Below are 241,430 nucleotides of genomic sequence, written 5' to 3'. Positions count from 1 at the left end.
AGTGGAAGGGGAGAACTAACTGATGCCCTCTGACCCTCAGGTTTATGCTGTGGCAATACATACATACATACATGTATACATACATACATACATACGTACACTATGGAGAACTGAAAGGAAAGAGGGAGGGAGAGAAGTAAAAGTTCCTCCTTATATATTAATAAGTGTTTAGTATACATTGCCCTTGAGAAGACTGTTAACTCTGATAATTTTAAATTTCAAGTTGCATCCCAAATTGCCATAGAACATATTGGAGGCTCATGGGACCTCAGTTGTGGCTAAATTAACTATTTATCCGAACAAGGAAAAGAGAAAACATCAGTATATAAGTGTTGACTTAAAATTTCAGATGTGGTATGACTGTAATTTCAGCGTCTGAGAGATAGAGGCAGTAGGTTCAGAGTCATATGTAGTTACATAGTGAGTTTGAGGCCAGTCTGGGCTATGTCAGACCCTGTCTCAAAAGCTAAACCAAACAGAAATCCATCAAGATTAAGAAAGGCAGTGATTAAACGGGGCATGGTGTATGTGACATAGCCCTGGGGGCGTGAATGAAGAGAAGGATCTGGAGCTTAAGGTTATCCTCGACTACATGCAAAGCAAGCTGTTCTCTAACCTCCGTCCGCATGCATACCTCTGTCCGCATGCATACCTCTGTCCGCATGCACACCGCAGCTACATGCAAAGCAAGCTGTTCTCTAACCTCCATCCGCATGTACACCGAGCATATCTGCCGCAGCATACGCACTCACATACATAATAATACGTAAATAAATGTTAGAAGAAACTGACTTCCACCCAGGTAGGTCTGTTTCCCATCTGTGGGTCCCCCTCCTCCGCCCTGCTCTGTGACAAGCCAGCCGTTCAGCTCTCAAGCTATCTGATCATCAAATGCCTCACACTCATTTGTGGAGAATTTTTTTTTTTTTTTAGACAGTTTCTTTCCATATGGGCCAGGGTGCCCATGCAGTTCTCAAACTCATGGTAAACCTCCTCCGGAGGCCTCAGCCTCCAAAGTGCAGGGATTCTAGGCACACACCCACTATGCCTGGCTCAGGTTAAAATAATACAGATTCTCAGACCATAAGATATATTCATTGGAATAGAATGCTGCTCAGAAATCAGAATTTTTGAAGTCCCACATGATTTCCATTGAAATGTTGTATGGGAAAAGAAATGGATTTGGTTTTTTTTTCTTCCATACCACAGCATAAAACATCTCTATTTTAGCTATCTCTATTTTTGCCTTCAGTATAGCAAAAGTACATTATGTTGAAAGTTCTATATTATCAAGAGAGAGACTATTTTATTTCATTTGGGTAACATATAAATTGACATACTTTCAAGCATTTTCTAGTTAGCTATTTTTATCACACACATAAAAGTAACAATCCCAGGTGTTACCACAGCAGGCTCAGCTTTTCACACCACTGTGAAGAGTACAGAGTCCCCTGTAGCAGACCTCTGAATGAATTCAGTGCAATTCCACGGACCTTTCCTTCAATTTCTCTCAAATGAATTAGAAAGAGATGCCCCATCTTTCACCATCTTTGTCTTCAGGGGTTTATACATTTTTTTTTTAAATCAATGCAGACTTTCAAAGGTTACCTTTCTATTTTGTAGTGCTGGGGATTGAACATCCAACCTTGTGCATTCTAGGAAGTACCCGATTCGAATAGTGAGCTACACCCACCCCACAAATTCTTTCTGAGAAGTTCTTTGTTTATTTGTTTGTTTTGTTTTTGTTTTTGTTTTTGAGACAGGGTTTCTCTATAGCTTTGGTGCCTGTCCTGGAACTAGCTCTTGTAGACCAGACTGGCCTCGAACACACAGAGATCCACCTGCCTCTGCCTCCTGAGTGCTGAGACTAAAGGTGTGGGCCACCACCACCAGTGTTTCTTGTTTCTTTCTTGGTTGAGGAGCTCTTATATCCCAATATCATCTAGCAATCCAAGTTCCTAGTTGCTATTGAAGTGTGTGTGTTCTTTCCTGATAACTATGTGTTCAGATAAATAAAAAATTTAAAAACCTTAAATTTTCCTTCCTTTTTATCACAAAGAAAGCAAGGAAGACCAGCTAAATTAAATACACATAAAAATTTAAATACATTCCTCTTCATTTTGTAGTTGAAGATGACTTCAAAATTAAAAAATTGCTTCTCCTATTTTAATATCTAAATACAATTGTCCACAACGAAGAAGCAATACTTCATGGAGAAACGACTGAACTCAGGACAAAAGGAGAGAGAAAGGTAGATGACCTGAAAAACATCTTGCGCTGGAAAGTGAGATTGTGCCCAGGAAATAAAAGGTGCAGGTCTAAAGTTTGAAGGGTTTCTAAATGGCCCACTGTGGGATAACTGGGGTATTAAAAGAACAATTGGCCATAACCCACGGAATAAAACAAGAGCCCGTGAGTCTTTAGTAATGAAAGGCGGAGATACACAAATGGATGATAGAGAACAGCTGCTTCCTTAAGGTACAAATTCCCTCCGATAAATCCAAAGGTCAGATGGGGGACAGGGGGAGGAATCCCAGCCGTTTGCAATTGTCATGGTAAAGATTGAGCAAACATCCTCACTGGCTACTTGAAGGGGGAGGCAAAAAGTTTATGAGAAGCTAGAGTGCTTTGTGAAAGGCATACAACAAGGCAAAAGTACCTAGTTTTACATAAACTGAAACTTGTACCAAAAGGGAAAATCTACTAAAAGGTTTATTTAGACAATTGCAGCAATTGGAATATGGGCCATTGTTTAGATAAATGTAGACCCTACTGTTTGATAATTGCGTGGTTATGTAAAGGGATCTTTGTCATAGTAATTTATCATGGCATGCAGGGATGTCAAGAGCATAATGGATGCAATCCGGTCTCAAAAGGGTTGGGAGAAATAAACTAGACAGAAAGTGATACAGCCTATATATCGAAATATTCAAAACTGCTAAATTCGAGTAAAGGATATTCAGATGTTTCCTGTACTTGGCTTTTTTCCCTAAATCATTTAACTTTTTATACTTAAGAAAGGTGGTTTTCTAGCAATTTCAAAGGGCAGGCTGTAGCCCACCAGTAGACAGCCAGGAGGAACGTCTGAGCACCTTTGGAGGTTCCTTGTCTTCCTCTCATGATGGACGCTGATCGGCGGGGCGCGGGGGGGGGGGGGGGACCACGACACACATGTAAGCCAAATAAAGCGCTTCCTCCCAAATTGCCCTGTGGTTACCGTGTTTTATCACGGCAATAGAGAGCAAAGTAAGACAAATAATGAAAATAAAAAATTAAAGATGCAGGCACATGCACAATTTGAAGACCTTCACGTCACTAACAGACTTCCTCCTCTTCCTTCCTTCCTTCCTTCTTTCCTTCCTTCCTTCCTTCCTTCCTTCCTTCCTTCCTTCCTTCCTTCCTTTCTTGCTTGCTTTCGACAGGGCTTCTCTGTGTAGCCCTGACTGTCCTGGAACTCACTCTGTAGACCAGGCTGACCTCGAACTCAGAGATCTGCCTGCCTCTGCCCCCTATTTTTATTCGATTAGTCACCTGATTTGTGTAGTCAGATACTTAAGTTGTTTCCAATTTTTGCTTTTACAAATAATCTGCATTAAATAATTGTGAGAATGTTGTACTTCATTTTACCTCGGTCTGAGTCAATGGAATAAACTCCTGGAAGTGTGATTGTGGGGTCAAAATTTACACACACTGGTTTCTCTGGGAAGCAGAGTTTGGGGGAGACTGACAGGGTTTAGGATGTGTTTTTAAAAGCACCCTGGAATCCAGCTGCAATGGAAGAGAGAGGAAGGAAGAGAAATTATGCGGAAGGAGAAGTTGACTGACCCCTGCTGCACCCGTGGACCTAAGCTAACCCCGCGGGGAAGCCGCACAGTTTAAATGACTCATTGGTCTTCAAGCACTGGGTGGAAGCCCTTCCTGTCAATCCCAGGCTGTGGGCTGCCCCAGCAACGCTTGTCCTTGAGTGAGGCTGCCCTCTGTGGCGGAGGCAAACCCGAAAGGACTGACCATCCAAGGCTGCCTGATAGCAGAACTCCTCGAAAACTGGGGCAACGAGACCTTTCGGAAAGAAAAATCTGAATTTTTTTTTGATAGATTTTTACCGAAGTGCCACACCAGTGTATACTCCACAGACACAGACATGTATGCGTGTTTGCCCGTATTCCTCCTCAACACACTGCGTTATCAGACTTTTGTGTTTACCCGTCTGATAGATTAGGTGGAAGGCAACATCTCAGGGCAGTTTTCCTTTAATTCCTTTTTTAAACTTTGAAGGAAGTTGAGCTTCTTTTATATTTTAAAGATCCGCGTGTCTTTCTTTTCACTGAATGGTTTGCTTACATCGCTTGCACATTCTCAAAAAAAGAAAAAAGAAAAACAAACCCATGCTTCTCACACGCATGCTCACTACAAAGTATCTTGTGCTCCTTCGGAAACCTAAGTGGTTTTTTACATTTTAATAGACTAATGCCGCGTGCATGTCTTTACGCTTGTTGTAAAGTTGCCCCTCTCTTTCTCCCACTTTTTTCTCTTCTGTGCTGAGGATCAAAACTCCCAGCTTCCCTATACAGTAGACAACTCTTTCCCACCGATCTCAGCCCCAGCCCCTGGGCAGACTTTACACAGGATAACCAGGGTGAACAATACTCAAATTAGAATATCTTGAAAGCTTCAAAAACAATATGATCCATTCTCTGGGTTGCAGGAGCCTCCACAGACTGAAACACTCAAAAATAACCTCGCTTAAGGAATCTTTACAGAACATTCTTGAAAAATGAAAGGATAGCCCCCTGACTCTGCCGGCCTTCTGGGAACCCCCTTTCTCCTCTCTGGGCTTCTGATCTCTTACCCTTCCTGCCTAAGATACGACAGTAACTGTTTACCCTCAAAAGCAGGCCCTCAAACGCAGCATCTTTACACCGGTGTCTTATTCCGAACTCAGTTACTGCAAAGGCTTCCTTGGTCACCCTACAGAGAACTGAGCAGGTGGCAGGAAACCTCAGAGTACTGTAAGGATCTGCAGCGTACAACTCTCTACTTTATACAACTCCCCCTCCCCCCAGGGATAGTGAAAACAGGGGAAAAGGCTGGAAAACTCCACGAGGACAATTCCAGACCTTGTAGATCACACTCAACACGCCGCCAAAAGGAACCGCGAAGAACTAGACAAGGTCAGCCCCCATCACATACCCTTAAATGTTCCCCATTACCAACCAGGAAGTCATCTAATCTTTCAACCAAAAAAGAAAGCATCTGCTATGGATTCTCAAGACTGCCCAGCAGATGTCAAACTCCATCTTGTCTTAAGGATGAAGACGATGATGTGGGTTTACTGGTCCATTTTGTTAAAGGTCCGCATGCAGAAATAACAGACTCAGTAAAGAAAGAATGGGTGATAGTTCTCTTAAGATTTTGAAAAGACATTAGACCAAAAAGAGAAGCTTCAGGTAAATTAATTGCCTTTTAATTTCAATAGTTGTAGGGACTCCAATCTAACTTTAAGAAATCTGGGAACTGGGGATTAATAGCTCAGGGGTATATAGCACTTACAAGGTTGAGTTCAATCCCAAGAACACACCACACATGCACCACACACACATACACCACACACATACACACAGCACACACACATACACTAACCACACACACTACACACACACCCCACATACAGACATACAGACACACGCACACCACACACACATACACCACACATACATATATCACACATACCACACTCACCACACACAGCACATACACATACACCACACAAACATACACACCACATACATACACTACACACACACACGCCACATACAGACAGACAGACACACACTTCTAATTTTGCCCCTGTTGATAGAGTTGCCTATTGTTACTGTAAAAATAAAAGAGTCAGTGAGATGGCTCGGTGGGTAAAGGTAGCTGCTGCTAAGCCTGGCAACCCGTGTTGGATCACACTGAACTCACCACATAATGGAAGAGGATAATCAACACAAGTTGGTCTTTGATTTACATATATGCACCATGGCACCCCTGTGCCCCTCTCCCAGCAAACAAAAGTGGAATTTTAAAAAGAAAGAAAAAAAATGAAGGGTGTTGGATAGAAGGCCATCTCTTTATAATATGAGAAAATGTGGGGTCTTCCACAGTTATCAGGGTTGACAGGGCTCCAAGGACCTGCTTGCCACATTACTTCCTCATTTTCCTTGAATCAGCAGTTCTCTGTGGGTCATGACTCCTTGCGGGGGGGGGGGGTCAGAAGACCCTTTTTCAGGGGTCACATATCAGATATTTACATTATGATTCATAACAGTATCAAAATTACAGTTATGAAGTAGCAATGAAATAATTTTATGGCTGGAGATCACCACAACATGAGGAGCTGTGTTAAAGGATCCAGCATTAGGAAGGTTGAGAACCACTGTTTTAAATCAACATAAAGTCATAAGAATAGCAACTTCTGCTCCGCAGTGGTGGGCACACCTTTAATCCCAGCACTCAGGAGGCAGAAGCAGGCAGATCTCTGTGAATTCCAGGTCAGCCTGGTCTACAGAGGGTGTTCCAGGACAGATTCCAAAGCTACACAGAGAAAAACCTGTCTCAAAAAAACAAAGACAGAGAGAGAGAGAGACAGAGAGAGAGAGAGAGAGAGAGAGCGCAGTTTCTTGTGGTGAGAGTTTCAAAACAAGTTAGAGTTCCTCTTTTTTTCTTTTGAACTCACTACTGTCACTCAAAACCATCACTTCCTGTCATGCAATCCTGCCCCCTCTAAAGCTACTCAGTAGGGATAAGCTGTACACAACCACTACTGAGATCCGCAGAAAATTCTCTTCTGAAGAAATAGCTTTAGGTAGATCTCAGATTTGTGTCCTCCGTGCTCAAATTGATTGCTTTAAATTTCTGAAATCTTAGGGGCGTCTTCTTCCACAGATATAAGAAAAATTTTAAACACAGAGCCTGATTAACTGTTTAAACTTGATCATTCCCAGCTTCTAAATTTCCTCATTGTTTTCAAGAACCCAAAGTAAACAAGGAGGCTCACTCCGATAGTAGAGGACCCAGCAGACTAAGACTAAGAATAACTAATATTCCATGCATCAGTTCTTATAATGGTATCTTACCTGTCAAAACCAATGTCCAGAGATAAGCATCTGTGGACAGCCTTATACCTAGAAATAAATATCCCAAGTATATTAAATCCAAACTGCTTGACAGCAAGGGCACCGGCTGAATCTGAAGGATCAACGCCAGTAGATTCATGGTCTACTGTGTTTAGAATACTTGTAGTTACAAGTGTCAATATCTGTTTGCTTTAACTTCAAAAACTCAAGAGTGTAATACCACAGGGAAACCTTCTCATACTCTTTTGCAAGATATACTTAGAGATTTTTTTTCGAGACAGGACTTCTCTATTTAACAGTCCTGGCTGCTCTGGAACTCCATTGGTAGACCACGCTGGCCTCGAACTCACTGAGATCCACCTGCTTCTGCCTCCCAAGTGCTGGGATTAAAGGCATGCACCACCACCTCCTGGCTTACATAGGGACTTAAAAGCCAGTTTTCACACGAGTTCACGCTGGATCGGGTGTCTAGACAATTTATCTCTTTGTTCTTCATCTGCAAAAAGAGGCAGAAGTCAATTTGAAATATCTATCCCAAGAACTAGTTTATGAAGAACACATGGTCTCTCGGGATAATCTTAAATATTTACAAGAGGCAGAACATTACTTATATTATACATTGTCTACAAAAGCAACCCTGCCTTTAGAATGATGAAATATCATCCAAGATTTCCCTAGAGTTATAACTGAGATAATTCTGAAGACTACCAGTATATCATAGGGACTAAGTACTAAATATCTCTCTCTCTCTCTCTCTCTCTCTGTCTCTCTCTCTCTCTCCCCCTTCCTTCCTTTCTATCTTTTTTCTTTCTTTTGCTTCTCCTCTCTAAGCAGAATAAATATAGCATTCAGGCATTCCTTTCTTAGGAAAGATAACATGAGGAAGCCTGAACTTAAATGAGCTTTTCCATCTGTACACATTAGGATAGACTAACTATCCTGATACTATCTTACTGTTCATGAGTAAGATAACCATGTTTTGGGTGCAGTGATGGTTGAATGAAAGAAAAAAATAAAAAAAAGAAGGATGTGACTGCTCCTAGGTGTGGTGAGGAGAAAGTTTATGTAGAGAAAAAAGAGCATAGCAGAGGCAGAGACATCTGGGAGAGTCCAGAGTGAACAGGGCCCTGAGCAGGGCCCTGAGGAAGGGGGGGGATAGGAAGGAAGAGGGCAGACAAAAGGGGCAGGTATCCAAAATGTCTGGATTACATAGGGAAGAGCCTCTGGGGAAAGGGCAACCCAGCCCCTAGGCTGGAGAAGGTTCGGGTAGGGGTGGAGTATGCCAGTCATACCCTGTAACTGATAGAGACTGAGGAAGGCTAGGAAAATGAGGCCGGCACTTTGATGCCATAAATTGGTACCTCAGCCAATTGTCCTAGGTTTGAGACCTAACAACGGTGAGTGTTACATTTCAACGTGACCAGATCTACACTCACCAAGGAGACAAGCTCTGGCACCCATACAAGCCTTCTTTAGGCTAATCTCTGGGCATGCCTGCATTGATAGCATGACTAGGGTAATTGGCATGTTGAGACTTGCCCACTGGGGGTGGTGCCATTCCCTGGGCTGGGATCCTGGACTGTATAGAAAGCAGAACATGAGATGCGCATGCACTCATCACCTACTGCTTCATGGTTCCAGATGCAGCGTGGTACGTACAATGGGGACGATGTAACTAAATTGTAATTGAATGCTCTTTTTTATTGTACGGCTTTAACCAGTATGTCCCTCGATCATTTTATTTTAACTGGAAATTCTCCAATGCATAAAAATGCCCTCTAGGGCTTTTGAGATGGCTCAGCAGCTTTGCAAAGCAGAGGACCTGAGTTCAATTCCTAACACCCACGGTAGAAGAAGAGAACCAAGTCCCAACAGTTGTCCTCTGACCTCCACAGCATTTCTAGTCTTCTGGAAAGGCAGGAGGAACTGTAGGCATTTTAAAATTCAAGTGAGAAGACCTGAGGGTACAGCACTACTTTAGCCCACAATATTTCCCTTAGTTTTTATCAGTAGGGTCTACATCTTTTGGAAAACGTGAATTAATTCTTGATGAAATTGTCACTAGACATATCCTGTTTGAGGACCACGCTGGGATATATGAGACACTATTTTAAAAATTAAACTAAGTCGGGAAGTCAGGTGTGGTGGAATATGGTTTTAGTCGTAGCATTCAGGAGGCAGAGGCAGACAGATCTCTGTGAGTTCAAGGTTGGGTCCTGGACTACATAGCAAGTTCTAGACCAGCCACAGCTACATAGTGAGACCCTGTCTCAAGTTTTTAAATAATAATAAAGTAAGAAAATCAGTAAATAGATAAATAACTTAGAATCAGCCTCTATGCATGCTTGGGTGGCCAACTGAAAAAAAAATGGCTTTCTGAACAAATTTGGTACCCTCTTTTCAAGTCAGATTGTTCGGCTAACACCCATGACAAACTGGTTTTACCCTGGGACTAAAAACACCAGAAAGCCCCATTCCCCATGTCAGGTATTTGTTGCTGTGATAATCGCATGACAGATCGGTTTTAAGGAGAAAAAGTATTGGCTCAGGGCTTGGGTGGGTTCTGTCTGTGGTCAGCTGGCTCTACTGCTATGGGCCTGAAGCCAGACTGAGCATCATCACAGAGAGCCTGTAGCTGCTACAGTGAAGCAGAGCAAAGCAGTTCCCCTCCTTTTGCAAAGAAAAAAACAGAATGGGGACCGGGAATAAAGGATTAGCTGTTGGGGAATGTTGTGATTTTGTTTCCGCTGCATTTGTTTAGCTCTGTGAAGCTGGGTGACTGTGCCTGTCTAAAACACCTGATGGTCCTAATAAAGAGATGAGTGGTCAATAAATATCGAGGCAGGAACAAGGATAGGTGGGGCTAGCAGGCAGAGAGGATAAATAGAAGGAGGTTCGAGTCAGGAGGAGTCAGTCACCCAGCTACACAGCCATCCCACTACACAGCAAGCCACGGAGAAAGAAAAAAATAAGATAGACAGAAGTAAGAAAGATAAAAGCCCAGAGGCAAAAGGTAGATGGGATAATTTAAGGTAAGAGAAGCTTGAGCTAAGCCAAGCTAAGGTTGGGCATCCATAACTAAGAATAAGACTCTGTGTGTGATTTATTTGGGAGCTGGGTGGTAGGCCCCCCAGAAAACCAAAAGAGTAAAACATCACACAACAGGTATCTTTCTTGAGCGCACCCTCCCTTAGACACACTTCATCCGGTTAGACCCCACCACTTCCCTTCACATAAATTCATCAAGGGATTAAGCCATCGATGAAGGTAGATCACTCCTGATCCGCTTGCCTCTGAGAGACTGGCTCTACCAGCTGTGAACTGAAGTGTCAACATCTGAGCCTTTCGGTAGGGAGGGGCACTTAGTATTGGAACCATAACAGCCCTCACTACTTGTTCTTGGTAACTTTCCTGTATGTATAGAAGATATTGAAGGGCCTGGTCTTAATTAGGTGAGAATCATTCTGAAGTTAAGCCCTTCAGTTTAATTGGGATGGTGGGGATTGGATGTCTACAATAATAACATGTGTCAAAACCTCAATTTTTTTCCTTTGATTTTTCAAGACAGGGTTTCTTTGTAGCTTTGAAGCCTATCCTGGAACTAGCTCTTGTAGACCAGGCTGGCCTCTTACTCACAGAGATCCACCTGCCTCTGCCTCCCAAGAACTTGGATTAAAGGCGTGCGCTACCACTGCCTGGCTAAAACCCTCAATTTTTAAAGAGCTCACTGGAGCCAGATTTTATTTTTACTTCGCGGATGCTCTTTCAATGAAACGCCTGTATGATAGCTCTATACAATGTTAACAGTTGTGGGAGCTGGGTAGACTACCACCCAGGACACACCGAAAGGGTACCTAGTCTTCTCCTGTTTGTAGTGGTACAATGGAACCACGGGTGTTTTATCTGTCAGTCAGCTGTACTGTTCGTGAGGAGTCCTGCAGGAGAGCCGAATGGGTCACATTCACAACTACCGTAGTTCCCCCCTTGGTACACACTGATCCAGTTCTCCACTTATGTTCTAATGCAGCAGATCTTCCATCAATTCCTGTGAGTTTCTTTTCCTAGGAAGAAACTTTAAAAGATCAGTGTGATCAACTCCAAGCTTCCCATCACTGGGTTTGGACTTAGGTTACAGCAAGTCCTCCTATTCTCCTTCGGTGGCATGGTTTCTCACGTTACCGTATGTAACACGATTAATAAAAACCCAGAACAGATATTGAGCACAACCTGAAGGCCAGGAAAGCAAAACGGCCAGCCGTTGGCTCTTACCGCTACCTCAGTCCGAAAATGGTGGTCCTGCCTGCAGGAATGAGACTATGTCTGAGAGCTGTCTACTCCCATTTTATATTCCTCTCTAGGTCTGGGATTAAAGGCATGCACCACTACTGCCCAGTTTCTGTGGCAAACTAGCGTGGCTACTGGAATTAAATGTGTTTGTCAGCACTGCCTGGTCTGCAAGGCTGACCAGGGTGACTGTTTTCCTCTCTGATCTTCAGGCAAGCTTTATTTATTAAAACACAAATGAAATATTCCTACAACCATACACAGGTGGTTAGTAAGAATCAAATAAATTTAACTTGTTCAGTTGAGTATATGCCTCGTTTTAAGAACATTATGACAATATGTTCATGAGTGAACCCTGTAAAAAGCTCCTTCCTGAGGCTGTAGCTCAGCTCAGTAGTAGAGCCTGTGACTCACATTTTGGTCCGTCAATATCTTTTTTTGTTTGTTTGGTTTTCAAGACAGAGTTTCTCTGTGTAACAGTCCTGCCTGTCTTGGATCTTGCTTTGTAGACAAGACTGGCCTCGAGTTCACTGAGATCCACCTGCCTCTGCCTCTGCCTCTGCCTCTGCCTCTGCCTCTGCCTCTGCCTCTGCCTCTGCCTCTGCCTCTGCCTCTGCCTCCCGAGTGCTGGGATTAAAAGCATGTGTTCCTGCCACTCGACTGTCAATGTCTTTCTTGAAGGCAAATTTTATTTTTTTTCTTCTTTTTAGTCTTTGGCCGTTTCATGGATTTTTGAGACAGTTTATCATCCTCTAGCCCTGGCTAGCCCACAGCTCACTGTGCGGATCAGGAAAGTACCTGGAGAGATGGTTTCAGGTAACAATATTTGTTGCTCTTGCAGAGGACCAGGGTTCAGTTCCCTGCACCCATGTCTAGCTGCATATAACTTGTAATTTCAGTACCGGGGAATCTGGCAGCCTCTTCTTGCCTCTGCAGGCACCTGCACAATGTGGGATTCACTTACACAGATGCTGACTCTGTCTCTGTTTTCTCTCTGTGTCCGTCTGTGCCTCCCTCCCCACCTCACTGTCTTTCTCCCCCCTCCACCCCAGGGTGTGAATACTTGTATACACATACCTGGTCTTTAATATTCAAATGTTGTTCTTATGCTGAAGAAATGGTTCAGCAGTTGAGAGCACCTGCTGTTCTTCCAGGGGACTTGAATTGCCAGCACCCATGTGAAGGTAGCTCACAACGGCCTGTAGCTTCAGTTCCTGGGTATCTGACACCCACTTCTGACCCATTTAAGCCCCTCTACCCATACACACAAGTACAAATAGAAACAAATATTATTTTAGAATTTATTTTTCGAAAGTTTTACGTGTATGGTTGCCTGCTTTTCTCTGTGTGCACCATATGCAGGTAGCATCTATGGAGGCCAGAAGAGGGCGTCAGATCCCCTGGCACTGGAGTTACAGGCAATTGTCAGTTGCCATGTGGGTGTGGGAGCTGGGAATCAGATATGGGTTCTCTAGAAGAACACTCAGTGCTCTTAACCAGTGAGACATCTCTCCAGTCCCCTGCAAAAAAAAAAAAAAAAAAAAAAGAAACAATAAACCTTAAAAAAAAAACTGTTGCTCTTTCATCAAGTACTCCATAAATATTTATTGAGGTAGCGATGAGTCCATGTCTACTGTCCCATAGATTACAGGGCATTTCCAGACATACTGTCTTGTTCTGAGTTTCAAACTTTCCCAGGAAAGCGTGCACAGAGGCTGTTACCCCTCCTATGAGATAAGGAAGCTAAAGTTCAGGATAGTAATCTAGCCCTTCAAATGCCAGGCTAGTGACTTCCACGTGTCACAGTGCCTGCCACTATTCTTGACAGGATACAGTGTCTGCTTTAGCTCCCTCTTAGTACCAAACAGCAGCTCTGCAGGATCAAAGGCCAAACTCTGTGTCTAGGAGAACTAAAGCAGTGGGTGTTGTTTTGTTATTTATAGTGCAGTATATGCTGTTAAAGAGAACTACAAGAGATTTGAAATAGTCAGGATACAATATTAGGACTTTATTTTCAAAATTTGGGATACATCTATTGCGACCTTCTTTCTTATCACAATTCTGGCAGAGACTTCAGACTTCCTATGAACACTCCATGACAGTTGCAAGTAATTTCTATCTCATGGGTTGTTCCTGTTTTCCCCAACGTGCAATTCTAATAGTTAAACTAGGACCTTATGCATGTTAGGCAAGCATCCCAACACTGATTTACACCCCAGCTAACCGGTAGTATTTTAAAAGTGTGGGATAATACATACGTCCTGTTCTAGAATTTGGTAATAATTCTACAATATTTTAGCCTGCTGTCATTTTAAATGCATTGAACTCTAATGGAGACATTAATAACAAAACAGCAAAATCTGGGGTAAATGGAGATAAGGAAAAGTGAGAAATAATTTCAGAGAGCCCAGTTTCTTTTTGTGTAATAAGTGATCAATCTCTTCAAGATTTCAATACACGAAGTGTTGTATTTAGTTGTAACTGTCAACTTCACAGCTTGGATTCATCTGAGGAGTCTTGACTGAAGGGTTGCCTGAATCAGATGGGCCTGTGGGTGTGTCTTGGGGGAGGGGCTTGTCATGATAGTTTTTTAAAATGCTGTAGGAGGGCCCAGCCCACTGTGGGTGGCACCATTCTCTGGGCAGATGGTCTCAGGCTGTATAAGAAAGTCAGTAAACCTGTGAGGGTGCCAACAAGCAGTGTTGCTCCATGCTTCCTGCTTCAGTGAGTTCCTGCCCTGACTTCCCTCAATGATAGACCGTGACTTAAAGGTGCAAGCCTTTCTGTCTTTAAGTTACTTTTGATCATTGTTTTATCCCCTTCTGGAACATGAATATAAATAAAGTCTCTTTATTTTATACCTCATAGTGCTGTTTAAAAACTTTTAGTCATGTATATTAATTTGTAATTAAAATATAGCATTTTTAAATAAAATCTCAATCTCAATTCTTTTTATTTAAAATGTATTCATTTGTGTATGTCTCTCTGTATGTATATCATGTGCATTGGGTACTGGCAGAGACCAGAAGGGGATGTCAGAACCCCTGTAGCCGGAGTTGCAAGTGGTTGTCAGTCTCCTGTGGGGGCTGGGAACTGAGTTTGGGACTTCTAGAAGAGCAAAGGCATCCTTAACCACTGAGCAATCTCTCGAGCCCTGTAACTTGAAGTTTTAAAAAAATGTATATGGACGTATGTGTCTGCATGCTGGGGATAGGGGGGTGCCCAAGAATGCCAGGTGTCAGATTTCCGAGAGCTGGAGTAGCAGGCAGTTGTGAGCTGCTTGACAGGGATACTGGGAACTGAACTCTTGACCCCATGAAGAACGACAAGGGCTCTTAATGCCCAAGCCATCTCCCCAACCCAGTTTTTGGTTTTGTTTTAAATTTTAAGTGCAGTGTGTGTGTGTGTGTGTGTGTGTGTGTGTGTGTGTGTGTGTGTTTGTGCATGGGCGCACATGCATGTATGTATGCAGAGCACTATGATATACATATGAAGATCAGAGGATTATTTTAGTTGCCTCTCTCCTTCGATCACATGAGTCCCCACGGTCAAACTCAGCCTGTCAGGCTTGGCAGCAAGTCCCTCTACCTGCTGAGTCATCTCACTGGTCCTCAACCTCATTTTGTTTAATGGGACTTGGCTAAAACACGTAGTCTGAGTTTCCACTGTCCGTGGCTAAACTGTGTCAGGAAGGCAGCTTTCCAGGGGAGATGGCTGCACTTTATTTGCTACTGAGAAGAAAGCCTTCGTTAGACTGAGGAGTTCTGTTCATTACTCTTCACCAAAGAGTTGAAATAAGTCAGCTCTCCCTGTCACATGGTGGTGAGCAGAGAGTAAAGCAGAGATAATAGAGACGGTTTGACAGCCCTTTATCAAGTAATACTCATCGTTTGGAAACGAGATATTTATGGCTCAGTGGTTAAGAGCACAGTCTGCTCTGGGCAGTGGTGATGCGCACATTTAATCCCAGCACTCGAGAGGCAGAGGCAGGCGGATCTCTGTGAGTTCGAGGCCACCTTGGTCTACAAGAGTTAGTTCCAGGACAGGCTCCAAAGCTACAGAGAAACCCTGTCTCGAAAAACCAAAACAAGCAAAACAAAGAGCACAGTCTGCTTTTGCAGAGGACCTGGGTTCAATTCCCAGCACCCACAGGAGGATTCACAGTCATCTGTAACCCCAGGCCTAGGTATCTGACAGCCGCTTCTGGCCTCTAAGGGCACTAGACACACGTGTGCACATACAGACATGCTGGCAAAATGTTTTCACATAAAGAAAAATCCTTAAATCTTAAAAAGAAATGAGCCTAGCTAGAGAGGGTGGCACATGCCCTATCTATAATCTCAGCACCCAAGAAGCAAAGGTGAGCAGATCTCTGTGAGTATGAGGCCAACCTGACCTACATAGTGAATTCCAGGCCAGCATGCCAAGGCTACATAATGAGACCCTGATGAGAGAGAGAGAGAGAGAGAGAGAGAGAGAGAGAGAGAGAGAGAGAGAGAGAGAGCAAGCTCTACAATGAGGTTGTAGGGGTTTGGAGTAGAAACTATAATACTTGCTAGGTAGAAGGAGAGAACATTTAAACATATAGGATGCTCAATGTGTCTAATGTTTGCTTTATTTTTATAAAATTTCCTACTGATGAAATCTGAGTAGCATCCTGGGTATCCTGTAAACAGATTTTCCAGACATCTGGATGGGAATTTGAGCTTAGCAAAGCATGACCCATCCATCAGGTATATCACAACATGGGTCCTCCTGTGATCCAGAGATATTACTTGTGTTCTTTGGCGTCTTTTGCGTAACTTATCAGTTAAGCATCCCGCATGTTTATGAACAGTTATGTTGAGCCGAAAGTGAGGATGCTCTAGCACTTACCTGCCCTTATTGGGAGCTCCCTGATTAGCAAATCTCGAGACAGAACAGAGCCCAGAAGTTAATGTGGTTGAGTAGGAAGATGGAGACTAAGGCAGGAAAGAAAGCCAGCCAATAAAGGGTGGAGATGTGGCAGGGCCAGCCATAGCCAGGACCAAAATGCTCACCAGCGTTCAGAGGGGTTACAGATTTAATTTTATTTTAAAATTAATATATTGGGGGTTTTGCCCCCAAATGGTTGAATGAGGTTCACAGCTAGCTGTTCAGCCTCACCAACTAAGCGCATATGATACTTGTTTCTCTTTAGATCCTCTAGGAGCCTGTCTCAGTTTTAGATATATCTTACTCTGTCAATCACACATATGTGAAACTCTGTGAAGGATGAAGTCTTTTTGAATTTTTAGATCAAGTTTTCTTAATGTATTTTTGCATTATAAAATAAAGCAAACATATAGAAAGCTATGTAACTGATGACTATAATTCTACCATGCAGACTACCATTTTTATTTTTAAATTATTATTATTATTATTATTATTATTATTATTATTATTATTATTATTATTATTATTATTATTATTTGGATTTTCAAGACAGGATTTCTCTGTGTAACAGTCCTAGCTGTCCTGGGACTAACTCTTGTAGACCAGGATGGCCTCCAACTCACAGAGATCCTCCTGCTTCTGCCTCCCGAGTGCCTCCCGAGTGCTGGGATTAAAGGCAAGCACCACCACCACCCAGTTTTGCTTTTTTTAAAAAATACTAAACAAAATGTTCTAGATAACTGAAAACCCCATCCCATCATCATTTTCCTGTTTGTTTCATGACTGCTACTCTCCTTAAGGTGGTTTTATGCTCTTCGTTGCTTCTAACTCACGGGCATCAATTAGGAACACAGTATTTTTGTTTTTAAGCTGATAGACCTGGTATAATAGTGCACATTTTAATCGCTTGTGCATATATGTGTGTGTACATGTGTGCGCACAGGGCTGTGCACAAGCGTGTGCATGCATGTAGAGACTGGAGGATAGCTGCAGGTATCATCAGCCTCCTCTGAGGCAGCCTCTCATTGACCTGGACTCACAGACTGACTCATCGGTGGGTGTCTGGAATCCTCCCTTAAGCTTCCTTAGTTCTGGGATTACAGAGGTATGCCATCGGTCCTAGGCATGTCATGTGGGTTCCAGAGCTCTAACTCAGGTCTTCAGGCCTGGAAGACAGGTGCTTTCCTCACTACGTTACCTCCTGACCAAGTACCTGCATGTACAGCCATATTATACAGGCCCATATTTCTACACTGTATGGTGACCAGAACTTCAGGGCACAGTTTGCACCTGCCACACAGAAGGTGGTCTCCTAGCCTTTCGAGACAAACTAACGCCATCCTAAACAAAGGGTCAGGATATGCTAATGTCACCTGGGGGAAGAGATTTTCAGTCTACCTGACAGAGCAGACATACAGAGCAGTCATAGGAAGACGTGAAAAAAATGGGCATAGAAAGGTGTGAACGTGACCACAGTCATTCTCCTGGCTACCTAGGAAACAGAATGCTAATGAATTTTCCATTCAGTTTACATTTTGGTATAAAAGTTGTTTAGAGAACAAACACAGGTGATTTTCAGGAAGTGAATTCAGGACTTCATGAAGGAACCCTGAAAACTCCCTCCCGATAAAGTCATGTGAGTTGTGTCTTTATTCCCACACCTCCACTCTGGTTTGAGAATAATTTATGTTGAGGCTGGACCCCGACACCTGCATATTTTGACTTCTACTTTGAAAATAAAGCATTATAAAGATTTATCTTGCCAGTTGGAGTGGTACATACCCATAATCCAGGACTAGGGAGGCAAAGGCAGGAGGTTCACCAAAAGTTCGAGGCCTGTCTGGTATACGTGGTAAGTTCTAGGCTAGCTAGAGCTATGTGGTAGCTTTCTGTCTCAATAACAACCAAGAGCAGATAGCTCAGTGGAAGAGTGCATGAAGCCCTGGTTCAATCCTCAGTACCGCAAGTAAATAGATAATGTTTATTACATTTAGAGCTGTATGGATTTCTGCTGTATGAAATAAATGGTAGTGGCTGTGTTTTTCTACTGGTATACTGTTTCTATTATTTAAGCTTTTAAACATGATGTAATGCTCACTTTTCTCCGGAATAGCAACATAGAAGTGATTTATCTTTTCATATAGCTTATAATAACTCAGGATAGAAGGTTTTAGGTAGGTGTAATCTAGTTGGGATTTATTTTTATGTGTGCTGACCTAGGGGGTCTGATTTATATTTTTTTATGTATGGAAAAAACTGAGATTTTTTCCATCTTTTCCATTTTAAGTTGAGACACTACAGGCAGAGATGTGTGTAGGAGATAAGACATTTTTTTAAAGACCACAGTGCCATGTTCACACATAATAAATTGGTGCTCTTCTTTGTGTCATTGCTCCCTCACCCACGCTGAATTTTCCCAAATAGATGATATATATATATATATGTATATATATATATATATATATATATAATGATCACTGTACTTCGTTGGTTGATAGTTGATACTTGTCTTCGATCTGTCATTCCTTCTTTCCCACTTTTGTATCTTATTTAAAAAACAGAATCATTTGTAAAACTTCGCGTTCAGGTTTGGTTGACTGTACCCCCATCCTATGAACAGAGTCACCGTGCACACTGAGGTATAAACTCGTTCAACCTTTGCACCATGAATGCTTTTTAAGTGGTTTGTATGTACTTCCTATTTAGTTACTTTGGGGGACATAATGTTTGGTAGCACCTTTTATTAATAGACCTTATTTTATTTTATGTTATGTTATTTTATTTTATGCTGGGAATGTAGCACAATGGTAAAGCCCTTGCCCAATGTGTGTAGGTCTTTGTGTTTGCTCCCCAGCATGCACACCTAAAAGTAATAGACTTCAGTATTTTGATTTTCAGATCTCTGAGCAGATAACAGAGATTTCCTGAATTACCAGGTTCTTTCTGCTGTATGACTAACATGTAGCATGAGTGTGGCATATTGTTACAACAACTGATGCTGTATTATTCATTAAAGTCTCATGGTTTCTTCAGATTTCCCTTTATTCTATGAAATGTCTTTTTCTATTCTAAGGTATGCAACAAAATACCCTAACAGTTTCACTTTGAATGGTGTTGATTTTGACCAGTGGGTTCAAGTATTTTCAGGCAGATGGGCCATTGTCAAGTTCTCTATCAAAATCTTTTAACTTTTTTTTTAGCATCTATTAGTAGTCACTGCCTATGTCCATTATTTCTTCAGAAGTTGCAAAGTCATGCTTTTTAAAACTCGATTCTTTCTTCTGCAATTATTAGCTAGAATTATCATATGCAGAATTTTCAGTTTCTTAGTTGTTATCTTAGGGAGATTTTTAACGGTTCTCAGTGTTAATGATTCTAATATAGTTTATGGTAGGTAGGAAAAATTCCAACTTGTTTTACCTTTTAAAATTATTTTCACAGCAGTACAAAGAAAAAGTCTTATATTGCCGGTCAAAAGATGAGTCTTCCATCTATGATATTATGAAAGAAGCATTTGTTTTTTGTCCCATTTCCTGACTTATTGCTTCTAAAATCCCTTGGAGCCTCCAGGGTAAGTGGAGTCTTTTATGCTATTATAATGTCAGACAACTGAAAGCCCTAGGCAATTTCAGGATGGACTCTGGTTACAGGAAAGTCCATGTCTTGATTAGAATGTTGGGACTTTTTAACCACACCCTGCTAATATTCAGGAAGAGAAGGGTTAAAGGCCAACTTGATCACCAATCATTAATTATTTAAGCCATCATATCTATGTAATAAAGGCTCCATAGACTCTTCAAAGGGAAACTTGGGGGAACTTCTGGAAGGACAAGGAGTGGTTCTTTGAGGGTGGGGCATCCAGATAGGAAACTCCCTGCCCCTCCCCCAGGACCTCACCACAGACGTCGCTCATCTATGCCATTGGAAATACCCTTTATGAGAAACCAAGGAATGTAACTCAAGAGTCTCTGAGTCCCGTGAGATGCTCAAGAATTTAGACAAGCCCCAGGTGGTAGCATGGGAGCCCCAACTTATAACTAATTGGCCAAATCACAGGCAAGGAGCCAGGTGTAATGGTGCGCGTCTGTAGTCTCTGCACTTGAAGGTAAAGGCAGGAGACCAGGAAGGAGTTCAAAGTCATCTTTAGCTATATCAAGAGTTGAAGTCCAGCCTAAGTTACAGGAGACTTTTGTCTTTAAAAACATGCATGGGTGAAACAGCTCAAGGCTGTGATTGGCATCTGAAGGGGAATTGAACCCCTAACCTGTGTGTTGTCAGGTGAGAATTGCTCAGTTGTGGTGGTGGAGAAGGTAAAACCACATATTGGGGTCACAGAAGTATCCTGTTGATTGTGCTATATGAGATCAATGTATGTGCGTGTGTGTGTGTGGGGGTTCATGATGTGGGTGCATCAGGCCTATGTGGAGCCCAGAGGTGCATCAGGCTGTCTTCCTTAATCACTCCTTCACATTATTTTTTCGAGACATGGTCTTTCCTGAACCCAGAACTCCCAGAGTAGCTAGGTTGGCTAACCACAAGATGCCAGGATCAGTCTGTCTCTACCCTCGCGTGCTGGGGATATGGCACGTTGTCATCCACACACGATAGTTGCTGTGGATCTGAACTCATGGTCTCATGCCTGTACAGTAAGCACTCCATTCATGGATCTCTCCAGCCCTGAGTTTTGTTTTCTACATAGTTTCCTTTTAGGTAATTTGGGCCATATTTAGAGACTCTCCAAACCATATTGTTGAAAGGTAAATTATGTTTTGAAAGGCCAATTAGTAAGTTCCTTGCAAAGAAGGCTGTTTGAATATTATCATGTGAGCCAGTACATTCCAAGCTCTTAATTGACGTTGACAAGTCGTCTTCACAGATTTTTAAAAGCTAAATTAAATAATTTGCATGATGTAATAGTGAGTGCTATAATAGTTTATGACTAAGAAACTGAGAACCAGGCAGTTTGAGGAAGTAGCCTGAGGGAGCCAAGTCGTGTAAATAGAATTTCTGGCACAAATATAAGAGAAAACAACCCTTTTTATAAACACAGATATGGCATGTCAGCTATTTCCCTTCTCACAAATACAGTCCACATCTAAAGAGCAAATAAAACGTTCTGTAAGTGGTGGCAGTGGTGTTTGTATAAACCATAGTCATAAGAGACTGTTTCTGAGACTTCCTAAGTTTAATTTCAAGAGCCAAAAGATGGAGGGGAGGGAAATAAGGAAAGTTAAGCCAACACGATTCTAGTCACATGTCTGAATATATGTGAAAACTAACTCAAGATCATAGGTGGCCAAGCCTTTGGATTCTACCCATTGAAAAAACGACAAATCTTCCTCAATGATGGCTCTCGCCTAATACAATTTTTACAGAGACTGCCTTGCTCACTCCTCTTTGTATACCCTGCTCTATCTTAACTAAACTTTAAAGACAAGAGAAATCGGGCATGGTAGCTCATGCCTGTAATCCTATTTGGGAGACTGAGGCAGATGGATACCTGAGAAAGACTTCAAGGCGAACCTGGCCTACAGTGTAAGATTCTGTTTTTAAACCTGGATAAATAACTCCATGCAGGTGACTTGGAAGTTCTTCATGACAATAGGCTTCACGATAAGAAGATGTTTGATTTGGCTGTCCAAATGACCTCTAATAGACTTCAAGTTACATTATCATCTCATTTCTGGGTTAAATGACACATTGGCTAATGCCATTAATGAGGGTTGAGAGATGCTCCGATCTATGAGTATAGCAATCAGTCACTGCGAGTCATTTTAATACCATATTCATTAGCAGAATAATATTAGTTTCTTCCTGAGACCTAGGCACTATCTAGCTATAGGTCCTTAGTTCCACTAACAGTGTCAGGTATGGTTTCTATCTCGTGGAGCTGGCCTTAGATCCAGTCGGAAAGTTGTTACTCCTATAACACAAATACCATTTTTTTTTTTGAGACAAGGTTTCTCAATAGCTATGGAGCTCGTCCTGGAACTTGCTCTGTAGACCAGGCTGGCCTTGAACTCAGAGATCCGCCTGCCTCTGACTCCCCAGCGCTGGGATTAAAGGCATGCATCACCACCACGTGGCTCACTTGTACCATCAATGCACAAGTCTTTGTTATTATGGTTTGTGAGGGTCATGTCTAGGGTAAGCCTGGTGATTTCTTTTCTCCTTGTGTAGAGCACATAGCATCTTCCAGTACCATGAATGCCATCCGGTAATGATGAAGCTTCCAAGGGAGGACCAGCTTGCTTTCTCCATGCTTTGTGACTCAAGTATGTGGTGTTTTCAGCAATAGGGTCTTACTGCCATGTTCTGGAAGGCAACCAAGAGTATTGGCAAGAGCCTGTAATAGTTGGGGGACAATGAGACACTAACCAACAAGTCAAAACAAGATGACTCAATAAACTCTTTTACTTTAGAGGTAAGTTGGTCTCAAGAGTTTTGATTTAATAACAGAAAGAGTAAATGTATAACGACAAGTCAAACACTTGTTTCCAATGCAGTAGCCTCTTGGGATCTACTTAAAATATTCCCCAACTCGCTGCCTATTTTGTGTACAAATACCAATACCTCAATTGTTTAGAAAATAAGAAATATGACCCAAAGTCTTAAGCAGACATACAGATGGCATTCTTGGCTAGTCCCAGAGAGAAGAAAAAAAAAACCAATACTGAGATTGGAATCCAAGTCTTCACACATGCCTGACAAGTCCTCTACCACTGAGTCACGCACCCAGCCCAACCTAGAATCTCTTGTTGCTCAGAGCCACGGTATTTGACATCATTGTTTGGGCCTTACTCTACAGATAATAAGCAGGCAGAGAAAAATGAAGAGGCCATTGGTGTGATTTGAGCTGTATCCCTAACCAGCATCACTAAACTTGTATGTTGAGAAGCGGGTAGCCAACGGCCTGAGGAGCAACACGCCTAAATTTTATTGTGACTACTGTGATGTGTATCTTATCCATGATTCTCCATCTGTGAGGAGGACACACTGCAGTGGTCGGAAGCACAAGGAGAACGTGAAAGACTATACCAGAAATGATGGAAGAGCAAGTCCAGAGCTGGACTGACAAAACAATGACTGGATTTCAACATGGAAAGATCCCTCCCACTCCATCCTCTGCTCCTGCTCCTCCTGCAGGAGCCATGATCCCACCTCTCCCAGTCCCGCGGGTCCTCCTCGTACTGGCATGATGCCTGCACCCCACGTGGGGGGCCCTCCCATGATGCTGATGAGAGGGCCTTCTCCTCCTGGGGTGATGACCGTGGGACCTGCTCCAGGAATGAGGCCTCCTCTGGGTGGCCGCATGCCCATGATGCCCGGGCCTCCAATGATGAGATCTCCCGCTCACCCTATGATGGTGCCCACATGGCCTGGCAGGACTCGGCCAGACAGACAAGAGCGGAAAGGCTCTTTTTCGGTTTTGTATTTCTTGTTCTGTTTCAGCAGGAGATCACGGTGCGGAAGCTGGGTGTTTTTCAGCTGCATGACAAGCAAGGCTTCCCCTTTGCTAACAGAATAGTTTAGAGGGGAGAAGTGGGATTAGAAAAAGTGCAGCGCTCACTTACATTATGAAATGTGAAAATAAAATTGTCAGCTGTTTGAGTTAAAAAAATTGTATGTTGAAATCTTAACATCAATATGGCGATATCCAGAGATGGGGCCTTTGGGGAGGAGATTCAGTTCAGATCAGGTCTTGAGGGTGGTTTCCTGGTATAGGACTGGTACCCTTCCACAATGGGACATCACAACACAAGCATGCTCTTCCTTTCTCTATGCAGAAATCTTCCATCTGTAAGCCTGGAAGAAAGTCCTCAGCAGAACTTGACAATGGAGACATCCATTTCTTAGACTTCCAAACCTCCAAATCAGCTAGTCCCCCAGGTTTGTTATGGTGGTCCAAGCTAAACAACACAGACTAAGTCTCACCTCTACTCCCACAGTTAGCTAATATTTGGATAAAAAGTCAAATGTGTGTATTTTGTTATTTCATTTTTGTAAGAATTCTAGGAACTGTATTTCATCACTTTAAACTGATACATAATATTTGTGCAAATTTAAGAGACACAGCATAATTTGATGCATGTTTATAATGTGTGATCATCAGGTCAGGGCGATTAGCATTTTCATCTCTTCAAATATTTATCATTCCTGTGTGAACTTTAGCTTCTTCTAGTTAATTTGAAGAGTTATTGTGTCATAAGTTGTGGTGGATTGTAGTGACTTTGCTGTTCTGTAGAACAATGGAACCAATTCCTCCTCTTTAATGTGTTTTTACTTTAAGTCTTTATTTTATTTTATAGAGACAAAGTTTCATAACTCAGGCTGCCCTTGAGCTTACTGCTTAACTGAGGTTGGCCTTGAACTCTTGATCCTCCTGCCTTCACCTTCCAAGGCATAGGATTGCAGGCATTCACCAATATGTCTGGCCTTGTCTTTCTGTATTTCAGTACCCATTAACTCCACATACCATACTCTATTCCCTTGTCTCCAAAGACCACTATCCACTCTGTTCTGTGAGGCTGATTTGTTTTCTAGCTTCCACCATGAGTGAGAATATACCATATTTGCATTCTGTGCCTGTGTGTTTCACTCAAAATGATGTCTTCTAATGCCATCCATTTGGTTGACATTACAAGATTTGGGCCAATGTAATGGTTCAATTGGTAGAGGCACTTGTCATTAAGCCTGGCTGATGACCTAAGTTCATTCCCTAGGACCTGAAACCCAGTGCACATGTAAACACCCAACACACACACACACACACACACACACACACACACACACACATTGTAATAAAAACAATTAAATGATAATAAATAAAAATACAAGAGTTCATTATTTTTATACTTTTACTATATTAACTGAGTGTATGTTATCACATTTCTTCCTTCCTTTCTCCCTTCCCTTCCCTTCCCTTTTCTTCCCTTCCCTTCCCTTCTTTTTTCCTTCCTTCCTTCCTTCCTTCCTTCCTTCCTTCCTTCCTTCCTTCCTTTCTTTTGCTTTTTGAGACAAAGTTTCTCTGTGTATCCTTGACTGTCCTGGAACTAGCTCTGAAAAGCAGGCTGGCCTCAAACTCACAGAGCTCCTCCTGCCTTTGCCTCCCGAGAGCTAGGATTAAAGGCATGCACCACCACTGCCTGGCTCATTTCTTTGGCTTGCAGGTCGATGGGCGCTTTGCTTAATTCCACATATCTTAGCTATTGTGAATGGTGCTGCAATATGGCAAAGTAGGCATTATAGCTGAAGGAATCAAAGCTCAGAAAGTTTGGTGTATTAGCTCTGAGTCCCCACAGCCAGGAAATTACTGTATTCATTACTTTTCTATTCTAGTGATAAAATATCCTGACCAAGGGTGTGTAAGGAAATAATTGTGGAAAGCATGGCAACAGGCAGGCGTGACAGTTGGAGTCACAAACCCAGAGCTCACATCCTAACTGCAAGCAGGAAGCTGAGAGAGCAAATGGGAAAAGGTGTGTGGCTTTGAAACCTCTAAGACCGGTGACATAATTCCTTCTGCAAGGCCACATCTCTTAAGCCTTCCCAAACAGTGGCACCAAACGGGGGCCGGGTGTTCAAACATCTGAGCTTATGGAAGACATTCTTATTTAAACCACCACAGTGACCAACTCAGGACTTAGGAGACCAGCCTTTTGCTTTTGTTGTATTGAAACAATTGCACTGACATCCAGGCAACTATAAAAATAGCATTCTTGTTTGCATCTTTAAATTGACAATTAGGATGAAGAAGAAGCCCAATTTGCACACAATGCCCATTCATATGTGAATGGACAAACGAATTAAGGTGAACGTATATAAAGATTGCTACTCTGCAATAAAATGTGCAACAGCATAGACTAATCTCAAACTGCAATACTGCATGGGGAACAGAAACAAAAACAGGCAAGGAGAATCAGGCATGGCAGCTCAGACCTGTATCCCAACGCCCAGAGACCGCGGCAGAAATGGAGCAGCTTAGTGGGCAAAGGGCTGATTTCTGCTCACAGCCGAAGAGTGCGGTGTATCACAGTAGGAAGGTCAAGGCAGGAGCTTGAAGCAGCTGTCACATTGGGGCCGCATTCAGGGTCAGAGCGAGAAATGCTTACTTGCTTCTCCGTTCTCTTTCTCGTTTGCGTAGTTCAGGAACCCAGCCAGGGAATGACACTACCCACAGTGGCTGACTCTTCACACTTGAACTCACCTAATTAAGAAAATTCCTCATAGGCCTGCCTAGAAACCCATATCTTAGGTGATTCTAGTTTCTATCAAGTTCATAATTAACACTCACTAGAATAGCTAGCCTGGGCTGCATATTTCAAGGCCAGCAGTCGGAGCCTAAGTGAGACCCTGTCTCCAAAACACAAATGCAAGAAAATAATATAGCCTATCTGGCCTGTTTACATAAAAACCTAGAAAGTGCAGTCTGCTCTTTAAGGACTGACAGTGGATCCCTAGTTGGTTGGGGACATGAATAGATGGAGGGTTTCCAAAGGGGTGTAAAGAAACTTGGAACAGATGGAAATAATATACCGATTGTGGTCATGGGTACTTGTGTCAAACGTGAGCAACTTACAGGCTTTCATTACACGCAGTCTGGTGTATCAATAAATCCATTCAACGGGCGGCGGTTGTAGCTCGGTGGTAGCGCACTTGCTGGGCAGGCATGCACAAGGCCCTGGGTTTATTCCTTATTATCACAGAAAGAGAGAGGAAGGGGGAGGTTAGAGGGGGAAGAGAAAAGAAAGATAGCTGAGAGGTCATGCAATTAAAGAAGAGAAGTTCAACCGTCTTAATTTCCTTTAGAAGGATCTGTGATTCTTTCAAAGAGTGGCCATATTTTCTATAGCCTGAGAGCCCACTTATTTATTTACCTATTTATTTAATGATTTATTTTTTTATTTTTATTTTATATGCATTGGTGTTTTAGCTGCATGTCTGTCTGTCCAAGGGAGTCAGATCCCCTGGAACTGGAGTTACAGACAATAGTGAACTGTCCTGTGGGTGCTGGAAACTGAACCCAGGTCTTCTGGAAGAGTAGCTAGTGCTCTTAAACTCTGAGCCATCTCTTCAGCCCTCTCTCCTCCACAAACCCTTCTAATTAGGTCAGTTTTATGATTTCTCTATCTTGACAGTAAGTGGTTGTCATGACTCTGGCACCTTTATTTTTAAATTTGGCCGCTTTTACAGAAAGCTGAGGTGAGTGCTATGATCCACTCCCAGTAAGCGGCCTGCCTGTCTCCCAACACCTTTGCAGGACTTCTGAGAGGACTAAATTCGTCTCATTTTCTCAGGCATTTGGATTTACAAAAAGAAAACAGAGGGTTACATACAGGGGTCTTTAAAGCAAGAATCTGTTACAAAGTTACACCAGACTAAAACCGGCAAAGTCTTGCATATGGAGATGCCTCCAGGAAGCCCTTCCTTTCCACCTTCTTCAGGCAGCAGCTCAACAGAGAACCCTCACTCTCCATGTCTGAACTGGTCTGTCCTCTTTACTTATTGTTTTAGTTATTTTTAAATCTTGCTGTGCCCAGAATATCTTCAGTATGCCCCACCAGACACACTTTTGAGCCTTCTCCACAGTGCTTGCTCTTCCTGGAAGCTTGGCCTGTGTGGAGTGGATCAGCAGAATGAGGTCAGCGGATTCTTTCCCCTCAGCTCCTTCTCTAGAAGATCGCTTCAGGCGGTTGTAGCCCTCAACCAAGGCTATTTCAAGATGGTTCGCTCAATACAACACCTCTGACACACTCCCTCAGCCCTGCCTATATATGGTGGTAACAGTTTCCTTCCCTCCCATGGTGGGTTTCTGCATACCCTCATTTCCCCTTCACCCAGCCACGTATTTGTAATTAATTCTATTCAATTTATCTCACTTTCTTTCTACATGTTATAGGTTTTCTTTGTCTCCCTTGGGATCCTCAGTTAGATGATGCTCTCAACTTAATGAACCCCTTGTTATCTTGAAAAGCATCATAAATTTTAAAAATGAGTTTATTGTTGCTAATGAGCCAAATATCATAGTTTAGTCTACCTTACCTGTTCTCAGAATTATACTAGCCTAGAATGGAGAGAAATATCTACCACAAAGCCTATTTCCTAGCAAAGCATTGAATAGTTCACATAACTTATTGAAAACCACAGTGGAAATAAAAATTAGATTGCTTGTATGGGCATGAATTTGTACCAGGATGAAGCAGAATTGATCATCCCAGGTGGTTTCTCTGTTTTGGTAGTGTCACGCATGAACCCAGAACCTTCCACATGCTGGGAATGCAATCTACCACTGAAGGGCACCCACGAGTGTTGTCTCTTCTTATTTGCTTTCATAATTTATGTTGGGAATATTATTTCAAGGTGTGTTACTCTTATTTATGTTGCATTTGTTTACCTCTGTGGAGCTGTGATTCTTTGCCTGTCTCGAACACTCAATAGTCTAAGAAAGATCTGAATGGCAAATAACGAGGCAGGAGAAAGGATAGGTGGGGCTTGCAGGCAGAGAGAATGGATAGAAGAAAACTGGGAGATGAGGCTTGGAGCAATAGCCCAAGAAGGAGGAGGACATCAGGGGCCAGCCACCCAGCCATCCAGCCACCCAGCCATTGTCACCTAGCCTTGGCCAGCTGGAGTATCAGACAGATGTGATATAGATCTTGGAGCCCACTAAGTTTGTTTGTTTGTGTAGACAGAAGTTTCTGTCCCACCTGGTCCTGCAACCATTCAGTTCCAAAAAAATACACACAGAGACTTATATTAATTATAAACTGTTTGTTCTATTAGCTTAGGCTTATTATTAACCAACTCTCACAACTTAAATTAACCCATAATTCTTGTCTATGTTTAGCCACATGGCTTAGTACTTTTCTCAGTGAGGCATTCTCATCTTGCTTCCTCTGCATCTGGCTGGTGACTGTGTCTCTGTCTTTCTTCTTCCCAGAATTCTCTTAGTCTGGTTGTCCCGCCTGTACTTCCTCCCTGGCTACTGGCCAATTGTGTTTTATTAAACCAGTATGAGTGACAGATCTTTACCGAGTACTAAAGCATCATCTCACAGCAATTTGTTTTTTTGAGATAGGGTTTTCCTGTGTAACAGCCCTGACTGTCCTGCATTGTAGACCAGACTGGCCTCAGACTCGAAGAGATCCACCTGCCTATGCCTCCTGAATGCTGGGATTAAAGGTGTGCACCACCATGCTTGGAGTAAGTTTGTGTCAAACCCTAAAGTAGTATACTGTTTTCTTTGTAGCACTAAACTTCTGATTCCTTATCTGTATAGTTTCATTATAGCTACCTATACAGTTGCTATGCAGACTAATGAGAAATACCTAAGACAGGAAAGAGGAGATACTGAGCACAATACGGTAGATGCTGTAATCTGTATCTTGCTTAGCTTTGTTAAGTACTTAAAGCAAAAGCTTTCCAGTTGACTGAGCATGGTGATTCATGCCTGTAATCCCAGCACTCTGGACGCTGGAGCAGGGAGCAAGTTTGAGGCCAGGCTGGGCTACATAGTGAGAGTCTGTCTCAAAAGCAAAGCAAAGCAAGCAAGCAAACAAGCAAACAAAAACCACAGTTAAAAAAAAAATTAGCGTGATTTAATTTAAAAAGTTAATGGAAAGAGTGATTTTTAAAGGTAAGCCAAAAAAAAAAAAAAAAGCAGCTTCTTGCTTCTTACTGTAGCTGGCTCTGCTGAGCCGCAGGTCCCTAAGACTCTATAATTATACCAACTTCAACAGTATCAAATGCTTTATTCAATCCATGGGTCATTTTAATAGCATGCTAGAAATACCCTCTCATCAGCAAATGTCTGAGATCAATCTTGTTCTGACAAACAGAACCTGTGTGCTCAAGGCGTGCCTTTCCTGGGTGATCACGGTTTGACCAGACTGTAAATTTTATCTTGACTGCTGATTCGCATTCTGATTTCCTTCTTGAGGACTGGAATCCTAATTTGAACCCTAGCCTGGGCATCTTGGGGGAAGGGAAAGACTGTTTAGTCAAGTACCTGGCGGTCCTTCTTCTTGGGAACTGATCCAGTCTTTGTAGTTCCAAGTGAGGGTTGGGGGGTCTTACTTACACTTAGCAGGGACCTAAACCAAACTCCATTTTACTTACCTCAGAAAGTCGAGGCAGGAGGATTGTAGGTTTGAGGTCAGCCTCAAATATAGAAGTATTGAAGACCTATCTCAAAAAACTTTCAAAATCCATAAACCTGATGTGGTCAAGCATGCCTGTAATCCTGGCACCCAAGAGGCTGAGACAGGAGAATTAGACATTTGAGGACTGAGTTACATGGCAAGAACTTGTCTCATAAAATAAAACAAACAGACATACAAAAAAATCTAGAAAGTTTCTAGTATTCTTATTTAATTCTTATTGTAGACAAACAGTTCTGCTGTTCATAACATTTAGAAACACAGTGGCACACATCTGTCATCCCAGCATTCAGAGCTGAGCACACAAGAATTTAAGGGCAGCATGTACAACATAGCGAGTTCCAGGTCAGATAAAAAATACCAAAATAAAGCCAAAAGTAGGAGGCCAGTAAGATGGCTCAGCAGGTAAGAAAGGCACTTGCTGCCAACTCTGACCACCCAAGTTCCAGAATCTGTGTAGTGGAAAGAAGGGAGGGAGGGTTGGAGGGAGGGAGGAACAGAAGTCTGCAAATTGTTTTCTGACCTCTAACATGCACCCTATGGCACAATGCATGTGTGCACACATGCACACTCATGTATACTGTGACATACATGGACATGTACACACATGCACACATATACACCCATTGCACATTGACCCACATGCATGTGCACACACAAATTCACTGTGGCACACATGTCTGCACACATCTATATACACTAACACACATGTACACTGTAGCACATGTGTGCATGCACATACACATCCACACACTTTCACACTGCCACACACGCATTCACCCACATGTTTACACATGCCCACACACAAGCATACACACACACACACACACACACACACACACACACACACACTAAACAGAACAAAAACAAAGCCAAATCCCTGAGACTTGTTAGTAGTCATTCCTTAGCACACTGTGTGTATTTTTCCTGGTAAAAAAGGGAGAAAAAAAATTGTTATTTTTTTTTTGAAAGGCATGCCATGGAGGTTAGATTTGGGAATGTGCTAGCTCGTCACAGAGAGTTCCCTGTTTGATCCCTTCATTAGCTTCCCTGTTAGTAACAGCCATTTAAAACGGAGCACTCTGGACTGCAGCTATTCTCATTGGGGTGGCCCTGCTAGGGGTCAGGGGGCTGTAAGAAGTGACCGTTGTTCTTCTCAAGGCTGGTCATACATGTATGTACGTAACCGCTCCCTCCAGACCTGGGTCAGTGGTAACAGCTTTTTACGTGTTGAGCCCCGAATTGCTTCACAATCATTTGTGGTTCCCCTACAGCTCATAAATGGTCTCTCCTCGAGTTATCCTATTTTGAGGGTGCCATCTGTTTCCTGTCGGTACCCTTGACTAATACAAGCAGTTACTATGTACGAGCGCCGAGCCTCAGTAAGCAAAGGCACAAAAATTCCTGCTTTCTGGGGACTACATTTCAGCCAGTTTCAGATTGCCATGGGATCAGGGGCCTGTCAATCTATCTGATGTGCATGCCTTTCTGGTCATCAGTCACAATGAAAAGAATGTTCCGTGCCTGCCAGTGTGTCTGTGTACGCTGTATAATTAGGACTTGAGGAAATCCTTGGTGCGTGGACGATTTTAGATCTGCTTAGCTGTCTCATTTCTTCAGCAAATTTTCTATTAAGAACTTAAGGAAACCTGCACAGCAATGCTCATTGCAGCCCTGCTCACAATAGTTAAGTTATAGAGCCAGCCGGGGTACTCAGCAGCAGGGGACTGGATAAAGGCATTGTGGTGTGTATACACAAAGGATTTTTCCATCCCTAAAGGGTAAAGTTAAGTCATTTGCAAGAAAACAAATAAAGCAAGAGATGATATTAAATGAATTAAGTCAATATCAGAAAGACAAATACTGTATGTTTTCTCTCATTTGTGGGCCCTACACTTTATAGATACCTGAGACTATATGGATAGAGAGAAAGAGAGATACATAAAGCTATACATAGAAAGAGGGAGAGATGGGGAGAGAGGGGACATGAAAGTAGAAACGAAAGTCTGGAGAACAAAAGGGACCAGTGGGAAAAGGGTGAGGGTCAAGGGAATGGCTACTAGGTGGGGGATATTGTCTAAGTGCACTATATACTTGTATAAACATGGTCTTATATAACCTAATATAAAAAAATTTTTTTATAAAAGAAAAAGTACCTAGGGACTGAATATATGTTAGTTCTCTGTTGTTATGTTCTGGGCATAGTATTATATCCTGGCAGGGGCCTGGGGACAGGCTGACACACAGATGGGGGTAGATGAATGGACAAGTAGTTCATAAATGACTCCCACAAAATATAAACAGATGTTTACAGAGGTTTTCTCTGAGAAGGGCCATGGGAACACTGGGAAGAAATTATCAAATAACAAAGTCGTTAAAGTTGTCAATCAGGTACAACAGAATACTGTTATAATAGCATAACTAAATGATAGGCTTAAAATTACCTCCTCTATGTCCTTTCCTGCAGGGTCTCCTGAAGGGTATATTCTACCCGAGTGAAAAACTAAACCAGGAAACAGAGAGAGGTACAGGGAATGGGAAATATGACCCGGAAGGAATGTGAAGAGAATCTCCAGGAAGCCAGTGCAGGCACATCCCAGGGTACCAACAGACCCAGAGAGAACCAAACAGTAGAGGAGCCCAGAAGAAAAGCCCTTAGAAGGCTGTGATGCAGCCCAGTGGAGTGCTTGCCAAGAAGTGTCTTTAGGAGACCAAAAATAGATAAGCAAGCTGGGGGTTGGTGGCACACACCTTTAATCCCAGCACTCCGGAGGCAGAGACAGGTGAATCTCTGTGAGTTCAAGGCCAGCCTGGGCTACATACCGAATTCCAGGACAGCCATGGCTGTTACACAGAGGAACTCTATGTCAACAACAGAAAAACAGAAACAAACAAATCCAAGCTGAAGTGGAGGGAGACTATTCCCTTCATCACTAAAATTATGGCAATTAGCAAAACGTCCTTTAAAAGTATAGAAATTGTCTTTCTCTCTAAGAGACTCCACAAATTATGCACAATATAGGTGAAGGCGAAGATATATAATAATAATAATAAAGATACAAGCTGAAAACCCTCAAGGTACTGACTAAATGTATTCATAAGAAGAGTGACTTCGAATGTGGGGCACTCACATTCTGTAAATGTAGGAGATGGGTTCTGACTGCAGAGACCTAGCTCAAGGCTGGCCAAGGGAAATGGTATCCTATATTTATTTATTTTTATCAATCTGCCCACATGTCTGTACATCTGTCTGTCTATTTGTTTTCAGACAGAACCCCATGTTGCCCAGACTGGCCTTAAAGTCACCATGCAACCAGGACTGATCTTGAAGTGGTCCTCATACCTCCGTCTCCCAGGTGCTGGGATGATGGGCGTGTACCACCACACCTAGCTAGTAGTCTGTTATTTGTTTGGTTTGAGACAAGGAGCCAGGCTTTTGCGATGTAACCCTAAATGGCCTGTCTATTATGCACTATGGAGCCCAAGCTGGTCTTGAACTTGTAGTAATCCTCCAGCCTCCGCCTCCAAAGTGCAGGAATTACTGGCATGTATTATCAGGCTGGAAATGTGCTGTTTAGCAGATAAATTCCATATTAGGGATACGACCAAGAATCCTTTGAAGTATTTAGAAATTCCCTTTCACTGGTCCCACGCTCACCAGCCACCTCATCATTTTAACTTACCTCCCCCACTTCACAGTCCCCACAAGAAGATAAAGGGCAAAGACAGAGTAGAGGTGTAGACCTCCTGGTAGCTGTATATTTCTCATTGCCAAATAACCCAGACTTCTTCTTTCCTTGTGTTTGTTTGTTTGTTTTTGTTTTAAAATGGCCCTGAACTCCTGATCCTCCTGTTTGCATACTAGGACCATAGGCACACGCCACCATCCCTAGCCAGCACTCTTATTTTATATGTTTGCAGTGTCTGTCATCTGGGCTAATGTCAACCGACACTCGAGAGTCTGGGCACCATTTTATGGCTGACATTTCAGGTTTCTGAGCCTGTAAGACTGACAGCCAGTCTGAATTCATTGAGGTGGGGCCTACCCGGGGAAATCAATCACCTTTCATTTGACGACGTTCTGACCTTTCTCTCTAGACCCCTTCTTGAGTTCCCTCACTTGTCAAGAGCTATTTTAATTGTAATGCAAGACATACATCACTGTTCTTGAACTAACTGAACTGGCTTGAAGATTTTTAGATTTATTTATTTTTATTTTTATGTCTGTGTTTTGCCTTGCCTGTATATATGTGCACCCCATGCATGCCTGGTGCCTGTGGAGGTTAGAAAAGAACATGGAACCCCAGGGTCTAGAGTTAAGGATGACTGTGAACCACCATGCCAGTACTGGGACCTGAACCTGGGTCCTCTGCAAGAACAACAAGTTCTCTTAAAAGCTGAGCCCCCTCTCCAGCTCTGATCTGAGTTTTGAAAACTCAAGAGAAAGTAAAATTCTCTAGGATTGAGACAGAAGGTGAAGACAAGATCTCATTGTGAGTTCTCATATATGGACTAGCTTACCATCTACTGAAATTGCTGCTTATACTCATATCATCATAAGTTTAATTTCACTGGTCTGGTTGCTACTTGTAATAGCTTTTCTTTTATTCCTTTCTGTCTGTCCTTCGTTCCTTCGTTTCTTCCTTCCTTTGTTCCTTCGTTCCTTCCTTCGTTCCTTCATTCCTTCATTCCTTCCTCCCTCCCTCCCTCTCTCCCTTCCTTCTCCTCATCCTTATCTCTCCCTCTCTCTCTCTCTCTCTCTCTCTTTTGAAAGAGGGTCTCACTGTGTAGCCCTGATTGGCCTTGGACACACTATAATAAAGACCTCACAATAATACAGACCAGTCTGGCCTCAAAGTCACAGGGCTCTGCCTGTTTCTGCTTCCAAGTACCAGAGTTAAAAGTACGTGTCCCCCTCCACCACCACCCCCCCCCCCACAGGCTTAATTTCTAGTTCTTCTAAAGCTTACTGTCGCAAACAGAGGGGAGTTACTGTGGTAGATTAGCATCAAGTTTGCTTTTGCCATTTGCACTCCTGACGGTGTGGACCTTGCTGCTAGAAGGGCAGTGAATGGGTTCACAGCATCAGCAGTTTTTGGAACCTTACAAGAACTACAGAACCTCAGGCCCCAATTCCCTCTGTCATTCTGAATTAGAATCTGCAAATGCACTGGAAAATTTGAGAAGCAATGATCCGGGGCTTGTTTATCAAGTTGTAGTTGCAACCCATTAGAGTGGGCCATGAAATCAATGTCGTGGTACCACTGTATTTAAATGCCAAAGGACAGAAAGCATCAGCATCCATTGCATGTCTAAGAACAAGCACTTTGTGAAGTCCTTGAGTTAGCTATATATGTGCTTATGTTTTGTAAGCCATGATGTAACACGAGTTGTGGTCAAAAATTTTGAAAGCTTCTGGTCTAGAATGGCGTTTCTCAAACTGTTGTCAACATTGAAAATGTAGACCTTGGAATGGTGTTTCTCAAAATGTTGTGCTTATTTCCCAAAACATTGAAAACTTAGGCTGACATTGAGAAAGGGACAGGCATTTGTCTGTCTCTTTGCCAACAATGCTAGCAGGCAGTGGTAGCTCTGAACACCATCGGCTGGCAGTTACCTCAGAAGTTATCACGCATCATAATAAACTGGAAGGCTTTCGATCCAGAATTTTAATTCAGTAGATCAGGATGGTACCTAAGGGTTGCAGTTCTAATAAATTCCGGTGTGTTGTTGCTGTTGGTCTAGGGACATCACAACACATCCAGGAAGTAACTGAAGTCAAGTACTTGCTTCGAGAGGAATCACTTTTCTTATTTATGTCTAAATCCATCGCTCTAGCAAACATCCCACTTAGTTTCTGTCTGTGCTATCTGCTACGGCCTAAATGGGTCCCCCAAAGTTCATGTGCCTCAGTGCAACAGCCCTCGTAGGTCAGACCTTTAAGCCCCTGTGGTGGATTCCTCCTTATCACAGGAGTTGGTTCCTAATGACAGAGCCATGCTTATGAAGAGTGAGTTCGTCTCCAAGAACTCAGCCAGTGGCTATATTCCTTTTGCCGATTTTTTCCCCTACTCTGGAGTACCTTCAACAGCTACTGGATACACACAGACAGGAATGCCAACTGTGAACCTTGAACTTTACCTGATACTTTTAGACCAGTCAGATCAGAGTGTGGCCCTTGAGTGGCCGATTCCATCCCATGTAAGGGCATGTTGGAAATGTGCATCTCCCCGCATCACCGCGGTCTGCATCTCCGGAGGGAATGTGCCTTGACAATCTCTCCTAGTGGTTCCTAAAGCATCCTGAAGGGTGAGATGCTCTACTTGGGATCACTCCCAGTTTCTAGGGGCCACGTCTGCTTCTCAGACCTGCAGCTCACTACGCTACTGGGGAAGCCAGCAGCAGAATCATCTCCGGCGTAGCTGTGGGTTTCCCAACACCATGACTACCACAGGAAATACACCCTTCAGTAGTGGTAAGAACTACTCATACCTTACCCATTAGAAACGCCCCACATGTCTACTTTAAGAAACTACCAGGATGAGTTGTACTGCTGAAGTGTAAGTACCAAGTTTCCCCCAAGATGTGGTGATTTTTTTAAAAAAAATCTTTGTAATATGTGTGAGTAAATAACGCATTATAGAAATAAATATGTCCAAGCCAAGATTGTGAATGGTGAACTTTAAACTAGGGAAAGGTTTTAAAATTCAGAGGTTGAATGGAGAGGCCTACTATGTGTGTGTATGTAAGTACATACGTATATGTATATCAACTCATTCTATTTGATGCAACATAAAGGAGTTGCTATTGCCAGAGAAACTCCATTTCTAAAAAAAATCCTAGAACTCAACACACCCATATATCTGAACGCTGGCATACATGTATCACACATATGCTCACCACGGACACACCCACATCAAAACCACTTTTTAAATTTCCCGAGACTCAGCGACTTGCCTGTCACATGACTAGAATATCCTCCCCCCAGTGCAGGCTAGCTCGGGGCGACACGCAGAATGTCCGCTTCACACTAACAAAGCTCAAACAGTCTGCGCGTGGATGTGTGCTTGTTGATTTTCATTTCAAAAAGAGAAAGAACAGCTTTTTTTTTTAAAAAAAAAAAAAAAGGACCAGGCTATGGTGGTGCAAACCTTTTACCCCAGCACTTGGGAGGCAGAGGTAGATGGGTCTCTGTGAGTTCAAGGCTAGCCTGGTCTACAGAGCAAGTTCCAGAATATAGCCAGGATAACACAGAGAAACTCTGTCTCAAAAAACCAGAAAACCCAAATAATAATAATAATAATAATAATAATAATAATAGACCCTATCTATCTATCTATCTATCTATCTATCTATCTATCTATCTATCTATCTGATTGCTCTGTTTGCATGTACGCTTGAATGACAGAAGAGGGCATCAGGCCCCCTATACATACATGGTTGTGAGTCACCATGTGGCTGCTGGGGATTGAACTCAGGACCTCCAGAAGAGCAACCTCTTAACTGCCCAGCTATCTCTCCAGGCCTGGATGGACAGGAAGAGAAAGCCCTTTTTAAAACCCATGACTTGGTTTTTTATTTGTAAAGAGAAGTGACCAGTCTCGACAACAGGTTTTTGTAGTTACTACAGTCTACATCAAGTTTTTCTCTCTGTACTCAACAGAGGATTGTAATCCCAGAGTTTGATCTTTTTATTTGAGAGAGAAAGAGGGTATCGTTCTGTAGCCTTGGTTGGCCTGGAACTCACTGTGTAGCCCATGCTGGACTTCAGCTCACCCCACTCCTCCTGCCTCAGCCTTCTGGCAGCTGGGCTTACAGATGTGGCTATCAGTTCAGGTTTTGTGCACTGCTGGCGATTGAACCCAAGAATGTGCAGGCTGGGCCAGCCCTGACTCTTAAGATACTAACTCCATTCAGAGACCAAGGACCCCATTTATTCTGAATTTCTTCCAAATGGTACCACGCCAGAAAGGTACTTTTCAACATGCGAAATTTCTTTTTCCCAATAATAAGAAATCTGCACTTCCTTAGCTTTTAAAGCTCACATACAAAGCAACAGGACGCATTAAGGCATCTTCAGGCATCTGTGCCATTATCCTTTGTTCTTCGTTCCTCTCTCCTGCTCCCAACCCCTGCCAAGGTTTGAATTTACAAGGGAGAAAAAAGATTCAGACATAGCACCCCACACTTGGACTTACCCAGTTCTCTACACGTTGACTGCCTTTCATCGCCCTCGCTATGAGTCTTATGAGCAAACTCACACTTTATAATAATTATATGATAGTTATGATAAGCATGCTTGGTGACAAGGAACTTTATGTTTTGGATCAGACTAGTCTCTTAGGAGCTATCAACCTGATTTTGTTCTTATATTTATTGCTCTCTATATATGTGTGTCTGGTGGAGATAACGGTATGTGAATCCAGGGACCTATGAAGGCCAGAAGAGAGAGTCCGGTTACCTGGAGCTGCAGGTGAGCTGTCTGGTGAGGGGCTGGTCATCTTCAAGAGCAGTGCACACTCTTAACCACTGTTCAGTCATTTTATGACAGGGTCCAGCCATGAAGTTCACGCTGGCCCACAATTTACTATGTAGTCCTGGTTGACTTTGAATTCTTAAACCTGCCTTAGTCTCCTGAGTGCTGGGATTAAGTAAGTGTGTGTGTGTGTGTGTGTGTGTGTGTGTGTGTGTGTGTGTGTGTGTGTGTGACCACCATGGGCTTGTATGTAGTTTTTAAGCAGACCATTGGTCGATGCTGTAGTATGAGGATGTCCAGTTTTCCAGGAGGGAGCTACAGTCCCAGTCTTGGGATTACCCATAGACGTGTTTGTGGGTTTTGCTGTTGCTATTTGTTTGTTTCTGGTGTTGGGGTTTGAACCCAGGGCCTCACCCAGGTTAAGTGTGGGCTCTACCACTGAGCTGAGTAACACCCTCTGCCCCTGAAGTCAATTTCTGAAATCAATGTTTTTGGTTCGTATGCTGGGAGTTGCCCAAGGATTCATGCATGCTTAGTATGCACTAAGTTGATTCTTAGCCAGCTGTGAAGCTGCAGGGTGAACAATCTAGAGGAAAGGTGTTTACCATTCACCAACGCAGGCTTCTTCCTTTGCCTCTACAATAACCTGATTTGGGGATTGCACAGAATCTAAACATCAAGCTACCTTGTTAGACTGTCTGGGAAGGATTTAATAAATTCAAAGTAACAGAACATCAGAATATATTCCAAAGATACCTGAAGAGTCTTAAATTAGGATAACTCCTAAACTTGGTGATATTTCAGGGTCTTTTCTTACGCGGGACCCGATGAATTGTAGGTATTTATGTTTTTTCATTTAAAACACGAGATAGACTATTGCATAGTGAAAGACAACAGCCCGCCATGTGACTCGCGAAAGCATACCAGGTCAGGAATGCGGATGTTAGCTTGACAACAACTCAAGCTTCAACACAACTTTTGACATAATCAATCTAGTACAGGAAGGTCATGTATCTTTTATAGTGTTTCAAATAAAAATTCATTAATTAAACTTTATTTGGAAGTCTCAGGATAGCAAATTTACATGTGCTATTAAATGTTATTACCTTCCTAACTGCAGTACTCAAATGGAAGTACCAATGTTATTTTTGATTTATTACCTAGCATGATACTCTCATCAAAGACTTGTTAATGAATGAAGGATTGAATTAATGAGTGAGAAAGAGAAAACGATAGAAATAAAAGAATATTGCTGTTAGATCACTTGCTTTGTTTTGAGATGGGGTCTCATGTAGCACAAAAAGACCTAAAACTCACTATGTAGCCGAGACTGGCCTTGAACTCAGCCTCCTAAGTACTGAGGCTACAGTCATATGCTGCCACGCCCAATTCTACCCCTATTAAAAGCAGATAAATGATAAGAATTAAAGTGACTTGTTAAAGAAATCAGTTCAACACAAAATGACAACAGCCAAGAATTCCAGACTCAAAAGTCTCCAGCTTCCTCCCTCCCTGCTACTGCCGGAGTCTTCTTTTTGTTAAGCAGTTATTAAATCTAGCCACATATTAGAATCACCAAAGTAAGTATTTATGATGTGTGTGCTGAGGCCTTGACCTGTGGTGAGCACATACTAAGCACATACCCTGAGTTTCTCCGCATCTTCTAAACCACTTCCTAAAGAATAGCGATGTGCGACCCCCAGATGTGTTAACTACTTTTCTGCAGCTGTGGCAAGACACCATGAACCAGGCAGCGTAGAAAGGGAAGCATTTAGTTTGGGGCTTACAGTTCCAGGGAGTTAGAGTTCATGATGGTGGAGCAAAGCTACGACAGCAGGAACAACAGAGAGCTTACATCTTGATTCACAAGTTGGGGATAGGGAAAGAGACACTGAAAATGGCTCAAGTCTTTAGAAACCTCAAAGCCCCGCCCCCCAGTGGCACACTTCCTTCAACAAGTCCATACCTCCTAAGACCTCCCAAGCAGTTCCAACTGTGAGCAAGCATAAGAGCCTATGGGGCCGTTCCCGTTCAAGCCACCACACCATCCCACATTCCCATCGTGCGCCCATCCCAGGTTTTTGTTTTGTTTTACTGTAATTCTTCTCTGTAGCCAACTGAGAATCACCATGTTTGGGGATTATATTGCTATGGTTTTTAAAGCTGTATCTTATTTGTAATTGAATGTGTATGTGTGTGCACACATACGTGTGCATGCAGAGCCCGGAAGAGAGTATTGGATCTCCTGACACTGGCAGTTGTGACCCACCAACTTAGGTGCTGGAAACTGAACTTTGGTCTTCTGCAAGAACAGTACCTGCTCCTAACCACCGAGCCTTCTCACCAACACCCTACTGTGGTTAACCCCGGGCTGGCATCAAGTTTGTGATCCTCCTGTCTCAGACTCCCAAGTGCTTGCATTATAGGCCATTCCACCATGCATAGCTCCCCCCAGTTACACATATGCTATGTTGGCTTGCACATGCTAGGCAAGCTCTCTATTGGGCTACATCCCCAAATACATAGCGTCAGTCCTGCGAACCTAGTGATTAAAAATAGCATAAAGATCCTCTAACCAAAATTTGCTTTGGAGTGTCTTTCTAAGATCTGAAACTCCATGTTTAGTTGCTGTGCCAAGAGCAAACATTGAGAAGACACAAGGGAGTGTCTTGTTCTGCTCTACATAGCTTTACCCACTGACCTGGGAGGTTCATTCTGTGCCGAGTCAGTGTAAACCAACTTCTCTCTGTCTCTCTCTTGCTTGACATTAAATATACACCAGGAGATTCGTTTTCCTTCTGTCTCTTAAAGGGCAGGTTAAAGAACGCAGGTCAGAGCTCAAGAATGCTGCAGAATGCCTTGGGGGTGTGTCTTGATAATGCAGCTTTTCCACAGATACCAGGTACTCAAGTCCGTGCTCTTTCCACGCCGGTTAAGTTTTCCGACTCATTTGTTCTCTTCACGAATAGCATCTTCACAGGGTGCCCGCAGGCAAGGGAGGCCAATGGCACGAAAGCTCAGCTGTGTTTCATTTGAGAAATTTCTTATTGCGATTATTGTGTGCGTAGCCTGGTGGAGACATGCACATGTGACGACCAGAAGACAACATTGTGGGGCCAGCTCTCTCTTGCCACCTCTTCTAGCCTTGCGTGGGTCAGACTGAGGTGTTTGCATGTGTCTGGCGATCGCTTTTACCCCTTGTAGTCATCTCCAGGCCTCTTTCTTTGAATTGCTCTTACGGCATGTGTGTGCGCGCACACCTGTGTCAGGGGTGGGTATGCTTCCCTGTGTGAGCCGACAGAGGTCAGAGATGGGATCAGACATCTTGACCTCAACTTTTCTCTACCTTAGTTTTGAAACAGGGTGTTTCATTGGCCCTGCAGCTCACCATTTTGGCAAAACCTTGGGAATTGCCTGTCTCTGGCCACCCAGAGCTTAGACTACAGGCTTTGGCTGCCATGTCGAGATTTTTATACAATTGTTGGGGTGGGGTCCTAACTCAGGCCCCCCAGACTTGCTCAGTAAGTACCTGACTCACTGAGACATCTCCCCAGCCCTTGGACTTTCTTTGGCTTCAACAAAATTTCTAGCCAGAGGACAATTTTAGATTCTCCTATTTGATTTGTTTCTGATGTTTGGACGTGAGAGATTCATGAACCGGAGGCTATTTTGTCTGTCCCTCCAGATGCAGGCTCCTGGGACCGGAAGAGATACCTGAGAAATATTTGTTGAGTGAACACATTCTTTAGACACTGAATGGTGACTTCCAACTTCCAAACACCGAAAAACCCAGTGTGAACACCTTTTAAAATGCATTATTTTCAGCTGGGCAGTGGTGGAGCACACCTTTAATCCCAGCACTTGAGAGGCATGGATCTCTGTGAGTTCGAGGCCAGCCTGGTCTATAGCACGAGTTCCATGACAGCCAGGGCTACACAGAGAAAACTTATTTCAAAAAACCAAAAAGAAAAAAATTCTTATTAAGAACTCTATAATGAATATTATTTATGTTTTAGTGTTTTTAGCATCTCTTTCTCTCTTCTTCAGATTATAATGTGTTAGCATTTTTTTTCATGATAGCAAAATCTCTGAGAAAATGAAATTACATATTAAAAAGGGTTATTTGGGCTCAGAGTTTGGAGATTCCGGGTCTATGATTGTTAGTTTTATGAAGTGGCATAATGTTAGATTTTCAAAGGCAGCTAAAAGAGACAGGAGGCAGAAAGAGACCAGACTTACTTCAACAGACAGGACTGTTTATTTAAAATAGCAAGAGGCACACAAAATCAAGAAAGGAATGTCTGCCAAATGGGGAAGGGGATACTTAGAGTTTGCTCAGGAAATTTGGTGAACAAGAAGTTAATGCAACTTCAGAGAGTGACGTGCGAACCTGCAATTTCTCACTCCTGGAGTTGTTTGTTCAAGGCCATTATATCTTTAGAATCTGCCTTACCCGGGATATCAGGATGCAGATCATTTGGGGGGCTGTGTTTGTCTATGGCAGTGACAGGGAAGGGGCTGTCAACACCAGGCCGTGACCAGGGTCTAGAAGAGTTTGCTCAAGGTTTAGTCTAATAACAACCAAGTGACTTAGTCTCACATGGCTAAGCAGGTAGTAGAGACAAATTGCTCATCTGGGGTCAGAAAGCGAGGGTGGGCAGAGAATAGATTTTCCTTCAAGGGCCTGCCCGAAGATTAAGATCTCCACAAGTCCCAACTATTCCAGGCTTTCCTTGCTCCCAGAACAGCCACACCCCGTGAACCAAGCCTTTGAGTGACAGTTAAGATCCAAATTATAGCAGGAACCAGCTCAGTAGATTCTTTCTTCCCAATGACCTCAGTGATCAAGCCCAGTCCCACCAGAAAATTCCATCCTCTACCTGCTTCCTCTCACGTCTAACAGTATTATGGGGTCCTAATTGAAGGCAATCACTCTGACTTTGCTGCTGGAGCTAAAAAGACGATTGTCTCTATTTATTTGCTAGGGTTAAACATGGGTATGATTTTATTTATTAGAATCTAGAGCCAGGTGTTGCCAACTTTTCCATATTGAAGCTAGAATCTAAATGCTATAGCAAGCCTATTAGAGGGAAGCAGAATTCAAATACAGGAGAGAGGGAGGGGAAGAGAGACTTTCTCTAACTATCTTATCGTTTTAAACAATTTTACATGTATTATTTTTTATGGGGGTGTGTTTGATGAATGTGCGTGGATGTGTGAATACCGTGACATGTGTGTGCATGGATGCATGAACCCTGTAGCATATATGTGGAGGTCAGAGGGCAGCTTTCAGGAATCCGTTCTTCCTTTCTACCATGTAGGTTCTAAGGATCAAACTCAGGTCGCCAGGCTCGCTAATAAATACTTTACCTGCTTAGCTGTTTCTCTGACACCTCATTTGTTACTCTTTTATTGAAATATAAATGTTATTCTTGTTTTGTCTGATTGTTAAAGTAATCGGCATTCATTGTAAGAAAAAAAAGTCAAAAAATACAAAGGTTTTCTTTAATTCAGTACCCAGACACTATCATTTTGATATATATCCACAAACTATGTGGGGTTTTTTCCTCCCTTACTTCAAACAAAAGTAAGAATTCTTTTTGTAGCCCCCCCCACCTTTAAAATCTCTTACCGTGTTGCCATAGTTCGAATAGCACCTCTTGCGATACTGTTGGGGTGTTGCAGAACCTGTTTGGGGAACCTATGAGGTGGGCTGTAGGTCATAAGGTGTGTGCCCTTAAAGCCCCTTCTTCCTTTTCCTCACTAGCCAACAAGAAGGTGACCAGTTCTGCCTTGCTGGCGCTCCCACCACGGAGCTCACTACAGGCCCCAAACCACCTCCACCCAGCCATGGGCAGAACCGTCTGCAGCTGCGAGCCGAGCTGGAGAGGAACATTTCCTCTTTGTAAGCTGATTGTCTAGGTCTTGGTGACAGTGACAGAGAACTGGCCAACACATGTCCATGCTCACAGACTTACAGCATTGCTTTTAAAGCCCACTGCTCCATTTATACATTTGCCTAACTGCTCCCATCATTTCAAACAGTTCTTACATGCTCTTGATTGCTTTTTGAAAAGGCAATAGATCCTAACATCGACTGACTTCTTAATGCTTTCCTCCGAGAATTCCTAACTCTAAATCGTCCTTGCACATTTTTGAGCCTTTAAACATTTGTAGGCTGCCAACTGGGCCAAGGAAGGAGGGACCAGACTTTTTTAAGCTATGGGAAAGAGAGACTAGTTCACTCCTCACTGTGATAATTTTTCTTATAAAATTTTGAACTCGATAATTTCACGGAGCCACCACGTTTAGCAAATTTCTTCGGTTGTTTCCAAACTCACTGTTGTAATGTTTTAGTTATGACTGTACTAATTTTGAATGGCAACCAAGTCTATAATTACCAGGGTGTGGCTCCCCAGTCACAGGAGTAAACACACTTCCACCCAAGCCACCGCTGACGCTTCACTAAGACAACAAGGCAAAGCAACAGGGAACTAAGGAAAGGAGCGCTCAAGAAACGTATCCGGCTTGAACAACCATCCAAAATCGGAATTAATGCTCTATCAGCAAGAGGGTGATTATAAAAAGCAAGAGGAAAGATGGAATTTGTATCTCAGAAGACTGGAGCTATGATTAAATGTCTTTGGTGGGATCGTTGTCTTAGGTAGGGTTACTACTGCTGTGATATAACACCATAGCCAAAAGCAACGTGGGGAGGAAAGGGTTTACTTCACATGTAGTATCATTAAAACAAATATTGTCAAAAACAGTGAAGGCAGGAACCTGGAGACAGGAGCTGATGCAGAGGTCATGGAGGAGTGATGTTTACTGGCTTGTTCCTCATGGCTTGCTCAGTTTGCTTTCTTATAGAGCCCAGGACCACCAACCCAGGGTCGGTCCCATGCACAAATGGGCTATGGCCCTCTGCCACCGATCACTAACAAAATGTCCTGCACCCAGATCTTAGAGAGGCATTTTCTTTCTTTCTTTCTTTCTTTCTTTCTTTCTTTCTTTCTTTCTTTCTTTCTTTCTTTCTTTCTTTCTCTCTCTCTCTCTCTCTCTCTCTCTCTCTCTCTTTCTTTCTGTTTCTTTCTGTCTGTCTGTCTTTCTTTCTTGTTTGTTTTTGTTTGTTTGCTTGTTTTTGTTTTGTTTTGTTTTTTGAGACAGGGTTTCTCTGTAGCTATGGAGCCAGTCCTGGATCTAGCTCTTGTAGACCAGGCTGAGCTCAAATTCACAGAAATTCACCTGTCTCTCCCTCCTGAGTGCTGGGATTAAAGGTGTATGTCACCACCGCCCAGCAGGGAGGCATTTTCTTAAGTGAGGTTCCCTCCATCCAGATAACAGTAGCGTGTGTCAAGTTTACATAAAACTAGCCAGCACAATCATTTTGAAAAGAAATGTAGGAATCTTGGCATGGTGGCTCATGTTTATAGTCTTGGGACTTGGGAGACTGAGGCAGGAAGATTGCTGTGAACTGGAGGATAGCCTAGACTACATAGTGAGTTCCATGCCAGCCTGAGCAACAATGAGACCCATTCATAGATTAGAACCTCTCAGGCTGTGAGCTAAAATAAGAGTTAAAGCTGCCATTGAGAGTTTCCACTCTCCTGCTGTGCTCCCCATGCCCAGATCCCTGCCATGTTGTTACTGGGTAAGTCCTGGCTTGGTGTGCTGGAGCCTTTGTTCCATAATAAAGAGACCTTGGCATTGTTCAGAACAATTATGAGTGAGGCACCACACCTTTGTCATAGAACCCTGGGGAAACACTTGAAATCACAATCTTCTAATTTTTTTTCATACCCAGTAATTAAAAAAAAGGAAAATGTCTACTTTTCATCTGAGACATGCTCATGTATGAAAGGAATGATTGACAATAGTGATGTGCACAGCCCTAGATGACAATGGTGATGTGCACAGCCCCAAATGACAATGGTGATGTGCACAGCCCCAGATGACAATGGTGACATGAGCAGCCCCAGGATGACAATGGTGATGTGCACAGCCCCAGATGACAATGGTGATGGCATAGCACCAGTGTAAAAGGAGTGGCGGGCTGCGTTCCCACCCAGATTCTGGCTAGCTTACCCTCAAAATAATTACACAGAAATTGTATTCTTTTAAACACTGTCTGGCCCATTAGTTCTAGCCTCTTATTGGCTAGCTCTCACATCTTGACTAACCCATATCTAATAATCTGTATGCCACCACAAGGTCGTGGCTTACCGGGAGGATTCTAAGCCACGTCCATCTTGGGCAGGAGAAGCATGGCATCTGCCTCATTGCCTTCTTCCCAGCATTTTGTTCTGTCTACCCCGCCTACCTAAGCTGCTGTCCTATCAAAAGCCAAGGCAGTTTCTTTATTAACCAATGAAAGTGACACATAGACAGATGACCCTCCTACATCACCCCAGGATGACAATGGTGATGCCACAGCCCCAGATGACAATGGTGATGGCACAGCCCCAGATGACAATGGTGACGTGCACAGCCCCATCTGAAAGCCTGAAAGTTTTTGTGGATGCTACAACAGAAAGTTTTGCTTTCTGCTGAGAAATATTTGTCACAAAATGTAGATGCTTTCAATATTTAAAATAATTTTTAAATTAAAAAAAGCTTTTTTCTTCCAGCTTCAAAGTGATTCCTAGGCAAATTAATGTGTGTGAAAAATAACTTGAGAGGGACAATAGGCAGGGGGCTGTATTGTCAAACTGCCGGCAGCACATGGCTTCAATTTTGAGGACGTTATGAAAGGTTTATTGTAAGATATATAACGTACTCAAGGGCACATTAAATTTCGACTTTCAATCACCCTGGCTTCACATTCTTTGTATTTATTTGCTTCAAAGAGAAATCTTTCTTCTTCCAAATCATCACACTGCTTCCCAGGGAGAACTTTGTGTAGATGTTTTGTTACTTTTAAGTCTTAAAAAACAAGTCCCCCATCAGGCTCAGAGACTTCTGCCATTTTTCAGACAACAGAGCAGAATTTGGCATCATGAGTCATCCCATGTGCCATTCCTTTATTGTTAACCTAATTAGTAATTGTTAAGTTAAATGGCAATATTGGAGGAGTAGACGTGGCCCTATCCAAGATCAAAGGACAGTAATTAGTGTAAAAATCTTTGAACTAAGTACGATCATTCTAAAAGTTGATCTGGGAGAATAAGATGTTTTCCATTTCTTTATTTATTGCATGTGGTGCTTGTCTCTGCCATGGGGACCCTGTGGAGATCAGAGGACAACCTGCAGGAGTTGGTTCTTTGTTTCCGCATGTGGGGTCTGGGAATGGAACTTAACTCATCAGGTTTAGCACCAGGTGTTTTTACCTGAAAAGCCACCTCACTAGCTCAAAAGATATTTTTATTTACAAAGAAAGACAACACTAATTGAATATAATAGTCTACTAAAACTATTTATTATATAGCTGCTGGCATTTTCTTTGGGCCACCCACCAGTTCCCAGATAAAGACACAGAGACTTATTATTAATTATGACTGCTTGGCCTTAGCTTAGGCTTGTTCCACTAGCTCTTTTAACTTAAGTCAACCTGTTTCTACTCATCTTCATTTTGCCTCGGGACTTTTTACCTTTCTTTCATTCTGTATGTCCTACTTTCCTGCTTCCTCCCTGTCTGTCTGTCTGTCTGATCCCTGGCGTCTCCCTAGTGTCTCTTTTTCTTTTTTTCCATAAGCCTAGATTCCTCCTCCTCCTTATTCTCCCTGCCTAGAAGGCATGCATATACCTCCTTCCTCACTACAGACCAATCAGGTGCCTTAGGCAGGCAAGGAAAAACAGCAACACATTTTTACATAGTTACGCAAATGCAGTACATCTTTACATAGTTAAACAAATACTCTGCAACATAAGCAAATGCAACACAACTTTGCACAGCTAAATAAATATTCTGTAACACCATTACATTAAAACAAGAGTACAAATGAGAAACAAGTATAGAGAAGAAATAGTAGCACTATATATACAAATACCATGTGTGGTAAATAAGGAAAGGAAAAACCATTCTAAAATACTTATCCATTTAGGCCAGGTATGCATAAAACTCCAGCACTCAGGAGGAGAGGCAGGAGGATTCTTAGTTCAAGGCTAACCTGGGCCACATAGGGAGTTCCATACCAGCCTAGGGGACATCATAAGACCCTGTCTCAAAAATAAAACAGAGCAAAATGCTTTTCAATTTGTAAAAAAAGGATCTTAGATTGTTCCTTCATACTATAGATTAAAATTAATCTCGGCTGAATTAAAGGGTAGGTATTAAATAATGAAAAATCAGAAGAAAATAGAGCTGATTATGCAGCAAGCCCCTTGGAGGTGATTTTTTTTTTATACTTAGGAACAAATAAAATAAAGCTCCAAAACAAAAAAAAAAAACTCCAAGAAAAACAAAAGCAGATTTTTGTAAAGTGACCAAATTAATAAGCAACTATGACTGATTACAATAGGCTCACCCAAACTTGATGAGTACAAAGTCAGAAACAAGCATGGCCAAGAAAAGAGGCAGGGAGGAAGATTTGATACCCGCAACAGGTATGGAGCGTGCACATGCCCTCCTCAGACAAATGAACCATGAGGATTTTGTTCAGGGAACCTAAGCACCCTCACCATCAGGAAAGGCACAATCCTGAGGTGTCTCGGTTTAAGATCAGAGTTGAAGAAGGAAGGCTGTCTTGTTGCATTTTGCTCAGGATCATGAATATGTGTTCAGAGGTTAAAATAGTGGACAGGAACACTCATGTAGCCCGGGGGGGTGGGACCTCAAACTCACTCTGTTGAAGATGACCTTGAACTTCTGATCAGCCAGAGTGTTAGGATTGTAGACACTTCCACCGCTCTAGTGCATGCGATGCTGAGGATTGAACTCATGGCCTCACAAGTGCTTGATATGCACTCTATCAATGAACTTACGTCCTACATACGTACCTTACTTGGTACATACTCAACTTGTGACATAAAGATGGTACGCCCCTGGACATGTCTTATGCAGCATACAGTTACAAACAGGAAGGCCTCTGGACATGTCTTAGTCATGGTTCTATTGCTATGAAGAGACACCAGGACCAAGGCAACTCTCATAAAAGGAAGCATACAAGTGGGGGCTTGCTATGCTATGGTTTTAGATGTTTAGTCCATTATCATCAGAGGGGAGCATGGTCACGCATGGTGCTGGAGCAGCAGCTTTGCGTCTTGATTGACAGGAAAAGTACAAAACATTAGAGCTTCCAAACCAAAAGCCAGTGATCGCGTATGGATTATGTGAATGACTAGATCAAGTAGAATGGGAAAAGTGTAGTTTTAGAAATACGTAAGAGTCGGTAAAGTGGGAAAGCTTGGGGGGAAACTGGAGATTAAGGATGTGTTTTTTCTCATCACCTCTTTGTCATTTTCAACTTTGTTTTAATTTCCACGTGTGTAGATGATATACACATATTTTGTGTATTTTTGAGACAGAGTCTCTCCAGATAGCCCAGACTGGCTTTGAACTATCCTGTCTCAGCCTCCCATTTGCTGCAATCACAGCACAGTGAGTGATAGACATTTTTTAAATGGGTCTCATGGAACCCGGAAGGGGGGGTAGGACCTCGAACTCACTCTGTTGAAGATGACCTTGAACTTCCTATCAGCCAGACTGTTAGGACTGTAGACGTGTCCACCAATTCAGTGCATGTGATGCTGAGGATCGAACTCATGGCCTCACGTGTGCTTGATACACACTCTTCAGTGAACCTACGTCCTACATATTCTCAGTCCTACCCGACAGTAAGGCACCCGTGCACGGAAAGCTATGCTCTTTATTGTTGTCCACTGGGTCACAGCCAGGATGCTCAGACTTCCAGTTTTTTCACACTCCAGCCGAATGACTCATTCATTCCGCTTTCCTCAGTAATTCACCCACCACTGCCCTCAGGATCCCACTGCCTTTCTTTTAAGGTAAGAACAACACACTGCTTTGTTTTCCTAGCTCTCCCACAGGAGTAATCAATATCTTTAGCGACTCTGATGCCTCTGTTTAAAGACACCTAGCATGACAGTCTTGCTGGCATCGACTAGCATCCACCACAATACCAAATGTACAAAGAAGCAGTCCAAAGCCGCTCATCTACCCCGTTAACAGCTGGCAATTTGGTCCAGGTTTAATTCTATTGAACGTAGATGCTCATCTCCCTTAGCAATGCCTAGTTTGATTGGTATATAAGGCATTTAACTGTGTGGAATTCCTTGAAGACCCTACTTGGGTTTCTTTAGTTCCCAGCCCTTGCTATCTAGATGGGAAGACCCTGTAAAACCACACAGTAATACTCTGTTATACTAGGCATATTTACAAAACATGAACAGTTGGTTCAATTTGTCAATTTCTGTGTCATAAGTACTTATCTCATGGCCAATTTAAAACTCCAGCATCTTCCAACGTCTTTCATCATTGCACACTGGCTTTCAGTTTTGTTTTGTTTGTTTTCTTTAAAAGATTTTGGTTTTAGCCAGGAGGTGGTGGCACACACCTTTAATCTCAGCACTTGGGGCGCAGAGGCAGGCAATTCTCTGTGAGTTCAAGGCCAGTCTGGTCTACAAGAGCTAGTTAGAGCCAGGACAGGCTTCAAAGCTACAGAGAAACCCTGTCTGGCTTTTTTTTTCCAGAGACAGGGTTTCTCTGTGTAACTGCTCTGCACATCCTGGAACTCACTTTGTAGACCAGGCTGGCCTCGAACTCACTGAGATCCACCTGCCACTGCCTCCCAAGTGCTGGGATTAATGACGTGTGCCACCACCGCCCAGCTCTGACTTTCAGTTTTAAAGTTTCTGTCTTCTTTTTTCTTTCTTTCTTTCTTCTCCTATGATGGCCACAGTTCAATACAACTTCCTCGTGAGCTTAATTCGTTGTCTTCAGCATTATTTTTATTGCTCCAAAAATCGAGGCATTGTGGCTCACCCACAATTATTTTAGTAAGTACTCTACTATACAGGTACATACATGCAGCTTGCTTCAAAAGCCTTGGCAGAGTCAGTTGGTGGTGGCACACACCTTTAATCCCAGATTTTGGGAGTCAGAGGCAGGCAGATCTCTGTGAGTTCAAGGCCAGCCTGGTCTACAGAGCGAGTTCCAGGACAGCCAGGGCTACACAGAGAAACCCTGACTTGGAAAACCAAGATGGGTGGGTGGGGGAACCTAGACAAGGGGGAAATTTAGGAAATAAGGAATGAGTTTTAAGTATGTTCACTTCTGCTTCCCACCCATAAATCCATCTGATTTAATTCTTATGAAATATTAAGTGTGTTATATACCTTACCATATCCTGGCTCTCGAACAAGCTAGCCATCTGTAGTACACCGCTGGTTTTAAATTTACCTCAGAGTCTGGAACAAAACCTTAGTTTGGAAGCTGACGAGTCATTCCTGTATCTAAAGCAACTCTTGACCCAAATACACAAGCACTGATTTGGATTAGATTATCAGCAAACATGAAGACTGAAGTGTGTCCGGTCTTGTGCCAGGTTATGATGCTGCAAGAAAAATTAAGACTTCCCACTTCTTTCCCCATTTCAACAAAAATCATCTCTTTTTTTACCCCTAGGTTTTCAGGACAGACTTCTTGGCTGTCACCTTTGGCTACTTCTTCCTCTTACATCATTTCTTGTTCCCAGGCCAATACCACACCCTGATGGCTCCACTTCCAAACAGTGTCCAGGTACCCATTCCCTCTCTCCCCCCAGCCTGGGCGAGCGATCATCCCCCACTCTCAGACCACTACAATCCCTGCCTAAATGGTCTCGCTTGCACCCTTGTACCACGAGCAGATGTCCGCAGACCCTTCCAAGCTGTTACTTGTACTTTTCTTCTGCTCAGGACTTTCTGACAGTCTCTTACCTCATGCCCAGAAGAACTAGAGTCTGCACAGTGGTTCAGCGATCCCCCCCCCAACTGACATGCCTCCTTAGTTTCCTGACATCACTGATTTCTGTGTTCACACCACTCAACCATGTGTCTGCCCCTTCCAGGTCCCTGCTGGGATGCTCCAACAGAGCGTGTCTATTGTACTGTCTAGTCTCCTTTAGAGACCTTCATGACCCTCTCCCTGCTGCTTGACCTTTATTTATTTTCTTTACCCCCCCCCGCCCCGCAACTCTGAGGATGAACTCAAAGCTAACTTGGCACTCTACCACCCAAGTCTGCCAACCCCCTCTCTGTAATCCTATTTATTACCATCTTCCCAGAGAATATTTACCTCGGTACAGGGTTTAAAATTCTGTATCCGCTTATTACCCACAAAATTCTCCACTTGAATTTTTCTTTTTTTCTCCTTCTTTTTATTTATTCTTTGTGTCTTTCACATCATGCCTCTCCATCCCATTCATTTCCCCATCCATTCATATCCACCCTCTGCCCTTGCAAACTCCCCCCACCACCAAATAAAATTTAAGAAAAAAGAAAAAAAAAGAGAGAAAAGGAAAAAAATCAGTCTCATCATGGAAGCTGTAATGTGGCACAGTGAGTCACGTAGTAAACTCTTTTATCCGTATATCTGTACTTGCAAAAAAAAAAATGTTCATTGCAGAGAGTCATTGGTCTGGCTCAAGGCCTTTGGTTTCTGCTACACTATTGATGCTGGGCCCTCGCTGGAACGCCTCTTGGTTATCCTGTTGTTGCCCTGTGTCGTGGAGATCCTGCCACTTGGGAGTTGCGGGACCGGTCCCTTCACATGGGTAAATGTTGGGGTGGGTCAACCCTGGTTCTGGACTTGGGTTGGTCAGCCTGCTAGCTTTCCCTTGTCCTCACCAGCAGGGTGAGCTCCCTTGCGCTGTCACCTCTTGCAAGGATGAGCAAGTTCCTGTTCTCCTGCTTTCAAGTCCTCAGGGTTAGAGCTTCCATCCCTATGCCTTCAGGGTTCACTGTGGCAGGGGGGCTGCTCTCTTGAGTACTGCAGGTGATCTTCCACCCCTATGCCTTCAGGGTTCACTGCGGCAGAGGGGCTACTCTCTTGAGTACTGCAGGTGATGAGGGACAGGTCCTGCTCTCCCGCTCTTGTGACCTCGTGGCCATCTCTCCTACCTGCTTCAGGTGTTGATGGGTGTGGGGGGGTAGAGGCTGGAGACATCTTTCTCCTGCCCATGGCGCCACAGGACAGATGAGTAATGGAGACAGCTCTCCTGTGCTCACAACTTCAAGGCTCGTTCACTCATACCTCCTCCAATGGTGCTGGCTCTATTGTGCTGCCTACGCAAGGTGCAGGGCCTGTCCACCTCAATTTTTGACATCGACTTATTTCTATTAACATATTGTGTGTCTTACCTGTTGATTGTCTCCTCCCAGCCCCACCCCAACTAGAACATAAGCTACACAAAGCCAATAGCCTTTGTCTGTATTATTCGCTGAGGATTCGTCAGTGTCTAGGGTATTCTCTGGTGTAGTCGGCGCTTAACACATTTTTCTTGAATGAAGGAACAAAAGTATGTCATCAGAGAGTTTGGAGTTTGATCATGGAAACATTTGTAAGAAACATTGCTACATTTCCTGCTTTTGCACTCTGGTCTCCTGGTTACTAATCCCTAACATTGTTGCCAGGCATCTCCAGTTCAGACACACCTACAAAGATCCCTGTCAGTTCCTGGCCCAGCCCTGGATCCTGGGTCTTTCTTGGCTGGGGTTTTTGTGACTTAGATTATGTTTCAGAAACCCCGTTTTGTGTCTGTGTCTGAGCTTTGAATGCTTTTCCTTTTTCTTTCTTTCTTTCTTTATTTTATTTTATTTTATTTTATTTTATTTTATTTTATTTTTTTGAGAGACAGAGGAAGAGGATTTCATTATATTAGACCAAGCAGATCTTCAGGTCATGATCCCCTTGCATCAGCCTCCCAAGTGTTGGAATTTCAGGAATGCACCAGCGAGTCTGGCTGCTATTGCTGCTGTAGTTCTCTTCCTCCTCCACCTCCTCCTTCTTCTCCTTCTTCTCCTCTTCCTTTTCTTCTCTTTTTATTTATTTTTTTGCTTTTAGGAAAACACTAGAGTCCCTTGAACTTGTTAAACTCTACCACTGAGCAACAATCCCTGAGTTTGAGCTTTGGATCTGATAGTACTCTGTTGTGACAGATTATATAACAAAACACATTGTTATTATAATATCTAAAAATTAAAGTGAAAGCCGACATATATTGCTGGGGAGTATTATTCATGTGTGCATGACTTTTGTTTATGCTGCATTTGTTTAACTCTGTGAAGCTGTGTTACTACACCTGTCTAAAACACCTGATGGCCCTAATAATGAGATGAACGGCCAATAGCAATAGCGAGGTGGGAGCAAGGGTAGGCGGGGCTAACAGGCAGAGAGTATAAATAGAAGGAGAAAGAAGAGAGAGCAAACAGCAAGAGAACAAGGAGAGGAGGACATCAGGGGTCAGCCACTCAGCTACACACAGCAGGCCATGGAGAAGGAAGTAGAGAAAGGTATACAGAAATAGAGAAAGATAAAAGCCCAGAGGCAAAAGGTAGTCAGGTTAATTTAAGAAAAGCTGGCAAGAAACAAGCCAAGCTAAGGTTGGGCATTCATAACTAAGAATAAGCTTCTGTATGCGATATATTTGGGAGCTAGGTGGTGGACCCCTAAAAAACCAAAAGAGTAAAATATCTCACAACAATATATCTTTGTCTTTAATCCCAGCGCTTGACAGGCAGAGGCAAATGAATCACAAGTTCAAGATTAGCCTATGCTACATAGAGAGCACAAGGTTAGCCTGGGCTACAACAATAAGGTCCTGTCTCAAAATAAACAACCCCAAACTTTATATATGTCACGGTGTGAGCCTGTAGCCACAGCTACTCGGGAGACCAATGCAGAAAGGATACATAAGTCCAGCTTGAGGCCAGTTTGGATAACATAACGAGTTGTCATAGTTTTAAAAATTATAATGTTTTATTATAAGGACAACAGTTCTTTCAGCGATTGCATAGCAGATGACTTCTCTGTTAAGCCTTTGCTGTCTATATAAGATAAATGCAAATCCCTACAAAATTTAGGTTTTACACACACAAGCATACACACACAATTAAACAGCTTAGAGGCAGCTGTTGCTAGAGGCAAATCTATTGTTAAATTTCAAGATCCCCTGCTACCTACACACCTTTCTTTAGCACTTTGCCAAAGTCCTGGCATAGCTAGGACCACACGAGTGGTATCTTCAGCTGCCAGCAGAGGCATTAGCTGTCTGGACAGCACAGTCTAGACACTCTGAACTCATTAGTTGCCTCCTGATTAGGAACAAAAATGTGGGTGAGAAGGATTTTTGACCACCACCAACCCTGTGGAATGATCTGGTTTCTTTAGGCATCTCCCCGGTATTATTTCTGTAGAATCTCCACGAAGAGTCAGAATATAAATAGTGATCTTTTCCAAATAGAACTGATCTGGCCCAAACCTGGAGACCACTAATTACCTAAAACAACGCTAGTGGAAATAACAACCAGGGAATTTCTCTTGACACAACAATGTTCTAGAGAGATTGAAAAGAACTCTGTTCAAGAACTGATACTATTTCCCGATCACCACTTTGTATCTGTGAGGCAACTGAGGGGAAGCAGAAGCAAATACTTCTTTTGTGAAACTGCAGATAAAATCAGACCCTCTCGCGTGCTGGGCAAGTGCTCTACCACACAGCCATACCCCCTCTCAGGCAAATCGTCTAGCATGCTCCCCCTCGAATTGCATCTCTGCAGACATGTCACACCAGTCAGGAGAGAGCGCTGGGTATTTTAATCATCAAAACGGCCGTTGCATCCTCTTATTCATTGGTTTGCAGTTTTTATGCAATCTTTCTGTATTACTAGAAAAACTGAGAGTCTAAGTAATCATAGACGACGAGGCAAATGTGCCCAAGTGAGAACTGAATACAGTCTAAATCTCCTTACCCCGCGCCCATTGATCCCGCCCTTAGGTCGCAGGATGGAATTACTGAATTTCATAAAAACACTGTTAGCCTAAAGCTACCTAATATTAGTTCAGTTAATGTTTCATTATAGGCCAGTAGAATAATTCAGTTTCTTGTTTTACCTAAAGAAAATCTCAAATTGGAATTCTCTTTTAACACTGCCGTTTTGTCTGTTTCAATATGTGTCTGTGTAATAGAAAAGGATCTTAGTTAGCTCAGCTCACTGGGAGTCCAGGGAAGGGAAGGGAGTGGAAAGTTAGCACCGATCCCCTTTTTACCGAGTGGGTGTAAGCCAGTAAGCTGGAAAGCTCAGTCCTTAGTGGGTTGACTAGCCCGATGTGCCGGTCTCAGAGGTAATTTTAGTGCGTTCCAAGTTCTTAAGATAGGTCGGGGGAAGAGGAAAAAAAAAAACAAAAAAGAACAGGGTGTGGGCATTTATTGTTTTACATTTAAGATATCTTTGGCCAACCTTTTAAGTGCCGATGAACGAGAGCAGGTCAAATTCCGAAGCGAAGGGGCTTCCCGCCAAATATGAAGCCTAACTGATACAACCCTAAAAGAAGTTCTCATCATGTGGGTTGATTTGATGCATGATCCTTCCCAGGCATTCACACATCCATCTCAAAGGTGTGAGCATTTTGCCCCACCGAGAAGGGATATAAAGTTCATGCAGACTTTCTTACTCATTAATTGTTTTCAGGGCATGATACCTCTGTAATCCCAGCATTTGACAGGCAGAGGAGGAGGATTACTATGAGGCTGAGGCCTTTCTAAACTGCATGAGACTTCCAGTCTATATTAGCCTGGATTGAAAAGTGAGATCCCGTGGATTACCACAACGTGAGGATCTGTATTGGAAGGTCACAGCGTTAGGAAGGTTGAGAACCAGTGATCTACCAAGAAGACAGGCCCCAAATGAGTAGAGACTTCATTTCTTTGTACTTTTTCTTCTGATAACACATTCACAGGTGAAAAAACTTTCCAATATAACATCCCTTCTTTTAATTAAACTAATATATTTTAGGATGCCACTTTGTTTAATATTCTTCATTCTCTCTCTCTCTCTCTCTCTCTCTCTCTCTCTCTCTCCTTTCCTTCCTCTCCCTCCTGTAACATGACGGGGCCGGCTTGTTGGGGTTTCTGTCCCACCCGGTACCCCACAACCGGCAAACCCCAAAGAAAATCACACACAAGACTCCATAAGGTTATAAACTGATTGGCCCATTAGGTCAGGCTTCTTATTAGTTCTTATGACTTATTTTAACCCATTATTATAATCTATTTTAGCCATATGGCTCTGTACCTTTCTCAGCTGGGCAAGTGACATGCTGCCTCTTCAGTGGTCTGCGCAGGAGTGACTGAGGAAGCTTCTGCTTCCCAGAATTCTCCTGTTCTTATTGCATCACCTCTACTTCCTGTCTGGTTTTCCCGCCTATACTTCCTGCTTGGCCAATCAGCGTTTTATTAAAATATCCTTGACAGAATATAGACAATTCTCCCACACCACCCTCCCTGTAGATGAATTTTTCTTTGGGCCATCAGTTCATAAAAAAAAGACCCAACAACAACAACAAAAAAAACCAACAACAACAACAACACAGAGACTTATTATTAATTATGAAAGCTTGGCTGATAGCTTTGGTTTGTTACTAACTAGCTCTTATAACTTAAATTAATCCATTTTTTAAAATCGATCTACTTTTTGTCTTGTGGCTTCATTATCTTTCCTCTGTACTGTCTGTGCTGCTTCCCATCTGTCTGTCTGATGACTCCTGGTGTCTCCCCTCAACTCAGCCTTTTTTTGTCCCAGCATCCTCTCTGCCTCAAAAGTCCTGCCTAGCAATTGGCCGTTTAGCTTTTTTATTAAGCCAACCACAGTGACATATCTTCATACAGTATAAAGGAGTACTCCATAGCACCCACCTTCTGCCTGCTCAACAGTAGTTCTCAACCTGTGGGTTACAACCCTTGTGGGTCGAAAGAGCATTTCACAGGGGTCACATATCAGATATCGTGCATATCAAATATTTACATTACAATTCATAAGAGTAGCAAAGTTGCAATTATGAAGTAGCAACAAAAATAATCTTATGGTTGGGGTCACCACAACATGAGGGAGCTGTATTAAAGGGTCGCAGCAATAGGAAGGTTGAGAGCCGCTGTGAGAGCTGAATGTCTCTTTTTACAGACTGAGTGACCTAAGATCTTTCTGCAGATTGTGAATCTACTCTCTCACAAATTGCATAATCTAGATCTAGGCCCAGCTTCTCAGTCTAAAGCCACTTCCAACATTCTTTATGGTGTGTGTGTCACAAGAGGCTATGGTGCTATTTGGGTTTTTTGGTTTTTTTCCCCCCTTGAGGAAAGTTTCTAGATAAACTTTAGACTTCTTTTTGTTGTTTGTTTATTTGTGGCAGGGTCTCATTCCATAGCGAGGTTGGCCTGGAACTCCCTATACAACTGAAACTTGCCTTGAATTTATGGCCACCCTCTTGCCTCAGCCTCTCAAGTGCTGAGGTCACAGGCAGGAACTGCCACACTAAACTTAGATTTCTTTTAAAGAAATAGATGAAGGAATGTTTTTGTTGCGTCTATTTCCCTCACACAGTTCTTCAGCAACTTATATGCTTAAGGCAGTAGATTATAAGTCTTGGGATGGCAGTAAAGGACGAACACATGTCTTCAAGGGTCTGAATTCCATATTCTTGTTGGATTGGAGTTCAACAATAAGTTGCACATAATGGTTGCCAGCAAAATCCTAAAGTTAGAATTGAGCTGACCATGCTTTACATGAACAATATCCTGTACTTTCCAACATAAGGAAAAGACACATGTGAATAAATTGAGCTACAACTTTAAAAATATTTATTTAGTTTTTTTTTAATATGTATGAGGGTTTGTCTGTGTGAATGTGTGTGTACCACAGTTGTGTCTGGTGATTGCGGAGGCAGATGAGAGCATTGGCTCCCCTCAAACTGGAATTGAAAGCCTCCACGTGAGTGCTAGGAACTGAACTCAGCTCTTTTGCAAGTGTTCTTAGCCACTGAGCCACCTCTCCAGTTCCAGGCTACAGTTCTGGATGTTGGTGAAGCCTATTATAATAATAAGCCAGATAGAGGCTTGTTATTATTAGTGTGTGAAAGCGTGCACACTCATGCCACCGTGCATATGTGGAGGTCAAAGGACACCTTTCAGCAATTAGTTCTTTCCAATGTGGGTTCTGGGAACCAACCGGGATCCTCTGCAAGTGGAATACACATTCTGAACCCATTATCAGCTGTCTCTCAAGCCCCAAAGAAATAATTTTGTTTACTCCTCTGGAACCTCTGTGGGCTCATGGTGGTTACCTCTGAACTAACCATAGAAGGCTCTACACTGTAATCTACAGGGTCCACCCCAGGGTCACCTGTAGCCTTGGTGTCTGCCCCCATTCATGGATCGACTCTATTACTCAAGAGTCAACAAACCACAAGCAAATCACTCCCCGGTGTTTTATTTTTCTCGTCAGTAGAAAATGGAGTCTAGTAGAGTATTTTCCTCATAGGAAAACCATGAGGATTAAGCAAGATTTTGTACTGTAATATTCACATAGCACACAGTACAGAACCTTGCTAATTGCTGGCTCTCAATATTATCATTGATAGTATTTCTTTCAGAGTTTTGAAAAGTCTCTTACTTCTTTTGTGGAGTTGGAGATCAAATCCAGGACCTTATACATGCTGAGTAAGTTCTCTGCCACACGTCCTTCCCTGGCTTAGGAAACGTCTTTAAATTACAGATTTAACATTCTTATGACCTTGTCAAAGGGTCTGTTTCCATATGCTGCCTGCCAGATGGCCCACTTACAAACAAAACGCCAACCTTACATATGATAAATTAGATCAGTGAAGGTCAACGACACAGAGTAAAGAATAAGGGTTGCCTTAAATAAGATCATGGAATTAAAAAGAAAGGGGAAAGGGGAGGCAGGCAGGGAGGAGAGAGAGAGAGAGAGAGAGAGAGAGAGAGAGAGAGAGAGAGAGAGAGAGAGAGAGAGCTCACAGACTCTGGAAAACACTTTTCCCTGAAGTAGGTGTGGTAGGGTGAGCAAGCATGGGCAGAGGACCCCTTTTGATTCAGTCTGTGCTCAGTGCTTAGCCTCTTGGGGTGAGCTCTTAGGCATGCACACCAGGGAAAGGATTTAAGTTCCTTTGGTCCTTATTTTTTCCCAACTGTACAGTTGGGATGGTGATGTTTAATGTCCTGAGATTCCTGCAATAACCGAGACTGTACAGAGTGAGTCTCAAGAAACTGTGGGCTACAGCAAGACACCGAGTCTTTAATCCCTTCCTTTCCCCTTTGATGGTCTTGGGAAAAGAAGAGCATCCCTGGGCAAGGTTTGGAGGCATATGCCTTTATTTTATTTTTAAAATTTTATTATGTGTATGGATATTTTGCCTGCATGTGTCTTTGCATACTACATGTGTGTTTAGAGCCCACCAAGGTCAAAGACAATGTCAGAACCCCTGAAACTGGAGTTACAGATAGTTGTAAGCTACCATGTGGATGTTGGGAATTGAACCTGGGTCCACTAAAAGAATAGCAAAGTGGTCTTAACCACTAAGCCAACTCTCCAGTTCTGATATATGTATATATCCCAGAAGGCAGAGGTAGACAGATTTCTGTTAGTTTGAGGCCAGTTGGAGCTCCATAGCAAGACTCTCTCAAAATGAAAACAAAACACACAACAATACTTGCAAGAGTAGGCTTGGCAAGCAGGGCAGTCCACCAGGATGGCCCTTGGGCACAGAAGGGGACAGAAGAAGTAGAAATCTGTGTTCCATTCTGCAAGGTGTACAGGGGTGCGCCATTCTTCACCTGTGGCGCTCCTAATCTTCCTTCCTTTCTAGTCTTTTCCACCTGCCCCAGGTACTCCATGACTCTGTGACAGCCCCTCCTCACTGCAGTTCCCACTCTCCCCACCTCACCGTTTGTCCCACACAATGTGCTCCTACCAAGACAGTCTCAACAGAGGCGCTCCTTAGGGACTTTCCCAGCCAGAAAAGTGCTGATCCCATAAGTAAAGTCCAGCAAAGGTTTTGGCAATATTATATTTAGTTAGACAGTCAGTCCATTGGTATTTTAACCGAGGCATCCAGTGTTCCAGCCCAGAGGAACAAACTTTGTCAGGGTTTGTGGTGTCAAGACATAGCTAAATGTAGACATGAGGGTTGAAAATACCGGGGACTTTCCAGGCCAGCATGTAGCTCCTGCCTGTGTGCAATTGAAAATGGCCCTGAATACAGATCAGGAAGTGGAAGCCATAAAGTGTTTATTGCCGCATGGCCCATCCTTCATTTGCCACCTTGGCCACTCCATTTAGAGTCAACAAGAACTTTGGCCCCTACCCTATAGGAGTGCCCATCTGAAAGACGAGGATGTGGGAGGGGCAGGTTCTGTGGTGTAGGGGAAGAGAACGGCCCTTAGAGTCGGAACCTGGGCTTTGAATCCTGCCGTTCCATTAAGAAGCCTTGTAACCCACAGAAAGGCAGTTGTGTGCTTAGAGCTGAATGAGTTCTCTGTGGCCGGAGAGCCTGAATTAGGGAAACTCTGAGGTCCTTTTCAGCTCACACCTTCTATGGTGATTTTTCCTTTCACTGTAAGCTGAATGTCCTGAAGAGAAAGCAGGCATTGCTAGGACTGTGGGTGTAGCTCTGTGGTAGAGTATGTGCTTAACATGTAAAGCACTGGGTTCCATCCCAGGCACTGAAAAGGGGAGGCCCTGCTACCCTGTAGTATGAAGAGAATTATATTGGACTGTCTACTGAGAGCGAGACTTCTAGAAAGGCAGACTGTGTTAGCGATGTGGGATGCTTGAGTTTGGCTATTCAATTACCTCAGTTTCCCCATATAGAAAGAGGAATACCTCTATTCTAGTGCTGGTGTGGATAAAGGAGCCAATCTCCTTACACTGAGTGCCATATCTGAGTCCATCCCATCCCCAGCACTTGGTGGTACTTCCAGTCTAGCTTACTTACTGTAGGACCCAGTCATGACAAGCTCAATAGAGTTTACCCTAAGGCAATACCTGGTTCAAGAAAGACCACAGACTGAGACTACCCAGGCACCACCTAGGAACAGACCATCCAAAGGAAATTCTTAACGTTCCAACCTTTGTAGATAGGATCACCTGCCAGCACACACCAATCGCTTTTCACCAGGACACCCCTAGACAAATGTCAGCCAATCAGGATGGAACCCATCACTCCACACCCTGCTAATGTAACTTTTCTGGTTTTTGCTTTCAAGTAGTGTCCTCAAGAAGGGCGGAGTACCTGTTCTTGCAGCTGCTGCACTGATGAGGTCCCTGCCGGCTTGCAATGTGCACACAATAAACCTTGCTTTTGCATTTGGGTGAGTCAGTCTCTCTGGTAATCTTTTGGGGTCCCCACAGACTGGGCATAACACTAAATTAATCCTTGTCTTTGGTCAAAACAGCCACAGTCCGGGGGTGGTGGTGAGGAGATTCAATCAAGTGACAGGTACATTGTTTACAAAGTATTTACTATTTGTATCTGGTTTTAAAAGCCAATATGTGAAGTTGTACAAGTCCCATGCTCAGGAGTACTTGGTGTACCCAAATCAATCAGAGTCCATGTTTTGGGTTTCTCTTCCTCTCTCTCTTCCTCTCTCTCTGTCTCTCTCTCTGTCTCTGTCTCTCTCCCTCTCTCACTCTGTGCATGTGTTTATTTGTTTTTTTAAGAGAAAGAACATGAAGTTGGGTGGGTAAGGAGGTGGTAGAGAATCTGGGAGGAGTTGGGAGAAGGGAAATTGTATCCATCCTCAGTTGTGGCCACTCTTATGATTTAAGTAAAATTGTTGCAGGCCCCCGAGTGGCTGAAGTAGGTAGCAGTCCTGAGAGCAGCCAGTCCCAGGCAGGGATAGTGCAGTTCCCTGGGCTGCAGTGGGCCATGAGTCCCACACAGGGAGCTGTGTGGTAGTGAGAGACCTCAATGGTGCAGCCAGTCCCACAAGGAGAGACAGACCATACCACAGGTCTCTGAAGGTGGTTGATCTAGGGCAGGGAGCCGTGCAGTGGGTGAAAGACAGAGACATGGATAGGTGTGCCATGCAGAGTAAAGTTGGATATTTATTTAGTGGATTATGGAAGGGAAGGGGGAGGGGGGAAAGCAGAAAGAAAGGCGGGGAGGGGGAATAAGGAGAGAAGTCAGGAAAAGGGAGAGACAACAGAAGCTGCCTCTTTGAGAGGGAGATGGAAAACAGGAAGGACTCAGGCTGGAAGCTGAAGATCAGCTTGCCTCAGCAGACAGGGTGGGGGGAAGGGAGTGGGCGTGGCTTGTCTCTTAAAGGGGCAAAACAGATCATTACAGCCACTAAGAGTACCTTCTGTGTACATTCACTACTGTTCCCTTTTAAAAGGGCCCTACCCACCTCCCATCTTGCTCTTTCTCTCTTTGTCTCTGTCTGTCTGTCTGTCTGTCTATCTGTCTGTCTGTCCTGGAAATCATTGCTACTGTGTGCTGGGAATGTGCCATGGGTATTTGTGCCCTGAAGACACTTGCCAAACAAGGACTTAGTCACGTTCACCATAGATGATAATTAGGTTAAGTGTGGCTTACCCTGCATGGCATAGACCACCAGTGTCAATTCTCTTACTGTTGAGAAGCTCAGTCCAACGATGGGATCAAAACTATTCTTAAATACAGAGACAAAAAAAAATCTATCTTGGCTCCTTTTGTTGTTTTTATTCTATTTTTTGAGATAGGGTCTCAATGTACAGCTCAGGCTAACCTCGAGCTAATGATTCTCCTGTCTCAGTGTCCAGATGTCTCAGCCTCCAGGATTGCATGTACCACAAAGCCTGCTTCATCCTATGTTTTGGACAAACATAATTTAATAAATAATATTAACTTATATTTTTTGAGACAAGTTCTATAGCTCAGGTTTACCTTCAACTTTCTTTGTAGCTGAGAATGACCTCGAATGTCTGGTCCTCTACCTCCTAAGCGCTAGAATGACAGGCATGCAGGCAAGACAGAGAAAGAACATCAAGTTGGGTAGGTAGGAAGGCAGTAGAGGATCTGGGAGGACTTGGGGGAGGGGAAATAATATGGGCAAAATACATTACATGAAATTTTGAAAACAACTAAAAACATGCTTAAAAGTTAACCTCAAAATCCTTGCTGCTGCAGTCATTTCCCAGTCACATGAACATTCTCCTAGCCAGTTTATGCAGCACTGGGAATCGTATCCATGGCCTCAGGCATAGCAGGTAAGCACTTAACAAGCTGAGCCACCCCCTGCCTAGCTACACGTATCTTAAGTCATTGATATAGAAAGAAAACTAACGGATGGTGACAAGACAGCCACTAGAAGCCGTCATGACCCCGAGGCTGAGCAAACAAAGGGAATCCATTGGAATTATTAAAACTTAGAGAAGTGGCCCTCATGAATTCTTTATATCATGTCATCTCTGTTCAATTGACCCACATACTCTGTTTTCTGGTGTCAGTGGCTGTACCAACGCATACTTCTGCTGGCTTCTGAACTTCAGAACTATTCCAGATTCTTGCCCAAATTTAGCATCATCTCTCTCTCTCCTTTGAACCATTTTGGTGGGCTTGAAGCACTCCTGCACTGTGGAGTTAGTTTGTATCTAATTGGTTGAAGTCAAGTGCCCTTCCTGTTGTTTTCTGGGTGGTTTAGAAGTCCTCTTTTATAAAATATCTATCCAAGTCTTTTGTCCAGTTTTCTTCCTAGTTTGCAAGAATTCGCTATGTGTTTTGGCCAGCAACTCTCTGGAATCCATCATCTCAGGGCTCTTAATGATGCTTGAGCAGCCTTAGCACTTCAAAATGTACTTCTTCTGAGTAAATGGCCTTAGGAATGGAAATACCATGTTGTTCTTATTGTAATACCGCAACAAACAGAAAAGTTTGTTAGAATTCCTGTTTTTTTCTTACGAGCGCGTGTGTGTCTAGGTCAGAGGTCAACCTTGGGTATTGTTCCTCAAGGCACTATACACTTTTTTTTTTTTTCTGAGACAAGAGTTTCTCAACTGACCTGGAATTTGATGATTCAGCTAGGCTGACCAGCAAGCCCCAGGGATCCTCTTTTCTCTGTCTCTCTGAACCCCAGGAGTGCTGGTATTAAAAGTGTGCACCGCCATGCTCATGTGTTTAAAAACCATGGGTTCTGGGTCTCAACCTGAGGTCCTAATGCTTACCTGGAAAGTATTTCATCTACCGAGCTAACTCCTTTTGGCACTGGACACAACAAAGACCCCCCTGGTTCAACTTAAGGAGGACATTTTTAAAAAGCAAGATATGAAAAAAAATAACACGATGCTTTTTGTTTAGGTTGTAAGTCTTGTGAGGCAGAATCTCTTTGGACAGCTCAGGCTGGCCTAGAAGTCACTAGGTAGCGGAGCAGGTCTTGAACTCTCAAGTGCAGGGAGTCTAGGTAGGTGCCATCATACATCACAGCCAACCACCACACCTTCTGATCATTTTCTGAGTCTCCATTTTAGTTGGTCTTCTGAGTGGTGGAATAGTTAAAGTTATTTAAATAGAATTGGGCTCTGTAGCACAAAACTAACAGCAAAACAAAACAACAGCAGAAACACCAAGCAAAGAAAAAAATCTGTAATTTTTTAATGTCTTGAGTAAAGTTGGATGGGGTGAATATGACATCAGTAATATGCTTTAAATTTATGCTGTGTTAGCACTAAAAAACCATTCTAGAGATTTTCCATTCTTTTGTCTTTTCTTTTTTGAAACCTGCAAACTTTTAGTTTATTAGCCATCTCCTTATAAACTGGCACCATCGCGGCAGATCAAGACATTGCGGAATGTCTACTACTTTGGCTGTAGCCAGTCCACTCCCTTTCGCCAGCACCAGCACCAGCACTGGCCTTTGCAGTCCCCAGACTGTCTTCATTTGGTTCCTGCTCTCCTGTCTCCCTTCTGGACATAACTGTCAGGCCCCAAAGAAACCCCTGGACAAGTCTCACTCAGCACCTGTGGCTCCCCACCCCACCCCACTCTAAACCTCTCTAACCCAGGTACTCGGCTTCCCTCCATCAGCTTCGAATTCCTAGGCAATCTCTCCTTTTCTGTCATGTGCTCTCTTGGACTCTTGGTTCTTCCCTTTCTCTTGGTCCTCTGCTCCCCTCTCTTGCCTCGTGTCCTCTTCTCTCTTCTCTTCCCCTCTCTCTTCTCTCATGGCCTGGTTCAGTCTGGACCCTTCCAGAGTCCTCCGGCTACACTCTCCCTCATATCTACAAGAAAAACCCTTCTCCTCAACCACACCATGGATCAGCCATGTTCTCCCAGCATTCAACAGAGGCCGTGTCTCACAAGCTTGTGTTTGAGCTCATTCTCCTTTGCAAAATCCACAGAATCCTAGCTTACGCTGAAGTTAGAGTCAGCTTGCCACTACCAAAGAGGCTTCTGAGTCTGAAGACAAAGATGACATCTGGTGTGGTTTTCTACATTTTGTCTAGCTTTTCCCAAATTGCTGCCTTTGCTACTGCTGCCTTAACAGGCTGAAGGCCACCAGTGACCATTTGTTCCCTCAGATGAGTCATGAACTTCCTGGCCATGCATGGTGGCTGCAGTCCCCAAGCTGCCAAGGAGGAAAAGTGAGATGTTTTTCATTCTTCTCAATGATGGATAAATGTTAGGTGGGAAGACTGATTCAACAAGGTAAAGCACAGGAGAGTTAAATGAATAGCTCAGGAAACGAAATATATGGTATAAGGAGCAGAAATTTTGGAAATGTTTATGTCCATGCCCATCTCTCCTATTGAGTGAGCGTTCAGTTGGCGGCCTGGCCAGCGGGAAGATGGACGAGCACGCTGCACCTATCCAAGTCATTTCCCCTTCTCTCACCGCCAAGCTCTGAATTTACTAGTAATTGTTTTCTGAGCCTCCATCCATATTTTAGGTGATTTTGCTCCTGCATTTTGGCAGCTAAGAGTGACTTTTAAAGGGCTTAATTAAAGATGATTTGCTAATGATCATTATCTCTTTGAATAATTTTCTTCCCCTTTAATTCCCTTTTTACTGTGTACAATTTCTAAAGGTCAGTGCTTCTGTTCCTTAGGCTAGGTTTTGTTTTTTTTAATTAATTTACCCTGTTTTGTTTTTTTTTTTTTTTTTTTGGTTTTTCGAGACAGGGTGTCTCTGTAGCTTTGGGAGCCTGTCCTGGAACTAGCTCTTGTCGACCAGGCTGGCCTCAAACTCACAGAGATCTGCCCACCTCTGCCTCCCGAGTGCTGGGATTAAAGGTGTGTGCCACCCCTGCCTGGCTCCCCACTTTTGTCTCTTAACAAACATGATCCCTTCTGTTGTCCTTCCCAGATCAGCAGTGGTTGCCGTAAGTGACGGCTCGGAGACTAGAAGCCAAGTGCAGCGGCTAAATTTAAAGAGCAGCCTTTGCACCTGTTGTTCCCTGGCAGCGTCTGCGCCCCCACCCACTTCCTCCACCTCCTGCTTCCCACCAGCTGCAGCCCACGGCCTATGACCTTCGTGTTTCCCCTTGGAAATCAGATCCGGTAAAGAGATGATATATATTCTATCAAAAGTGAGGAGAAATACGGTAGTTTGACAGTAACTTAGTTTAGATTCCAAGGAGTTGAAATTTGGGCCAAACTCAGCATAATATTAAAGATGTATCTCACCTTCAGTTAGGCAGATTCATGTGGCTAGGAACCAGCCCAAGAAGGTTCCTTTAGACTGCTCTGCGAAATTCTTTTAGATATTACCATCAAAGGTGTCTATACATTAAAATGTGAAGAACAGACAGTTGACGGGACAACTGACATTGTCTAGAATTAGCTTCAGCTAACCTTGCCAGATTGGCAGCTCCTAACCTAGAAGAGCACCGTAGGACAAGATGACGTAAGTAATTCTGCTACAGAATAGACTATGGTAGGGCAAAAACAGTGATGTAAGTAATTCTGTTACAGAACACACTATGATAGGGCAAAAACAGTGATGTAAGTAATTCTATTACATAATACACTTAGAATTGTGAGGGGACGGTGACCCCATCAGCCAAATTATCGCGATCAAATGGGTCTGCTGAGAGCTGGGTGTAGTGGCTCCTATCAACAATGCTAGCTAGTGCGTGCTTATCCTAGGCCACATTAGACCCCACATCAAGGAAACCAGAGGCCTGAGGATGCTTGCAGAACATTATCACACTCCCAGACCAGCTCAGATGCAGGACAAAGCAACAGGGACAGAAAGTCAACAGTAAATTATGGGAGCTTGCAAAAAGGAGACTTAAATTTTACCTAGACATTTACTTTCTGAGAAGGCTGTATTTTTCTTCAACCCCCAACTAGCACAGATGGCTACGGGAACAGTGGAAGCCAAAAGGTGGAGACAGCTGTATTGAGGCCAGTTCAGTGTATGGGGAAGAGATCTCCAGAGAAGGGACAGTTTAGCGAGGGAGCCACTTCACCATTTGGAGGTCAGTTGTTATAGGTCAGCTGGGTCTTTTTTATTACTCTGGAGGGTGCTGGGTTTCATAAACATGTGAGCCGAATGCCTATGTACTTAGGAGGTGTGCTATATTTGAGTACAAATTAAGAACTTGGATTACTCCAGATAGAGACAAAAGACTACTCAGCTCCAAAGTCTAGTAAATCTCAAAGGCTGCAAGAGGCCACAAACCAACCCAACCCAGAAAGACGGCTTTGAAATTTGTTGCTGGCCTCTTGGATACTGAGAAACATGAATGAGGATAATCCTACCCGACCAAGTCCTGCCCTTCTCAACTCAGGGTTTTCTTGGGGTTCTGTACGTGAAAGAAAAGATTGCAGAGTGGGTGTTTTCAACAGAAAGTAATATTAAATCATAGGGTCGTCCAGGCATAAAATATGAAGTCAGTCATTCTTTGGAAGTCAGTGCATGAGCCTCCTGCTAACAGACACTTTTTAAGAGGGACATGTAAATTTCTGAGCTGGAGCGGGTCTGTGTTAGAGTTGGGGCAAGTGGGAGTATTGGGGAGAAATAGAGAAAAACAAGGAGAACATAGGCGAAGCGTTGATCTTATTAATCTTATCAATAAAACTAGGAGTCAAATATTGAGGGAAGAAAGTGGAAGATCAGAGAACCAGGTGCAGTGGCCAGTTGCTTCCTTCCTGACTCCTTCCTGAACTCCAAAGGCTCAGGTCCTGCCTCCACCCCCACCTTATCACTTCCTGCTCCACTTCCCGAGCACTGGGATTAAAGGCGTGTGCCACCACTGGCTTCTGTGGTTAACCAGTGGTCAGCTCCGCCCTCTGATCTCCAGCAAGCTTTTTTTTTTTGTCAGAACACAAACAAAATATCCCACAACACATGGGTGTGTTTGTGTGTGTAATGAAGTGAAAATAGGTGCACAGAGGAAAAACAATAGCATATTTTGATATATGATACTTGAATATAGATGTATAGAGGAGAAGCTTTGTTTGTTATTGAACCTTTCTCAACTATATCGAGTAGATATATTTGCTATGTCAGAGAAAGAAGAGCAGAGATGAGAAGCAAAAAATAAAGAGCAAACAGGGCTTGGCCATGGCTCCCCATAAATATGAGAGCCACCCCTTTCCTCTTGTCCTTCCTTCAAATATTCTCTTTTCTGATCATTCAGTACTGCTGATACCACACGAATAATAATTCACATAATCAGTGAGCCAAGAAGCACATCCCCCAAACCTCCCAGGAAATTCTTTTCATGTTTGCTTGCTCATGTCGGTGTGTGTGCCCCACCTGTCCACCCTGCCTGTTCTGGAGCCCTTAGGTAAATATTCCATTGGATTGAGTCAGAGCTGGGAACTGACCTCAGTGTACATTTTACTAGGGAAACTGGGTAAAGTTTCGTGCACCAGGAAGTATTCTCTGATTAGTTTTAACTTTAAAACTAAAAAGCGACCTGGGTTGGTATAGGAATAATTCTGTGACTGTATATCCTTTAATGACCATGTTTTTAAATTATAAAATTGATATGTGGATGGGAAACAATTTTCACTACTCAAAAGAGCAGTTGTTCCTCAAAACTTCCCTAAGGCAACATGTTTTCATGTTTATTCCTTTGGAATCACCACCTAAATTATATAATATATAGCATATAATTAATTATATATAATCGAATGTATACTATATTACATACAATATATAAATAATATAACATGCACAAAACATTTATATTATATGTATATTTTTTAAAGTTCTTACTATGTCATCCTGGCTGGCTTGGAATCAGGACAGGTTCCAGGCTGGCCTTGAACTCAGAGAAATTGTCCCGCCTCTACCTCTCAAGTGCTTTCCTTAAACACATGTGCCACCATGCTAAGTCCTATATATGTAGCTTAAACAATTGTTTTACATATATATTGTTATTATTATTTGTGTGTGCTTGTGTGCATGCCACAGAGCATGGATGGATCGTACAACAATTTTTGAGAGTTAGTTCTCTCTTTCCACCTTTTATGTGCTCCGGACAGGCTCAGGCTGTCAGGCTGGTACCACAAGCACCTTTGCAGGTGGAATCATTTCACTGGCTCCTATATTATGGATATGATTTTTAAACTGATGATATAAACTGTATTATCTATAGTTTTATATTTCATATATGATTTCAGTCAAGTCAAAAGGCTGAGAAGTGCTATATTCTTACTTTTTTTTTTTTTTTGGAAACAGTGTTTCTCTGTGTAGCCCTGGCAGTCCTGGAACTCACTCTGTAGACCAGACTGACCTCGAACTCACAGAGATCTGTCTACCTCTGCCCGCCAAGTGCTGGGCTTAAAGGCGTGTACTAAACCATCCGGTTTACTTTTTTTTTTTTTTAAAAAAAAAAACAAAACAAAACAAAACAGGGTCACCTATAGCCCAGGCTGGTCTCAAACTCTAAATAGCTGAGGCTAACCTTGAACTCTAGATCTTACTGCCTCTACTTCACAAGCACTGAGATAATAGGTTTGCATCACTATGCCAAGCTCATTTTTAGTAAAGAATAAACACACAATTTCTTGGTCTTTTGACTAAGATAAAGTGGGAAAGTACAGGGAAGACAACTCTTTTCATTTGTGGTTTGTTTTGTATTTGCAATAAATGAGATAGGGTTATGTGGTCCAGGCTGGCTTGAACTTGTCAGTCTTCCTGCCTGAGTTTCCCCAGTGTTGGATTATGGGAATATGAGCATATCTTTTCGGTTAGTAGCCCAGTCCGGTTCTGAACTTGTGATCCTCAGCCTCCCAAGTGCGGGGAAACAGGTGTGTGTCACTGTGCTTGGCTCATGGATAGTTACTTTTGTAAGAGCTTGATTAATATTTTGTTGAGATGACTGTTTCTCTATTGGAAAATATTGAGGTTGTCTTCGACGTCCTACAAAGTGTGTGTGCCCTTCTTTATCAATATATCACCCCTAGAATGATCAGCGGGTTCCTTGGTTTGCGAATAATCTCTCTTGGGTATGCGAACTCCTTTCTGATGAGCCACTGTACTTTTTCCTTAGTCAGCTTGACCAACGGCTCATGTAGACCTTCGCCACTGTGGGAAGTAACAGTTGTTTAGAGCAATTGCTAGATCTATATTCTACAAACCTGGTTTAGTCGGTAGGTCCTCTAATATGTAGTCTGATTTAGGGCCATCGGGGAGTTGATTTTCCAGGATATAAAATGGTGCATTTTGGAAAATAGATTTGGAACGCTTAGCAATGTCTCTGATTTGCACATTAAAAAGAGTGTGGCCAGATGTGGTGGCACATGCCTTTAACCCTAGCATTTGGGAGGCAGAGGCAGGCAGATCTCTGTGAGTTTGAAGCCAGCCTGGTCTACAAAGTGAATTCCAGGACAGCCAAGGCTTTTACACAAAAGAAACCCTGTCTTGAAAAACAAACAAAACAACCAAACAAAAATAGTATGACTTTTTTCCCATTTTGTTTCATTTGTTTTTGTCTTTTCCCAAAACTTCTAACTATGTAGCCCAGGTTGACCTCATATTCACAACTGTCCTGCCTCAGCTTCCCCAGGTATGTGATTACCATGGTATGTGTGTTACCCCAGGTATGTGTGTTACCATGCCTGGCTTAATCCAGTTCATTTTTTAATGCGCAGAACTAAGTCTCAGTACTGCAGGATGGACATTTAACTTCTATGCTCAGAAAAACAGAGGAAAGGCAATTCAAGTAAGATTTCCAAAAGTAGAATGTAAAGATAGAGGGGGAACACTCTTGGCCCATACCCAGTTTTGGCAAAGGAAAAATGAAAAGAAAATAAAAAGAAAAATAAAAAGAACTAAAATCCATGGTGAATGAAGTAAAAGGGAGAGAAGGAGAGACGGGCGGGATGGATAACTACATGAAATGCTGTTGGGATAAATATAGACGGGCTGAAGGCGATTGTGAGCGGAGATGTTCCAGCGATGCCATGAATTCCAAATGGGGGGATAGTCCAGGCAGCTGTGGAGCTGGAGCACATTCCTCTGTTCCCGGGCTCTACTTTCTGGGAATCAGAGCTCTTCTGGGTAAGTGAGCAGCATGAAGCCCTCATATGGAGAAGTTCACCAGCCTCCTGTTCCGGGCGGGGGCATAAGAATTAACCCAGAAATTTTACTTCATTGTTTGGCCAAGAAAGCAATTTTAATTAAACTTGAAAGAATATTATTAAGAACAAGTAACACTTTTTTTTAAAAAAAAACTGCATGTAACAAACTACAATTATTGGAATTAAAAACGATTAATTGCCTCCTTGCACCCAAGATTATATAAGAAACTGAAAGAATTGAGCAGCTCATAATAACAAACAGTTAGGAAGTCTTCTAAGAAAATCTAGGAACCCTTCCTGCAAACTTGTTCCTTGTGCAGTGGTTCTCAACCCTCCTAATGCTGCAACCCTTTAATGTAGTTCCTCATGTTGTGGTGGCCCCCAAACATAAAATTATTGTCATTGCTACTTTAATAACTGTAAAATAACTACTATTATGAATTGTTATGCAAACATCTGTGTATTCTGATTGTCTTAGGCAACCCCTGTGGAAGCGTCGGTTGACCCCTCAAAGGGGTGGTGACCCACAAGTTGAGAACCACTGTCCTGTGGCAAGGCGTGTTTTCAAGAGAAAGTGAGTGAGAATCAGCCCAAGACAGGCATGATGGTTCATGCCTGTAATCATGACACTCAGGAGGCTGAGGCAGGAGGATTGGGAATTCCAGCCCAGTCTGTTATGTAGTGAGACTTCATCTCAAGCAAAACTCAAAACAAGAAACAACAAAATAAGAGTTATTATATTCCGAGTGAGATGGTACTTGCCTACAGCCCCCACACTGGGGATGGTGAGGTTCGAGGTGAGTTTGAAGTCATCCTGGGCTACATGGAACATTGCAGGTCAGCCTGGGCAACCCAATGAAATACCTCCTTCTCCCCAAGAAAGTTATTCTGAAGTGTGCTCTAATTGCTATTTTAGCAAAGTTATGAAACTTGGTTCATCTTTACAATGGTTTTATTACTTGTTGACTATTTCTGTTTTTTTTTTGTAGTTTGTTTAATAAAGGAGCCCAAGGTCAACTATGATGATGAACAGTGTTGCTTGTAGAGAGGAATGTCAGTGTTGTAAAGGTGCTGTGAAAAAGAGTCGGGTGTTTCCACTGCCTAGAGTTCTGTTCATTCAGCCCAATGGCAGGTGCTCATCCTGGAACTTCGATGCTACTACAATCATTAAACCTTGTGTTACACAGCATTGTCATTGGGTTACTTCATGATTTGGGGTTTGTTTCGTTATACTCAAATGCTATCCTATCCTTTATGGTCGCTAACTTTGTACCTGTGGTCGAGAGTTGTAGCAACCTACTTCATCTGACCAACTAAGTTCTTCTGCAGACAACTTAGAACACTCAGAACTCAACTCCGAACAAGATTTGCCCAGATATTTATTTCCCTAGTTCCCAATGTCACTATGCTTGGTAAAGATTAGCCAGATCGAACTTGCCACCCCTTACTGCTCCATTCCAAGAGGTTCGAGTGTCAAAGACCGGTTCCCTAGAATTTGCCCGTAAGGTAACTCTGGACATGACAGACAGCCCGAAGCCGGGGTTCTCCCGCTTTTTCATTGGTCTTCGAAGAAAGCCCCGCCTCAGAGGTTTCACTCAGGGCTGCAGTTGGTCGGGTGCGGCTGAGTGGCGGGTCTTGGCCACGCCCCGGCCGTCCGCTGCGCTGCCTGGGCCAGCTCCGTTTCCAGTTGAGAGATGGCGGCCGCCGCAGGTAGATCGCTCCTGCTGCTGCTCTGCTCCCGGGGCGGCGGCGGGGGCGCCGGCGGCTGCGGGGCGCTGACTGCCGGCTGCTTTCCCGGGCTGGCCGTCAGCCGCCACCGGCAGCACCAGCAGCACCGGACGGTGAGCGAGCGCGGCTCCGGGGAGGGCGGGGCGGCGTGGGGAGCCGCGGGCAGGCCGGGGCGCCCGGCGACTTCCCTCAACTCGCGGCCGCCCCGGGGTGGCGGGCCACCAAGCCGCCGTGTCCTTCAGCGCCTGCGGCGGCGGCTGGGAAGGCAGGGCGGGCGGGCGGGCGGGAGGCAGAAGAGGAGGAGGGGCGACAGCAGGGATGTTCCCGCAGGACTGGGGACGCCAGGGCGGGGAAGGCACGGGACTTGAACCTCTCTCTGACCCGCCTGTGGGCTCGGTCCCTCCCTCCGTCGTTCCTGACAGCTTTGCTCCAGTGCTCCCAAACTGAGCCGGGTGCGAGTTGTCCCCTTCTCTCCTCCGCTGGGCTGCTCGGGGCGTCCTGAGTTGCCGCGGCTGCCGGTGTGTCAGGAGAGTGGCAGTGCCATGCTGCTAGGAACTGTCCCCCGGAGAGCACCCCAGGACCCCAGGAGGCTGCTGCCTCGCCCTCTCTCGGTCCCCTAGGAATGCGCAGGAAGGGAAATCAAACTTTATCCCTCTCGGAGTCCCTGCATGTGTGTGTTCCGGGAACCAGTTTCCTCAAGGTGGATGCTGCATTGCTTCAGGAGACAGGCACCATCTCCTCGGGTCCTTAAAGGTTCTGGTGGTCCCTTCGGAGGGTTGGCTTTCACGCTACACTCGTGCCCAAAGGAAGGAAAGCAGGCACAAGAGAGGCAGCATGGCAAATTGTTCACAGAAGCAGAGATTTGGTGGTTCTGGGTTTCATTGCCTGGCAAAGAAAAGGAATTCTGTCTGAACAGCTTAGGTTGTGTGTGTGTGTGTGTTGTGTGTGTGTGTAGTGTAGTGTGGGGAGCACGGGAGCTTGGCATGGAGTTTTTCACCTAACAAGTCAGCAGGTTCTCTTCCTTTGGACTTTCGAGGCCCATATGTGTTGGTCTCTGGCCAACTCTGAGAGAACAAGTGTAGGTTTAATTTTATAGGGTGAGCTCGTATATTGTGGCGCTGGGAGACTCACTGTAGCCAACCCAATAGCGAAAGACCCTTCAGCCCGTGCATCATGACCTGCCTTGTTCTGATTCCTCATCTCTGAAGAGGAAAGGACTGGAGGTTTGCAGAGAGGATACCCCTAGACCTAGGATAGCGTGAGATCGTGGGAACATGCGAGGAAAAGACCCGAGGCTCGGCAAATGCAAGATAGTATTACTATTATTAGCCGTAGTTGCGGACCCGATCATCCTTCTTGTGAGAAAATTGCACTTTTTCGTATTTGGCATACTGACATTGCTTTGCTGAAGCGTCTGGGTGAGAGCCGAGTTTTTCTATAGTTCAATTCTGATTTGCATGTTTCATAGCCTCCAGTTATGTTCTCTGAAAGACATAAAGGCCACCCTAAAATCTGATGGCATTCTTTTTCCCTCAGAACTATGGGAAGACTTCCCGAGTTATCTCTGTTTTCCAATGAGGCATCTTCCGATTTTTGCAGTTTGTTTTTAATACTGTTTGGGTGTGGTATTCAAGTGGTGTTTAGAAATGTGTGCCTCGTGTATTTTCTCCCATGCAAATGCACCAGTCTGTGAGTGTCTTCCTTGTAGGGACACTTCATGACAATGTTCTTCTGTGCTATTCTGAGGCGGGTAAAAGTAGTGTGCTGAATTCCTAGCTGAAAGCACAATTAAAAATGAAGTGTTATTTTTGAAGGGCAGACGTGTTGTCATGGGGATGCTGACTTGTAAATGAACTTAGGATCCTAAGACTGGAAAAGCGGTGAACCTGATGATTTAAAGATGTAGAAGCCGTTTTGAATTTCTGTCCGGTTGCTCCAAAGCCGTTGTGTATGTATCCCTATCTGCTGTTCTGCGATTCCTCGCATGACGTTCCATCTAAAGGATGTCTCTTAGAGATTTGACTCCTGATCTTTCAAACCTGAAATTGAGGCCCAGAAAGGAGGGAGACTTGGTCAAGAGTGCATAAGGTGAACCTCGTCCTGACCAGATATTATGACTTCCTTTATGTGTGTTTTTTTTTATTGTATAATAAACCACAGTTGCCTTAACATATCTCTCCATCATTCACTTATAAAATTAACTGATTGTCTGCCAGGGAAGGCTTTCTATTTCAAAGGCACAGGAATAGGAATCTTTAGGTGGATCTGATATTGAGGCACATAGAGGAGGTGATTATGGAACCAACACCTTGCTCCAAACAATCTATGTTCTTCTTCTAATGATCCTACCTGGCGAGACACTGGGACCGAGTGGGGACATCCCATGCATGCAGCAGATGGCAGTCTGCTTCGAACCTGGTCATAAGCCTGGCTTGTGCCACTTTTATTCAGCAATAGTAGGTCCAGAAAAGTAGAGCCAAGGGTCATAGCTAATAATAGCTCTTTTTCCCCCCCCAGCTTGGGCCACCGTTTTTATTTGTTTGTTTGTTTGTTTGTTTGAAGCAGGTCTCACTATGGTGCTGAGACCGACCGAATGACCTCTTCTTTTCTGCTTCTTATTCACTGGTGTTGGGATTATAGGCATGTGCCATCATGTTCAGCCTAGCCAAGAGTCATTGTTTTAAAACTTGCCTGAAGCAAATAGAACTTTAATAAAATGGTAAATATGATCGAACAGTTATAACTGTTCACTATTCCCCCATTAAAACATATTCCATCCCTCTCTCCAAGACACAGTGTTTAAAATCAAGTTTTTCTTTGTTGTCCAGGTGGTCCTCTAACTCCTTCCTTAAGAGATCCTTTTGTTTTCAGTTTCCCACCTAGCTGAGACTACTGATATGTACCCATGCAATCTGATTCTAGAGTATCTTTCAGTGGAGTAAAGGTACATGACTTTTCCGGTCTTTTTTGCACCATGCAGTATGATTTTCCTTCTTGTATAAAGAGCCTAGTGTTGTCGTCCAACTCAAGAGCACTTACAGTGCATAGAAACTGTTTGTCGCATACCCGTCCTGTGTGATTAATGAAGGTGGCTGCTGGTTCCAAAGATGCTCTTTCGAGGGGAACTGCCTTTCACTGTGGGCTGTGCAATTCCTTTGCTAAATCAAACTGTTTCGTCTCTGGTTATGACAGCCCGAGTGTTGGCAGTTCCTGGTGGTCAGCATCTGTGCTAAGTTACAAAATCATAAGGAGGCATTAGACTGTTACAGTTTGTGGCCCTCCCTTTTCTCCACACTTTTCAGTTTCTTGGCAGTAATACTGTTGCAACTTACCTAAGGCTACTTCGTTTGATACATAGTTCCCCTTGTGGGGGCAGTATGTAGCCCAGGCTGGCCTCAAGATACCTTTGCAGTCAGTACAAACAGGTCATGAACTTCTAGTGTTCTGCCTGCATGGGATTGTAGGTTTCTATGAGAATGCTAGGCTTACCCCCTAATTCTCTGAGTTTCTCCTGGTCCGAGTCTGTCTTTCATTTGTTGGATCCATTGCACAAAATCTCTACTGTAATTAAGCCAACTCCAGCGCTGACCCCAAATGTCCCATCCATACCTACTATTAAACAGATTCTGTGGCTGAATTTCAGCTGTGACTACCCTTATTCATTCCTCTTCTGTCTAAGGTTCATTTCAGGCCAGAGACTGACACACAACTGCTTTCAAGTCTAACACCTTCTCTTCATAAAGCTAATGAAACAGAGGAGTGACTTGTGAGGTTATATTTGTGGCAAATAAGAAATTAGGGATTGAGTTTCCTTTAGCTTGATATGGGTTCAAGAAGGCTTAGTTTAAGGCTGTGTGGTGGTGGTGGCACATGCCTTTTAATCCCAGCACTCAGAAAGCAGAGGTTGGTGGCTCTCTGAGTTTGAGGCCAGGCTGGTCTACACAGCAAATTCTGGGACAGCCGGAGCTGCACAGAGAAACCAACAAAGCTTAGTTTATAGCTTAACTTGGTGATTCCTGCCTCTTAATCCCCCCCTACTCTCTAATCTAAATCCTGGTAGAATTTATTACCTTCAGGAGGCAGATCACCAGTGTACTCTCCACGTTTCATTGGTGGACTCCCGATCTACTGGGGAGATAAGGTCAAGATGCGTATACCTTACTTTTCTTCTCCTCTTGACTCTTTAGCCTGTTGTCAAGGAACCCAAATCTGAAACATTGCTTCAAGCTTGGTGATGCCAGTGATGCTTTTGATTGCATGCTACATTTCTTTATGATGGATTGGCGGCAAGAGTTGGTACCACCAAGTTAGTTCTGTTGTGGTCAGTAGCTTTCCATCCATAACCAGTTAAAGTATAATTACCCTGATTATTAGGAATATATGCTCCCATCAGATTCCAAATATATTGTTTTTTATTTTACTGTAGTATTAGAATATTGAGGGTCTTGGATAAATTGGTTTAGAACTCACTTGCTTTGTTTTTAAGGAGGTAGGCATCCTTTTGTTCATCTTAAAAATATTATTTATTTTTTAAATCCCACAAAATATTATGAGCGAACAAATTTGGATTTATTCAACAGATTCTGATTATTTGATCTTTTTTTTTTAAGGCTCTGAGGACTTTATTTTATGCTCCATGAAACTTCATAGAAGAAAAAAAGAGTAAATGGATAATATAGCATCAAGGGTGATGTAGTCAAAGATAGTACATTGACAACCAAACCTTTTCTATTTTTTTCCTTTTGAGGTTACGCCTGCCTCCTGTTAGGTCTTCTGGAATATGATGTCATCATATGAATAACCACTGGGATTAAGGTCAAGATTATGTTTTAATATTTTAGAATATCTGCTCAGTGTTTGAACCTTTGTTTTTAATTGGACTGATTAAACCAGGGCTCATGGATGTATTAGAATTTTACATTATTAGAAAAGTTATAGCTGTTGTATACAAATAATTCTGGAACAGAACTCTGACGTCCTGAGAGCAGTAGTTCTCAATCTGTGGGTCGCGACCTTGTGTGTTTGTGTGTGTGTTGGGGGGGGGGTCCTTTCACAGAGATCACCTAAGACCATTGGAAAATATGGGTATATACATTACAGTTCATAACAGTAGCAAAATTGTACTTCTGACGTAGCAATGAAAATAATTTTATAGTTAGGGGTCACCACAACGAGGAACTCTATTAAACGGTCACAGTATTAGGAAGGTTGAGAACCCCTGCCCTAGAGGAAGCAGGAGTATGAGGCAGGTGGTTTTTCCGTAGTATCTGTGAAAGCAGTGGTGAGAAGGCCTGAGCATTTGTTTCTTCTTTCTCCAGTCTAGCTCTTTTCCACTATTACATGGTTGTGTATTTTGTTTTAAACTGTTAGCTCTGGTTTTAAAAAGTGAATTGGAAAAAAAGCTAATAGGGGTAGAATTCTTAAATTCTTGGACAAGTGCTCTCTGATACAGATCAAGCTTGACAACAAATGCTTGAAAATGCCTGCCAGGGCTGGAGAGATGCTCCAGTATGTAGAGCATGTACTGCTCTGAGGGAGGACCGGAGTTGGCTTCCAGCACCACGTCAGGCGGCTCACAGCCTTCTGCAACTCCAGCTCAGGACTGTCCGATGCCCCTGGCTGTCTCGGTGGGCATCTGCACTCATAGGCCTGTGTCCATACATGCACATTCATAGTTAAAAACAATAACAGGAAATCTTAAAAGAAAAGCTCTCTTCTGCAGGTTCAAATTGAAGCGGGGGGGGGACAAACCATTTATTTCTGCACACTTTGTTCAATGCTTGCAGTGAGATGGCTGTGTAAAAATGAAGGTTGACATCAAGCAAATTCATTTTAATAAGTTTAGTGAGCTATTGGCCCATAAACTGTATACAGGCTTGAATCTTTTATAGTCATAAAAATATAACTTGGTAAATTACATCACCAACTGGATCTAACAGCTTGCTAAAGCAAGCCTGTTCCTAATGCAGTTCTGAAGTAAATGAATAACAGGCTATCACCTCTTAATATCTTTAAAAATAATGACTTTTTGTAAAGACCGTTTTTTGATGACATTAAATGTATTAATCCATAAGGATGTGGATTTACCTTCTTTGCATTATTACTAAAGTTTTCAGGTTTTGCATGTTTTCTGCTATTTATTGTCCATTTGGTCATTTGAGGAATACATGTAACAATCTCTAGGAAGTTGCAGAGGTGGACAGCCAGCATCTCAAGGTCCTGTCTGTTTTAATAGGTACCAAAATTCTTACGTTATCTCACCTCCTAAGACAGGGCTGTGTCATGCTTTCTGTCTATTGTGAGTGATGTCACAGGGCCTTTCAAAATATTAATGTCTGTTTTAAACTTTGATGCAGAGAATCTTAAAGTGACTGATAAATTGTCAAATCACAAGAGCAAATGAGTTAGCTTGTACTGTCCGACCTCTGCAGTGTAGAGAGAGCTAAGATCTGAGGACATCTGTAACACCCTTTAATTCCCACCATTAACCCATGAGAGGCATTATTACCCCAGTTTTGTAGATTTGGACTTTGAGGGTGGGTTTAACTTGTTTTGAAGTACCAGGAACTATTTCAGTGCTAGCGATAGAAGGGAGAAGGACTTTGGCTTTGAGCTGAGGCTAATTCCACTTTCCCTCCATCTCCAGCCGCCCCTGCCTCCTCCTCCCTCAGCATTTGCTGCAGTTTTCCTTCTAAGAGACCTCAAGGTCCTTCCTACCATCTCCAGTCCTCACATCTTTCCCCACCTCCCTTCAGGCTAGCTGATTGACTGGGGTCTGAGTCAGGTGTTTGCCTCCTAGGGATCTTGATAATTTAATCTGGAATGCTAAATAGTTCCAGTAAATGTGGTCATTGTTGAGTATTGCTTCTGTACTGGATAGTTCTGTAAGGTTTCTCGTGGATTCTGTGACAAACTGCTCCAGCGGCAAAGGTTAAGTTACCCAGAATCACTTGGAAGGGATGTATAGAGTTTCCTTGTGGGCCTCTGTGCGAGGGAAGACAGCCTTTGGGTGGTGAAATGAGAGTGCAAGCAGTGTAGCTGGTTGTGCTGTTGATGTTTTCCAAATGTAGTCTTTCAGAGTCTGTCTGTAGAGCCTTGCCTGTGCTGGAACCGCTGTAGAGAGCAGGCTGGCTCCAATCTCACAGAGATCCTCATCTTCTTCCTCCTGGGTGGGTGCTGGGATTAAAGGCATAGAGCATAGTGGCTGACCTTTTTTTTCATTTCTTATGGAGGTTGAGTGGGAGAACTGGGAGCCACCTGTTGGAACTGGGAAGGCTTCACTGAGGTGGCCTCAGAGGAGCTAAAATACGAATCAGTCTGTGCTTGTGGGACTGGAAAATGTGGTTGGTGTTTCGGAGACATGGAGATGTGAGATGACCGTACTAGAGAGTTCGTTATAGTCACAATACGGACAAGATCAGCTCCGGAGGGCAATAGAGGCGATACCAATAATAATACCTATCACTTTCACCAAGCGCTTTATATTAGTTTTCTCCCTCAGTTTTTGAGTTACTGCAAGATGTGAGTATGGGTCCTTTTCTCATTTTACATACAGTGATACTAAGTTACCTCTTACTGGTTATGTGACTTGTCCAGGATCACAGCTGATAGCACTTGTCTAGGGCCACACACTAGCGAAAGCAGAACCTAGCTCATTGTCCCAGAGAGCCAGGCTGCAGCCTCTGGTTTTTAACCACCTCACTATGTGGAGAGGTCAGGCTACGGTAGGGAAATGGCTTACGAAGGAGTTGAAAGTTTATTCACTACAGCAGCGGTCATTTGTGGACTCACACCCTCATGGAACTGTGTATTATAGAGTGACTCAGTGTGTGTGTGTGTGTGTGTGTGTGTGTGTGTGTGTGTGTGCGCGCGCGCGTGCTACTGTAAAGGGTAAACTGAAGAAAAACATGTATAAAACAGTAATTTTGCTTTGTATTAGGTATGCATAATTTCTTTTCGTCTTAAGAAGTACCATTAGAGTCTCTTTCAAGATTTTGCAACTGAAGAAGTCACAGTTTGAAAAAAAAACACCAAAACCAAAAACCACACCATTGTTTGTCAGTAGACAAGTTGCTGCAGATATAAAGTCGGAGAACCACTTGATCAAGTTTATGCTTCTACGTGGGTCATGCTGGCTTCAGTGTGCAGGGTGGATAGTGAGGGATATCCACAGGGATAGAAGGCAATAAAGGGTCAACCAGTTCAGCGAATCCAGGAGAGCTGGTTGAACTAGGACATTAGCTAGAGATAGGATGCACAGAATAGAGAGATGCAAGTAGGGAGGAGAGCACTTCTATACATAGAAGTGATGGCTCCATCCGTCTGCCCAGCTCTTAGCCAACACTGGGTTGAGGGCAGTTTAATTCAAGGTCTGATTTTATTCCTCAGGCACAAAGATTATTTCTTGATCTTTGAAATTTCCTTTTCTATATGCTTATTAAATAGGCTTCGCTGTGTTCTTTTCTGTGCTTGTAATTTTGTATTAAAATATGCTGTTGTGCTTTTATTACTTCAAGCTACTTTTACATTTGTATATCAAATTAGATGCCTACCTTCTCACGTCCCTGCCTCCCCTCTCCTCGCCATAGAATTCAGGAGATTTTCTCAGCAGTCTGAGAAGGCACACACAGCATGAAGAACACTCAGGAAATCCCTGCACAAAGACTGCATTCTCTGTGCTGCACGCTTCCCAGAGCTCTGAGCACTCGCCCTTTGCATTATGCTCATCAGAGGAGGACTTTTGAGTAATTTTCTCTGACTTAGTTCTTTCTGGTTTTCCATTTTTGTCGTGTGTGTTGACTCAGAGCTTTTTAATGGCCTTAAGTTTTGATTCCCTTAAGGATCTATTGAGCCTTGTATGGTAATGGTCTTGTCTTTTTTATCTTTTCCTTTAATTTTTTTTTTTGAATTGGCAGGTAAAAATCATACCTGTGCCTGTTTAAGGGAAGCTGTTATGGAATGTTTTGGTTTGTGTACACATTGTGTGATGTTCAAATAAGTAAACATATCTATCTCCTTAAACATCTGTTTTCACATTGGGAGAACATTCAAATTCAGCACATGGTTGTCTAGTGTCTCCGTGCATAGAATGCCATTTCTCCTGAGGTAGGCATTCCAAAGCATGAGTGTTTTTCTTAGTAAAATTTTACCCATTTTCCTTTCTACATTAGAAATGTAAATACAGGGGATTCCTGGTTCTTCCACTGCCCCCATTGCTTGTGAAACTAAGATGAAAACAATTAGCTTGGAGCCGTTTGTGTAGATTCTGGTCTTCTACAAATGTGGCATCTATTCCTTCTGTAACTGTGACCGTCTTTCAGACACATTGTGGCATCTCTACGGAAGAGGCCGGGCTTGTGATGCCGTCGGTGGGACCTGGAATCTTCGGAGAAAGGATAGCTGTCCCATCAGGCTAATTATTGCTAGTTTTCTGAGCTACTTAAATGAAGAGGCGCTAAGTGTGTGTATGTTTGTGTGTTTTCCACTAAAAATAAAGTAATTGAATATGCCATGTGGTATAAAAGTCAGAAGTGTGAATTCTCTTTGAACCTGCATTTGATCTTGGACAGACATTTAACCTCTTTGTTCTTAATGTTTTTGTCAGTTAAGTAAGAACACTCAATCAAGTGAATTGTAAGAGCTTATTTTGTTTATTATTTATGTGTGTTCACATGTTTGTGTGTGTGTGAGATGAGCATGCATGCTGGGATTAAGGTACCACTGTATTTGGTTGCATATTTTTAAAATATTTTATTTTTTTATATGTGTGTGTCTCTGTGAGTGTATGCCACCTGTGTATGGGTGCCCATGGAGGCCAGAAGATGGCATCAGCCCCCCTGGAACTGGAATACAGGTGGTGAGCCTTCTGATGTGGGTACTGGGACCCCACTGGTCCTCTGTAAGACCAGCATGCAGTACTCACTCCTAACTTCTGAGCTGTCTCTCTTGTCTCATCTTTTATAACTCTTACAAGTGACCTTTGTTTCATTATGTGGCTTCATTAGAGTTGAACATCCAGGTTTCATTCTTACCGTGAGGTCAGGAGCTTGAAGTAAGACAACAACTGTCTAGTTCTTCATCGTGACAGTTTCCGTAATTTCCTCTGATGCCTTGATCAATGATTTATCCTGCAGTCATCCCCTCTAAAGAGTCATTTATGGCTGTACTTCCATCTTTCTTCTCTGTGTTTGCCATTGGCCTCCTTCTCCTTTCATTCTTTTTAATCCAAACTATTGCGAGGATGGCAGAAGAGGTATGGATATGTTGGGGAGCCAAGAGTTGGGAGAAGGTCCAAGCAGTCAAAGTTGGAGTCCAGTGGTAGGATTATGCTAGTAAATTAATTCTAAATTGTGGCATACTGGCCTGAAGCAAGATGCTTCTCCTCTCCTTTGTGTTCCATTAGTGGAGAGTGTAGCAGGAATACCTTAGTGTGTGGTTAGTTGTTCACGATATTCATGTACTGACAACAGTCATAGCATTGGTGGGCATCTAGAAGCCTGTAATGTCTTCCAGTTCCACGAACAGAGCCAGAGTACAGTGTTGAAAGCCTAGATAGTCCATCACTTTTGGATGGATGAGTCAGTGAGTTAAACAATCCCAGAGACCATTGTCTAAATCCTTTGGCTCCAGGGGCAATGCAGTTAGCTATAGATCATCTTGTTCTCTGCCAGACATTACAGTGATGGAATGACTTCTGATTCATGCAACAGTGGATCATCTTGAAGGAGTTTGCATTATGCTGAGGCAGGCAAGGCTGTAAAAAGGCTATGCAGCCGTCGTAGTCAGGTGGTGGTGGTGAATGCCTTTAATCCCAGCACTCCAGAGGCAGAGACAGGCAGAATCACAAATCACAAAATCTGTGAGTTTGAGGTCAGCCTGGTCTACGGAGTGAGATCCAGACAGCCAGAGCTACATAGAAAACCCTGCATTGAAACAAACAGACAAAAACAATTGGTGCAGTAGGACAGCATGTGTGAGACCTTGAGTTCTATCCCCAGGACCACACACAAAAAGGAAAGAGTTGCACTGAAATCGCTCCCTGGCCTGTGTTGGTGGGAGCTGGGCTCTGCAGAAGACGAGAGGGAACTCTTTGACGAGGCGCTTTCTGCTCCAGGTTCCTCTCTCCATGTATTTCTAAGGTGACAGAGTTTTGCAGGTGTTTGTTTGGGAGTTAACCTTCTGCCCCCACCATAGCAACATCTTTGCGCTGTCAGGACCCTGCTAGCTGCCATGAAGCGGTCTGTGGCACGTGGCCAACTGTGATAGAAATCCATTTTTAGCTTTTAAAACAGAATTCAGATAGCAGCGTACTTTAAAGAAGTATCTTTAAAGATAGGTTAAATATGGTGGGAACAGTAAAAACCTAATGAGGATGTTAAAGCTACCAGAGTTCTCACTACTGCTACTTCAACCACTACTGCTTCTCTTCCTCCTCCTCTTCTCCTTCTCTTCTTTCTTCTCCTCGTCCTCCTTCTTTTCTTTTTTCTCCTCTTCCTCCTCTCCTTTCTCCTCCTTCTTTTCTTTCTCTTCTTCTTCTTCACAGAAAAAAAATCCTAGCTCATGCCGGCTTGTCTTGGTTGGTCGTTTCCTCCTGCTCCTCTTTCATGATCTGTAAGTGCCAGTGGTGGAAGGAAGCTTTTATGTACGGATGAAAAGGAATTTTCTGGTCAGCGGTGGCTGCTGATTTTTTTTTTTTAATCCAAGGGTGTGTATTCACATGCCTAAGGTTTTTATTTTATCTTTAAATCCCAAAGAAAGTAAAATCTTAAATAAATTTTCAGATCTGTAGCTCTGACCTAAGTCTGAAAACAAGATGTTTCCTAAGTATAGTCGAGGTGGTAAGGCAGAAATGTTAGTGTAACACATTGCAGAACTTTTAGGTATTGATTTATTTAGTGGAGAACTGAACAGTGCTTTCTTTAATTTTAATATCTCATTCTGCATTGGTCTTTGATTCAGAATGAATTATAATTCTCAGCGTGGTCAAATCCCATGAAGTCGGGTGAGCTTGAAATATGTAATGACTTTCTTTCGAGTGATTGCTAGAGCGTGTGGTAGCAACGGAGGAGAAAAAAGGAGCTATAATCGTTTGTTTTTTTTTAAACTTTTTTGCCTAAGATGAGTATTTTGGTAAGATGAGGTGCAGTGATGGGCTGAGGCCCATGAGTTATAGGTCAAAAGGTCACATCACAGCCAATACCAGAAAATCACCACAGAAGGACAGGTTAGCTCATCAAGGACTCACCTGGAAAGACCTGTCACAGGAGGGGACTTCCTAGGAGTGTCCATTGTAAGGGGATTCCATCATACTTGGCTGATCCCCTCAGAGCTCCCCACCTCAGTCTTGTTTCCTGTCTCTTTCCCAGAAGTAGCATTCTTTGGGTGGTGTTTCCCATCCAGCGCATGGTTAACCATTTATTGTGTCTGTGCACTTCTGCAAACTGCACAGTCTTATAAACATGCTTTCTAACTAGTTAGAAATAATTAAATAAAACCATATTTAGGGGGTTTTACACTGTGTGTCTTTCTCCAGTTTATTCTCTTTGCATAACACTTTGAAAATAGTTAGCCGAGGGTCGGCCTGCTGATGCAGTGGGTAAGGGTGCCTGCCTCCAATCCTGAACACCTGAGTTCGACCCACAGGACCCACTTGGAGAGCCAGTCTCTCCGGGCTGTCCTCTGACCCCTACCTGCACCGCCCCCAAATAAATAAAAGTAATACAGAATAAAACTATGTTTAGCTAATACATTGTCAGGTTCATTCATTTTAATTTTAGCATTATTTTATGTGTTTGGGTATTTTGTCTTCATGTTTGTCTGTGTACCGTGGGCATGCCTTTTGCCCTTGAAGTCTAGAAGACAGCATCTGGTTTCTTGGAATAGATGGTTATGAGCCAAGGTTGCTGTGGTGCTGGGAATCAAACCCAGGTCCTCTGGAAGATCAGCTAGTGCTGCTAACTGCTGAGCCATCTCTCCAGCTCCCAGTTCATTTGTTCTTAGGTGCTCCATGGCATTTCTATCTCTGATCTCTATATATGAGCATCCCCCTGCTAACCGAGTGTCTTTTTCATTGCGTATTGTGAGGAGCAGGAATCTATTACGCCATTTTTAAAGTTAGACTAGGAATGCTGTTTTGCCTTTGAAGAAAAGCTAATCTCCTTTTTTGGTGCGCAGTGTCCTCATTGATCATATTCCTGGGAAAGCCCTTTGTACTTCCCCCAGAGAAGGCGGAGAGGAGTAATGTCTCATCACACAGATGAATACGTCCTGTGCAAAGCGCAGAATAGCATCTGCTGTGAGAGCGAGCTCACAAGGGACGGGGCTGCTGTGGGAGAACTTGCTTTACTCCAGTGAAATCGGCAGGTTTTTCCGCTGCAGACAGGCTGTGGCTGGAAACTTGTTGGCATCAACTTGTTGTTTCTCTGTGTCTGGGGTAATCTGCAGTGCGCAGACGATGCTTTATTCTGTAAAAGGATACGATGCCTTTTATGGTAAAAGAAAAAAGATTGTTGTGAAATTGTGGCATGGCTTTATGGAGCTGAAGACATACAAGTACTAGAAAGGACGAGAGGGACTCCTTTGTGAGATTGTTGGTGTGAAATATCCATCTGTTTTAATGATGAGTCTTAGGTTCTTACTTTACAGTCCCTATTTTAAGGAGCAATCTTGGGTACTTTTTTTATCCTCTTAATCTCATGCTGTTGTTTTCTGTTTGCAGACTCCAGGCTAATGGTTTGAGCATTTTTACAGAGCCCACAGTGCAGAGCTTCATTCAGGTTGTCCCTCCAGATGATTTGCTGTGCAGTGCATTAACCAGAAATGCTGAGACAGCAAGGGAAACACTAATAAATGGGATGCTTTCCAGGGATGGTCGCTAACGCAAGGCAAGCACAGCCAAAATCAAGAAGAAATTGTTACTTAGGCACTCAAGATGTAGTCTGGCCAGATACGCTATTAACAGTGAGTAGCCAATTGTAATTAAACTAATTGGGACCTGAGCAATTTGAACTGCCAGATTGTCTGTTAAAAAGAGTAAGCAATTTTAATGCATCTTAAAATTAAAGACTGTGAAGGGTGGAAATGGTATACATTCAATACTTGTGTGAAATTCTCACTAGATAAATACATTAAAAAATAGAAGGGTCATGCAAGTTTGACATAAACTTACTTAGAATGAAAAAATTACATTTGCCTGTGAAGAAAGTGTAAGCTCCAGAGGCTCAGGGGTGTCAGAGCATGGCTTGCCTGTGTGTTTCTTCCATGATCTGAGAACCAGTGTGCAATGGACTGCTGGTGAAGGGAGCGGTCTGTCTGTTTGTCTTGTTTTTAGGAGGCAAATGACTGACTGACAGAACGACTGTTTTGTTTTTCCCTGTCACTCCTTTTCTGATAAACACACTTTGAAGAACCCAGGTGTAGGGTATTTATGCATGGGGAGAGGAATTCCCGACGTGTAAAGACCCCTTTTATTGGTGTTCTTGGTATTAGTAATCTCCAGTCACCCCTGCTCCAAAGAGTTTTGTGGCTAGGCCAATGACACGTGTCTGTTTTTCAAAAGTTTCAATTTGCTTATTCATTTTATGGATCTGGGCGTTTTGTCTGCATGTGTGTCTATGCATCACATGCATACCTGGTGCCCTGCAGAGGCCAGAAGAGTGTGTTGGATCCCCTGAGACTGAAGTTACAGATAAGCCGCCATGCGAATGCTGAGAATTGAACCCAGGTCCTCTTGAAGGGCAGCCTGTGCTCTTGACCGTTCAGCTATCGCTCCAGCTCCGTGCTTTTAAGTGTACCCAGATTCCTGAGTCTTATGAGTAAGCGTGGCTTCTCTGAAGTATTGGTTGTTAGAATCCACTTTCATTAGAAACGTGTTTCTTCATTGTTTATTAGAGTTCTCTGTTTCATCTCTATATTCTGAAGCACAGAAGAGAGTGAAAAACATTCCCCAAAAGTGTTAGTTTGTGGGTCGCTGCTTCAGATTCCCGATTCTTCCATCTGTGTGAGTTTTCCATGTGATAATAGATGAGTTAATACTTCATTTCTCGGAAAGGTTTCTTCCAATCTGGACTTGTTCCAGGAATGCTCTCAGGAGGGCTAGAACTCTTGGCGTTCTAGGCTGAAGTAGCCATGCTAGCAGGTCAGGGCCTTCACCTTTGACATTGACCTTACTTTTCTCTGTTCCTTTAGGTCTTTCATGGCCATTCCTTCAGTGGCTGGCAAGATCCCCACCTCACCCTCCATGTTCCCTGCAGGTGGCATCTTAGCTGCTAGAGTGTGGAGCTGGCCTATGGGAGCCAAGTAAGTGCCTTTTTTACTATTTGGCATGGATTTTGCTTACTTGGCAAAGCCATGTAGAGAAACTTCATAAAATGAGTTTTTAAAAAGGCACTTGCTTGATCTTGGTGGGCCAGCTGTGCTCCAGCCTGCTCCCAAACACCTGCTAGCTAACCTGGGGCTGAACTTAGAAAGGTGACTATTACAGAATGGATTAGTTTTGCTAGGATAGACACAAAGGGAAGATAGAGCTGATCTTGGCCCACACATCCACGCTGGTGAGCAACTTTTGTCCCATCCCCAAATAAATCAGAACGGTTAGGTCAAGTAGTAATTACTCTAGTTATCTGCCGACGTCGTGGTTTATGGAGGACCGTGAGTCTGCAGCTCTAAAGCGACTGCATAAAAACACAATAGGTCTTCCAGGAAAGCCAGTGACCTTGGCATTTATCTGAACTAGTTGATTAACAAGTAGAAGGAATAAGGTTGACACTGATCAGACTTGGGTTTCTGTGTTTATTGCTTAAGTTGCTAAAACCTGGTATTTTACTTTTGCAGGTCATCATGTAAATTTTGCCTATATTAATTAACACATCCCGTTCTGCCATAACAACCATGTAAGGGAGAGTGTTTTCCTGCTCTGTCTTTAGGTATTGGTGACGTGACCAGTTCACGCAGGGGAAACTTGAACATTCGCAGGTATGTGGAGATCCTGATTCCTCCCTGCAAGTGAAACGGTTTGTCTTAGTGAGAATTTGTGATGTAGTGTTGTCTTTCCAGTGGCTTTTCCTGCTCCACTGTGAAGCACTGTGAAGGAGACGGGCAAACTATAGCCCGCACTGCTGCTTGTTTTTACAAATAAAATTTTATCTAAACACAAGTCCACTCATTTCTATATGCATCTCCCCTCGTATAACAGAATTGAGTTGTTACCACAGAGACTGTAGGATTCCATAAATTAACATAATTATTATTTGGCTTTTTAGTAAGAAGCTTGTCAGCTTCCGCTTTAAATACATAAAGTTGCTATGACCTCAACTGATTTCAAAGCTCCTAGAATTAAACCAAGGAAGCCTAGGCCTATGTCAGGATATTGCGGCCACAAGTAAGTATGTGCAGTACACAGAGAGATTACTTTGTCGTTTGAGGGACATGCTTTGAGACAGGGTCTCCTGTAGCTCAGGCTGGCCTTGAACACTATGTAGCTGGGGACGATTTTAAGCTTTTGATCCTCCTGCCTCTACCTCCCAAGTGCTAGGACTGCGGATATGAGACGCCACACCTGGTTTATGTGGTAGTAGGACTAGACCCCACAAATTTGTGCATGCCAGACAAGCACTCCCCAAACTGAGCTCATGTAGCAGGGTGGGTTCTAATACAAAGTATTAGTATCATGGATATCCAACTTAATCTTTCCTTTCATTTATCCCCCACCCCCGCTGTGTGTGTGTGTGTGTGTGTGTGTGTGTGTGTAGGCATTCATTCAATGGCAAGATGTCATCGTTTAGATTCTCTAAATGTTTTGCAGAACGGAGAGTAAAGCTTTAGCTAGGATAATTTGCACAGGCAAGAAGTGAGAATGAAGGACCTCTTGGTGAGTGGGAGAGTTACTATAGTTGATCGTAGACTTGAGATCATGGTCTTGAGGACTAGCGATGCTCAAGGTCACAGAGTGGTACTAACTGGTGGTAGAGCTGAATGAGGCCAGGTCTCTTGACTTTCGACCCAGGTTCCTTTCCCTGGATCTTCCATTATGGTAGTGGAGTGTTCTTTAGTACCAGAAAACTTGTCTACTTCTTCTCCTTTCTTCCCTATGTAAGCAAGGACTTGATGACTGTAAACTACTGAGATGTGCTTTTTGGAATGTTAGCTCTGATCGGAGGTTTGAGTCATTATTGCTAGAAGATTATTAGAGGCTTGCTTCTTAATGAATTATTAAATGCCTGTAGTGTAAAGTCGGGAAGGTTGGAGTAGAGGGGATGGAAAAGAAAGGCTTATTCGTATCTTTATAGCAAGGCACAAAGCCAATATTGCTGTAGATAGAAGTGTCCCATGTTTGTCTGTGTGCTTAAGCTCACTGATGGAAAGTGTGTATATGTGTGTGTGTGTATGCACAGGCATCTAAAGCTCTTAAAATGTATCCTGAAAGAAGTTCCGCAGGTGTTTTACAACATGCAGATGATGTTTCAAGTAGACATTTAAAATTTATTTTTTTAGCACAATTTTAGATTTGCAGACAAATCTAAATTCCTATATATTTCTCATTTCCTATATACTCTCTCTCCTCCCATTTTTCTTTTTATTGACTTTTTACACAGCTATGGCACATTTCCTGTAACTAATGAACCAGTCTTGGTCTTTCTCTACTGAAGTCCATATTTTATCCAGTTTCCCCATTTCCCCCCCTTTTTTTATGTTCTAGAATTGTGCATTGGGAAGGCAATAAATGAATTTTTATTAGCATGGTCATTGAGGTGGAAGCTGTTTATATAGTCTCCTGGAAATTAGGCTAGTTCTGAAATGCCTTTCACTTTCTAGATGTTTAGAAACCGGTGTAGAGTCTTGGTCCAACTGCCACTGCTCTGAGCTGCAACATTGATGCTCTGTTGTAGCGCACAGAAGTTACTTCCCAGTAACAGTGGCACTGCACTAGTTTGTTCCTAACTTTTAGCAACACCAATTCTGAAGAACGGAGACTCTTGAGTTATTCTACTAAGTATCCTGTGCTACAGTTGCTCCTGAAAATACCATAAAGTAACAACCTCCAAGGGCTGCATGGGCCAGCTCTCCTCCTTCAGTCAGTCTCCCAGGACAGAGTGGGCCAGCTATCCTCCTTCCATACCCTCTGCCTACTGAAAGCAACTCTGAAGTTATACCTTCCACAGTCCTCTGCTCAGCTCACTAAGCTGCCGAAGCGAGTTCGCACCTTTTCGGAATCATCAGTCTAACTCACATTTTACCACAAAGGGTTTGACAGTTTTCTTCCTTGAAAGTTTTCCAGCTGCTTACCTAAGTTGAGCATGTGCAAGCCCTATGGTACGGCAGTTCCACTCTTGGATTTATGCATAATAGAATTGTGTGCCCATGGTCACTAAAGTAAATGGACAGACGTGTTCATGCCAAATGAATAGGCCACACCAGAATTTTCCAAGTGGTTATCAATAGTAGCATGGGCAAATAAGTTGTGACATAAGTGCCCAAGAAAATATTAGATAGTGCTCAGAATAAAGAAACTGAAGCTATGTGCAAAAATAAATAAATAAATAAATAAATAGCATCTTACAAATCTGCTGTTGAATGAAGGGAACCACTCACCAGTATTACAGCTTTGTTTGCATCAGTTTCAAAAGTAGGTAAACTAATGTGTGTGTCAAAACTACGAGGTCGACCCTGTCTTGAAAAACCAAAACCAAACAAACAAACAAACAAACAAAACCAACCCTACGAGGTCGATTATCCCGTGAGGGTTTGGAGCGGTGTTTCTGTGACTGTGAACTTCTGGAGTGCTGGTAGTGCTCCCAGTCTCCTGCTGGTCCTGTTCACAGGTGTGTCATCCTGTGAAAGACAATGGAGGGTTCAGACTTTCCATGTGACTGGCATTCTGCAAAAAAAAAAAAACCCTAAACAGTTTAAAAGGTGTTAACTGTTCTAAAAGCACCTCAGAATTTCTCTGCGGATATTTAAGGGCTATGTGGAGAACAAGTGGGATGAATTGCCCTCACAGCTTAGAACACATGGGGAGGGACTATCGGGCTGTGGAGGATGCATCTGTGTTGCTGGGGTTGATGCCATCTTATTTCCTCTTTGTATTAGAAGTCAAGATGTTAATAGACTTTGTTTTCTTTCTTAACTATTTCCAGGTTTGGGGGGCCCTCAGAGGAGAGCATCTTTTCTTCTTGATCTGTGTTAAGTAGAGTCACCGATTCACAGTGCTCCCCAGCTCTTTTATACTAGCGGCTGATAAGTCAAGGTGTAACTTGGATTCATTAGGATGTTCGTGTGGTGGTGTGCTCTCCTTCCCACTGACTGCCCCAGTTAGATGTGTGAGTCCTGCCTCTCAGCCTCTACACCTGCTCTTTTGACTTCAACGTATCACTTTACACCTAACTAGAGTCCTCTTCCCAAATGGAGGCGTTTTGTGGTTTTTCTTTCTGGTACCGTTGGCTTTCCAAGTTATTTGAGTTGAAATTAATCTTGACTTTCACCTTTCCTAATTACCCTTTTAAATTGTGGTAAAAATAGGGGCTGGAAAGATGACTCGGCTGTTAGGAGTACTGGCTGCTCTTTCAGAGGACCCAAGTTTGGTTCCCAGCCACTTATTGTGATGACTTACAACAGTCCTTAAGTCTGGTTCCGGAGGAGCTGATGCCCTTTTCTAACCGTTGTAGGCACCAGTCATGCAGATAGTATACATACATAGATGCAAGGCAAAAGCACTCGTACACATAAAGTAAATTTCAAAAGAATAAATTGTGGTAAAATATGTTCAATATAGATTGAGCATTTTAACTTTTTAAAAAAGTGTCTAGTTTAGTATCTCACCCTTTTGTGTGATAGCTAGATCCTAGTTGGAGTTGGCTTTCTCTACCTCTTTATCTTTTTTTCTTCCTAGCAGCACCTCCTTCTTGTTTAGGTTCCTGTCACACGACTGGACTTCTACTGCATAGGTCCCAACTCCAGTGTTTCCCCTATAATTAGTCCATTTTATGGCTTCCCACAGATTGGCCTCCCGGATACTTTAGTGGTGGCCCTGGGGTAGATTCCTTTACATTACTTGCCATGCACATGGCCCTGGGTTCCATCTCTAACACCACAAATACAAGTATGTAAATGAACCCATTGAACCTTACTACCTCATTTTCCATTTTACTTTGGTTTGCTACTACCTATAAAATTCAGTACAGATTCCCCTTAGCCTGAAGTTCCACGACCTTCTATAATTGAATTTCAATCTATTTTCATCTTTAATGATATTAGTTTTGATAAGTAGTGACTAATTAGTAATTTTTATAATGATATTTTGTTACTATATTTTTATTCTTGGAAGTCTTTTGAAGTAGGTACAAGATTGCCATTATTGAGGAAAATGGGCAGGAGGTGTCTAGTAATTTGTCCAGACTTGGGAATAATGGAATTAGGAGTTCAAATACATGTTCGCATATTTCATAGTTGTAACCTCTGTCTCCCTATAACCTGCCTTCTACCTTAAAAGAAAAAAAGAAGAAAAGATATCACTGTGTTGCCTAGGCTGGCGGCAATTCCCCATTCTCTCTCTCAGCTGGGTTTACATAAGCATTGCACCCAGCTCCTCCCCAAGTGCTGGATGCCTTGAATAGGGTACTCCCTACATACTAGCTGTTGTACCCCCTTTCTCTTGGCCTCTCACTTTGCAGAGCCACTGGTTAGCTCCTTTCTTCCCTCTTACCATCTCACTTTCCAGCCTTCAAAACATAGGCTAAGTCCTGGATGACTAAGAGTTTCTTCCCCTAATCTCTAGCTGATAGAATACTCATTATATTAATTAATATGCATATATTATTACTCATTTATTAATACTAATATATTAAACACTCATTAATACTTGTATTTTAGTAGTATATTATATATGATGCTCAAATACTGTGTACTCCCATTGTTTTGAGTCCTTTGTTGTTTCTGTTGTTTGTTTCGTGTTGATAAGAAGTTCTCATGTATATTTAAGCGTAGAGAGAGGCGCTTAGGAAAGAAGAGCGGGAAGCACACAGCCAAGAGCGGGCAAGGGCTTCTCAAGGAAGTCACTGAAAGTGATTTTTTTTCTATGTTGGGATCCAACACCAGCCTTGTGCAAGTTAACAAGCACTCCACCAAGGAGCCTCATGCCCAGCCTTTTGTCTTGTTACGTGAACAATTCCACCTAGACTTTAGGTTGTGATCTCTTTAGGAAAGGGCTTGTCTTTGTAGTGTTTCTTGATACCCTCTGCAGGGCCTTGTTGTATGGGAGCTGTTCAATAAATCAGTTGTGTCGATCAAGTTAAACAATAAGAAACCCCTCCATGGCTAAAGATACATGATGGGCTTCTCTGTGGGTTAATTCTAATGGTCAGTGATTGGGCTGACAGATGTCTTCATGAGTAAAGCATATTTCTGGATGCATCTAAGAGGGTATGTCTAAGGACAGCCGGCCTGTGGGACATCAGTTAAGAGACAAAGGCCTGGCTGGAACGTGGGCTGCTCCAATTGAGTAAAGAGAAGGAGGAAGCCTCTAGCACAGCCGCGCTGTCTGCCACCATGAGGTGGGCAGCTTCCTCCGCCACACACCCTGCTGCCCTGACGTCCCGATCGCATGCCCCAGGCGCAGAGTGATGGAGAGCTCATGAGCCGTGAGCTGCACCTCTGGAACCAAGACTTAGAGTAAATTCTAACTCTTTTACAGTTTTTCCTCCGCTGTTTGTCACTGACGAAAGTCGGACTAGCACCACAACATCTCGGAATTCTGCTCTTGGTTGATCTTCTTGAGATACTTTGACTAGCGGTCTTAATTTAGAACTAGGGAGAAGACGTTGAGGTTAGAAGTAGAGATTTTTTTTTTTTAAAGTTCTGTAAACTTATGTGTATGAAGTTTTCGTCTGCATGTCTGTCTATGCACCACATGCTTGCCTGGTGCCCACAGGGGTCAGAAGGAGACATCAGATCTGGGACTGGAGTTAGAGATGATTGTGAACTATCTATCATGTGGGTTCTGGGAATGGAACCCTGGAAGAGCAGACAGCGTTAACTGCTGAGTCATCTCTCGAGCTCCAATACTTTTTTTTGAGATAGATTCATTAAGGTACTCAGGCTAGCTTTGAACCTCTGGACTCAAGCGATCCTGCTGCCCGAGTCTCTCTAGAGGCTGAATTACAGACTCACACTGCTATATTAGCTACTGGGCTAGCATCAGCTTTGTGGATGAGAAGCCTGGTAACCTTTGCCACGTGCTAACTCGGAGCAGAGCTGCCTGCCAGTGCCGAGGCCAACTGCCTCTCACTGTCTCACCTCCGACACTCGGAGTCAGGCTCTAACACCTTCCCTGGATTGTTTTCGCCCCACTTTTGTCCCTTCTGCCTGGTATCTGAGTGCAGAGTGACAATGTCGGGCAAAAGGTCCTCGTGGTCTTCCTATATCTTCTGGTCTTAGTCGTAGGAGAAGGCCCAGGTGTCCAAGAGGTGGTCACAAGAAGCCAGCTCCCCAGGGAGAGCCTCTGACTTGCAGCTTTTGCCTCCTTGCCTGATATAACTCCTCCCACACTGGCTAACTGAAGTTACAGAACGTGTGACAGTCTGCTCCCCAGCACCACTGCTGAACATTTGGCTCCGGTCCGACTCCCATCTGCTGCCTTTCTTGCTCTTGCCCACTCTGTTCCTGCAATCCTGACCCCTTTTTGTTCCTCAGAAACGTTAGACACGTGCCTGCCTCCCGGTTCTTCCCATTTGCACATTTGTTTGATTGGGAAGCTGGTTCAGATCTCAAGCACCCACCTAAGAAACCGGATGTGATGGCAGGAGTCCCTCCAGTGCTGAGGAGCAGGGACAGGGGGATGCCCCAGGGCTCCCTGGCCAGCCAGTCTTGATGAATCTGTGAGCTCCAGGTTCAGTGACAGATGGTCTCAAAAAATAAGGTGAATGATAGAGGACGATATTTAATGTTGACTTCTGTCCTCATACACATGTAAACACATGTGCACATACGCGAACATGTACACATATATACCTACAGAGACACACAAATATTAAATATGGCTTAACTAGTTGCTGCCTTATTTTTAATTTTTTCTTATTGATTGGGATGAACACACACACAGACTCACACACACAAACACGCACATGTGCACACACACATGCACATACACACTCACAAACATACAAACACGCACACAAACTCACACATGCACACACATACTCACAAACACACATACACGAACACATACACACACGCACACACTCTCACACATGCACACACACATTAAAAGCACATACACGAGCACACACAGGCATACACACTCTCACAAACACACACATACGAACACCCTCACATACACACACCCTCACATACACACACATTCACACACACACTACATACACATACACACTCATACACTCATACACACACACACCATGATGCATGTATAGGAGACTGAGAAAAACTTTCAGGACTCAATTTTACTCTTCTACTTGTGTGAGTTTCAGGGACAGACTCATGAATTTTGTGTTTAGACTTGAGTCCTCCTATCTTTAAGACATTTCATTGTATATGAGTAAAAGCTTGAAAAACCTCTATATTCTGAGACATTTTTAGCCTCAAATGTCTTTTTCAGATACTCAACCTATACTGTCCCCTTTGACCAATGAATTCCCTTTGGGTGCACGTTTCCAGTCTTTGACTGACACTTGTGTTGCTAGGGGGATGACCATGTGGATTTCTTATTGTTCATGGTGGATTTTAGAATACATTGCTAAAAATGGAAGCTATGAGAGTTGTATCTGATCAGATCTTTGTCAACACCATGTGTCACCAAACGTTCGGGTCTATGATTTATGTGAAAAAGCGTATAAATATAAATTAAATTTGTATTTCTTGCATGAGCCAACTGCATTGCTTCCTCTTCCCCCTTCTTCCTCTTCTTCGTTACCCTGTGCTGGGGATAAAACCAAGGGCCTCAGTCATACTAGGCAAGAACTCGTCTCTGAGTTATACCCAGACTGATGGTGTAGCTTTATATTTAGCTGACTAATTTTTGTTTCCTATTTTTGCCACTCTGAACATTGTAGTAAGCTCTCAGTCCATCTCTTTACATATTTTTTTCCCTAATGAAATAGCTAGAATGTGATATTCAATATACAGATCACTAAGAGTTTTTCTAAGGGTCTCATCTGGTTCATTTAAGGCCAGAAAATAGTTATATAGTTACAGGATTTGCTATTCATTCATTTATTTATTTACTGTTGAGGCCGGGTCTCATAGTAACGTCAGCTAGCTTTAAATTTGTTGTGTAGCCGAGGATGACCTTGCACTTCTGGTCCTCCCGCTTCTACCTTCCAAAGTTGGTATTTTGGAGGTGAGCTACCATGCCTGGTTTATGTAACACTAAGGATTGAACCTGGGGCTTCTTGAATGTCAAGCACGTTCTTTACCATTTTAGATACACCTCCAGCCCAGATTTGCTATACCTCTAAAAGAATGTACCTAATAAGTTCTATTATAAAATTGACCATTTTTTTTGTTTTCAGTATGGCTGTATGATTTTAACACAAAATTTCATCCAAGGATCTTAGTTTAAATACTTGGAACCAGTGCAAGATTTTAATAGATTAGAGGATAAATGGAGTTGGGGAATTTTGATACTTTGTAGGTAGGGTTTGAGAAATAAAGACCATTTTGGTAATAGATTTTTATTTTTAAATTGGATATTTGCTTGGTTGCAAGAGGATTAATTATAAGAGTCTCTTTCCCTTGGTCTCTCAGCTTGAACAGATAAATATAGAGCACCAGTGTTTGGAGAGGGAACTGTAGAAAATGTGTGGGTAGCTGTTGTAGTTTTACACAGAAGATAACGTCTAGAATAGAGAACAGATGAAACTACTCATTGAGGATTAGTGTTCTTAAGACATCATCAGCTACAGCATTCCCAGGCCTTGCATTTAGAGCCATTCAGAACCTTGCTCATTTTGCATGCCTGATGGTGCATCACTGAGCTCAGCTCGCTTCCTTAATCATGTTTCTCCATGTTTGGAGAACATGTTCCTTTCTCCATGTTTCCACATTGATTCCCAGTGCCTACTTTTCCTCATCCTTTGGAAGGCATGTATCTCCCTTTCCATACCCCATTTCAGACTATTTTTCAATATTCTCCATATTTTTCTTCTTCATAAAGCCCAGGTGACTTCTCTGGTCCACACTGATTCTAATTTTTAGCTTTTGACTCCTGTAGCACTGATACTTTGAATTTCTTTCAACTGGGTCATGAATATGTATTTGCATAGTGTAGAAGGAGCAGCAGGCTGCTTCTCGCCGCCTGGCTCCCGGCTAGCTTTATCCAAAATAATTACGCGGAAACTGTATTCATTTAAACACTGCTTGGCCCATTATCTGTATCCTCTTATTAGCTAACTCTTACATATTGATCTAACCCATTTCTAATAATCTGTGTCGCACCACGAGGTGGTGGCTTACCAGGAGGATTCTAACCTGCAGCTGTCTCGGAGAGGAGAGTCATGGCGACTGCCTCACTGCCTTCTTCCTCCTAGCATTCTGTTCTGTCTACTCCACCTATCTAAGCTGCTGTCCTATCAAAAGCCAAGGCAGTTTCTTTATTAACCAATGAAAGTAACAATAGACAGATAACCCTCCTCCATCAGCATAGTAGTAGAAAGGTGTTGGTGTGTGTGTGTTTCCTTGAGGGCCTCATGTATGTAAAACACTGTTCTAAATACTGGACTTATGGAAATGAGCGGCATACACAACATCTCTGCCTTCATGAAGTATACACTCTTACAGGCACAGACGGCCAATAATGAAACAATTAGTAAGAAACATTTCATCATTTGTGCTATGTGAAAAAAATGTGTGGATGAATCAGAGTTCTTAGTTGCAAATGACAGAACCCACTTAGGTTAAGCAGGAAAAGAAATGTTTTAAAAAGTGTATTAGGTAGTTCACAGAACCCAGAGAATCAGTCTTGGCAGATACTTAGCCAGGAACCATGCCAAAGTTCTACCACTGTTCTACAGTCGTTGGAGACTCTGCTGCTTTTGCTTTGGAACAAGTGTTAGCTCTTGCCTTGTCTTTACTAAGTATGATATGCAGCCATGCGGACCTCTGCCATTTCCATTTCTGATAGAAAGCTGATGTCACCCCAAAATTGTCAGAATAGATCCCACATGGCCATCTTCGCGATATCATTTGCTTTCTAACAGAAATACGCCACATGGGTATGTCTGACTGGCAGAACATAGCCACATATCTGCTACTTGTTTGCAGAGAGAGGCTGGGAAAGTCAGTTTTTTGATTTCTGTCATGGGAGGCAAGCTTTATAAGATGAGAATTTCCCCCTAACAAAAAGGCTATTTAAAAGTACTAAGTAGTTAAAAACCACGGGGAATTTCATGCTGTAGAGCGTAATTAGAAGATCAATTTAGATTTGAGTAGTTACAGAAGGGCTCACGTAGGGCTTGGTACTAAGCTGATGCTTATATGACAAGGAGAAACCCTTGGAAGGTTCCAGGTGAGTGGTATTCCAGCATAGAAAACAAGCAAAAAGGCCTTGGCCTACAACTCGGGGGCAACTGGCCTGGATGTGATATGGGCTTCCAATTGGAGGAAACGCTGATTGGCTGATATGGTTGAAATTTATGAGTGAGGGGAAGGGTGTTATGAAGTAACACGGGAGACATGTTCAAGGTCTTCAAAGTTCAAGGTCACTCACCTTACTCCCCTATCCTACTCTGAGATGTCCTGTGGAGAAGGGGGATGTAACTGTCGGTGTGAATACAAGAAAGGCCTGTCTGTGTAACTGAAGCTCTATGAGCTGTTAGATGTCATGTAACTAAGGTTACCTGTGTGCTGTTCAGTGGGAGAATAGCATAGGGGATCTAGCAAAGATAGGAAATATTAGACAGAGTGTGTCTGGAGGGCGGGGAACGACACACGAAGGCTTCTGTTTTGCTGCCAGTGTCCTATTCAGGTGGACCTGGAAACAAATTACCTCTTTATTCTTTGAACCTCAAGAGCCTTGAAGATCATGGTTATAGTCACTTACCCTATGCTAGGTCTCTTGACTGCTTCAGTTTAACTAAAGCCTGTGGTCTCAAAGGTGAGCTGGTAGTCTTTCCAGCTTGTGTTCTGTACTGGGTGTGAGGGCACATGCCTTTAATCCCAGCACTGGGGAGGTAGAGGCAGGAGGAGTGAGAGTTCAAGACTAGCCTGCAGATATACTTCAGTGGTAGATCATGGGTTTAATCTCCACCAGCACCACCATGAGCAAAAGAATAATTGCCTTATATAGTAAAGTAATAGGTACCCTTTATAATAAAAAACAGTCATATAGGTAAGATGAATTTGTCTTTGCATTTATTTGTGAGCATGTATGCATGTATGTGTACCTGCCTTGGTATATATGTGGAGGTCAGAGTACAGCCTGTGGGAGTTGGTTCTCTCCTGCCACCTCACAGGGCCCATATGGTCCGGCCTCTCATGGTGTTAAGTGCCTTTACCTGCTGAACTACCATGTCAATCGGAATTTGCCTTTGGAATCCAGAATTTCAACACCCTGAATAGATCCTGTTTCCTGCTAAGTTTTTTCCATTTGTCAAACTTGGCTCCTAAAATGAGAACACAATCCAGATTTATCTAGTACTCCACACTTCAGAATGGCATTTGGACTTTAGATGAGCTAACAGAAGTGTAGGAGGTTATCCTCCGTTATTCAACCTTCACAGCTCTGCTGTTTGGAGTGAGCTAATCCTTTGTGACAGGAAACCCCGCCTATGTAACTGCATCCTTGGCCCCTACCCAGCAGGTGAGGTAGCGTGCCCCCACTCAGCTGTGATGATCTAGAATGGCTTTCTTTGCGCATTGCCGGATATCATTTCTGTTTGCTCTATTTCTCTTTGGGTGTCTTTTAAGACTGATTTGTGGGTTTTGATGTCTAGTGGCCATACCCTGAGAAAGTTTTGTTTGTTGGGTAACAAGGTCTCATCACTGTGTGCCCAGGATGGCCTTGAACCCCTGGGATGAAGCTGTTGAAGTTGTCTTTACAACCTCAGCCTGCCAGGTAGCTGAGATTGTACGTGTGCACCGTCACACTTTTCTCCAGAAAACATGAAAGTTTTAAAGTGAGAAGACAAAGCTCTGTTCACATTGTGTGTATGCCATTTAGATTTCCCCAGCAATGCTTTTGTAAGATCAAATAAGATAACGTATGCAGGAGTGTACTGGGGGTGACGTTGTGGGTGCAGACAGAGGCTCATTCTGGAACAACCATTGAGCCTTTCTTCATCAAGCAGCGGTAGGATGGCTTTTGCATTTCGTCCTTCCCTCAGGTAAGCCAGTTATTTTGAAGTTGATGGACACAGCGTATTAAAGGGGTCATAGAAAGCAACCCAAAGATGTCTGAGTGCTTTTTGCATAGTCAGGAGCAGTATTCTTTAACAAGCGTTGGTGTCCCTTCTCTGTATTTGTGTGGACCGAGTCTTACAAGCTTCAGTTATGTGTGGCACAACAGCATTCTGCAACTGACCAACGCCGTATGCAATAATGGTTCCACAACACCAGAATGCCTTTGCACTCACTAAAAACTTAGTTTGGGCTTGATATTTGCACAAGGGTGAGCTTGCCTAATAATGCATTCCTTGGAATGTCTTTCTATCTTTATGCAGGGCGTGACTCTTTGAGGTTTTGTTTGTTTGCTTTGATGTTTTTATATATATATATATATATATATATATGTATGTATAAATATATTTGACACACACATATATGCATGCTTTTGTTGTTGTTTTGGTGTTCTGAGACAGAATCTTGACCGGCCCCACACTCACTGTATAGCTCAAGCTCCCTTCACCTCTCAAGAGGTGGGACCACACGTGTGTGCTGCTGCACACTGCAAGTCTGTTTCCTATTGTAGCTTTTAAGAATAGGGAGCTCTGGAGCAAGCTAATCCTGTAAGTTCCATCCTTGCCAGTGACTGAGTAAGCAGCCCAGGTTGAAGTGAATTCCACATGGAATTCCCTTCTGGGAACTGGCATTGATTCTGGAATGGGCCTGTGTTCCGAGTTGGCCCAGTCATCTCGAGGAAAGAACTTTGGATCAGGCCTCCCTTGTCTTGGTCCTTATTCTCTCCCTTATTCTTCTGCCTCACGAGTACAGAGAAGCACGCTGTGTTAAACCTGGTGTAACCTGGGCACTTTGGGAGCAGGATTGGGACATTCACCACTTGACGCCCACTACTTGGGATCTTTCAGAGACCGGTGTGCCTCCCGCATGGTGAAACCACTTTTGAACTGTTGTTCTACCTGTGACTCAAAAGTATCGCCCGATGAGACCGGACAACAAAAACGTGCTGGTCGGGAATAAATGTTGCGGCTCACTTTCTGCTTTCAGAATCTGAATGAAATTGTCTTCAACAGCTGGACTTGGGAATGAGTTGCTTCAAGACGTGAGAAGCAACCAGGTTCCTATAAACTCAATTCCTAGTATTTCCAGTATGTGCCACTTTATGAACCTTCAGTACTTTGCATATAAACATCTCATTTTATTACTGAGACAAGATCTCCCCATGTAGGGAGTCTTGTCCTTGTCTGCTGATCCTTCTACCATCACCGTTCAAGGACTACTTTATGAGTTCTCTAAGTGTTTTGTCAGTGAACGCTGGGCAGTGGGGGTTGGAAAGCTGCCGCTGTTCCTACTTCAGTGACAATCTCCGTCTCCCTTTCTCTAACCACAGCTTTATCGAGGACTAATTCACACACGGTCAATTGTATACAGATAAAGTGTGTAACTCAGTGCCGATACACAGAGTTCTCTAGCATCACCTTTTTATTTTTTTTTTAGTTCCAGGAAACTTTCAGTAGTCAATTTCCATTCTCTTTTATACCTAGATGTTGGCAAAACCCCACTTTTCTTATTTTTTAATTTTTAAAAATTTCTTTTATCTATGTGTGTGAGCATGAGAACGTGTATGTATGTGAATATATGTGAGTGTGTGTTGTATGTGCGTGTGTTGGTGCCAAGATGGAAAGAAGAGAGCATCAGATTCTTTGGAGCTAGAGTTACGTGAACTGTTTGGCTTGGGTCCTTTGGAATAGCAGTGCTTTGAACCACGGAGCCGTCTCTCTAGCCCGTTTTCCTCATTTTTGTGGATCTTCTCTGAATATTTCTTTGAATGGACTCATACAGTACATGGCTTTTTGTGACTGGTCTCTTTCACTTAACCTTGCTTTTAGGATTTATTCGTGTTTTAACAGAATACTTATTAAATATCTTATCATATGAATAAGTTTTGTTTATAGTCATCTCTTGATGGCTATTTGTGTGTTTTTCATTCGTCTGACGTGAACACTGTTACTGGGAACACACATGTGCAGTTGTTCTGTAGACACATGTTTTCACTTCTTGAGGAGTGGAGGTGCTGAGTCACAGGACTGCCCTGTGCATAGCTTTCTGAAAAACTTCTGAGCTGTTTTCCAGAGTCAGAGCTATTTTTTAAAATTCCCCCAACACCGTAAGAAGGTTCTGGCACTTACTCTTTTCTTTAGCCTTCCTGGAAGATTTGAAGTGATGTCTCACTGGCTGGCTTTTTTTGTTTTGTGCTGGGCATTGAATCCAGGTCCTTTTTTTTTTTTTTTTCTTGAGACAGGGTTTCTTTATGTAGCCCTGGCTGTCCCGGAACTCACTCTGTAGACCAGACTGGCCTTGAACTCAGAGAGATCCTCCTGCCTCTGCCTTTGCCTCCTGAGTGCTGTGATTAAAGGAGTGCACCTTCCCACACATAAACTAAAGGAATCCAGGTCTTTGTATTTGTTAGTAAATTAATCCTCTCCTACTTAGCTACTCTCCCAGATCTTCAGTATGGGTTTGATTTTTTATTTCCTTAATGACCATGTTGAACATACTTTCATGTGCTTATTAGATATTTGTGACTAATAAAAAATGTTTAAAAATTTTAGCTCATTTTTTATTTATTAAGTATATTTATTTATTTTTACTTTATGTGTATTGCTGCTGTGTACAACATACATGCAGTGCCTACAGAGACCAGAAGAAGGTTTCAGATCCCCCTGGAACTGAGTTAAAAATAAGCTTCTGTGTGGGTGCTGGGAATTGAACCCAGGTTCTCTGGAAGAACAGTCAGTGCTCTTAACACTGAGCCATCTCTCCCGCCCTCCAAATTTAGCCCATTTTTAAACTGGATTACTTTGTATTATTGGGTTATAAGAGTAAGGGTATCTTTCCAAAATCCTTTACTTCACTATGAATCCATTAATTTATTTGAACCAATAATTTACAGCATTTTTTTTTCAAAGAAGACAGGTCATTCAGAGCTTTTAGATGCTATCACCAAGAGATTGCCATAATTAAAACCGTTGAAATGGAGATTATTGATGTGCAAAGGAAGACACTAAAAGCCCTGGTAATACAGAGCAGGCATGATAAGATCTGGTGAACTGGATTTTAACTCATGGGGTCTGAGCAGTTTTGAGCACTGACCTTCTCCAATAACCGATGCTGGCTTCTGGCATGCTCCTTAAGCACAGTCCCATATCAGGAACACACAGAACACATCTATCTAGTATTGCAAGGCCTTTTATGTGCTACCTTGAATGTGCGCTTGTTTTCCCTTCCCTCATTAGGAATGTGGGAACTAGTCTAACTAGATCCCGAGAGTGATTTTACATCTCTCGCATATGCTTCATCCCTTGTCATAGCAAGTGTAGGCTATTGATTAACTTGATTAAATTATGGTTAAGAGCATCTGTGAGATCAAAATAGCCCATTTTGAGTGCCTTTTCTACATTCATTGGTCTTAATCTGGGTGTAGTCTTTCATTAAGAGCTTTCGTGCCTACTAATACGAAAGGGAGAAAGAACATAAGCCGAAGAGGGGAGGGGCAGAGAGGGCTGGGAAGAGCCCAGACTGGTGCTAAGCTGTGTTTCAGATCATAGCTCTGCACATCTGCTTTGAGTGACCTTGGCCAATCCATGCTCTTCTCTTCAAGTTTTCTTCTCACACGTAGGGCAGAAGGGGTTCAGTCTGCCTCTAAGGTGGTGAAGGTGAAGTGGGGCAGTGGGTGGAGAGCCTTTGGCCTGGTACTTGGCACCAAGAGGCCTGTGCGATACCATATTTGATGTCGCCATCCTTTAAAAATGCTTCAGAATTATGTATTTTTGGGGAAAGAGTCAGAAAATCTTATATTGTTTAAATTGGATCACGTCAATCTCAATAAGCCCTTCTGGTAATTTAATTTTATAAAATGCACATAAAGCAAGTCTGGATTTCTGTCTTGAAGGACTTCTTTTTGTGATGATAAAATGTGCTTATTTAAGGAGATTAAAGGCATTATTTTGAAAGGTACACTTCACAGGGCTGGGGAGATGGCTCAGTCAGTGAAGTGCTTGCTGTTCAAGTGTGGAGGATCTGAGTCCAGGTCCCCAACATTCATGCAATAAGCCCGGACTGCTGTGGTCCCTGTGCTGGGCATGCAGGGCAGAGATGGGCACATCCCTAAAGCTGGCCAGCCAGTCACACCAGAACTCCAACTTCAGTGAGAGACAAATAGGCTAGAGAGCAATAGAGGACGCTATTCAGTGTCAACCTCTGACCCCAACCTGAGCATGCGTGTGTGTGCATGTACACACACACAGAAACACATATATGAATACACCACACACACACACACACACACACACACATAAATAAATTAGGATGGGCTAGGATACATTTTATCCTAGCACTTGAGAGACAGAAGCGGGAGGATCTCTGACTTTGAGATCAACCTGGTCGACATAGCCAGCTCCATGTCAGTCAGGATGACATAGAGAGACCCCTCAAAAAAGTAGAAATGAAACCAAATAATAAAATAAAGAATGGTGTCTGTTTCTTTGATGCTGGGGATTGAACTGGGGGCCCTGTGCACGTCAGGCAAGCGCCGTAGCCCTGTGCCCCAGCCCGTTCCTCCTCTTACGTCTATTGATGCGACTAGTAGGCCAGGCGCGGGACTCACATCATCCTCCTGGGTGATGTCGTGCTTTAGCTTCGGGTTTTATACCATTCACTAAGTTATTTTTGAGAAATTTGAAAATTTAAACTTAATGTAGTCAGTATTAAAACCAAGATTTTAATGATTTCCTTTATAAACAAGACTTTCGTTCTTATGCCCAAGTAGACTTATAGTTGGTTAAACGAATGTGAAGAATTTTAATAAGAGGATGGAGATGTCTAAGGAGGGAAAGTTGTAGTTTTGGTAACCATGGTAACAGCAGTATGTGGGGGAATGGTAGCAGTGGGGGAGACGGTACACTTTGCCTCTTTTGTGCACTGTTTTTAATAAGTTTGTTTGTTTTGTGGATAGGGTCTGTATGTCGCTTTGGCTGCCCTGGGACTCTGTGTAAAGTAGGCTGACCTTGAGCCTGCAGAGATCTGTTTGCCCCAGCCTCTGGGTGATGCGATTAAAGACAAATCACCACCACACTTGGCTTAATAATTTTTTTTTTTTGTTTCTTAAGTTAAAAGTTTTGAGAAGATTGTAGACTTATATAGCAGTAAGAAAGACTGTAGTGTGATTTCCTGTGCCCTTAGCCCATCTTCCTCCAGTGGCAACATTTGCCAAATCATGGATTGTGTCCCAGACAGGAAAATTATCTCAGTGTAGGTATTCTGATTGTGAGTCTGATTTGTACTCATCTGGATGTGTATTTAGACACAGGCACCTTTTATCATGGTGTAGGTCCCTGCTTCCAGCACCACAGTCAAGATACAAAAAGATCAGTGTTGTGGATGGAGCCAGGGAGTGCGAGGTCCTGGTCCTGTGTTAGAGTTCAGGGTGGGAATGGGGAGGAGCAAAAAGATAAAGAATCAGTTTGTCACCTGACGCCGCCTCCTCCTCCGCAGGTCGTTCTAGCTACATCGATCTCTTTCCTACTCTTACGGCAACAGCAAATCCCTTCTCCATTTTTATACATTTGTCATTTTAACAATGTTGCATAAATAGAGTCACACAGTATGTCACCTGCCAGGTTACCTGTTTTCACTCAACTGCTGTCTATGCCAGTAAGTTATTTCATAAACGGTTATTGTGGTAAAATCCATGCTGTCTGCTTAGCATCTGCAAGTGTACGGTTCCGTGCTAAGAAATTCACCATCACCATATCTGTTTCCAACAACCTCACTAAGAACACCCCTAGTCCAAAGCTCCCTCCCCTCCACCTCTTGGTAACCTTTATTCCACTTCCCATCTTTATGAATTTGCCTAGTCTACAGATTTTATGTAGGAAGAATCATACAATATTTGTCTTTCTGATTCTGGCCTGTTTTTACAAAGCATAATGTGTTCAGGACCCATGTATCTATCAAGCTTTTATCCCCCTTTAGACCCAGTAGTGTTTTACTGTGCAGCATTTTTATTAATAACATGGATGGAATATTAATGATTTATCTGGCAAATCCATACATGACATGGGACTGGCAGCAATATTAAAGTTTTGAATTCTCCAAATAGAGTTTGAAAATAGTTATTGGAGGGGCTGGAGAGATGGCTCAGAGGTTAAGAACATTGCCTGTTCTTCCAAAGGTCCTGAGTTCAATTCCCAGCAACCATCATGGTGGCTCACAACCATCTGTAAAGGGGTCTGGTGCCCTCTTTTGGCCTGCAGGCATACACACAGGCAGAATATTGTATACATAATAAATAAATAAATAAATAAATAAAAAGAAAATAGTTATTGGATAGACTGAGTTCATCAAGCTGTGGGAATCAGTGATGTAAAATTCTATGTGTGTTTCTCACACAATAGTGTAACTATAAATGTATGCGATGTGGTTCAGTTGTAACATAAAAAATATCTGATAATCTTCCATGACTGTGAGACCGCGGCCTGACTTGGGCTCTACTAAGAGAAATACAGTGTCCTGAGCATGAACGGCAATACAGCCTCAGCACTGTGTCCATGTCTGGGTACCATCTTATCTTAAGGGTAAATGTTTAAAATGTGTGTACTTAAAAGAAAAAAAAAACAGGATAATTTTATGGAAAGCTAGTAGCCACTCACTATTAGATCCCAAGCTGGTCTGAGAGTGGAGGTCTGCCTGGATGCTCAGGCCCTTGCCACATGATTTGTATGAGCAGGCTGATGGGCATGTGGAGGTTCATTGTTAGGATATGTTAGTGCGAGTAACTTCCCAGCAGAGGTAGAGGAGGGGCTTGAATCTACCTGTGACTCCTACACATTTGAGAGTCTGTTATAATAGACACCACACAGTTCTGAGTTTAAAGTGTTCATAGTTAATGGGACTAGAGAAGACTTATTTTCAGTTCTGTATGTCTGTACGTAATTTTGGCTTTTATAGTGAATATATATTACTCTATAAAAAGCAGTTGTAAAGCAATACTCTTGTTTTGCAAATAAACGATAATACTTGAAAAATAGCAACCCCACGAATAGCTTAGGTCTGAGGATGCGGCTCAGTTGATGGTGTTTGCCTAGCCCTGGCTTCAGTGCTCAGCCTTGCATAAACCGGGTGTGGCGTTGCTTGCCTATAAGCCCAGCAGGAAATGACATAGGAAAATCAGAAGTTCAAGGTTATCCTCAGCTGTATAGTAAGCCTGGACTGCAGGAAACCCTGTCTTAAAAAACCTCCTGTGTACCATCAAGAAACACACTGCCTGTTTCTTAGTATAAAACAGCAGCAACAGAGCAGATAAACGGAAATTCTTTTAGCTTGTATCAGTCTTTCCCTGTGCCGTGTCTCAGAAAACAGTATGCCAAAGTTTCTCTGATCCTCCTGTCTTCCTCCTGGGTCTTATCCCTCCTTCAGTCTCTCTGAGTTAACCCACAGGAACTAGAATTTATTCCTCTTCCTCAAGGGAGCTCGCAGAAACCAGAACCCTTTCTTCCAAAAAGATAAAGAACCAGTTTGTTAGATGCCTCCTCTTCCAAAACCAGCCATAAACCTAGAAATATTACCTTCACCTTCCCTGCCCAGCTGTCCTATAGCTAGTCATAAAGATACTGTCTGACCCCACTTCTCTGATAGCTGGTCAGAAGACCATTGCACAGGGATCTTGTCTCAGCCCTGGGAGGGGGAAGCACTTGACGCAGAGGAAAGGGAGCCCCCGGACCAGGCCTTGGCCTATAGCATTCCGTCACGCCTTTTGTCTAGTCATAATTCTGCATGGCTTCTGTGCTTCAGCAAACCCAAGCCTAAAAAAATGCGTGGTTCTCGTTTGTTCTTTGGATCTTCAATTCTGTGAAATATTATCAGGTCACACGTGTTCTGCCTTTTTCCTGGTGGCCCGTCTTCCAAGAACGGCAGCCGTCACCCTTTGCGACAGGCAGGACGAACAGTCCTCTCTTCTGTGCCTACGCGTGCTTTCAGACCTGTGTGCGCACACCGAGGCCGGACTTGGCTGTGTGGGTTTTCTTTCGCCTTTGGCTCGTTTAGTGCTAGAGAAGGTCGGGCTTTGGCAGATCGTTCTACTCAGCGTTACCTCCAGCCTCCGGGTTTGGATTGTTAAGTAACTAAGTAGGATATCCTGACTAATATTTGTGACTCACTTCCTCCCCAACTGCGGCTGCCTAGAATGGCTGCTGTGTCGGAAGGGCTGCTCGTCCTAAAAGGAAGCACGAGTGGGAGAAAACGGTTATTTCTCCTGTGCAAATGTTTCCTGCTAGCTCAGGCATCTTTTGCTTTCCCTCACATGGCTTCTGTTACAGCCCGCAGAGACCAAGGGTTGGCCCTTAGGGCTTATTGAGAAAGCAGGACTCTGACCCACTCCTGCCTTCTGGGGATGGCTAGGGAAAGTGTTGCTAAGATACTTCAGTCAATAGGTTGTAAACGAAACCCCAAGCCACACCTCCTTCCTCCGCTGTTAATCTTAGTAAATGTTAGTTTAGGATTTGGGCTATTTAAATGGTGCAGGCCTCTTAATTTCAGTTAAAATTTCTTTTGGCGGGGGTGTTCCGTACCCCGAATTTGAAAACTGAAATGATGAGTCAGACAAGCAGCAGATTGGTGTGAACCTCCCCAAAGCTCACAGTGTGGCCAGGAGCTTTGAGTATATCTAGTTCTTTTTAAAAATCATCACTAGCAGATCTTCCTGTTAGGAGCTCCAGTGATTCTGGGTTTGCTCTTCCTGCATAGGATGGGCAAGAAGACTGATAGAATGAACAGAATTTGTTACTCCAGATCAACTTCCAGTTTTTTTTCACACTTCCTAGGATGTTTTCAGGTGTCAGAGCCAGGCATGGGAGCGCTTGCCTCTCATCCCAGCTCTTGAAAGATGGGAGCAGTAACAACAAGAGTTGAAGGCAAGGATGCCTTGCACTACTTTATAGCAAGTTCGAGGCCAGCCTGGGCTACATGAGACCCTATCTTATATAGCTATTCTCCATAAGATATTATGGGCAAGAATGCATAAGAAGAAGATATTAGACCCTGTCATCCTCTGGAAAGTTATCCTGGACTGTAGTTTTGTAATTGAGGTTTTCTGGTTTAGACAGGGTATCAGAACATAGCCCAGGCTGACTTTGAACTCTCAAGTCTCTTGTCTTCTGAAGCTCTGGGATAACAGGGCTGTGCTGACATGCTTTGCTCCTTAAATTAGATTTTTTTAACTGATACATAAAAACATCAAAGCAGAGAGTGAGGAGGGGTGTATGGGAGAAATGTGGTAATTAAATTATAATCTAAAAAAAAAGATACTTCACATCAAAGCAGCGCAGCAGGGCTCTCATATACTTTAAAATCTGTATTATTTGTCAGCGAAGAGACTTTTTAATATGTCCTTTTGCCTTTGGTTGTTTTAGGCTAGACATTTAGGCCGCCTCAGCAGTGGATAGTTTTGGGCGTTGCTGCTTGATGTCTGGTATACTGTGGTAGGAGGAGACATTGTTCTGTTAGTTTTTAATCAAAATGCTTTCCTAAGCTGATCATTTTCAATATTTGTAAAGTTTCTGCAAAGATCTGTTTATTTTAAAGACATTCTTCCAGTTTTTTTCTTTTTTTTTTTAAGTCTTGTTAGTAAAGTGTGCAGGGTATATCATTTGTGCAAACTTCAGCTCTAAATGGCCATAAAAGTTTTTTGTGAATATATCTCTTTATTTGTTTTCTCTAAGCCTCAGAAACTTCTCAGTTGTTACCGTGGGAGTTGTTGATGCTGTGGCCGTTGTAAACGAGTTGAGATGTTTCGTGTTCTGACTTATGTGTGTGTTGGCCGTCGGGATGAGGATTGAGGCTCAGGGTTGAACACAGGCCTTGGATTTGCTAAATCCCTTCTCTGCTGCTAGCTGCATTCCTGGCTGGGTTCTTTTTAGCAGCTGCTTGAGCTCTGATCGTGTGTCTTACAATGCACCCCCTTCAAATACCGTTTGACCAAATGCTAGCAGAACAGTTTTTCCTGGCACACCGTGTCAAATGCCAAGCAGCTAACTGTTGGCATCAAGTTATCGAAGATCAGCCATTATCCAGATTGCTGACGTTGTGTCTCTAGTGTGATAACAGAATGAGGGTCACCACCAGGGATGTCAGATCGCTATTATCACATAGGAAAGAAACCCCGTGACCATTAGCAGTTACTGCCCACCACCCTAGCCCATCCCTGTCATCATGAATCTCCTGTGTGGGTCTTTGTGCTCTCCTGCTATGGGACTATTAGAAAACATCCTGCTATCTAATTCCAGCTGTGTAATCCCTTGACCAGAATCCCCCCACCCTTCAGGAGATGTTCTTTTAAAATCCCCCCACCCTTCAGGAGATGTTCTTTTAAAATCCCCCTGGTGCTGTACTCAGGGGACAGCCGTCTTCCCAACCCATTTCTCCCTCTGTTAACCACCGTCCTGCTTCTTACTTCTTTCTAAAAGGATCGTGCAGGATTTGTCTTTCTGTGCCTCATTACATTGCTATTGACATGTTTTCCAGGTTCATCCACAGTTAAGCTTTTGGTCGTTTTAATGACCTGATCGTATCACGTGGTATATGCAATGTACATTTTAAAAATCTAGTCATCTGTTAATGGATAATTAGGTTGAGTCTGTCTTTCTAGTTACTGTGAATAGCGTTTGCATTAAATACAGGCATGCGACTGCCATTTCCTTTGGGTATGGTCACATAGGTTAACAAATGTCCTACGAATAAGCAAACAAGCACAAAACCTACAAGAAAACAAAGAATCACAAATATAACAGCAGGATTTCTTTTGGCGCATCTCAGGAGCAAAGGTGATACTATACAGCAGAAACTTCATTTCAAAAGCACTTATTTTACTTAAAGCTGATATTCTGTATTTCTCTCTAAAAGACTCACTGTTAGTCCTTGGTCTCACATTCCGAACACCACAGGCTAAGCCTTGAACTCCCTATGTATCCCAAGCTGGGCTCGAATTTTTCGTCCTCCTGCCATAGCCTCCCGAGTGCTGGGATTACAAATGTGCACCACTGTGTCGAAGTATGGTGTTTAAAATAAAAACTTAGAGAGAAGGAATAAAGGCAACAGTTTGTGCCCATACTGCATCCTGTGTGGCTTCTTCAGAAGGGCAGCTGCCGCTGTTTTCCCTTTTTGTCCTCCTGGCTTTGACCTGCGTCCACACCAGGGCAGCAGGTTGCTGTCATGCCCGTGGCTACGCTCTGTTGTTCAGTTCTGGAAAGTCTCTTTGTCTTTCTGCCCCATTTTATCTAAAACAGTAGCACAAGTCAGCAGAAAGTGCTGTCTTAACCTTTGTTCACTGTACACGCTTAGTCCTGCAGGTGGGCTGTGCATTCCCCGTTACTACACCCTAGAGCCACAGCCTGCATAGTCCTGCAGGTGGGCTGTGCATTCCCTGTTACTACACCCTAGGGCCACAGCCTGCATAGTCCTGCAGGTGGGCTGTGCATTCCCTGTTACTACACCCTAGGGCCACAGCCTGCATAGTCCTGCAGGTGGGCTGTGCATTCCCTGTTACTACACCCTAGGGCCACAGCCTGCATAGTCCTGCAGGTGGGCTGTGCATTGCCCTGTTACTACACCTTACGGCCATAGACTGGAGTGAACAGTGGCATGATGGGGCTGCTTGTAGGTGCAGTTGTTTAACGGCTCTGGGACTCAGAAGCTTCATTAAAAGAATAAGAAAGCCTAGGCTGGAACTGGGGCAGAATTATAGTGTGTTATAAATGACTGGGAAAGCTGTCTCACTGTTGGTGGAATAAAGCTTGTAATTATAAAATAATTTATTTGAGCTAAGTGGTAGGGAAACCAGAGTAAAATGGTATGAACAAAGGCCTTGGGGGGCACCGAGAAATTCCTCCCACTTTTCCCTCCTTCATTATAAGGCTAACAAATATAAGCTCACCTCCAGGGAGTATGGAGGGTAGCAGGGTGGCGGAGTGCTTGCCTGGCATGCACTGGGTTCCAGGTCAGCACTGCAGACTGGAAAGCCTGGTGGGTGAGAAACACAGGCTGTGCATGAGAGCAGTGCACAGCCGCCGATCTGCAGGACTCAGCTCGAATGAACAGATACTAGATAAAGTGGGCAGGAAGACAAAGTGACTTTCCTGAAAGTTTATGGTAAGTAAAGAAAGATGGATTCTTAATTGTCTTGAAAAAGGAAATGGGTACTGCCTGATATCACACCGTTGTTGTCCGTTCTCTTATCTCAGTGGGTACTGCTGGGGCGGTGTGCACACAATGAACACAGTTCACTGTGATCAAATTGCCGAGGTGAGACTGTGCCGGTGTCATTTACTTTAACAGTTTTTGAGTTTAGTGACTGTTTATCTTTAAAAAAAGAAAAAAAAAACAAATAGCCAGTATAGTGAAGTTCATATTCAAATGTAAGGTAGGCCATTCCTCTTTGTGCTTGGTGCATACTTGTTTAGAATTACAATATCCTCTATGTGGGTTTTTTCTGTAAGGATTATGTAGTGTCTCTTCTGGCTAGTTTTGCTTTGAAGTCTATTTTGTCAGATATTAAAATATCTATATTTTATTTTAAATATATATTTTAAAATATCTATGTTAAAATAACTATACCTATTTGCTTCTTGGGTTCTTTCTTTTGGAAAATCTTTTTCTATCCTTTGACACCAAAGTGATGTCTACCTTTGATGGTGAGGTGTGTTTCTTGGTTGCAGTAGAAAGATTGATCCTGTTTTCTAATCTTGTCTATTAGTCTGTGCCTTTTTATTGAGGAATTGGTTCCATTGATATTGAGAGTCGTTAATGAGCCATGTTTATTGATTCCTATTACTTTGTTATGGTGTGGGTCCTCCCCCTTTTTGATGGACTGTTCCAAGATTATCTAGTCTTTGTATTTTCTTGGATATAGTTCACCTCTTCAGACTAAAGTTTTACTTCTCTAGTGCCTTCTGTAGAGCTGGAATGGTAGATAGAAATTGCTTAAATTTGGTTTTATCATGGAATGTTTTCCTTTTCCTGTCCATTGTGATTGATAGTTTTGCTGGGTATAGTAGTCTGGGCTGGCATCTGTGATCTCTTAGATTTGGAGTGTATCCCTGTCCAGGCCCTGCTGACTTTTAGAGTCTCCATCAAAAACCCAAATACTGTTTTAATGGGAGTGTCTTTATATGTGACTTGGTCTTTTTCCATTGTAGCTTTTAATATTCTTTCTTTGTTCTGTACATTTAGTGCTTTGATTATTATGTGTCATTGGGATTTTTTTTTCTGTTCCTATTTGGTATTCTGTATGCTTCTTGTACCTTAATAGACACCTCCTTCTTTATCTGGGGGAATTTTTCTTCTGTAATTTTGTTTAAAAAGTTTTCCGTGCTTTTAACCTGGGTTTCCTTCCTCTCTCTCTCCCTATTCTTCGTAGATTTGTCTTTTCACAATATCCTAGATTTCCTGAAAATTTTGTGCCTGGATTTCTATTTTTTAGATTTAACGTTTTCATTTCTTCTACCTTGTCTTCAGCATCTGGGATTCTGTCTTTTGTCTCTTGTACTCTGGCTGTAGTAGGACTAAGTCTGGAGAGATAGGAATGGAACTTAGCATTTTAACAACTGCCTCTGGAGCAGTCCTTCTCTTTATGAAATAGAAAAACATTTTCCATGAAAAGAATGCTGCTTAAAAAAAGAAAGAAAGAAAGGCCAGAGTGGGGTTTTGCTGTGCCTGTGGGTCTATGGTTGAGCAGCGTCTTCCCTTTCCAAGTATGCGTGGGGTGTGGTGCTGAGCAGTGAAGACTGTTAAGCCATATCCTGTCCTCCACTCCAGCCCATTCAGATAGTATCTTCTAACCAGCACGATGTGGAAGGGCTGAGGCCCCGATTCCTAGAATGTGTGGAAAGGTGGGAAGAGGGAACTCATTCCACAAGCATTTCACAGGACTGTCCCTGGGTCCATGTGTGTGCTGTGGCACACACACCCTCCCCTTACTGGAATAACTGTCTCTTGCTTGCTGTTCAGTGGTCAGCCTGGAGTGCGTCCTCCTTCCTCGGTGTGAAGCTTTCTCTTCTGTTACCCCAAGATAACAAGTTCCTTCCCCTGTATGTGAGTGAGACACTGAAATGGCAGAATATCTTATGAGAAATGTTTTTCCCAAGTCAAACATTTTATTAACCAGTGTTCAACCACAGTGGTGGGGTGTGGGGGGGTGATGATGGTGACAGGGTGTGGCATACTAATATTGATCCCCTAGCTTGCTTTCTTTTTGTTTATTTTTTGATCGAGCTACTTTCTTACCTTATTCCCCACTGCCTCCTTTTTTTTTTTTTTCTTTGAGATGGTTTCTCATTAAGTTGTCTAGGTTCATCTTGAACTTACTCTGTAGTCAGAGTAGCTGGAATTGCAAACCTGGGAAAACTGTGAGTTTAATTTGCAGGTGTCAGTTCTATTCTTCTATCATACAGGTCCCAGAGATCAAATTCAAGACATTAGGTGTCTTTACCCACTGATTAATCTTATCAGCATTTATTTAAAACTTCGTTTTATTTATTCCATTTTTGCTTTCAAATTTATTCCATTTTTGCTCCAAAATGGTAGAACTTAGGTATATGCCACATGCCTGGACATCAGACTTTCAGTACCATCAATCCAATTTTGAAATGATCTTTTAAAAACCCATCTCTTAAAGCTGTGTGTGTGTGTGTGTGTGTGTGTGTGTGTGCGTGCACATGCAAACACATGCTCTTGGAGGCCAGATTGGGGTGTCAGATTCCTTGGGGTTACAGGTAGCTGGCCACCCTGTGTGAGTGTTGGGACCCCAACTCAGATCCTTGAGCGAGAGCGACATACACACACTTTCACCTACTGAGCCATCTCTCCACCCCACCCTCACCCCCAGTCACTTTGAAAGATCGCTCAGCCTTTAAATAAAGCAAAAAAATGAGTACTCTTCTTGTTGCCCCACCTCTCTCGTGTTTAATGGCTGTTCAGTTAATTGGATTAATTGTGTGAAAAACATCATATCTGGTAACGTTTATGTTGGATTCGGTGAAGGATAGATCGGATTGATGTTCCACCCCCAAATTTTCACACATGGAGGTATGCTAAGTGATGAAGAATCATTAGCATGCTCGTTGGTTTGGAGTGGGGTTCCAGTCTGTCGCTCAGGCTGTCCCTAACTCGTGAACTCAAGTGACTCTCCTCGTTTGGCCTCCCAAGGAACTCGGACTTCCTGGTGCATCCCACCATCACTGTCCTGCCAAAGAGTCTTAAACTAATCTGTCATCCTCAAGCAGGGTGTAGATTATAGACAAATTATACTGGAGGAGACAGAAAGCTCATGAAGTCCAGGTAGAAGAGGTCTTTTTCTGAAGATGTGATTAGGGCAGTCTCCCCCTTCCTCTTTGTGTAGCCCCACTGAGGCAGGTCGCCTGCGTTGCATTGCCTCATCATTAGCTTTTTAGGTGAGGGTTTTTAGAGCGCCGTTCATACAGCCATCCTTGTGAAGGCTGTGTGGTAATTTTATGATAATTAATTCCTTTATCCATTCAGCAAATACTTTAGTATCTGCTGTGTGTCAGCTATTGCTTTAATTATCGGAAGCATTTTTTTTTCCTTGAATTGTTCACTTAAGGTGAGGTGTTAGTTATGTCTCTACCTCTAGAGGCTTGCAATGTAATCTTTATCACATAAATTATTAGACTTTGGACTTAAAGTAAATGGGTGAAACTTCAATTTAAATTCATTTTGCATTAATACCTGGAGTTGAAGACACTTTTATCTGAAGAATGGCCGTGAAGGAATCCTGGATGATTTAGGACTGCATGATGGAATTTGAGACCAATTAGGCTTGAAAATCACCTTAACTCTGTGGAGTAACTTTCCTGCTACTTGAGTTAGTGCCTAATGGAATCTGATTCTGGGAGGCTGAGCAGTGGTCTGTGTTATGGTACTATTGAACTTGCAGGTTTCCCCAGCCATCCAGCCATTTGGTATTTGTAAGTGTAACTGTAGCTACACGCATGCACATGTATGCACACACACAAATGTATAAACATACATGTGCATGTATGCACGCATGCATACATACACACACACACACGCATGCACGCACCTCACTTTGTGTAGCCCAAGCTGTCTCCCAGTCTAATAATGCTCCTGCTGGGATCACAGGCATGTGTTAGCACTCCTGGTTCAAACCACTTTTTAATATAGAAAATATTTTTCCCATCCTAGATCTGAAGCAACATTTTTTTTAAAAAAAAAGGAGGAAAGAAAAGGAAAGAAAGAAAACAAGAAAGAGAAAGAAGGAAAGGAAGAACGGTATTGGATGGTTGCTCTTAGAGGACTTTAGCACCTAGTGTGCTCCTGGCTGAGAGCAGACTAAGTGTTGGTTTGAGCAGTGGCTCATTTCTTTCTTTTTCTTTTCTTTCTTCTTTATTATTTTTGCCAATAATTTCATTAACTGTAGAAGGGTTTGGAGGAGAGAAGAAAATAATAGAGTGTTGGAACAAAACAGAACAGCAAGGATGGACTGCTGCCACTTTGTCAATAGTTCCTTTAGTTCAAGAATCCGGCTGAAGTTCTGGTTGAGCAGTCACAGCTTGGCAAAGAACATCAGCCTGGGGGTCTTTGCAGAGTTAGGCCCACTCTCCTTTCTTAAAAACCTCAGGTTCCCTCAGCTTTCTTTGAGGGCCGCATAGACTTCTCACAGCCTGTCCAGGGTCTGAACTTGTTGGAAAACAGCAGGAGTGCGTAGGTAGACTTCTTGTAGCCGACAATCAACCTTCCTGTCACTGACTGAGATTTCATACTTTCTTCCTTCCTTGAGTGTTTCGTGCAAGAGAGTTTCCCTTTGAAAAATAACCTTTCTTATCTCTTCTTTTTTATATAGGATGGGTTTTTCCCTATTTGTAGAATAGGCATAACTCACAGGTGATGCCAGTACTGGGGGCAGAACTGAGGGATGGGTAGAAGCTTGAGTCGTCTGGTCTACCTAGCAAGTTCCAGGCCAGGCAGGACCTGTCTCAACAAACCAACCAGATAAACCCAAAGCAAATGAAAGCATGCAGGTCAGCAATGTAAAACATGTTCACATGGCCATAGTCCATCACCATCGCACCCCCAGAACTGCTTTGAATTCACATTGATGGTCTTTCTGTTTAAACAATATTTTATTAATTCTTTGAGAATTTCATACATCCCTGCAATATATTTTGAGCAGATTCATCACTTACTCTATCCTTTAACTCTTCCAAGATCCACCCCTCCCAACTTCATATCCTCTTTTTAAAATTCTTTTTTAAAATAACTCACCAAGTCCAGTTAATACTCATGTGTACATGGTATAGAGCCATCAGGGTTGACCCACCAGGGGCCATGCTCTTAAAGAAAACTGGCTCTCCCTTTCTTAGCAGCCATTGCCCATCAATAGCTCCTCAGCTGGAGGTGGGGCTCACATGCAACTACTCCCTCCCTCCATGCTGCAGTGCTGCCTGGCTGGCTCTGGTGCAGGCGGTGGCCGTGGCTGCTCTGAGTTCATGAGTGAGATGATCCTGTCATGTCCAATAACACTGTCTTTTCTTAGTCTTCCTTGACTTCTGGCTCTTATGGCCTTTCCATTCCCTTCCCTGTGATGTTTCCTGGGCCTTGTGAGGAGGATGTGTGGTATAGATAATCTCTTTCTGGGTTAATAGTCTTTGGTGTGTTATTGCTTTTTTGTTGTGATGGGAAAAAAAAAAGACCCAAGGAAAGCATTTTAAAGAAGACACGTTTACTTGGTGTCCCAGTTTGAGGGTGCCGTTCAGATCATGGTGGGGGAGCTGTGGAGAAAGGAAGACGAGGCATGCACCGCCTGGAAGCAGGGGAGTAAATGCCGGCGCTCAGGAAACACTCTGACTTTTACTCCACCCTGGGACCTAGTCCATGAGATAGGGCCACCCACGCTTCCCTATTCAGTCAAATCTTTTTGAAAACACCCAGATACGTGTTTCCATGGTGATTCTAAACCCTGCCAAGTTGAAAATCAAGATTTGACGTAGGGCATCCCGCTGGGTTCTGCCTGTATTCTTGTTCCTTGTTTCCAGTTTTTCTCTGCAGTCTGGTAGTCGTGGATATACTTCCCTCCTCTCATTTACCCGCTCAGCAAATGTTTGTGGGATGCCTTCTGTGTTTGTAGTAAGCCCTGGAAGCTGAAGCAATAGATAACACAGGACTAATACCAGATTCCCCCCCTTGTTGCTTAAGAAAACAAAACAAAGCTTTTATACCAACATTCCTGGATACTTAGTTTAACTACCAAGGAAACATAAATAGTACCTATGTCTATATAAATATTATCTTCCTTTCAAAGTGGCCAAATCCATCTCTATACAGATACAAAATCTAAATTATGTCTGTCCTAAGCATTTTGTGAGAGGTCTGTTGTTTTAAGACTCCTGTTAGTGCCTAGATCATGTATCAAGCCTTAGGTTTCGGTGTTTGAAATAGAAATATAAGCATGTGCTACATATTATCAGTTTGGTCAGTGGTGGGTTGCATATATTATAGTGGTTCCATAAAGCTCTGTCTGGTAATGTCACTACATCTTAGTCTGCAGCAGTGTGCTCTGTGTTTGCACAGCGTGAAGTCAGTTCTCTCCTTCCCCGTGTAGGGCTTAGGGAGCAAATGCGGGTTGTCGGGCTTCTGAGCAAATAATCGGTCTTGTTGCTTTCCAATTGTTGTGACACAAACACCATGACCAAGGTAACTTACAAAAGACAGTATTTAACTTAGTGACTTGCAGTTTCTGAGATGAGTCCATGATTGTCATGGCAGGCAGCAGTGCACCGTAAGGCATGGCACTGGGGCAGCAGCTGGAAGCTTGCATGAGGCTGAGCAATCTAACTGGGAATAGTGCTGACTTTCGAAAGCCTACCCCCAGGGATACAGCTCCTCCAACAAGGCCGTGCTGCCTAATGCTTCCCAAACAGTTCCACCAACTGGGGACCCATCTGAGCCTGTGGGGGCCTTTCTCATTTAAGCCACCTCAGTACCCCTCCCCTCTGAGCCATCTTGCCAGCTCTCAAACTGCCCCTGTGTTTATGGCTTTTTCCTCATCTATTTTAAAGCCTCTTTAAGTCTTGAGGTAATGTTTTGCTTGTGGCCGGTCTCATACATGAAGCATACGCCAGGAAATAGAAGATGGTGTCCTTCACCAATTTTGTGTGTTTTAAGTTAAATAAATTCCCTGTCAAACATGGAAAGTGCACATTAGCAGTAGCTGTTCTGTATTATGGCCAGTGGCAGCCCTGCACGTCTCTGTGGCCAAGACATAGGGAGCCTTGTCTTTGACAGACTGTTTTGCCAGACGTCTGGCATGTCCTTCCCAGATGCAGCTGCTTGAGTCATGTGAGTCTGGACTGGATCTTAGTGGAGGTCAGTGTACGTGTAATGTGTGCATTCGCCAAGTAGAAACCTAAAGTTTCACAAAGTTAATTTATTAAGTTTCTTAGGCGACAAACTTTTTGTGTCTTGCTCTGTTGCACAATGTTCTGATGCACAAGTGTTTTTATTTATCAGTTCCATATGTTTCTGTAGCTACATAGGCTTTCTTATTCTTTAGATGGAGGTCATATTTCTTGTCCCTGAGGGATGTTAGGACAGGCAGATTCGAGGTTCCATATTTATGCCCTTACATAATGAGTAGTGTCTGATGCACAAAATGTTTCTCCACAAGCCAAAATAGCAAGGATTGCCGAACAGATAATATTATTGAGGATTATCCTGTCAACAATTCGCACCTGCAGACATTTCCAGATCCTGGTTACTCTTTGATTGAACCGTTTCTGCTTTTTGCCTCTGCGATGATGGTGCTGTAATAAGATTCTAGAGGAATAAAACTTGACACAATGAATAAGACTTTGCATTTGTAAAATGTTTCTGTCCTTGCAAACAGCGCGTTAAAGTAAAGCTGGGCATGCTAATATATATCTGCCCGGGAAGCCGAGAGAGGCAGACCTGTAGTTTGAGGTCAGCTTGGCAACATAGCTCCCCTAAAAAACAGTCATAAAGTGCATTAAAGTTTTGTGTTTATTTGTATAACATATCAACTTGTTCCATATATAAATTACCTTTCAATAAGAAAAGGTTTTTTTTTTCTTCTTTTTCTTTTCTTTTCTTTTCTTTTCTTTTCTTTTCTTTCTTTTTTTTTTTTTTTTTTTTGTGCAGTATCTCAGAGAAGACCTGAGGGGTTAAATGCTGTGTAAGTCCATAGCACTATTTAGAGTGGTTGGGATTACAGGCCTCCCCAGTGGTAGGCCAGCCCGGTGCTGGTTCACTGAGCCAACACCAGCTCTAGCACTACTTAGTGACAGGTCCTGATTTGAACCCAAAGCTTTCTGGGGCTTAGTCCCATCAAGAGGTTCTTAAGTGGGCAGAAGAATCTACAGTCAATGTGAGAACGTGCCCTACGCCTGCGAGCTAGGAAGATTCAGACATTGATAAAGTCAAGAGAACTTTCCTCTCTTAATAGTCCAGTCACAAATGCATAGTTAGCTTCTTGGTGTTGAAAATACATGCAAATAGCAGTTCATCCAAATCTCAGCACACGTGGTCGTCTGGAAGGCTGAAGGAAATGCAAGAGTTGACCCAGGTCTTAGCTGTTTGGGTCCTGTTTGCTGCTGGGTCACAGTGAGCTCCATTCATTTACACAGCTGGGGGCCTATTCAGTCTTCTAGTCTGCAGGCCTGTGGTAAATGTGTGTTCCTTGCAACTGAATTATGGCTGCTATGAGACCGTCAGCTTGGAATTTATGGCAATAGAAGTTTTAAATATCCCAAACATTGCAGTATGGACAGAAGGAGCTCTTTCTTAAAAGGGAGTAGGGCCAGACATCTATTCTGAGGTTGGAATGAATCAACAATCGGGCTCTGAAGAAAGCCGCATCTAGAGAAAATGGATGGAGTCCACTCTGTGCAAGTCTGGTGGTTTGTGCGTCCCTGAGAATATAAAGCAACTGTCTCATCTGTTGGGAGCCTCTGGTTCTTTTCCCCCCTGAACTAGAGCCCTTAGGCTTCTTTCCAGCTTTCTCCAGCAAGATCATTTTTTTTTTCATGATATAAAATGATCCAGGAAAGGACTGGGGTGTGGAACTCACTGGTGAAGCACTTGCCCAACACGCGTGAGGTCTGTATTCCATCCCCAGATTGGAGGGGGAAAAAAAGCAGAATGACACATGGGCATGATTGTCCTCCTTAAAATAAGATGTGCCCAGACAAGAATATGTGATGTGAAAATTCTAAATGGGCTGTTGAGAGCCCATTTTATTTTTATTTTATATTTATTTTAGTATATATTTACTATTTATTATATATAAATTATATATATATATATAATTTATTATATATATTATAATATTATATATATTATAAATATATAATTTATATTATAAATATATAATTTATATATTTTATATATATATATTATATATATTATAAATATATAATTTAGTATATATTTACTATTTATTTTATATTTATTTTAACATCTATTATACATACATTTATTTCAGATTTACTTTATGTTTTATATGTATAGTGTTTTGCCTACATGTGTGTGTGTGTGTGTCACTGGCATGCCTGGTTCTCCTGGAATTGGAGTTACAGATGGTTGAGAGCCGCAGTGTGCGGGCTAAGAATCAAACCCCAGTCTTCTGTAGGAACAGCACATGATCTTCACTACGGAGCCCCTGCACGGAATACTTATTAACTGCTAGGTTCTAAGAACATTTTGTATTTATTAATTATCACACCGTATGCCATGGTTTGTAAAAATGCTTGCCCACTCTCAGTAAGTTTAGTTTAACATCCTTGGAATGCCTTTGAGTGTTTTGTTTGGTTTATTTCTACAGTGCTAACTCAGTAGCAAACCCAGGTCCCTGTGCATGATGGGAAAATACTCTACCACCTAGCTGCATCCCTAGCTCTGAAAAAACACTTGATGACATGGATGGTGGCTTGACTGATTTTATATCAACAAAATCACAAGATGACACAAGCTATAGTTATCTGAAACGAGGGACCGTCAATTGAGAAAATGCCTCCAGGGCTGGAGAGATGGCTCATTAACTAAGAGCACTGACTGTTCTTCCAGAGGACCTGGGTTCAAGTCCCAGCACCCACACGGCAGTTTACAAGTTCCAGGGGATCTGATTCCTTCACACCAATGCACATAAAATCAAGTTAAATAAATTAAGAAATGAGAGAGAGAGAGTGAGAGAGAGACAGAGAGAGAGAATGCCTCTATAAGATGGGACTGTAGGCAAGCCTGTTGGACATTTTCTTAATCAGTGATTGATGGGAGAGGGCCCAGGCCATTGTGGGTGGTACTATCCTGAACCTGAGTGCTATAAGAAAGCCATGATGATGAGCAAGCCCGTAAGTAGCACCCCACATGGCCTCTGCACCAACTCCTGCCTCTCGGTTCCTATCCCTTTTGAGTTTCTACCTTGGCTTCCCACAGTGGACTGTTACTTGAGATATGTAAGCCACGTCAACCCTTTTCCTCCCCAAGTTGCTTTTGGCCATGGTGTTTCATCAGAGCAGTAATAACCCTAAGACAGATAGTATTCATTTTAGCAGATTTTGACAGATTATTTATTGTATACTTAGTAAGTGTTTGGCACTATCATGAATTTTAGCTTGCATCATTTTATGCAACCCTCAAAAACCACACTAAGGCAAGTACTATTTTCAACCGTATTTTTCAGGTTGAGGAAACTGAGGTTTAGCATGGCTAGGTAACTCACCATCGATTACAAAAGCCAGAGAGTAAGCAGGCAGAAAGTCACCAGTAGCTGTGAACCATGTTTGTTTGAACTGGGAAAAGGTTCCTCCTGTGGCGAGCCAGTTAGGAAGCTGACTTCCTTTTGCTGCCCCTTCTAGCCTGTGTCACCCTTTCTCCTGGGTGTCTCATTATGGGCAAAACTGAATGGCTCCATCCGATGATCTTCAAGCCAGGGTGTCTATGTAGGTCCGACTTCAGAGCTGTATTCTTACTTCATAAGTGTTCAGTTAATAAGTGGGGAGTTCAGTGTAAGTCCTTCTGAACTTACTCTCCTCGTGCTCTTTTTATTTATTTATTTTTTTTTATTTTTGAGACAGGGTTTCTCTGTAGTTTTTGGTGCCTGTCCTGGAACTAGCTCTTGTAGACCAGGCTGGCCTCGAACTCACAGGGATCCGCCTGCCTCTGCCTCCCGAGTGCTGGGATTAAAGGCGTGCACCACCACCACCACCTGGTCTCGTGCTCTTTTTTGCAATGCATATTGGTCAAGAGACAAATGGCATTGGAGTCCCGTGCTAACCTTTCCTGCTCTCTGTGTTTGTACAGGTTTTTTGTTTTTGTTTTGCCTTGTTTTTGGAGAGTTGACTCAGCAGTTAAGAGCACTGTCTGCTCTTTCAAAGACCCTGAGTTCAATTCCCAGCAACCACATGGTGGCTCACAACCATCTGTAATGAGATCTGGTGCCCTCTTGAGGAAGAGACCTGGTCAGTTGTCTTCATTAGTTTCGACCACAAAACCCAATATGGTCAAGTCCAACAGAACCGCCATATACAGGCTGCTCATACATACTTCAGCATTGCCAGGGCATACATTTCATTTAATGCATTCAAAATTCATTTTGTTTTTGTGTTGTTTGTTTTTGAGGGTGATGCTGAAGTCATAAGATTTGAAAGTGTAGAGTGAACAGTTTGGTCTTCGCTAAGTGGCTCAACAGCTATATACATTTTTGGTTTTACCTGCTACTTAGCTGTGTAAGTTTGATTAAGTTAGTGTTGTATAGTGTGGCTAAGAGAATAAACTTGGGATCGGATTATAGCTGTGAACCTAGGCAGCTTACTTGGTGTTGTTCAGCCTGGTGTGCAATGTTAAAGCAGACATTATACTTCCTATCCCAGTGAATCATATATCTAAAACACTGCTTGAAAAGCACTTAAATTTTTTTATTTGACCCTTAGAAAAATGTGGCACCTAGATATAGTAATTACTATGTTAGTGTTATTAACCTCCAATCCTTATGAGTTTATGATGAGGCAGTTTTGAATTTCTGAAATGCAGAAATTCAAATTCTGTAGATGAAAATGCATCTACATCCTGATGAAGTATTCCTTACAACAAGTGTACATGAGCCCATGCACCTGACAAGACTTTGCAAAGATTATATCAGAGTCCTTGGTTGAAGGGCAGTCCTTCCACTGAGACCAATTCTTTATTTTTATCCTCTGGCAGTACAGGACCTTGTGCATGCTACGCAAGTGATCTACCACTGAGTATGTCCCCAGCTCTCTGAAACAAAGTCCTAAATGAGGCTTCCACAACCATATGGTGTTTTCCGTTCATCGAGGAGTTAGTGTTTGTTTGCTGTGATACCATCAGTCTATGTTTAGATGGTTAGCATTTAAAGAACGACATTTTCAACACATTGCTCCAGGTTATATCCACTAACAATTATTTACACATAAAATTTTTCTTTTGGATCCCTAGTCCATTTGGAGAGCTTCTGTGAAGAAACGGCAATCCATTGGGTGAATGGGAGTCCTGTGACGTGTGGAGGGTTTGCTAACATAGTCATTGCTTCTGTGTTCATAGGCAGTGTCTGTTCTGAGATGTTCCTAAAAGTACTCCTGTCGTATTCAGAGCCACCCAGTCTGAGTCTTGCTGCTAATCTCCACACTACCTCACTGCATCCTACTTGAATGTGCGCTGGTAAAACTAGCATGTTACCCAAGTAACTTTGGCTATCTCCTTCATACTCTGACCTTCCTTGCCTATTTTTTCCCCTTTCTTCAGCCTCTGTACTCACGTTTGCCTGTGCCTTGAAAAGTTGGAGTTTTGATTTTAATCTCTGACCTGAAAGTGTTGCGGTTTTGAAAGAACTGTATGAAAGCAAGGGAAACATACAAAAAAAGCCAAATTAACATTTCAGAAAACAGTAGACGGCTCTTTGTCAAGTCAGTCGTTTTTATTAGGGTCTCGTTAGGAAGAGAATGCATTTTTGGCATTTACAGCAGAAGGGAATTGCTATAGGAAAATTCTAACACAGGCACTGATGGAGCCAAGTAGGATGCGGTGAGGTAATGTGGAGATTAGCAGCAGGAAGTCGCCCCCTTCACCTCTTCCAGCTGGGGACACACAGGAAGGCGCAACAGTATTGCACAGGAAATCCAGACATTTCGGGGAGGAAAGAAGTTATTGGATTGGGTAAGGACAAGTCATCCCCCGACCCTCCACCCCACCCCCTACCTTCCCGTACAGAAAACTCTGTTGTAAAAATTGCTATTTTTAAATATAAGTTCTACACATTTTAGCTGAGGTGCCAGCCTGCATGTCGGTTCTAAAGCATAAAAGTAGGGGGAAAAATACACATAAGAGTTAGAATAACTCTCTGTCTGTCTGTTTGTCTCTCTCCTGAACCTGAAGCAAGGAAAAGAATTTATGCCTTACTAGTAAAAGCAGTATGAAGACATCATTTGAAAAAAAGATTTAATTATAGCTGGCAAATGCAAGGTGGTGTGTTTCCTGGTAAAGATGCACCTTCTTGCCCCTTGAGAATTGTATACTAGCACACAAACAGATGTCATATAAAGTCGCCGAAACTGAAATACCTTTGTGAAAGCCACCTGTTCGTTCATCTGTAGATGGGTGAGGTGCACGAATAAGTGCTGGCCGAGAAATGGACTGGCAGCTTTGCTGAGAGGGCCAGCGGTTTCTTATGTGTGACTTGCTTGCTTGAACATCGAAAAAAAAAAAAAAAAAAAAAGCTTCGTTTTCTTGGCCTTGAGAAATGGTTTTTCTTGGGGGAAAGAGCGAGTTGAGACAGATTCTTGCTTTGTAGCCCAATTGGCCTTCATCTCAGCAATTCTTCCTCTCTCTCCACTCCCTTCTGTGGTTAGGCACCAGCTGCTGTACCTGACTTGATTCTTGCCGATTCTTATGTTTGTTTGCTTTCTTAAGATAGAGTTTCTCTGTGTGTAGTCCTGGCTGTCCTGGAACTCACTTTGTAGACCAGGATAGCCTCGAACTCAAGAGATCTCTCTCCCAAGTGCCGGGATCAAAAGAGTGTGCCACCACCGCCCAATGATTCTTGCCACTTTATCATCCCTTTTCTGTAATGATATTTAAACTTTCTATTGAAATTAGAGTTTTTAAGGTAGATTAAGAAATAATAGGAGAGAAAACAATGATAAATAATACATTTAGAAAAAAGTTTTTTGTTTTGTTTCATTTTAAATGCAACATTTAATAAAATGAGCTTCCGGGACTCACAGATCTATGACCTCACACATGCTCAGTTCTTCCCTATCAGGTATGTTTCTGTCTGCTCCCGGAGTCTGCATGTAGGATGATAGTTTTACTCATCTTACAACTTAGTATGAAGTTTTAATGAACTTTGTACATTGTGTCTTAAATAAAAACAACTTGGCACAGAAATGCAATGATACTCTATTATGGACTGAAGGTCTCTAGCTTCCCTGAGTTTGTACAGTGAAGCCCCAATCTTTATTGTGGCTGTTGACAGACAAGACTTGTGAGCAGATGATGAAGGTAAATGAGACCTGGTATCTTTGCAAGGTAAGACACACAAGAGCTCCTTTTGTTGAAGACAGCTGTCTGTCAGCTGAGAGCCCTCACTAGCCTGAGGCCTGCTGAACCCTGACCTGAGACAGCTAACCTCCAGAAGAGTAAGACTCTGCCACTCCATAAGGCTTTGTCATTGTGTCCTAAGACACTCTTAATATTTCCCTAAGTTAAAATCCTATAAACCTTTGGAGTCTTGGTTTAAGAAATGGCTCTCAGAAAAAAAACCGTGGTGCCAGGAGGTGGTGGTGCACGCCTTTAATCCCAGCACTCAGGAGGCAGAGGCAGGTGGAGCTCTGTTGAATTCAAGGTCAGCCTGGTCTACAAAAGTTAGTTCCAGGACAGGCTCCAAAGCTACAGAGAAACCCCGTCTTGGAAAAAGAAAAAAAAAAAAGGAGAAATAAAACCGTGTGATGATGCTTAAAAGTCATACTTTAAAGAGAAGAAATAAATATATAGTGAGCACTTATTGAATGAAGCCATTGTTTTAGGGGCCTGTGTGTGTGTGTGTGTATGTGCGCGTGTGTGCTAGGAATCAATCCCAGGGCCTCATGTATGTATGCTGAGTATACATCTTATTGTTGACTTGTAGCCTCTTCCCCAAGTACTAGATGTATTTTTTTAAATATATTTTTACAATTCAGTCTTCACAAAAAAACCTTAAGATTTCTCAGTTTTGGAGACCCTAGCTATGGAGATAAGACACCTAAGGCTTAGCCAAAGTCTTATAGTTAACATGTGCTAGGGCTAAGGTTCAGCTTCAGGCATAGTTCTTTAAAAGCTTTTTTAATTATGCCCTGTTTCTTTCTATTCATCTACTGGTTGTATGGCGCTCGCTAGAATGGCAGGCAGAGTACAAAGATTATTGCCATATTAGGATGCTGGAATTAGGAGAGGACTTTAGGGTTCAGTTAATCCAACTTTATGGTTTTATGCATGCGAGAAGGCTCAATACAAGAAAGTTGATGAACTCACTTAAGATTATCTAGTAATTCGTGAAACGTGAAGATCAATACTGCTAATGTTTTGTAGTTTCAATTTAAGCCTGTTTAAATACTAGCTATTAATAACGAGATGTGCCAGAAGCTGGTAAACAAGAGGTGAGAGCCTAGGGTGACTCCCCTCTGTCCTCGGATGAGTTGTTGAAGTGAATGGATGGTGGGTCACTGAAAAGCAGAAAAAGCACACACATTACTAATGCATAGGAGGCTTATCCAATGAGGTTGGAAATTTGTATAGACTGTTTGTAAGGGAGGTGGGGAATGTGGACAGTGAGGGACGCTAGATGATTTTCAGGGGGTTCCAAGGGCTAAGAGCATGCGGCTTTGCACGTGGTTCTGTGTGAAAGCTGAACGGTTGGAGTAGATGCCAAAGTCAAAGTTGGCATGACAACGTTCCTCTCTCATGGTGAAGGTGTAATCTTCTCTGCCTGCTGGACTCTCGGGGAGAGGTTTAAAGACCGTTGTACCTCCCCCTCCCCCGGATCTAACCTTTAGGTTGGTATGTGTTGGGTAAGATTTTCTTGGTGCTATGTAAACATGTCTACTCACTCCAGAAAGGGCGCTGGTGACAGGCCAAAGACAAATTCCACCCAAGTCCAGCCAGTGAGTTTATTGATGAGCTTGTCACTGATGTCAAGAGTCTGAGCTATGTATTTCCAGGCTCAGGGCCTCTTAGTCGAAGAGCTGAAATAATGTCTCACATAGATTGCAAAAGTAGTGATGAAACTGTATTCAAAGTGAAGCAACTGTAGATGAGAAGGGAATACCCTGTCAAGGCTGACAGCAGGTCACGTGCGTTAACGTACTCAAGGGCCCGGTTGGCTGGGGCTTCTTTTCATGGCACTAAAATTAGGAGCAGTTTGCTTACTAGGGACATAGTTTGGGTGATTCTCCATTGATAGATTGTATTTTATAGAATCATTTCTCTACTGTGATGTCCTTTTCCATAATGCATCTGACTTTCATCATGTATCTGTCCATGCCCAATCATAAATAGTCATAAGACAGTAAACATGGGATTTTCCCCAAAACTTCACTCACAGGGCATAGTTTACTTATCGTTCACGTACCCTAAACTAGTTTGGGCTAGATAGACCTTCCTGTTTTCTTAACTGACTATAACTAGAGCAGTCTGTACTCAGTTTGATATTAAGAAAAGAAAAAAACTTATTCCATCTTTTAGAGAGGGCTGCGTTTGCATAGTCCCTACAGGTAAGGCCCTTAGGCCCCCAAATGCAGTATTAGAAGAGAAGTGTGTTCTTAGTCCAAGCCAGGTGCAGATACTGAACTATTCCCTATGCTTGTCAGCTCCAAGCTTGCTTACTGGAGGCGAGGGCTTACGTACAGATGTGTGGATGACTGGATCACTGGAGAGTCCCACACAGCATAGGTAGGACTTCCCAAAAGTTACACAGAACCCTCTCTTGGATAACCTTCCACATGCTGTAGTCCAAGACCACAGGCAGCTGGTCAGCTGGGGCAGGGGCTGTAGGAGAGATGGGGAGGGGAGGGGAAGGAAAGAAAGCAGAGGGAAGAAGAGGCAGGAGGAGTCTCAGGTGAGGTTCTAGTGACCCTCCCCCTACCCACTTTGAAGAAGCATCAGCAGGCCCAGTTTTGGGAGGATCTCATGTAGGTAATCACACTGATTGCCACTCTGATTAAGATGGCAATGCCTGTGCTATGCCAGGAAGAAAGAATTCCACATTCCTGGAATTTCTGAGAAAAGCTTCTTGTTCCTGCTGGTCAAGCATTTAATGTAAAGCAATCAGCATATCAGGACATCCTACTCTGGGATGACAGTCTCTAAAAGCCTCCAAGTTCAGTTGAGTCCAAAGTTAGAATCTTTCTGTGTCCTTAAGAATGGAAGTAGTGGTCGATGGGAAAGACATCCAGGACAGGCACGGCCTACATTCCTGTCTTCATTTTGGGAAATGTATGGTACCGTACTAAGAAAGTGCAGTCATTTATGGCAGAATACCTTGTCCCACTTTGTATCACAGTGCCACTTTTTGGTTTGTTTTATTTTAGTTTACTGCCGGAGATTGAACTTGGACCCTTACACATGCTATGCAAATGCTCTGCCTCAGAGCTGCATCCCCGGTGCCCTTGATATTATACGATAACTATTCTCCTGACCTGTGGCCCTGGAAGTTCTTTGTCAACTGGGAAGGCTGACCTTCCCCAAATTCCATTCTTGGTTAGGAGAATAGGCTATATAAATGTTGATTTGTGCAATTTACTTTTTACTAATGAGCTGTCTTTGGAATTTCCAGCTCTATTACTTATAAACTGTGTAAATTAATCTAAAGCAGGATATTAATGCTTCTGCACCTCCATTCGTCCCAGTGCAGTTTGAGGGGAAGTAAATATATAGAATCAACTTCATGGGTCATTGCAAATGCTTCAAAGCTCGTATAGACTTAATTAGCACAGCTATGGGCACATATTGTACCATCCCCCCACAAAGCTGGTAATTGATATAATGGGAACCTTACTATTGACTCTGTCTATAAAAGGGGGAAGGGGGAAAACAATGTCAATTTTAGAGAGCTAGAAAGTGGCATTTTAGTACTTATGAATATTTCTAAATCCTGATTCAAGAAATGAAACTTGAGTATTAATTCGCTTTATTTGATGCTTAGATGTAAGTACAAAGCCCTGTGGATTAATAAGGTAGTTCTTTCTGTTTCTTAGAAGTCACAGAACTATATGTTCCTATGATAATATGTGATTCAACACATATCTGATATGAAACAGGAAATGCAGATTTAATTTTTTTTTTACATTTACTTATTTATTGGTGGTGGGGATAAGAGAAACACACACACACACACACACACACACACACACACGCCACAGCACACATATGGAGGTCAGATGACAATGTCATGAGACTCAGTTCTTTCCTTCCCATGTGAGTCCCAGGAATCCAGCTCAGGTCATTGGCCTTGGTGGCAGGAGCCTTTACCTGTTTAGCCATGTCTGCAGTCGGAGAATGTAGATTTTTGTTTGTTTGTTTTGTTTTTAAATATATACGTGCACGTTTCATAGAAGCACTGGGTGGAAGTGCGTACCTGCCCTGATAAGTCAGAAGTGAGCTAGAACTAGAGCGACTGACTAGTGAAATAGGAAATTCATATTGCTGATGTTGGATTGAAGAGAAAACGCTTTAATCACAGTGATGGCGTCACGAGGCAGGTTTGGTTCTGAAGTCCTGCTGAGCTCTAGGAACTATGCATAGGAACTATGCTGTACCAAGAGTGCAGTTTTAGGGGCTGGAGAGATGGCTCAGCAGTTAAGAGCATTGGCTACTCTTCCAGAGGTCCTGAGTTCAGTTCCCAGCAACCACATAGTGACTGACAACCATCTGTAGTGAGATCTGGCGCCCTCTTCTGGCATGCAGACATACATGCAGACAGAACACTACATAATAAATAAATCTTAAAAAAAGAAGAGTGCAGTTTTATGTAATGTCAGGCCCCTGCTCTGAGCAATAGTATGTGCTAGTTAGAGAGCAGACCACGATGGTGTAACATTCAAAACTGTCTCCAAGTATAGGAAGCTTGGTTTGTTTAAACAGAATCTCTTATATCCCAGGCTAGCCTCCAACTCACTATGTAGCCAAGAATGACCTTGATCCTTTTGCCTCTACCATCCAGATGCTGGATTACAGGCATGTACCACCGTGGTCCTGTTATAAAGTGCTAGGCATGGAACCCAGGGCTCTGCATGCTAGGCAAGCATTCTGCCAACTAAACCAACCCCTGTGACCTTTTCTGTTTATGCTTGTGTAACACATCATCATACACGTAGTGGCTTAACAGCAAGGTCAGAAGCTTGCCTGGATTTCATTGGACCAGAAGGTGTCAATCTGTCAGTACTCTCTGCCTACTCTTTAGGACAGATAATTTCTTTTGCCTTTTCTGGTTTCCATATAATACTGCTTTTCTTGGTTGGGAGCCCTTTAACTCTGGAAAGGAAGGTCCAGCTTCTCTCAAGCTGCTGCCTCTCTGATTCTCTACACCTAAGAAAGGTTTTCTGGTTTTATGTGGTTAGATTAAATTGGACCCATCCCAGATGAGGGTGTAACAGTGTTTGTAGTCTTTTACCGCAAACAAGATAGCCGTGTCGCAGTCTTTGAAGATGAGGATGTGGACATACTTGAGAGCCACTAGTTTGTTTAACACACCAAGGAAAGAAGGGAAATTCTGGTACCGACTTGATTTAGGGAGCCAAAGCTGCTTTTAGGAGGAGATGAGTTGAACCCTGAATTGTATGGCAGGGTAGCGCTGTGGCTGCTGGACTGATGTACCAAGATCAGTGTAGGACAAACATTTGAGTTCAGGGGACTCCATGAGTATATGTGCACGTGCACATAGGATGGCATACATTTTTATTTACTTATTCATTTCCTATTTATGTGTTATAGGTGTGTGTCACTCTGCCTGACTCTAAGTCTTATCTTCAAGGAGCTAGAAATAAGTTCAAGATGTAGTCTGATGTGGTAGAGCTGAGAGAGAGAGAGAGAAATGGAGGTGAAGGTTTGGTTTTGGTTGGATTTTATGTCTCAGAGTCTCAGCCTGTCCTATGAGTTGTGTGACATTGAAGCATTTGAAACTGAGGAATGACATGATCAGATTTCTCTTCAGATGGATCATTCTCAACTGGTGGGGAACAGGGCTTGAGGCAGAGTGAAGATGCTGTTGCCATTCAGGTGTCTTTATCTATAATTCATTTGATTGTGTTTCTGGCTGGGGTTGCTGGGTTGTACCATCTGCAGTAGGAGAACCCAGGAAAGTCTGGTGCATGTAGTATATCCTCATTTACACTCACCCAAAGAAAGCGCTCCATCCAGACGTTAACAGAAATTCTTTATCTTTTCCTTAAAATGTACTGCGTAGGGAAAACCAGGCTGAACTGTTAGATTTGCTATTCTGAAATGAAAGCTCTTTTCCCTTTGGCATCCACACCCCATTTTCATACTGTTGAGTGACCACATATTGTGCTTCTCCCCTGGCCTGTGGCTTTCAACTCTACTCAATGATTTAAGGAATCGGGGCATTATGGAGGTCTACTTCAATTTGCTCTCTTCCCCCTTGTTGTGCTGTGGTGGTTGAGCCAGTCCCTGGCTTGCCAAGTAGTCCATTATTCAGGTTAATGGACAGTATGATTCTGGCTGCTGAACTACATCATGCTTGGAGATAACAATAAAATGAGGGGAAATGGTTACGGATGTGGAGGGGAATGACATGTAGACATGGTATTTTCCTCTAGAGTCACACAGCATGTGAATCTGTTATTTCACAGTTAACATGACACATGACGTAGTTCATGTGTGCATATATTTTCTATCGATTAGCCAAACTAAGAGTTTGTACATGCTCTGGCTTCACTTCCAGGATACTGCAAAGGTGTCTATACCTCTTTATTTCTTCCTCCTTCCTTTCCTTCCTCCCTCCCTTCCTCCTTCCCTTTCTCCCTCCCTTTCTTCCTTTGTCTCTTCCTTTTTCCTCTTTTCTTCCCTCCCTCCCTTCCTCTTTTTTTTAAAAAAGATATTATACTTTTATTTTCTTTGTTTCTTTTATCTAATTAATTAATTTATTTTACATCCTGACCACAGTTTCCCCTCTCCCCTCCCCCCAAGCATGGCATATCAAGTTGATGGAAGTCTAAGCACCTCCCCTTGGATTCAGGCTCAGCAAAGCCATCCAGTATGAGGAATAGGTTCCCAAAGCATTTGGGACAGCCCTGCTCCCACTGTTAGGAGCACCACTATGCCTTTTCATTAGGGATTTTCCACAGTGAGAATACGGATCATTTGAATTTAAAACTTTGTATTCCCCTGAAAAGACCGAGAGTTCGTTTTAAATATTTCTAAGTTATGAACCCCTGTCTGTGAACAGAAGCTAAGAAATATAATTGCCACAAAGGCCTAAGAAGATTTGATGCAACGCTGACTTTATGAGGAGAGTGAGGTTTATCAGGGAGATGGCGTAAGTTTCTGTAACACGAATTCGCTGTTCACAAGAGAAAGTTGTTACATAGATTGCTTAACAATAACAGATTTTTAAGAGAGAAAAATGTGATAATTGGTAAGATATCAGTACGTTCAGAACAAGGCTTTTTTAAAAAAAATAATAATTATGTGTGTATCTGTGTGGGGTCTATGTACGTGTGAGTGCAGGTGCCCACAGAGTCCAGAAGGGGTCACTGGATCCCCTGCAGCTGGACTGTGTGTATCACCGTGGGTGCTGGGAACTGAACTTTGGTTCTCTGCAAGAGCGGCATGTCCTCAGAACAAGTGCCGTAATGGAAGCGTTGTGTTTTACCCATCATCCCCCTCTATAAGAGCTCAACTGTTGAAGGCACAGTAAATTTATAACTGTCTAGAGATACAGTAATTAAACTAATTTTTCTATAAAATGTTTCAAAATCTGTCAGTCTGTTTTATTGGAGGTTCTATAGAAAAGAGAGATAATGGAAGAGATTAATGTATAAGAGAGAGGATTTTATTAACTTTTTGTTCTGTTTTATGCCACCAGCACCTGTAGACTTATTATTTTCTGAAATGTGTCTTCTCCTTCAAAGATGATTATTTAAAATATCTGCAGGGATTATGATTTGGAATACCTGTTGCATGTGATATTAAGGCCCATATCTCCTCTAGTGGAAAGGAACCCTTCTCTCACTGCGCTACAGTCTTTGAAAACTGCCCTGAGTGAAAACAGCTCATACGGTTGCTTTTGTTCCTGGAAGTTCCTAGAAGGTTGAAAACCTTAAATCCCTTTTGTAGACTGCTTTTCTTTGTCTTTTTATAGTTCATAGAAAAAGTGTGACAAGACTAGATTTTCTTTAGTCTCGTATTAAATCTAACCTTGTCCATTCAGTTTGTGTTACAAGCTCTTAGTGAAATCAGGGCTTGCATTTCCTTTGGTGACCTCTTATGCTGCAATGCAGAGAATATGCGAAGTTTTTGTTTTCTGCATTTAGATTATTAAGGTCATACGTTAGAACTCTAAACTGTGGGACTGCATGGATTCATAAGAACTGTCTGGTTCTGGGAACTATTTTCAGTTTTATCTTTAAGTAATTTAAAAATAATTATTTTCATGTATGTACTCTAAGGATTTTGCAGATTCTTACTACTTAGAGTATTGATACTGAATATTAGGTCATAGTCCATTTCCTGATAGCTGTTTCTCTTTAAAATTGGTCCTTTATTGCTATTTGAGCCTATATTTTGGATATTTATTACTCTATGATAATTGGAAACCAGATTTTAATACTCAATAGGTCTTCAAAGGAACTTAAAATACTTTTTTACTGATTTAAGTAAAATACATGTTAAATACGGTGATGTGTGCCTGTAATCCTAGTGTTTGGGAGGTTGAGGGAAGGGAGATCAGGAGTTCAAGACCAACCTCTGCTAAATAGTTATAGACCAGCCTGGACTATATGAGATCCTGTCTTAAGACCCCCCCCCCCAAAGAAATGAATGGATTAATAAATGATATTGATAACATCAGCAACAAAATAAAATTCATTAACTACCTTCCCCAGCAGTTAGGTCTGAAAGTTACAATCAACAAGAAACTGTTCTCGTAGGAGAGATCTCATGGGGTCTGGTTTTGATTTTGTATCTTTTGAGTCTTTTAAAACCAACTTTATTGAGGTATAATTTACCATGTAATGAACCAAACCTGCTTTGCATGTACAAGTAATAAGTTTGACAAGTGTACATATCCGTGTAATCGCTGCCAGAATCAGATAAATGAGCGTTCCCACAGTCCTAGACGGGCCCCGTGTGCCCTTTGCAGTCAGCGCATACACTGGCCTGCTGTGGATTACAGATTAGTTTTAGAGTCCCTGTATAAAAGTGTTCTATCAAGTCAGGATTGTTTGATAGCCTTTTATTATTTAATGGATTACTCTGGTTTATGATTTTAAGGGTTCCCACTACCTACTTCTCTTCTGTTGTGTGCCATATTATCTCCGAGGCTGCCTTTGGGAAGGGATTACCTGCACTCGACAGTTAAGAACCTGGCACAGATACTACAGGCTCAGCATTTACTCAGGACCAGGGGGATCCTCGCTTTTGCAAATGGAGCTGAGGAGGAATTGGAAGGACATGGGAATATTTTGATTTGGCCATGCCTGTGGGTTTTGATATTAAGCTGGTTTGTTTCAGCTCTCCTGTCTTTGTCTTGTTAGGTTCTGGTGAGTTTATAAAGGACAGCAAATGAGAGGTTGAAGGCTTGTGTTGGAGTCCTGAATTCCACCCCCGCTCCACCCTTCATTTATTTGAGAAAACTTTTCTCAAATAAAAGTTCAGAGTTGCTGCAGGAATTGAAAGGGAATACTTGACTAGCCAGAGGTTCGTTTCAGTTTGGAGAGATGGAACCGGCTGTTTCATCGTCACTCTCTCAGCGCCTTGGCTTCTAATTTAGGTAGATGGTACGTGATCAGAACTACATCAAAAAATAATCTCCAAGAGAACCTAGAAAATGTCAAGATTCTTAAAAATGATTTGTACCATCTCTTTGGAGTGAAACATTTCCAAGAAGTAAAAAGAGAATTGAAAAATAAAGACCAGTTAACTTTGAACTAGAGAAGGGCCAAAAAATAAAATTAAATTAAAATGAGAACCATTTCCATTTTCTCCTGCTTCAAATTACCATGGGATCTTCAATCTCAGAGCTCTTTCAATGCTCTTGAGTAAAATTGCTTCACTGTGAAGTTCATTTTATTTCATATACAAGGCAGCATCTTGCTGTGAGCCCAGGATGACCTTGAATTCCTTATGTAGCCCCCGGGGGGTCCTGACCTCAGTTTGATCTTTCTGCCTCACCCTCTGAGTGCTCAGATCATTAGTGAGCTCTTCCATAGTTGGCACCATTTCTTAACTAACATTTCTTGTCCAGGTTGCCAGATGGTTATATATTCTTTCAAAAACTAAAATCTCAATTAATAACATTGAGATTCTGAAGTCTTCTGGTAATTTACTACTCTTTTCTTTTTTTCTTTTACTTTTTTATTTTTTACTTTTATACTATAATGAATTTGGGGTTAGCAGTCTTAACCCTGTACCATCACAGCCCTTTTGTAACATTGCGTATGCTATGTTAAGGTATTGTGTATGGTGGTTGAAGTACAGGCTCGGAGTGTTGCATGGAGTTAGGCCACAGAGAGACGTTTCAGTTTCTCCGATAATGAGTGTAGTCTACTTCCATTTTATTACCAACATCTCAGCGCCTTTTCTGGGTCAAGGTTTTGACAAGAGCTTGTTTCATTAATTAAGTACAAGAGCGAGGCCTGAGGGCTGCAGGAGAGGTGACACCCTTTGAAAGTACAAGTCCCTTAGCGCTGTCTTTTTTCTGCCGCAGATGCCACCCTACATGGCAGGAATCAGGGATCCAGTGACACCAGCTTCTAGGCGGACAAACAGGCCTGGGTCTCTTAGGTAGCGTTCCTTCCCTGGGCTCATTGCCAACAGCTGTACCGTCCTTTTATAAAGTAGTAACAAAAAATATTATTAAAATATCATATACTTATCATGAGTTTTTAAACTTTGTGTTTATTAAAAATAATTCAGATTAAAATTGTATATCAAGGGACTAATGATAGCTGAGCACTTAAGAGTTCTTGCTATTCTTGCTGACAATTGGGGTCTGGTTCCTAGCGTTCACATGGTGGCTTACAATTGTTCCAGGGGATCCTGTGCTCTCTTCTGACCTTTTTGGGTACCAGGCACACACATGGTACACTTACATACACATAGGCAACACACATTTTTTAAAAGATTTAGTTTTGTTTTTATCTATGTGTATATACTTACGTAAATGAATGCCGTGTGTAGGTACCCTTGGAAGCCAAAGAGAGCATTGGGTCCTCCCATTGGAGCTAGAATTAAAGGCACCTGTAGGTCACCTGACATGGGTGCTGGGATGTATGTAACACAGGTCCTCTGGAAGAGCAGCACATGCTCTCAGCAGCCGAGCCATCTCTTCAACCCCAAATGAACAACTGTTTATACAGTGGAAGAGCCCCTGCTTAGCAGGCGTGATGCCAGTTGAGTTCAGTCTCAACACTGCAACAAAACAAGCAGAATTTATGTTACCACCCCAGATGCACATAGAGAAGGAAGTATAATGAAATAATAGTTCAGCTGGCCCTAAAACTTCATCAGGTTCTAAGTCCAAGTCTAGGTTGTTTTTCTGAATGAAGAGTCTGGCTGCTGTGTTTCTCGCTACAGCACGATCTGGTTTTTTCAGAAAATGTGCCAACTTTGTCGTAAGCAGCTGACACGCATTCTGCACTTTCTGAGGCTGGCACGTTCTTAACCCCAGTGTCAGTGGCATGTCCAGAGGACAAACAAGACTGAGTTTCCTGCTGAAATGAACAGGAAGTGGCTTGTTGAAGGAAATGAAAGGGCTGTAGTTGACCAGTGCCATCAGGAACAAAGCCACGTTCCTGCCTGCACAGGCCTTGATAGCTGTCACAAAAGGGTCCTTACCTGAATGTACATGCGCTTGTTTTCAAGAATGAGAGGATGTTTGCAGGGAAAAGGTCTTGGTAATGTTTCCTGACCTTTTTTATACCGTGTTGATTTTAACAGCTCCATTGAGATGCCATTACAAGCCATACGGTCACCCATTGAAAGTGTACAAGTTAGTGTTCCTTAGGATAGCCCCAGAGTGTTATAGCCATCACTACAGTTGATTTTAAAACATTTCAGTGACCCCCATAAAGAAGCCCTGTACCTCTTAGCAGTCACTTCCCATATTCCTCCACTCCTTCTACCTCTGGGCAGCCACTACTGTAATTCCTGCCTACGTGTTTACTCACTCTGGAGATTCCTACAGCAGAACCCGGTACTGCCTGATCTTCCAGCGGAAGTTGAAGCTGTTAATTTGAGACATTTTTTAAGATAGGCATTACAAAGTGTTTTCCAACTTCCCTTTGATTTCTCGTTTGTTCTGCTTGCTATTAGGAGTGCATTGGTTCTGCAGTTGTGCACTTCCCAGAGTTGCTTCTGTGTAGTTTCTAATTCTGTTCCACGGTGATCAGAGAGCACACTGAGGATGAGCCCACCCTTTTCACTTTACGTTGCTTTCTTACTGATGCTTTCAATATATCATTGCTTACTAATATATACTTCATATTTATATTAACTTATTATATTATTTATATTAATAAATGGATTAATATTATTTATATTAATCCAAGTGAAGTATTGAAACGTTATTCTTAGTCTTGATTCCTTTCCCTGCTTTGTGCTATTAGAATATACAGCATCTTATATACATATATATGTACATATATGTTATATATTCTTCACACTTAATACACATAAACCTAATTTTTATAGGTTTAGACCCTTTTATAAAGCTTTTTAAAGTTTTGGACCTTTTGAGGAAGCTGAGAGCATGGCCTTCAGTTTTTTCTCTGTAATACTTTGTACTCTCCTGGCACAGTCCCTTCCATCCGTATATTCCACTTGCTAATTCTGTCCTGTTTAGTTGATATATGTGATTTAATCCTCTCTAATGAATTTTTCATTTTAGACATTGTACTTCTTAACTCCACACTTAATTTTTTATTTTGAGGTATGGTGTCATATAGCCTAGGCCAGACTCAAACTTGCTATGTTGCCAAAGATAGCCTTGAATTCCATATCCTTCTGTATCCGGCTCCCTAATGCTAGGGTTACAGATGTGCAGCGCTAAACCCAGTAAGAATTTCCATTTTCAAAAATGCTTTCTGAATTTTACAGTCTGATAAGAATATCCTCATAGCTTTGGTTACTGTTTCCTTTTGGGAGTGCCCCTGAGGATGGAGCCCACCAAGCCTTGTCTCATTCTTTGAATGTATTTATATCATTGCTTTGAGTACTTTTCCTGTTGTGTTTGTCATCTTAGCTCTCTCAAAGGTAGTTTCTGTTGCTTGCTTTTCTCTTGCTTTGTGTTATACTTTTCCTGTTTTTTGTTTTTGTTTTGATGTTGTTGTTGTTGTTGTTGTTGAAAGTCTGCTAACATTGTGGCAAATGACAATGCAGGTTTCTCTTTCAGCCTCCTTACTGTCTGGATGCTGCTCTTTGCTTATGGGTTTAGTATCTTGGCAGGATACTTCAGGGAAGCTGTGGTGTATATAGCCGCTGATGTCTTGGACGTGTCCGGATGGAGGAGATTTCAGCAGGTCATCTGGCTGTTGCTTTCCTAGTTCTCTCTCTTAGGCTGTTTGCCTCTAGGTTGTACACACTCGTGTAGAAGCCACCTAGTGGACAACTGGTAGCTTGGTTATTACTAATAGTATCTGTGGGATTAATTCTGCCCCATTCATGTGGCTCAGTTTGGCCTCATTGCAGGAATCTGGGGCCAGGCTGTGGAGTTTATTCTGAGTTTTAGTTCTCTCTTTTTTGTTTCTCTTTAGTCAAATTCTAGTAGTTCAAGGGAGGCATGTAACTCTGCTAGCGCTCCCCCCATCCAAATCCCTTTATTTGAATAGTCTCTCTACTGCATTCTCATCATTGCTAAGAGACTTGGAGTTCCTCTTGTTAGGGTCCGCTTTACCTGGCTCCCCACCCCCCTGCCTCTGCTCTGAAACTGGAGGGGAAGGGGAGGGGGGACACCTCTATACAGCCTCCTGGGCCTCTTTCATTGTCCAGTATTCACCTTGTGGATAAGCTGGGGGTGCAAGGACAGCTGGGGTTCAGTATTGTCTTAGCAGACTCTACGGAGGAAGTACACTCCTGGTGTTTCAGCAGCTCGTGCCTGCTACAAGTCCCGCAACACCGCGAGGGGAGGATGAGACATGCGGGTGGCCTGCCTCTCTTGAGACATACCGTGGTCTTCCACTGAGAGCTATGGGGAAGGACACCCTGCTGTAAGAGCTTGGCAGAGTGGAGCTTATGTCACGCTGGAGGGCAGGGGCCAGAGAAGGAGCAGATTGTGGCTCGGATAGTATAGACGTTTGTTGTTCTTAGAGAGACTTAGGCGATTTTCTTGACTTTTTTTCATTTGCTGTATGCTTTTAGGACAGTTTCCAGACTTCATGTGTCTCCGGCCGCTTTTCCAGTACAGTTGTTTGACTGAGGAGATGGTTTAGAGTTCCCCATCTTGCCATTCTAGAACTCACTGCTTACGCTTACGTTACCATCTTACTTTATACTTTGAATCACTCTATTTTTATATTTTATGTTTTAATTAGTACGTATTAATTATGCATAGTAATGGTTCCGTTGTGACCTTTTCATGCACATATAGTGAATTTCGATCCGATGCATCCCTTCTCGTGTTGCCCTCTCCTTTTCATTTTTTAAAGCATTTATCATATTTTGATCCTGTTTCCCCTCCCCCAGATCCTCCCAGGTTCTTCCCACCTCCCTTCTCACCCAACTTCATCATTGTTTCCCAAAAATGAAAACCCAAACCAACCAACACAAACCCCTAAAGACAAAGGTCAAAGCAACGCTGTTGTCCCCGTCGTTCCCTCCCACTCCACTGTTCCCCATCTACTTCCCAGTCCTTTCTGTGTGTGATGGGATGAGTTTAACTGAGGTTTCTTATGGGAGCCTGGCGGAAGGGTTATTTATAGGAGCACAGAAACCTTGCTGGTAGCTACAACATGAAAGTGCCGCCCTCCCCACAAATTATTTACTGCCTATAAATGGGTAGCCCCTACTTCATGGCAGATGGTGAAATGCTGAGTGTCTCGGCTTCTTTACAGAGTGAAACACTACTGTCTCACCCCTAAGGGCTGGGGTGATGTGCTCTTATTAGCTCTCCCATAAGAGCATAGCAACCCAAAAATCGCGCAAAATGGAGAAAAACCTCAACGTAATTATTAGGTTTAATATTTAATTAACATAATCGAATATTTAAGTTTTAAATTTTATTATATTTATTTAAGGTTTATTAATGTGTTATGCATTGGTGAAGAAAAAATATGTAGCAAATAATCAGATAGCAGCAATTGTTCACTGTTTCTTACTCTGTTTTAATAATTGAAAACACTGGAAGTCTATGAGCCACTTATCCTCCGGGCCTTAATAGATAACGGGATGAAGAAGCTGGAGAATTCAGGTCATCTGCGATTAGCATTACTCTAGAAGGTTCCCCTTTGCTGCTGTGACTTTTTATCAAATAGAGAAGGCTGTTAGGCATGAGCCCTGGGAAGGGGAAGCCCAGCTCCTTCCAGGAGCTTCCATTGCAGTGCATATGCTCTCCTCCCTGCTGAGTCCCAAACCTCAGCTGCTCTTGAATGATTGCCAGCTGCTTTTACAGAGACACCGTGCAACCAAACAATAGGAGGGCTGCATTACTTTCTTTAGAGATAGGTCTTTTCTTTCTTTGTTTTTTCTTATTCTTACAGCAGAAATGAATGGAAAAAATCTTGGAATTTGAATATCTGAAATTCCTTTTGTGTGGTGATGATCAAAGCCATTTTAATTTATCAGCTGCTGTGGGCTAAATGGTGGGTTTCCCAAAGATGCTCAGGTCTTGATTCCTAGAACCTGTGGGTGTTAACTTTAGTGACAGGACCCAGCCCTGTGCACATTCCTTTCGATAGCACAAGGCTTCGGCCTTTGTGATGACCTGCTCCATACTGAAGCTTTCTAGGGGCTCCTAGGCCCTGATTATTTAATTAGCATACAAAATACACTCATCGCCCTGGACATTCCCAGAGTTTTAGGAGCTGTGTACCAGAAGCCAGGGGGAGAGATCAAATATGTGTTCTTTTTGTGATTTATTTTTGCTGGCACTGGGGACCAAACCCTGGGCCTTGTGTTTGCCCTGCGCTGAGCACTCTACCGCTCAGCTAAATCCCCAAGTCTGCAAGTATGTTTCTTACATCCTAACAGCACCCCGAGAAAATAAACACAAGTGGCGGAGCAGGTCTATGAGAAAAATGCTCTTCTGTATGGTGTCTCAAATTTGAAGAGGACGGGGAAGAATATGCCCTTTACTAAGGCTTTAACTGGGGTTTTACCAGGAATTTTCTAGTTTACTAAGGTTTTACTAAGAATATGCTCTTTACTAAGGTTTTAAATGCTGAGACTTCAGTCCTGGATTTAAACCACTTAACAACAACAAAAAAAAATTAGCCCCACTTCTCCTCCCACTTCTGGGCATGCAGGCCTTGCCTAGTCATTATCTAGATCAGAATTTGTGGCCTGGTGGGAGCTGAGGTGGGAGACAGGAAGTTTGAGATAAACAGCAGGGGAAGTGTGAGGGTGGTCTCCAGTTTCCCGGTTTCTCTGCCTGCTTCCTTCTATACCTTACAGGCTGTGTGCTGTCTAATTCGCTTTGGTGTTAGAAGGCCAAGATGTTGTGAAAGCAGCCTCGATGTTCTTGCTCTGTGTACCCCTGAGTTTCCTTTCCTAGAGAGCATTGTTCTACTATTCACATGTATGTGCACTAGTTTAGAATCGGTCTTAAGAAACTTCCAAATGTTATCTTGTTAAGATTTCATGTCTTCACAACTTAAATTAGATTTCCCTTTCAGCTGTGGTGTGTTGAGCCTGCAGCTTGCTCAGCTAGACAAGCGCTCTACCACAGAGCGACAGCCTCAGACCCTGGACCTTCTTCATATGTTAAAACCAGCAAAGAAATGATACCCGCTGGGAAAAACATTGAGGAAATGTCTTCTGAATAGAAGAAATCCACTTTCTTCAAAGTTCATTTTATACTTGCTAATGACTCTTAGAATTGTTTGCTTTTTAATCTTCAATATTTTCAGAGATTAAAAAGACAAATTAATGTACCCTAAAACTGATATAGGACTTACTACTAAAAGATCATTAACTAAACCAAATAATTTAGAAATCTAAAACATAATAATAAATAATGTAATATGTAAATAATAACAAATAAGGAGCCCCATAGAAAACTTTGAGGTGACTAATTATATATGCTAAATAGATAAATTTTTAGAAAGAAAAGTAGGAAAATTAGGAGATAAGTTCATGAGGTCCAGTAACCCAAGGAGGCTCAAGTAATAGGAATTCCAGAAAGAAAGCATAGGGGAAAAATGGAGAAGATGATTATCAAACAAACACTTGAAGAAAATTTTCTGTAACTGAAGGCAAGTTTCAAAATTGAGGTGACCCACCAGCTGTCAAACACAAGACTCAAATGAAAGATATCTTTGTGAGATTTTGATCCTGAAGAAACCAGAGCTTCCATCTCAACAGAATCTAGTAGGCATTGGAGAAGTGACCTCTAAATTTTGAAGGAAAACTCACCTCTCCACCAACCCAGGATTGCACATTAGGTAAGTCAGCTACTTCCCAACCCCAAATTCATTTTAATCTAGAATTCTATGCTCAGCCAGTGTCTGGGGTAAGAATGTTATGTGTAGCCTTTTTTTGGAACATGCCAAAAAAAAAAATTCAGCACCAAGAATAGACCAAAGAAATAATTCTACTCAAGTCTGGCTCAGTGAACCCATGAGTTTATTAAGATAACTTACAGGAATAAGGGTGATGGGCTAGTTACAACAGCATGGATATCCAAACAGTATCACCCACTATAGGTGAGAACTCAGGAAAGCTGTAACTCTGAAACTTCCTGAAGGACTTGCAGGCAGCTAAGCTTGTCAGAGTTTCCTCTCTCCATCAGCCTGGAATACATAGTGAATTCCAGGTCAGCCAGCAGATAAACCAGGGGTGGTGGCATACTATGCCTGGAGTCTCAGCACTTAAGATGGAGGCTTCTGTAATTTGGGGACAGGGCCTTGTGAAACTTAGTTTCAGGAACTTCCTAAGACTTGTTAGTTGTTTGCTTCCTGAACCTGGTAAGTTTTATGTTTGTTTGTTTGGTTTTTGTTGCTTTTTTCTTTTCTCTTTCTGATTCTTAATTGAACTTTCCTCTGGGATGGAATCTTTCAATTAGGAAGAAATTGCTGTACAAGGAAGGGTAAAAAGATTTCAGACATTACTACAGTCTACCATTTTTCCTCTTAAGCACTTGTTTTCAGGAAGCTGTTGGTGCTACAGAATTGGGAATGTACGTGTAGAAGGAAACGGTCTCTGGGAACCAGGATCTTATAGGAGAGGGAAACTCAAGGTATGGTGTTCTCAGGAGCAGTCCATGAAGAAGAAGTTCAGAAAGGCTCTGGAGATTTTTCTTTAAGAAGAATTGATAGGTAATATTGTGATGTATTAAGAGCTTTCTGTAAGTAGAAGAGGGATTGGAGTTGAATTGACAGCTTAAATGTGTAGGAAACTAAGTGGAAATAGGAGGTGCAGAAGCTAAAGTTGTACAGGAAAGAAAACAATGACAGTACACTGTGTAGGTAAACTGTAGCTGCCTTTACATAGTCGGTGTGGTACAAGCAAAATTATGGCACAACTAGTGAAGTAACTAGAGAGGGGATGTGTACATGTGGATAAGAGCTAACTTTTATTTCCTTAGTAAAAAGTCAGCAGATAAACCAGGTACAGTGGCACACACCTATAATCTCAGCACTTGAGATAGAGGCAAGAGGATTACCATGAGTTTGTGGCTATCCCGGATTACATATTGAGTGCCAGGCCAGCCAGGGATACATAGAAAAAAACAAGTCAGCAAATGATGCTCACAGTCAAAATGTCAAAAAGCAAAATGGTACTCAAACAGGATTAGAGTTGTAAACACAGACCAAAAATATCAACTCAAAGTGATCCCTCAACACAGCAAAATGAACCCCAATAATTACCTGCGGAACTTGGGGAGCTGTAAGTAGAGGCTGAGATGGGTGTGGTCAGGAACTGCTGGTTTTACAACAGATTGGCAGGTCGCATGATGCCTTATGTGAATATACAGTTAATGAAGATGAAAAATGAAAGAGGATAAATCAGTATATATATTCCTATCTATATTTAGAATGTTGCTCAGTGGTAGAACATTTGTTTAGCATGCACTAGGCCCTTGCCAATCGAAGCACTGTAGGAACTCCTTTAAACACAGCACAGACCATTCCTTACCTGTTAATAAATGAGTTTTGGTTCTGTGGTGCCTCTGTTTCTGAAATAACCACAAAGTGAGTGAAAGAGGTGTGATGTACACTGGCCACTGCCAGACACCAAAAGCCTGAAACGTGACATGTCATTTTATGTTCGTGGATCAGAAGACAACCGGTAAGGCGACATTGCTTGAGATTGTTCTGCATATTCAACAGGACTGCCATCAGAATGCCCGCTTCATGTTCGCGCACACTGGGGACTATTAGGAAATCTCACCTGAGAATAGCTGAAAGGACCTTGAGAGAGAACGGAGCTGGGGAACTCATGCTCGTGATTCCCAAAACTTACTACAAAGCAGAACTGAGAGAAACAACACAAAACTGGCATAAAGGTGATCAGCCAAATAGAAGCCAGGACCCAGAAATGAATCAGCACGTCCATGGGTCATTGCCTTCCTTTTGGGTGCTGGAGGCTGAACGCAGGACTTTGTGGATACTCAACACACTCAACCACTGGACTCCAACCGCAGTCCGTGATAACTGATTTTTGATGAGGGTGCCAAGACAAAACTGTGGTAGAAGTAGATTTTTTTTCTCAAGGAATTTTATTAAGGCAATTGTATATAAACCATAGGAGGCCAATCTGCATACCACAGAGAAAATATAACTCAAAATGAATCAAAGATCTAAATGTCTAACAATGTAACTCTTAGTTGGAAAAGTATGTACAAATCTTTCAGAGATTGTACCATTCCCCTTTCTCCCTATCTATTCTTCATGATCTATAAGTAGTTACAGGATTTTTTGACTGTAACATCAGAGCCGTAAGTAAAGAAAAAGAGAAAACAGGTCATTGAACTTCATCAGAATGATGTTATCAATGCTGGGTATGGTGGTACTTGCCTTCAATCCCAGCACTTGGGAGGCAAAGGCAGGCTGATCTTTAAGCATTTGAGGTCAGCCTGGTCTACATAGTGAGTTCCAGACCAGCCAGGGCCACCCAGTGGGCCTCTGTCTAAAAATAAAATAAACAAACAACAACAATACCATCAACATTAAAATTAAAAGCAGGTCCTCAAATGTGAGAAATGCTTGTGTGCCCTATATGTGATAAAGGGCACTTAAAATATTTATTTTTAAAACTCTTACAATTCAATAATAAAAATATGACAATTCCATTTAAAAATCGAGAATGGTTTGAATGACATTTCTCCAGAGGAGACACAGATGAATGGCCTGTCATCAAATGAGAAGATGTTCACCATCACTAGTCATTTAGGAAACAAAAATGAAAGCTCCAGTAAGAGTCCCCTCCATACTCACTAGGATGGCTGTAATGATAGTGAAAGAAAAACACCCTAAGGGCTGGTCAGGACGTGAGGAGACCGGAACCCCCACTGCTGTTGGGGGTGTAAAGTGGCGCGCCTTAGTCCGGAAAACAGTCTAGCAGTCCCTCAGACTGTTGGATGTGCATTTCACTTATGACTTAGCAGTTTTACTTCTAGATGTATATGCAAGAGAAATAAAAACATATGTCCACACCAAAACATGTACATATGTTCATAGCAGCATCATTCAAAATAGCCCCAAAGTGGAAACAACCCAAATGTCCATTAGCTGGCTAGGAAATGTGGGATCACCATACAGCAGGGTATTCTCCCCCAGGAAGAGAAGGCATTGGGAAGGGCTGTCCTGTGAGTGACCTTCAAAATAAGCTAGTTGTCCAACTGCGTTTGTATGAAGTGTCCAGAATAGGTAGATTCATAGAGACCAGAGGTGGATCCGTGGTTACCGAAGCCAGAGAAAACAGCAGAGTGAGTGAGTGCTAATGATTATGGGATTTCTCTTTGCTGTAATAAAACCCTCTGAGATGGCATAGTGGTTATGGTTATGTAACTACAAATGTAACAAACCACTGATGTGTACGCTTTAAAATGTGACTTTTGTGAAATATAAATTACAAATCAAATGTACATTTTAAAAGTCCCGTGGGGGAAGAAAATGGGAAGTTAAATCTGTCAGTTCTTGTAATGTTTTTCTAGTGTAGATTTGTGTGTGAGTCTGTGTTTGTGTGTGTGTGTGGCGTGGATGAATTAGGAAGAAAGGAGACAAGATACTGTTGTCATAACATGTTAAATAAAATCCCCATAATGTCATGTGCAGAGCAGGAGCGTTGGGACTGCGTGATGAGACCACACACAGTGACTCTTGTGCTTTGCTTCCTAAGCTTCCCGTTATCTGGGAAGGTCGAGAAAAGATTTGAATAGCCATGCCTGGATGTTCCCATGTCAACTGCATCCTAGTTGTTTTCCATGGAAATATCTTCCTCACACTCACAGAGCTATCATCAAATCAAATTTAAATCTGGACCCGTTGAGATGGCTAAAGTGGTGAAGGCAGTTGCCGAGCTAACTACTGCCCCGACTTCAGTCCCATAAATGTGGAAGGAGAACCAGCTCCATGCACTCGTCCTTTTCTGACCTCCATGCTTGCGTGCTGGCAGGGAGTCCACACACCCATGTCATGTGTGTGTTCATGTGCACGCTATGGTTGCCGCTGCTACTACTATACCACCAAGCTTTGTAAATCCAAAACCACATGTTTAGATGGGAAAAGAGCCTTAAAGAATTAGGCGTAGCCTACAACTGTAACACAAATACTTTCCATACGGAATGTGTTTTAACTTGGTGACATTGCAGATGGTCTGATCTGCAAAGACAGTGATTTGGTTAATATTTATTTGAAGATTTTTTTTTTTAGAATTGGAGTACTGGGGTGGGAGGAATGGGATAGCATGGTGGAGAAACTCAGAGAGGAAGGATTTTCGTGCAGGGTCTGGGCTCCTGGTACTAGCAATCAGGAGAATTTAGAATTGGACTTGTCAGGTTAAGGAATTTGGAGAGAAGTGCTTGTCAAGGTGGAGGCAGCTTGAAGCCACCAGGGACCCCTTTGTTTGGATACAGAAACTAATCATGTTTTCAGCCTGGCTGCAAACGTTCAGGAGTTCCCGATGGCTTATTTGGTCTCTCACTGCTTTTGGATACAACCTCCTCAGTTTCTTAGGATTTAAATGAACCTTTGTGGAGTTAAACTCTGCTTAAGCTTAGTTGGGTTATAGGCCGTGTGGATTCTCCCAAAACAAAACAAACAGTTTTGGGAATGGGGGTTCATCTACTCACCCCACCCCTTTTGTGCTAAAACCAACCATGGGACTCAGGTCTCGGATGGCCCTATGGCTGTACACGTGCCGGTTTGTTTTCCTGGGAATCAGAGAGTTAGAGCTTCACCAGAGAACAATTCATTCCCAACATTCCTTAGAAAACTATGAGCATGCTTTCATGTCAGTTCCTCCCACCACCACTTTCCTAGGTGGCTGTGATACATTTATGGTCTTTTCAGATCAGCCAAACGGATATGATCGTGGAGTCGGTTTAATGACAAGGTCTCTGTGGAAGAGCCCAACAGGGCGAGCGCTGGCTTAGCATTGCCAGGCCGTATCCCCAGAAGCAGGAAGCACCCTCTCATCTTCATCAGACATCTGGGATCCCTTCCATGAGAGAAACTCTGAGTGCTGCCAGGACTCTGCAGACAGCTCTCTCTCGCTCCAGAGTTCCTGGATCAAGAGTCTTTGCATTGTGTTCCGGAACCTTTTATCACTATTGCTGATTAGAAAAGAGAAAAAGGCCTGGCCACTCTTCAGGAATGAGGAACACAGAATGGCAGAGATGATGGGGGGTGCTCATATAGTATGGTGTGCTTAGCTGTGTCCATCCATGCTTGCCTTCACAGTCTGTGTGCTCCCTCCAGCCTGCTCTCTTGTCTCTCTGTGTTTATGGATCCTTCCTAGTCCAGCTCCTGGGAGGCTGAAGTAGGATGATTGGACTAGCTTTGGCAACAGGAATTCTTTGTCTCAAAAAACAAACGCACGTACACACACACACACACACACACACACCTTTTTATGGAGTTTATTTTAGTGTTTTTGTTTGTTTGTTTTTTCCTTCATCATCAGAATGTGCATTTAGCTGCTGTTTCTCTTACTAGAATTTTATTTCCTTGTGTTAGCTATCAAGCCCAGGAACAGCAGGGGTTACCGTGAGTAGTACAGCAGTCTAGCCTTGCACCTAGACAGCACAGAGCTAGCCAAGGAATCGAGACTGGTGGTGTCTGCAGTCTGCCGCTCTGTAGGAACGTGTGAAGGGAGTTCCCAGCCATAAAAAGGAAAACAGTAACTCAATTGACTTGAAGTTTTGCAGCATGCACTTTAAGCATAATCAATATCTACCTTAAGTCCTTCATTAAATAGTTTGACTAAAGCCACTGCATTGCACATACTTAATGCTGGCTAGAAATATAATTGTGTAGACTGCTTTCAAATTGAATCTTATCACTTGGCATAGGTATACTGTCTGTTTAGATTTCTACTCCGTGTTCTTCTGTGGGAAAAGTACTGTCCAGTTAAACCCTACAGGATGAAGAGATGTGGAGGGGGATTATAAAGTGTCAGCACAGCGCAAGTACAGTTTGTTTTTCTCAAAAGAAGAGGTAGAGCAGAGGGTGTGCCAAGAAAAATGCATGGTTGAGGGGGTAGTCGGGAAGGCGATGTGATCCATCCCTAAAATGATGTTGATTGGAAGGATCTGCCATGGTTACTGCCATGCTCTGGGCGCAGTGCCGGGGGTGGGGGGTGGGGGGGAATGTTCAGACCCTCTCCCCTCTTTTGTCTTTCTCAGATCTTTGACTTTGCCCCTCAACTCTTCAGTTTCAACAAGTTAAGGAAATCTTATTAGAAAGCCTGAGGCCATAGGCATTAAAGAAATTAACAACCCCCAAAGGTCAATATCCAATTACTATACCTTTTTGGCTGTTTCACATAATTAACCCTGCTGCAGAGTTCAAGGGAAGCTAGGGGGAGACCCACACTGCTGGGTGGTGTCACTTCTGGCGTAGCCTTCCTGTGTGGTTAGACGCACACTGCTGGGTGGTATAGCTTCTGGCGTAGCCCTTCCTGTGTGGGGAGACCCACACTGCTGGGTGGTGTCGCTTCCGGCTTAACCCTTCTTATCTTGGGGAGACCCACACTGCTGGGTGGTGTCGCTTCCGGCTTAACCCTTCTTACCTTGGGGAGACCCACACTGCTGGGTGATATAGCTTCTGGCGTAGCCTTCCTGTGTGGGGAGTCTCACACTGCTGGGTGGTGTCGCTTCCAGCCTAACCCATCGTGGTGTGCTGTGAGGCTGGGTTGTTCATTGACCTGTATCTGTGAGGTGGTGGCATTTTCCAGAAGACTTTCTTCTACTTTGCCTTGAGAACTAAGGTGAATCATACGCAGATGGCGACCAGGACTTGATTAGCGTAAAAGGGAAGCATGGAGACTTTCATTGTCTCTTCTTTTGTTTTATTTTTATGTTCTTATCAAATGAATACTGCCACGTTTCGAGGATGCTGCTCAGTTTTAATAGATCTCCTGGAAGCATGTCTTGTCAGTGCAGATAGCAATGGCAGTTTTTAAAGCTAACTAATATGAATGTGATTCATTAACTTAAAGTCAAGCTGCCTTGAAGTTATGCCTGATTTTCCTGAGAAGCAAATGGAATATTTTCAGTGGGCTCCATTTAGCTGTAGGAGCGGCTGAAGAATTGGCAGCAAGCTTGCTGGAAAGTCCCACAAAGCAGTTGTCTGCCGAGATTAAATCTCTAACTGTCCTTGTCTGTCAGGAAAAGCCCTCTGGGTTGTGGGCAGCTCGCATCAATGCGAATGTGGTGTGCTGTCCAGGGAGGCTCTGCAATGAGCAGGCTGCTGGGAAAGCCTGGCCCTAGGTGTGCGTGGGCGAGAGCCGGGTGCACTCCGGCTGGAGTGTGCTGCACAGCAGCCGTGTGGTGCCACGGGGATCCCTCCCACCCAGAGCAATTGGGGTGATTCCTAATGCCGGTGCTTCTCAGCACCACCGTGACAGTGCCCTGGTTGGAGCAAGGAGCAGAAAGCATGAAGGGGCGATTTAAACCACTAATCAGTTTCTGGAGGATGTATCTTTTGCTTGCTTGATGAAGCTGTTCAAGCAGGATCTTGGCAGCTCTTGTTTTCCCCTACCAATGGTTTTCAACCTTCCTAACTCTGTGACCCTTTGATACAGTTCTTCATGTTGGGATGACCCCCAACCACAAAATTGTTTTCATTGCTACTTCATAACTGTAATTTTGCTACTGTTATGAATTGTATGGTAAATATTTTTGGAGCAGAGGGTTGCCGAAGAGGTCACGACCCACAGGTTGAGAGCCACTACCCTAGATGCTTGGCATATCGATGCCCTTTCGTGATCCAGCCGGGTTCTCCCTGGCTCCCACGCATCACGTAATGAGCTGATGGAGTGGTGGTGGCTGCCTCTCCAGACAACCCTGCCTGTGTTGCTGCGAGCACTTTTCTCATAACCTTGGCGTTTCTGCAGCAAGGTCAGCCGTTGTTTACCAAGCTTCAGCTGCCTCCGCCTTCACCCACTGTCCCAGCTTTTCCTCCATGGCCCCTCCCACTGGGGTCACTAAACCTGCAGGTGGTATGCAGGGACCACAAGTGACATTTTAAAAACATACTTCTGAGTTTAAAGAAAAAAAAAATTGGGCCTGATGAAACCCCAGTGTCCACGAAACCTTCTGTGACTGTCACTGTAAATGGCAGATGACAGAACCTGAATCTGAAGCAGCCGATGTACTCTAGGAAGGCTTGCTTGTTGAGTCGGCATTTATCCGAGGCTGAAATGAGCTGCTGTTGTGTGATGGTATGTAGTTGAGAATCACAATTTTGTTCTATGTACAATTCTCCAACTGGAGATGGAAGTGCTCTTCATCTCCAAGTGTCCCTGGCCTAGTCTGCTGCAAGACCTTACAAAGCGGCGATTTCCATCCTAATTTGTAAGAAAAACACTATAATGAGTGTGTAGCCACTTATTTTAATCTGGTGTCTCTTGTCAGCGTAATAATGGAAATGAGTGAAGAGACTCCCGTTAGAAAGGGGTTTCTATAGAAATCAAAGGAGTGTTGCTCAGCAACTCTTAATTAATAGTTGTTTACTGAATGTATATTATGGGGGTATGTGGAGCAATTTGGAGATCCTAAAGAGGAACTGAACAAGAGGAAGTGAACAAGACTTGTAAGTAAGGCAGTAGTTCGCTGCAGTGACCGTTCAAGGTGCTGACGCATAGCCAGCCTGGTGGCGCACACCTTTAATCCCAGCACTGCGGAGATAGATCTCTGTGTGTTTGAGGCCAGCCTGGCCTACAGAATGAGTTCCAGATAGCCAGAGCTACATAGGGAGACCTTGTCTGAAAAAGGAAGAAAAAAATGACACATTAGTATGATGATCTGCCAAGAGATCATTTCAGCAGATATGAACTCAGTGTTCAGAGGTGGCACAGTTTGTGGTTCCAGCTGGTTCTGGAATTTTGGCCGGGCTGGTTCAGTTAGCTAGCCTGCTTGGAATTGGATCGGAACAGCATGGAGCAAGCAGCCATTGTTTTGTTCTCCCCAGATGAGTCACGCAGTGGAAAGAGGTGTGTTTAGAGTCGTGTGTCTGAGCTCAGATCGTAGACTGACTCTCTGCCCTGCTCTCTCTGAGCTCAGTGTGTATTGAAAGGGTGGGGATGGTAGTTACTAAGTCACAGAGCTGCTGGATTCAATCTCACTGAAGCACACGCATGCACGGTGCCCCTAGTTTTCTGACTGCAGCCTTCCAGGGAACATGCTGTTGTAGGTACAGAAGTCGTTTCCATGCTACATGTTCTTGTCCACGTCTCAAGTTCATGTTTCCATACTTTATTTTATAAGTCGTCATAGTCTAACTCACAAAGCCAAACAAAAGAGCATTTATATTTCAGAATTGCTCAAGGGCCATATTTTAGTCTTAAGCTTAAGATAAGCTTTCTTCAAGTTTTATTAATTTATTGTTTTTTTTTTAAGACAGGTTTTCTCTGTGTAACAGTCTTGTCTGTCTTAGAACTTACTTTGTAGACCAGGCTGGCCTCGAACTCACAGAGATCTGTGTGTATCTGCCTTCCAAGTGCTGGGATTAAAGGCGTGCACCCCCATACCTGGCTTCCAAGTTTACTAATATAAACAAACTGTCTTTATATCAAGTTGAAGAAAATATAATTTGAAAGACGGTTCTGCTGACTTTGCACCTCATGGCACATAATGTTGGCCCTTTCTGGGGCTGGCTGAGGTGCTATGGGAAGAAGCCTTCTTTGGCCACTCCAGCCCACAAACATCTTTCCTTACTGAAAGAGTTCTCTTGGTTGTATAGATTGAACTGAACTGGCCTCCCACTTTAATATGTCTGCTCTTATACATGCATCCTGCCTTGCCCATCATAGCCCTTTAACAGTCCCTGCCGTTGTGTTTTAATCTTTTATTTTCCTCATAGTTCATACATAATAAGCCCTTGAGTTGATTGTGTCTTGTCCTTGAGGGTAGCGACTATCGACTATCGTTGTCAGGAAGGAAGACTGGATTCTGTTGTGTACTCTAGTCGGGGCGGAGAGTCATTCCTGCTTAGTCACTCGGTGAGTGTGCAGCTCCTTTCTAAACAAATAGCAGTTGAATTTGAGTGTATATCGCTAGATGGTTAAACAAGTCAGCGATTGTGCTCCAGCATAGCATTGAGATGACAAGATTGTGCGGAAGTACATAGGCAGGAGGCTGGTCCACAGCCAAACTAGTAATGGATAAACTTCGGTGCATTTGGAAAGTCTGTACCTTGCCCATGTTGCTAAGAGGCAGCAGAGAAGAAGAGTATGGTAGGTGTATAATCTAAGTACTACGGTACCTGAAGCAAAAGAGTTATGAGTTGCCAGTCAGCTGGGAATGAACTGTGGTGTTTTAGAGCCACTTGTGCTGTTTTCGGGAATCTCTCACAACTCAAAAACACTATACTTAGGAGTTTGGACCCTGGTTCCTTTGTGCTTTCTAGAATAAGCGTTGACTTAGTTCCCTTAGGCTTGTAAGGGATAAGTTTGGGCGATAGACAAGAAAAGTTGGAATACAGTCAATCTTAATTGCTTTTCTGTTGCCATGACAAAAGACTATGACCAATGAGACTTACAAAAGGAAGGATTTAATTGGGTTTATGGTTTCAGAGAGTTAGAGTCTACGGTGGTGCACTGAAGGCTGATTCACTGAGAGCCCACATCTTGATCCACAAGCAGGAGGCAGAGCTCACTGAGAATGACCCCCAAAGCCTTCTTCTAATGACTCACCTCCTCCAAGAAGGTCACACCTCCTAACTCTTCCCAAACAGTTCCATCAACTGGGAACTAAGTTTTCACACATATGAGCCTAGGGGGACATTCTCATTCAAACCGCAGCCTTCCAACTTTCCTTGGAGTCATTTGACCAAAGCTAAAAAGCAGCTTGAATGACTAGAGACTCTGCAAACAGCTTGGAGATTTCAAATGACAGTCCTAACGCAATAGGTTGTAGGAAAGTATAGCTCTAAATATTAGGTAATTCGTCCTTTCTTCTTGATATTGCTGACCAGTTAATGACTGACCAGTTAATGGCCAACAGAATCAAATGGCTTAGATCTGAGCTGTTAGCATTGCATATTATAGGGTTTCTAAAAGCGTGTATCTTCTGTAGTGTTTTTAGAGTTGTGACAGTTTTAGCTTCATGTCAAGTAAGAGCTTGTAAGAATTTATATTGCTAGTTTTGTGCCTTGTTATAGTCCACTCATAATTTAAGTTTTTATGTGGAACTGTTCCATCCTTCCTACTATATACAGATGAAACAAGATTAAACTGCATTTGACACACAGTATGAATCTTTTTAATCCCTTTTCCTCAAAAAAAAAAATAACACTGCTGAATTTTGTCCCTAGGGTCTTGCCTTTTCCTTTCTGTTTCCCATCAGTCCTTGTTAAGGCATTCCCTCTTGTTATTCTCCATCATATTAGTAGCCAAGTAGGATTATCAATATGCCAATGTTTAAAATGTTCCTGGGCTTCTGAAATTAGATTTTTTTTAAATTTCTAATCATAGCAGGAAAATTATTGTCCTCTCTGAATATGACTTCAGATTGGACCAGCCTGTGTAAATAAAACAGCTAACTGTACAAATGTAATTCAGAGCACTGGGCATGACAGAGCATGAGCAGCCGTCTAAAGGGGACGTCTGTTTCTCTTTCCCTCCACAGCCCACCAGACGCCCACCAGCCATCTTCGGTTGTGCATGTGAGATACATCTTCTGGCTCTAGCTCTGCTTAGAAAGAGACCTGATGCTACAGACTTTGTGGAACTTGTTCTGTGCCACACACATCATAGACCACTTAAATTATACCCCGACGTTCCTAATTCTGAACTCTTGTGGGTTATTCTTATGTCTACTATTTGTCCTTCATGTTGCAAAATCCAGCAACATAGATAGGACTTGTATCCAGTGACAGCCTTGTCCAGAGGAAGTAAACCATGTTTAAGTAATTCCTCTTCTTAACTCTAGTTGACAACAGAGGGAGAAACTTCTTAGGTAGCTGTGTGTGATACAGTCCCTCCCAGAAACCTAATCATCCGTGTATAGATCATAAACTAAATGAGAGCCAAGGTGACTCATACACACTCTTAGGAGTCTTGCTATGAAGGAGATTCTCTAAGATAACACCAGTGTATTTTCTATTTAAATTGTTGTTTTGTGAACGTAGATATTGGGTATACGGGTGAAATGCATTCACAGCTCCTATTAAATGGAATCTCTGTTTGCATGATAAAATAACTCTGGGTGTTCCTAGGACTCCCTGGTGCTTATTTATTTATAGGTCTGTATCTAGGGAGTGCTGCAGGAGCAGCAGAAAAGCTATGAGGCATGCTGTATGCCACTATGCTTGGAAAGCTGTGATTGCAGCTCCTTTGTGAATAAAAACATTCCAGATGAACTGGAATCTCCCAGGATCTTCAAGCCACTGTATATTTAAACTTATAATAATGCTTTTCATTTTGAATATTGAGAACATGAAACAAAAAGACGTACTGTGGTTTAACAAAAAAAAAAAAAAGAGGTCAGATATTTTGAAGGCTCTTCAGAATCCTGAAAGCCTGGCTCTGTTGGCGCCCACTCAGTAGATGCTCCTCAGGGCCATTGATTCTCCCCAGAAAGTGATACACACTGGATCTAATATTAGCAAGTGGGAGGAGGGGGGCGCCAGGAATGAGTCTCCTCATGGGAACTGAGACGTTGTTGCCCTACCTGTCCCCAGCATTCTCCAAAAATCAATGAGTCTCCTGCCATTTTAGATCCTTTAAATTGTAGAATGATTATGGTGTCTTAAAGTTAAGTCACTAAGATCAGCTGTTGTCTCTTACCATAGCTAAAAAGTTACCAAAGTTAAAAAAAATGGGCAAGAGAGAAATTTAACTCAGTGTCACAGATGAGCACTAAACCATATAAATCATCTGTGATTATTCCTCTTCTTCCCTTAAAATTTTTTAAATATAAAAATCTTTTAAAGTGATTTATTTTTAAGATTATAATATAATTATATCATTTTCTCCTTCCCTTTCTTTCTCTAAATCGTCTCATATATCCCTTCTTGCCCTTGTTGCTGCCTGTGTACATGTATATACCTATATATTCCTAAATATAGCCTGCTTGGTCTGTACAATGGTACTCATCTGTGTGGTTTCCAGGCAGAGCATTTGGTCTTGGCTACCCAAGACTCCTCCTTCTGAGTGTCCTCTCTTCATAACACTCCAGTCTTCACCTCAATATTTTAGACACTGTTTTTCTACCTTTGACATTTCTTCTTAATCATATTGTTGCTTATTTAATTACAGAAATTATTTTTACTTTATTTTAATCATAAAGAAGCCTTTCAACCCAATATTTTTTCTCATAGTTCTGGAAAGGCTAAAGTTCACCAGATGCAGTTCATTTGAATCCATACTATCTGCATGTAGGTACATTGATTGATAAATCATCTCTTCATTCCCCTGTAAGAATATGAGAGCTGCGCACAGTGACGCACGCCTTTAATCCCAGCACTCAGGAGACAGAGGCAGGCGAATCTCTGTGAGTCCGAAGCCAGTCCGGTCTATAGAATGAGTTCCTGGACAGCCAGAGCTACATCATGAGAGCCTGTCTTGAAAACAAACAAGCGAACAGAATATGAAGAGGCAGGAACTTCTTTTTATCTTCCCCTTCTCGGTGTTTTCTGTCACCTCTGGAAGAGTTCCCTTTGTCAGAAAGCCATCATTACAGCAGTGGTAGCTATTGAAATCAGATTTGGACCCTGATTGAAACATTTCCAGAAGTTTGACTTTGAAACTCCCTCGGAGTCTCTATGTGAGTAAGACAAATATAATGCCTCCCGGGGAGTTGTTTTGTTTTGTTTTTGTAGGTTAAATGACAGCAGTGCGCACCAAGGGACAGTGTAGCTCATGGCTCGGTACTCAGTAGATATGGGTGGCGGGGTGATTATGCCAATTTTCTAGGTCTTACTGCAATAATACACCCGGGTACCTCAAAATAACTGTTGTCACAGAGATGAGGCAGAGCCTGCCCAGGCCCTCCCATAGGGAAAGCAAAGCAACAGACGGGGAGCCAGATGTTCAAACCACTAAAAAAATTCAAAGAGTGTTTGCAGTGACTGGCACACAAAAGAAAAGATGGGGAACAGGAAAAATACTTTTTAGAAGCTCGGTGACCCACTTACTACTCTGTATACCTCTGTGGACATTAGGAAACACTGTGCTAAGACAGGGGTAGAAGACAGGTGTGGTGTACCCTGCAATCTCAAGACTCAAGAGGCAGAGGCTCAGGGTCGCTCTAAGTACCAGGTTATCCTGGGCTGCAGTACAAGACCATGCAGTCAATGAAAGCAAAGCCCAAAAAGGAACTGGATACATTGGCATGTGGTTATTCATTGCTGTGTAACAAATCAAAATTAGTGACTTACAGCAATCTTTTTGTTGTTTGTTTGAGGTAGGGTATCTTCATGTAGCCCTGGTTGTTCTGGACCTCACTGTGTAGGCCAAGTCAACCTTGAGATCTGCTTGACTCTGCCTCCCACATGCCCAGCTTGAAAACAATCTTCTCATTGTCTGGCATAGTGTTTTGCATTTATTGGGCCCAGGAAAGTGGGGTACTCTGTTTTGTTTTGTTTGTTTTTTAACACAAGGTCTTGCTCACCACCTAAATCCTAGCATTTGTGAGGTGGAAGCAGAAAGTTCAGGAGTTAAATTAAGGTCATCCTTACCTATATTGTGCATTCTAGGCCAGCCTGGGCTACATGAAGCCCTATTTCTAAACATTAAAACAAACAAAAAAACAAAACCAAAAAACCATGTTTGGTTCTTGCTGTGTTTACTAGTTCAGACTAGCCTTGAACTTGCCATCCTCCTACCTCAGTCCTTAAATGATGTTGTGTTTCACAATGTCAAAGTCAACAAGGTAAGTTTTGTTGGTTTGTAGGTTTTTTTGTTTTGTTTTGTTTTATTTTTGTTTTTTTGCTTGGCATATGTTATGTGGTTGCAATCAAATGGTAGCTGACATTTATATGGGACTTCTTCTGGTGCCATAGGTGGCAGTGTATCTACGTCTGGTCTTTGTGTGTGACTTAGATTTCTTAACTGCATGGTATCTAGAGTCCACCCAAAAGCACCAAGTAGAAACCGTTACCTTTTCAGACCTAGTCTTAGAACTTACACATCATTACTCTAGGCATATCAGTAGGCCTGTCCAGGTTCAGAGAAGCATTGACTCGCCATCTCTTGAAAGGAATCTCTGCTTCGTCATAGTGTGAGAAAAGGGCAGAGGACAGGATAGACTGTGGCCCCCAACCCGCTAGCCCAACTTCTGCCCTTAAGAACTCACACCCCTTCACCTATTTATGACCTCTCTAGGTAAAGGACTTTTAACGTTTAGGTTCAGTGACCTGCATTCAGTCCCCGAAACCTATACGAGAGTGGAAGAAGAGAGTTGACTCCACAGAGTTGTTCTCTGACCTTCGGATTCCTGGGATGCATTAATGTCCATTCCCCATCATATACACTCTCTCTCACTTAAATTGTTTTTTAAAAAGAATTCATATCCCTTCTACATATCACTTTCAGCTTTGCTGTCCAGACTCCCAAATCACATTTCATTACATTATCAACTCCAAGTCTGCCGTCTTACTACCTAAATCAAGTCTGTGTGTGGGTGAGGCTCCTCAGGCTCATTCCTTGCACCCACTCCTTGAGACCCATGTCTTGAGTTGAAGACCTATTACTAAAGGGGTATGTCACCTGACATACACAAAACACCACAAAACACCACAAAACACACAGCTGATAAAGGTGGATCAACCATTTTAAATCACGCTATTAAGATGGAAATCAAAGGATCCAAAGCACTTCTGGAATTCAGCCAAGGATGCTCCTTGTCTGTTTTTCTATCGAGGCTGTCTTCCTGCCTGTGGGCCTTGGCCGTACCCACTGGGCTCTTCACCCCACTGAGCATCCTTACTCTTACCTGAAGTAGCCTTATTTTGCATGAGTGTTTTTCTACATCATCCTTTGCCTCTGCAGCTTCTGTTGTTGGTTTGTGTTATTTCTCCCGCTGCGAGTGTCAAACCCAGTCTCTTCCGTGCTGGGCAGGAACTTTACAACCACGTCTCACCCAGAGTCTAACCTTGTTCTGAATTTTTGAGATGGGATCTTGCTGTGAAGACTTGGCTGGTCTCAAACTCGTGGTTTTTCTGCCACAGCCTCCTTAGTACTGCCATTATAGACCTAGTTCTGCCTGTAGAACTTTAAGAGTTCCAAAGGCCTTCTTTGTTCTGTCTCTGCCCCCTTTTTGCTCCAAGCTAATAATACAATTTATGGACTCCAGAACCTGAAGATAAGCCCTCTTCATCTCGAATTCCTTGTGGTATGGTATTGGACAGTATCCTCGCATATTTTAGGAATGGTGTTTGGTGGTCAGTGAGACACTGTTGTAGGAGGCTGCTTGTTTGTTTCCAGCTGCTCAGACTCCCAAAATAATCGCACAGAAACTATATTATTTGCAATACTGTTTGACCAAAAGCTTAAGTTTATTTTCTGGCTAACTCTTATATCCTAAACTAACCCATCTCCATTAATCTGTGTATCACCAAGTGGCTGTGGCTTACCAGCTAAAGTTCTGTCCAGTGTCTGTCTCTGGCTGGGCTACATCCCTGACTCTGCCCTCTTTCTCCCAGCATTCAATTTAGTTTCCCCTGCCTAGCTCTGTTCTGCTTTAGGCTCAAAGCAGTTTCATTATTAACGAATGGTATTTACAACATACAGAGGAGAATCCCATATCAAGACACAACAATCCTTTTCTTCTGTTCCAGGAGGTCTATAAAGTACCACTGTAAACTTGAGGTCCTAATGAAGTGTCATGGAAAGTCTGCTCTAGTATGATATTGCCTAGAACCTATTTGCCAAGAGATGTATTGAGACAAAGGTTTGTATAATTTTTCATTTGTTTTCATACCCTCACATACTTCATCCAAAATTTCCTTGAAAACAAAAGTTTGGGCTTTGTTGTTGCTGCCGCCGCCAGCTCATCTCTTGACTTGTGCTCTGCTGTGGACAACTGGAAGACAAGCTGAACTTTGAAACTCAGCCCAGAGTCTCCTGTGGAGACACTGAGTTTGTTGGCTTCATCTTCTGTTTCCCCATTCCCACTGCTAGCAGCTTTGTCGCCTTCCGATATCCTAGCTTCCGGTGATGTTCCCTCCCTCCCCAGAAAGCCTTCCTTGGCTCTGCCCCAGGCCTGCTTCCCCCTGCTGCTGCTTCCCGGCATCAGGACCACGTGCTTTCCTATGGCGACACCTGATGTCCGAGAATATCAACCCGGGATTAGCAAATAGAAGCTGTTGCATATTCAGTGTGCTTTACAGAAAATGAGCTAAATGGTAGAACTGCTTTCATTGAAAGTACTTAAAACTTGAAAATTCAAATGTTTATTTGATTGTATGGTTATGTTTTTAAAAAATATTTTAGGAATTCTGTAACCAAACACACTGGGTTCCTATGAGTCTAAAGCCAAAATAGACACTGCCAAGATGAGTGAAGGGAGATTTGTTATCTGCTGTAGAATGCGGCAGTAATCTCCAAAGTAGTATAGTAGACCTCAGATCCATATGTCTGCTGCCTTAGTTTCCCCGTGTTCAAAATAAATTTAAAAATAGAAATTGGTAAAGGAAAATAATTTTGTGTTTTCTTTCTTAGCTGTTTTAAGGAACTTTTATTTTTCGCTTTCCATTATTAAACTTATTTCATATGAGTGTATACTGTGCTCACACCCCTCAGCCCCACTTTTCTCAGCCTTCCCCGCTCCTGTTAGGCCCTTTCTTCCCCTAGACGGTTTCACTACTGCTTTCAGGTCCTGTCTGCTCAGGTGTTTTTTATATAAGTATATAAAATATAGGAACCACAGGTGAGAGAATATTTGTCTTTCTGAGAGTGGTGTAAATGCTTAATATGATAATTTCCAGCTGTATCCCTTTTCCTGCCAACAACTTAACTTCATTCTTTTTTTATGACTGTAGAAGAAACTATTACGCACATGACATTTTCTCCATCTTTTCCCCGGCTGTGACCGATAGAGCTGTGATAAGCATTGTCATGCCATAGCTCTGCGATGCATTGACATAGAGCCTGTAGGTCAGTACCAGGAGTGGTAGCACAGGTTCATAGGATACCTCCTCATAGGGAGGGGCCTTTCCTGTGTTGTTCTGATCTCCTGTCGCAGAGGGTGTGGAAGGTGGGTTAGAAAGACTATGCCAAAGCCTTTTAACTGATCCTCTGGCTCCGCCTCTGGAGTGCTGGGCACCATGCTTGTTTCTGTGCAGTGCTGGCGACTGAACCTAGGGCTTTGTACACTTTGACAAGTACTCTACTGGTTGAGCTACCCAGCCAGTTCCCTGTTAGTTTTCTCTGCTCAAGCTGTGAAGTAAAAGCCTACTGTTGGGGGCCTGGAGAGATGTCCAGAAGACATGGGTTCAATTCCCAGCACCCACATGGCAGTTCATAACTGTCTACAACTCCAGTTCTAGGGGACATGACACCCATACATATCAAATAAAAATTAAAAAATTAACAAAAAGAATCAAATGAGGGGAAAGTCTCCTGTTGTTTTATGATGTTTCACCGTATACTTCCTGTTGTTTCTCTTTTATGGTAACTCGCGGCTGTGCCCTGTTCTCTGCATAGCAGCCGTGCCTGTCATGCCGTCTACCTGGTGCTTCCGAGGGCGCTCTCCTAGAGTCCACACTAACTCCCGTGTGACCTTGTATGTGGTCACCTCTGTAGTTTCAGTGTGATGATAAAACAGTGCTCTGTCCTTCTGTATATTGAGATTCTCAATTTTTTTATTCTGGCTTATTTTTGGTTCTGATTACAAAGGTAATAATAGTGGCTAAAATTTATTCAGCCTATAAATGCATAAAGGGAAGACACAGCCTACATACATAAAAAGGAAAAAGGGGAATATTCTCAGACTGTAAGTGGAAAAGAACTCAGCCTGACGTCTTAAAAGAGCGAATAGTGTACAAAATGGGGAGTGCTCATCATTCCTGCACCCATGGCATCGGTGGCATCTGTGTGCATCCTTCCCGGACTTTCTTCTACGTCTCTTTATTTTTTAAAATTTTATAAATGATTTCTCATTAGAGTAGTGTATGAAACTTATAAACAAGTTATTCAACACTTGGAAGTGCTGTAGAATAAAAAGCAAAAAGGCCTCTCTTCTAGGGTAATGCTATTAGCAGTTAGATATAGATTATTTTAAATTTTAAACACAACAGAATTATACTGTATTTTAATAAAAATGAAGTCAAATGATTTTTGATAACAAAATTATAGCTATTTTATCTTTTAATTTTAGCAACCAAGGTCTTAATGATAAGCTTTCATAGATGTATATTTAAATTGATTTCATTACTGTTAGCTTGTGGGGTTTTTTTTAAGATTAAAAAAAATTCTCTCTCTCTCTCTCTCTCTCTCTCTCTCTCTCTCTCTCTCTCTGTGTGTGTGTGTGTGTGTGTGTGTGTGTGTGTATGTGTGTGTGTGTGTGTCTGTGTCTGTCAGTGGTTCTCAACCTTCATAATGCTATGCCACTTGAATACAGTTCTTCATGTTATGGTGACTCCAACCACAAAATTACTTTCATTGCAACTTTATAACTGTAATTTTACTGTTGTTATGAACCGTAATGTAAATATCTGGTATGCAGGGTGTCTGATATGCGACCCTTGTCATTCATTCCTCTAAGGGGATTATGACTAGGCTGTGTGCCTGCAGTGCCCACAGATGCCAGGAGAGGGCATCCTGTCCTGAAGCTGTAATTACAGGTGTTTATGAGCTCACCAAAGAGGGTGCTGGGAACCAAACTCAGGCTCTCTGAGAGATTAATATGTGCTCTTAAGTAAGCATTGAGCTGTCCCTGTGGCCTCCTTCCACTTTTCAAACATTTAGTTTTTATTTTTGTTTGTGGTTGTTTATTTGTATTGCTTTGTTATATAGAGTCTCACTATGTCACTGAAACTGATCTCAGATTCAGCATCTTCCTGGTGCAGACTTCTGAGCCCTGAAATACAGGGGCAGGCTTTGTCTTCTCATTTTTAAATTGTCATTGCTATCACAATTCAACATTTACCAAACTTCTTGCCATTTGCATTTCTCCTCTTATGAATTATCTACCCATACCCTAAGGATCACAAACAATAAATAAGAGTGTGGTATATTTCTCTGGAGAACTTTTAAACATCCAACATTTGTTTGAGTCATTGTTTCTGAGATTATTAATGATTTTTTACAATCTTTGTAATCAGTCCAACAAGTAATGCAAAAAAGATGGAGAAACCTGTCATCCATATTTCAAATAAATCAGGATTTATTTGCTAAATAACTTTAATGAGTCTGTCCCCATCCTGGAATCCTTTCTGTAAGCCCCAGGCTCCGAATAGTGCTCTTCCTTGCAGGGCTGGCAGCTGCTGGCGAGATGACACCTTTAGGAATACTCTAAACTCAATGAAGAGAAACTGGCACTCTCCTAGACAAATCTTTGAACTGAATTGTGTTTATATGATTTATAAAAATCAATATAGAGCTGGCCATGGTAGCACATACCCAGCACTCCGGAGGCAGAGGCAGGTAGCTCTCTGTGAGTCAGAGGCCAGCCTAGTCTATATAGTGAGTTTTAGGTTGACCCTGTCTCAAAAGTCAAAACTGAACAAAACAAAAAATCAATGTAGCATTTATATATCATAAAATGACTGAGTCTTGGGTATTAGATTATTTTAAGTAGTTTTATTGAAAAGAGAAACTAAAATGTTTATCATATTATCATTATTTGGAGGGGGAGACTTGAGGAGAGGGCTAAAGACCATACGTATAGTACTTGATCAGCTTCTCAGGAGACTGTGCTTTCCATCCGTGCTGTCATAGCATGGAGTAGGGCAGGTAACAGTGCCTGATAGAACTTCAAAGTGATTCTATTGCTAGTTGTTTCAGAGATATCATTATGAATGTAAATCCATTTTTAATCACCTGCAATCATAGTATAGAAACAATGGGATGAAAAATACTTGTTAGAATTTTCTAGGCAGGACCTTGAAGGTCATGCAATCCAGTCTGTTGTCCAGGGGAGAAAGCAGAGTCTGGTGAGGGCTCTGAGGGAGGCTGTGGTCTTAGACAGTCCTGGAGCTCACACTAATGCCTGCATTCTCACCCTAATTCTGTGTTCTTTCCATACCTCCTTCTTCCTCTTGAGGGGCTTGGCTATAACCTGTATACTTTCCACCTTTGCTAACTTTTTGCCAGTTTGTTTTCTTTACAATTGCTACTTTATTTTAGAACTAGAGACTAGGAAGTGTTCTTTTAGATGAGGATTCTAGGTAATTACTTCCGGTCAATCCCCAGAACAGCTCTGCATGTGCACTGGTGTGGCTTTTAAGGAATTCACATACCAAAGTGTTGAGCTCAGATATAGAAACTGAAGAGGTTGGTCCCCTCTATACTAGAAGCCTAAGGCATTTCCTGGTGGATTTGTGGGAGTCATCTGCACACTTTAGGGAGACGGACTGACTCTAGAAGCAGGTTATTAGTGTATTATGGCCTTTGAAGGGTGAGCAAAGTACGGGGTTGAACCCAGGAGCCCCTACATGCAAGAGCATGCCACCTCCTCAATATACCTCTGCCCACCTGCTTTTTCCTTTGCAGTACTGGCATGCCACCGCCCGTTATCTCCAGACTAGAGCTGAAAAATAAGTTAGGCAGTTTGGTAGTCTTATATTTTTTGTTTCTAAAATAATTTTGTGCTTAATTGAAATATAAATTAATCCTGGTTTTGTTTGTGTTTTGTTTTTGTTTTTTATAATAAAAGGCTTATTAACAACCCAGAAATAACAGCTGTTTGGTCAGGAATTCTAACGCGTGTCATTAGTGAATTGGCCAGAATGTGAAGATCTGAAGCTTTATAGTTAAATGGGAACCTGAATCAAAGGGAAATCACGATCGAGGCAAGCACTTGGACTCCTTCAGCTCTGGATCCAGCCCTTAGAGCCTGCTCTCTTCAAATGCAGCATCTGTGTCTCACAATATTTACTCTTTGGTTTAAACAGCAAACAAAGCATCTTACCTGTAAACCTCACCTTGTGTTTTGTGTTTAGGCCCTTGTTCTACCCATGACTACGGAAAGTGTTCTTCTCGGTCTGTTCACTCGTTTACCAAGTAAACATCACTAGCTCATATTTAGTAGGAAAATGTTTGTGGGTTTGCTGAACCGCGTTTCTCTCTAGATCACCAGCAGTGGTTTCATTGCCTACACAACCTTAATCCATGGGCCAAGAGCCCATTTGTGTTAGTCATGGCTCCCTGTTCCTGATTTCCACACACAATAGGATAATACTCCGCTCTTCTCCCTTCTGAGTTTTGTTGTAAGACAAGATTGACTTAAACAATTATTTCCAGAAGCCCAATGAAGTGAGCCTTCCAACTGGGTTATCCATCTTGGTTTATATTATTGTGGGGACAGTTCAGCTCATAGAGTAGTTGGTTGGCAGTGTTTGCCCAGCTTGTTCCGTTTGTTTTAGAGACCATTTCTCCAAAAAAATCTATAGTGACCCTCCTCTAGTGTTTCCCCTGGTTCTTTATCCAGCTGTCTCTCGTCATCTCTCACCTTCTTGGCTGTTACGCCGCCTGTCTGATAAATCCTCAGTGAGCCTCAGAGACAGCAGGACTTTAATAATGCAATAGCGAAAAGAAGGGGTAAATGTCCCCCAGAGGGGGATCTGAACCCTTAAACCTAGCCTATTTATTTGTTCCTTAGCTGCATCTTCTGTTGTTGGTGACTCTGTACAAGCCGAGAGGGACCAGAGGCTTTTCCATCCTTGCCTCTGGCTCTCTTTGGTTTTGTAATGACAAATAAACCTCCATCTTATATTTTTAATGCTTCATTCTGAAAAGAACTATTTTAAGGGATCTCATCTTTCCCTTTGTCAGTTATGAACACAGACATTCTTAAGCTCCTTTGTTAGGCTGGGTCGCTTGTAGCCCTTGCTGGCTTGGAACTTACTCTGTAGTTGAGGATGACCTTCAATTCTTGAAGCTCCCGCCTCTTTCACCTTCCAAATCCTTGAATTACATTTGTGAGCCACTGGGTCTGGGTGGACAATCTGAGCTTCATTTTCCCCTTCCCTCACTCACTTTACACACACACAGACACAGGGCTGTTTTACACCAACTACTCATGCTATAAATGTTTCCATGAATGCTCCACTTATTTCTCTGAAATTTAAGAGAAGTCAGAATGCCATCATCACATTAAAAACAGTAATGCTTACTTTAATAGCATCAAATATCTAGCAATCACTGAAATTTTCTTGATTTTCCCACTGGTGTTTCCAATTAGTTCGTTTGAAGCAGAATCCAAGCAAGGACCAGGAGGGGTTTTTAGGCAGTTATGCGGAGGCCTTTTCTCGTTGATTCATCCAAACACACAGTGATTGTTTGAATGAAAATGGTTTTTATGCACCAGGCACAGCTCTTGGTGTCAGGAATGCAGAGTGGAAGCAGTTGTAGGCCTTGCACGCTCACAGTGTGGAAGGCTGGAGGGAAGAGAGTGGGGACAGTAAGGAAATCAGAAAGGAAGTGTCGCACGGGGAGAAGTGCGGAGAAGAGCTGAAGCTAAGCTGTGCGTTCAGTGTAGCAGCTTCACACACAGCATGAAAGACAACATCCTTGGAAGTCAGGATGCTTAGTAAAACCTGAGTGATGAAGATATCCATATAAAAAACAATCTGAAAGGATATGTCTGACAGAGAAAAGAAGCTATGTGAGGCCGTAAGGCCAGAACAAGGTCAAGCAATTTCATGAAAGCACTGGGTCTCTGAGATATACAAAGTGCATAATGAGGCTGCAGGAACTCGTCTCTGTGTAGCTGTGGCCATTGAACAAAACCAGTATGATCTAAGTGGCCATAATTTTACTCGATGATGTCTTGCTAAAATTCCATGGCTACTTTAAATCGGTATGTGAAGCTGACAGCCTCTGTTTAGACTCTCTGAGATGAGCCTGCGTGCATTCCTATGATGGGAAGATCTTACCTCCTACCCTCTTCTCTTTTGAAAGTATACACAACCTATGCAACTGTTCATGTTATGATGATGACATTGAGCTTCCTATGAGTACAATAGAAGGACCTGTGCAATCTACTGTGTCACGTGGTGACATTGAGCTTGCTATGAATACAATATAAGGTGCAAACACAGAGGTGAGCTTTTGTGCCATACAGTGTGTGTAGCACAATTTTAAAGGATGCCGTTTACTTTGGTGACTGTGTTAGCCAAACTTTCTAGGATGTAAGAAACACTTAGCAGAAACAATTTTAAAAAGGAAGGATTTATTTTGATTCATGGTTTCAGTCCATGACCAGCTGACTCTGTTGTTTTTAGGGCTGTGGGAAGACAGAAACTTGGAAGCAGTGCTGTTCACTTTTTGGTGACCAGGAAGTGATGAAGGGACAGAAGGAGAAGGTGTGTGTGTGCCCAGTGAGCGGCCTCCTGCCTACACAGATGCAGCCACTAGAGCAAATGAATGCATTAAAAGATGGCTCCACTGTGTAGGTCAGAGCCCCAGAATCTAACCGCTTATGAAAGTCCATGGGCCTTTAGGAGAGAGTCATCTCAAACTCAAACCATAACAGCAGCATGTGGTTTCTTACCCCACTGAGAAGCAATAATTATCGGAGGTCTAGATGAGTCCAAAAGCCTGATTTGATCCATAAGAAAATTCTGTTATAAAGTGGAATGTCCCGCTCTGCGTGGTGTAGCGCACACCTTTAATCCCAGCACTGGAGGCGGAAGCAGGCCGACCTCTGTGAGTTCAAGGCCAGCCAGGTCTACAGAGTGAGTTCCAGGACAGCTGGGACAATAGCGAGACTCTGCCTCAAAAAACCATAAATGGATGGATGGATGGATGATGGATGGGTGGATGGATGGATGATGGATGGATGGATGGATGGATGGATGATGGATGGATGGATGGGTGGATGGATGGATGGATGGATGATGGATGGATGATGGATGGGTGGATGGATGGATGGATGGATGATGGATGGATGGATGGATGGGTGGATGGGTGATGGATGGATGGGTGGATGGATGATGGATGGGTGGATGGAAACTAAGTGAAAAGTCTGTGCGGTGCAGGGAAAAGACACTCGGACAGCATGTACTACAACTTAGTAACAGGATGAGTAGCCCTTTTCTGAAAACCCAAAATCCTAAATGCTCCAAAATCCAAAACTGTTTGGGTACTGAAGTGGCATCCCAGGTGGAAAATTCCATACCTCATTCTTTGTGATGGGGCACAGTGAAAACACACAGGAGCGGCACAGATGCTGTGCAGAATTATCTTGACGCTACATATGCAAGGGGCATATGAATCACAATTTAATTTCATGTTTAGAATGAATCCCATTTCTATAGAATCTCATTATCTATATGCAAATATACTAAATGTAAGACAATAAACAACAAACCCCCCGGTATCCGAAACATTTCTGGTCCTAAGCAATTCAGATAAGGATCGTACTGTCGGTTGAAGTCAAACTTAAGAGTTTGGAAGACTAAATTATCTAAGGTTAATAGCATTCTAATAGCTTTCATTGTGCCAAATGTACTTGTTCTGAACTCTTTTTTAAAAATTAGCTGCAGTGCTTGCCCTTAGAGCTGGTGACTTGAATGTGTTTTATGCCAAGAGAACTAATGAAATTTGCCTAAGTTCAGTGAGTTCTATTTTATTAGACAAAGAGGTTATTCATAACGATATAATCAAAGCTGAAATTTTTGCTCTGAACTCAATTTTTATTCATTCATTGACACAGAATCTAGCACTTTGCTCTACCTCCTTCCACTCCAGACAGAGACATAAATTTATCTCTGTTTTCTCTCCCCTTCTAAGTATTAAAAGGTGGGTTTTTTTTTAAAAAAAAAAAATGGGGCAGCCAGAGAAATAGCTCAGTTTGTGTGTTTACCTGGAATGAACAAGACCCTGGGTTCAGTCTTCAGTACTGCCTATTCAGGTGTGTTGGTACAGACCCTGTTATCACGGCTTTCTGAAGGCAGAGGTAGGAAGTTCAGAAGTACAAGGTCATTCTGGGCTATAGAGTCACATCAAGGTCAATCTGGTCTACCTAAGATCTGTCAGGAACATAATAATATAAAACAAAACATGAAAACACCTGATGGATCATGCCCCCCCCCATTCTGATTACCTAGCCTATTGGTAGCCAAGAAAAGATAGGATACTGAAAATCTTTTTCTCACTAGGGAATATGTGTTGTTCATAAGATTGCATTCAGATAACATGCATTTGTGAATTATCAGTAGGATAATCTAAGGAAATAGGAAAAAAATGGGAGCCGCCTTGGTCTCTGTCCAGGTGCCGCTTCAACATTTAATTACTCTTCTGAATCAAGGAGGCACTTAGATGCAGCCTGGCCAATAAGCAACCTGAAACTTTTAAGCAATCTATTGATAATCTTATTAAATGGCAGACAGATTTCTTTAGAGATACTTAGGAAAAGACTGACCATTAACTAAAGAATGATGATGTTTCACGATGCTGTAGACTGTCATGGTGCACGTTTGGCTTCTTTTGTTATAGTTAGCAGCTGGTCTGCCTTTTCTTCCACCTGCCGTCTTTGACACTAAGCCAGACCCTCCTGCCTTTGGCTTCTGATGCAGCAGCGCTCATTACTGCCCCAATGAGAGGGGACTCAAGTCAGTCTTCGCCCTGAAATGAGATGATTCTCCCATGGGCTCTTGAACAGCCATGGACTCACTCACCTGTGACAAAGGCTTGCAGAACCCAGAAAAAATAGTATAGTTTTACTTTGAGAATGAAGTTTCCATGAGACACTGTTAAAAATTTAGGTGCTTTCAGCCAGGTGGTGACGACACATGTCTTTAATTCCAGCACTGGGAGGCAGAGGCAGGCAGATATCTGTGAGTTTGAGGCCAGTCTGGTCTACAAGAGAAGGTTCCAGGATAGGCTCCAAAGCAATAGAAAAACCCTGTATCAAAAAAGAAAAAAAAAAAAAGGAAAAAAAATTAGGTGCTTTCTTTGTATCCACACAGCACATAACTGTTAGGTGGGAAGATAAGACGCTGCTAACATGTGTTGAAGATCAGTTTTAGGAGGCATCCTTTGAGGGTCTCAAAGAAGAGTTGGGTCAAGAGTCTGTTTCTAGAAATCCTTGAAAATTGCAAGTTTTGGCTTTGTTCTTTAGATTAGCCAGGATCCAGCGATAGTGTCTGAAGACAGGATACTGTCACTCAGTCTTAATAGAAAGCGACTGGCATACTCTGTATACGCATCAAAAGGACAAACTATCAGGGTTATTGCACCGACCATAGCAATAGTGATTTTAGCGTGAGGTCTTTTGCTCAGGGCTTTGTGTATTGAAGCTTTGGCGTCGTTCGACGTCTGGATTGGTAGATGGAGAACTGAAGCTTGGAGACTTGCTTAAAACCCGCAGAGCTTGAAGTCACACATCGAAGTGAAGGGACTAGGACTCAAATGTATTTGTGACTTCAAGCATGAGCCTTGTTTGTTTTCCTTCAGATGGATAGGTAGGCTATTTTAAAAGCTAATTGTAGTGATTGCGCCATTTCTATTCTTGTCTGATATCACACTAAAATCCAATATGTTCTTGGGTGGAAGAAAGGATGCTTAAACAATAGATAATTATTTTCTAATCTTTCTGCAGATTGAGAGCCCAAGCAAGTTCAAGATGTGAGCATTGGTGAATAGTTAGATATTCAGTATTCGTTCTTATTCCCTTCCCCTACTGTGCCAAAATGTCTGAGAAAATCAGCTTCCAAAGAGGAGCAGTTTGATTTTGGCTCAGAGCTTTGGAGATTGCCATCTGTTGTTGATTGCCACCATTGCTTTGAGGAAGGCAGACATCATGGCAAGACTGCATGGTGAAGGGAGATGCAGGTGCCTTGAAGGCCCGGAAGCAAAGCGGGCTGTGTTCTTAAGCACTGGGTTACAAGTGTTGACAGGGGAGATGTGACTATGGATGGTCAGGAGTAGGAAGTGAAGACTCTAAGACAGCTATGCAGCTTTACCGTGAGAGGTTGACCAGAAGGTCGTGGTTGCCGTTAATCAAGGTAGGGACTACAGGAGCAGAGCAGGTTTTGGAAACACATTTTCATCAAGGAACTGAAGGAACAACTAATAGGCTCTTGGAAATTAGGGTCTGGAAATCAATACAGAAAGGAAAGACTAGATGTGTTCTCACTGAGGGTAATAGCTTAGGAGTAACGGTTGCGCTTGAAAAACAGAATGAAGTACAAGACAAGGGCAAAGAATAAGTCTTATGGGGGATTTTGTTGGTAACTTGGAAAATAGGGTTCTATAAATCTAAGATAGCAGAAAATGTGAATGCACAGGGTGGGTGCGGAGATGAATGTGCTTTCAGAAGCAGCTGTGTAGTGTGCCCTTTGTCATTTCCCCATCTCCCAACCAAGGTTGCCTTTCCAACCCAGAACTCCTACTGCTGGGTCTTAAAGTGAAAGTGCATTTATAATGTAAGAACTATAAACTATCAAATTGTTGATTGGGTTTCAACCAGATTGCCTTTTCAGTTGTGTTGTACGGTTTTGCTTTTAAGAAAATGGTTATTGCCATTCAAGGGAACTCATATTCTGTGTTTAATGAACCAAGCAAAATTTGTTGAGATGTTGTTGATGTGTGTGTTGGATGAACTTAGTTGACATTTATGTAAGTATTTTTCTTATGCCTGTGGTGTTGATTGCCTTTGAAGAGATCTGGTGTGAACAATAAATGGGTCATCCTGTGGCCTGGTTACCAGGATGGCAATGTAAGGTCTGTGGGGACCTCCCAGGTTAGTCTTCCAATAGGAATTCAACTAGGCAGACACCAAGTTCCTCTTCTCTGCTTTTTTCTTTCAACCAATACGTTAGAGTTCCAGAACAAGAGAAAACTGCCTCTTGGTGAGATTTGATAGAAGGCCCCATTGTTAATTAAAAGCTGTCATTGAACTTACTGTTTAATTATTTCCTTCTGTCTCTATATTCATCTAAGTATCTTAATATTCATACTAAGTAGTAATGATTTAAATTACTGAAAAACACATTTCTTATTAAGCAACTTGTCTTTGAAGAGCAATATTAGTCAATTACAATAGCATTAAAATCATATTAATTTTTTTAACCAAAAATCCTTCTGGTTTTTCTCAATCTTGTTTTGGTAATTATATTGTTCTTTTTTTTTTGGTAATTATACTGTTCTAAAGTGTGTCTTTTTCTTCATCACAAATATAACCTAAAGTATTCCTGTATATTTTCCTTGCTTTTCGGTGGGGAAGGGGTGAGTTAAACAAACAAATAAATAAATAATTCTCTTACTTTTCCTGTCAAGAACACATTAAACACTTATTTGTGTTGTGATGCTACCGTGCTTAAATAAAAAAACTTCTGTACGTGTGTGTGTGTGACAACTTCTGTGCTTGTGTGTGTGCGTGTGCATTAGTGAGCGTGCGTGCATATGCACCTGCCTGCCCACATGGTGCATTAGTGAGCGTGCGTGCATATGCACCTGCCCGCACACATGCTTCGGATTGAAGATAGGGCCTCTCACTCTGAAGAGACACTCTCCCAGTGCACCACACCCCAGCCCTTCACTGCTTCTGGCATTTTGTTATCAGTGAGGTGGAAACAGTGGACAGAGCAGGAGCCGGAAAGAGGAGCCTCTGGTTTGGGGTCAGAGAGAATGGAGTTCTAGAGAGAAACTTGGAGCGCTGGATCTAGAGTGAAGCAAGGGACACAGGATCTTCAGTGGGCCTCAGTGAGAAACAGTCCTTGAGATCTTTCTAGTTTCAAAATGCTGTGGGAAATGAGGGGCTTTTGCTCTGACAACGTTCTTTCTGTTGTAGGTTGAATCAGTTAGTTGAAGAAACATACAGAAAGAAACCAATTCATATCTTACCATATGCTTAGGTCATTGCTATCGGTTAGTGTCCCATCCAAGCTTAGTGGAGAGGGACGTTCAGCTCCTGAGTAAACCCACAATGTGCAGCTTGACATGGGCGTCATCTGTGGCTGAGGCAGTAAAGATGGGCTCTGTCCCATCTGATGCCTGGATCGGTTTCATGGCTGTCACTTTCAAGCTGTACTGAACATTAAATAGCACAATGAGGTCACTGCTGCCAGCATTTGGAATGCAGTCTAGTTCCTGGTCCAGCATCTCCATCCAACATCCTGGATGTTTCATATATTGAGGCTGACTCGTGGCAGGAATCCAAATAGATTCCCTATAGGAAGCTGAAATGAGACAGCTTTTAGCAAGATGGGTTGAGTCCGTTAGAACACAAATTCCAACAGTCTGGCCAGCTGTGGACTGCTAGTGAGTGCAGCTGACCAGCCAGCTCAGAATGAACATTAGAGTCTCCTCGTGAGCAGCGGCAACAACTGAGACATACTGTCAAGTCCAGAGCCGTGAATGACTCCACGAATGGCAGAACCCAAAAGCCGTAAGCATAAAAAGCGATGAAGAATTGAGCTGGAATTGTAAGCACTTATTAATTTGAATGGCATCCCTCCTACATGATCAATACTCTGATGATTCTTTTTCTGATTGTGAAATAATATATAACTATTGTACACCATATGGTAATGATCCCTTGTCGATCTATTGCATGTTCTTCTAGTATGTTACAGGGACATTTTAAACATCTAATTCATCTTCTTACTCCATAAAATATATTGTGGCTAACAGCATGATATTTAATGCCTAGACTCAAAGATTTTAAACCTATCAACTAATCTAACCTCCTGAAATTATTAGAGGTTGAACCCAAATGAGAAGATGGAAGAAAAAAGGCAAGCACACCCATAGATGTCAGGAAATTAAGGCCAGATCAAATGGAAACGCAACATATGACCGTGTGTGTATGTATGTTCATGGGTGGGTAGATGCACATGCATGTATGTGTCAACATACGCAAATGTGTGCGAGGCCAGAGGTCAGCTGGCAGTGTCGTTCTTCATGAACACCCTCTGTGGAGACAGGTCTCTCTGAACTGCCTCTCACTGTTTTGACTAGGCTGGCTGGCCTGCATGCCTTCGGGGCCGCCTGTCTCCACTTCCCCAGCCCCGAAGTTACAAGCATGCACCACTATACCTAGAATTTTTACAGGGCTCTAGGGCTCAAGGTCAGGTCCTCCTGGTGCTTTGACCAGCCTTCCACCAGCTGAGTCATGTATCCAGCCTGCCTCTTGGGACATCAGTGATGATCACGTGAACCTGGTCATCTTAATCTTAGTACACTGTAAACTGCAAGCAGGCACAGAAGTCTTTTGTAGCAGAACATTCTGCAGAACGCCTAATCCAATGATCCCAGCAGGCTGGCACGGCTACTGGAGAGATCTCTGAACAAGTGTTCCCCGAGCCACCTTCCCCTAAGCAGTTCTACACTGCTGGTCTTCACTCCTGTTTCATCCCCTGGTGCATTAGCACCCATCGTCTATAACTTATTATTATTTTTATAGATTAGCTCATGCTAAAATCAGTGTGAGGAAGAGACCAACTCTCTTATTCCCTACACCTTTTGAACTCACAACAACTAGAAGACAGGAAAGTAGAGAAGATGTCTGTCCTGGGGGAACAGGGGCACAAGGCTTAGGTATAAGCTCTGAATTGGGACTGGCTGACTATGGCAGCATCTAGGTTTAGGAGAAGGCTGGACCCCTGCAGGGAATCTGCAATGTGCTCCTTTCCCTAAAAGGACGCATTGCATTCCAGGGCTCACCAGTGAGCCTCAAGTCTGTTTGTTTTTCCTTAATACTTTTCACATTTTTTTATTAACTCACAAATGACTTTGTTTCATCCTGGCTTTTGAAACAAGTTTTGCTTTGTTGTTCTTCTGACCCTCCCTTTTCTATCACTGCCCCATTAAAAATGATTTTAAAGTAAGTAGCTGGGAGGGGGGGTGCACTCCTTTGAGGCAGAGGCAGGAGGATCTCTGTGAGTTCGAGGCCCGCCTGGTCTAAAAAAACCCCATCTCAAAAAACCAAAAAATAAAACTAAATAAATAATAAGATAAGTAAATATATTTTTGGAGAACTAGTACAATTTGGTGGAAATTATGCTTTTAGACTAAATTATAAGCTTATAAATTTTGTTGTTATAAAATTAATGGTGAGCATGTGGAGCAGGGAGAAAAGAGGAGTAAGAGCTCTTGCCCTTTAATAAATGACTGAACACACCCTGACCAACAGGGCTAAAAATCATGCCAGTGTCTTAATGCTCTTATAATCATTTTATTTCTTTAACTCCACGATTCAAGCCTTCCATTTTCCACCAGACAATTTTTCAGTTAAATCAGTGTAGACATTAAAGTGTGTTAACCATAGCCAGGAATGGTGATGCACACCCGCAGTCTCAGCACTTGGGACGTTGTAAGAAGAGGACTGTGACTCAAAGCTCGCCTTCGCTACGTAATACATTTCAGGCCAGCCTCAACTACTGTCTCAAAACTAAAAAGAACCAAAGCTTTAAAATAAATATTGTATAAACTCTCCCTGGGTAGGTATGAACACACACTTACCCTAGATGGAACACCAAAGAGACAAATCTACCCAAGTCAAGCTTGGGAAACCAGTGAGTTCAACTGTGTCTATTTTCAGGAGCGTGAGCAACTCACTGGCTGCCACACCACACAGGGAAAGTCTCCAGTCCTGCAGTCGTCACTTGTGTTTCCCCAGGTCCTCTGGCTGCCTCATGTGCCCCTCATGACTCATTTCTCCTTTCCACCAGGGAATGTTAGCGAGCTCAATCTTATGAGGGTCTCTTCTTAGTGATCCATAGCTGCTCTCGTTCCAAGACAACCGTTGCCATGCACAGAAGACAATGTCCCACAACAATTAAAAAAAAAAAACTTTAAAAATAGCCTGGGGGGTTAGTCAGTTATACAGTGGTCTCTGTGGCACAGGCACTTCCTCTGGCTTCCCGGGGTCGGTGACTAAAGGCCCTTCCTTTGTAGCCTGCTGGTGTGTTTTAAACAGCTCACACAGAATGACCAGAGGAAAGCTATACTTTAGCAAGGTCACTGAACTTAACAGCCAAAGAGCTCTTTGGGCAGCCAGGAAAATCAGCATGTTTATATACAAGTGAGGAGGAATGGAAACATAATGTCATTGCTTAAATAGTTACAACCTAATTACTAATAAGAAGTGGTGTGCAGCCAACTTATTGCTGATACATTTTTTTTTCTATTTCATTACTGGTGACTTTATAATTACTTATTGTTACTTAATAAGGTCAATGTCTTGTTATTCCTCCCCTGATGCACATTCTGAAAACACTGTAGTGTCCTAGAGAATAGTCTTTGGTTACTTCTGCTGCTGCTACTGCTGCTGCTGCTTCCATAATTCCTGTTGTATCAAACACAAGACCACTCTGTTCAAAGCAAGTGCCTGTTAGGTAGCCATTCCAGGCAAACGAAGTACTATGGCTAAGGTTTCCCTGGAGTGAGAGGGGTGGATTCTCCTGTTTCTTTCCTTTGTGTCTGGGACTGTTGACACAATGCCTTTGTTCCACCCTGTGTGCATCCCTTGCTTGCAGAGTACCAATCTGGCTTTATAACTCACCAAACTCCACCCCCTTTTCCTTCTTTTGTCCAGTTCCAGAGGTTGAGCCTCATTCATGTTAGGTACCGCTGAGCTGTATTCTAAAGCCTCCCTTCCTTTTTTTTTTTTTAATTATTTTTATTTTATGTGTGTTGGTGTTTTGCCTGCATGCATGTCTGCGTGAGGGTGTTGGGTCCCCTGGAACTGGAATTACAGACAGTTGTGAGCTACCATGTGGGTGCTGGGAATTGAACCAGGGACCTCTGGAAGGTCAGTGCTTTTAACCACTGAGCCATCTCTCCAGCCCCACCTCCCTTCCTTTTAAGCTTTGTTTGTGACTGAGTTGCCCGGGCTGGCCTTGAGCTCAGCCAATAGCGCAGGTGGACCTTGAGCTTGTCCAAGTGCTACGTCTCAGCCTGAACCACTAGACTCAGCGTCTTACGACATTCTTATTAGAATCTGCAGTCTGTCCGCTTGCTATGGTGTACAAGGAAGCTGTAGCTAACGGTGTGGATCGGTTCTCCAGACTTTGCTTGCAGTAACCCCTATTTTTGAGTATAGAATTGTTAGTGCTTTGAATACGAATGTTAGTAAATGGTGACTGTAATGCTCATGAGAAGAATACGGTGCTGTTTCTGTTTCCAGATGACATATAGACCAACAGTGCCAGGAAAAGCTGCAACTATTTCACATTGCTAAATTGATAATGATACATTAGTAGAAACTTGTAATGGATGTCAGTGACCCAGGGAGCTCAGATTTTTATCCCACAGAAAATGAACATTTAATGAGTAGCCTGGCATGGACTCTAACACCTTAACAAAATGCAATCTGGTGCTAACTAACCTCCAGATGTGGAGAACTTCTTTTAGAATTTGTGAAATGGGGAGAGACTGTTTGGAAATATGCAGAGTCGACAAGTGTTCAGTTTCCCTCTTGGAACAGAATTAAATAATAGGAAACTAAGAGGGAACGTGGAAGGCCTCGGCTGCTTGTAATTAAACCAGTGCTCTGGCTATAGTAGATTTGCAAAATGTGACTTAGAACAGAAAGTTCCTCCGGGACTGTTTTTTTCTGTGGTTCAGTGAAGATTTTCATGGGCTCCCAGGTGAATTAGTGTGAGGGGCTAGGCCACGTGTGACCAAGCCACTCATGGTCTGTGGTGCTCATAGCGTATATAATGCTAAATTCCCTATGAACATAAAGAAGCAAATACTATTCTGAGAAGACACTGACATTCTTCGCCCTTCTTGACTTCCATTGTAAAAGTTTAAACGCCCTTAACAACCCCCATTAGAGGTGGCCAGGTTTTACGTACTGCAATTGTCAGTGAAAAATCAATGATTGCATTCTAATATTGTGACTCTAAAGAGGGAGAATCCCCAAGTCCTTTATGTGTTGTCAGACATAAATAAGGGAGCAGAGAGGCCAGGGTGCAGCCTCAGTGATAGCAACACTGAGCTCAGCACCCCTCGATGCGCCCTGTAATAGGTTATTCCGACACTTAGTGGTCCCCATTCTCCTTTTATAGAGATGTTGGCCCACCGTGTAAGCAGCCTTCACTTGTAACTTTATTGTCTTCCCATAATGTCCTCTTCTGTTGGACAAGCAGAAAATATTAAAAAATGCTGGATATTGGATGGCATGTAAGCTTTTCAGAGAAGCAGTCCATTGAGTTCGTGAAGTCGGGGTGACTAACGTCTCAAGGTCAGTGCAGAGAGGGAGCTGGGTCATCTTCCCCTTGGCTGTGAACAGCTGGCAGGAAGAGCTCCATGGAGGACACAGCTTTTGTGACAAGCTGTACGCTCTGAGGAGAAGGCAGTGGATGCTGGAATCTGGAAAGACGGCATCAGCTGCCCACTAGGCCTTTGTGTCTCGCGCGTTCGAAGCTCTGTTGTATGTTTGCGTTCTGAGTAACATCACATGGGCGTTGGAGACAAACGCTTTCAGGTGGAAACATTCAAGGCCACACGAGCCAAGGGTGGTGGAGTGGAGTGAGCTCCCTGAACCATCATGGTTCTCACGGTTCTGCCAGACTCACATAGTGAGAGACAGCAGTGCCTTTCTCCCCTCCGGTCGGGCACTGTCGAGGTGTGTTTATGGTCCCAGCGTGTCTCCAAATTGAAGAACCTGTTTTTGAGGCTAGGGTTTAAATAAGAATTAAGACCTCTGTCCACACATGGCTCATGCACAATTAAGACAAACTGTTAGTCTTTTAATTAATTGCTGCTACTCATATTTCTTACGTTCTCTTTTACAACAGCATACTAACTAATAATGTCAAATGCTAGCATGCTCCGTCCTTGGAATGGGAGTCAGAGGACGCCCTGCCAAGACGCTGCAGTACTGTAAAGTTAGCCCGCGCACCTCCTCACTGTAGCAACTTGTCTGCCTTGGCACTTCTGGATTTTCACTGGGGGCTTTCCTTCCTATGCTTTTATTTTGAAAGCAGTTCACATCGACAAAAAAAGTCCAGTCGATATCCAAGGTCCTTTCACCTGTGTGCACTTGCTAACGCTTTGCCAGCACATCTAGTCCGTCTGTCCGTCCCCCTGCCACCCCACCCCAGCCTTCTGAGAGACATCATTGACATTTCATCCGCAAAACATCCAGTCTCCTCAGCAGGACAGTCCTCTCAGAACCAGGCAGTCTGCTGAAAAGGCAAGTGAGACAGAGTTGTTGGCCTATGGAAAGTGTTTCTTTATGGCTTGCCTAAATGAGGAACACATTTCTTCCATGCTGACAAGACCAAGGGGGAAATGTGTGAGTAGCCTGTATTTCTGACAGGGTAGGCAGCGTTCATCCGTGACAGTGTGTCAGCAAACACTCCATCCACTTTCCACTCATGCTTCAACAATGTTCTTCATCCGTGCTGTGCAGCTGTATAATGCTTACTTACATTCTCTCTCTCTCTCTCTCTCTCTGTGTGTGTGTGTGTGTGTGTGTGTGTGTGTGTGTGTGTGTGGTTTGTGCATACATCACGTGTATAGGTCAGAGGATAACAATAAGCAGTTGGCTGTCCCTCCACCACGGGGTTCTGGGTATTGAACTCAAGTCTTTAGGTGTGTGTGACAAGTGTCTTTACCTGCTGAGCCATCTCACTGGCCCTGTACTTTATGATTTTGTTCTATAACTTCTGAACATTCTGGAGGATTTTGTCTGTAAAATAATAAGGGATTATTTGCCGCATGCCACAGGATCTGTTTGACTTTTAATCCTTCATTTTCCTGATTCTCCTATTAGACAAACCGCACTCACAGACTGCCTAATTTAATTTATGGACAGAAATATAATGTTTGGCTGTCTCTTTTATTTTGGACCTTGTGCTTGAAGCTACCAGACAGCTGTTTGGGTGACCTGTCTCATTTGTCACGGTTGCTCCAGCCTTCCTTTGAGAAAGGAGCTTCGCGGCTGTTGCTGCGCTGCGGGAAATGATCCAGTAGACAGCCTTCTGGGCTCTTCGTCCATCCAGGTGGGATTCTTAGTGGGCTACAACTTGAGGGTAGTGGTGTTTAGGTCAATAGCTATTTCCTGCCGTGTCCCCTATACACTCCTTTCCTGGAATTTTTCTCCCAAATGGTGACATGATATTAGACTTGATGCGGCAGTCAGCACTGACACCCGAACGTGGACTCCATGCATCAGTTCTGTTTCTGGAATCCATTATCTCTACACCGCCCCGTTTCTGTCAGCTTTCTACCTCCTGGTCATCGTTCTGTCTCTGAGAGGAGGCATCTTCATGTACTGTGGGAAACAGCCTAGAAAGGGAGCGAAGATCCACGACAAAGCTTATAGGGCTCAAGTTTTTTTGACACTAAACATTTGGTTCCTAAAATCTGCATGAGATACAAAGATTGACACTTTCCTAATGAAGTGTTCTCTTGATATAAAATGTAGTGAAGTAGTTGGCTAATTTTAAATTTCATCTGGTGTTTAAATATTTTGAATTGTATGTGAGAAACGTTTTGAATAATGTGCATTTCTTCTAAAAGGCTGGATTAAGCTAAGCATGGTAATGAAGCCTTGCAGTTCAGCACTAAAGGGGCTGAGGAGGGAGATTGGATGTTCAAGGCTAGCCTGGGCTACACAGTGAGAGCCTTTTCCAATTCAGATTGGAAAAACCAGTCTGGTCTTTTCATCCTGTATTAATCTGAACAAGATTAACGTGTGTTTCTTAATGTGAAATAGGCCTTTGTCGTAAAAGGGAACAAGCATGGGCTGGGGAGATGATGGCTCAGCAGGTAAGAGGATTTGCTGCACAAACATTAAGAACCTGGGCTCAGATCTCTAGCACTCATAAGAAAACTTTAGTGGCTGGAGAGATGACTGAATGCTTGAGACCCCTTGCTGCTCTTGAAGATGACCTAGGTTCAGTTCCCAGCACCTACATCAGGAGGCTCACAGCCACTTATAACTCTAGTTCCTGGGGATCCAATGCCCTCTTCTGGCCTCTGGGCACCTGTGCACAGGTGGTGTACATACATACACTCAAGGCACAAACACATAGAAGTTTTTAAAGCTCTGAGTAGCGTCACACCCATGGCTCTAACACGGGGAAGAAGGGCATAGGGACTGGATGAGCACCAGGGCTTGCTAGCTGTCGGCCTACCAAAACACGGCAAACCAGGGTCAGTGAGAGACTGTCTCAGTGCATGAGACAGAGTGGAGAGGTAGCACCAATGTCCTCCTCTAGTCTCCACACACACTATCATGTATACACACACACACACGCATACCTACACATACACACATCATGTATACCAACACACACATACTTACCTACACATGCAGACATCATGTATACCTCTACACAAACACATGCATACCTACATACACACATATCATGCATACTTACACACACATGCACACAGCATGTATACCTACACACATGCATACCTATACACATGCATACCTACACACATATGAATACTTACACATACATGCATACATCATGTATACCTACACACATGCATACCTACACACGCACATATCATGCATACTTATATACACACACATATGCACACACAGGAAAGGAAACAAACATGCCTTTCTGCTTTTCACTCTGAGGAGACAACATGTTATAGTCGGGACATTGTTCACAACAGCTTATTAAAGAAGAGCTTTGCTGAGGTTGAATAATTCTCAATTCAGCCAAGAAACAGCTTAAGCTCGTTAACCGTCTCTCTTACACACACTAAGCCAACTTTCAATCTTCCGCTATTGAAAGCCATGGTAATACCACATCCAACTGCTGTCGAATTCCTCCTGTTTCAAGTACACGTGGAATATTTTCTGAAATTGACCTCAGGTTGGTCCATAAAGCAAATGTTAATAAATTCTGAAGGATTGAAGTCATATAGCATTTTCTGTAACCCCAGAGGAACTCACTGGCTGAGGCAATGCATCATTTTCTCCAGGAAATCTTCCAATATTTGAAATGTGTGTAAAAGGAGAAATAATAACCACACCAGGAAATTAAAAGTACACGTAGTTCCCAGTATTAGAAACAGAAAAGAGGGTTATCAGTACAGATCCTACAGCCACTAAGAAGGTAGCGCAGGATGCTGCTGAGCAGTAGGGCATGGAACCTGGGGTTTGGTACCCAGCACTGGAAAATAAAATTGGATAGGATAACTTGTTGCCAAAAAACTTAAGTTTCACTCAAGAGTTTCTAGAGTAACATAACTTACAAAGTGAACATGGAACTTTAAAAAGCAAACCTGATTTTAAGAGCGGCCAAAAGATCAGAACAGACGTTTCTCCTGTGAAGATGGCTACTAAGTGCTCGAAATGATGCAAAGCATCATTGTCACCTGGAAGAGGGAAATGAGATCCACAGTGAGATACTCATTCACATCTGCTAAGGAAGATACCATAAGAAAGACGAACAGTGAGACATACTGATGAGGATGTAGGAAATTTGGAATCTTCACCATAGGTGGGAATGTAAAATGGCAAAGCACAGAGATTTGCACGTGAATATTCAGGGAAGCATTCATTATTCCTAATGGCCAGAAAGCCAAACCAACACCCTTGTCCACCCACTGATAAAAGAATTCCATATCTCCATGCAATGGTGCATTAGTTGGTATTGGAAAGATTGAAGTACAGGCACACAATGCCATGTAGTTCTGTCTTGAAGACATTGTGCTGCTAAGTAAAAGCCACTCAGAAAAAGACCACATCCTGTGTCCCTCTGCTCATATGAAATGTCAGGAACAGGCAAATCCATGAAGACAGAAAGTAGGTTAGCGGTTGTTAAGGGCTAGGAGCAGAGACAAGCAGGAAATAGTGTCTAATGGATGTCAGGTTATGGGGATGATGAAAAGGTTCTAATACTGCCTAGGTCCTCTGCTTCTCTTGGCGTGCACAGAGAAAGTCCGTGAAGATTCTGAAAGCTAGGCAGTGCTTTACAGCCAGTTTAGAAATTACGTTTACAATTTACAAAGGGTTGTATAATAAATAACTCTATTCTTATCACCCTTAAATATTCACATTTTGTTCAGCCTGCTTCAAAAAATTTTTTTTAAAGCCAAGGATAATACCTTAGCTTCTTTTCCTGTTGCGTGATAAAATACTTCGAGAAAGAAACACAGGGGAAGAAGGGTTTACTGGGGCTCACAAATCTGGATCCATCGTGGCACGGGGAGGGAGCTGGTCACGCTGCATCTGACATTTGTGTTTTGTCTTATTGGGTTTTGTTTGTTTATTTTTGTTTTTGAAAACAAGAACGAGAGAACATGAAGCTGGGTGGGGAGGATCCGGAAGGAGTTGGAGGGGGGAAAGAATATAATCAAAATATATTTAGGAAAAACATTAAATAAGAAGCAGCGGGAGAGCTAGCCTGCATGCTAGCTCACAGCTTGCTTTTTCCACTTTATGGAGTCCAGAAACCCCTGCCTGGGGAGTGGTCCTGCCAGTAAGATGAGGCTTCCCACATTAGTTCTTATAATTGAGATAATACTTCACAGACGTTCTGAGAGACTAACCTTAATGTTGATGTCCCGCCATGGTTACTGGGCATCACCTCTCAGGTGACTTTAGATCCTGTTGACATTTAATACCATCACAGAAAATATTACAGTATGGTCAAAACTAATTGTGCTCCCACCCCCAATTTCCAAACCTTGCTCCCAGAGTTACTTACTATAAAAATGATGTACCATCTCCAGAGGTCTTAATGGTCATTATTTGTACATATCTATGTTATTGTATATATATTTATATATCCATGAAGGATAAAATAATAATGTATGTATTTGCATGTTAATTCATAGACTACTGTAATTTACATACTCTATAATTTACATTTTTGCTATACATTGCTTGAAGTTTATTCATATTTAAATCAACAGATAGTTTTGATACTAAGTGAATATTATAAATTAGCATTTCCTAACTGTAATTCTTGCAAAATGAAGATGATGGTGATGCATGTAACAAGAGTAATTATTGGTATGTAACTGAGCCTCTGTCCCTCTCAGATGGTGAAGCTGTGGCTACAGTTGTTTGCTGAGAGATTGGTCTCCTCATGATGTCTAGCCAGTCAGTGGAGAGCAGCTGGCTTCAGGCAGAATGAGCAAAGGGCCATTGTGAATTGGACTTTCGATTATACATGAAAACCATCTGAAATGCCTTGTCGGCTCGTCCCCTTCACAGTATGCTGTAAGACTTGTAATAACCACCTTTCTGTGATCATTTTTAGTAGTGTGTAAACTTATGAAGCTCAACTCAGCAAAATAAAATAAATCCACTTAGCTAACCTCAGAGAAAAGGAAGGAAACTCATCGAATTTGACATGTCTTATGAAGCCCGGGTATTAAGAGAAAATGTTTTTAAGTCTCTCATTAATGACAGTGTGTACGCTCCGGTGGCATTGCTGTGGGACAGCTACACTGGAGAGGTTGACAGTGCTTTGATTGTGTTTTTAAATAGGTAAAGTAATGAGTAAACGGAGAAGGGGTGTTGAAGCAAAATTACTACTGTGCGGGAACTCTCTCCTGTCGTCTGTTCTCCTGGCGGTAGAAGTCCTTTCCGCTCACGTGGCACGTGGGAGGGCAGAGAGCGGTTCTCCGTAGCAGCTGCTGTCTCCCTCTCGTTGCAGGGAAATATGAAAAGCGTGTGGTTTGGTCTGTATCTGAGTGGCTGCTGTGTTCTTTTCCAATATTAGCTGAAGCCAGAGCAAAGGTGAAAGGCCCATCTATTAGTTGGAAGTAATATTTTTAATTTTTTAAATGTTGTAGCTCCCACCCCCATGTGTATATGTACACAGGTGCCCTCAGGCATGCCTGTGTGGAGGTCCAAGGTTGACCTCAGGTGTCTTCCTTAGTTCCCACCACCTTATTATCCATATCTCACTGAGCCTAGCTCACCCTGTTGGACTAAACTGGCCGGTCAGTGAGCCCCATGGACACCTTCTCTGCCCCCCAGCCAGCACCGAGCTGCCACGCTGCACTTTTGGGTGGGTCCTGAGGATCTGAATTCACACTCCATGAGAAGCACCGTTGCCCTGGACCTTCTCCCGCCCCATGATTAGACACTGTTCACTTTGTTTAAAGAAGCCCTGCAGGGATGTGAGTTATTAAAATGTCCGACTTCTGATTTCCTTCCATCCTAATCTAGCTTTTCTGACGCGTCTTAAAGTTTATTTAAAAAAATTTGAATCTAACACATTTTACTTTTTTCTTTTTCTTTTTTTTTTTTTTTTAAGAATAAGCCAGACAGTGATGTTGCATGCTTTTAATGCCAGCACTCATGAGGCAGAGAGAGGCAGGCAGATCTCTGTGAGTTTGAGGCCAGTATGATCCACAGAACTTGTTCCAGGACAGCCAGAGGTGTTACACAGAGAAACCCTGTATTAAAAAACAAAAAACAAAAAAAGAGAATACTGCAAGAAACTTAATGGAGTCAATGTATGTTTATGTTAATTTTTTCTCCCTCCATTTTTTATTTTGAATATTCTCAAATCTAAAGCTTACAATGTGCATGTAGTCTTATGCCTCTAGATTTATGTTATTTATATGTTTCATTTATTTTCCCTACATACATGCATGTTAGTTTTGTTTTCTCCACATATGTGCGTTCACATGTATACATGCATATTGGTTTTATTTCCCCCCCCCCGATCCTTTACCTCTAAACATTCTAACCGTGCTTTTTATAAGAGCACTAACATTCTCTTGCTCTTGTGCAAACTGTCAAAGCTGTTTTCATCTCTAGAGCTCTTTTGTTACCTGTGTTTTTATCTGTATTCAAGAACAAAGGGAGAGGGGAGGGGATTATTAATAGCAGCCGCCCACTGCCTAAGTTATTCACCACTGTGCATCTTCCAGAATTCAAGTGTGAAAATGAAAGAGGTCGCACTGCTGCGCTGGCTCCATATAAAGTGCTGGAGAGACAAGGCCCCGATACGTCACTCAGGCCCAGTCTCTGAACCCTTTCTCCCAGCTACATACACCATTAAATCATTTCCCTCAACTGCTTCATCGTATGTGCTACGTGTCAGGAAGGAACCCATCGCTATGAGTCTTCACAAATTCATGGTCCTCAGGGTTGCAAAGCCTCCCAGTGTCTGCTCAGATCTATTCATTTTGCAGGCAAAAAGTCTGGTACAAGGTCACGGAACCAGACGTGCAGCAGGAATTTAGTTTCCGAGCTCTCTGCGCAGTGTTGTTTCCATTGTATCACACGGCCTCTCTATGGCTCAGTTGCTTCTGCCAGGGTCTTGATAAGTGAGAGAGGTCTGAGAATACCTCACCTGGAGAGATACTACATGCCCTTGAGTCTCATTGCGGGGAGCTACAGAGGACTACACAGAACGTCCTAGTAACCTTGTGCAGTGCAGGAAGGCTGAGGTGGGACCTGGAGTCTCCGTCTCTGACAAGCTCCCGGATGATGCAGATGCTACTGGTGTAGGGACTGGCTGATAGGAACCTCACAGGTTCTCACAGCCCCAGGTGTCACCAAAATAGGAAAGGGTACTTTCAAAACATTCCACAGTACTGCACTTTATAAAACAGAATCTAGAGATTGGCGTAATTAACTCTGTGTTCCTACCATCGGTCCAAAATGAGGGACTCTCAGACATTCTTCGAATCTTTCTAACGTTAAGCCACATCAGAGAAAGAAGCTTAGTCTTGGTGTGCTAATTTAGATGCAGCTGTCTCTCGGGACCATTGCGCCAGTGACTAGAGATGTCGTAGACGTGAATGGTAGCACAGAGGGAACCACAGTTTCAGGTTCCTTTGCCAAGCAGAACTGTCAAAAAGAGCAGCATGTCGCCTCCCAATCTACATTCTCAGTACAAGTGTTTTTAAAATACTGGGTCTGTTTATTCAATCTAACGAATCATATTCTAGTTTGATTCACTTTTGAATTGTACGTATGGTTATTAGGTGTAAGTGCTAGTTATTATGTGACAATTAGTTCCTTAAGGATTTTGGGGTTGGGTATTCTGTTGTCTAAGAATAATTACCAGTATAGTTATTAGCCACCTCAATGCAGGCACAATGAAATGTGCTTGCAGCAACCAAAAATAAAGCAGACCTTTAACACATAGGTGACGAAATACTCTAAATACCCCCCGAATGCTGTAGATATCATCATTTCTTCTCATTTCTGGGAATCCCTTGGCAGTAAAATAAAACATCAGTAATAATTCCCCATGGAAAAAAGTAGAGTACAAAGCCAAGTTAGAAAGCTTGTCAAAGAAGCTGAAATATGAAAAAAAAGCACTACAACTCAGTTAAATAAATATTTATGAAGTTTCTACTTTCTCCTGGCATACCAAGAGGCACCAATATGTAAAGAGATTAGTGCAGCCTTCCTGGCTGACTGTGATTCCGAAGGGGAGTCAGTCACTGGGACAGGTAACTAGAATGTGGCGTGACGAGGCAAAAGGGTATGGGCAGAATCTAGGAACTGCGTGCAGAAGTCCTAAAGAAAAAGAACTTGGAAGGTGTGTGCTTAAAAATAATAAAAGGAGGACTGGGGATGTGGCTTAGCTGGTAAATGTGGTTGCCTAACGTACAAATCCATGGCTTCTGTGTCAGTACCACAAATGACAGAGGTAGTAAGGCGTGTCTTAGACTCAGTGTTGCGAGGTGAAGGTGGAGGACAGGAAAGTCAAAGTCGCCCTTAGCTACAGAGAAACCTACAATTACTGTTCAAAACGAAAACAAGAGCTCTTTGCCCTTTTTCGTTTGTTTGAGACATGGTCTCGTGTAGCTCTGACTGCCCTCCTGCTCACTACATAGTCAAAACTCGCTTTGAATTCTAGATTCTCCTGCCTCTACCTCCCAAGTGCTGGAACATTGGCTTGAATAACCGTTCTGGTCCCAGCTAAGACTTTTTTTTTTAAGATTTATTATTTTCCTGTGTATGTGTGTGTGTGTATGTGTGTGTGTGTGTGGTTCCTTGTGAGTTATACACACCACTTGTATGTAAGAGCCTGAGGAGGGCACTGGGTCCCCCGGAGCTGGAGTTCCCTGTGGTTGTGAGCCACCTGGTGTGGATGCTGAGAACCAAACCTCGGTCCTCTAAAAGAGCAGTAAGCACTCTTGACTGCTGCCCCATCTCCCCAGCCCCCGTGAAGAAGTATTTTTAAGTCACTTCATATGATATTAATCTCTTACTTAGAAAATTGATGTTGAAAGAGTTCGCAGAAGGCCTTGCTGGGGTCGGGTTTTAGAGGTGTGAAGTTGCCTTGGAAATTAAAGGCATATACGTTGAACCATGACTTCTATGAAGTCACAATGATCTAGTGGGAGAAACATTAGTCCATGTGGAATAAAGTGTAATAATCATTTTAAATAACCAAAGGATGAGTATGCTGATCCTAAAGCATAAGGTATATTTTACGTCATAAATATGAATAGCGCCACCTTAAACTGCATCAGACACGTCGTCTCCTCATTATCAGAAGAGCAAAATATGTCATGCAGTTCAGCGTACTTATTTGGTTTTGTTGCTGTCTGAAGAGATATTTCTGCAGACCCTGGACTCTCTGCCTTTCACATGGTGTGAGTTTACCTTACATAGATTTCAGGATGCAGACCCTTGTGCTTTGAAAAATGCACTGTACTTCCCGCCGTTCCCAGTAAGAGGCAGACCCCTTAAGGAGATGAAGGACCGTGAGTTTCTGTTTCCGTAGACCATTGACGTGCAACTACAGCGTGTCATTCAAGTGTTGGTACTCAGCCTGAGTGAGATCAGCCTTGTGAACTAGTCAGCAAAGGTCGCGTTGGGCATTGAGATTCTGGGTCCTAGTCTTCTCGCTCCAGCGTTGCCGCCGCTGTCGGCTCTCAAGCTCTGAGAACAGAGTGCTGGGGTTGGTGCTTTGATTGAAAGTAGTAAGTCTGTTGCTGGTGCCATGCTTCAGTAGTTTTATTATGTCGGCAGAGACACATGGAAAAAAACAGCTCTAGATCGAGGACATTGTTGCTTTGCTGGAAGCCACCACAATAGTTTTACTCTGTTAATTATAGCGTGCCCATAAACTCTGGAGTGTGCTTGCGTGTGCGTGTGTGTGTGTGTGCGTGCGTGTGTGTGCACACGCGCATGTGCACGTGTGACAGGACAACCTTGGGTGTCACCCAAGGTTTTTCAGGCACCATCTACCTTTTTTTTTTTTTTTTTTTTTTTTTATTGAGACAGGCTCACTCCCCACCTGGAATTTAACAGTGTGGATGTCCGCAGGTCCCCAGGTTCTTCCTGTGTCTCCCCCGGCACTGGAATTACAAGCACATTTCACCATGCCCGGCTTTAAGATGTGTTTATAAAAATGTACTAGCATACTTGTTTATAGTGCATTGTGATTACTTTCCTACCCTTTCGCATGCTCCTTCTACTCCCACCAACCTCCCTTCCCCAGCTGGCCCTCTCCTCCCTTTGTGCCCCTCCTTTCTCCTCCCTCCATCCGTCCCTCTCTTCCTCTTACTGAGGAAAGAATGCAGACAGAAGAATGCTAGCAAGTGGTCCTGATCACAGTGCTTATAGTCTGTCTGGAAGACAGCACCCACTGCCCTAATCCCCATCCCCTAGTCCCAGCTTCATTCTTGTTTCCTGGGCTTCGGAGTCAGGGAAAAATGTCCCGTTCTGTTGGAGGCCAAGCACCATGGCTTCAAAACAAAACAGCAAACAAAAACAACAAGAAAAAAATGGGTTCTAGGGCTTTTACTTTGACTCTGAAGCTCAAACTTGGGTTAAGTCTTAGGAGGCAAAGCACCGTGTCCACGGAGCTCCCCAGCCTGTTGGATACTCTGGTCATAGAGTCTGAGAGGTCTAGACTTGTGGCACAGGGAAGCTTTTGCTGACCGAGTTTCAGCTCTGGATGAAAGCTCTTTGGCACCACTAATGCAGTATGCTTTGCTGTAGTTATCAGGTATTTGTTTCCTAATGAAGTAAGACTCAGTCCTCTCAGGCTGGGCAGTGGTATGTCTTTAATCCCAGCACTCGGGAGGCAGAGGCAGGCAGATCTCTGTGAGTTCCAGCCCATTCTGGTCTCCAAAGTGAGTTCCAGGACAGGCTCCAAAGCTACAGAGAAACCCTGTCTCGAAAAACCAAAACATAAAGAAATTTCAAAAAGACTCTTAAACGGAGCAGTGTTGGGAATGAAACTAACCTTACTGCTGCTCCCCCCTTCCTCTCTCCCCTCCTTCCCCTTCCTGTCTAATTGGCTGTGACTATTTGGAGCTGTCGGCAGGTTGTTTAGATTCTTAGTATCTTCTTGATTGGCAGGGCTGCTCTTCTGACTGTGAAAGGTAAATGAAGGGAAAGTTAATTTATGTTAGCAATAAGGGACCCGAAAGTAAGCATTAAGTTGGGTTGAATAATTGGATCTGAGGACATTAAGTGTCTCTTTTCAATACTGAAAGTTTTTAATTAGTTTGAGTCCTATGACTTGGGGAAATAATGTTACTTTGGGAGTCTAAGTTGATACTGCTGGATGTCGTTCTTCCGGGCGAAGGCTAAAGGGAGCCCATTGCAGCACAGGTGGCAGTGAGCTGCACGCGTCCCCGATCTTAGTTACAAACCTCTGCTCGTCTTTGACACTCCTGGGTTACTTAGCAAAAATGTGGCCTGCCCTTTATTAAAAATAAAAACTTAGGTTTTCTTTGCATGGGCTGTATCTCTTTACCTGGCATTAACACTGCCTAGAGATTTCTCCCTACTCTGGGTATTTTTATGCCTTCTAAGGACTCTATTCACCTTGATTGTGGGCTCTGCCTATGAAATGTAAATACATAAATAATATGCACTGTTCGCCCAGTATGTTGCTAAAATTTCTTTTTTTTAAATTTTTTTAATTTTTTTTTAAATTTTTTTCTCAAAGTTTATTAAAATACAAAAGTCTCCATTTCCACCCCTCCTCCCAACACCCTCCCACTCCCCCCACTCCCTCCCCTCCTCCCTCTCCATCCCCAAGAGCAGTCAGGGTCTCCCGCCCTGTGGGTAGTTCAAGCTCCTCCCCCCTCCTTCCAGGTCCAGGAAGGTGAGCATCCAAACAGACTGGATCCCAAAAATCCAGTATATGCAGAGGAAACAAGTCCCAGTGTCATTGTCAATGGCTTTTCAGAAAGACTCCGGGCCAGCCACATTCAGAGAATCCGGCCTCATTCAGAGAATCTGGCTGGATCACGTGCTCGCTCAGTCCCAGTCCAACTGGCCTTGGTGAACTCTCATTAGATTAGTCCCCTTGTATCAGTGGGTGATCGGACCCCTCCCGTCCTGATTTCCTTTTTCATGTTCTTCCTCCTTCTGCTCCTCATTTGGACCTTGGGGGACTCAGTCCGGTGCTCCAATGTGGGTCTCCATCAGTATCGCCATCCATCGTCGGTTGAAGGTTCCCTCTTTTTTTTTTTTTTTTTTTTTAAAAAAAACCCTTTTGTTGTTTGTTGTTTGCTTGGTTGGTTGGTTGATTTGCTGAGGTTTTGTTTTGTTTTGTTTTGTTTTGTTTTGTTTTGTTTGCAGAACTGAGCCCCAAACCCAAAGGCCTGGGTTTGCACTCTTCCACACCCCAACAAGCTCATGTTTTGTTTTGGGTTTTGCTTCTGGTTTTTTGTCTTGTTTTATTTTGGTTTTGAGGCAGAGTCTCAGGTAGCCCAGGCTAGCCCTGAAGTCCTATATCAGTCTCCTAGGTGCTGGTATTATGGGTACACACCCATCATACCTTGCTCCCAACAAACTTCTTGATGTGTTTTCTTAAATGTTAGTGTCAGCCAAATATTTATTAAATGCTTCCTACTTTAGAAGAAAATAAAAAAACTAAAAAGCTTACTATTTTCGTGTGACATATGAAGAATAGAAAGATACAACACAGATCTCTAATTTTGGGGACCACAGGATACAAGGGGTGGGATGGATAAATAGTACTTCTTTGGTGTTGAACATCCATTATCAGTTTTCTGCTTGTTTTGCTTTGCTTGTTTTTTCTCTGTATTGCTACCATATTTTAAGGAGAAATGGCTAGAACAAAATCGTTTTTATTTATGATAGTCTCATTGGGCCGTAACCATGAAACAGCTTAAAGAAAAATAAGGACGTGTATATGTGCCAGGACTGTTTAATAAATAAGAGCCCGAGTGTGGTAGCTGTAAGTCACAGCTATTCGGGAGGCTGAGAAAGAGGGTGGCGTATGTCCAGGAGCTTGAGGCCATCAGTGCAACCCTGTCTCTGAACACATTTTTAGTTGTGATTGTCACTGTCACTCTAGAAGTGGTGTGGACAGTTAGCTCCGCACCACAGAAGCTTTGTTATAGCAAGGGACGCCGAAGCTTCTCTTCGAGGACGTTTAGATTTCTAAGACCCTGCGCTTTCTGTAGCAGTTTCTCATCTATTTCACCAGTACCCAGCTTCTGGATTGATTCCGTTGTTTAGAGAGCGCGTAGATTAAAGCTGTGGGTATAAGCGAGCCCAACTGTGTTCCGATAAAGCTCTACAAAAAGAGGTGGCTGGCCAGCCAACCGTGCTCTGTTACATCTCACAGAAATCATTCAGTCATGTACTGTTGATGCCCAATAAAAACCATAAATGCTGAGGATAATTTGTAAGATCATAGAGGCCTTCTAGTTTTTACAGTGTTCCAGCAAATGTTGTCTGAACTCTCTTCAGGTGAAGGGTTTTGATAGTTCGGTGTCTTTTAAGATGTTGGGTGGGGAGGAGGCATGATGCTGCATGCTTATGATCCCAGCACATAAGACATGGAGAGGAGGGCAAGAGGATCAGGAGTTCAGACTACATAGCAAGTTCCAGGCCAGCTTTGCCTGTAAGGGACTGTATTTCCTATATATCAAGCAAGACAGAGACAGAGACAGAGGAGGGGGTCTGGGAAGGAGAGAAAGGGGAGGAAGGGACTGACTGACTAACTCTGGGGTTAGAAGAAAGCAAATGAGGTGGGTCTGGATAAACTGATTTTGACAAAATGTTGGTAACTGCTGTAGTGAGTGATGCGGACATGGGGTTCTCTCCCCGCTTTGCTCTGTCCTTCCGTGTGTTCACAGATGGTTAAGGTCAAAGTCACTGAGTAGCAGAAATAGCCCCTTACTGCAACAGTTCCTCCTTTCTCTTCTGACACCATAGAACGGAGGTGGAGTGAGAAAGCGAGTTCCAGTTTCATCTTCAACACGACCAGGGGGCAGTCTCAAAGCACGCTGTATAGAGGCTGCCAGATCTGGTGAAGGTTGAACAAGTGTATGGAAAGACCTCAGGATGCCACACTTGTGGCTGCAGAGCCCCAGCAAAGCCAGACGAGCACTGTGCTCCAGAGTCGGTGGCTGGCCCCAGTCTCCCCATAGGCAACGTTTAGTACTTTACCAAGTCCTCCAGGAAAGATTAGTCCAGGAATTAATATGTCAGGCTTCAGAAAATTCAGCTCTCATGAGCTCTTCTGCAGGGAGAAGTTTGGTCGTCGGAGCAGTAAAAGCAGAATCTGTAGCTGCAGAATCGGCAGTGAGCATGGAGCCCATTAGTCGACAGAATTAAGATGAAAACAAATGTGGAATTCATATCCACAGAGGAGAATCTGAGTCTTTAAAGCCTCCACCATGTGGGGAGGAGAACGAGGGACCAAAATTGTATAAACGCCTGCTTTCCACGCAGCTGCCAATGGTGGTCATCAAGGAAAATCCCAGCAAGAGTGTCACATGACAAGGGTTGAGACGAGCTGGTAGGCAGGTAGGTTAATTGTCACCTGAACTAAACAAAGAAAGACATAGAAAGTCTCAGCACTCATAATAGAGGGAGGGTTTTTGTTTTAACGTAAAGTGTATTTTATACAAGCTATAATCAAGATTTAGCATTTATCTGATGAGGACTTGTAATTTCACAAGCACTGTCCATGACTGAAATCAAAAGTTCTTGCCCCATGGGTCAGAGGATACAAGCAACAAACAGAGTAAATAATTTATCAAAAAGAATTGAATCTTCCAAAATCTGGGAAAAAGTTAAACGTGGTGGATAGGGGCATACACCTGGAAGCAATCAGGAGAGGCAATGCATGAGGGGACAGAGTAGACGTTACCCAGCAATGACATTCACGAAGCTAAGGGAAGAGAGGGAGCCAAATAGTCATGAAAAACAGCATTATAAACTGGAGCTCACAATCTTCCTGCCTCAGTTTCTCGGGGTTTGGGACTGTCAATATGCATTGCCATGCTTTAGGTTTCTAAGGAAACTATTTTAAAGAAGAAAGCAGCTGGGTAGTGATGGCGCTCACCTTTAATCCCAGCGCTTGGGAGGCAGAGGCAGGTGGATCTCTGTGAGTTCAAGACCAGCCTGGCCTACAGAACAAGTTTTAGAATAGCCAAGGCTACACAGAAAGACACTGTCTTGAAAAATAAAACCAACCAACCAACCCACCAACAAACAAAAAATAAGAAAGCAGCAATTAGAATACAAACATCTCATCAGAACATCTCAAAACACAAAGATTCTTGAATACAAAGACTAGAAATTGTATGGATGATAGTCTCCACTGTGCTAACCCACAGAATTAACATGGTCTGCTCTTATTACATACCAGGCACTGTTATGAATGCTTTGCGTGTATCCCTCATTTGGTTCTCATGAAGACTAACCATACTAGATACTAAAATTTGTCGTAAAATTGAACATGGACCCAGCATGACCACCAGGGCACAAGCAACAGATCACTGGACAGAGTAGAGGTTCAGAAATAGATTCAGTGTGAAAAATGGTAAAGATGCCGTCTGAGGTCAAGTGAAGATGGGCCGTCACTGCGTCGGACAGCTGTGCTGCTGAGAGAGAGAGAGAGAGAGAGAGAGAGAGAGAGAGAGAGAGTAGCTGTGTTTATTTCTTAAATTCAACTGAAATTAACTCCTATGAGTTAGAAGTTTAAACCTGAAAGGCAAAACAATGTGCAAACTTTCTCTCTAGTAATTTTAAATCTTTTTTTACATTTTTCTAATGTACATTACATTAGAATTTTTCTATTGTACATTACATTATCATTTTAGTTACCTTTCTGTTGTTCTGAAGAGACACTATGACCAAGACAACTTATAAAAGGAATCATTTAATTGGGACTTGCATACAGAGCTCTGCTGGTTAGTCCATGATTGTCATGGTGGGGAAGCTTGGTGGCACACAGGTGGACAGGCATGGAGTTGGAGCAGATGCCAAAGCCTTGATCTTGCCTACAAGCTGCAGACACCAAGAGAGACTGGGTGTGGCTTGAACTTTTGAAACCTCAAAGCCCTTCTCCAACAAGGTCACATCTTCTAATCCTTCACAAACAGTTCCACCAATTAGGGACAAACATTCAAACATAAGATCTTGGTGGGGGGCATTCTCATTCATTCGAAGTACCCTTGTTAGCCTTACAGTCCCTACTGCCTTTAGGTGAAAGGAGGTGGGAGTTGGTGAGATTCATGTGTCTTCTGTTAAAAATTGAATGATGGTGTGTGTTGTTTCAGAGTCCTAAATGGTTTCCGTTGTCTTGGAATGGGTTTCAGTTATTTAGTGCCTTCCTGTCTTCCTCCTGTCACACTTTTGGGGACTGGGAAAGGCAAAGGTACCAAGGACAGATGTGGCAATGTGTTCCATGCTCTTCCTGAAACCTAATTTAAGTCTGATAACTGAAGTCCTGGACTTAACAGCCGTGGCTCTGTACTTTGAATAGGCGGCAAAAGGATGTGGCCGTGGTTTCCTTCTAATGCTCTGGGCTCAGACACTGAAGTTGCCTGTCCAGGTTTTTAATAAGGAAAGTAAACTGCAAGGGCCAGTGCCTACTCAAATACTGTAAATGCACAGTGCATCTTGTAAAAAAAGAAAAGAAAAAAGAAAAAAAGACGTGCCGACCTAAAATCTAACAGGGGAAGAAGCAAGGGAATTTAGAAAGGGTAATGCTTAACCAGAATTGCTTTCAAAAGTTGGCTAAAAAAAAAATTGATTTGTCAGGCATGGTTCTCATTATGTTCAATTTGAGATTGTACCTATCTGCATGTGTGAAGATGTGTTCTTTGTGATGTGCTTGTTGCCCGTAGGATGCTTGGGATCCTTTTGGTTGCTTCCTTGTGTTGTATTTTCAACTTTTCCATAGAGCATACACAGTACTTACAGACTCAAAAGCTAGTGATATTTGGGGCACACGTGTTTCACATTGGTCGCCCTGACAGTTGGCTTGACTTTTGTCTTGCAGGCACACCAGAGGCCAGCATCCTGGCCGAGTGTGGGAGCTGCGTACTGCAGTACGGTTGTGCCCTCTGATGGTGAGTTTTGGCAAATCCCTTTTTATGTCTTACTTTCTTTCCCTCCTTAGCTTGGTATTTCCAGATTTTTTTAAGTCAATACATAAACTTATTTTTAAATATGAATTATATTTATTTATTTTGGGGAAGGGTATGTGCATGACATGTGCATTTGGGGGTCAGAGGACAATTTGAGGGGGTCAGTTCCATTCTTCCGTCGTGTACGTTCTAAGAATTGACCTGAGATCTTCTGCTTTGGCAGCAGGTACCTTTACCTGCTGGGCCATCTCTCCAGCCCAGCTAATTGATGTATAACCCATGTCCCATTTGTGATTCTGTCGGAGATCAGGGGAAAGGGAGGATTCCAGAAGGAGTGTGGAACTGGGGTGAGGGTCTAGTGAGTTTAGGTTAACCACGAAACCTAGCCTGTCCATCATGTCTTCGTAGGTCCTTGGTGTTATTTCTCATTAGAAACAGGGACCATGAGGAATGCCTGTTGGTATTTCCTAGCTACCAGGTTTTCATATCCTGGATACCGATCAAATGTTGCTGCCCCTTCACGACATTACAGGCAGTTCCATGTCTGTGCCCTCTCTCCTTATCTCTTCTCTCAAGCTCAGGTGCCCCCCCTTTTTTAAAAATCATTTTATTTTATTTTCTGTGTATGAGTATTTTGCTTGTATGTATATCTGTGTACTACCTGTATGATCCATAGGGATCATAGAGAGGGTATTGGATCCCCTGGAACTGGAGTTATGAACAGTAATGAGCCTCCATGTGAATGCTGGGAATCAAACCCAGGTCCTCTGTGAAAACAGTGATCTTAATCACTGAGCTACCTCTTCAGCCCCTCGGGCCCTTGTTTAGCATGGGAGGGTTAGCAGATGCTTGGTGATCACACACAATCCTTGGTAAATGTCCACAATGCTACGGATGGTAAATAGGACTGAAAATTTGCTTATTTTTATGGTTGTGTGTTTCTAACTTTCACTACCATTTCTACCATGAATATCAGTTTACAGTGCTTGGCTTAGGGGTTGACTTTTAAATGTTTTTGTGTACTCCCTAGTTTGATCTTGCTCTAAATTCAACTTATAAGCCTTGGTTCACAGACAGTATGTACTAAAAGAACATCTTATGAATTCACAAGGATGCCAAAACTGAAGAAACCCAAAATGAATCATGTGATCCCTGGGGTCCCCTGTGTGTCATTGGTATGAGTGTCACGGCGTAACCAGGATCCTTCCCCCAGTGCCTTTTGGTAATCTGAATGCATAAGCTCATTGCATTCAGATCAATGCAATCGTTACCTAAATGTAATTCCTCAGCCTCTGCAGGAGACCCTTTGGCGGTCACTCATTTATAGAACAGAGACATTGACTGGAAAATTAGACTGAAAGCAAAACAAGAGAAATTCTACCTGGTATCTTGTTGTTCGTGTGTCCTGAAGACAAACAGGGGGACAGGGCTGTGCCCCCAGTCAAGGCTTAGTACCAGTGTGCACCAGATTCCAGAGCTTGTCACGTGGCCAAGAGCCAGAGGTCCCTAATACCTCTTGCTCCCTTCTCTCCAAGAGCTGTAATTTACTATCAAATTCATGGCCTCTTTAATTGTGATTGTTACACACACACACACACACACACACACACACACACACACCCTACTGAGTCCATTGAGTGTGCCTTATATGTACATGTGTTAAGGGCTGACCACCTGGGGTTCGACAGCCCATTAAGGAAGCTTGTCCCTGGAGAAAATCGATTCTCTCAGCAGCCTTTAGGTACCCATAGCTCTTCATCCTAGCCCTGGGGCCTGTGAACTTTCTCCTGTCCATGTTGGTGTGTCACCTGGTGTTCTAACTATGTAGGACTTGGTTAGGTAGCCATATTGTTGAGATTTCATGGATGCAGCTTCCTTGCCATGTCTAGAAAACCCTGTCTAGCAGCAGCTAGAGCAGGGAAGTGGCATTTATGTTCTTACTATCAAGAGTTCCAGGGCTGGAGAGATGGCTCAGCGGTTAAGAGCACTGACTGCTCTTCCAGAGGACCTGGGTTCAATTCCCAACACCCACATGGCAGCTCACAACTGTCTGAAAATCCAGTTCCAGGGGATCTGACACTTTCACACCAATGCACATAAAATGAAAGATAAATAAATCACAAAAATTTAAAAAAAAAAAAAGAGTTCCATATACGTCAAGGTTCTCTGAAAGAACAGAATGGATAGATTGCATTTTTGTATATATTAAAAGGCTTTATTTATTAGAGCAGCTTTCAGGCTGTGGTTCAGCTAGTCCAACAATGTCTGTCTCCTGAAGAAAAGTCCAAGAATCCAGTAGTTGTTCAGTCCATGAGGCTGAGTGTCTCAGCTGGTCTTTATCTACGTTGGAATCCTGAAGAAGTAGGTTCTGAGACAAAAGAATGCCTGAGTAATGGCACAGATGAACTTCAGCAAGAATGAGGACAAGCAGGCAAGAAAAGGTTCCTTCTTCCATGTCCTTTTGTATGGGCTGCCACCTGAAGGTGTGCCCCAGATTTCAGGTGGGTCTTCAGATGTCAAGAGCATCTCTCATAGGCATGCCTAGATGCTTGGGTTACAGTTGATCCCAGATGCAGTCAACAACCAAAATTAGTTATTTCTCTCTCTCTCTCTCTCTCTCTCTCTCTCTCTCTCTCTCTCTCTCTCTCCCATCAGCCTCCTGAGTATGAGGAATATAGGATTATAGCCACCACACCTACCTCATGTCATTTCTAAAAATGGTTGAAAAGAGAAAGATTCTTGAGTTGACTGATGCTGTTAGGAACCACTCATGCTCAGCTGGAGTTCTCTATTGCCATTATTTTATCAAATACATATGTCACATATTGAGTATTGAGGGCCTTTTGGGGTCTAGCCCCAAAGTCCTCTTCAGGGTTCAGAATGGATGCTACAGCAAGCAAAAGAAATTTTTTTCTTAGGGTATCTGAGGGTGAATGAATTCTCTCACACCATGCTGTTCCAAACAAGTCTCTTTTTTCTTCTGCCTCTATTCTAATTCTCCTGTCCTACTTCTAATTCCTTCTAGCTTCCTCTCTTCTAGCCTAAAAACACTGTCCTTACAGGAGGCTTGAAGCAAAGAAAAAGTTGCAGGAGTTACTTCTCATTGGTCAAAAGCACATTCCTAAGAGTAAGGAGTTGAGCCATTTACTATTTCAACACAAGGCTCCTGACAAAGTTTGAGACATAGTTCTATCGTGAGCAGACTGGCAAGTGAAGAATTAGCATGCTTTTCTTAGTGCTTGTGTTGCACAGGTTGGATACCTGAGACCCTGACCTTGTACATAGCTGTAAAGTTTTAAACTATGATCTATTTACAAAAAGCCTTTAGTCTATTTTGAACTTGTTCTGAGGTAAAAATGAGCTAATTGTGTGCAGTTAGTCTGAGGAAAAGGGGCAAGCCAGGCTTTTAAGTGTCTACAGTCCTTTTGGAACAAATAGATCTAGATTCATAACAAGATCTATTTATGAATCATGTCTTTGTATATGTTCTATATACCAAAATTATACAGCTAAATGAAAAGTCATCTTCCTGACCACCCACAGGTATATGTGCCCATAAGACTGAGATGCAGTCTTGAGATTGCATATTCACATCACATGAGATTATACACTGCAACGCAGGTATTAGGGAGACACCAAGCTGCTTTAGCAAATGTAAGTAAACAACAGTCTCCAGAGCCGATGGTCCTGCAGGCCTTGCCTAGACAGGATTAACCTCCATCAGAGAGTCACTCCTCTCTGGTGGTTTGACATCTCAACATAAGTTGTCACCTTCTGTACCTCTCACAGCCTCAGATAATTAAGTACAGATATCACATATTGAGTACACATGTCACATATTGAGTACATGTATCATATATCAAGTACATATACCACATGTTGAGTATATATGTCACATATCAACTACATGTACCACATACTAAGTACATATATCACACCAAGGACAGATGTTACGATTGAATACACATCTTCTATTTTAACATTAAAAAGAGGTGTGGCCATCGAAAGGGAATGACAATAAGGAGGCTGCTAATCATGAAAGTGACAGACTACAGAGCCTCTGGCTTTAACCTGACCAGGAACTCACTTCCTAAATGAATGTCGTGAAAACAAAGTGCTTTATATTTTTCTATTTAAAAGATGTGTCTGACAATTTGGACTTTTTTCATAAACTGGGTTTCAGTTTGAATCCTTACTCAGTTGTGAAGTTGGACTTATTCCACCACAGAGCCCCTTTCTTGAAGGACTTGGTAAGCCTGGACTTTCACATTGCTGAGGACGCCCATGTCACAGCCTTATGTGCTGACAGTGTGTGCGGTGCTTAGCTCGGAGGAGAAGCAAACCTGCCAGATTTCAGGTGATGGCATCCATTCCAGGACTGCATAATTTTCAATATTTTGAGGGAATTAGAAACTCTCATTTCTCTCCCAAATGCAGCTTGATGAAATAACTGCTCTAAGCAGTTAGTTCCTGGTTTTTCTGTTGATACCCATGCTGAGTCAAGAAAAAAAAAAAAGATTTCCTAAATATGTGTGTCTGGTAGAAGCTGGAAGGGCTTTCTTTCACTGTGAATGGCTACCAAGAAACATTCCGTTTCTTGCTAAAAGAACCACTAGGGAGGGAAAAGACTTTTTTTTTTTTTTTTTTTTAAATGTAAGGGAGATCTTGGTACTCGGCACAGATGGTACATTCTCCATACTTTGCAGCACAAATACTTAGCTTGCTGGGCAGAAAGCCACCCTGCCCATTGCAATGGCGTATGCTTCATTCCTTTGCTTCATGCTGGCTCTGAAGTCTTCTAACAGGTCAAAATGAAGTCTGGCTTCCTTGCACAGGTGTCCATGTCATGAGAACAAGGTTTTTGTTTTGTTTTGTTATCCACAAAGAGGATCAAAATATAAATTTCTTTTCTGAGGCTTTGGCTGGTGATTCATATTTAGGAGGAGAGGGATGAATACAGGAATTACTTACTCATGGATGGACTAACCCGGGAATATTTGGGACTCTGTGATAAGTGTGATCTTCTTGTTTGAATTCACAACCATTGTTCCTGGTTTGCTGTGTAGCTAAGTTGTCTCCAAGTTAGGTAATGAGACAAGGAGGAGTGTGGAGGAAGTATCTCTGTAGAGCATCATGGGAGAAAAGTCTGCCAGTTTGTCTGCAGGAGCCCGGAAAAACCACAGAGCTCTGAGGATCACCTCCATTCAGAAAACCTCAAACTGAGATGAGTTTGTATCCCCCCCCCCCCCGCCCCTGACTTGTGACGTGGTGTCACGCGGTGGTAAGACTGTAAGTCCGAGAGTAGCAGAGTCCTCGGGCTCCCTGTAAGCCTGTCCCCTGTCATGTGGCCGAGCAGGCAGCGTGTGTTTGCATTCTTTCCACACGCTTTGGCAGGGTTTGCGTTGTCACGGCCTCTCACATCAAAGAGCAAGGCACGCAGTCTTCAGTGCCAAAGAGGACATTTGAGTTACCAGGTTTGGAAGCCAGGCCCTTGAGTAATGTCCTTATTTGTTTGAGTTTTTGTATTGTTTTTGTTTTTGAGACAGGGTTCCTTTCAAGGCCCAGGCTGGCCTTGAACTCAATACAGGGATTACTGCCGTGAGCCATTGCATTGTACCTGGACCTTTGCTTCCTTTATTCCTGTCAAATAATAGCAGCCTCAACGTGATCCTCCGTATAGAATAGAATTTTACTAATTTAAATTTTTAGGATTTTTAAATTTGTATGATTTATTTCTTTTTGAAAAACAGGAAATGGTCATTATTTTGCTTTGAAATGAGAAAAATGCAGCTTTCTTGAGCATTATTTTTCAAATAGGCAATATAAAAGCAATTAATTGCCACTTCTGTAATAAATTATATGTAAAAGTTTTATGTGCAAATTGTTTAGACTTTTTTTTTTTTTTTAGAAAACTTAGCTAAAGAAGTCTACATTCATCAAGTTCTCAGAGGTCAATTAATCAATATGTTAAGAAATGCTGGCTGAAGTTGTGTAACATAGCGTTTAAAAACAGCCAGGGCTGGAACAACAGTGTGGGCAATGAGAGCGCTCACTGCTCCTGCTCCGCCCCATGCTCCGCCCCCTGCTCCGCCCCCTGCTCCACCCCCTGCTCCGCCCCCTTCTCCACTCTGCATTCTCGGTTCCCTTCTCTTCCCTTCCCTCTACTCTACTCTCTTGTCCATGATAGCCTGGGACTCTGTGTGTGGCCCCGACTGGCCTTGAATTCAGAGCAATCTTCCGACCTTAGACTCCTGGGTGCTGGAATTGGAGGCATGAACCACAATGCCTACGGGCTCTGCTGGTCTTTTTCAGTCTGTTATAGTTTTCCAGCCTATCATGAAGTTGGAACCACAGAAGCAGCCTTTTCACATTGGCTTATTTCACTTGGTATTATTCTAGGAAAAGCAAAAGAAGCTCGTAAACCAGAAATGCCAACCACACATTTTCTTTCTTTTTTCTTTTTTTTCTTTTTTTTTTTTTTTTGATGCTTGACAAATGTTTATTGGGTGGATAATAGATAGTCACCTGTACCAATAGCTGCCGAAGCCCACCCTAGTTGCAAAGATAAGCCCACACCCCATCACTTGCGAGAAAAGAAAGCACACATCGATCTTCTGCCTCAGCCTCTGTTCACAAGTGGCCGTAGCTATGATTGTGCATGCTCTGAAAAGCTACCTCAGGGAAGGTGTCCCTTTAACTTGCAGGTGTTGTTTCCTTTGGCATGGCAAGATGTAATTTCCCATTTTTAAAACAATGCTCCAAAGAACAGTCACAAAAACAACCTCCAGCGGGGGCAGTTTTCTTCCTGGTCACTGCTACAGCCCTGCATCTGGGGTGGTGTCGCAAGCCTTATTCCTGAGCGGGCATTCTGCCCTTACTTAGAAGTCTGCAGGTAAATACTCAGGATGACCACAGTGTTTGTTCTAGGAACAAGTTTATTACGCCAATAGTCAAATCTCCAATTGTTAGCAGGTATGGGCAAACATCAAACTATAACAATCATTTAAATCTCTAATTATTCTTATGGCAGATATAAGTAAACATTAAACCTATAACAATCCTGGTCAATCAATCACATCACACCTTCAATCACATCACACATTCAGCAAGGGTTCCTATGTGTCCTAGGCAAGGTCTTCTATCCTATCTTACTGAGGCATTTGTGTATACGACCTGATAATGGTCCGTGGCTCTCGACGTAGGCCTCTGGGTCAGCAAGTCTTGATCCGCAGGCAGGAGCTAGTTCTCTGGCTCTTGGAAGGTCTCAGCTGTGAAGTTGCTGGTTCGTTGGATTCTCTATGACCGCTCTGACAGCTTGTCTAGCAAGTCATTTTGAGAATGTCTCCTGGTCGTGAGCCTCAAGTTTTTATACTATTTGTGGCTATGTTCCTTTTTTTTCTTTTTAGATTAACACACATGTCTGCTTATCATATAGTTACGTCACACTTGTTCACCAGCTCAAACTCTTATCACCACTGCACACATTGCTTCATGCTTTTTAGTTTCATTTTGTGTGTGACACCTAATATTGCGTCTTAACATTTCTGGGCTTATTTTTATAAACTCATTTCATTTAATATTGCCTCCTAACACTCCTGGACTTATTTGTCCTTACAGACTCATAACAGGTGGGGACTGAAGCTGCCCCAGCTTTATCGATGGCTTCCTTGGGTTGATTCCGGTCATTGCGGTCCAGGGCTGAAGGCTGTGGTGTACTCTTTTTCTGTGGGGCAGCTCACATTCTGCTGCTTCGGTGATCTCTCTCTCTTTCTTTCTTTCTTTTTTTAATTGATATTATTGAGCTATACATTTTTTCTGTGCTCCCCTCCCTTCCTCTCCCCTCCCCTTCAACCCTCTTCCATGGTCCCCCTGCTCCCAATTTACTCAGGAGATCCTGTCTTTTTCTACTTCCCATGTAGATCAGATCCATGTAAGTCTCAGTGTCCTCATTATTGTCTAGGTTCTCTGGGATTGTGAATTATAGTCTGGTTTTCTTTGATTTATGTTTAAAAACCACTTATGAGTGAGTACATGTGATAATTGTCTTTCTGGATCTGGGTTACCTCACTCAGTATGATGTTTTCTAGCTCCATCTGTTTGCCTGCAAATTTCAAGATATCATTAATTTCTTTCTGCTTTGTAGTATTCCATTGTGTAAATGTACCACATTTTCCTTATCCATTCTTCCGACCACATATTGTCATTGAATCTTCTCAGCAGCCTTGACAGACATGAGCGGAGTTGAATGCTAGATGAGGAAACACAGGGTCCGTTGTATTCAGTTCACCTGACCACAGAGCCATGCTGCTGCTCCCTGCATACAACCAGATCTGAGATTCTGATGCCTGGCCTTTCCACTGTCTGCACTTGAGCATGTGGTGAGCTTTTTAGCACTCAGAAATTAAAGCGGGCCAAGAATCAAAGGATGCTTATGGTTACTTTCATGACAGCACCATCAAAAACATTATTTTAAAGTAAAAATATAGAAAAGTTAAGATGAGATTTAATTTTCTTATCTGTTATGTGTTTGCATTTGTCACAGTCTTACTGTGTGTATCTCGGGCTGGCCTGAAACTCACAAAGACCCACCTGCCTCCTGAGTTAACCGATTCACCACCACACCTGGCAGGATTTCATTTTTTTTTAAATTATTTATTTATTTATTTATTTATTTATCATGTATACAATATTCTGTCTGTGTGTCTGCCTGCAGGCCAGAAGAGGGCATTAGATCTTATTTCAGATGGTTGTGAGCCACCATGTGGTTGCTGGGAATTGAACTCAGGACCTTTGGAAGAACAGGCAGTGCTCTTAACCGCTGAGCCATCTCTCCAGCCCCAGGATTTCATTTTTACAAAACCAAAATAAACAATTGAATCCCTGTTTAATCTTTAGTAGAGTAAAAGGAGAGAGGATGCTGTGGTGGTTGAGCAAGAATGGCCCCTAGGCTCACATATTTAAATGCTTAGTCACCAGGAGGTGGAACTGTGTGAAAGGATTGGGGGTTAGGAGGTGTGGCATTGTTGGAGGAAGTGTCTGACTTGAGGTGGACTTGGAGGTTTCACAAGCCCTTGCCAGGCCCAGTTTCTCTCTCTCTCTCTCTCTCTCTCTCTCTCTCTCTCTCTCTCTCTCTCTCTCTCTGCCTGAGGATCAGGATGTTAAGGTCTCAGCTCCTGCTCCAGTGCCTGGCTGCATGCCACTGTGCTCCCTATCGTGATAATGGACTAAGCCTCTGAAACTGTAAGCCAGCCCTAATTAAATGCTTTCTTTTATAACAGTTGCTGTGGTCATGGCATCTCTTCGCAGCAACAGAACACTGACTAGGACAATGCTCTTTACTTAGCACGGAGGTTTTCTGACACTTATCATGACTAAATTATTTTTATAAACTCATTTTAAGGGAACTGTAACGAAGAAAGGTGGAGGCCATGCCACTGTTCATCATCCATTGAAGGAGGCCTTCATTTTCATCATTTAAACCTCAATGTCTTAATGACAATATTTTATATAATTCCAAAGAGAGTCAATTGGCCAATAATCACATGAGGTGCACGATAAAATGTCTAGTTGATGTGATTAAAATTTAATTGTATTGCTGATAAGAAAGATTATTGATATGAATAAATTATTGGTATGAATAAAATGTGTATTTTCACATATTAATCTGGAGGGCTGGCAAGACAGCTCAGCAGGTAAAAGCACTGTTACTAAGCCTGATAATCCGAGTTGGACCCCCCAGACCTAAATGGTGGAAGGAGAGAACTGACTTATACAAGTTGACCTCTGGCTTCCACACACATGCCTTATGGTGTGTACACATAAACAAATAAACATAATCAAATATTACTATGGAAAGATACATACTTTCTTCTTCGTGTGTTTGTGCTAGAGATCAAACCCAAATTTTGTACCTGCCAGTCAAGTATTCTGCCGCTGCACTGCCTCTCAACCCTAGTGGGTTTTTTGGTGGAGATCACATGTATTTATAAGAAAGAGGGGCCACTCATACTATAACACACGTGTGGAGATCAGAGGACAATCAGCAGAAGTTAACTCTTTTCTTCTGCCCTGTACATTCTGGGGATCAAATTCAGGTCATTGGGTTGGCAGCAGATGCCTTTATCCCCTAGGTCATTCTGTCCCTCAGCGCTTGGTGTTTTGAAACAGGATATTACTCTGAGCTGAGGCTGGCCTTCAGCTTGCTAGGTAGTCTGGGAGTCTAGGCTAATCTTGCACATTAGCAGTCCTCATGCACCAACCTCCCAAGTACACAAATGCACCACCACATGTAGCCTAGGAGGATATTTTCTGTGTAATTATTTCCATACGTTGGTATGGTCCAGTGTGACTTGCTACCAACTCCTGTAGAGGTTTATTTCCTTGATACAATATTGTCAGCGGTGAGACCCTTGGGAGGTGGGTAGGTCCTGGGATCACCAGCCTTATTAATGGATTTTTCAAAAGATTGGGTTAAATGTCAAGAAACCAAGCTAGATGTCTCAAGAATGGATGGGGCCTTATAAAAGTTGGATTTTTCCTGTAGGACTTGTTGGGTCCCCCCGAGCAGACTGTTACAGAGCCAATTTACCCCTGCACCCCATAGTTACCCCTGTCCCCCTTCTGTATGAATCTGCTGGCTGTTCACACCTGGTCTTGCTGTGTAACGTCATCCACCATGAAATGTAACTGCCTGAGGGCTCGGCAGATGTTTCCAGGCTGTGAACTAAACCAGCCCCTTTTCCTTGCAACTTAACCTCAAGTATTTTGTCATTGCGACACAAAATGATTTAAGACATGATTATTTTTCAAGTGAGAATGAGAAAAATTCCATGTTTTTAACATCAATATATTATGAATGCTTTATATAAATAAATACTTTACATAAGTGCCTCTTGCGAGGTTATTTTGAAGAAAGCACATTTTATTTAGATGTGCTAACTGTAGATACTCCAAGAATGTTTCCGTACAGTGTGGAAAGAGGCTTTGTGTCATCATCAAAATAAAAGTTAGTTAATTCTACTAAAGCGATAATTTTGTGCTTTGCCTAACATATAGCTAGACCAAAAACCATGCCCATGGATGTAGTACTATTAAAATATTTTTCCTTAGACATAAAACTAATGAAAGTATCTGAGACACTACTGAAAAGAACTATGTTGCAGGCCATAGAAAATAGAATATGCAGAATTATGCACGTTAGCACTTGTGAAGATGGTGGTGCCAAAGTTGTTCATCTCCCCCAGGAATTTGTAAACTGGGTTAATACTCGGCAGAACTCAACAGATTGGCACTTGCTCAGAATTCCTGTGAGTAAAGCTGTGCAGACATCTCAGACAGATGTGCAGACATCTCAGACAGACATGCAGACATCTCAGACAGACATGCAAACATCTCAGACGTGCAAACATCTCAGACAGACGTGCAGACATCTCAGACAGATGTGTAGACATCTCAGACAGACGTATAGACATCTCAGACAGACATGCAGACATCTCAGACAGACGTACAGACATCTCAGACAGACGTGGGGTGGGAGAGCAAAGGGGCACAGCTCATCTAGAGCACGTGTTAATTGATATCATCCAAGCAGCTGGCATGTGGGCATGGCAAAGATTACTGCATCATAGAGAAACCTTGTGCCAATGGAAATTCAGCATGTGATAGAATTGCTTTTCTAAATCAAAGGCAGGGGAGCAGACTATTCCGTACATGACTACTGACCTTCTGTATCAGAGAAGCACATTCCAGGTGTTTAAGGAGTAAGATATGAAACATAGAACTCTAAAAGGAAAAGAAAAGTACCAGAAGTTAGAATCTATCTCTCTCTCTCTCTCTCTCTTTCTCTCTCTTTCTCTCTCTTTCTCTCTCTCTCTCTCACACACACACACACTCTCTCTCTCTCTCTCTCTCTCTCTCTCTCTCTCTTTCTGAGCCTTTTGTATTTATAATGAAAGAAATGCATTGTTTCTTGTTAGTGGATAATGCTGCTATATTATACATGCAATGAAATTCTGTTATAGGTGTAAATATACAGAAATAGGATTCAACCCTAATACATTTCAAAACGGTGGAGCATAAAAACAAGTTGTAGAAGTTGGATACAGTGGGACCATTTGTTTATATAAAGTCTAAATACACACAAAACTTGCATTTAACTCTGACGAATTACTGCAGCAGAACTTGAAGCATCAGGGATCCTTTATTCTCGTATTTCTGCAGATTCAGAACAGTTTAGTTGAGCAGGAAAGAGATTCATGAGGCTGCAAACCCATGTCATCTGGGGCTATAGTCATTTGAAGACTTGACTTGGGCTGGAGAATCCAATTCTCAGGGTCCTCGCTAATGATGGAGGTGAAGTTGTTAGTGGGAGGTGCCACTTCTTCCCATAGGGCTACAGGCTGGTCCTCATGGTAGCCAGCTCCCAGAGCTGATTATCCAAAAGAGCAAGACAGATGCAAGTCACTTATGGCGTAGCCTCAGAAGTTGCACACCATTTCTTGAACACTCTGCTAGCTGTACAAGCAAGTCCTGACTTGCTAATGATAGTACTACACAATTGTGTGCCTACCTCCATGGGAGAGGGCTGTCATAATGAGACTTCTTGGAGGCTGGCTATAATAATATATAATACATATTCTACAGAAAGAATACTTGTTATACATGGGCATGTTTGTTTGCATTTGTATTCATGCAGATATAAACACATGTATTACAGGTGAGAGCAATAAACACCAACTTCCAACCTCAGAGCTGGGATTTCCGTTGGAGAAAGAAAAATCATCCTGGTTCAGTGTGGATGACTGAGCCTAAGCCAGGCTAGAATGAAGTGCTATGTCCTCCATAGAAGAAAGAGATGGGAGCAACCTAGACTAGGACAGTGGTGGCAGGGAAAACTGAATGGATTAGAGACGTCTTTAAAACAGAATGAAAAGCCATAGTTTACTTTTATTTTTTTCTGTAAATTATTGTTTTGCCTGTGTGTGTATCTGTGTGAGGGTGTTCGACCCCCTGGAACTGGAGTTCAGACAGTTTTGAGCTGCCATGTGGTTGCTGGGAATTGAACCTGAGTCCTCTGGAAGAACAGCCAGTGCTCTTAACCTCTAGCCCAAAATAGGAAGAAAAGCCACCCTTACTGATTAGTGGGGGAGCGGCAGGTTCCAGCATGAGGGACAGTCAGATACTGGGTAGTTTGCTTACTTGGTCTTAATTGGGGTAGTGGATGGTTAGAGGGAAATGGGTTCCGTTTGAGACTTTGAGTCTGTAGTGCACCCATGGAAAGCTCAGTGTCCCACACAACTGATAGAGGAGTTGGGACTGCACCCACATTTGCATAATAGTTGAGTTAGAAAAGATGTGGAGTTGCCTGGAAAACATGTGGGTTAAGAAGCCCAGGTTCTGAGGCAGAGCACTCAGAATCTTTTGAGGACTGAATACAGGAAGAGCTGCTTATGACTGAAAGTTAGGTCTGGACCTGCATAGTGGTGCACTCCTTTAATCCCAGCACTATCTGGGATCTCTTGTGAGTTCACGGCCAGCCTTCCAGGACTGGCTCCATAGCGACTGGGAAACCCTGTCTCAAAAAACTAAAGACAAAACAAAACAAAAAAAGAACACAAAAAGATAAAAACAAAAAGACAAGAAATGTAGTGCCATCAAAGCTAAAGGGAAAAATGTTTTTACCAAATGAAATAATTACATCACTGAATGATGCTAAAATAAGCAAATCGAGAGCTGAAATCTCTGTTAGTTTTAGTAGCCCAGCACCATATGTGATCTAAGAGAAATGATTGCCAAGCCAGACATCGTAGTGCACATCTGTAATCCTGGCACTAGAAGGCTGAGGGAAGAGAGCTGAAGAGATGAATTAGTTGAACAGTGAGACCGAAGTTGCATTTGATCCAGGAGTATTATCTGATCTTGTTAGAATTAATTCTCATAACTCTTAAGTATTCAGGCATCTCTACTGGCCTGCCCTTGGGGTCCTAACAGGAACTGCAGCCTCTAAGAGCACCTCCTGTACACATTCACCGCGTTCCCTTTTAAAAGGTAGGCCTCCCATCTCTTTCTCTCTGTCCATCTTTCTCTCTCTTTCTCTCTCTCTCTCTCTCTCTCTCTCTCTCTCTCTCTCTCTCTCTTTCTCTCTCTCTCTCTCTCTCTGGTTCTCTCTCTCTTTCTCTCTCCTCTTCTCTCTTCTGCCGCTCTCTAGGCCAGTCTCCCCACTCCCTTTATTCCATTCCCTTTCCCCCCAATAAAAAAGCTCTCTGTGTGAGCCCAGTCACATGGCATCTTTCTCTCGCATGCTGCTTTTAAATTACAACAGTGAGCATAGAAGAAAAGGTTGTTGAAGAAGAATACATGATTCTATGACCTCCTGATATTAAACCATATAATCATTTCTTACTTTTGTGGTGCAGAGTGTCATCAAAAGTAGGCAGTGTGTGGAGAGATCATTAGCCACAGAAGTTCAGTCTCAGGGCTTTATAAGGCACTGCCTGGTCCCCTGTTCCCTCCACAAGGAGCCCTCGAGACACACACAGTCTTGTTCGTGACGTGGCATTTGCTCTAGAGAGAATGTTTTTACCTGTTCTTTTGAACAATAACCAAGCTGTGTAAAATTACGTATTGGTTTGGTTCTGATGGCCTGGCTGGTTGGTTGGTTGCTTGCTTGCTTGGTTTTTTGAGTCAAGGTCTCTGATAACCCATCCTGATCTGGAACTTGCTGACTGAACTCATTCCTCTCTCTCTACCTTGAAAGTTCTGGTGTTCCGTATCACCAGCCCGGCTAGAGAGGGAGTGAGGGAGAATGAGGGGGTGGTGTTTTACAAGCATTTGGGTTTTAAACATTTGACCCAATAATAGCACGTGTGTTTTACCACAGACCTTCTTTCCTTCCCCACCCAACCCCGGCCCACAGGTGCTGCTTTGCTCCCAATCTACGCAGCCCCAGTGTTCAGTGCTCCTGCCCTGCCCTTCTTAACCTCCGTAATTTCGTATGCTCTGTGCCACTCTTGGTGAACATGCTTGTTTCTTTAGTTTAGTCATATGGAAGTCAGAGCCAAGGCCACTTCAAAAGCGTGTTTCTGGAGAGCAGGTGGTGCTGCAGCCTCCTTGTAACAGCCCCTGGTGATGGTTCTTTTCAAGCAGCCTTTTCTTGACCTATTGTTACACCTGACAGACTTTGGTAATCGTCCTTCTAGGTTGCTAACCGAGACATCTAACATTTACACTGTAATACAGCATGTGGGAGAGAGGGAGGCCTGGGGATTCTTTTCAAAGCAGTATTATAATGAAGGTTTGTGTATTCCATGCAGAGTTGCCGGAAGCTTTTCTATTTTATTCCTTCAAGGGGCTTCATACTCTTTAAAGGAAGACATTAAGCTAGATGCACAGGATCTTCCTTCTCCCCATTGACTTTGTCTTGATTGTTTTAAAGACAGTAACCTCTAGGCACGGAGTGTTTTAATGAAATGTTCCAAGTGTCAGCTGAATAATGCTCGAAGAATTCTATCTTTTATTTAAGTTCCCTTCTGCCTCCTTCAGAGATCTGTAGTTAGCTGGTCTTTTGCATAACAGAAAGATAATTGCAGTAAGGATGCCAAATGAATAAGTTAATCACTTAATTTACTCTGATACCATCATTGCTATCTGTAGAAGAGACAGGCCTGCTTATGTATCAGAGGCTCTGAACACTGGGGAAGGATTCTTTTTGGAAAGGAAAATAATAACCTTTTCATATTTGATACATTTCGATGTTGCAAATCTGTGCTGTGTGTTAAGTTGTTGACCTGTTCCCTTTGAGTGTATACTCAATTCCTTTTCTGTGTCAAATTTCAAATCATGTATCTGTGTCAGTGAACACTGATGGGAATGTCTGCCCTGCTATCAACAGTTGCAACACACACAACCTTCCTGTGACAACTGTTTCCGGAAATCTGGATAGCTAGCAGCAGACCCTGTAATCCCAGCTCAAGGGAAACAACTGGCTACATTGTCTCAGTCTCTCAGCAGGAGGCAGCTTCTAGACCATAGGGCCAGAGGGGACAGCCAGGCCCAGGTTCCCTAGCAGAAGTGAAGGGGCAGACCAGGGTAGCTGAACAAGCCTGGCTAGGCAGCTGGGATTGTGTGACAGTGATCCTGAGGGCAGAGCTGCTAAGAACCAGGTCCAGGTTGGCCAACTGAAATGAAGAACAGACCAGGGGATTGTGGGACAATGATGCTGAGGAAGGGGCTGTGACGAAAGGCCTCCTGAAATCCACACAGGTTCCCATGGGCCTGGCTAAAGTCTAATGAGAACTAGAAAAAAGTAACTAGAAAAAAATTTCTCAGAAATCATTTTTACCAGGAAATATAAAATGAATGAGTCTCAGTGTCCAGATAAAGCCAGACATCATTTTCTCTTCCTCTGGCCAGAATAAAGGACATCACCTGTATCCATAGACAGAGATTTCTAGAAAGATCACCTAGGAAGTAGCCCCTACAGTAAAGGATTCTCTACCTCTGTCTTGAAAGAGTCAGTCTTGAAAGCATAAAATTATTGCATAAGTAATTTTACTCTAATTAAAATACAGTGCTCGTCAATACAAAATTGAGAATATATAACCAGTGAGCAAAATTAACTAGACGTGGAACAGCAGGGAAACATCTCCCAACTCGGCCTGGAGACCCAGAAAGGACAGAGAGGAAGTCAGTAGCCAAGAGTGTTCAAACGGCTGTTGTAACTGTGATCCTTCCACTGAGGAGGTGAAGGAAAACTGTGGAACATGAAGAGGAGTGAAGCTGTTAAAAATTTAAATGAATGTCTGAAGATTTTTTTTATCTGAAATTTAAAAACAGAATACAGAAGGAAAAAGAAAGTACAGAAAGATACAAAAAAGTACAAAATCAAAAAATATGGACGGAATTAACAAGAAGACAATGGTGTGGAAGAAAAGATCTACGGTGCTGAACTAGATAGCATTTGAACTGACCCAGGAGCCGAGAGGAGACAGAAACCTAAAATACATGAAGAAGGGTTCCGTAAGTTTTGAGACAGTATCATATGCTTGAACACAGACATAGTTCAGACTTTCACAGGGAGAGGTGGAAGATAGAAAGATGAAATAACAGTCAGATGTTTGCTGAGTTTGCTGAATTCTGTGAATACACGCATCCAAGATACTGAGCCATTTCTGTGTACAATAATCATAAAGGAAAACAAGGCATGTCATAATCCAGCCGTTGAAACCCACACTAAACAGGACGTGTGAAAAGCACACAGGAATGCAGATGTATCACACATAGAGGAATAAAGATACAACATGCCCAAACTTCTTATTTCATGTAAGACAAGACAGTTCAGCTAATTCTTCAAAAAAGTGCCAAGAAAAACCTGTCAAGTAGATTTTCTTTTATATACTAAAAATATCTTTCTCAAAAATCAAGGTGTAGTGACTTTTTCAGACATACAAAAATGGAGAGAACTCATTGCCAGTGCATTTCTGCAGCTGTGATATTTAAGGGGGTTCTTCGGACAGAAAGGAAGCGATGACCTAGAGTCCTGAGTATAATATGAATGCTTTGTAAATGGTCATTATATTACTTAGCGAATAATATACATTTTGTTTGGTATAGGCACAGAGGTTTCCCAAACACTGATTTGCAGGTGGCTGAATCTGCCACAGATAGCCATGGGCTATCCCACAGAAACGTTCCACACAGAGGCTTTACACCAGTAATCACAGAAGCTTTATTGATAGACCAGAAATAGCCTACTTTCCATTAGCAGGTGTGAAGATAAATTGCCTTGGTCTGTGTATCCCAATAGTAGTTGGCAGGATGAAGTTATCAGGGTGAACCCATTACTTTGCATGTTAACCTAAAAATGTAATTTAAATACAATGAATGAACTACAATTGCATACAGCATTGAGGCATCTCATATCCTTGCCAAGGGAAGGACGCCATATACGAAGAGTTATGAGTCATAGAGCTCTGGTAATGCACTACAGAATCAAATGCAGTCAGCTCTAAAAGCAGATGCAAAGTTCCGAGCGATCCGCAGGTAGGGAGAGGGAGTCTGAGGGAAAAACGTGACATTCTTGGTCTTTAGGCACGTCAGAACTCATCCGCTGTCCATGGAAAATAAGAATTGTTGGGGTTTTGCTGTTAGTACAGATGAGGAACTTGGGTGTAAGTGACAACTCTGGAAAGTTCGATGCTCTTGGAATGTCTGGAACAGGTTCTCCTGATCTGATTTTGAGGGGTGTGAAGCTTATGAGAATAACAGGAGGCCCTTTTGGTTCTCGAAGGGAGCTCATTGTCACCTAGTGATCAGTGTGTAGAGTGTTTTGAGCATTTGTTCATTCTTTTCCTACAACATCTCTGAGAGTTAGGAACCCACTGTCTGTGTGGGGGGAAAAAAGCGAAGCCCATAGAAGTTACGTAATTCCCAAAGATGCCGAGCCAAGACCCGATCCCAAATTTTACTTCTAAGCCTATGTTTTCCCCTCATGTTGGCATCATCTGTAAATGTTTAGCTGCTAATGTGAGGGTTTAAGCTGAAAACTTTGCTTCAAAAATATATCTGAAAATTATTCTTAGAAAAGGTTTTCTGGGATTCACTTTACTAAGGCTTTGTGCATTGAAATTGCCAAAAGAAGAAAGAAGGGAATAAGGACTGCTGTCCGTACTGTGTAGCGAGTCCCGCAGTTGGTGGCCACCAGTGCTCCTCTGCATACATTGCTCTTGGGAAATTCTCTTGCTTTCACTTCCAGCTGAACTCAGGTGGATGTGCACACACCCAGAAGGGGCTGGGTTCTGTTTCCACACATGACACATCGTGTTGTGTAACTGAATGTTTAGCTAGAGTATACCTTAAGCATTGGTTTATCATTCTGAGGAAGAGCCTCAGTTATTGATAGATTTTGGGAAGAGTTTTCGAAAACTCTGCGTCCCAAGATTGACACACCTCCCACAGGCTGTACCAGTCGTCCAATTGTCTCCATCTTTGGCTACTGAATAAAATCTTGCCAGATAGGACCAGGACTTGACTCAGCCATCCCAAGAGCTCCCTGCATTGTGTTCCACAAAAGCCTCTCCTTGGCCCTCTCAGAAGACGGCTCCTTGTACATTTTTCCGTACATGAAAAATGAGTCCCTTGATCTGACCATTCAAGAATCTGTGACTAGACTAACCCTCAAAGCTTCTTAAGTCGTACTAATGGTGGTCCCAGCACAACAGGAGTAATGATGATGAGAACTTTGACTTGCAGTAAATGCCTAACTGTCGTGTGTTTATGGGTCCTTTCGCTCAGACGTGACGGTGGTTTATCAGAATGGGTTGCCGGTGATATCCGTGAGGCTGCCATCTCGGCGTGAACGCTGCCAATTCACACTCAAACCTATCTCCGACTCTGTCGGTGTGTTTCTACGACAGCTGCAAGAGGAGGATCGGGGGATCGACAGGGTTGCCATCTACTCGCCAGGTACAGTCGCTTCTGCTTTTCATTCTCACCCCAAACCGCTCAGTCTAACTTTAGAAAACACAGGAGTTTTTGCTTTGCAAGTATGCAGGACAGCGCCCTTCCTGTCCCCATGGTCCTCGGGACATAACTGTTCACTGTCAGCAGATGTGTGCCCACAGGGAGTCTCATTCAGACGCAGCTCACATCGATGCCATCCCAAGGACAAGCAGGCAATCACAGTTCATGTTCCAGAGGCCTCTTGTCATAACTGTAGGTGCAGAATGTGTTTTCCCAGTAGCTGAGCCCTTGAATGTTTACCAAAATAGCGTCTGTGATTTGAGACTATACAATAAGACACTAAAAACTCTCATTTGATGTAACATCTGTTTAAGTGCCAAAAGAATTGTTTTCATTTTGACTCAGAAAATCTTTCAAACCTACAGAAAGATTGAGAGACTAGTAACTACCCATTACCTTTCCCTGGCAGCCACCCGCTACGACGGCCACCAACTTCCGTCCTTGGCATATTAACTTCTGTGCCTTAAACACTCCAAACCCTTTAGTAATATGCTTGGCCGACCCATTTGGTATGCTTACTCCCCATCACATCCTTCCTTACCGAATTAATTACCAGCTTGTGGGTGGCTGGTCTGCCAAGTACCTTGCTATGGAAAGCTCTGAGCCTCTTCCTCCCGGCTCCCGGTGTAAAGGTCCACGCTGCTCCGCAGTCGACTCCAGAGTCCAGCTGAGCCCTGTGGGTCCATGACCAGCAGTTATTTCACTTGTTCCCACAGCTGCGGGAAAAGCGATTGTTAAATCCGCAGAGCCGGCCTAAACACAAAGAGCATTCTACAAACTGATCTATGTTTAGCATAGGCCTCCGGGGTATGAGGCAAAGGTTAGCAGACAAATGGGATGAAGCACTCTAAAGCTATTTGAGCTTGTAGGGGATGTTGCTAGTTTTGGGGTTTTTTTTCTGACCATTCTTAAATAATTATGGGTCAGTGCCTGAACAGATCCATTTAAAATTTTAACAGATGGCGTCCGAGTTGCTGCCTCCACGGGAATTGACCTCCTCCTCCTCGATGACTTTAAGCTTGTCATTAACGACTTAACCTACCACGTACGGCCACCAAAGAGAGGTAAAAACAGCCTTAGTAAGGTTTTATGAAGGTGGGAAGGTCTTTGGACCATAAGTAACCCTGAGAAACACACATGTGGTCTTCACACTTAACGTACAGCGAGCCTGACTTGGCACTAAGCCAGGCTTCCAGCTTGATACCGGAGTGTGGTCATTCCGTCTCATCTACCTGAATGTCCTTACCAAAAGTTCCTCCTGACACAGGTTCTCTCTCTTCAAATTCTTTTTCATTATTATACATGTGTATCTGTGTGTGTGTGTGTGTGTGTGCGCGCACATTTGTGTGTGTGTGCGTGTCAGTGTATATCTGTGTGTGTGTCTATGTGTCTGTGTGTGTGTGTGAGCATGTGTGTGCTTGTCTGTGTGTGTGTGTCATAGCACACTTGTGGAGGTCAGAGGACAACTCTACAGAGTCAGGTCTTTCCCTCCACTGTGAAAGTCCCTCAGCTTGAACTCAGGGCCTCAGGCTTAGCAGCAGACACCTTTACCCCCGAACCAACTCACCAGCCTTGTGTTTTCCTTGCAGAGGGTTTCTTTTAGCTTACAGTTCCAAAGGAATACATCCATCATGGCAGGGACATATTCTTCTATGTTAGACTAAGATGAAGGAAATCTTTATGTTTAAACAAAGGGTATCTCTGCTCTGCAAAACACTGGTAGGGATTGGTCATTTTGTTTCTTTAGCGGTTTAAGTTCTGAAGCAATTATTCTAATCTTTCTTGGCCTCCAGTGTGGTTAGTAAGTCCAATGGAGTTGTAAATATAAACTGTATTTGATACACCCGACTTACAAAGATTATGTCTTTTTCTTTCTTTTATTTATTTGTTTTTGTTTCTTTTTGATTTTTAAAGACAGGGTTTCACTGTGTAGCCCTAGCTGTCCTAGAACTCACTCTATAGACCAGGCTGGCCTCGAACTTAGAGATCCGCCTGCCTCTGCCCCCCAAGTGTTGGGATTAAAAGTGTGCACCAACACCGCCCAGCAAAGATTATGTTTTAGTTTAGTTTATCTTAAGTGTATTCAAAACTTAAGCACATCAAATATTATTGAACAAAATCGTCTCACAAAAAGTCTGCTTTATTATAAAGCTCTGATAATCTCATGTAGGGCACATGGCAGGGTATTTTTGAGACATAATTGGATGCACATATGTAAAACATAGCATTAAAAACAAAAACACAGGCAGCACGTACTACATACGACAGGCTATTGGCTGATTGTGATCACATGGCTGACTGGAAGCAGTGGATGGCAGCCTCTGCTGGGCATCACCCTCATGGAAAAAGATCAGCTCTCAAAATGAGAGCTCTGGTTCCTACTGAATACACAGTGCCTTCTCAGCAATATAAAAATCAACATATTCTGCGTCCTGGGGCCTTCTAGAATCCTTAGGAATTTCCAATAAACACATTCTTACTTTGGTGTGGGGAAAAAAAGGGAGATACACAACTTTGGTGCGCATTTTAAGAGGGCACCAAAATATCAGTATCCAAGGCAGCATTTTAATAGTCATTTTTTATACACACACATATGTAAAATGCATGCTTCGGTATTACTGGTTTTCCTTTTCATCCCAGGCTCCAGAGTAGCTTCTGTCTTTGTTGGCCGTTTTCACTCTTTGCCCTGAGATTCATTGTCTTTTGCTGCTACTACCCCTCACAATCACTACTCCCGCACTAACCTCCTATGACACTCCTTTTAGTCCTGCTCTTAAGAATTGGATCTAAGCCAGATGCAGTGATGTGCACTTTTAATCCCAGCCCTTGGGAGGCAGAGACAGAGAGACAGGCAGATCTCTAAGTTCAAAGCCAGCCTGATCTACAAAGTGAGTTCCAGAGACATCCTGTCCCCCCCCCCAAAAAAAAAAATAGATCTAGTGAACTGGAGAGAAGGATCAGTTAAGAATACTTGCTGCTCTTCTGGAGGACCCAGGTTCAGGTCCCTGTACCCACATCAGGCAGCTCAGAGCTGCAGATGACTCCAGTTCCGGGGAATCCAACACCCTCTGGCCTCCACGACATAATGCCTATGTATAAATTTCTTTAAATAAGTACACCTGAAAAGAGCTGGCTCTGTCATACGTTAGTCCATGCTGGCCTTCCCATCACACAGCTGCCCTCTGGCATGCCTTTCTCCCTGATCCTTCCTTGCCTGCACTCTCTCATGTTAAAACTCTCCAGGTCAGCTCATCTGTGGTGCCCTAAAGCATCCTATTCGTTCCTTCTCTGGCTCCAAACAAACCGGAAGTGATAAACTCTGAACTCCGCTTCTTTTTCTCTGTAAATGTTCTCTGAGAAGGCAGGCGCTGTGACTCAGGCTCATCCCGTGTTGAAGGAATTAAATAACTCAAACCTGGAGGATTTTGATCATTCGGAGGCCAGAGTCTCCTGTCTAACAGCAGAAAAAGAATGAAGGAATAAATGAAGGGGGGGTGACCCTCAGCAAAGTAGATAGCGGTTTCCGTCTACACCTGTACAGACTGGAAACCATGTCCAATCCAGCATCTTCTCACTGTTTTTCAAACAGAAATAAATGCTTTTGTTTTTAAATAAGGCTGCTCTCAAGAGAAGTAAGGAAAACTCAAGTAGAAACTGATCACAGGAGGGATTATATTTGGGGTTTTTTTTTTTTTTTGATACACAGTGACTTTTTTTTCTTTTTCTGTGTCTCAAAAGTGTGAAATACCTGCCCAGGTTCTCTAGAAGTACGCTGGGATATGAAGTTTCAGGGGTCAAGAGTCTGAAATCTGTGGAGAAAACTGGTAGAATTTGGTAAACTCGGCAGTATTCTTGAAGAATTTTTTGTTTTGTTTTTTGTCTTTTTCGTCAGTATTATTATAGAGCCCAGACTGGCCTCAAATTATTAATCCTACCACCTCCCCTCCCCACCTACTATTTGGCGTATATGTGTACACCACCGTGTCTGGCTTCCTATATAGTTTTAAAGAATTGTCTGTGTGGCACTGTATTATGGCTTGTGAGAGCTAAAGTGCTCAGAATGTTGAATAAACTATGAGTTCATATACACCAGGCTCCGAGGACAAAGGACTCATTCATGCCTAGTCCGGTATGGCCACACGCCATGTGTACATGGGACAGCAGGCTGGAGGTGTTGACAGCCTTGTGTCTGAGCCAGAGCAAATGAGAGCCTACATCCGAGGTTGGAACAAGGGGGCATGTCATAACAGGAAAGCTAGGTGCCAAGTCCAGTACATCCTGTTAATGGCCATAGCTGTTCATCGTTCAAGTCGCAAACAGAAACGGGAACATAGAAAGGAGCACAAAAGCCTGGAAAATAGCTAATTACCTTTCTCTTGTTCTTGGAAAGGAAGAAAATGTACCCCATGTTACTAGAGGATATGGCTCTGCCTGCTAAGGAGAGTCCTTTTGAATGACACTTCTCAAGCCCGTTCCCATGTAGCCGCGCACGGGAAGTTAGAGACCTCGCTTCTCCGTGGTGCGATTTGAAGAATGAGGTCGAGAAGGCAGACTAAGCAGTGGTAACAGCTGCCTCATTAGGGACTCAGATAGCTAAGACTGTCTCATTATGTTTGTGGATGACAAGGATTTCCATGGCTCATTATATTAGCATATCTCTCTGACATTATTATTATTCTGGGATCGATGGTGTCTACAGAGATGCTGGTAAACATGCCGTTATTATTTTGTGTGTGAGAGAGCCATGCATGATTTAACCCAAGGAACAATTGCTAAGCCATTAGAAAAATTTTCCTCTTTGCTGACTTCTCAGGGTCAAGGGTTGGGGTTGTTATTGTCACCTGTGCCGTGACAGAACCTTAAGCCATATCATTCCTGTTAAAGCAACCTGACAAATAAATGGTAAGCTCTGAGACCACCAAGGCTTTGCCATTGCATGAGCCTAAAGATTACTTTTAGCCAGGTCTAGAATGGCACCTCTCTGAGACCTACAACTTACCATTCTCTGGATCTTTTTAAATCACGGTTAGAAGGAAGGCATTGTGGTAGCATGTTAGTGTCTTGTTATTATTGTTTAGGATGGATAATACATTCCTAAGGCTCAGCTCCCAAAGTCTAAAATAATCTTACATAATCACCGAATCCCTGCTCCTCAGATACTCTTTTTAGGCACACAAGCAAATGTGTATACATGTTTTAGGCAAATAGTAACGTTTCATACATACTATTTGTGTTGTGTTTCGGTGAAGCAGAGCCACATGAATATTATAAAATAAAGGGGCCTAGGGGATAGTTAATAATGGAGTTCTTGCCTTGCAGTTCTCTGAACACATGTAAAAAGAGTCTGACACGGGGGCTGCGTACCCAGTACTGGGGAGGCAGAGGCAGGCAGATCCCTGGGGCTCCCTGACCAGCTAGTCGAACTCAATGGCAAGTTCCAGGTCAGTGAAAGGCCTTGTCACGAAGGTGAATGATGTTCAGGGTTCGACACTCACATGCACATGTACACACACATTTATGTCTTTGCCTGTCTCTGCCTCCCCATCACACACACATACACGAGTACACACATGTACCCATATACATACATAAAATTATTCATGGCAGGAGAAAGACCTTTTAGAAATTATAGCTAGAGCTGAAGAAGAGGTCTGAAGGGGAGCTTGGGGATCAGAGAGAAGTCAGAAGCGCTGAAGCTGTGGCACTGTGGGACAGCTGGTAGCCCCTAGGGAACCTGGGAATCCATGGACATCCAGATCTTAGTGGAGGCCTGCGGTGAAGTACTCTACTGTAGGTGAGGAAATTCTTCTGTGTTGTTAAATAGAAGTTTCTGGCACAGGGCTTTGAGTTCAATCCTCAGCACCAAAAAAGAAAAATCTTTCTGCAGTATTAAAAATGTAATGGTTCTGCCCTGTCGAATATAGTATCCATAAGTAAATGACTGTGACCAGAGAACTGAATCTTTTGACAGATTTAACCAGTGGGAAGTTACAGAAATGTTAGTCAGAAGATTTAAAAAAAATGGAGTTGAATAAGATCAAGTGAGGTAACTATTACTAACAATATATTGTATTCTCGGCTATCACTTGGAGTAGATTTTTCACCAAAAAAAGCACGTGAAGTAATAAATATCTATATTTAGCCATTTCACAGTGGGTACATATTTCAAAATAACATACTGATGATAAATATATATGCTTTGTACTTGTCAGTTTAAGACAAATAGTTAAAAATAAACAGAAGCGTGTGGCTAGTGGTTCCCGTATTGAACAGGCCGTCTTTAGAAGTCTGCATCTGGTTCTGGGCCTGGATCTGCTGTTAGATAGCAAATGCTGCAGATGAGCGGTGGCCCGACAGTGGGATGTCTGCCGTAGCAGCCGTATCTGCTCTCCCCCACTGTGTGCATGTCAGGAAAACGTTTGAACTGGCATGACAGGGAGTGCAGATCTGAAGTTAAATTTTAAATAAGAAAAATATTAAAAATAATAAAAGAAGTTTAAAAAATTATTTAGAAGTGTTTCTGTGCCTATGAAGTGAGGAAAAGAACCTTCTAACTACTAGCATTCTAGTAGTTGATGCTTTCTCTACTAACATCAACCTAGTAGAGAAAAAAGAGTATGCACAGGCTCAGTGGACACAGGAGGACTGATACAGAGTAAGTTTCGCAAGCATAGAGGTGCTTGCCTGGGATTCCAGCTCAGGAGGCAGAGGCGGGAGGATCATGAGATGAATTCAAGGGCACTGTCTCTTAATCAATTAACTAATCAATTAAATCTATACAGTAAAATTCATAGCCTGAAGATTATGCTTTTTAAAACTAACACATTTTTAATGATTTTCTAATGGAAATTTCCTCAATTGTAAAACAAATATCAACCATATTTCCAAATGCTGTGATAAACACCATGACCAAGGCAACTTAGAGAAGGGTTTGTTTGGGCTTATGGTTCCATGACCATCATGGCAGGGAACATGGCAGCAGGCAGGTAGGCAGGCATGGCGTTGGAGCAGCCTGTTCCAAAAGCCGGAGGCAGAGAATACACTGGGGATGTCTGGAGGTCAAAACCTGCCCCTCGTGACACACCTCCTCCAACAAAGCCACACACTGTCCTTCCCGAACAGTTCCACCAACTGGGGAACCAAACATCAAATATGGCCTATGGGGCCATTCTCCTTCAAACCACCACAGCATAGGTTACTGTTTGGGAGAGAATCCTGTTAACCATGAGAAATCCATATCAACTTCAGGATGTATATTTTCAAAAGAGAACTGAGTTGCAAGTAGTATTAGGAGGTTTCGTTTTACCCCAGCTCCTGACCTTGGAGTTGGGAGCTGTGGGTTCCATCAAGTCACACCAGTGTTCTGGAAGAAGAAATGGCTATGGGATGCAGTGTCCCTGTACGGTAAAGCCATATTCCCGTGAGAGCTTGCAGCCTTGCTGCAGGAGGATCCTGCTGTCATGAACGACTTCTAGAGGTCATAGTGTTCTTCTTTCTGTTGCTGTCAATCCCATACACACCTCCTGAAGCTCTGTAAGGTTCCATGTTGGACGTTTGACCACATCAGCTTTTCTCCGATCCACTTCCCTGCCTTACATGGACGTCTTCATTGATTAACTTCGTGATAACTATACTGAAGGATGTCGGAAACAGATGGTTCATGTTCCTGGGACCAAATTTTGATTTGGGAAAGGACTGATCAGAGCTTAAAATATAGCTGAATTTTTATTAGAACCTCAATACATTTTAGATTTTTGGAGACATCTGCTGCCCATATAAAAATATATCGATTCAGAGAATTTAATCTTTTACCTTTTTGATCATTTTCATAACTCTATGCCCTTTACAGCATGATACTGAGGCCCAAACAGCTATTCTCAGTCTTTGATAAAGAAAATCGAATAGAAGTTGGCTGGTGTGCTGGGGAAGGCGTGTAGTGTTAAGAATACTACAGTGTAGTGGGGTTTTTATTCTATTGCCTTTACATTTGTAAATGAAACACTATGTATGTTTTCAATAGAAGTGTCTAAATGGGAAAACATCAACAAAAATGTCAAGGCCACAGATAAATTACTGACTTTAATAAAGAATTAATAAATTAATAAAGAATTGCAATGAGGCTCACCCTGACCCTCCTGATTGGTTTTGAACTTGGGTCTCAAGTGTTTTGTCCTTGTCTGTCTGTTGGTATGACTGTTTTTTAGGGCTGGGAAGTCAGGCCCAGGGCCTGGTATGCTAGACTAGCTCCCTAGCCACACCCTAACCACTGGGGGTTACCCTTCCCATTTCCCTTGGCCATGGCTGTATTCAGAGCTCTTGGACTTCTAAAAATATAGTAATGGATATTGATTTCAAAGTTTTTGAGTTGCCCTCATGTGAATTTACTTCCTTGATTGATAGACTGATATTTTAAAAACTGTTATTCAGTTTAATGCTGAGGGACTCCCATAATGGACGGACTTGCCTCATGGCCTTTCATTGTCTCGTAGATCTTGGAATAGCACTTCTTCATTTAAGGTATTCAATTTTTATTACATTTTATTTATTTATGTAGGCGTGCACATGCATGGACTTTGAGTGTGTGCACATGTGCACACTTGCACACGTATGGAAGTCAGAGGAAAACTTGTGAGAGTCAGTTCTCTCCTTCCACCATGTTGTTCACTGGAAATGAACTCAAATCATCAGCCTTGGTGGCAGGCACCTTCGCCCACTGAGCCATCTCCTGGCTGGGATGTTCAATTGTTATTTTATTTATTTATCTTAAGGTATTTTTTATTCTCTCATACAGTATCTCCCGACCACAGTTGTGAACCTCTTTCTTTCAGACCTCCTAAGCCATGAAAATGCAGAAACCCTGAATGATGTGAAGACGCTGGTCCAGCAGCTCTACACCACGCTGTGCATCGAGCAGCATCAGCTCAACAAGGAGCGGGAGCTCGTGGAGAGGTTAGAGAACCTCAAGCAGCAGCTGGCCCCCCTGGAGAAGGTGAGAACCCCTCAAACTTCCCCCTCGATCTTCTGTGTGTCATCCCCCCAACCCCAGTACATAGGGGTTTCCGTGTCTCACTTTGAAATATTTGAGTCCACTTACCAAATTGGTCCGTTAGCTTATTGGTCTGAGCCATACAAACGTTCCGATCAGAGCCAAAAGAGGACTTACAAGGGGATTGTCTGGAGCCTTGGTAATAGACCAAGAGCCCAGAGGTCCAAAACTAGAGCAACTACTGACCAGAAGAGCTTCTAAATGTACTGGATGTCAGGTTATGAATGGAGAGTGTATGGAATACTATGTGTAAACTTAATTCACTATAGAAAGTATCATTGCTATGGAAAGTAAGTCCTAAAAAAGTGTTGATATGTTCCAGTGTTTTTTTGATTGCGTTCATTTATTTATGTCTGACTTTGTGGGCATGCAAATGCCACAGTGAGCACATATGGAGAGCAGAGAACAATGTCCAGGAGTTGGTTTTCTCCTTCTACAGTGTGGGTCCCAGGGACTGAACTCAGGTCATCAGCCTTGCTAGCAAGCACCCTTACCCACTGAGCCATCTCACGACCATTATGCCAAGTTTTAATGTATTATTTGTATACCATTATTTATATTCATGTGCACATTTATACTATACACAAAGAACAACTGGAAGGATTATAATAACCTCATGCAGCCGTAGGCCCATGACTGACTTTTCTCCTTTCCATGTTTTAGAATATTTTACAGTGAACATGTTAGCCTGAGTCTTTATGATATCGCAGGTGCGGTCATTGCTCACTTCATGATGGGGATGTGTTCTGAGAGCTCTCTGAGAGACTTCATTGTGAGACCCTCACAGAGTATATTTGTGAGGACCTAGATGGGCTAGGTGTTCACTCAGCGTGGTCTCTTGATACAGTCAGAGAGGTGGTGACCCCACATATATGAGGCTGGTGTAACCGCCTCTAACATAACGGTAGACGGAATAGTTTAGAATACATTGCCCAGTGTGCATTGCCTTCGAGAGTCATACCGGTGCTAACAGTACAGTGGGTTTGCTTACAGCAGCATTGCCACAGGCGTGTGGATTGCCATAAGCGTGTGGATACCACACTGTCCTATGAGAGCATGTCATCTATGCAGTCCCTCACCGACCTAATCGTTCTTGTGTGACTTGTGACCATATCTTTATTTTAAGGAATTGGGTAATTGGGATTGAAGGAAGGAATAAGTCCTCTCAATGTTGTGCCTTTGCTCTCCCAAGGACAGTTGTTACCACGTTATGTACCGCGTGCCACAGTCATGCAGTGTTGTCGCCTGTATCCTTCGCTCAGCTGTTAGACCCTCTCAAATGAGACAGCTAGTGGGATACTGCAGATCTCGCCCTGAACACGTTTGCTCAGAATCCAGTCTGTGCTGCCCCAGGAGAAACTTGACCTAAAACTGAGAATAGGTGGAGGCCGACACATCAGTAAGAGGGCGTGGCAGCTTTTAGTTTCCTCCAGTTTCCTCCTTCAAAAGTTAGCCTGGCAGTCGGGTGAGGAGCTGGTGGAACTCACGCTCGTATTCCCACCAACTTGTAGGATAGAACTTTAAGAAAGCACACAGAAATCTCAGCTGTCCCTGTAGACGGTCTGGCGAGTGCCTGCGAGCGCTGTTATTGCAGAGGCGGGTTATGTCTGCTGGCGCTGGCTCCAGGCTGTTGATAAGCCCTGGACCCTGGTGGGCGCAGAGCAGCTGAAAAGAACTATAAACTGTCGCCAAGGCAAGCGCCTTAAGGTTGTCCACGTGTGCCCGCCAGGTACGAATCGAAATCAGCAGGAAAGCCGAGAAGAGGACGACGCTGGTGCTATGGGGTGGCCTGGCCTACATGGCCACACAGTTTGGCATCTTGGCCCGGCTTACCTGGTGGGAATACTCCTGGGACATCATGGAGCCGGTCACCTATTTCATCACCTACGGAAGTGCCATGGCCATGTACGCGTATTTCGTGATGACGCGCCAGGTGAGCATTCCTCTCGTTTTACAAACAGGAACGGGGCTTCAAGGCCTGCCCTCAGTTCCCTACTAGCGCTGAGGGACAGGTTCTCACTTTGTAGTTCAGTGTGGCCCGAAGTTTAGGTCTTCCCGCCTGGGCCTCCCAGGTGCCGAGGTTACAGGTATGCTCCAGCACACCCGCTTAGGCAGGCTGCCACTCACATTTTACTCCCTTATTGTACCATGGTACCGTATATCTCGAGGACTGAGGAAATCAACAAATGAAATAAATGAGAGTCACATTTATTGGGCACATGCAAGAACTTTTCAGTTATACCTTGAATTCAAAAACGGTTTTTGTTATATTCCTGCCAGTCACTCAAATTTTTTAAAAAAAGGACATTTCCCTATGGACTTTGCATTTCTTTGATTATGAAAAGATTAAGCTGCCTTCTCGCATCTGTGGAAACATCCATGCACCTTTCCCCGAGGTGCATCACGTGTCATGTGTTTTACATCTGATAGCATAAATACATCTACATTCATTTATTTAGTCTCAGTTCTATAAATATATATCCACCCTGCAGATGAGGAAGTCAGGTTCATTAGGATAAGAGTTACAGGCTGGAAACAGTAGGACCTGGGACTGAACCCAGCTGTGTTCTGCCCCCAAGCTTCTCTTTCCTATAAATCCCCATGTTACCCCTGTGGACTTCATTTATGTGTAGTTATTTCTGAAAACTAAATAATCTAGATCTAGAATAATAATAGAACTATCGAAGAACCTAGGCTTGTGCCACACACCTGTTTTCTAGCACTTGGGTAGCAGAGGCAGGAGATTGCTGTAAATTCAAGGCCATCCTGGTCCAGCTTGAGCTGGCAGGGCTAGCCTGTGCTGGTGTGTGGGGGGAGTGAGTACCGCTACTGAGCGCTCCTCTGTGCACGTTCACTGGACTTCACGCTATTGCGGTGTTAGTCTGGAACACAGTGGCAGTGCTTTCTTCATTACCTTTAATACAGTGTCTGTCCTGTGTGTTAGACGCTCCGCTGGACTTCCAGAATATTGTGACTGCCCCCAAGTGACAAGTTGTGACATAGCAGTAGTAAACAGTTTGGTCACACCTCTGACCAGAAACATTAGCTGAATTAAATGTGCATAATTTCTTGTGCTAGATATTGGTTTTCCTAATCTCCATCTCTAATTAGCATGAGCCAAATGGCTGTTAAGCAGCATCTTAATTCTTCTAAATTGTTATAGTGATATGCTACATTCACACTCAACGATGGCAAATTCCTTGAAATAATAAAATTCAGTCCAGGCCTGCTAGCACATTCCAGCTTAGCAGTGGTGGAATAGACGCTATACACCATGATGTAGTCTACAGTGTAATACCACGTAGCAGTAAGAAATGAATAGGCTCTGGCTACAAAAGAACAACTAAGTACTGGCACAGCAGCGAGTATCTGTAGCCCCAGCCGCTGGAACGGATGAGGCAGGAGGATGACTTGAGTCCAGGATCCAGGCCGTCCCAGGAAACATAGGAAACTTGATCTCAAAACACAAAAGGCAAACAAATGTTTAAGAAATAACTAAATATGTAACACGGCGTGTTGGTCTGTCTTTATGTATACATATTGTGTTCAGTCTGATCAATATTAATAATTAACTAACAGTTAATAAATTTCTTTAGAACACTTTTAGTGTTGGCCAGGTAGTGGCACACGCCTTTAATTCCAACACTTGGGAGGCAGGACAAGCAGATCTCTGTGAGTTCGAGTGCTACCCAGAGAAACCCTGTCTCAAAAAACTGAAAAAAAAAAAAACTTCTAGTGGGGACTAATAGGCTAATTTCTCCTTTGTTTTTTAGGAATATGTTTATCCAGAAGCCAGAGACAGACAATACTTATTATTTTTCCATAAAGGAGCCAAAAAGTCACGTTTCGATCTAGAGAAATACAATCAACTCAAGGATGCAATTGCTCAGGTAAATTCTAGAAAAATCAAATGATCCCAGCCCCATCTTAAACAGCATCATTAGTATCCATGATCATGGACCTTCAAATGGGCAGTCTGAAGGAGGGATCCAGCCACTGTACCCTGGGTAAAGGTCGTTAATAAAACCTTTAGCAATGGACACTCAACTAGAAGGTTTTTTTTTAGGGGGTTGGTTTCTCGTTAGAAGGACATTTTTCTGTTTGTTGTTTGTTTGTTTTAAGGCAGTGTCTTCTGTAACCTTGGCTGTCCTTGAACTCAATATGTAGCAGTTAATATGACTTGAACTTCTGGTCCTCCTGCCTTCACCTTCCATGGGCTAGGACTGATTACACGTCAGGTTTATGAGATGCCAGGGATTGAGATGGGGTCTCACGCATGCTAGACACATGCTCTGCCAGCTGAGCTGCTCCCTGGCCGTTGCTGCTGTAGTTGTTGGTGTTGGTGTTGTATAAAGAGACTTGTCTGAATGTGTGCCTGAGGCTGGCCTCTGCCTCCAGTGACCCCCTAGTTCAGCCTCCCGGGTTACTGGTACTGAGCTGACCCCAGTGTGCCCAGCAGATGAAAAAATGGCGACTCCCAACGATCCTGTTGACACAAATACTGGAATTTTTAGGGCTATTTTTTTTTCATTCTCAGTTATTCAGAATTGCCTGTTTTTCAGCTAGAGTCATCTGGGTGTTTTTTTATTTGCTTGTTTATTTGGTTTAGTTTTTTTTTCTTCTTTTAATCTCTCTACAATAATTGACCCAGAGACCTTCCAAGTTAAATGGATTGAAACAACACAAAAGTGAAAATCTTATGGTAGGGAGGAAAGACTGGGCAGCCTGTGCCAGGCGACGTTCTAGAAGATGCCTTTTAAATACACACATGCTTTGCACAGAAACTGCCCCCCTTTCAAATTCCTGCACTTCCTTTGAGTTTGGTGAATAAATCTTTGTTTTCTCCATTCCTCTAGTGGTTTCAGAGGTTTTCAGTCGTCCTCAGAAGGCCTTCCATCCTCTGTAGTGTTTGGCTGCCCAGCTCTAGTGTGTGTGTGTTGATGAGATTGTGCCTTTAATAGGTGCCATCCTTCTTCCCACCTTGACCTAAGCACACGCTGCCTTCTATGGCTGATTGTAGTCGTTCTGAGCCAATGGTGGTACTGGTGGGTCATCTCTGGAGCCAGTACAAATACAGGTGCATCAGCCCCACCCACAGCTAATTGATACAAGTCCTAAGGATGCCTCGATCGACTGCATGTCCTTTTAACGCTGCTCTAGCAGCTGGGAAGACTCAGGCCTATAGTCCTAGCACTGAGGTAGGGAGGCTGCTGTGAGTTTGAGGCTCACCTAGGCTACAGAGTGAGACTCTCTCAAAAATCAGCAAAGGCAAGCAGAGCATGATGGCACACGCTTTTAATCCTAGCACTCTGAAGGCAGAGGCAGGCGGAACTCTTGAGTTTAAGGACAGCGTGGTCTACAGCGTGAGTTCTAGGACAGCCAGGGTTACATAGAAAGGCCTATCTCAAACAACAACAGTAACAGCAACAACAAATTCGCTGACTGAGTAAAATACTTAAATTGAATGAGCAAAGTTTAAATGACAGAGATTAAGGTTTTGGATCCTCCTAAAGGTTTATGGAAGAATGCTGTCATGGATGTCTGACATGGTTCCTGCACTCTTAGGCTGGGGTCTTTATACCTCCTGGCCATTCTGCTTTTCTGGGAGGATGGTCATCTGCCTTGGGCTAAAGACGTTTGTCTTCTGATCTTCAGGGCCCCTGAGATCAGATATATATTCTGACTATAGCAATGACAGAGCGACTGTTCCCTCTCTCCATAGGCAGGAATGTTGCTGCAGGTGTCACTGACCACCCCTCCTCACTTGCTGTCTCTATTTTAGGCAGAAATGGACCTTAAGAGACTGAGGGACCCATTGCAAGTACATCTGCCCCTCCGACAGATCGGAGAAAAGGATTGACCTGCGCAGAGCGTGAATCCCGGCAGAGAGGACGCCTGTTTCTAACTCATGCCTTTTTAATCCAAGCATTGCAGGTGGAAGCGGGGGCCGTGTGGGGGAGAGGGTTTTTACCTTTAATTCTAAAACAAAACACAAAAAGGATCTTAGGGAAGAAAGGGACGTTAAATTCTGAGGCTCAGGCATGGCAGAGTACAGTGCAAAGGCCTTAGTGAGTCTTGTCTTGAGCTTCTCGTTTCCAGATGAGAGTGATGCAGCTACAGCTGAGAGAACGAAGCAAGGGTGATGTTGGGGTGTTTGTTTCTTGCATCTTTGCAAGGTCTGCAAAACACTAACACACCAGCACCCCACTCAGCTCTAGTTTTGTTTTTTGCTTTTTTTTTAATTTAAAGTTTCTTATTTTTGACATAGGAATAAATACCTATATAAGAAAGCAAATCCTTATGAATTGTGGTTGGCAGAGTCTGAGCCAGTAAGGCTAGCCTTCATCTTAAGCTGGACCCAGTCTCTGTGAAGTTACCAGGAATTTCTCCACCCCAGATCCCTTTTCTGACCAGCTACCTACTTATGTATACCTGCTGGTTACACTACTTTTATCCAAATAATCATTGAAATCAACTTAGGACTGTTTGATGATTGGCAGTTGAATTATGTTGTCTTGAGTTCTCATGTCTATCTCCCAGGGTTCTGAATGGCTATCTAGAGATCACTGGCAATACTGCATGAGGTTTTAATTGTATTTGTTTTACTTTTTTTACTAATTAACCTTCAAAGGAGAAAAAGATCCTCTCCTTTGTATACCGCTCCCATTGATAGCCCCCACTTCTTCCACATCACAGGTCAGAGGGCCAGTGTTCATCTGTGTTACCAAACTTGGAGGATGTAAGGTTTACAAATCAGCTAAACATCATGGCTCTAGGGCTGATTCAGAGCCAGGATAACCTTGGCTAATCTAAGACACACACTTCCTCACCATTGTGAGCCCTCCCAACTCCACTCCAGTTGCTGAAACCCAGGGCGGATCTCAAAGGGTGCAATTATCTTTATACAGGAGTACCTTTCTATGGCTTTCTTTAGCCTACCTTCTCCACCCTGTTTCTTTTTGTCTTAAATGAGAGACAGAAGAATTAGTCTTATACTCTGCAGAACGTTTTCTACCGTGTTTCCAGATGGCACCTGCACTTGAAAAGCCAACGAAATCTCTCTCTACTGTCCTCTGTTTTTAACTGTCCCGGGGGCAGGACAGCAAGAATGACAGGGGCTTGCCGCACAGCTGATTGGCTTTTGGCTTCTGTTTCCTTCACACGTTTCATCCCTCCTCGTGGGGCAAGGGGTTGCTTTTGGGATCATTGTGTACGAAAGAAAACCTTCAAATGACAAACCTAGACTCCAGGTGCCTTGCAGAGGTCGAAGGCCAGCCAGGACTGCCGCTTCTGCCACCACCCTCCACCGGCATGACGGAGCGAGCGAGAGGATGCATGTCTCAGTCCCCAGCCTCCTACTTCCTTCCTGTTGTTCAGGCTCTCCCTCGTTCCTTTTTGTTGTGTGGATTATTTTTAAACCGCTCATCCTGTTTGTGTGCAGGGTTCTTAAGAAGGAAAGGCACAGTGCAATGAGTGAGTCCTCTGGGTGGTGTGGGAGGCAAGGGGGGGCGAGCAAAATGTCGAACACATGTACAATCCTGTATCATTTATGAAATATGTATAAAAAGCAATGTACCTTCTGGAACAATAAATACTTATTCAATTTTTGAATCCTAGCCTCTTGTTCTTTAAAACAAAACCAGAAAGAAACTGACTTTCCTGGGATTGTAGCTGGGAAGACTTTTTTTTTCTGTCTAAAGTTAGATTTTGTATAGGCTGGGTGTGGTGGTGCACACATTTAACCCAGCATCACTCAGGAAGCCGAAGCAGGTGGAGTTCTAGACTCTTGTGAGTTCTAGACCAGCAGGTTCCAGGCCAGCCAGAGCTGCAGAGTAAGATCCTGTCTCGAAAATAAACAACAAAATAAGTAAAAGTAAATTTTAGAGAAAATAGCAGTATCAAATGAAGCTTTCTTCCTAAGCCTGCACATCACTAATTCTTCCCTCATGTTGTATTCTCAACGCCACCAAGGCACCAATCAGGTCGCCGCTGTAGTCAGTATAAAGCAGCAGTGAAACTGTTATCCTCACCTTTTAATATACGGGGAAGGAAAAAGGCCACTTTTGTATCATCCTACCGTGGTTACCTGGTACTCCAGAAAGCTGTTCAAAGACAAATCAAATACCCATTATTTTCAGGAATTGAATCAAATTTATAATGATTGCTAAATAAATAGGAAATTATCATGGGGGATGGCCAACCAACAAAACAACACCGCATGGTTTGTGATTGCTCTGTGAAGAACTCGCTTCTGCTCAGAGAGCATCTCCCTGCAGCTTACAGACCTCACTGGGCACAGCCAAAGTAAGTAGATGTAAAGAGAGGATGGAAATGTGGGGCCACTGTGTGCAACGTTCTCATCTACTCTGCCTGGGGGATCTGAGACAGATGAAGAACAAGTTATGGTTGGGCTTCTCCATGGGAAATAGTTATTCTCTCTGGAATGCCCGTATTATCTGTAAGATGGGGGGGGGGTTATATGGGAAACATTGTGATAATGTATGGGCTCCACTACATGGTGCTTTACAGATTATCCAATAAGAAGTAGATCTTTGGGGCTGGAGACATGGCTCAGTGGATAAGAGCATTTGCTGCTCTTCCAAAGGTTCATGGTTCAGTTCCCAGCCCCCGTGTCTGGTGACTCACAACTGCCTGTGGCACCAGCTCCAAGGAATCCGATGCTCTCTGGCCTCCCCAGGCACCTGCAGGCACGCGATGCACATAAACCCACACAGACACATGCATGTAAATATAAGAAGAAAAAGGAACTAGGTCTTTATTAAAAGCAACAGACAGAGTTGATGCATGATTCAGTAATCCCACATCTAGGCCTGTGTCAGAAGGAATTTGAGGATTCCAATCATGACCGTGTTACTCAGCTTGGCCAAGGAGTGGAAGCAATACAAGTGGACGCCAGCACACTACTGTTTTTACAGAGTGGCAGACGGGGGTCCAGAAATGGAGGGATGAATGTGGCCTGCATATGGGATGCTCCTCAGCCATGAAAGATGGAAATTCTGACATGCTATAACATGGATGGACTTTGATGATAATATGATAAATGAAAAACTCATAAGAGAAAGACCACTTCATGATTCTACATGTGTGAAATATCTAATCAAATTCACATTAACATAAGTTAATTCACATTTTGCAGAGAGATTGGAGAATGAGGAATTATTGTTTAAGAGGCCTTAAGGAGTTTTCATCTGAGAAGATGGTGTTCTAGAGATAGGTGGTAGTGGTGGCTGCACAAAGGGATAAGCTTAAAGCCACCAAACTAAACACTTAAAAACTGTTCTTGGGAACTGTGTTGGGAAGACTTTGTTATGTTGTGAAGCTGTGAATTCCCGCTAGAGCCAGGCTGGCTGGCATTGATCTATCACTGAGTGGGGCAGTGCAGTTGGCTGAGGGAACTTCTAGCTAGACTAGCAGAGGGGCCTCAGAGATGATCTTCACCTCCCAGAAGCTACTAGAGATGCAAGGTCTCAGACCTCTCTGCAGTCGGCAGTCGGTGTCCAACAAGGACCACTGCTGATTCTGTTGAGACTGTCGACCAGATGAACCATAGCTCTGGAGAAAGAACATGAAGAGAAGGGAGCTCTATCCATGACTCCGGGAGTCCCAGAGTCCAGCACTAGATCAGCTGAAGGGCTGGTGAGTATGTAATGGGCGAGCAGCAGCCTGGGGCCAGTAAGAGAGAAATCCTGTGGCCAGCATGTGGATGGATGCCTTCAAATACAAGTATAAAGAGGCTGGAATTTAAATTTCATTGATTAAAGGCGGGTGCCACCACCACCTGGCCTTTTAAATTTCATCTAGAAGGATTCACAGAAAAGGGAAACTGTTTAGGTTTTGGGACTCACTTTCACCCCAACTCTTTCCATTTTTTTTTTAAAATCAAATGTGTTGACTGACAATTTCACACATGCACACAGTGTCTACGAACTATACCCCCAACTCTCTCCCGGCTCCCAGTTGCAACTCTTTCTTAGTTCATGCCTGTACGTTTTATTTTGGGACCCACCGAGTAGTTTAACGGGGGCCATCTGTGTGACCACGGAGCCACCCATCAGACCCCGGTGGGCTCAGCAGTGTGCATGCTACTAAAGACAGTGAGTGCCCTTTTCCCAGAATCTATCAATAGCCAATAGTTCAGTGCAAGGGATGGTGCCTCATGAGCCTCTCCCCGACCTGGGACAGTGTTAACAGGGCCAGTCTTGTGCAGGTGAGTTCAGGTAACCATGATGGTCAGTTCATGGTTGGAACTGTCGTGTCAAGTCTAGATGGCATTTTGAAGCCCCGCGCCCAGTCCTCCAGCTCTTACATGCCTCCCGCCCCCCTTTCCTCAGTGTCCCCTGACCTTTACAGGGGAATGATATAAATGTCACTGATTTTCTTCAGTACCACGGCTCTTCTCTCTTCTCCCAAACAAGTCACACACCGTGTCTTCCACAGAGCACCTTTTGTGTGATTTCCTTGGGATCATTACCAAATGTAAAGTTACCGGCTTTATAAATTCCCATTTACCCATCATTTGCACACACTTTGTAAGTGTGGCGCATGCTAAACAGGGCCATCTCCTTCAACCATCTCAGCCACTGTAACTCAGCTCTTGGATCTCCCTCCTCTCGTCCCCAATTCCTTGATCTTCCTTGCCGAGTCCACTTCCTACAAGCACTTATTTCCTGTTAACTTCCCACCACGCTCCAGCCTGGGACACTCTTCCCTTGGGCCATCTCACTCATTGCCCCATCTCAGGTACCATTAATATGTTGAAAGCTGACTCCATGTTCTGTGTCTCAGAACAGCAAACTGGTTTACCTTCCCCTTGGCTGAGGGGTGCTAAGTTCCTCCCATGTCACCAAGGTATTTGGGGGTTTAAATCTTAATAACATTAACTGTGGACAGGGGAGGCTAAGAGACAATAATGAAGCAATCAATGAAATCTGGAATATGGAACATTCTATAATCTGATGGTCAGTAAATAGTACAGAGGATGAAGAAAGGATGATGCGAAATTTAAGGGACAAAGCACAATGCAGTATATGGTAAAACTCATATTGACCCAAACTGGCAGTAAAAATGAACATTTGAAGCTACTGGGGAAGTTAAACATGGACAGGACATCAGCTATGAAAGAATTATTACTGCTTTTCATAGCTGTAGCCACTCCTACCTCATGACTACATAAATAAGGAAGACTACATCTTAGGAGTGCATAGTGGAATATGAACAAAATAAAACTGATAAAATGTTAGCTTTGCCGCTGGATGTTCAGCAGTTTTCCTCTGACTTTTGTGTGTATTTGAAAATTTTAATCATTTTTAGGGCAGGTCAACTAAAAGAGAAAAAAGAGACATAAGGGGAGGAGAGAGAGGTGGCTGCAGTCAGAATGTAAATTAATTTTTTTTTTTAAAAAAAGGACGATAAAAAACAGTGAAATGAATTTCTTTCCCAATCCACAATGTGTGTGAGTGAGAGAATCCTGCCCTCCCGGGGATTCTTGTTTATAGAACCAAAGAGCTATCTGGTGAAAGTCCTTGACTCCAGCAATCAATCCTGGCAACAAACTTGGGTTTATCTCACACACACGTCCTTTGTTTTTTCAAAACACACATGAAGCACTCAGATGGCTTCTCGGGGACAGGAAACAGTGAGGCTTGTTTTTTTCTGTTAAAAGCATTGCCCTGCACTGAGAGTCCCATGGCCTTCCATCACCGCCGTCAAACCAGGGCTTAGGAAGCTAGTGGTCAACTGCCTGAGCCCTCAGTGAGAGAGTAACCAACTGCCGCTGAGATCCACATAACCCCTTGTTTACCTGCAACTCCTGCGGGGACCACGTGTGTACGATCATAGTCTAGTAATTAGCATTGCCCTGGCCCTTAGTAAACACT

General features: G+C 42.9%; 1 protein-coding gene across 1 annotated transcript; it reads left to right on the top strand.

The window, feature by feature from the left end:
* The first annotated feature begins 75,094 nt into the window (after window positions 1-75,094).
* On the top strand, window positions 75,095-237,144 carry Mcu (mitochondrial calcium uniporter). Its single transcript, XM_085679664.2, has 8 exons — window positions 75,095-75,256; window positions 200,882-200,951; window positions 220,260-220,430; window positions 221,447-221,551; window positions 229,316-229,476; window positions 231,263-231,466; window positions 233,307-233,423; window positions 235,316-237,144. Exons 1-8 carry the CDS (start codon window positions 75,110-75,112, stop codon window positions 235,391-235,393), a joined length of 1,053 nt encoding a protein of 350 aa, XP_085535790.1. The 5' UTR covers window positions 75,095-75,109; the 3' UTR covers window positions 235,394-237,144.
* Window positions 237,145-241,430: the final 4,286 nt, after the last annotated feature.

The sequence above is a fragment of the Myodes glareolus genome, chromosome 18 (genome assembly GCF_982192425.1).
Source record: "Myodes glareolus chromosome 18, mMyoGla1.1, whole genome shotgun sequence".
In the NCBI taxonomy this organism is placed as follows: domain Eukaryota; kingdom Metazoa; phylum Chordata; class Mammalia; order Rodentia; family Cricetidae; genus Myodes; species Myodes glareolus.
This window is presented reverse-complemented; position numbering and strand designations above follow the sequence as displayed.

Coding starts and splice junctions, on each gene's coding strand:
- Mcu (XM_085679664.2), top strand. CDS start 75,110: ATGGCGGCCGCCGCAGGTAGATCGCTCCTGCTGCTGCTCTGCTCCCGG. Junction 220,431..221,446: donor GGTTGCCATCTACTCGCCAG/GTACAGTCGCTT, acceptor AAATTTTAACAG/ATGGCGTCCGAGTTGCTGCC. Junction 231,467..233,306: donor ATTTCGTGATGACGCGCCAG/GTGAGCATTCCT, acceptor TTTGTTTTTTAG/GAATATGTTTATCCAGAAGC.